This window comes from Betta splendens, chromosome 7, assembly GCF_900634795.4.
Source record: "Betta splendens chromosome 7, fBetSpl5.4, whole genome shotgun sequence".
In the NCBI taxonomy this organism is placed as follows: domain Eukaryota; kingdom Metazoa; phylum Chordata; class Actinopteri; order Anabantiformes; family Osphronemidae; genus Betta; species Betta splendens.
The window spans coordinates 12,858,526-13,143,844 of NC_040887.2; the positions used below are offsets into that span (position 1 = coordinate 12,858,526).

General features: G+C 44.7%; 14 protein-coding genes and 7 long non-coding RNA genes across 27 annotated transcripts in view; 7 read left to right on the forward strand and 14 right to left on the reverse strand.

Moving 5' to 3' along the window:
* Positions 1-23,964: 23,964 nt before the first annotated feature.
* On the reverse strand, positions 23,965-34,157 carry LOC114859081 (Krueppel-like factor 15). Its single transcript, XM_029156968.3, has 3 exons — positions 33,945-34,157; positions 31,185-32,629; positions 23,965-26,890 (listed from the first exon to the last, which is right to left on the reverse strand). The coding sequence occupies exons 2-3, from the start codon at positions 32,546-32,548 to the stop codon at positions 26,722-26,724; spliced, it is 1,533 nt and encodes a 510-aa protein (XP_029012801.1). The 5' UTR covers positions 32,549-32,629; positions 33,945-34,157; the 3' UTR covers positions 23,965-26,721.
* Positions 34,158-42,281: 8,124 nt separating this feature from the next.
* LOC114858212 (copine-9-like) lies at positions 42,282-85,608 on the reverse strand. Its single transcript, XM_029155135.3, has 21 exons — positions 85,233-85,608; positions 83,626-83,666; positions 72,924-72,970; positions 70,600-70,703; positions 70,463-70,502; positions 70,332-70,334; positions 69,207-69,283; positions 57,271-57,334; positions 56,226-56,329; positions 54,853-54,957; positions 54,214-54,255; positions 53,870-53,945; positions 52,876-52,929; positions 52,541-52,602; positions 52,044-52,090; positions 51,103-51,284; positions 50,019-50,146; positions 48,047-48,149; positions 47,896-47,953; positions 46,206-46,279; positions 42,282-44,612 (listed from the first exon to the last, which is right to left on the reverse strand). Exons 1-21 carry the CDS (start codon positions 85,310-85,312, stop codon positions 44,430-44,432), a joined length of 1,674 nt encoding a protein of 557 aa, XP_029010968.1. The 5' UTR covers positions 85,313-85,608; the 3' UTR covers positions 42,282-44,429.
* Positions 85,609-87,829: 2,221 nt separating this feature from the next.
* LOC121202343 (uncharacterized) lies at positions 87,830-90,042 on the reverse strand. Its single transcript, XR_005897884.2, has 2 exons — positions 89,577-90,042; positions 87,830-88,630 (listed from the first exon to the last, which is right to left on the reverse strand). It is a non-coding gene; the product is annotated as an uncharacterized LOC121202343 (long non-coding RNA).
* Positions 90,043-91,634: 1,592 nt separating this feature from the next.
* lhfpl4a (LHFPL tetraspan subfamily member 4a) lies at positions 91,635-110,393 on the forward strand. Of its 2 annotated transcripts, XM_029155136.3 has the most exons (4): positions 91,646-93,040; positions 103,799-104,035; positions 105,405-105,421; positions 106,120-110,393. In XM_029155136.3, exons 1-4 carry the CDS (start codon positions 92,632-92,634, stop codon positions 106,171-106,173), a joined length of 717 nt encoding a protein of 238 aa, XP_029010969.1. In that variant the 5' UTR covers positions 91,646-92,631; the 3' UTR covers positions 106,174-110,393. The 2 variants fall into 2 exon arrangements, with proteins under 2 accessions (XP_040927454.1, XP_029010969.1); XM_041071520.2 differs by having other exon boundaries at positions 91,635-93,040; positions 105,405-110,393.
* A 3,997-nt stretch (positions 110,394-114,390) lies between these two features.
* si:ch211-220i18.4 (SRSF protein kinase 3) lies at positions 114,391-118,795 on the reverse strand. The gene is made up of 13 exons (XM_055510307.1): positions 118,222-118,795; positions 118,034-118,099; positions 117,327-117,436; positions 117,098-117,206; positions 116,927-117,014; positions 116,732-116,819; positions 116,452-116,558; positions 116,020-116,182; positions 115,629-115,705; positions 115,426-115,533; positions 115,239-115,308; positions 115,030-115,122; positions 114,391-114,946 (listed from the first exon to the last, which is right to left on the reverse strand). The coding sequence occupies exons 2-13, from the start codon at positions 118,075-118,077 to the stop codon at positions 114,762-114,764; spliced, it is 1,242 nt and encodes a 413-aa protein (XP_055366282.1). The 5' UTR covers positions 118,078-118,099; positions 118,222-118,795; the 3' UTR covers positions 114,391-114,761.
* Positions 118,796-120,847: 2,052 nt separating this feature from the next.
* On the reverse strand, positions 120,848-158,179 carry LOC114858827 (plexin-B1-like). 3 transcript variants are annotated; one of them, XM_029156450.3, is made up of 38 exons: positions 157,948-158,179; positions 139,988-140,092; positions 138,945-139,818; positions 138,599-138,841; positions 137,325-137,507; positions 135,778-135,906; positions 134,578-134,678; positions 134,364-134,496; positions 134,002-134,267; positions 133,687-133,795; positions 132,780-133,472; positions 131,953-132,051; positions 131,754-131,876; positions 131,567-131,660; positions 131,316-131,485; positions 131,072-131,223; positions 130,887-130,992; positions 130,230-130,366; positions 129,974-130,147; positions 129,649-129,883; positions 129,330-129,572; positions 128,938-129,114; positions 128,027-128,175; positions 127,836-127,936; positions 127,534-127,751; positions 127,185-127,363; positions 127,028-127,094; positions 126,726-126,872; positions 126,437-126,611; positions 126,124-126,227; positions 125,725-125,809; positions 124,907-125,079; positions 124,617-124,777; positions 124,305-124,452; positions 124,070-124,134; positions 123,493-123,568; positions 123,181-123,255; positions 120,848-122,961 (listed from the first exon to the last, which is right to left on the reverse strand). In XM_029156450.3, exons 3-38 carry the CDS (start codon positions 139,806-139,808, stop codon positions 122,857-122,859), a joined length of 6,459 nt encoding a protein of 2,152 aa, XP_029012283.1. In that variant the 5' UTR covers positions 139,809-139,818; positions 139,988-140,092; positions 157,948-158,179; the 3' UTR covers positions 120,848-122,856. The 3 variants fall into 3 exon arrangements, with proteins under 3 accessions (XP_029012283.1, XP_055366315.1, XP_029012284.1); XM_055510340.1 differs by lacking the exon at positions 157,948-158,179 and adding an exon at positions 155,424-155,443; XM_029156451.3 differs by lacking the exon at positions 132,780-133,472 and having other exon boundaries at positions 157,948-158,177.
* Positions 158,180-159,687: 1,508 nt separating this feature from the next.
* zgc:171775 (STKc_p38 domain-containing protein) lies at positions 159,688-164,067 on the forward strand. Its single transcript, XM_029157389.2, has 12 exons — positions 159,688-159,914; positions 160,618-160,747; positions 160,822-160,880; positions 161,088-161,199; positions 161,987-162,016; positions 162,658-162,705; positions 162,811-162,925; positions 163,008-163,079; positions 163,236-163,315; positions 163,464-163,542; positions 163,645-163,818; positions 163,886-164,067. Exons 1-12 carry the CDS (start codon positions 159,781-159,783, stop codon positions 163,945-163,947), a joined length of 1,095 nt encoding a protein of 364 aa, XP_029013222.1. The 5' UTR covers positions 159,688-159,780; the 3' UTR covers positions 163,948-164,067.
* Positions 164,068-166,196: 2,129 nt separating this feature from the next.
* Positions 166,197-167,565, reverse strand: LOC114859245 (coxsackievirus and adenovirus receptor homolog). Its single transcript, XM_029157240.3, has 3 exons — positions 167,269-167,565; positions 166,633-166,983; positions 166,197-166,533 (listed from the first exon to the last, which is right to left on the reverse strand). The coding sequence occupies exons 1-3, from the start codon at positions 167,330-167,332 to the stop codon at positions 166,412-166,414; spliced, it is 537 nt and encodes a 178-aa protein (XP_029013073.1). The 5' UTR covers positions 167,333-167,565; the 3' UTR covers positions 166,197-166,411.
* A 654-nt stretch (positions 167,566-168,219) lies between these two features.
* On the reverse strand, positions 168,220-178,055 carry LOC114858704 (uncharacterized). The gene is made up of 8 exons (XM_055510272.1): positions 176,949-178,055; positions 176,618-176,662; positions 175,946-176,296; positions 175,814-175,855; positions 174,891-175,241; positions 171,662-172,009; positions 169,436-169,786; positions 168,220-169,331 (listed from the first exon to the last, which is right to left on the reverse strand). The coding sequence occupies exons 1-8, from the start codon at positions 177,010-177,012 to the stop codon at positions 169,210-169,212; spliced, it is 1,674 nt and encodes a 557-aa protein (XP_055366247.1). The 5' UTR covers positions 177,013-178,055; the 3' UTR covers positions 168,220-169,209.
* A 151-nt stretch (positions 178,056-178,206) lies between these two features.
* On the reverse strand, positions 178,207-180,155 carry LOC114859246 (coxsackievirus and adenovirus receptor homolog). Its single transcript, XM_029157241.3, has 3 exons — positions 179,996-180,155; positions 179,225-179,572; positions 178,207-179,136 (listed from the first exon to the last, which is right to left on the reverse strand). The coding sequence occupies exons 1-3, from the start codon at positions 180,057-180,059 to the stop codon at positions 179,015-179,017; spliced, it is 534 nt and encodes a 177-aa protein (XP_029013074.1). The 5' UTR covers positions 180,060-180,155; the 3' UTR covers positions 178,207-179,014.
* A 1,660-nt stretch (positions 180,156-181,815) lies between these two features.
* Positions 181,816-185,104, forward strand: LOC121202349 (uncharacterized). Of its 2 annotated transcripts, none has more exons than XR_008695133.1 (8): positions 181,816-182,643; positions 182,751-182,840; positions 182,925-183,023; positions 183,918-183,981; positions 184,089-184,322; positions 184,482-184,588; positions 184,762-184,917; positions 185,008-185,104. It is a non-coding gene; the product is annotated as an uncharacterized LOC121202349 (long non-coding RNA). The 2 variants fall into 2 exon arrangements; XR_005897898.2 differs by having other exon boundaries at positions 182,751-182,811.
* Positions 185,105-185,109: 5 nt separating this feature from the next.
* Positions 185,110-186,766, forward strand: LOC114859004 (uncharacterized). Of its 2 annotated transcripts, XR_008695132.1 has the most exons (4): positions 185,110-185,586; positions 185,764-185,882; positions 186,256-186,361; positions 186,653-186,766. It is a non-coding gene; the product is annotated as an uncharacterized LOC114859004 (long non-coding RNA). The 2 variants fall into 2 exon arrangements; XR_008695131.1 differs by lacking the exons at positions 185,110-185,586; positions 185,764-185,882 and having other exon boundaries at positions 185,889-186,361.
* Positions 186,767-189,068: 2,302 nt separating this feature from the next.
* krt5 (keratin 5) lies at positions 189,069-193,773 on the reverse strand. Its single transcript, XM_029156821.3, has 9 exons — positions 193,163-193,773; positions 191,463-191,671; positions 191,310-191,370; positions 191,122-191,217; positions 190,828-190,992; positions 190,625-190,750; positions 190,286-190,506; positions 190,149-190,204; positions 189,069-190,052 (listed from the first exon to the last, which is right to left on the reverse strand). The coding sequence occupies exons 1-9, from the start codon at positions 193,649-193,651 to the stop codon at positions 189,841-189,843; spliced, it is 1,635 nt and encodes a 544-aa protein (XP_029012654.1). The 5' UTR covers positions 193,652-193,773; the 3' UTR covers positions 189,069-189,840.
* A 12,502-nt stretch (positions 193,774-206,275) lies between these two features.
* On the reverse strand, positions 206,276-210,955 carry krt8 (keratin 8). The gene is made up of 8 exons (XM_029155865.2): positions 210,454-210,955; positions 208,854-209,062; positions 208,345-208,405; positions 208,150-208,245; positions 207,841-208,005; positions 207,619-207,744; positions 207,264-207,528; positions 206,276-207,173 (listed from the first exon to the last, which is right to left on the reverse strand). Exons 1-8 carry the CDS (start codon positions 210,835-210,837, stop codon positions 206,923-206,925), a joined length of 1,557 nt encoding a protein of 518 aa, XP_029011698.1. The 5' UTR covers positions 210,838-210,955; the 3' UTR covers positions 206,276-206,922.
* A 21,123-nt stretch (positions 210,956-232,078) lies between these two features.
* krt18a.1 (keratin 18a, tandem duplicate 1) lies at positions 232,079-237,375 on the forward strand. The gene is made up of 8 exons (XM_029155866.2): positions 232,079-232,308; positions 232,550-233,250; positions 234,745-234,827; positions 235,097-235,253; positions 235,957-236,121; positions 236,207-236,332; positions 236,541-236,761; positions 236,851-237,375. Exons 2-8 carry the CDS (start codon positions 232,825-232,827, stop codon positions 236,963-236,965), a joined length of 1,293 nt encoding a protein of 430 aa, XP_029011699.1. The 5' UTR covers positions 232,079-232,308; positions 232,550-232,824; the 3' UTR covers positions 236,966-237,375.
* Positions 237,376-238,207: 832 nt separating this feature from the next.
* LOC114858519 (keratin, type I cytoskeletal 18-like) lies at positions 238,208-241,180 on the forward strand. Its single transcript, XM_029155867.2, has 7 exons — positions 238,208-238,657; positions 238,944-239,026; positions 239,098-239,254; positions 239,440-239,604; positions 239,693-239,818; positions 239,916-240,127; positions 240,373-241,180. Exons 1-7 carry the CDS (start codon positions 238,259-238,261, stop codon positions 240,503-240,505), a joined length of 1,275 nt encoding a protein of 424 aa, XP_029011700.1. The 5' UTR covers positions 238,208-238,258; the 3' UTR covers positions 240,506-241,180.
* Positions 241,181-258,701: 17,521 nt separating this feature from the next.
* Positions 258,702-261,193, reverse strand: LOC114858868 (uncharacterized). 2 transcript variants are annotated; one of them, XR_008695066.1, is made up of 5 exons: positions 260,920-261,193; positions 259,653-260,331; positions 259,478-259,549; positions 259,007-259,383; positions 258,702-258,868 (listed from the first exon to the last, which is right to left on the reverse strand). XR_008695066.1 is itself a non-coding variant. In XM_029156524.3 (4 exons), exons 1-4 carry the CDS (start codon positions 261,034-261,036, stop codon positions 259,238-259,240), a joined length of 1,014 nt encoding a protein of 337 aa, XP_029012357.1. In that variant the 5' UTR covers positions 261,037-261,193; the 3' UTR covers positions 258,702-259,237. The 2 variants fall into 2 exon arrangements, 1 of the variants encoding a protein (XP_029012357.1); XM_029156524.3 differs by having other exon boundaries at positions 258,702-259,383.
* Positions 261,194-261,295: 102 nt separating this feature from the next.
* Positions 261,296-264,881, forward strand: LOC114859421 (uncharacterized). The gene is made up of 7 exons (XR_003786520.3): positions 261,296-261,601; positions 261,966-262,009; positions 262,089-262,183; positions 262,271-262,366; positions 262,460-263,413; positions 263,502-263,603; positions 264,867-264,881. It is a non-coding gene; the product is annotated as an uncharacterized LOC114859421 (long non-coding RNA).
* Positions 264,882-264,903: 22 nt separating this feature from the next.
* LOC114859454 (uncharacterized) lies at positions 264,904-266,794 on the reverse strand. The gene is made up of 3 exons (XR_003786526.3): positions 266,693-266,794; positions 266,503-266,604; positions 264,904-266,013 (listed from the first exon to the last, which is right to left on the reverse strand). It is a non-coding gene; the product is annotated as an uncharacterized LOC114859454 (long non-coding RNA).
* A 1,438-nt stretch (positions 266,795-268,232) lies between these two features.
* Positions 268,233-269,062, reverse strand: LOC129604294 (uncharacterized). Its single transcript, XR_008695074.1, has 4 exons — positions 269,038-269,062; positions 268,863-268,957; positions 268,680-268,775; positions 268,233-268,586 (listed from the first exon to the last, which is right to left on the reverse strand). It is a non-coding gene; the product is annotated as an uncharacterized LOC129604294 (long non-coding RNA).
* A 13,969-nt stretch (positions 269,063-283,031) lies between these two features.
* Positions 283,032-285,319, reverse strand: part of LOC114859196 (uncharacterized) — a 2,444-nt gene continuing 156 nt past the window's right edge. The window contains exons 1-4 of the long non-coding RNA XR_003786480.3: positions 285,179-285,319; positions 284,989-285,090; positions 283,179-284,498; positions 283,032-283,055 (exon numbers count right to left, since the gene is read on the reverse strand). The exon at positions 285,179-285,319 is cut by the window's right edge and continues 156 nt beyond it. This is a non-coding gene — a long non-coding RNA (uncharacterized LOC114859196). The remainder of the gene's footprint in view (positions 283,056-283,178; positions 284,499-284,988; positions 285,091-285,178) is intronic.

Below are 285,319 nucleotides of genomic sequence, written 5' to 3' on the forward strand. Positions count from 1 at the left end.
CTGGTTTATTACCCTCACTGTTTATTTTGAACTCATTTAACTATAATCAAAACCAGAAAAGACTGAAATTGTCCTTCCATATGTGTTCCTATATGTCTCATTCTTATGTGACCTCTGCAGTACAGTATGTGCTTTGTGCTGCTCCTTGGCTTCAGATCGCCACGGCTGCGTGAGCGCTGGCATTTTCAGCACCTCATTAACGCCTTCATGTGGACATGCAAGCACAGACAGGCATACAGTGCAGGACATGCTACGCACACGTGTACACAGACACACAGCAAAACACAGAGATCATTGTGGAGGAGCAAGAGCTTTCCCATGCGAGTTGCATAATTTAAGAAGGCGCATGTCTTTGAAACGTAGCACATCAAACACAGGTAAGAGCAAGTCCTGTGGCGCTGCCTTTCTCTCCTCTGACAGCTGTATCATTTCAATCCAAAGGCTTTGATTTGGCAGCAGAATCCGCACATTTACAGTAGCACCGAAAAATGATACGACAGAACCTATAGAACCTCCCACTAATGCTTTTAATTCTACTTTTGCAAGGTTCTAATTTCCCAGAATTCAATTAAAGCAGTGGTTCTAATGTTTCGGTGCCCAGAGCAGTAGAACCACCTCTCAACGCGCTGCAGACTCCAGAACAGTGAGAGCCTGCGTCCGTGCGGCGTCTCAGAAGCTGCTGCTGACAGAGGCGCTTCAGTGCGATGATAGGTTCGGCAGCTGATAGATAGCCATGCGCTTGGAGAGTCTCTGGCCTGCGTGGTGGAAACTTGCAAGGTTGCTATAAATAAGTGTCCCTGTCCACAGTTGTCAGCCACGCTATCAGGCCTTCAGTCAGCCAGCGGCCGGTGCGTCTCTGCGCATGACGCCACTGCATCTGTTTGCATGGAAACATCTGCCTCGGCCTTCTGCCCATGTGCCCTTTGGCCTGTCAGTTTGTCTGAGGCCGACAGTGATGAAAAGAGTTCAAGCTTCTGTTCAATATGTGTCTTGTGAGTAGCTGCTGGACAATCTTGTCCAAAAGGACCTGTACTGTACAGTATGTGCATCAGGTGTTGGTGAGAGGAATTAGGTGCAATGAAGAACACACGATGCATTTGCCTAATGGCCTGTCTTTGTACCTCAGAGCACCTGTTGCTGGTCACACCAGCAGCTGTTGGCCTTGTGATACTAACACATCACCCACTCTACTGCCCTGTGTACACGCACGTTACTGTATTTCACTCACTCTTGCAACACCTTGCATCACTGCAGCTACTCAAACACCCGTCTCCTGTTTCTGCATTCACTCTGTGTGTGTGTGTGTGTGTGTGTGTGTGTGTGTGTGTGTGTGTGTGTGTGTGTGTGTGTGTGTGTGTGTGTGTGTGTGTGTGTGTGTGTGTGTGTGTGTGTGTGTGTGCGTGCGTGTGTGTGTGTGTGTGTGTGTGTGTGTGTGTGTTTGTGTGTGTGTGTGTGTGTGTGTGTGTGATTACTGAAAAAGTGGGGGAAAACTCTGCATCACTGTGCTTTTGAACAGAACATTTGTGGTAGTGTTAGTTTAAAGTCAAATTAAGAACCAAACCAAGCAAGTTTTTCAGGTCCTTCGTCATCGTCTCCTGCTTCTGATTGTCACCTCAGTTTCATGCAGGGTCCTTCCCCTACAGCAAATCCAGTCTAAATTAATTGTTTAATGTGTAATAAATCAAGAGCAAATATAAGTTTATCCACGCCAAGTACACACATCACACATGTATTATACTGAAGAAAAGTCTGAATGTTTAGAAAAAGCTAAAAATCAGAGAGAGCGAGAGACAGAGAGAGAAACAGAGAGAGAGAGAGATGCTCGGCTGCATCAGAACAGTGATGACTCAATATCTCGGTGCTGTTTTCACTGAACAGCTGTCCAAAAGATGCCGTGACTCACTTGTTTAGTGAGGCACGGTGACCAGAATCTAATTCATCATGTTATGTATGATATAATTGTGACATGATCGCGCTTTGTTTGGCGTCAGCTACGCAACTGTTTACCCCATTTCCATATTTTAGTCACAAGCAGCGTGAGAAAAGTCTAATTACAACGGTTATTCCACCAGTTAACCATAATTCATAGTAATTAAAAGGACATTTACTTGTATTTTTCTTACACGGGGTCTTTTACTGCAGCTGAATAGTGCAGATTCACCTTCAGTGTTTCTCAGCATGTGGTGAAACATTACTGATCCATCAAAATGAACTTGTCAAACAACTTCTCCCCAGGGACCTCATTCTCTTATTGACTACGCCAAAAAAGCTATTGACTGCTTTACTCGCTCTGCCTTCATGTTTCTTCTCTGGAGTTGTCCAGGCAATCACATCATTTCAAACCTGTCAGCAAGCTGTGGAGCTCGATGATCAATAGATCATGGAGCTCCACAGCTTGCTGACAGGGAAGAGTGTTTTTAAGATATATACAGAAATTCATCAGGACAAAAAAAATTGTTGGATTGCTACATGAGGCTCAAGATATAGAAATGGGAACGTACAGCTGATGCTCCTGACGTCAATAAGTACTTAAGAATCATAAATTCTATTTTTTTCTGTCTTGTAGTTTAAGAAAGAGTTAAGCTCAAATGGAGGCAATGTTGTTCTTCTATGTACTGTAATGCCCAAATGTTTTCCATGAGGAGTGAATGTGTGGCTTTGTTTGGCCAGAGACAGGGGTGGAAATTACATGAAAAAAAGCAGCCTCAATTAAGTAATCTGTGCAAACAACATTAAGATGAAAGATGGAACTACCAGTTGGTGATCAGTCGATTAAAGCAGCCAGGAAAAGCTTAGGTCCAGGTGGAAAAGGACCAAGTTTCTCCAGCAAATGTTGGATCCGATTAGACCAGGCTATAAACATTTCTGAGCTTGACACCAACGCACGATTCAGGGAAAACAATCAACCAGTCTGAAACAATGAGTGAAGTGAAGCCCTGAAGATGCATCTCCTGCAGGATGCTTGTGTCTCTGCGAGAGAATCCCCAACATGTCATTACCAACATTGGCCAAGAGTCTGAGAGAGCCACGCTGAACTATGTGGATACAGGACGGAGGTCAGGGATCACACGAAGAGACAGGTGTCTCTGGGACGGGGGTTGGGAACCAGGCTCCTCAGGGGACACTGCTTATGTAGCCAGCTATGGCTAAGACACCATGAGGAGGTCAGGAAAGAAGTGAATGTACTGATTGAGTCCCATGTCATGTAAAGAACAGTGACTTAACTTCACAATGTGTTGATTAACTGTGGCCACGGGTTTTCTCAGGAAACGAGAATTAGATCAATCAAGGTTTTAAGTCATGGTTTCAGGTTCCAATAATCTTAGTTTTCTATGAAATAATCATATTTGAGTGACAGCATAGACGCCTTAAACCGCCGAGTGAGGAGTTACGTAACGTAGTCGCGTAGGTACAGTAACTCCCAACAGGCCTCACCTACAGGGAAGCACAGGTGGTTCATCAGGTCCGATCTGTGCATGTTGTTTTTACTCGTTACTTCCTATCTACCGTTAGTCACTTGTCGTTTTATCTGCACAGCAGCTTCCTGTTTTGAAGGCAATCGTGAGAACTTGTGTTGCTTTTTACTAGATGTAACATTGCATTTGTTGACATTTATTATTAAACAATCACAACTGCTGATCTCTGGCGTTTTGCCATTTGACAACAATATACTGTGTTCCTTGTTCCTCTTTCAGTCATATTTTCCACTACATGGCATGACATACTGAAATGCAAGGTGCCTGTTAATGCAACCGGTCACACTTTTACGCTGTTTTTGGTGGTGGATGCTTCCTTCAATCAGCTGAGAGCTCATGAAAAACGATACTTTAATGTTCTTGAAAATTCATAAACTGGACACTTCGTGTTTTAATCGCGATAACGGAGGAAAAGGAGCCACTAGTTTCTTACGCTGCTACTTGACGGCACGTGGAACTTAAGGGCAGGGAAGATGGTTCGGGGGGAAAGTAGATAACAAGCGGCAGCGCTCCTCTAATGAAGTGAGCCGAGTCTTTGATTCCTCCCGGTCCCCCTGCGGCCTGCTGTGAGCAAAGAGAAGCAGACCTGAGTGCAGCCACGCTGTAAAACAGAGCAGGGGGACAGCGTCTAAGAAGCCCTGGGTGACTCTGACAGCCGCAGATCAGTCAGGGCCTGGATTTTCATCTTTAACCTGCCTGTGCTGTAATACAGATGAGATGTATTTCCATCTGGCTACTACAAGTTAGTTAAAACCTAGTTCTAGGACATCACTCGCCCAGAAGGAGCTTTTTGGGGATGTGCTCACAGGCTGCAAGGCAACACAATGAGACCAAGAGCGTACGGCTCCAGCATTTACAGCCCCCAAAAACCCCAGAATGGACCAACATCTGAGTGGCATTCCTGCATATACTTTTCGCTTTCTGTGTATGTTTGTGCGGCTCCTGCTCGAGTGTGAAAGTGCGGCCCTCAGTGCGGCTCGCCGACCACATCTGCTGTTTCTTGTTTAGAACCCAGCCCGCGCCGGTCCAGGCATTAAGTACACAACATGACGCAAACGAATGTCACTGAGCCGCTTTTCATTCTCGGTGTGTGGTGACTCACACGCTGGAGGACCATCAAAGTGAACGCATCCGAGTGAGAGGGAGAGAGAGAGAGAGAGAGAGAGAGAGAGAGAGAGAGAGAGAGGGAGAGAGAGAGAGAGAGAGAGAGAGAGAGAGAGAGAGAGAGAGAGAGAGAGAGAGAGAGAGAGAGAGAGAGAGGGAGCGAGAGAGGGAGAGAGAGAGAATTTTTGTCTTTGCCAAGTTGCGTTCAGAAAGCCAGAAAGACCTTGGGCTGTTGCGGAGATAATAAAATAAAAGCTACACACACACACACACACACACACATACACACACACACACACACACACACACACACACACACACACACACACACACACACACACACACACACACACACACACACAGGAAAAAGATTAAGAAAACGATCTGAGTTAATTAAAAACTGAACTCACACTACTCAAACATGTCCTTTTCAATGTGTCAATATAACACATGTTGAACATTCTAATAAGAAGAGACCAACACAGTGTCTTAGCTAATACAGTATCAGCCTTTGGCACGTCAGCTGAAGATGTGTCAAGCACCGCTTCAGGGAGTCTTTAGACACAAACACACACTTTCCTCTACAAACACAGACTCTATCTTTTCTACTGGTTCAGACAAAGGAGCCTCCACAGACTGTGATCCACTGAATCCGCCTTTGAGACGTGCTGGATGTGATTTTCCCGTTGCTCTGCGGTTCTGGAGCGTGATGTGGGCTTGGTTCTACACTGAATAGATGCTTTCTCTTTTGGAAACGTCTTGCGCTAGTCTGACATTCAGATAGGAGTTGGTGGTGGTGGTGGTGGTGGGGGGTGAATGAACCAGGCGCACACACAGAGCCTCAACGCGCATCTACACACACATCATCCCACCACATGAGAAGCTAATGCTAACCAGGAAACGTTGGATTGTGATGACAGTTTCTGGAAAAGCCATTTTTTGACTGCCCATGCATCTTCTTACATAACTCTCCCACAGAGCTATTGTGCATTTACACAGTAACACTTTCAGTGTGCGGGCGACCGCGGTAACACGTTTCAACTCTTCGGCCGCGTTTCTTACAGACATTGAGCAGGAAAGTCAAAGCTCGGCTAATTCAGCCTCGTTTGTTTAGTAACTGGCGTGAGACGCAAAAAAGAGAAGAAACTACAGTGAGTTTTACACCCTTGGATTGTGTGTAATTACACCAACACAGTGGGCCATGCAGGCATGTATGAGAAGCATGTGTGTACGGTTGCGTAAGAACGCACACAAACACGGTGTCTCTCTCTCTCTCTGGCTGCAGGACTCACAGCATGTGGTAGCGTTTAACGCGTCGTCCTGAAGATAAAACTCAGGCACACTTTACACCCGGACAACTCTCTCTCTCTCTCTCTCTCTCTCTCTCTCGCTCTCTCTCTGTTCCCCTCTGTGCACGTGTTTACACCTCCTCCTCCTCCTCTTCTTCTCTTTGGACGTCTGCGTCTGAAGCCTTCGCGAGGTCTCCGTTTCTGTACATTCCTGTGCAACAGAGAAAGCAGATATCCCAGGAGAGGTCCTGTTTTATAACAAACACGATTCCAGGCCCCGGCACCGAAAGCACTCGCTCCCAGAATAAAACCACATATGCACGGCAGACGGATACTTATGCAAACTAACAGACGCTCAGCCTCCCAGACTCCGGCTTCTGTGTGTCCGCTCTGCAGCTTCACGGCTTTTAACATATCTACAGTCAATTGTAAACGAATCATATAATAAAGATGAACTGTGTGCACCCACAAGCTTTTAAAGGTAACTGCTGTCATCTCAAGATAAGAGGCAGCTCGTACATTTCCACGAAGCCTCAGCCAGCTGGAGTCATACAGTTCACGGTTTAGCTTGTTTGATGTTTCTTTTCAGCTATGAAGTCATATTAAATACTCGATGATGCCTGAAAAAGATTCAGATTCATTTCCAAGATTCAGGCAACTAAGATAACAAACGTGATTAAAGGCCATTAAATGCAGATAAAGCAAAGGTAATAAGTGTAGTGCTGTTGTTTTGTAGGTGGATCTGAATGCGTGACTTTGCTGCAGTGAATTCCCATGTCAGAGATTTGCACAGATTTATTTCACCCCTGTGAGTTGGCCGCGGATTCCAGAGAGCACACGCTGATCTGCTCCGGCTGAGCCCGGAGGCTACTGCAGGAGTTGGACGCCGTGGCCCAGCTCTCAGCCCATGTGAGCGCCGTCCTGTTCCTCGCCGGACCTTTGGCGCAGCGCGGGGCCCCGCCTCCAATTCGGCCTCACACCCATCGCCTCGCGTGTGACATCATGTGTGAGCCTCTAACAACAGACACTGACCCGTCACATTAACAAAGGCCGCAGGTGTGACCAATAGCAATAACAAGGCTCGGTTCAAGTCAAGTGGACCAAGTTTCATCCAAATGTGGCACATATGTAGTCCATGGTTCACCTGGAGTGGTTCGCTGCCTCATCAGCCAATGCAGTCGACCCCGAAGCCTCAAGCTGGAACACAACAAACAAATTATCCAACGAGATTCAAGAATCCCCACCAAAGCAAAACACTGTTTAACTCGTTATTGAGCAATATTAGTATGAGACGTGAAGCAGCTAATTGTTCCTCGGGTTGGAAGCGGCTTCGATGAAGCTGGAGTTTACTTCACTCCCACGTCAACAAAGTGAACGTTGTTCCTCCCGCTGATGTGAGGAAGGAAAGACGGGCTGCGGAACCAGCGACAGGAGCAGCTCCTTCAGAGGTGGGACGGGGGGCTCGTGGACCCATTCATTTCCCCTCGTCTTCAGTAGAGTTAATAATAAGCTCTGTCCTGAAAATGTGCACAAATGAATGAGCAAGACAGAACTCTGCTTGGAAGCCTTAGGGTGGAGGAGCAGGGGGCTGATACGTGCTCCCTTTAATCACACTGATTTTCCAAAATGTGAAACCCTAAAAATGATGGTGTGGTCACTTCACCCAATGGTGAGCGTATTTCTATCTCAACTTACTCATTTAAATTGTTAATAGTTATTAGTGGCTCGTTCGAAAGCCGAAAGAGTCGAAAACGAGTCATAGAAACGCGTCTTCGAGCCATAACGAGTTCTGAGTGGATTGAGGATTGGACCTTTCTGGAAGGAAGTTGGGCAGCGGGACAGGCTGGAAGAAAAAGACATGATGAGATTGCTTGATCTGTCGCAGTGAGCAACACCGACGGCCCTTCCAAGTCAAACAAGCGCTTGGCAGTACACGCCACGGCAGCAATTACACCAGAAAGATTGAATTTAATCCGGTGAATGGGCCGAGTGTGCGAGCGAGTAGCTGCTCGGAAAGGGACTCGGCCGCGATGATGGATGGGAAGATGAGAGTTAAAAGGGAACGGAGAAATCGGAGACGGGCCGAGGGGTCTGTTTTGAGAGAATAGATATATTTATGTGCACGCGTTCCGTAGGTGAACGTTGCTCTGTTTGACACAGCAGGAGCCAGAACCGATACGCGGAGTGGGGTTTGTAGCCGGGTTCCAGCCGCCACAGAGCATCGCTGTGTGTCTGCCAAGGCTCTGACTGTGTGGGTAACGTCAAACTTCAAATCTGATTTGGACAACGTGCAGGAAATTAAGGCCAATTACATGTCTGATCTAAAATCTGAAGCAATTATTTGAAATCATAAGTTTATGCGTGATGCAATATGCAAATTGAATGCATGTGACTGTGAGTTTGCATGTTTGTGCACAACGGTAAGCAAATCACACAACACGGACCGGACAAAGACCTCCTCGCTACAGTAAAAATGAATGGCCGCCTACAGAACCAACAACTAAAGCTGGAGTCAAACACACACCGGTGCCTCGGGAACACTGGCATCTACGTAAAACGGCATCGGAGCGGGTTTAGTTTCCAGGTCACAATGAAGCACCTGGTGTTTGTTGGTCAGACGGGCACCGAGCGTCGAGGGGCTGGAAACGAGAGCGAGGTTGGGGTCATGGGTTCAAATCCAGAGTTAATGAGGAGCTCGCACAACAGCAGCACAAGGCGTTTGCCGAGCCGAGGATTGTTGTATATAAAAGTCACACGGCGCTGGAGTACGTTTCGCTGACCTTGTGTAATTGCTTGACTGTAAAACGCACCAAAAGACGTGTGCACGACTGAACAAACGTCCCTCGGTGATGTCATGTAGCAAACAACAGCTGCTGTCACAGCCGGTTAACGCTTGTGTTCCTTTTGTCAGCAGAGAACAACAGCGTGAATCTATAACCTCTACGGGAAAGATATGGATTTTAGGGCTGCATTTAAAAAACTTAAACATCAATGTTTTTTCTATGCTAGAATGAACAACTGATTGTCGTAAGTGTATAATAATGATCAGGGTTTTATTCATGCTTTACTGCGTGTGTTCAGCCAACGGCCGATATAATGCTGCATTAATGTGACCCCCGTCATCCACTATGACATTGTTTAGTGACAGCGGTCCCCTCGCACCACAGTCAATTCCACTCCAGTCATTTTCCACAGCAGAACGCCCCATTTACTACCCGAAGTCAATCACAGTCTGACTCCACCTCCTAATGACCATCATTATGGCAAAACCTGTCTCCATTGTTGCACAAGGCTTACTTCAAACCGTGTCCTGCTCATCAAGCCATGCATGAGGTGCCTTTATGAACTAGTCATTTGAAGGGCTGCAGGAAACTGCAGGAAAAAAAGAGGTGTGTACCTCTAACTGTGACAGCGATGCAAAATAATTTCCCTCTGGGAATGATAACGTTTTTTTTTAATCTTGAATCTTGAACAATGTCTCGTGACATTTTCACTCCTTTCTTTTAACAAGTGCTTTTGAGTCTCCAGCAGAGAACATTTGCCTCCAGGAAAAAGTCCAGTCATGCAGCTTGTGTTATTTTATTGTCATGAACTTGGTCACAGCAAGATACTGCCAATATTAGAAGATGATGAAGAAGATTCCACCTAAACCCTACATAAATCCTAAATAAAAGCCATTGGGGAATACTGTCGCTGTCTTTTCTGTCACCATCGTTATTTCATCCAGTAGAACTCATCGTAACGCTGGTACCAGCACCACTACCGTTGAACTGCAGCCTGCAAAGTTGTGAATCCTGATCTTCATGGCTCAGAGGAAGTTAAACAGTATCAAATGTAAAAGCACTCTTTTTTCTCTTTTTCACTGTGGTTCAGTGAACATCATAAACTATTTATTTATATGTTGTCATTCATGGAATAAATGGATGATTAGTCCAAATAGAATCGACTCCATGATACCACATCAAAGTCAAACATCATATTTCGGTCATATGCTTTCTAGTTTTTTACACTGTACTACATGTATATCCGAATCAATTCAAAGGCTTTTAGGAAATCATAGGCCCCAAGTCAGTAACTTTCCAAGCCAAGTTCAGTGCCTGCGCTGCAGCACAAGGAATGCAGCGGTTGTTGTAAGATTACAATGGCTTGGCAGGGCTCTCTGCAGTCAAGCACTGGGTGCCAGACACCCTCAGACCGAGCCTGCAGGGTGCCTCCAACAACAAGGCCCAGAGAGCAGGAAGGCAGAATACGATATGAGAGCAGGGTGTGCGGAGAATTAAAGTATAAAAGTTGAGTCTTGCAATACAGCAGTTCACATATTACTGTCTATCTTCTGTATCAAATGAAAAAACTATGGGAATTATTTTGTTCCTTTCTTCTTTGAAGCTGTATTTAATGCAACACAATGAAAAAAATCTGCTTTCAACTGTGTAATAAAACTAATTATTAGTTTTAACTAATTACCCACTGAGGTGTGTTCCCACCAATTCAAATTCAAAATCTAGGTCATAGTGTATGTAATTTAGCCAGAACATTCACACACCAGGATGATTCACTTGCCAGCAAAGCTTAATGATCGCACTGTCCCACAGCCGGGCGGTTTTCATTACCACAAAAGGAAAGTGACAACTATCACAGCACGCGTGATAAATGAAAGGGTAACACAGCGCTGGATGTTTATGACTGACACACCTGTTCCACATTCAGCCGTGCAGAGGTTCCTCATTATGTCGCTTCCAGACAAGGCGGAGCAGGTTTGCTGACCTTTCGCCGTAGGGTGAACGTGTGTCAGCTGAGGTTTGAACTTGTGCATGAGCTCAGCTGTTGATTCTGAGCATCGTTTTTATGCTCCGGCTGTAGAAGCTGTAGCACCTTGCTACGTCGCTAGCAGGAATGCCTGATAAAGCCGGATAAAGCGATTCAACCCCTTCCTCGTGTTCGCCGTCTTCAGGCATAACTGATGTTGACTCGTCAGTGAGGTCACTGCGCTTCGGGCGACTTTTTTTTCCGTTTTTTCCACGCCTTTCGGAACCACTTACCAAAATCCCAAAACAGACTTTGATGTTTGCAATTTCTGAAGGCAAAACAGTTCCAAAAAGTCAAAGTCAAGGGAGGGAAACAAAGCTCTTGCATTACACAGTGAAGAGCGCTGAGAAGTGTTCAAATGTGACAGCGTGCATGAAGACAAAATAAGGAGTTACTGTATAGAATATAGAGAAGATGATATAACGTGAACCTGCAAGGAGCACGAAGGTAAAACCAGCAGACTCATCCTCAGTGCTGTGAATCTGCGGATCTTAGATTTATTGTCTCAAACTACGGGGATTCCTGACGCTCGCAGTCTGCAGGAAATTCTGCAGATGCCATCAGTGCCCAAAGCATTCGCACAAAAAAAAAAGGATGAGAGCAATGTGCAAGGAAACACGGCGAGAAGAAAAGAACAGTAGTCAGACTCATGAAAGTGTTTCCTCAGCAGTTTTGTGAAAGCTCCTCTTTATGAGAACTCGCTATGAAGAGTTTTTTCCTCCCCCTGTGCTGCTCCCCTTGTTTGTTTAGCCTCCTTCATATCAGCCATCCTTCCTCCCGAGCATTAACGGGCCTGTTTACCCATTAAAGGAGTCGGACGCCTTCGTTTTGAGTGTAGAGTTTGTGTCTGCCATGATGTATGGCATCTGTTGCAGAACGCAGGGCTGATGAATGATTGATGCAGCTCGTGAAACATTTCTCTCCGTCTGCCTGCCTGCGCAGCATGAGGCAAAGCGAAGGGAAGGTAACCAGCGGACAGTATTTCCCAACATCTCGGAGGGCAATAATTGCTGGAGAGCACTCAGGGTAAACTGTGTCTAGACAAGCACTGGCTTCACTTCAATGAACTGGAGCAGGAACTATTCGCATTTGTTGGGAGAAAATAAAGGCAAACAGCACAACAATGTGTTTCTGTTGCTGCTTGGTTTTCCATAAAACTCTATACTTCACATTGTCAAGTAGCTAAATATGATTTTTGTTTCATGAACAGAAACAGAAGTTTTGGGCCAGTCCCATTTTGATGGGGAACAGCTGCATGGATTACTCTATGTCTAGTGGTGGTTGGGCTCCGGGAACGACCATTATGTTGGTCACGACGTGTTGAGGAGCGAGTCGACTCATCCTGTCACATGCATCGAATCTGTTCGCCCTCGTTCTCCTTGAAGTTGAAACGCATTTCAGACCAGCGCTGTGATGATGAGTGCCTTGCGTGCCTCAACATAATCGAAAACAGGCAGAACTGGTGACTTGCTGGTGGACATGTTGGGAGGAAGAAATCATGAAATATGTTTTCAGTAAAAAACAAACAAACAAACACGTTATTACATGAAAATGATTCTCCGCTATTCATTAGGCCCGTATGCATCAAAGAGACAAAGATAAAGTAGTGCTAATAATAATTACACAAGTATTTATCACGTGATCAAAACATTTCTTAATTACTGGGACTTATTAATGTCCAGAGACACAGACAGGACATTTTCACCATCCTGGATACACGCCTCAGTGTGCACTGTGTGTTCTGCCACTACAGCAAACTGTTAAACTGTAACAGAGCCTGAATGTTGAAATCAGCCTGACTGACCCTTGTAATACAAGGTTTGCTAAGGGGGGATGGCCTCATGGACTGTGACCCCCCCCCCCTGCAAAAAGAGCTCAGTGTCATATGACCACGGTCAGGTGTGTAAAATGGCGCAGCTGCAGACAGATGAACGGCCTGAGCGGTCGTTGTGCGTTTTGTTCATCTATTTCAGTAAGTAAGAAGAGGTGCCGCGAAAAAAGAATGAGACATTCAGTAATAAACACTCCGTTTGTTCCACCGAGCTCATTCCAAGTCTCCGTGGTGGTTGTAAACGAGGATAGAGCCTGGAAGTGCTCTCCCCCGTCTCTCACAGAGATGCAGAGGAAGGAGTGGGCAAACCTTGGCCGACACGAGCCGCAATCACCACCGTCTCTCTGCCTTTCTAATGAAAAGCAGATGTGGGATGTATAAGGTACAATAATGGCAGAATCTCAGTAGAACCGAGGGAAGAAAAGCGTGTTGCAGCCGCTCAGGATGTAATTTACTGTAGCTTTAGGTGTAATGAGTGGAGTCGCTGGGCTGGTGCCTCCTCTGGACGGGACCGGTCAGACGGGTGACTGCTGTTTGCCTCATGGAGCAATGCCACCGATGTTCTGCAATGCTCCCGACATCTGGGACAACAAACAACCTGCGGAGTGAAACCTACTGTTTGCTCGAGTGGCGGCTGCAGAGAAACGGCCAAGGAGTTCGCAGGATTCGGGGCGTTTAGCGCGTCGCTGGCGTCGGTGGCACAACGGGTCGACGGGGGTCGACTGGGAGGAGCTCAGGGACTTTCAGACGCACACACTGGGTTTTGAAATTTCTTGGAGAAGTGGAAATTTTGGATCGGTGGCCGTAGTAGGGGAAACGTCACGGTCAGAAGCTTTAGGATTCAGCCGTAGCTCATGTGTCCACGTCGTAGGAGGGATTCGGGGTCGAGCGTCAATCCGTCCGTCCCAGAGGCCCCGGCGTGCGTTACCTCGAGCTGTCGACTTTAAAAGAACGGTTGGAGGTCGTGTCGTGCGGCGTGTGTGAGGAAAAGACCGAATAACCGCCCCGCGGGGGGCCGGGCCGAGGTGCCAGCAGCCAGAACGTGGGACTGGACGCGATGCTGTGCGCGGTCACACACAGCACAGCAACTCAAACCCCGCAACCGTTCAGTGGCCTGAGGCGAAGCAGCAAATAATGGAACATGTAACTACATGTGATAAAGAACCGCACTGCAAATAAATCATATTTAAACGTCCGAGGGGCCAAGAATAACGGCTCATTTATCTCCAGGGAGAACTGTTCCCAGCGTGACCCCGGAGTTGTTTCTAAATTCATTAGAGTGTGTGATTCCTTCTGCCAGCAGGCCGCTTTGATTGAAAACGTGTATACAGCGAAGGGCCTTAAACACAGCGGCTCATTCATCACCGCTCATGGCAGAAATCAAGGCGAATGATGCTAAAATATTAGTTTTAGATCGGCTCTGCTGTTCGGCGCTATCGTGTGCTACGCGTTTGTTTGCGTTGCGACCTAGAAACCGTTCACGTTCGAATGCAATGGAAACACAGAATAAATGCACACGAGTGATGACGCGCCGACACGAGACTAAACAGCCTGGACAGAAAGAACAGTGAATCTCAAACAGATGCCGTTAACATAGAGTAACATAAAATAACGCCTGAAAAGACACCTCTGCATGTTTCCGTTGCAGTGTGATGTTAAAGGGGGTTTGATATTAATAAAGCATTTGTTCTGTACAGTGAACAGGGATCAGAAAGGTCAAATTAGTTATTACTACAACTGTACATACATATGGTGAATATGGTGTTCACCTGTAAGACCTCAGTAACTCCTGGAATCAGTCTCAAGATAAAGTCGTCGAACTTCCTGAAGAAGCAGGTTTTACAGCGAGAGGGTAAAAATGAGCCTGAACTGGTTGTCTGTTGATTAATTATTGTAAGGTTGCAAAAGGCAGTGAATCTAGAGCACGAGTTTAGCAACTCGCACTCACAAATGAATCATTTGTGAGCTTCATTTTGCAATCTGTGTGCACGATTTAGCTTTTCCTCCCTCGTGGCCTCTTAGGCTCTGCACAATTGAGATGTTCTGCACTTCAATGCACAAGTGGGAGGCTCGAATGTGACGAAAGAACTTAAAATTTGCATGACATGAAATTTCCTCTGTAATAATTGGGTTTGATTAATCAGTGCACTGTGTGCTGGCAGGCTTCTCATACGGAAAAGAGAATGAGTTTGCGCTGTTGTGATGGTAGTCGGCCCTCTCTCTGCCTCTCGCCTGGTCTGGCCTCACTCCTGCTCTTTTCCTGGCTGAGCGACAGTGTCACTGAACTGGTGGAAACACAGGCCGGGCGCCTGCCAGAGCGGCCGCATGCGTGCACGCCCGCGAGATCGTGTTCAATCAGCTGACGGACGGCCGGCGTCTTGGCCGGCGCTCCAGCAGGGCGGCCTCACACACTAAATGTCTCACACACACACACACACACACACACACACACACACACACACACACACACACACACACACACACACACACACACACGCGCGCGCAGGCACACACACACACACTCACACACACACTCACACACACACTCACTCACACACACACACGCACACACACACACACACACGCGCAGGCACACACACACACACACTCACACACACACTCACTCACACACACACACACACACACGCGCGCGCGCGCGCAGGCACACACACACACACACACACTCACACACACACACACACTCACACACACACACACACACACACACACACACACACGCACGCACGCACGCACGCACGCACGCACGCACGCACGCACGCACGCACGCACGCACGCACACACACCAGTGGGCAACGAGCCCTTTAGAAGTTTGATGGATGCCTACAACTGTGTCAAATTTAAAAAGGCTGCTGCTGAGCCCATGTTTCCGAATCATCACCATGTCCGGAGCGAATGTGCTCGGACAGAACGTGTTTACCTCTAGAGCCTCTGATGCTTTACCTGATCTAACGCAGCACTAATCTAATTCCGGTCGATGTTCTACTGTAACTAATAAGCTCACCTGTTTTCACAACGCAGCACAGCCTGACGTCCTGTGTGCAGCAAATACATTGTATTTAGGAGGTTTACGTGTCCTGGAATGCAGACAGGCTCCTCTGCTTCATCTACAGGACCTTTAAAGGTTACACTCAGCTGATCATTTTGTGCCAGATTGGACTTTCATCACTTCTGATTCGTGGAGTCCTCGGTCTAACTGATTTCCTACAGTAGATCTCTGCTTAGATCCCAGCAGCCAAACAACACTCTCTCTGTCCTTCATGCACTTACTGTACTGTACAAACAGGCCCTGATTTGCTCCAAAACGCCGCTCTATTTTGGAAACGCAGGAGCAAATCTGCAAGTAATTAGTTTCTGCTCAATTATAGCAACATCTTCTTGCAGCTCTGGCAGAACTGTGAGCTTTGGCCTCGCCTGATTCGTTATACGTGCAGAGTTTGGGACAGACCTTCTCCACGTCACCTGCACATACTCTACTGTACTGTAACTACACTACTTTGGCCCGTCCAACCACGTGGCACAAGAGTCTCCTCACAAGTCTGCCTTTGATCGTGCGACTGCAGTCGGGACTGTTTTTGTTTGGTTGATTAGTCAAACTGGGTTAAAAACAAATCTAGGGTTCGAAGACAGGCTCAAAGCAGTTATTTTACAGAAAGGAATAATGATATAAATAATGATATTGAAGATGGCATGAAAGTGGCTATAATTAATAATTTATTGACAAAGTTGGCTTGGATGAGGTGTCACTAGTGCTAAACGCCTTTGGAAGAGATCTCAAGAGCTCAATCATGAGATGACGAGCGTCAGGATGCGCTTCGCCGAATCTCAGTCTGCGCAAGAGGAGGCACAGAAAGATCCAGAGATACGAGGCTCTACAATTAAAAGTATGAAAGCATTTCAAAGGATTCATGTCTTTGATGTTGGCTTGATGAAGATGAAATCTGTGTGTGGTTGGAGGCAGCTATGACTATGACCCGTCACATGCTGTTGTTGCCCCAGGCTGCTTCCCTATTTGTTTTTAATGAAAGTGGTCAAACTTCATTAGCTATTATCTTATAATCGGTATAGGAATCAATGCACTTCTATATGTCTTGACCTATTACAGCAAAATGTTAAATATCAATAAACTCAATAAAGACTCAATAAACACCAGTAAACGACAGCCCTGTGCTGCATCTCCATCCACCCACATGCAATCCTTTAGTAAAGGTTTAAGGAAAGCGTTAAAGCTGCCAAAGGAGTTTTCCAGCAGTTTTGGGGAAAGAAAGTGGCACAGTTTTAAAACAGTCCTCATAAACGTATCAATTAGCCCCATGCTGCCAACAGAACAGAACAGAACAAAACAGAACAGAACAGAACAGAACAGAACAGAACATTACCTGAGATGTGGCGGCATGAACCATTAACCGTTTCTTTGATCTTTCAGTGTTTGCATCAGAAGCAAAATGGGGGAAAACCATGAAACGAATCTGGGATCATCACGGAACCAAACCCAATGTTGCAAAATGATGTCAACATCAACATTCTGAATTTACCTTTATTAGCTAAAACCACTCTCTGCCCCCCCCCCCCCCCCCCCTACAGTGTGTGTGTGTGTGTGTGTGTGTGTGTGTGTGTGTGTGTGTGTGTGTGTGTGTGTGTGTGTGTGTGTGTGTGTGTGTGTGTGTGTAAATACACGCCACACGTCCTACTGAGGCTCTGACCAGCACACACGCATAGAGGGAAAAGTCAACTTCCCAAGGAGTTCCATGAAAGGGCTTGTGTTTCCACTTTATTTTCCAGCCCATTCTGACTCGGTGAACACGATCCAGAAGTCCTAGAAACAAGCACCGGGGGGAAATTCACCCCAAACTCTGACCAATAATAAGATACAGTAATCACGTTTGCTCCGGCCCAATAAAAAAAAGCAGCGTGTGATTTCTGAGACTGGCAGGAGGCGATTCCTCGGCTCCGTTTTCGCTTCGCATTGCGACTAAAGGTCCTGCTTCACCACAAGGAAGCTCTTATCCTGCTTGTGAACAGACCCAGTGCCCAAAAAGTTTAATTAAAGGTCATCAGACCACAGAATGTTCGTCTTCGTGCTCCCAGGACTTTTAAACGACGCTTGGCAAACTCCGGCCTGGCCGCGGCTTCCACCTCACCGCCGCGCTACCATAAAGGCCTGATGGAGTGCTAATGAGGGGTTTGTCCTTCTGCCAGGTTCTGCGGCTCTGATTGCGTGCCCTTCGGGTTCCTAGGTGGGTCCAAACTTCAATTTTAAACTCGACGTGGGCCATTGCGGAGCCTGAAAACACTTACAGTTTCAGGAATATATTCACACCCCTATAATGAACCATGAGTTACCGCCAAACGTGAATGTGGACAATTGTTAAAAGGGGGTTCATCTTTATGTGATACCTTTTACAATTACAATAGTTTGGGTTTGAACACGTTGCACATAACCAGATGAGGTTCATTCCTGTTGCATGCTTATGTAACGCTTACATGTGTAAGTGTGTATTGTCCTGCAGAGTGCATGTACTGTATTTACAGTAGGAACGTGTGTGTGTGTGTGTGTGTGTGTGTGTGTGTGTGTGTGTGTGTGTGTGTGTGTGTCTGCACAGCAGCAGACGCGGCGCCGGCGAACAGCTCTGCCCCTCGCTGTGAATTCCTCACATTCACGGGACCCGAGGGCAGCGCTCGGTGCTGCGTTTCCCCTGGTCTCCGTTTTTACGGCGCGCTCCTGGGCCCTCCAGGAGCCTGCGTGTGCTCCTCATTCACCAGCTGTACACATAGCACGGTGGAAGCCGGGGCGGCGCCTGCCGCGGGGCCCGGGTGCAGGGCGTGCCTGCGTGTGCAGCGCTACCTGCAGGTAACCGGACCTCCTGCTGCTCCTGCTGCACCCGAGCCAGGCTGCTGCGGGCGCATCAGCGCCCTCACGTCGCACAAAGACGTTCACCTCAGTCAACCTGTGACCAGGATGCGTTAGCTGCTGATGCAGCCTATAACGCCTGGGACGACCTGGATGTGCTGGATGTGTACGATTCGCCTCCACCTGAAGCGGTTCTACTCGTTGTTTTGGAACCGATGGCTTATAAAGACACAATGATTAGCCTCAGACCGATCGAGGCCGACGGCCTCCCACTCTGAGTCGTGGTCAGCGTGAGGAGTCTTCAGGGAGTGAGAACACGTGGAATAACTGCATTGGGAACCTGAAGGCTGTTTACATACCAAGCACCGGGAAGAGGAAAAGCAAGAGAAACAAACTGCACAGCGAACAACAGGCTGAATCGGAAGCTAATTAACAAGCGAAACGCAGAGCGAGGCTTGATTACCCAAAACACATCCGTCGCGTTTGATGCTTCATGTTGTGCTGATGTTGTGATGTCACTGCTCACGGACGCAGTGTGTGTAGCCGCTGCTGACGGTGGATTACGGCCTCGCTGCCTCGCCTCAGGGGACATGACTCACTACATAAACACAGGATGAAGCCGGTGCTCCGACGCTTCACACCACAGTTGGGTGTATGTGTCACTGCGTGCTAGCTTAACAAAGAGATAATGACAGGAGCTGTGGCTAATGGGCCGCATACACCCAAGGGCCAATTAAACTGCTCATTTCACAATTTGTTAACAATTTACATGTTTAATCATGCCAGCGTGCAAAAGTGCACAAGCAGCATTTGCTGCAAAACATTCTGCTTTAGAATCCAAAAAAAATTTAAAAAAAAATTCTAAATCTTTGTCCACCCATGGAGGAACGAGCACATGGGCCACGGGTTGGTTTTGGTTCCCAGCGATCTATCAGCTACTTCAGGGTCAGCACAGAAAGTAGGACATGCAGGTGAGCCACTGTACAGAGCAGGTGGGAAGTGAAACCGGCCTGAAGTACAGAACCACCTGGATGACTGAGAATCCTCTCAAACACAGGTTCTACTGTACACGCTGGGATGCATTCACTGGCAGCTAAACATGGGAATTTGCTAAATTATGACATCATAAAAGGAAATGCTTCCCTCTAACTCCATGAAGTGAAAGGCCTCTTACAGATAACTCTGCTGTAAACAGACCTTAAAGATATTAAGGGTTCAAAAACTCACACTGTCACTCACACTGATGCATTCTTCCCAAAGGCTGACTATCAGCTGTTTCCTCCTGTTCTGGCTACGCAGAACTTTGTGTCTTCTTCTACCAAATGTAAAAAAATCCTAAATATGACAAAGGTGTCCAACATAAGCAACACTGAGCGCAAAAATCTTGTTCTCCACCTCTAAGGCTGGTGTGTGTGTGTGTGTGTGTGTGTGTGTGTGTGTGTGTGTGTGTGTGTGTGTGTGTGTGTGTGTGTGTGTGTGGTATTCAGATCCAATAAAAAGGCCATTAATCATGCCCGACAGGTCACATTCTACTGAGTTCTAAAAACACCACTGCTTCATATGCAGTACTGTAAATCTCAATGACATCAGCGCTGAGCGACAGCGCATGAGATGAATCAGAGGACGAGATCTGTCACCTGCACATCTTACTACTGTAACTTCACACCGTACGAGTCCCAACGCGCCGCTCAGACGCATTGATAGAACCCTTTTCGTCCATCCTTTGCCAACACGTCGTACACTCGAGCGCTGAGAGGCACGGAGGGCGCTTTTGACTTGACGGCAGGATAAAGCCGAGCGGTTCCAGGCTTTTGTGGCTCCTCAAAGCTTCACTGCAGAGACAATAGATCCCAGCGGTGCCGCGCTCTCATGCGAGCGTGCAGGACAATCAGCCCGTCACTCCCCTGAAGGAGACGCGCTCGCGGCTTGAAAGGCGCAGGTGTGAGCGCTCCCGTCGCACCCTCAGCATTCCTCCATGCGAGGATCGCATGCAAAAGGGGTTTCCCCTAAGTGTTGAGCGAGTGCAGCCAATCGAGGGGCTCGGAAGCGGCCGTCGATCACTGGCGAAGGGCTCCTGTGTTAACGTGAACACATGTTGTCGAGTAAATGTAGAAACCTGTAAGGAAGTGAATGGATGGTGCGAATAGCTGTGTGGTCTGCGGGCGTCTACAGGTGTGCACGTGTCCCGTTTGGTATTAAAACGCAAGAGGCCGCAGAAAACCAGGTAGACGGGCTCGTCTGCCGAGTGCAGAGGGCCCGGCGCCATGCCAGAACCGCATGGCGGTCCGAAACGACGGCCCCGCTGCTCTGCAAATGCCACTCCTGCTCGCTTGAGGCTGAACTGGAGCTTCTCCCTCAGGAGGCGGGTGTCGCTCGTCTCAATGCTGAGCTTCAATGGTTTGTAAATCCTCATTAATTCACTGAACAAGAGCAATAAAGGGTAGATAATGACTTCCTTCTTTCACCTCAGCTCTCCCAGTTTGGGAGCCTGACTGGAGGAGGAGGGGCGTCAGTCAAACCACACTTCATTCATACTTTTATACACAGATATTTGCTTTGCTACTTGCTTATCAAAGCAAGATTCAGTTTCATGTTTACCTAAACACAACCAATTTGTCCTAATTGCTTCCTTTGTGCGATGAGAAACACAGAATAACAGTATTAAAATAAACAGAACCAGCAGAACCGCGTATATAAGTGCCGAGCAACACAAGCGGCGACTACGCAACCAATTATGCGACAACCAACAACCCCATCACAACACAGCCAGCACCGTGACCCAGAAATGTACCCCCCGCCCCCCCACACCCCACAACAAGCGAAGCCACGACCAGGTGCGAAAAAGCAGGAGTCACAAAGCGTGGATTCATCAACTCACCCTCAGAAAGGCAGGATTTGGTGATCGTGATCATTGATTTTAGGACCCAGGTGCAACACATGCTCCAGCTTTTCCAGCATGATGTTGATCTTATCTCCATCCTGGCTGTGCCTCACGCAGGTGCCTGAGCTCCCGCATCGTGCCCAAAGCATCACCTTCACTCGCCTGTGAGAACCGCGGCTTGTTCCTGACGTGGAACTTTTAGTAAAGTTACTTGGGGAAGAATCTATATTATACTAACCTATATAACCCTCAGCCTATATGATAATATTACCTCTTTGTTTACGTTTCCTCCACCCAACCAACATAATTACAACTAAGCATAATCAATATTTACATGAAGATAACGTTTAAGCCCTTCCAAACCTAATCTCTGCTGTGTCTGAATGGAAGGTTTCATTCTGCACAATCCAAATCTGTTGCTGATGTTCAGCGGCTGCTGTGAGAGGCTCGAACGCTCTCCCCCGCGGCCGTTTTCCACGTCTTCCACCCGCTGCGATACAGAAGCATGTTTTCGATTGCGTGTACTTTGTCCACAAATAAGCACATCATTTGCGTTAAGCTGCGATCGGCCTGATGGTCGGCTTGTTTGGATCCGGGCGCAGAGCGCGAGTTACAGGTTTCTCTCGGACCCAGTGCTGTTAAATGCTGATAGTGGACACAACACGTGCAACTTCTGTCTGGTTTCTGCAATGTTGCAACTTGCCTGATACATGTGCTCCCTCCTGTTCTGCACTTGACTCATTTGTCCTCCTCTCTCAAACACACAGACACTCACTGGGTTTGAACTTGGCACAAAGTTGCGCGCAATTGCATAACACTTACTGTATCATCTGATCCCTCACGTCAGATCGGCACATTGCAGATTTGTGCAACGGCTGCGGGGTTTCACTCCCTGACCTTCAGACTGCTAATGAAAAGAATTATTTTGGATTGTTGTTATTCTAAGCAACATGAAAGTTTGTGTTGCTGTTGTTTTGGGTGTTTTTTTTTCCACTAGCCTAGAATAGAGACAGAATGATAGAATAATAGAGATTAAAAAATAACTCTTGACGTGAGGGGGGGATGCGTTGAGCCGCTTTGTATCCACTTACAAAGGGGTCAGGACGTTTTTCTCCTTCTTTGGTGAAACAGTCAAGTCAAATAAAGCAGTATTTGTGGCTTTTAACATTTCACAGAGGACGTTATTACACTTCTGAGCTGTATCCTACATAACATGATGACACCATGACATGTGTTTTTAATAGGACTTGCTCCGAGTTAATTAGAGCTTTTTGCTTTCCAAAAAACTTCACCTCTAATTAAGTCTAAACTCACATTCACCGTTCTCTAGGAAACGCCGCACTTCCTTCCTTCTTTTAATAAACTGTTTATTTTTCTTTCTGAGGTTCTGATTGTATTAGTGTCAAGTAAATGTGGCCCCTCCAGGAGCATCAGTGTTTAACATGTTGTAGAGTCGTGGGTCAGCGTGTACGTTTTGCGTTCCTGTGTTGGATTGTGGGTTGATTCTGATGCTACACGTTGACACATGCTCAGCATAGTATTCACACACAGCGTTTAATGTACCTTGGTGTTCGGTCTAATGTAACATGAGTGATCTGTATTTTTTTTTTTTTTCAACCTACAGGCATTACAGGAAAGCCTTGATGCAGAAGCTAGGATGAGCAGCCAGTAGAATGCTGCTGAGATCCAGATGTGTTGAATCCTGCTGCATCCAAGAATGCCTCCGCGACGGCACCGGCTCGTAAATCAGCGTGATCTATACCCGGAGCGGACGCGGCGCTCGCAGACGCAGCTTGGCTCGCCGCTACAGTGCCTCCTCCTCAGCCGCTCAGCTCGACGCAACGACTCAGCACACATGCACGGAGCCAGAACGCATCCGAAGCCGGTCCCTGTGATGTCGAAACCAAGGCAGAGGGGGCGAGTGAGAGTCTGGACGGAGAGGGAACAGAGAGTGGGGGTATAATTTCCATGCAAATTTGCCATGTGGTACAAATCTTGCATTTACATTCCTTGTGTTTTCCAGCTTCATGTTATGGGCAGCTTTACGGGAAGCTCTTCATGCCTGGAACAGAACAAACAGGCCCGGTTTACAGTATTTGAATGAACTTGTATCAGAAACAGAAACTGGGAAGTTTGTAGAAATGGTAGAAAATCACTCAGTCAAACCAAATCATGTCTAATCAGATACAACATATAGTGTTTATACCCTACGCCTTTCTGGCAGTATCGCCGTCACATTAGTGGTCCAGATGTCTGGTGCCATATTATATCGGCTCAAATCAATCCACGGTTAGTGTTTGCTATATAACTTGTTATAATTACAAATGGCCTAAATGGAGCTGCCTTCTTTGTCATTATATGCGGCTGTAAATCTGGCTGGTGCCGTCTAGAAAAACAGGACGTAAAGAATCCAAAGTGGTTTGTGTCGGTCTCTTTTCTAATTAGCGAGCTCCCTGTTGTGAAACTCACATTATTCTTAGTGGCATAAGAACAGCCTGCTGCACGGTGGAGCTAGAAGCTAGAAGCGTTCACATGGTGGCCAACGGTGGCATGAGGTTTAAGTGGAGAGGCCGGAGACTGGAGGGTGAAGAACCGCTTAATGCTGCAAATGTGTTTCATTTTATTTATTTAAATAGAAATGAATTAACGACTTGGTCCAATTTGTGAAAAAAGGGCACACACACACAATCACACATTACTGGAACCAGGGCCAGTCAACAATGTGTGAAGCTTTTAATTAAGCTACGAGCAAAATATGTTACACAAGTTTTGAAATCCACTTATAATTACTGTTTTTCTGTATATTGTTTGCTTCAGTCTTTCAACATCTTATGGGCATATTTGTCATTTTATTGCACATCCGCTGCCTCAGAAACTGAGGAGACGGGTTTGGAGGATGCCCCCAAGCCTCCACGAGGTAGAACCGCCACTGCTGCTCTACTTGGAAGATAAATCGACTTCATACTTTGCTTCATACAAACTTGTTTTTTCTACACTCAGATGTTTGTCATGTTGAAATTTACTGCAGGCTGACATTTTGGTTTTCTGATTGTATAAAAGCTGCCGACAGTTAAGTACGCTTTTTTTGTTTTCAAACTAATTTTTACCAACAGAAAACATTTTTAATTTATAATTTTTTTATTGTAAATGTGTTTTACATAGAACAAGAGCAAAAATATAACATTTTTAGCAACTTTTTTTGTACAGTGTTTACAGAACACATTTGAAAACGACTTATAAAAGTTTCACAATCATGATGCTACATGTGACTTTTTCTGAATGCCAGTCAGTGGACGTACCATGAAACATTTCACCAGTCTTTCTAAACATGTCGCATAAACACCCGACTAAAAAGTTCCCCAACTCTTATGCTATACATTTGAATTATCGTTATGTACACTTTACATATTTTAAAAAAATCACTCACACTCCCAGAAATCACTAGAAGGTTTCAGCTTTTCCTTCAGGTGCATTTACAGTATTTACATACATTCATGGGCGCGCACGTGACACCCATTCACAAAAGTGTGTCTCGTGATTGCGTGGCAGGAATGCCTGACAGAGTGAGCACACGTCCTCCGCGCTACGTGCCGAAAACTCGTCAGCCCTTGTAAGAGTCAGTGAACTTTTCCAGAAAGACCTGAAACTCGATTCCGACTCCAATGTCTTCTCTTCGCTCCATTTAAGCGCAGAATGTTGTCAAGTGATCCCCGACCTCGTGGCACAGAAACCAAGCTGGCGCTTAGTTTCTCTCCAATGAATCCAACCGAGACGCAGGACGATGCACGTGACTGTTCTCTTACAGTGCACGACAAAAGGCACCTAATTATGTTTCAGGGCATTAGACAAGGACACAAAAAACACAATTTTGCTACGCTTTCAATTCATCTTTGATCCACATTCTGCAACGCTTCACCTCAGGATGATGCCTAATAAATATACCTTTTCTACTTTCATTCAAGAGCAACGAGACACTCCTCCCTTTCTACATTCAGGTGCTTTGCTGCTCCCGTCTCACTCGGTCTGGTGTGACAACCTCGCTGTTACGGGTGTGGACACGGGTGTGGGTGTGTTTGCTGACTACATACGTCTGCTACTGTTATGCAAAGATTTAACATTCACTGCCATTCGCAGCAACAGTTCCCCTCAGTTGTTTCACTGCCTGTACAGTATATTATGGCATTATAAGCAAATGGTTCATAAACACAACAAGTGTTCTAGTTAAGGTCATCTGCACTGAAATTGGCTAAAAGATGGAGCAACTATTGTACATGAACCTGGCAAGAAAAAAGGCGAGAGAGAAAAGAGGTTTGTTTTGTTTGCTTTGTGCCTCTCAGTGATGGAAATGCACCGTTCTGGATTATTTAACACATTTGTGGCAGCAGCGACGTCATATGGCTTCAAAATAATGGCACAGAAGTAGAAACATGTTGTAGTGAGCTGAGAACAGAACAAACATGTTTCTGAGAATCGTTGTTTTCAACACTGGTTTGCTGTGTGGACGATTATCAAATGTAGCTGCTCCCCCCGAATCTGTTTTGATCCAGAAACACTACTCTGATAAACAGTCTTTCAACCAACTATCACACAAAAAAAGGCGTCGAGACCACAAAACAACTACACAAAGTCCTCGAAATACTCGAAGTTTCATGTGTGCCAGTGCAAATTATATAGTGTCGTGATCTTTGTTGGTGAGCAGTAATTCAACACGAGCTTTGTTCTTGTGTTTGAGGTTACAACAGTTTTTGTTTTTTCTGCACCGAGACTCAAAGACAACAAAAAGATGCAAAGCTGAAGGAAGGAATGTTGATGATGCATCATTTAGTCTGCAATCAGTCGAGAAATAATTACATGAAACCCCCCATAGCTCTCATGGATCCTAACAGTATGTCCAGTAAGCGCTTGTTGCCAGGCAACAAATTAAATTCAAGCCATTACGCTAATATAACTTTAAACTATTTGGCTCCTGGAAGGGATAAAACTGGGGGTTAAAGCTTTAGAGGAACTCCCCAGTGTTACAACTAGTACTGATATAAGGCTTTGGAATCAAACATCAGCAATAAAGCAAACCTCAAAGTGTAAAAATACTGTAGTTTGAATACCAAATCTTGTTTTTGTTCATTTTTCAAAATTAGATCAGCTAAGACACAAAATATTCAAGAAGCTTATTCCACCTGCGATGGTGTCATGTCAAGTAACAGTTGTCTGTCTTAGTTCCTACAGTCTTTTCCTTGCCACCGAATAAATTATCACAGTACCATGAACGTACATCACACGTACATGTTCGCATGAGTCCTGCACGGATTCCTTTCACTCCCCCACTCTGCTTTTCATTTCACACACACACACGCACACACACGCACACACACACACACACACGCACACACACACACACACACACACATGGTCACAGCCCCCCTGCCCCCCCGCCCCAACGTCAGTCCGTCAGCGCGGGGTCCGCGGGTTCAGTTTGCAGAGCGCCCTGTCCTGCTGCTTCGTGGAAAGCGGTGGACTTTGAGGTGTTTCGACAGGTGATCGCTGCGGGCGAACTTCTTCTCGCAGACGATGCACTGGTACGGTTTCACTCCGGAGTGGGAGCGGCGGTGCCGGGACAGCTCGTCGGACCGGGAGAATCTGTGGAAAGGTGATCCAGCATAGAAGTTATAATAAGGCAGCACTTATACACGGTTCTGCCATGCGTGTGCATCCGTTAGTATGAATCACTATAAAAAAACAATGCAGTCACGCTTCACGCTGTAAATAAAGCCACATTAAGCTGTTTTATTTAGGGATTGAGAGGTCATGTCCAATAAGAGCGCTGCTAATCCCAGCCCAGTCTATTCTTGGCCTGCTCTGCTCCGGTCTCCATGGGTGTTCGCCAGCTCTGATATGGTGACAGTGAAGGGTTAACTGGATCCTCTGGTACCACCTACAGTGTTGTCTTTATATATGCGAATGTACACCTGAACTTGTTATTGAAGCTGTTAAAGTCAGATTAATCTGTAACGCAGCCGTTTTGTTCCAGTAGCGACAGGCTGAAGGCTCCAAGGCGATAATTCACAGAGATGTAAAGACGCCACTCGCTGTTATTTCAAACCGTTTCCTGCCCTAGACACGGATTACAAAAGTGGGCCGTTCATCATTTTAACAGGCCGGTGATAAAACCAAGATAACCGAGAGAAGCGTATAAAGTTAAAGCCGTGGAATTTAAAAGGCCAACGGACATCAGAACAAATACTCCGACCTTGGGCCTCGTTACGACCACTGTTTGACACTGAGCCCGTCCGAGCACGCTGGCAGCCGTGTTGCTGTGTGCGTGCTGGGATGGGCCCACAGAACCGGACCCGTGGCGGAGACACATGGAAGTGACCCAGGATCAACAGCTTAAGTGACAACTTGACTAAACGTCATTATTCCCATCAACGAGCACAGTCTGTGCTTGTTAGCGCATACAAAATCAGACATTGTGCTGTACATAGGCGTTAGCGGCCCATTAGGGAGGAACGTCGTAATTAAGATAGAAATCAGAAACCACATCAGCCTCTTTGTGCTCCGTACTTTATGGGCCTGTACATTTGTTCCTTTGCGGTAATTTGTGTGCGAGACGCCTTTCGCGCACATCACACCCTGAAGCGGAGCCATATCAGCTTCAAGCTGGGGCATGATCGAAACCATGTACAGCTATACCGCCAGCTCAAACTGGGCCTGGGTCCAACTACAACATACTGTACTGGGGAGGATCTGTCAACAGAACGCGCATTTAAGCCTGATTTTTGTTTAAATTCCCGTTTTCAGGGTGAGACTGTGCCTGGGCCATTTCCCTCACTCAGCTTCACCCTCTGTCTCTCTCACTATGCACTTTGTTGCTATAAATCCTTCACATTGCTATTTTATTCCCCCTATTAACCTACGCTGTGTATGATTTCTTACTTGTATACAGCCTGATCCAGCGTGGGCAGGGTCACCAAGTTCAGCCTGTGTGTGTGTGTGTGTGGGTGTGGGTGGGGGGGTGGTGGGGTGGGGGGTGGGGGTGGGCTTCATTACTTTTTCCAATTAGAGGAGTGTAACTTTTGCACTTCACGCCCTCGGGGCAGCTCGAAACATTGTATAGATATTAGCGAGCGTTTTGTGAGAAACGCAAGTTTTGTTCGAGCTTGTCCCTCAAACGCAGCTCGCAGCCAACGGCAGAGAAAGGCGCGGCCGTCACCTGGAAAACTACCGTAACGGAGCGCGGCGCACACAACGTGCAGGCTTTCGTCTGCCATCTTTACTTCTTTGTCCCGTTTTTGTTCTGTTTTTCCGGTCCGCCGTGTTCACGAGAGTTCCACCCGCGTGCAAATTCAGAAAAGAAAAATCACATTAATGCATGACTGCACTAATGAGTGACAGATGATTCCCTTGCATACAAAGCATTATACTAGCAACCATAAAAATTCTTTTGACTGGTTTTTCAAAATGGGCCGTTTTCAAATTCGAGGAGCTGGATTTCCTTCATTGTGCCGCTCCGAACAAAATGCTGCATCCAGAAGCTGTTTCCCAGTTGACCCTGAGCTCTGTGAGAGGTCAAGGACTGGTTTGTCAGGACGATCAACGTCATAACAGATGGATGGCTGTGTACACTCAGTCTTATTTTGTCTTTGTCAGTCTATTGAGCTCAAAACGTAAACCCCAATCAAAGTCTGGCAGCCCTGTCACCACTCAACAACACGGCTTTGTTGAAATGACGCATTCGCTACCAAGGACAACAAGCCGCTGCCCCGATGACAGATGCCCGAGTAAAAACATCACCACACTATTTTACAGTCAACAACTTGGGTTTGAGCCCAGTTATCCAACACAAACCTCAGATGAGTCTCCATGCAGGTCTGAGCTTTAAATACCTCATGCTTGTGTGTGTGTGTGTGTGTGTGTGTGTGTGTGTGTGTGTGTGTGTGTGTGTGTGTGTGTGTGCGTGCGCGTGCTGCCTGCATGTGATCGTTTAAGTGTTTACATGTGACTCGAATCCAAACGTGCACACGCGCATAACTTTAAGTAACAGTGCGAGAGAATAAAATCCAGAAAGCTTTAAAAAAAGGCAGTTTGGCAACAGAAGCAATATAACTTTCACTGAGTTATATGTGGGAGTCCAGCCAATGAAATACTAGTCTCCTTTACTTCAGAGGAGCCAGCACATGGATCTGTTCTAAGGTTACAGAGGGTAAGAGGTGCCCGGCTCCCCTGCTCACCTCCATTTCCTGGCTCAGGGCAAGGGGAGAATAGCACTGCTGCCGCGTGAAGGGAGCGCGCAGGTTGGGAGGCTAATGCGAGACAACGGACAAATACTTTCACTGAGGAGCAGGAATGTAGCATGATATGAACTCGTTAAGCCCATGTCTGCAAGCAGGAGCTTAAATATATATGTTGTGTTTTACATAAAGTCCATCTGTAGGGCATCAGCAAAGCTCCTTAAGCCAAGCTGATGTCACGTTTATGCAGATGTGCAGTTAGAAACATGTTTAAGCTTCAAGCGCAAGCTAAAAAAAGGAGGGTTAATGAGACACTGAAGTTGCATTTGTCCACAGTGACTTGACATTACATAACGGGACTATAAGCACTTGGATGGACGCCCAGACGTAACGCAAAAAAAAGGTGCCAGGGCTGGATGTGAAATGGCCACAGGTGCAGTACAGGCTGCTCACTGTGGTGTTTGCAGGGAGAACCCTGATCGCTGATAAACACCAGAACTGTTTGCTGAGCTGGGTCCAGCTGATCTGATTCCTTTTCATACACAAACATGCAAAGATAAAGACACATGCACATCAGCGCCACTTTCTTTACCTCACACAAAACCTAACCCTTAAACTCACATTTACTTAGCTTAAAATCTGCACACACACACACACACACACACACACACACACACACACACACACACACACACACACACACTTGTTTTGCACCGCTGGGCAATGACTGCATGTTTAGAGCCACAGGTCCAAAGTTGGCATTTGAACCTCAGCTGAATAACATTAAAGTGAACATTTTTCTTTACTGACGGACGCGAGGATGAATGGGAAAATCAATATGCTGCTTGTTTGTCTGTGAAGCCTAATAAATCAACTGGAACCGTGTCTAAAACTGAATTAATTTGACCCTGTGGTCTATTTTGAATTAATGCTGGAACAGAGGCCGCTCTTCAAGGCTGTCCCCGCTCCAAACTGAGCGCCTACTCCTGAAATAAACCTGGACAGGAGCAAATACAAACGCAGAGCGTGAGATTGGCTTCACGAGAAAATATTCTCATTCGAAGGCGCCTGAGAAGCCTGAATTCTCAGTTTAACAACACTCAGTGTGGCTCTTGGGCTCATTACAGTAAGTGTCACAAAATTCATTGCGCTGCGGCTGCTGAACGTGTGTGTTGCAGACAGTGAACAAACAAGTGGAATAACTATCAGGGGGACAAAGTCTGAATGCGGTGAACTTCAAGGGACTCTCTATCTAATCTACAACTTCACCGTCACACAAAAGCAAACAGATAGCAGGGACACAGCGCCAGCGGGCGCCGGAGAACGCCACTTCCTGGCTTGTGTACAGCTGAACATGAACATGGGTTGCTATCTTCTCCTCCCATTCATAAAACATCTAACTCATTACCACACGTTTGCGTTCCCATTAAACCTCCCATTCTCATATAAATCTATATGCTGGTGATGTAAAACACAGTGATGCCATGAAAGGTATGGGAAAAAAAGTAAATAATGAGTCCACAAATAAAGTTTTCTTCTGGATATGAATCCACGGATGCAGATAAGCGTTTAGAACCTACAGTTTGCTTTGGGTTGACACGTTTATCCATTAGTCATGTAAAAATCCATGAAGCTTCTTGTCTTTACATTTGGACTATTGGCTCCTACTCGTATTTAGAGCCGTGTGACACAAGGACGCTCACCTCCATCCGCAGCCGGGCCACGTGCAGGCGAAGGGCTTCTCCCCCGTGTGCCTCCTCAGGTGGGCCTTGAGGTGGCTGCTCTTGGTGTACATCTTATTGCAGCCGGGGAAGGAGCACTTGTGCATTTTGATGAGGTCCGCCACCGCGCTCTTCTGGTACCTCTGGCCCCCGCCGAGGACCCCCGCGGCCGGACCTCTGCCCAGGCCGCATTCCCCGAGCCCGAGGGGCTTGGCGGCGATCGGCACGGGCGCGATGCGGACAAATCTGGAGGAGGCCGCGGTCCCGGTTTTGCCCAGGCCACTAATGTTCGCTGGGGAAAGCAGCTGAGGCACCAGGGCAAAGGTCTGGCCCTGGATGTTGACCAGGAGCTGGGTGATCTTGATGTCGGACACGGCCGGGCCTTGGCTGTGCTGGGCGGCGCCGTCCGATATGGCACCGGGGCTGGGTTCCTGCTTGACCTGTAGAGGCTGGATCTGCAGGATGACAGGCACGCCGGGGGCAGCGCCGGCGCCGTCCGAGGAGCCCGGAGGTGACCCGCGCTCCGCTTTGATGTCGTCGGCGGCACCGCTTGAAGTCGACACGCAACTAGCGTCCACTGTCGATGGCGACTCGTCCGCGTCGGACGCGCAGGACGCGGGATTCGCCTCTGCGTAAACAGACAGAGGAGACTGAGCCACGGGCACCGTCTGGTCCGAGTTCTGTTTCTCAGCATCCTCTGACAGTGATGACAGGGCCTCGTCACTCCCCTCCTCCTCCTTCTCCAGTGCCGCCACCATGTTCTCCTCCAGGAACTCCTCGATCTCCTCCAGAGTGGGCTGGAAGAGAAAGGCCGTCGGGTCCTGCAGCTCATCCAGGAAAACGGGGAACTCGCCGGAGTCCTCTTTGGGCTGCGGATGGACCAGACTCAGCCGGTGCTCCTTCTTGGACTCCCAGGACAGGCCCATGGGTGGAAGAGGAGCCGGCTGGAAGGACGAGGAGGGCGGGGAGGCCGAGGGTAGAGGGGCCGCGCTGTGGACGGACGCCTGTGACAGCAGGAGGTCCAGCAGACTGTCCTGACTCTCTCCTCCGGACGAGCCGCAGCTGCCGAAGCCCTGGGAGCGGCGCGCCGCCGGCGACGAGGACTCGGGGCTGGAGCAGAGCGAGGAGCGCGGGCTCGGGGAGTCGCTGAGGTCGTCGTCCGAGGCGCGGGGGGGGGAGGCGAGCGCGGCCCCCCGGCGGGCGCGCTGGCGCTCGTAGAGGCCGCCGTCGAGCGCCATGGCGCCCGGCGACGCGCCGGCGCCGCGGCACCGGCAGCTGCGGTCGGACCCGGGCGAGCCAGAATAGTACAGGAAGGTCTCCTCACCAAGAGGCAGGTGATCCACCATTCCTGTGCAGACGGACTCTGCTCTGCTCTGAAGACCAAGCTGAGCGGCTGGAGATGTCGCAGGAAACCCCTTTTCTCCTTTCTGTGGAAGGAAAACAACAAATTAAAGTCACTCTTTGAAGAAGAGAACGTCTCAATGATATTGAGTCAGTTTTGACTAAAGGCGACCTTAAATGTTTGAGCACTGGTTCCAGTAAGAGCCTAGCGACACAGTAACAACCTCTGTGGTCAGTTTGACTTCATGGTTAATGTTTCACAACAGGATCCTCGACTTTACACTATTAAAAACCAAGTAAACCAGCTGACTGACCCGACTCTGGCTCGACACAGACCCAGCACATGTGCAGTGAGTGGAACTACAGAGTGCGTCTGTGTGCAGACGCCGCAGCTGCTGGTGCTCGCTTCACGCTGACCACGTGGAATCAGAGGACTCCTTCCTCTGATTCTCTCCACTCCTAGTATCAAAGCCAAACTCTACAGCTGTCATTCTCGTTTATCTGCACGCGGGTCCTACGGGAAAGAAATTGCGGCGCTGCAGTGTAGCCTTTAGATCCGCAGTGATATTTGCACAAAATGCAATCCGCAGATTTCAAATCGGATCTCGTGAGTCTATTTTTAACCACCAATCAAGCGTTTACATTTACGCGGATGATAAATCCTAGAAATCATCAAAAAAAAACTCGACAGTGTGACTCACAGTGATGTTTGTGTTTAAATCCTCTTAAAACTACCGGACAGGAAAAAAATGAGAGCGCGACCAGAATGTGCGCCCTCTTCAGTGAAGACTTCACTTTTTCTAAAAGTGAAAAGCAACGAGTCCAGACACCCTCAGGGTTCCTCTGGGAGAATTACAGAAGAACCACTGTAATGGGTTCACTGCTATTCTCAACCCGAGTTAAGCTGCGAAAGTCACCGCACATTAACGAACAACGACTGTTCTTCGGATGCGCGCTGATTTTCCCCTCATCTTCGCTTCCAGCTGTGAAATCTCAACGCGACTCCAAAACTCGACGCAGTTTGAGATCGCGGAGATCTTCTGCTGCTGTAGCTGCTGTAGGGAAAAGGGGCTTGGCGAGAGTTCAGGAAAACCTTGACCGAGACTTAAATGATTTGGCCCAACGTAACCCGTGAAAAGGCAACGACGGAGAGATGCGCTCCTGGAGTTCACCAAGACGCGGGGACGACGAGCTGCGGAGATGAGCTCGAGCTTTAAGGCACCTTTAACATATATCGATGAAAACACCTTTAAAACGTCTATTTTGTGCGCAGACGCGTATCGCGCAAATTACAAACAAACGCCGCTAACCTCACGCTTCTCGCGCACACGGAGACGCAAAAAGCGCACGGGCGAGCGTTCAAACGTGGCACCGCACCGTCCTTGCGTCCTCTGCACTCACCTGTGTCCAACAAACCCCCTCCAACGCTCCGAGCCTCCTCGGTAAAGTGGCTGTCAGTGCGTAACAGCGCGTGACGGCAACACAACTCCACGGCACGGTCTCCGCATAGCTGTACGACTCCGCAACACACGCGCACGGCCTCTCGCTCACTGGCTCTCACACACAAACACGCGCAAATACTACCTCTCTCTCTCTCTCTCTCTCCACTCGGGACTGGCCGCTCGCTGGAACAATCACATGATCCGAGCTGGATACGTTAAAAGCAGTCAAATTAGGGGGCCGGATCCTGAAGGCTCGCCTGCTCGGCGCGCCGCCATTGGCTTTCGGTGGAAGGAGGCGTCAATGGAGAGAGTGTGTGAGTGAGGAGAGGAAGAACAGACGCGCGCTCGTTACAAACTTTAATATTTGTAGAGGATTTCAGTGGGGACATGCAGTGTGTCACAGTTACATTCCTGAGATTGGACTTGAACGTGAGGTGTACGTTTCTCACACTGCTCTGAAATATTACTCAGTAGCATCTGACTTCCTGATGTCAGACGCTCTCCGGGTTCAATGTATTTAAAGTCGCCTGCGTCACACACACAAAACACTCCCGCTGAGGTGAACAAGTGTGTCAACGTCCACGCTTTGGGGCACAAGAGCGGTCTCTCATGGCTGTAAAGCGCCGCGAGCTGTTTCCTGTTACGGTGACCGAGGCTGCGAGCTGTTGAGCAACCCGCAGTGAATGAGGGAGCCATTGAGAAGCGGAGCGTGTTTACACGGTGCCCAGTCGCCCCGGCGATGGACGCGGCGCTTTCACTGCAGCTGAGCAGCTCTGGCGTGAACACCTCCGCTGTGCTGGAGCAACTTTACTGGCTCTGACCTAATTCGATTTGCCTGCGTGGGCCCAGATTACGCTGCAGCCCATCTGGATTAATGAGGCCCATTCAGGCGGCCTGTAAACATCAGGAGCGTTTCGGCACATCCAGTACAGTCACCGGCCATTATTCTGCCTTATACTGGTATCACTGGCTTGTGTTTACATCCTACTATAATCCCTGCTGTTACCACTACAAATACTTTCCACTGTAGTTTGTGCTGCTGCTTTTACCTACAGCTTCTCCTGTTGCCATGAGAACAACCATGACTACTGCAATTACTACTACAACTGCTGCTACTGGGAGTTGACGTTGGGCTGCGACTTTTACTTCTCGTCTCATTAGTTTCAGTGACGGATCAGCACAGGTGTAAACAATGAAGGCAAAGTTCGCCAAAGACCTTGTGGCGTCTCCAGTTTCTTTCAGTGGACAGAGTTCACGGTGACCCCGCGACCCCACGGTCCCGGCTCTGGACCGGGGCGGTGAATAGAACAGAGCTGCTGCTTCACGCGAACGTGGCGACGTGGGCTCCTTGCTTTTGCTTTCGTCACACATGAGCTGGACCGTGACGCGCTGAGCATGACGTCACCCCGTCTCCCCTGATGCTGACCTGGAGTCAGAGATCTCGAGGAGAAACAGGAGTGTTGCTGTTCCCTGTGTCCAGTCAACGCGTCTCTGTTCCCTCACACAGATTACATCTAAGCTCCCATCAATCGCTGCCTTGTTAAGCACATAAGGACATCCTGGTCCCATTAGACCTGGGCTGTAGTGGAGTTATCTCACAGATCAATTTCAGGTCCCAAGGTGTATTTTAAAGTGTAATTTTGACGTGATATTTGAGGAAACGCATGCTTCACAGTGATTACTAGCAGTCTCACGACGTCCACAGAGGCTCTTTTCTCTTCCCCGCAACCTAATTGGTGGCGGCTGCTCCATTCAAGCTCACAAACACCTACACATATGCATATTATGTAAGCCCCAGATGGACGTAATGGATCAAATTGATTTATTTCCTCTGGTAATGCTCGCCGCGTGCCAAAAGCGAAATGGGGAAAATGTGTGTTCTTGGGTGCAGTTTTTCAAGGATGTTAGCGATCACAGATGATCCCCCTCCAACAAAGCCGGCGTTCTGGTCCCGGAGCACGGCACAGTGTGGGCTTTTTTTTATCCATTTCAACAGCTGCTCATGCGGATAAAAGAAACAAAATATATACATCTAATAGTGCAAAGCACCTTGTGCACCAGCTTCACCCTCGGCAGCCGGCGCAGCCCCCTGCAGCTTTAAACCCATCACATAAACAGGAAGCTGCTGCCGTTCACTGGGTGATTGGAGCAAATCTGTCGCTGATTTTCCAGCGAAGTCTCGAAGCTGATTTTTTTCTCCCCCCCTTTGCCTAAAAGTGACACATAAAATACGAGCGCTGTACAGTTGATCCGCGAGTTTTAAGGCGCCGATGGCTGCGAGACGATCCGTCTGTGCCAAAGCAGCGGGGAAAAAAGAGCTTTAAATCAGCGGTGACCTGTTTTGTTTTGCCTTTCCAAGAAGAGCATGTTTGTGGGGGTTTAATTTATGACAGGACACTTCACCCCTTCGCCTGAAGTTGCTGTTTTCCTCCAGTACCCAACAAACGCACACACACATATACTGTAGACGCACGCACATCTATTTTCAGCCGCTCTCTTGGGACGCGGAGAAGCAACAGCGGCGTGAACTATTTGTAAAAACCCAGCTTGTTGTTTGGAACAGACGCGCCCTCAGAGAATTATGCAATGAGACTTGTCTAAAGCGAGAACAGTACTGTCACTACGGCCACCAGCACAAACACTGACACAGGCACGCACGCACTGACTTTTATTCCAGATCATGCAGACACTGAGTCAGAGCAGGCGAGAGTGATTGCACAGGGTAAAATGACAGCTGCTGGCAGGTGGAGCGACCTCGCCAGCAAATTAAAGTGGCATCTGTGAGCTCTGCCTCATTAGGGTTTTAATTACACACCGTGCACGGTGGCCTTAAAGACACAGTTCACGCAGCCACGCAAATGACACGATGCTAAAAGAAGGAAAGATCCAGAGCAGCGTCGGAAGCACGGGTGCAGACTGTGCAAACGGGGAAGCGAAGCAACGCGACCGATGAACAAATATACAGGATGTGAAGCATGTGACCTGGGAGAACTCTAAGCAACCTTCAGGCCACAATAACCTGAGCCGAGCTAGGAGACCAGAGGCAAAACTCAAGTACATCATTAGCGCTTCACACATACAGTACTTCTATGTGAGGGGACGAGAGAGACGCTGAAATAAGTTCTTCCTCTCCACTGTCTTCTGGTGCCGCTGAGTAGGTTTTCATGGGATTTCTAATAAACCAAAACATCTGGATTAGGACACTGACAGCTGGGAGAGACTGAGGTTCAAGGCTGGCTGACGGTCCAATAACATAGATATGAAGAATATAGAGATGACTACACCGCACAAAGGTTATTTCCGCATTGTTACAGTGTTGTAGTTTTCTTTTTCAGGCTTTTGCTCGCTCTGACTAACTGAGTCAGGCAGCATTAACATCATCAGGTGACAGGTTTAGCTGGACTGAAACTGTTGTAAACTCGCCCAAATTAAAGCGCGAGCAGGGCAGGACCGGCTGGTGACAGCTCTGATGACTGCGTCAGCTGTAAACATGGGCTCATCTAACATGACCTTTAATCCCATGGTACATGATGTAAAATATGAAAAGCAAAAGCGCCACATGCTAACGGTGAAAGCTGATACTGTTTTGGATTGAACGACAAAACTTCACAAACGAACCAAGAGAAACACGAAATGATGATGAAAGTGATAAGTGCGCTCACTAGTGGAGCGAGTGCTACTGAAATCTGTGAGTGAAGCAACACATGGCGCTTAGGTCAGAAGTGGGGCCCGGTATGTTTCAAGGTTGAAGAGTGAGAAAACACAAGAGAGACAGGTTAATGAACCATGACTTCAGACACAATGACGCACATGATATGTAACAGAGTTCACTTCTCCGCAGCGCATTGACTTAAACGACTGCTCCGCATGTTTTCGCTCCTGGGCCAGAGCTTGTTTATGCGCCGGAGACAGGAGATTGACCCAAATCACCCCGAGTCCATGCATCCCGTGCCCCCCCTCCATTGGTTTAACCTGAAACATATCTGCCCACACGTTTGTATGTCAGACTCAGATGTTGTCGTTGATCATATAAAGCAGGTATCCTCATGATTTATCTGTAAAGACTTGACGTAGGGGGGGAAATGTGTCCTGTGTAAATAGATCAACCCCTGTTTATTAAATGAATAGAGCAGAGTCATGCCTTTCTGTGAGCGGGTGTCTGACAGGTACCTGATGCTAATCCTGGGAAAAAGCTGCTTCATCATAGATGACACCAAAACAACAAATTTCCCACAATGCCCTCTGTCAGGTTAATGTCCCTGCATAGTTGTCTGCACTAATGCATTCCACTGACCAGTGGCCACTCGGATAAGATGCATAAAATACGGCCTTGTTTTCATGTCAAATTGTTAGTTTTTAAGTCAAATAACTATGTGAATGCTGACAGTGTGATTGTAATCACATCACATTACTCGACTCGGCTGTAGCTTTGAATTCAGCCGCAAGAAGAGAGTTTTATGAAGATGAAGAAACTCTCAACCCTCTGTGTTGTACTTTAGCTGCCTGTGTAAGACAGTAAGGCCGAGCCTGGTTGAGACCAAAAACCTAGAGAAAAGTAAATGTTGAACCTAAATGCAGCTGGTTGAAAGTACAATGTCATTGTGCTGTGCACTGATTGTCCTTCTAGTTAGGAATCTATTCGTCCGTTGCTTTGTTAGGAAGTTTCATCCTGCCATGACCTTCCCATGTTGAAAGCTGCTACCTGGAAGGTAATGCACTCAGTCATCATTACCATTGTTTTCCACAACCTCACATCCAATACATTGTTTTTATCCAGGACAGAGGCTGCAGTGTTCGGCGCCGCTGTCACGGCTACTGCTATGCTCCACAGAGAATATTATGCCTCCAAGTCCTGGATCTGTAGTACTAATCCAAACCATTTACAGACACAGAGAACAAAGCCTTGCCTTCATACAAACTCCATAACAGGGGTATTATATGTCCCTTCTTCCTCTTTCTGGTCTGATCTAAAAATGGTTTGCATCGGGGTCTGCGCCGCGCTGACCAACACTTGCTTTAATGGCTTTACGTTATGTCTCTGGTTATTCATGGATTCCAGTAACGGCAGTAAACTCAGAGATTATGTAAAGAGGAGGAGGAGCAATGTTTTCGCACAATGTGGGTTTCACTGATTGAGTCAAATGAAAAAAATACAATAAGTGAGCTGCTCCGTCATCAAGGTCTGGAAGTATAACTGCAGTAAATGGCAGGAGACATTGAACATGTCGCCAATGACTTTATCCAAAGTAACCGCTCACATTACTGAGTACGCACATGTTTAGAGAAAAGGTGCAGCGGAGGCTCAGTCTGTCCTCTATCAAAGCGCAGACTCTTGGCCGAGTGCTAAATCCTTTATGATGTTTGCTGTTAAACTCTAAATCAATAAAATAAACCAGTTTTTGCTTTCTGCAGAGTTACACTGTAGATAAGCTTGTGGCAGCAACTGAGCACAGATACAGGGGACATTTACCACAAACACATGGATTAAAACGAACCCAAAGGAAATGAGGGAGGTTGGAGCCTTTATTGTGCAGGGCCCGTTTTTTCAATAATGCAGCTCAGCGTAACAGTCAGGAACAGACTCCGTTGTCATTTAACTTGGGGAGAAAGCTGACGCTCTCTGTCCGAGGGTGGGAGACCTGACCAAACTCTGAATCTCTAACGAGCTGGTTCATACATGGCGTCCAAACCACTGACGGACTGTCACCTCGTTTCGTGGATTAACAGAAAAGCGTCCACTAATTGCACCCTGCTGTGATGTGCCGTTCCCTCCGCTTTTGGGCTGCTTTTCAGAACACAGCCTGCAGATTTCGCACCCAAATCACGAGAACGGCATCAATCTCCTCGTGCAGGACGGCGAATAAGCACATTACGCAAAACGTCAGGCCGCTTCGTTTAAAGGATTTGACACAGACCCTCAGGAGAGACATTACATGGATTTACACAGCGCGCGACTGTGTCGACGTTGGCCGCGTTTCCCTTTGGTCTGCGACTCCGTCCACAAGCAGCTCTCAGCTGTGACAGCACGACAACAAGAAGCTGTTTTAGAAAGCGGCTGGTGAGGTAAGTGGAAAAACAGAAAGGCTTCATTGTTGTTACTGGTAGAACTACTGGTACCTTTATTGAGCCTTTTCAACGCTGACAGGATGATTAGGCCTCCTGGATTATTTACTCAGCATTAATCTGCAGCATGTTCAAGCAGAGTGTGTCACTTTAAATTATACACATTGTAGCCATCCTCATATCCTGCAGCGAAGGCAGATTCAAGGTAAAGTCAGAGGGAGCCGCTTTGGAGCACGCACAGAACTCTCCTCTGCTTGTTTGAGACCGGCACTTAAAGCAATTTTGATGAAAAGTGTTCCACTCCACCTCACAGTAGTTTGTGGAACTCCAGTAGCCCCGGAGCGGTGCGCTGCGAACTTCAAGTGTGCCTCGTTTCTCTCCCTCTTCTTTTTTTTTCAAGCTTAAAGGCTTCATTTATACGTGCCCAAAGTTTCCCTGAGCTAAGCCTCTCTGACCTATTACCCAAAGTCCCACAAAACCCGGTTTGTTCAAGTCCATTTAAAAAAAAAAAAAAAAAAGAACCCACACGTTTCTGCCAGATGTTGTTCCTTGTTTCTTTCCACATACTCATAAAAATTATGTTTATAATGAAAGGGGGGGAAAACATTATGTTGGAATGACATGAGGATCTGCTTGTTGTTGTCCAGCGCCGCAGCGGAGCGGTGCCATCGCGCTGCCATCGCGCTGCTCCCGTCTGTCCCCCGACGCCGCCTGCTTCACAACACCTCTGTCAGCAGCGTGTTTACGCGCAGGCAGAGCCGCCATTATGTTTAATAGACCGTCGCAGCGTGTCTGGCACCGAACGCTCCTCTGTGCGGCACGCAGTGATCCACTTAGTGGCTCTTTTCTCCACTTTGCTGGTGTCAATAACCAGTAACAGATAATATGCTCAGTGAATCCCATAAGAGACTGGAAGAGCGGTATTTAAATAAATATCATGTCACACTCTTACATTTTACATATTAAGACATCAACATGTTTGTCACTTTACCTCCGCTATCACCTTGAGGTCCTGGCATCGAGTGTCAGATACACTTCTGTTTCAATAACTGGGAAAAATCTGGGAAAAGAGTTTAAATCAAACATTTTTTTATTTCAGTGTCGTGAGTGTTGTGAGCTGTAACTGTGTTATTTTATATCCACTAAAGATGCCAGGAAATAGCAGACTTACTTCTTGCAGGTGCCTCAGCTTTAGAACTACTTTCTTTGGTTGAGACTAGTGTCCAGTCTTCAGCTTTATTCCGATCCTAGACAGGCCTTTTTTGGGCGCTGCTGGTATATTTACCAATGCTAAACTGTGCTTCCAAACTACCAGGACACTGGGATTTATCCATTGGTGAATGAGTGAATCCTGAACCTTCACAGTTACTGAATGTTTTTTGTCTCAGCATCTCAGCTGCCTTTTAAAAGGTACCACGTTAACTGCACCTACTGTAATGTTGGTTAAAGTGTCCTTCCTGTGCACACTTAAATATTAAAATCTTGCTGCCAAGAACATTGATGGTGTCACTTGGGCCCCTTTAGAAAAGGACTTAGGTTAAAAAGAATTATTATAATTTAAACTACTATTATTGATTTAATATTAAGCAGTTTTTTGAGAAGGAGTCACCAGAACCGTGATGGTCCTGACACTAGGCACAGCCTTCAGTAACTCAGTAGTTAACAGTACTTATATTCTTAGGAAACTTTCAGCTGAAGTTATAAAGCGTCCCATTGTGCATTAAACCACCGCAAACATGGAACCGGTTCACCTGCAATTCTGGACTGTGTCGAGCTGAATTCTCTGCTGGAAAATTGGTCGGAAGTGTGCCTCCAAGTTTGTGGCAGCCACTTGGGAAAAGCTCTCTCCTGCAGCAGAATGGAGGAACTGCACGGGTCTCTGGCCTCCGCCCTGACCTCAGACCCGTCCAACGCCTTGGAACGGACGCCAACGCCAGCTGCCAGGCTCGTCTTATCACCCATAGTCAATCTGCCCTCCCACAACAGTGGAGGATTAATGTTTAGAAATGAAGCCTTCATCCATCACCTCTGGGTGTCAACTTCTGCACATTTTAGCACTTGCGTTGACATTAATATCTGCGTCGTAGCCGCGGTTTGATGAATGATGCATGAGTGCTTTGAATTGGTTTGCGATGCATTAAACAGTGCAAAGCAGTTCGCTCAGTCGATCATCTGGAAGTGGCGTAATTATGTCAGTAATACGGTGACATCACAAACAACGTACTCTACCATGATCAGGCTGTGTCGCTTTATGTTTGGTAACATTGTAGCGCGGTGGATCAGACTCAGGGGACATGAGTAAACACAAACGCAGTCGGACCTGATGTCAAAACACAACAAGGTATTTGTTAAAACAGCGTCTAATCCAATGGTGTACATTCTTATCTGGACATTCATAAAAACATCTACATACAATATTCATCGTAAGGAGACCAATGCGACAGGGCTTGAAGCTGTAAACTAAGCAAACTCGGGCCGTATGTATTGTACAATGAATGTAAACACATATTCAATAGGCTGAATATTAGCATTCGTACAATCATGAGATTAAATACAGACAGACAGTGTTCTCGTACAAAATCTACCCAACAGGCCGGTGAACCCTCAGAACGCTTCTGGTCTTTGACCTCAAATGTCTGTTGTCTGTGACCTTGGGACCAGGCCACATCGTTGCAAAATATCAAAAATACTCTCAAGTCTCTCAATGGGAGGGGGTGGGGTTCACAAGCTTAAATAATGAAAGCGTGAAACACTGGATTTCTGCAAGATGATGCACACACACATTAGCGCCGCGACCCCCGAACGAAAACGTACAGTGACACAAGGAAAGATGCATATTGTTTCGAGATACAGCTCTCTTCTTCTGTTGCAACACCAGCATGAACACCGTGACACGCGTTTTTTTCCCCAACACTGAACTAGTTATTGTAAGTTTATAAAAATGAATATATAGTCACACAACACGCGGAACAGGACGAACGCTCCTCTAAACCACCACGCAAACACACTGGGCCGCTTTCGCGTTGTGGTCGGACCTCTGCGTAGCCTGAATTCGTACTATGCTAGATTACATTAGTGCTATGAAGACGTCAGCTGTCGCGGGACATGCGTCTGGGCTGCGAGTAAGTACAGGGACGTACAATAGTCATGCATAATAAAGAGACCCTGCTATACACATGGTGGACACTAGGTTGCAGGCTTTGCCCACTTTGCACACGTCTACAGTCTGCATGGGAATAAAATGTCAAGTCATGGCAGGGGAGGGTGAGGGACATGCATAGGGCCGACACCGCACGGGGAGGATGCTATATTGCTTTTTGGAGAATGTGCGTTAATCTTTCATTGAGATTTCTTTCCCGACTGCTTTCCTTTGTGCTGCTATCGCAAACCCTCATCTGCCACCATCTGTTTCTCCTGCCTTCTTCTTCCTCTGGCATCAAACTAATCTCTGGATGCTTTCGTTTCTTTGCCCCTTTTCGCTTGGCCTTAATTTGTTTCTTTCCACTTCTCCCTCGCCGTCTTATACCTTCATGCGTTCTCACTGTCTCTCTTCTTCTTTTTTTTTTTTTTTTTTTTTTTTTTTACCTTCGCTTCCTCCCTCCCATCGTCCTCCGCGTCTCTGCAGGGCAGCTGGAGAGACTGGCATTTCTCTAGCAGCGGGGGGTGGAGGGGGAAATGTGCACCCAGCTTCAGCCCACGCTGGGCGAAGAGAGGGTGGGTGTGGCAGCACGGGCTTGTGTGCGCCTGCGAGACCTGCCAACACATCCACATGTGAAACACTCAGGGTTTCCCTCATCTCTAATTCATCTGTTTAGTGTTTGGCACCTTTGTTTCGCTTTCTAGACGTCAGCGATAATAATGACAGCTCAGTCAAAAATGTCTGTCTTTGCAGTGAAAAATTACTCGACAGTGGCCCTAAAATAACAGAGTACCTGATACATGTTGGCATATAATGATAAAAACGAGATCGGCTCTCTTAAATTAATTTTAGAGCGCTGCACTTTTGGGATTTGAGCCAAATGTGAGAACTGTCAGCACAAGGACGCCGGTCAAACTCAGTAGAGAGGGGAGAAAGCATCGCGGCTCAGCCTCACCTTTTCCTTCACAGAGTAAATGTAAAGTGTTGCAGTATAAGAGGGTGAGTAATGTAGGAGGAGATGAGAATCAGCAGCAGGTGAGTCAAGGCTGATCGGCCGCTGCGTCGTTGTGACGCGCTGTTTAGCTTCTCTGCCGATAAGAGAGGAAGAGGCCGAGTTACCGGTCAAACCTTCTGCTCCGTCAAAGTGACAAATTACTGTACAGGAGGTGAGTGTAGATAAGCACTGGGGGGGGGAGGGAGAGTGAGTCAGGGTGGAGAGGCGGAGGCGATGGATGCGGGGGGTCAGATGTGCTGGTGAACCCCCGGTATCGGCGAAGAAGAGAGGGCGGGCCGCGGTTCGATGCCCCTGCTCTTCATGAAGGACACCAGCTGGTCGGGGATCTCCGCCAGGACGTCTTTCGCCAGCCGCGCCATGCTGAGGACCTGGTTGCCAGATCTGTCGATGTAATCTCTGAACGGCACGAACTGGGAAAAGATGAAAAGAGCGTTTGCTGTCGTAATCTAGCATTGTGGTACCGGTCGTCATGATTTCGAAGGCTGGAGGTATCGTGTTGTGGCCGCATCGCTCACAGAATCTTATCTTGCTGTCGAAGCCGGTAAAAAAAAAAAGTTGTAATTTGTATTTTATTTTATTTCCCTTGTGAATAGGAGATGATAATCACAGAATGTATCATAGTGTGCAGCTCTGAGGAATGATAATGAGACCCCAAGCTGACATATTCAAACGACTTGTTGTCCCTGACATCCAGATAATTGGATAAAATATTAATTATACCTATAAAGTCGTATTTATACCACTGTACATACAGTACATTTACATTGCCTGTTTTGCTGTTTCTTGACTTGTTTTTTCTGCACATAGTTTAGAGATCAACATGATAATTACAAGACAGTTATAAACTGAGGTCTCTTTTGAGAGAGGGCCTTTAATTGGACCCCACCCACAAGCATCTGTACTTAATCCACTACCGCTGTCTTTGAGGTTATGGGTAATCTGTACAGCGACTTTAATCTATTAGGCAGTAAAGGCGGCTCTGTATCATATCAACTCTGTAAGTGGCTGAACTTTGTTTTTTTCTGCTCCAATCGTAAACACGCTGATTAAATTATTATCATTATACAGTTAAAGGCAATCAAAGGATTATTGTCTGAATGCAAATGTGATTACTGTGAAGACATGACTGCAATGCTAACACAGATTTGGCCTGAGCACAGAAATGATGCTAATGAGCTATTAAGTGTAACTGTCCACAGCCACATGAAGAACACGCGGTTTAAGGTTTTCAGACAATTACTCCTTCGTGTGGCGTTTCCACGTCTGCGCTGCAGTTGTTGGTGTTCGCCGGCCGCGTCCCGGCGTCCAGTCACTACACATTCATCGCCGCGTGCGCTCGTTTATCATCACACGCCGCGTCTGCTGACGGACCGGCCTCTCATGCGACGCTACAAACGTTCAATAGCGCATTGTTATCGGAGCCCATTGTGGCGGCTTCTTGTTTGTGTTCTCGTGTCTCTAAATGGTTCTAAAATGGATGTTTGCTCTGGGTTTATCAGAGCCTGATGGAGCCACCGCTGGCATGACACAACAGTAATTTAAAGGAGGAGCAGCTTGCTACTGTCAAACGCAAAGATGATGAAGGGAGAAAGTCCTGTGGAGAGTCAAGCTGTTGTTTCACTGACTTTTCCAATACATTTTATTCTGTCAGAATTTAAGAGCCCATTTTTTGTGTATAGCACGTCCTCAATATGTGTTTGATTTGGGGTAAATACCCACAGGACTACAGTTGTTTAAGTGTTGACAGAAAATACACAGTTCTTTGGAAAATCTAAATAAAATACTAAAATGCATTTAGTGCAAGAGAGTCCAGGTAAATATATCCTATGATACCATAACAGCCCAACCTTTATTTCTGATTAACCTATAATACATACTGTACATATCTGTGTGTGTGCGTGTGCATATATACATTTCTTTTTGTCCCTATCTCTATTATGTCAGGTTTTTCCTACACATGGGAACACTGGAGCTGTTTATCTTTGTCATGACTGCATCGTTACCTGTACAATGTCTCTCTCGGCAAAACGTCCTCTGGAGGAAACCCTCACCTCGTCACCGTCCAGCTCTTCCATGGCTAAAAGGAAAAAGCCAAAGCAACTCTGAGAACTCGGACGCACTGAGGATGCTCGCGCATATTTTCACGATGTGATAGCACTAACTATGTCATATCGAGCAAACATTCGGCACAATCACGCTACAGGGACGAACAATGAAATTATTCTGACTTCTCGCAGCTGAAGAGTTTAGCTACGGGAGCACACAGCCCGTCCCGCTCCAATGGAGATGTCATTGTCTGAAGTCTAAGAGAAGCCCCAGAACACACTGAATATTCAGTATCTGTAGGATGGAAGGCGGCCGTGTACAAAGCGCGGTCACACAAGCAAACATTGGAGTCACGTCGAAAAAACGAGCAGCCAGAAAGCGGGTTTATTACTGGAACACAATGACCAAACCAAAACCAAGACGTGTTCATCAGAATGGCTCAACAGCAGAAAGGCGCACACACCTGGAGGTGCCATTAAAGGCAATCTGATGTGAGGACCTCTGAAGCGACCTGAGTGTTTTCACTACCTATTCCAATCATTCCATCGCTTAAATGAGTGGAAAACGATGAGATCCATCAAACACAATCATGAGGTGTTAAGTCGTCACACGCTGCTGAGCAGTAACAGCCTGTGCTCACACACAAGAGGTTCCCACTGAAAAGCAATCCATTGATCTGTGAGCTGTGGGACGGCTCCACACTCGGCTCTATTGACTTTCTGTAGCTGTTCTCCCAGGAAGGGAACCGGCTACTGCTGTGTATGAAGAAGCAATTACAATACAGCTGCTATAGTGGCTTGTAACTTCCCTCAAATCGGGTCAAAGTCAAAGTCAAGCGCTGCCTTTGACCAAACATTTGTGCCTTTGCTGTTCCAAGGTTGTGGAATCCAATTAAAATGGATTAGATTTCAGATGTAGTCTGCGCCCGCTGCTTAACAGCTTATCAAATTCTGCTTAGTATTTCAGAGATGCTCTTAAATAATAACATCCACTTGATGGTAACCGGCGTTCGACCTGGTGAGGCAGCAAACTGCATAACAACAAGTGAGCACCCGGCACCAGAACACGGAAGGACCCCGGACCCTGTGTTTGAATTCGGGTTTTTGGCCTATAATAAAAAAAATATATAATATTGTTTAAAAATATCATTTGTTTTGACACGTGTACGCAAGAAATATTAGTTTGAAAGTGGATGGACCAGCAGAGCAGAGAGATGGACTGGGTTGATGGGAGTTCGACTCAGCTGGTGACATGGATCAACGTCTGCACGGGCTCTCTGCCCTGTCTGCGCAGACCCATCCACAGCCAACTGCAATGTGCCATGTGTCCTGACACCTGTCAATCAAAGCCAGCATCACATTTTTTGCACGCTGACTCCCATCCTGCCACACACGGCAGGGTGATAAACTGATGTGTGATCTGTTGTGATTAAAATGCATCTTAACAATTCACACCTTGTTCTGACGCGGCGCGCTTTGTTGTTTCCTCTTACCATGAAGCACAGCATCCACAGCTCGTCATGGTGATGCTGACAAAGCCAGGATGACCCAACAAACGTACCGAGTGGAGTGTTTTCTCGTCATTGATCATTAGTCAGGTTTACTAATGTTATTAGATGGGGATGTGTTGCCACAGTGCTGCACTCACCATCGAACTCAGCAGGTCCAACACCTACGATGATGATGGACAGGGGGAGGGACGCTGCCTGCACAGGAGACAAGAAAGGACTGATTGCAGGACGTGACACACAGAAGTGCGACAGCCGCTGCTGTGCATGCGTGTGTGTGTGTTTACTCACGTTGACCACAGCCTCTTTGGTCTGGACCATGTCAGATATCACTCCATCCGTGATCATCAGCAGGACAAAGTACTGGGAGCCGTCTGTAATCTCAGCTGCACAGCTGGGGAACGCACACAAATACACAACATGCAAAGTAAGTACTGTACTCAAGTCAGTTTATGGCATCTTTCCTTTTGTATAGATGCTGAAATATAAACAAGTCTCAAATATATTTCATTATCGTACTCACATTTTAATTTCCCGACAGTGTAGCTCTTATTCTATGCTTCACAAAACCACCACTGCATTATTCACAGATACATTTTCGAGAAATATTCTCAGTGCCTCCACTATAAAAACAGACGTCTAGAATCTAACTCTCCCATATAAATAATGTAACACTCATATTCCTGTACAGTAAGTACAGACACGTATTTATTAGTATTGACTAATTATGAATTAGTATGAATGGAATGAAATGAATGGAGTAATACCAATTTCTGCCTATTACCTGGATCAGATGTGTTATATTCATTTTCATATTTTTTTCAGCTCCAGTATTTCTGGGTTTTGTATGTAATTGTGCCAAAGCAAGTGCGACGCATTTGCTCTGGCGCGCGCGAGCATCATTCGCAACCTAAAAACCATTGCGCAGCCTTGAACAAGCGGCAGAAACGCAGCAGGAGGAAAACAAAACGCGACCCCGCGTTCTCGCCGCTCAACACTGGCTTGGCTGCGAGGGACGAGCGAACAACACGGGCCCCGGCTTGACGCGGTGCCAGATGAGTTCGGAGGATTGTTTGAACATGTGGGTGTTTGTTTGTCCCTTTGTGTGTCCTTCACCTACGGTTTGCGTAGTAGCGGGATTTAATCCGAGCTGCTCTACGTGACCGAACACGCCATTGATCTGTGACGCTCCCTTCTGTGTGAGTAGCGTGCGTGTTATCGCCTTTCTGTGTATTATTATGCAGCGGGTGATTTATGTGCCACCTGAACGCCTCTCGCTGCTTTACATATTGATGCCGAACAAACAAACGGCACACAACAGAAAGCGCGGCATGTACCGGAGGCAGCAAAAGTTTAAGCCTTCACTTCGTTCTCCTCCTTCCTATCACGACACACGCACTTCCTCCTCACTTCTTACTGGTGCAAAGGTGGAGCTAGAGCTGTTTTTTCTGCTTCGGGGAGTGGTAAAACCCCCTCGGGGCTCTGGAATTCAATTAAGAATTTGTTTGAGAGAAAATAATATTCTCTGTCTCTCTGTTTTTTGTTTGGTTGTTGTTTATGTTGAGAGCCATGCTCCTGAAAAGCAGCCAAAGGAGAAGATTCTGTATCAACACTGTTCCATCTGAAGCAACATTCAGCCAGATTCATACAGTAATCAATATAGATCCGACTTTTGCTCCTCTTAATTAAAATCTACTTTGAATGTACAGCAGGTACAGATAAAACTCATGATTAAACAAAAGATGGAAATGAACAAGTAAAATCTATTGACTGAGTCATTTCTGAGGCCAAATTGACCTTTCAGACGGTAAGGACCTTGAAAAGATGCCGCTTCCTGATGAAGTGCTGCAAATAGTGGTTTCTAGGTGAGATAGATCTTACAGTAGTTTTTTCTCAGTATCTGCTTGATGCGAATAATCTTACGTGTCCTGATTTAGAAACACCACCTTCATATCATCAATAAAAGGTCACATTCAAAACACATTTGATGAAAATCCGGAAGCTCCTTCGTCTATGACTTTAAAATGTCATGTGATTGTGATGCTGTGTTCGAAGAAAGGTGTTTGCGACTCTTTTGGTTGCTTTTCAACTTAAAAGAACCTGCTAGACTGTTTGAATGTCATCAGCCCTTCAAGTGTTATCGGATTCATGATGAGGCCTCAGTGGGCGCAGCTACACGTGGGACAGACAAGAAACAAGTTGAAATCCAAAACAACTTAGAAAAGACTAAGTTGGACCTTTAATTGCATGAAGCACTACTTACTTTGCTACTTTGTTGATAACAGGTGCAAAGTTGGTGGGTCCGTAGAGCTGCACTGTCCTCAGGCTCTGAAAATACGCCTCCAGAACCCCCTCGATTCCTACACAGTTGGAATTATCACCGTCCCCGTTCTGCAACAAACAGTAAGAGTTTCTCTACGTGGGAATATAACACTTTTTAATCTAATGTAATCTAATCTTTTAATCTAAGATCATGAAATGAAGAAGGCATATGTAACTTAAGAAATACAACACAATATAAAAGTTATACAGAGCTCAAATTAGCTTAGATCTTATTTAGAAATATAGATTCCTATAAACCACTTGGCCGATTTTTAACTCGAGAAGCACAGGGTCCTTTGTTAGTCAACATCAGCAGCTTTCTTACATCCCACCAGTTCAGGGAAGTAAGTAAGAAAGTGTTGGATGGATTGGGAATAAAAAGCAGCAGTAGATCAGATTTAAACACTGAGCTTCCATCGAGTAGAGATCCCTTGAAGATTTGAAAAAAAATGGAAGCAGCACAGGCTGAGATGCATTGATTTATCTCTATTACTGGAGAAGCTACAGCCTGACAGAGTCATGACATACGGTAACAGATACCTGGCTGAAAACACGCCTGCATGCCTTCAGTTTCTACAGATGGCTCCTAAACACTGGAGCTCCCTGAGTCCAAGACTCATTAATTCATGAGATCGAGTATTCGTACAGCCCACGTTTTAAAAAACCAGAACTAAAACGTCCCAGTAGGACCTGAAATCTCCACACGGCACCTTTAACCAGTCCATTCATTATGCCGCTAATTGTATAAGTTCAGCTCCAGCTTGTTTCTGGCCGACTGCTCTCGGGCCTCGCGAGGCTGCAAGGACAAGCGAAGGGCACGCTGGGAGCCTCCTGCTGGCAGGCAGATGAGCCAGCTCCTCAAGCCGTGCGACCAGTTGTTGGCACAGCAACAAACCACAGCTCCTGTGTGCACGTGGAGGCCTCAGACTGGTGTGTGTGTGTGTGTGTGTGTGTGTGTGTGTGTGTGTGTGTGTGTGTGTGTGTGTGTGTGTGTGTGTGTGTGTGTGTGTGTGTGTGTGTCTCACCAGGGGGAAGGCATGGGAGATTTTGCCATCGGGGGGCAGTTTAGCTCCAAAGCCATAGGCAGGAAAAAGCTTGTCGCTGTCGTAGTCCTGGATTATCTCCCCCACCGCCTTCAGGGCCATGGCATATGCATTCATCTGGTAGGGGCTCATATAGTGGAGGGAGGTGGGCTGGGACGGGTTTCCTTAAGAGGTGACACGAGAAATTAAAGTGAGCGACGGAATGTATGTCATCCTCTATCTTGTCGATTTTCACCTGTGAAATAATAGAAACAATAAATCACCAGTGGAAAACGGGGGGTGATTGATGCCAGGGAAAACAACATCTGCTCCATCTTTCAAACAGGCTTCCTACTATGAGTGGAGCATTTGCATTTTTGATTTAGCTTTTAGAGAATGTGAACCAGGATTATTAAGAGTTATCGGTTGATTTATTCATCTTAATGTCGTACACACAGTGTGATATCACCAAGGGAAGCCTGTGTTCTCCCTCTGAGACGAGACGGCCTGAATTTTCTTTTCTCGCCATTATAAAAACAGAGCCCCGCTTGTTCAGCCCAACCTACAGATGCTGTGATTCGCAGGGTTTTATTATTATTGTAAGGAATTCTGTTCAGAAGGACAATGGGTCAGAAAGTGCATCCATCCATTAATCAATGTTATGCTTCAGCACTGTCATCACCAGAACCGCTAAACATCACAACATGCTGTTACTCGTCAGACACACCCACCGACATTTTGCATATTTTACAAAATGTCAAACTATTGCTTTATCAACTGATGCATCGCTGGCAGCTCTTATGGGTGCAGCCTGTCAGAGCTTTGTATCACGGTTCGTGCTATGATATCATGTCTGGTCTGCGGGAAGTTCATGAGGAGGTCACTGAAAGGCAAGACAATATATGAGAAGAGAAAAGAAGTCTAAACCTTAGCATCAGACTCACCATTGGATGCTGTGAAATCTATAGCCACGGTGAAGTTCAGCTGGGTTCTGTTAAAATAAATAAATAAAGAGCATCATACTGTACCTTCTGCAGCAGCTTATCCAACCTACAGTATACACACGGACTGAATGAACTGCAATGCAACCAGCTTACTGGTTCACTGGCTAATTGGTATGGTGGCTGAACAGTCCCTCTGCCATCTTGAAGTTCTAATTATGTAAAACATGTGAAATCATTAATTACCTAACTAAATATATTAAATATTTACAAATGGGCTCTACTGGTCTAAACTTCCCCAAATCGCTGCCACTTCAGAGGCAGATGAATTCTGTATGACACTCGCAAAAGAGCTTTTGGGAAATCTAATCTGGTACCTTCATGATGACTACACACACACACACACACACACACACACACACACACACACACACACACACGACCCAAACGGTGGCTATTGACAGTCACTTTGAGAGGAGGCTAATTATTATTCCACTCACCCTCCTCGAATGAAATCCACAAAGGTGTGCTCGGACTCCACTTTGAAGGACAGCAGAGTTACCTGGTGAACACACACACACACACACACACACACACACACACACACACACACACACACACACACACACACACACCGGATGATAAACAGAGGAGGGAGGTGGACCAAGGCCAGGTACAGTAGACACGAAGGCAAAATGACAAACAGGTGGCCAGATGGAAGCAGATGTAAGAGGTGATGCCTATGTAAATATCTATATCTGTATATATTTTAATAAAGCATAAAATACCTACATATGAAATAACAAGCACATACTGGGAATGTGGGCGGACTCACCGTTCCTGAGTTGATATATTTTTTCTTCTTGCCTTTCTTCTTAGGATTTAAAACCTGCCAGTGATGGGGAAAGCGAGTTAGCGATCTAGATGGTACTTGCAGAACCACTTCATACGCTGGAATGATGTTTAATAATGAACATGAATAATTCATCACATGTTAATCCCGGCAGCACTGAATTGAAACCAATATTGCATTCAGCCGTGTGTGTGTCAAGTGTAGAGAACAGGAAAATGAACTGGGAGAGGTGAAGAGATTAAACCATCCATCCATCCATCCATCCATCCATCCATCCATCCATCCATCCATCCATCCATCCATCCATCCATCCATCCATCCATCCATCCATCCATCCATCCATCCATCCATCCATCCATCCATCCATCCATCAGGTGGGAGAGAACTCAAACAAGCAGGTCAGAGGTGAACAGCAACAAAAGCGGGTCCCTACAGCACATGTTAACTAACCAAGGCCATAGCCATCAGCTGCCAGGGGCCACCAGATGTGGCCTGAGGATTTCCAAAGCTCCTGGCATTGATACCCCCTCAGTACATTGTCCAGAGCCAAAGTCTATTCCCTAAAAATATATAAGCCTCGGGCTAAAGTCCCCACGGCCCACGCAAACCTATGGCTGGACCTGGGTCTCAGCCATTCGGGGGCATCTGGAGGAGTCGGTCTCTGGAGCCCTGCAGGCCTGGTCCTAGACCTAGAGAGATGATTGTTGTCACAGCCATTCTGAATGCGTATGCATCTGTCTCTCTGTGATTTCATCCATTCAGGTAAATATTGTAAACACTCTGTGTGAAAAGATAGAATTCCACCTCCAAACTGCTTTAGCCTAGAAGCGGTTGTACACGGGCCGCTGAGTTCTATGCTCAGTGAGCTGAATTTCAAATATCAAAACCAAACAGCCCCTAAATTGGAGTTACGAGGTCGAGGAATGAAGAAAGCAATAAAAACGCCGCGCACCACCCTCGCGCTGTCTTGTCTTACCTCGTAGACGTTGAACTGGTTCTGGCCTCGAGAAAGCTCCCGGTAGCTGGTGGTGAACTCGCCTATGAAGTCGTGGCTGCAGACAAACAACGCCCACGCGCACAAGTGAGCACGGACACAGTTTCTCTTATCATCTGAGCCAAATTGTCATGCCTTTCTCTCTTAGATTGTCTCTCCACATCTTAATTTTTCTTCCCGTCAATCTCCCGGTCCATCTGTTTGACCGCTCTCCTCGCTGCACAATCACTTTGCCAAACCACAATTTTTTCCTCCCCCCCGAATGAACACAAAGCTTTTAACTGACTTTTGGCATTCGAGAGACGTTATCGCGCGGCTGAATTTACCTTCCATCCCGATCCCAGTCGTAGACGTCTACCTTTACAGTCCTGAAACAGGAAGACGATATCAGCCATGAAGATGTGATCCTGCATCATATTACAGTAAATAAGAACCCAATGTTCTACCTAATAAAACTAAATCAGCCTGAGCACAGCGCTCACACATTCACTGCTTCAATAATGTTATGCTGAAATGCACGACGGCTGAGGCAGCTGCAGGATATAAGACAGGACACAATCTAAACTCCGAATGACAAGGCCTCTCTATGTCTAGACTCATTTCCATCTACTTAGCACCATTAGCGAAGTTGCCAACAACTTGTAAACATTACATAAAAATAACAATAACCACAATATATGAAAGCAAGAACAAATGTTGTGGAATGTCCTTTACGCTAATACAGCAAGGCGTAACATCCAGACACTTCAACGGCGTGGTGCGAGGCTGTGTGAAAACTGATTCAGTCTCAATAACACCAGCGCTGGTCGATGGGAAATCAAGACCGACTGCTGGCATTATTCTGACTGCCCCAGCGACAGGTGACATCACAAGCCTAAAATTAAAGGGTGCTTGTGATGCTCGGGATGGCATTTCATCCCTCCTCCATTGGAGTCCGTTACAGGCTGTGCTCGACGTTTCCTCACCTGTCATAGTCGCCGTTGCAGAGAGCCCTAACGGGGATGGTGAAGGGCTGCCACACCGGGTTCAGGGTGTTCTTAATCACCTCTGTCTTGTGGCAGATGGTGAACCTGCCAGCGAAGCAACAGACATAAGGCCACTGAAGGGGAAAACATGTTAATCCTGCTTCCATTGTACCTGGGATGTTAATTTAACATATTCAATGGGATTCTCTGCAGCTCCATCTCTGTGTTGCAACAAACCGCTTTGCAGGTTGTCGCGTCTTTTTATGTCTGCTTAAATATATCTGCGGGAAATAACAGAGCTGCAGATAGGATTTTATTGCTATGAACATGTCTCCGGGGCAAAGAAGCGGAGGGAAGTAAACATTGTAAAGACTGAGATAAGCTTTAATTTGTTTGACTCGAAGAAAATAAGACAAGATGCGGGAAAGGAAGTAAGGGGACGAAATAAACCCTTTAATGTGCAAATCACATGCATCAGCTTTGCTTTATCTGCCTAAAACCTGAGTGGAGTCCACGTGTGCACGTCATTAGACGATAGAAGACCAAGTAAAAGTACAGTACTTGATATTCTACCGCTTTAATGCAGCTCCAGTCTAGAGCAGATTTGTTTAACAGACAAAGATTTGACTCACAGCTGGTGGAGGCGTAGCTTGATTTACTGACATAAAGTTAATTCATTGAGGGATGTCAACGTTTATCCGTTCATTTGAATATTTTGCATGGAGAAAAAACATGTGTATAATAATGGGCTTCAACTTTTTGAGGATGAGTCTTAGCAAGGAAACTTTATAAACATATGCACAGTCCTCCACTAGAGCTTCCCTTTATGAAAATGACCCCAGTGACCTTAAAGTCAGGAGTGTAATCTATGCATTTAGAGGGTCTCGTGTTAATACCTGTTCTCGTGATAATGTGCTGATCTCTGCATGTAAATCAGCGTCAAGTTTGCAAGGCTTGTTTTCTACTGCAGTTTACAGCCAGCGTGTGTAAATTAATACGTTAATCCGCCCGATTAAACAGACAGAATGTCTTTTGAAACAGTCATATGCACAGTTTCTGCTGGTCTCTAATTTTCTTTCTGAAATATCAAAGTCATTTTTCTTTCTTTGGTGTCGAAGGTCTCAAATGTAGCTTTGTAAAAAATATGTAGAAAAATGAGAGGAATCGTTTCTGTCCATTTCGAAGTGAGCACTTGGCAGCGTGTTCTCATCTTCAGGTGTGAAGATGAGATAAAGTGAAAAAATGACACCTGTTCATATTCGGTGCACATAGTTTGGCCCGTATTCAGACACTACCTCACTTTACATCACGTCAAACAATATATTAACATAATGATCACTGCTAAAGACACAGATGAACATTTGGGTGCTCACGTTCCGTCCTCGTTGCTCCGGTAGAAAACCAGGAAGGGGTCGGACTTGCCAAAAAAGTCCTTCTTATCCAGCTTGTTGGCACAAAGCTGCATGGTGGCAATGTCCTGAGAAAGAAAACCAGGGTTTTTGTTTCAGGTCAATGAAAATATTTTGTTTTCATTTAGATAATAATTTCATAGAAAGATGTCATGCTGCCTCTATGGATGCGAAGTCATCTGCAGCGTACACTGCAATTCACTGTCATTTAAATTACACACTTTATTAGTGGGAGAAACTGATTTTATTATGGGATGTCTGTAATATAGTCAGAGTGGCTGAGGGAATGGCTTCATTCATATGTATGGGTGGTTACAACAGGTAATGAGGAGCTGTGTAATTCCTTTAGGTACTGAAATGAATGGGACGAGACAGACAGAAGGACGGACGGATAGACGAGCTGGAGGCGCCGAAATCTGTAGACATAGACTGATACTGTACACAGATAATGAGGCCTTTTGCCTGCAGAGAGCCTCATGGGAAACAGTGGAAAAGCTCGACAAACTCACGTGCACACACACACGCATACACACACACGAGCATGCACACAAAGTTATCAAAATCTAAATTTCTGAGGAGCATTTGAATCGTGTCAGGAGCAAAACCTCCCAGAGTAATGATGGTAAACATAGTAAAGATAAGCCCTCTCTCGCTCGCTCTCTCTCTCACAAACACACACCCACACACACACACACACACACACACACCCCACACACACACACACACAGGAAATTTAGTATGTGACATCCTACTTGATATAAATATATTACAGTGTCAAGGGGAAAACGCAAAATTGCAGCAGAAACATCACTTTCCTTCCACCTGACAGTTAATTTCTGGGAAACACAGTGTTTATCGTGATGAAGTGATCTGCAGGTTTAACTCATTTGTTGCATGTCACGGTCAGTCTATGGGAGATTGCACCATCAACAATGTCAATAAAAATGAAAATGCAGTCGATATGACAGGATATTCACATCTTCAGGTGCATGCATGTGTGCGCACTGACCCTGCAGTTGCTGAGCTCCTCTCCCGTCAGGATGATGACGCCACACTTCTTCCCTGGGATCCCACTGAGATTGAATGGATGAGGGCGGGGGGAGAGAGACAGTAAGTGTAGCATGATCATAATTAACACAGTTGCCAAGCAGATGTCATACGTGGCTGTGAGCTGTCACACTAATATAGCAGGAAACAGCCCTGAGGGGAAAATACCTCAGCCCCGGACCGATACTCTAAAGTGCAGCTCATTTCTAAAAATAGGTTCATTTGGAACAATGTGGTGTGATATTAAACATGGGTTTTTATTTTACATTGCGATTGGAAGGAGCAAAATCACACCTGTGCTGTGCTTATCATGTGCTGTGCTGTACATTTTTGTCTGTCCTGTGAGTAGTTATGGTGGATGCTACAGTATGTTGTTATTAATACGTTAATCCAATACAATTGTTTTCTAATAAAAACACTGACAAACAGACAAATATTCCCAAAATTATATATTCAGTTGAATAAACTGATAGTTATAGATAGATTTATAGTCCACTTATCTATAGTGTATGTTCTGTTTCATTTGTTCATCTGCTGCATGAATGTATTCATGAATCTGAGCTTGAATGTAAATCTTGTTAACAAGATTCTAGGGTCCTTTACAAGAAACATCAACCTAAAGTATTTATGTAGGAACAGATAACTGAGTGAAAGGAAAACATACAGTATATAGCAGACAAAACCACGAGCACACATTATTAACTCTGAGCTGAGTTGGGAAATAACTGCTACTGTAATAATAATATTTTATATACTTTAGATACATGCTAGGTTCATATCTGTGTGCGTTTTGCACCTCCAGTCCAGTCAATTACTCAAGGTCAGAGCTTGTAGGAGTGAATTGCTTTTCTTTTTCTCTCATTTAAAGCTGGAATGTTGAGACTGAACTGACTCCAGCGAAGAAGAACTATGACAAAAAGGAGACAAATTGAACACAAAAAAGAAAATGTCCGTAGAGGACACTTTCAGAGATTTGGAGTAAGAAAAGAGAAATAGGCGATAACTTTATGATAGGAAAGGCACAAAAAGACCAAGCCTGACTGCTGTGTCATTATACCTCCCTGAATCACAAGATGTGCTTTAAAAAGATGAAGGAGGAGGAGGAGGAGAAATGGGGTGAAAGTGAAGAAGACAAAATGACACGCCACATTGAAAAAAGGAATCAGGTTGAAAGAAAGATGAGACAAGGGAGAAAGGGGGAGAGTCGGCCTGATGCATGAGAAACGTCAGCTTGTCAACTCGCATTTTAATTAAAGATGACATGTCAGATGGATCATTACAACACCAGTGGAGCAGAGAGAGTCATCAAAGCAGCAAACAGATTAGATTTCTTATCAATCACTAAAGTGAAGGACAGAGGATAGAGAATTTCGAGAAGGCCCTTTTTTGGCATCTAAGTGGTTAAAACCTAACTTAAAAACTATTTACTTCTTGACTAATATATACAGGGACATTCATCATCCACCGCTCCTGTGACAGTTCTGTCAAACTGTGTGGCAGAGTAACAATGTGCTTGGACCTTGATATCAACGCTTCAAACTCCTCTGTAAACACACAGCTAATAAAGCAAATATAAAAGTGTCCGTGGCAAATAAATATTTCCTGAGTTTATTCCGGCAGCATAATCAAATCTGTATTTTTTTATTCAGGTCAGCTTGATTTGAATAATTCCAGCAGAATGAGTCTCTATATGGGGCATTTATTAGATATAATTATTCTCTTTTACATTTTTGGGAGAGATTTTGTAACGCTTCCACCAGACACTTTGTGCTGCAGTTCAGCCCAAATACAACATTTTGGAAACAAGGGGCCTGAGGCAAAGCGAGAGGGCAGAGCTGCTGTCCACCGACCCTAAATATAAAAAAAAAAACCAACAACCCCATCACCAGTGACACAGACTTATTTCGCTTTAATACTGGAGAAGACGGAGCCAAACAAGTGACAGCAGCAGAAAAAAAAAGGCAAAACAAAGGCACCGCGTCGTGAAAAATGATTCAAGTAGCGAGAGACGAAAGAGGAATGAGAGCCTGATGGAAATAAAGTGAAAACCCACCGAGGGCCTGTGTTAGCTACTCTCTGCCCGTCTGATAAATCCACAGCCTTCCATGACGCTCCTTTAAAGTCCACGGATTCTCCGGCTGGTGCTGCCTGCCAGCTGTAACGGGCAGCAGTTAGAGAATTATTTATGAATTTATCTGCAGCGCGTCCGACTGTGCGCCCGCCAGCTCCCGGCCTCTGGAGTGCGTGTCCGAGTCCGCTCGCTGATTGCGGCGTGACGACGCGCCGTCCCTTCGCTGCACATTGGAGTCATTAAGCTGCGCTGCTGCTCATCGAGATGCGTTTGAGGCCGCGGAGACTTGTTAGAGACTGTTCTCGTGATGCCGGTGTTTTGGTTTATACAGCAGTGAGCTGGAACCGAATCGGATGGCAACGCAACAAAGTCCGCTTTACAGCACGTGCACTGCTTTGCATTAGTCTCACACACGAGGTCTATGCGATGCGAGGCAGCTCGGAGTCGTTCATTCGCCGAAATTAAATGGAGCACAGCTACTGACGGATCACGGGTTAACCTGGAGGGCACGGCTGCCCGTCATGCTGCCTGCTGTGCACCGGTGTCCTGACCTTTCTGCAACGCTGGAAAGGTAAAACCACAACTCATTGCGCGTTAATGCGGCCTGTGCTTTGTCGAATCCTGCAGAAGCCCTCCTCCATCAGCAACACACAAATGGAGCCAGTAAATCAATGATCCTGTATATTCTCAGGCCATTACTGTAATTAATCAGATGAATATTACATTGGGTTGTCTTAATCGGTTGGGGGAGGGGGGGGGGGGGGGGGGGGGGGGGGGGGGGGGGCTAATGTGGTCATAGGTCATTGTGTCAGAGATAATTTGAAGTTTATATTTATTGTTTGTAGTGTCTTTTGTGCACTGTTGGCACTTGTACATCAAAAGCTCCAAATATTGACATCTCCTCTATTACAAACTCAACAGCTACTATTATTGCCACTTGTATTAAATAACCTGTTAATAGTACAACCACTTGGACTTTCACCCACGAAGAAATACTCATACATTAACATATAATATAGTGGCGAAAGGCGCAGGCTGCTGTGTACATTACTGTAGCTGTCTCACCAGTGTCCCTGCCCGATCAATCAGCGCACACTGCTGGCCAGACTCAGTCGGTCAGGCTGGGTGATTATACCCCGGCTGCTAAAGAAGAGCGGCTTCTCGTGCTTAGAGGAGGGGAGGGGGTGAAAGGGCCCATAAATCTGACATATTGCTCTGAAATCCACATTAGTGCCCGGCCATGAGGGAGCCGCGGCGCAGAAATGAAATTCTGACGCTTGCGCGGCGGCCGAACATCGAAAGAGGAGAAAGTCAAAGGAAAAAAGTTTGAACTATGTTGTTTGTCAGCACTAAGGACACCTATTATAAATGCTGCTGAACGAGTTTGTCTAATGAAGCTTCAGTAAAAGGTCGTCTCACATTTATCTTCTCCTTAAACACCTGTTTAATCCGTTTTCCTCCCGTGTTTGTCCATTAACCGCTGAACCCATTAGCAGTGTATTTAACAGTTAGCGCACCTTCCCCTTCGTCTAGTTGCTCCCAAATCAGGTAACCTGGGCTAATTGTTTGTTGTCCGTTCATCAAGGCCAATCTCACGCAAATTAGAAAGTCCTCGTCAGAATAAAGAAGCGCTGTATGGCTGCGCCCCTTCAAGCTTCCCCATGGAACACACATGTTCATATGAGTTTAACCCGTCAACCTCCGCACGACCTTCCTCATGAATAAAAATAGCTTCACTGACTTTGGTAGCACATTGCTACAGCACATGTCACACTCACACACACACAGGTTAACGTTGTTAAAGGACTTGTGTAGTTACAGACAGCTGGAAATGAATGTGCTCTGTATGCAGGCTGCTGTATATGTCTCCGCTGCATCACATTTACTATTTATTGATGTACATCCTGTCAGGCGCTTTATTGCCAAAGGCTGTAACAGAATAGTTTTCTGCATAGCTGCTGATCCCCTTTCCTCTGTATTGGTTTGCTCTTCCAAAAAAAAAGCTCTAAAGAACGTCCTGTACACTTCACTTCCAACCCCACTTGCTTCTAAAAACAAGCAGCTAACTTTTTGTTTGTTACATTGAAACAGCTCAAAGGTTCCTGTTTTGCCTTTATCACATTTTACTGCTTCCGTCTTTTTCTTCTGACACTGATAAATAAATTTAAACTACCTCCTTCAAAGGTCATTCTAGCCACTGTAACTTTAACTCAGTGGCTTAAAGACAACAAATCCTATACAACCTATGTATAAACAAAGTCCCCAGGTTCTGATTAAGAATAAATCTTATTAATCCTAACTTTTTATAGCCACCAATCGCTGGAATCAGAAATCCTTCCTTCATTTTCCCCCTGTTTTTGTTCTCCGTGGCCTCTTGGAAATTTTTCTCTTTTTCTTTTGGTCTTTCATTTTAAGGTTCGTAGTTCTGTAAGGGCTTTAGTTGGATGCTCATAATTGAAACAGCTGCTGTGTTACCAATGCAAAAAGAGGAGAGTGAGTCTTGGCTCCTCTGCTCTGTCACGGCACAAAGTCAGCGTGAAAGTCACATCACAGGTTCTGAAACGTACAGAAATTGGTACGCTCCTGTGTGTAGTTATACTCCACTATATACTGTACAGTACACAGTATAGATACTATGATGCTGTTTGGTAGTGGGCCTGTGGGCTAGCTGCAAACAGAACCTATAGGTTCCACTGGATAAGGTTCAGTCTATGAGGGGAAAGCATGAAGGCTGATGTGTATAGACCGAAGGTCTTGTGCATCTTCAAAGAGACAAAGTTTGGGAAAAGGATCATCTCAGACTGGGGTCAATGGCCTTTAAAGAATTGTGGTAGGGGTGTATCCGTTTGCAGAACTGTTGTATTTTCTGTGTTGTTTCATTTCCTTACAACAGTGATGCACAGGAGGAGGATCCCTCTAGACAGCGGAAATGTGACTAATGGTCTTTCACCAGCTCACAAACGCTGATGCAACCGTGTACAATCACAGCTTCCTTCAGCCACGACAACTTTATCCACAACCTCATCGTCTCTCTGCAAATCGTGCTGTTCACCGATTAGAGCCGTGGCTCGAATCTGTTTAAACATTAAAAGTATTTTATCATACAGAATTGTTTAAAACTCTTTTTCTCATTTTATTAGGATTTACTAATCACTGTGTCCTACTGTACATATTTCATTAGATATGGACGAAGTACTACAGTCTTCACCATGATGCTAGTGGAAGTTACACCACTGTCTCTCCTCCACAGCATTATCTGCTTTTGTCTCATTAGACCTGTTTACACTGAGTCGGGCGCTGAGTCTTTGCGTGCTGCCTGCTGCAGGTTAAAGCCAGTCAGCCCTCAGGGGCGCCCTGAATCGGGCCCCGAGCGATCGCCTCACCCACCGGCAAGCGGCTCGTCCGTACACACACAGAATCGCCAGCTCAGGCTCCACTCAGGAGGAGCCTTACAAACTCTAAGTGAAAGAATGCTTCGGTGGAAGTTTAGCAATTTGACACCGACTCGTATAATGATACTCCTTCACTTTTGCAGCGGGGACAAGATTAAATGTCACACATTTAATTTTGGGGCTGATAGGTTTTCACGCGGCTCACAGACTGGAGGCAGCAGCAGAAGAAGTATTTTGTCGTCATGCCTGTCTGCACAGCAGGTCAGATGAGACACCGGACGGCCACACCAGATGGCAGGTGAAGACCCTGAAGTACACAATGACAACAATGATGTGCTGACTCAGGTTAATTAGGGTTGATTTGGTTTATATTTTGTATGTAGGTGAGGAGTCCTTTGTATTTTTTTGTTTTGTTTTGCTGCAGTTCCCTTAAGCTCCTGCTTGTTTCTGAGCTGTTGCTTTGCCTCCAGCGAGTCAAATTCATGCTCGGTGACCAACTTGGGCATTTCCGAATTCCCAGGCTTGGGCTGCTGTCACAGCGTGCTGTGGGCTGTTGTGCCTTTCTCCTGTAGGTCTTCCACGGTGGGGGTGGGGGCTTGTGGACAGGCTGGACAGCTGTTCTCTGAATTATCTTCCACTGTCAGACTCAAGAATGGCAGCAATTTGTTACCATATCCCATCCCCTTCCCTTTTGTGCTGCTCATACATTACAGACATGTCACGGGGAAGCCACGAATGTCTTTCCTTGAGTTTGTAGTTTGTGTAGTGGAGTGTAGCAGTAAATAACTCTGGTGCTCTGGTTTCTGCCGATTGGCACGTCAGACGATGCAGTCGCCCTCTTTCAACCTTCTCCTGTCGCGTATCTAGCACTTTCTGAATCTCTCAGGCTCATTAGCTTCCTCCCCTGGACCAGCTTATTAGACTCTCAGCAATAATCAAGGCAACTTGGGATTTCTCTACTTCACTTCCACATGTGGTTGATATATCTGGAGAATCTGTGCCACTCTATTCCCTGAGGTAAAGTGCAGGATGTGCTGCAGGAGTGTGGAGTGCAGAGGTTGCCATTGAAAACACATTCTACACATTCATTTAAGCATTTAGGGAGGTTTTGACAGGAAGGGTCCCTTGTCACTTCTCTATTGTGGGTGAGAGAGTGTTTTGTGTCTCTGGGGATTCATTCCTACCTGCACATGTTGCAGGAACTCAGTTCATTATTTACCTGGCATAACAGTTCAACTCAAGGCTACAGTAGAATAAACACTAAAATATAATCCTTTCTGTATGTTTTGTCGCAAGCTGCTCGGTCCAGCAGTAAGGTTGGTTTGAAAATTGAGCGAGTTAAAGTGTGGAGTTATCCGGAGTATTCAGACGTAGGCTACAGTACACATGCAGTAGTCTGAGTCGGATTGTACTCCATTCTTCAGCAGCTCGACTCACTTCTATACCCTTTAATCAGGCGGAAGCACTCTTTGCCCACATAGTGTAGCAGGGAAACATTCCAGATAATGTGGATGGATGAAAAGATGAGGGGCCAGTCTGAGCGGCACATGGATGTGTCTACGTCATTCAATGGCATCTTCTGCATTATTTGTGGAAGCAATACGACTATTCAAATATCATCCTAAGGAGGAAAATAGATCAAATACAGCCATAGACGCAAATAAGTTCCACAGCAAAACGAATATTGTTAGCTTATTTTATCCAATCCATCCAACAGCCAGACCTGAAATTATGCCACCAGCAAAACCCAACACTGTCAATTATTTGCAGCCTCTCCCACATCGGCCTCACACACCTGGAGATATTAAAGGCACAATTTCATCATAGTCCTCCAACTAAGGCAACTACACAACGTGTGATGAAATCTCTCTGCAGGAAGCGTCATTTTGTGTAATCACAGACTGTGAGGGAAATCATGGAGCACATGCAGCAGAAGTCAGATGCTAAGAGCGCGCTCGCGCCCGTCTGTGTGGGTTCCAATGTGCTGCAGCGGAATGAGACAGCATCCGCAGATGTCGCTTCGACCACCAGCAGCTCAGCAGCAGTAACATGACACTGGTGGCAATCTGCTGCTGTTTGCGACAGTAAATGTGTTATTTTGATTGCATGCATGGTACTGGTTTGGTCTGTGCAACATCCAGCCGCCCCCAATTGCGCTGCCCTGAGACACTCTGCACCCACAGGCTGACCGGTGGCTTTCTGTAAAGAATCCAGAGGCGCTGGTGCCGCCGCGCGCCCCGGCAGCGCGGCCACCTCCGCCGACAGCCTTCGCATTCACCGCATCCATCCACATCTGAGCCGCTGGCAGCACGTGGGACTGTTAATAGATCTGCCTCATTGTTTCGGATCACTTTTACAAATGGCTGGATTTTTCCCCCGCTTGTCAAGTGTAAGAGGTAATGATATGGTAATGCTTCAAAGTTTTTCACATGCCAAGTGCCGCCTGGTTCTTTTATACATCCACTGTATGCGCGTCTGAGTATAATGAGTTCTATTTCTCTCGACAAACAGCAATTCGACTTTAAAACCACCTCTGGTATGTGGTGGGTACTTTATGGGCGCCCATATAATACATCCTGCCAAGCTGCCCATTTATTTGTTCAAAAGCCGGTACTTTGGATCATTGTTATACTTTTGCCGCCTCGGCTAATAGCCTCCCTCGGTTACCATGGCGACTCCCAGGTAAGTGGAAAAGGAGTGTTTCGTTGGCCGCGCAGCGTGAAGCCCGTTTCTAAAACTGCTGACCTACAAAAACGCACGCCCACCAACGCGAGGAGGCTACAGGAGCCATATATGTTTGGACTGTGTGTGTTTGATGGCAACAAACGCAGGCAAACAATCAATATCCCATGTAGAAGTTTTTTTTTATATAGCACATCTATGTCTGCCCAAGCTTTTGTGTGCTGTGGCTTGTGGGTGTGTGTGCATTTGTCTATATGGGTGTAGTGTTTCTAAATGACACATACTGTAAGAGAGTCCTGCAGTTACTGTAGCAGACTCGACTAATCTCTCTTTATACTGTATTTCTCTCATCAAACTCTTTCTCCTCTCTCAAACCGAGTCCTTCGAGCAAACTTCCTCCCCTCCTGATCCCGCTCCTCCTCTCCCCCTCCCTCTCTTCCTGGTCTGCTGACTTGTCTGTCACCCTTCACACACACTTCCACTATCTCTCTCCCCTTTCGCCTCCCTCACCTCCCTTCATCCTGCCCGTGTTTCCCCCCCTGGGCTTTGCTCTGTCTGATATATCAGCCGCTCCAGACAGCTGTCTATTCCCAGCAGGCAGCCATCAGAGGCACTGACCATATGGGAGGAATATTGATTGCATTCTGTTGCTCTCTTATTGTTTGCTTCTCCTTTGCATTTTCATCCGTTGCCCAGGAAGCTCCGCGTAAACGGCCCCTTTTGGCTCCTTCCACGTTGCCTCTCGCTCCATCTCGCAGGCTGTCAGGAGCCAAACTGCTCAGCTTGCGGTGGAGGGGAAAGCAGGTGCTTTTCGTGACAAAGCCTCGGACATGAGGTGTTTCTGGAGATCATCTGGGAACAGGATGACAGTTGCACATCTCTGCTCTATAGCTTCTCTTGTTGGGGCTGTTTTTATGGATTCAAAACATTTGTTGTTTAAACCGGAATGAGGCCAGATGGTATTTTTGTCTCAGGTATTTTTGTAAATCATTCTACATTTCAGCACGAAAGGACCGACGCTTCAGAATATGTCACATCATATTAAAGTTGCTGTTTTGTTTTAGCAGAGTCTAGTTTTTACAGTGACACTTCTAATAGTGAATTAACCGACTCGCTCAGAGCTTTCATACAGTAGCTACACTGCTAATGCAATTACAATCCACTCTAGATTATAATTACTATAGCTATCAGCTATCAGAATTCCTACTAAAGCATGTTTGCTATTGAGGTGATGATTATTATTACTGAGTATAGACACAATATGTTGGTGATTTTTCATAAAACCATGTTAAATGTGCCATTAGTCCTTCTTTCTAAAGTTTCCTTTCGCTGTGGAGGCTTGAATGCGTCATTGACTGGGCCGTACGGTTATTTGCCCTTGATGAGCTGTGGGGGGTTCAGAGAAAGGTTTAACAGGCCGGGCTCCTGCTAGGTTCGGCTTTAATGAAATCAGAATGTAAAATAACTTTTGTTTAATTTATGAAAAGCATTTGGGTAGTTTTGATTTGTATTTCTGACTGTCTGATGGAAAATAGTGAACCTGAATAAAAATGGGCAGCACAACGAATGTGACCTCAACTTTAAGGAAGAACTGATTCAAGGAACTTCTAAATCAATATATTTTCTCGAACTTTAAGGTTCAGTCAAAGTTTTACTTGATGGCTAGACAGGCCCAGTATCTAAACCGAGCTGGAGGATCCCCCTTGTCAACGTGTTTAAGCTCCACGGTCCTCCATTAATCACAGAGTGAGTCATTAGAAAAGCCTCTCAGACAGAGGTCTTATTCTACGTAACCTCTCACTTATTTCACTTTTCTCATTCGCTGCTCAAGGTGAATTCCATTACCGGTTAGAGTAAAAAGATGATTAATCACATGGAACAGATTTGAGATAAGTGTGGGTAATTGTCCATGTCTCTAAAAGCCTGTTTAATTAAAAAAAAAAAGGTGGGAATCATAAATCTAAGAATGTCTTTAACGGTGCCACCATTTGAGTAAGTGTGTGATTATCAAAGAGCTGGAAGCTTTAAATAAAGACGTACAGTACAGAATCTTAAAAGGGACGAGTTGTTCAGGAAATACAGCTTTGATGTGTCTTTGATTATACGATTGTGAGGTCAGGGTTAAAGTCTATTTTGGTGTTTTTGTGCATGTTCAAGCTCACTTTCGAGCCGCCGTCTCTCCACTTCCTGTTTTTTCCCTGTTGTCCCTCGCTCACCCAGCAGTTTGTTGACACTCTCATCTGTTTGGTTATAATTCAGAGATCAGCTCCAGCAAAGCTTTTGGGAGTTGAAATGAGCTAAGCGATGAACTTGGACAACATTTGAAAATAAATTTGATGTTATGAACAGAATACGAATCGCAGATAATTTAGGCAGTCAAATTTTGACACCACGGTTTGCTTTGCTGAAGGCCAACAGCGCTGGACCTAATACTGGATGGATTGACATTTACACTTGGCACTTCACTGGTGATGAGTGAATCATAACGCTGGAAATCCTCAGACTTTTCCTCAGACAGGCTGAAATAGTCGATTTGTTTGGGATTTTAGTCTAACAGCTTGACAACTGCAATTAAACGTGATATTTGCACATTGACTGATTCCACTTGTCCTATGAAAAATCTAAACGGCGTCTTAACAAATGCTTCCCCTCACTTCATTTCAACTTGAAGAGCGTTGGGATAAAACACTTGACTGCTTGATTGTTTTGTGGCATTTTTCCTTGACAGTCACTGTAAAAGGGACTGGAAAGGTGGGGAAAGACAGTAGGACGCAACAAAAGTCTCCCATTTAGGACTAGACATTTGAATGATACTAATGAGCCATGGAGTGTCCCTGATGATTATTAAAAAATAAAAGCTTGACAATATTGAGATGAATAATGAAATGGCTTAAATAGTTTCTCTATTTAGTTTAAATGTAAAATTTCTGTCTGTCTGGAAATTTAGACATTATGTTTAACATTCTGCGTTTTTCAGCAACATTTTGAGTTGAGTTTTGTTCCTCCTAAAAACAGGGCTCAGACACAATCCAACACCTCCTTGCATCTAAACAAATCATTTTTAGTTTTTCTACTCCTATTCACTTATACAGCTTGTGATTTCCCTCTACAAGGACGCCGGCTGCTGTGAAAGCAGAATTGCTTCCCTGCGCCCATGTGATTAGATCTACAGTCTATAGGCAGACAAAGGTACATACCTCACCTTTCCAACAAAATAGGCTCAAATCTGGCCCATGACCCCTGTGACCCTACATCTACAGTATCCCAGCGTGTTATCTAACAGAAAAGCAGAAACCATAAAACTGAATGAACCATATTCTTCTTTATGCTGCTGGGGAAATGAGCATTGATTTCTATTGTTTGCAAACAAAGCAGCAAAACCTGATCAGACCACGTTTACAACCAACATCCAAAGTTTGATTTCAAAACATCACTGCCGGCTTCAGTCCTTTCCAAAATGAAAGAGGCTCAGTTCTACTTTATGCACAAAAGCTCAGTATGCAGCGATGCAGCAGACTGATGTGGCCTCCAACGCGCTGATCAAACAACATAATAGATTATGCTATTTAAACTGGGTGAGTCTATACGCACTGCATTACTGAGAGACGGCCCATAAATACAGAACAAGCGACAGAGGGGAGCTTGTTTAGGTGCAGCATGTCTATGAGGGATGTGATTCCACAGCTGGACAAACAAAGGGAGACGTGTCTCACCGATACAACAGAAAGAATCATAAGATGCTGCACGACTTACGAGAGGGTCTTTTCCAGTCTTCCTCCTCTGGAGCCAATGATTTCGCCAAGGGTACAGAAGGTCTGGCCCAGAAAGTCCTGGGGTGCGGGGGGTTGGCAAAAAACAATGAATTAATTGCATGACCGAACCAGGAGACAGACTATAATAGTCAGAAAGTACAACCTGCAGATAACGTAATATCACCTAGCTTGATGCAGACGTGGCGCAAATCTCAATTTCACACGTGCCCATTGGTCCCTGATTCTCTGTGCTTGAAACTTTTTTTAAAGAGTTTATAAGTTTGCACAAGGGAGGCAGCACATTAAAATGAACATTAACTAATTAGTCCACACGTTCCTGTCCCTCCTGTGCCTTAATAAATGGCGTTAGCAGCAAAAATAACAGGCTCAGTAGCAATTACGAAAGCCAGTAAAAATCAATAGGGATGGCAAGAGAAAAACTAAAATTCCATTAAAGTTTAATCTCATTTTATTGAAATGTCATTTTAGATTTAGGGCTTTAATTTCACCCTCTATATAAGCATGCATTAACCTAACTAGGTCAAGCTCAGTAAGCTCTGGTGGGTGGCATATTTCAGGGGCTCGTTGACCGGCCACGCTGTCCTCGCAACAGAAAAGAAAAGCGTTTTCATTGAACGGCTGATTCAGGAATTTACACAGAAAAATGGGTGATAAAAACAGAAACACACACAAAAACAAACTTCTGCCCTTGTTGCCCAGCAACAAGGGCAGAACCCCACACGGTGATGGCTGTGGTGGGTGGGTGTCGGGCGGGTGTAGGTGTGAATCCCTCCCCGGACCCAGACATGCACAATCTGCCTGGAACAACAGCAGCTGCTCGGCCTTTGAAGTGGAGTTCTGAAAGTTGCTTTACCTGAGCGAGCGATAAAATGCGGCGGGACAAAATGAGGAACAACACTACAGGGGGAAGCGTTCCAGGAAGGTGCTGTTAAGGGTTTGTCCTTGATGAAATGGAGAAAAAAAAAAGACAAGAGAATGGGAGAGAAATAATAAAACTGAAGTGAATGAAGCACAACAGCACACAAAGATATACTGAAAACAAAAAAAAAAAGCGGAATGAATGAAACATCTTGTCGCAAGGACAACACAATATGTAAACACTCACCTTCTGCTCTCCCGCCGCATCCATTTGTGAAGGAATGGAGGAGAAACAAGAAAGAGATTGTGAGTCATGACCAGAGGCTGGATGTGAGACGTTCAAAGACGGATGGAGATGGAGTTTAACATGTTGCTTACGTGTTTGGAAATGTTGCAGCTTCTGGAGTCGACATTATACCTGTAGGAAGAGTTAGAAATTGATTGATGATTGATGAAATCCTTTTACATTGGTTTGAACCTAATATGAATAATTGATGTGGTGACAGGATACTCACACGTCAAACCGCAGGTTCTGTTTCTCTTCAAAGAAGAAGTCCAGGACAAACTTCCTGACAAAATCGGGGTTGTGAGTGTTATCGATGACCTCTGTCCTGCCAAACTAGAAAAGGAAGAAAATGTGATCATTGGTGACATTGATCTAAAGGTCAATAACTGTTATTAGGCTCGCGCCGAGAAACTACAAGGAGTAAATAAAATTAAGTCCACTGCACCGAAACCTATTACTTGAACATTTCACACAGGCCCAGAATTCATAAATATTCCTTTCAGAAGGAAAAGGAAGACTGTGCTGTGTTATGTGCTAAATCCTGTGCCCCCTGAGAAATCTGTTGCATTAGATCCAGCACCCACCGAGTCCCAGGCTCAGGCCGTCTCTCCATCTCCCTGACAATCACACCTGTAATCCCTCGGTGGACTGCCAGCCTCGCCTCCGTGACCTGGGCCGACAGCACCGTGTAATGAGCTATTGATCCTGGCGTTGGTGCTCTGCAGCCGCAATACCCCGACTCATGTCTTTAGCGCCCAGCGCACATAATCCGCGCCATCAACTGTGTCCCCAGCCTATCCATTACCAAAGCCTCGCATGGGAGTGTATTGGCCACGTCAACCCTCAGGGAAAATCCCCCGATGGTCCTTGTAGTGTTTCTATTTTCGGGGCTGGAGGTCTTCGGTTCACTCAGATGTTAGGGACTAATTGGTGCTGGGGCAGACGCTCAGGGAATTGCTCTATAACTAAGGAAGATGTTGAATGATGACGAATGTTGTGCTATACTGTAGTATCGGATTATCACGGATTGTACATATCTTGGTTGTGGTGCAGATCTCAATAGATTACTTTATATGTTGCACTGGCTTCACTGTGGATTAGGACGCTGGGGAAGTCATACAGTATGCCCAGATGTGTGTAAATGAAAAGCAGCAGCAGACTTGTGATCAGCCAACGTGTGTGAATGCACTAAAACAAGGGTTTTACATGATGAGTTTACACTAATCACTCAAAGACTCAGTCACTCCTGCTTCGCTAGACTCTCAGTGCACCACATACTGTGCATGACAATGGTGGAACCTGCAGAGGAGCGTTCACACAGCATCTTAATATATTATCAGACTCTCTTTTTCATCTGTGCACTTTGGCAGCAGATGAGGTTTTGCTGAATTTCCGCAGCAGAAGAGCTTTTGCTCGTTCTAATGCGCTAGTCGTTAATATCACCAAGGCTGACCACTGCGCATTCAAAATAGCAGATGCCCCAATAAAACAAGCCGCCAGGTTATCGCAGGGACGCTGCTGTGTGTGGACCCCTCCAGGGTCACCTCAGATGATTTGTGGGCGTCGGTGAGTGGAGGATCCAACCGGCCGGGGGGAAAAAAATGAAGCACTTCGCACAGGAAGCACAAACAACAATTACCTGGTGTGAACCTGAAAAACCTGAAAAAACCAAAACACACGGCGGATGGAATGTGACCTATAGGGGTCATGAGCACTCCGCGTTACAGAGCCTCGAAGGTACTGTGTGGTGACGCGGGAGGGCTCCTACCTGCACAGGCTGATTGCGCTAACAAATTACACATCAAGTACTGTCATAATGAAAAGCATGATATCAACAGCAAACAAAGGATTTGTCAGGTTCCCATTCATGCACAATTATCCGCCCGTGCCGCCGATCGGCGCGCGGCCGACAGCGAGATGTTTACTCTGCTGATTGCGCCGCGATTCAAGCCGCGCTTTTGATTAAAGCTTTGTAACGCGGCATAAAAGGTGTGAGGCGTCTTGAAGTGAGGTGATGAGCAGAGGCACAGCTCTCGCTGACATATCTGTGTTGACTCGGATTTTACCAAGGGGTAAATAGGCCCGATGGTGATGGAATCCCACAGGCGAGTAAGACGAAGGAGAAGGGGAAGGGATTCAAAGGAGCAGTAATGAATGGAATATTTAATCAAGCTGAACGTCTTTTTTCTTCCTGATGTGAATTTTCTTCATCCAACCTCAAAAAACTGGTATAATGAGGTCCTTTTTATGTATTTATACTTTAACCTCTATTCCTAATTTATCAGCTTGGGTCAGTTCAATCGAGTTTTGTTCTGCGATCTCAGTCAATTCCAGACAGTAGCTACACTTGTGTGAGCAAGTGAGGAGGATGACACTTTCAATTTTCTACAACAATGTTCTCAGCTGTGCGCGGCGTCGCCTCCAGACGTCTCCTCTGCTCGCCCTCGAAAAGTTTCTTCAAGTTAATACTCACAGTAGCATCCTCTACACAGTAGCACGTCAGAACTGCCGGCTCTTTGAGTGCGGAACGAAGCGTTTCTTACTGTAACTCACCTCCCTCCACTCTTTGGTTCCCACAGCTTGAATGTACAGCACAACCACTGGAGGGAGAAGAAAAATAGAATATATTAAGTTTTCATTAGATGAAGAGAGGGGGTGTTTGGCACCAGCAGCTGCAGAATGATATTAAAACACTCCAGTAAAAAAAGAAAAAAAAATACACTGTGACCCACATTATTTTATTACAGTGGATCTGGCTTCGCTAGAAGCATTGTCAATAATTCTTAAAAAAAACACAATGGAATTTTGGATATATTAAAAAATTTACATGACAATTAAATCAGTCACCCTAAAGATGATGTGACTGTGTAGGAGTCATCTATGCCTGTTAATGGATTATTCTAGGGAACAAATGGGACTTTCAACTTTGAGGGGAACCGGCAGAGTTTTGGTTAAAGAAGAACAGAAGAAGAACACACACATAGAAAATTATGGGACAGGAAAACTAATGTTGTAAAGCTGTTAGCGGGGCTAATTTATTCCTACCATTCATTTGGACATTTTCCCTTTGAATTGTGAAGATGCAGCCAGAATAAAACCCCCAAATGAGATCCACACGTCCGCACATAAACAAACAACACTGACTTAATGCTCCCGTGGGACGTGTTGATAATTGGCCGGGTTGCTGGTTCCGAGCAGACGGCTACCACCAGCCCGCGTTTGCCTCTTTAAAGTCGGACCTTAGCTCTAATGAACTTCAGACTGTCTGGACAAGGGGACAATTAAAACCGCACATTCCCAACTAATGAGCAATTAAAAGAGGACGGAGGTTGGACAGAAAGCCTTTCAAGACACAGAGTCTCGAGTTAAGTTGGTTTTGTCAATACAAGTGTGACCAGTAGGATGTTAGACTCTAGTTAAATTACAAAATAAGAGGCTGTTTGTCAAATCCCCAATGAACTCTCAAGAGATGAAATAATGATCCACAAGGGACGAAAATCAAAATCACAGGACCTTGTTGCATCATCCAAGGTTGCCCAGTACCTCGGTCCAACACTGGGCTCTTTCTATTTCTAATCTACATAGAGGTTATATCAGCAGCGACTGCGTCTGAAGAGGCTGACCGATTGTCTGCTTTATGGAAAGTGACTGAGAAAGGAAGGACCCATCTGCTCACACTAAACCCTGCACGGGCACCCAGGTGACTCAGAACATGAATGAATCCGAATTGGACATAAATCCCATTAAGTTCCCACATGGACCCACAGCTTAGCAATATACCACGAAGAGAGAGGGGCTGCAGAGGCCAAGGAATAGGCTGCACACGCGCTATGGAGGAGGGCACGTCTCCCCCTATGTGTGTAAATGAATCAGAGCAGCCTGCAGGCCGACGGTCACGTCACCCACACGTGTGATCTTTATGACTGTAAACGAGTATGGAGGCCAAACACAAGCGAACACAAGCGTTTAAATCGGAAATACTACAGGGATGTGTCTTTATTATCAAGTGGGAGCTGTCAGCTGTTAAAAAGAACAGCAGCTGTTACTGTCACAGACCTACTCACACAACCCTCAGGTTCACTGAAGTATATGTGTATACACACCCTGGCCACTTTATTAGGTACCTCTACAGGATACAGTTTCACTCAGCTCTAATTCAATAGTTTGGGATGAAGCCCTATGAAAAATAATAATTATATAATATGCATATTACCTTTCTGACTGTGTTTTTATTTATATTAGTGTAAAAATAGAGTTAATTGCAGGTAGACTGTACTTTCTGACTTGACTCCCGTTAATTCCCGTGTGGGATGACACCCTCGCTCACCATTGACTGTACAGGGGGATTTCTAGCGGCCTGCCTCCAGGATTTGAACTGCAGGAAAACATAAGTAGGCAGCCACAGAGAGGATACCACAGGCTTACTCACAGGCTGAGGCCACAAGCTGCTCAGCGGGAGGTGGAACACAGAGGTGGTCCAGTGGCAGGAGCACGGGAGGGGGGGGCAGAAAGGGACTACTCACTGAGTTAGTGGGAGCATTAGGGAGAAGGGCAGAGAAAGGAGGACAAGGAACAACAGGAGTGGATAAACAAGAGGGACGTGTTGGAGATGAGGAGAAGGAGATTAGATGGACAGATGTTGGGCAAACACAAGCAAAATCGAAACCTGAGTGTGCTCCAGTCATTTCATCAGGAAAAGGTTTTAAGCCCCCCCCATAAAACTCAAGTACCTCTTACATAGAAAAATAGGTAAGAGTGGGTGCGCACACATTCTCGATAACATATTGATCTGCTGCCAAGGAGGATAAGACAAAGAGCCTGGAACCCTGGGAAACAAATACTTCAACCTCAGTGGAGTAGTTGTGTCAAAGCTGCACAGCTGGCATCCAATAGAAAACGCCGGCAGCATGAGGCTTCTGTGGAAATGCAACCGTCTCCAGTGTCTGTAGCAGAGCAGGAAATTCTCAGTGATGCAATTTCAGGCTCTAACTTTTATGATAGAGTCAAATCAACATTCCCAACTATGCAAATCAGTGTCGTCAAATGGAAGGAAAGCGGCAGGTATCCGAGCTCGTTGCCGGGAGATGACGTTCAGACAGCTCACGTGTGCAGAATCTGCAGGAGCAGACAAGTTTCTACCACTTAAGGACACTGAGCTCATTAAAAGAAAGTATTTAGACAAAAAAACACTGAGTCGTTTCTACGTGGGATGCAAGAGCTCCGTCAACAGGAAGCGCCCGCGCTGCCTCCACAGAAACCAAGGCCGTGTCAACATACGGCTCTTTATTAGCGGAGAGGAGGAAGCTCCGCGAACAGGGGCGGCACGAAGCTGCCGCCGTCGTCAATTTGGGAGCAGATTAGAGCCAAGTTTTGTTCTTACTGCACCCCAGTTAATATGCAGATCAATTCAAGTCACGCAGTGTGAAATCAAGAAATAAACACGCTGCAATAATGCAAATTGCTGGTTCCCACAGCTGCAGGAGACATCAACGTATAGAGCTAATGAGCGTGACTTCATCCAGTGCAGTCACTTGGCAAAACACTTACACCTACAGAGCATGATGGTACGATTCATTCTCAAATGATTTAATAATTGTGTGCTGTTCATGAGCTGATTTTAGCACCGTTCCATGGAATAAAACACCCTTTTCTGATTTCTACTTTGCAGCTTTGAGTGCCAGCAACGAGCTCTGAATTCACACTAGTAAACTGAATTTCAAACACGCACATCTTCACTGGCCATTGTAAAAAAATAAAAAAGTAAATGACATAACCTTCCTATCAGCGACATTGCTCTCACAGCTGAGACACAATTTGTCTGCGAAAACCTTTGGCAATAAAAACAGTCTGGCTCAAAATGCAAATGCAGCAGGGACACCTCTTAATATAATGCAATGCAATAAAAGCGCGGCTCCCAACGTGACCTCGGCGATAGACATCGAGTAGAACTATCCCCTTCCTAAAAGCTCCAACTTAAAAGCTGTGAAATTATAACCTTGTATAAGTGGAATAAATGACAGAGAGGCTGGAATGGATTAGGCCGTGCAGGTGTCCCTAATTTGCTCTTATTGCATGTGCTGGACTTAAGACGTGGACGTCCATGCTAATTCTAGGAGATACAGCTTTTTTCTTTAAATAATGTGATTATTCAGTGCTGTGGGTGTGGGGTGGGCTGTAAACGCCAGAGATGACTGATCACCTTTTCTTCAGATCTCACTGGGAAACCCCAGGGGTAATTAGAGACCAGTGACCTTTATTCTTATGGTACTGTATGACTCAGGCCTTGCCTTTATTCTCCTCCACACAGAGCCTATATTTATTTATAACCCACCTGCCTATGGAAGGGAAACTTTGATGCTTCCTCGTCTTAAAATCACCCAAACAACAAAGCGTAGAATCCGAGAGAATCAGTCAAGAATCAAGAAAGGCATTCAAGTGGATTCGGCATCAAATGAAAAGCAGCCATAATCCTATCGTTTGTCAGAGCGTAATCGTCCACATGAGTCATTTTGGAAGCGCAGCAGACATGAAAACAGATTTTTAAACAGGTCAAGGAACAAACTCTCCAAATCACACCTGCTGTGCCTTGACAAAACATTACCTCCTACCTGCTGATGAGTCAGATTCCTCCAGCGATAGCGCAAAATGCATGAAGCAGGAAGCGTTGCATAGTGAATAATTTAATAACCATGACTCACTAACTTCGCAATGAGACGCCGCAAAGACTAATCATAACGGTTTCAATGCACGGTTGTGTTTACTTCTAAATGCTGCGGGACCGGTGGGAGCAGGGAGGCCGTCTCGCCTACAGCTTCTGGAGTGAAACACCCATGCATGCGGCTGCAAGCTGACAATACTCCAACAGCAAATGTTGTTGCATAAGAGAAGTGGGATGTTTCATATGGGAGCTTGATAGCAGTTTAGATGGCGGTGGATAGCAATAAAAGGGAGCCGGATGAATCCTGTGTGGAGCTTCTGGAGCAGCGGGCGAGGACGTGGCGCTCTGTTCAGCTTTCAAAGTTCTGAATGATCCAGTGTCATCAGTGATTTTGTCAGTAGTTTAGAATAACGTTCTTATCAGTTTAATGCCTCATTTGAATATCAATTGGCGCCAGAAATTATGCTTTTTGAAGAGCAGAGGGGTCACGTCGGCAGAAAGGTTGTTTCAAAAAATAGCAAACAGTTCTGTCATAGCTGTTGGGAATAAAAAGGAAAATATCTCATGAATTCCATTATTGTTATCTCAGGCTAAATCAACGCGTTGTACAGATTCGTCTTTCAACCAATGATCTTTTTTTTTTTTGTTCTTTCAGCCCATAATGTCTTCGGGGATGTAATTTCCTCACAGCTGCTGCCGTTTAAATGAAGAGACGAGTCGTACTTGTGCTGGGAAATGCACAAGAGCCGTTTGTGACTCTCCAAGGGCAACAGTGATGTCGCTGGGGTCATGTTAAAATCCAGTGAGGGGTGTGCACGGGGTCAGCGTGGGCTTCCAGCTACTGTACCAGCGGGACAGCGTGTGTGTGTGTGTGTGTGTGTGTGTGTGTGTGTGTGTGTGTGTGTGTGTGTGTGTGTGTGTGTGTGTGTGTGTGTGTGTGTGTGTGTGTGTGTGTGTGAAAGGATCCTTTTCAAAGTAAAACATCAGTCATTTAAAAGAACTGACACCTACTTTAAAACACTGACTGACAGCATAAATTAGTACGCGGCATGCACAAATATGTTCCAGAAGGGCTTACATAACCAGAGCCTGTGTGGAACAGAATATCAGAGTAAAGTCAACTGCGATTGACGGACTGAGTCGATTAATGTGCCGTACGTTTAGGTCTGGAATTCTGTGAGTCAAGTCCAGGAGGAGATCGATTCAAGGGAAGGCAGACACTTCGGCTTTGGGCCAAATCAGGTGACTGAAGGTCAAACAACGTCCCAGTGAAATAGGGATTCATCTATTCATTTAGTTAGACTTTGTATACATATACAGTAGAATACTGTATCTAATTTAACTCAGTTAATCAACAACCTGAGCACAAACAGGGATCTTTAATCGAACAATGAAGTAAATTCATTTGAACAATCTGTTAACTTCTAAAGAGATAAAAGTTTTTCTTTCAGCTTTGAAGCTGCAGGCAGCATATGGTCGTCTGCCATTTTGGTTAGAAGTCATTGGAATTACCTGCGATGTGTCACAGCTCACTGCAACCTACAACAGAAATGTTTCAATGAAATAAAATAAGGCAAATGAAAAAACGCTAGTAGAGACACTTCACAGCTGCCACACAGATGCCAGAGACAGAAAACATGTACACAGCTAGAGAAGCAAAAGAAGCGAACGTCTATGAACCTGATCTAAGATAAGATGTCCTCGAAATGTCCTCGCTACAGCAGCAGTACAGCAGAGAACAGCAGTACAGCAGAGAAGACTAACGGTAACAGTAATAATGCATTATATACAAATGATAAGCACTATAAGAATATACTGTAATCACTCATCTCAGATGAAGTCGCAGCTACGAGCAGCCCAAAACTTGCCTCCACACAGTAAAGAGCAATGCATTTCTGCTAGCTGTTCTTAGTTATGCATGATGTTTTAGCTCATTAAGTCTTGCACAAGGATGCACATGCATCCCATAGTAAGAGCAAAGGCGCCACGGATCAGAGTGTCACTTCCTGTTTTGGCCTCTGGGTTCCACTGGACAGGGTTTTTCACGTTTGGTAGAACTTAAAACTGAATATAGCTATGACAGGAGCCTCAAATTGCACCAAAAGCTTAAATCCAAATAAAAACACAGACGTGACGTGACTTGAAGAGCATCCCAACAATGAAGACTTCTCGTATGCACAAAGGAAGCCCACCTCGCTGAACATTGTCATTGTTGTGTACTGCTCCCAGGGCTCCTGTTTATTCCACCTGGAGCATAAACGGCTCCCGGGAAGCTTCCTGCTAAAAACACAGGGACAGCAGTTATCCATCATCCACGTGTGGGCGGATACGGGGAGGCATCAGGTAATTTGATGGTGAAGTCAGAGAAACCAAAATTTAATTTACACGATCACCAGTCGGCCTGATAGAACATCCCCAAGGACAAACTCTGAGTCATCAATAAATTAGATCAGGAGAAGTGCATAAGGGTATTGCTCTGGCGTCTTGGCACATACTTGTACATACTTAGTGGAAAGCGGTGACACACAAACACGCCACGGCGACGCACACGCTAGACAAAACAGCCTCCAGAAGCGTCTGGAGAGGAGGACGACTTCAGGTGGAGGAGAGAGCGACTTGTTCAGGATCACCAGCGTTAATCTCCACACATAACACCTCACTTCATATTGTTAGAGCCTCAGCTTGACATTTCTCACTTTTATTAAAGTAACAAACGACTCTGATTAATCAGCTGGTAGTAGATTAGCAAATAAGACCAGGAGATTTATTAAGACCCCCAGCGATGCAGAGCGACATGTAAAGGAATTGCTCATCAACATCGTCCTCTGCTCAGAATCGGCTTTACTCTACGTTCTGCTTTTCATTAGGCGGGACATGAAAGCATAAGAATTCATTGTACAGATCAATCATGTGAATCAAATAAACGCTTTCCCCCCCAGGACAGTACATTGTGCAGTTTTGCTTTCAGTGTCCTGGAAGGAAGGAAGAAATTGAAGCCAGCGTTGACACAATAAGCAGTTGTGCCCTACATGCAGCTCTGATTGAGCATTTATAATTTGATTAAATCTCATTAGATAAGTGGAAAAAAGAATGATGATTGACTGAGTGGGTCAGCCTCTTCACTCCCACGCGGTTAATTACTGCTTCCCTGTTATAAACCGCCGGCACCTGACTGAGCGCGGCCGGACGCTGCACAGTGGGTGCAAACACGACAGTGGAGTGAAGGTTTGACCGGAGGTTGAGGTTCAACCTGTGGGAAGACAGATGCATTGAGATGTGTGTGTCACATGGCTGTGCTCAGAGGTGCTGCTCCCTGTTGAATAATACTATTTGCATCACGTAGACCAGATTTGCATGCGATAGGAAGGAGTTATGCTGGGGGGTTGAACCAAAAGGTCATATGACCTTTGTGACCTTGGCTCCATTGGGGACACCAGCTGGAATCAGATTTTTTTCCAAGGGAGCCTTGATTCAGCTGCCAGCTACATTTAAACGTCACTCCATCCGCTCCAAAAGCTCCACAAAAAGAACACAGGGGGAAGAAGACTGTCGCTGGTGATTATGAAATTCCACCAAAGCGCTGCAGGTGATAGGAACAGATGCTCCTGTGCAGGTGCAGCGCTCGGTGCCGTGTTGTACCGTCACCGGGGAACCTAAAAACATTTGCGGCTCTTTTTAAAGGTCCAGCAGCTAATGGGCGTGTTATACGACGTTGTTATGCTTTTACCAGTCCCAGTCAGGTCAGATGGTGGCAGCTCAGAATGGTGCAAAATGACCCATTTTATTTCAGGTCAGCGCGCGTGAGCCGAGCGTTCAGGACCCCAAGACGGTTTAATATGGACACGGACGCGGGTTAATATCAGACGGGCCCATAAAGCTCTCCTTTAATATCGCACACCCAACTAATGGTACTTACTGCACTTACTCCTAAACCACTTTATGCTAATGTTTCACTGCTGGCTCTCTGAGTGCTGCGTGCATCGCTGCTGCAAGTGTTGAGGCTCTACAGTACGTGTCCTCGTCCGTATCGGTTGAGGTTCTGTTGGTAACAGTTAGATCCTCCAGCTCTAGTGCACAGACCAGCACAGCCCACTGCTTATCGGACTCAGGCACCTATCTGTCTGTCTGTCTGTCTGTCTGTCTGTCTGTCTGTCTGTCTGTCTGTCTGTCTGTCTGTCTGTATGCCTGTCTGTCTGTCTGTCTGCCTGTATTTCTGTCTGTCTGTCTGTCTGTCTGTCTGTCTGCCTGCCTGCCTGCCTGCCTGCCTGCCTGCCTGCCTGTCTGTCTGTCTGTCTGTCTGTCTGTCTGTCTGTCTGTCTGTCTGTCTGTCTTTCCGACTGCCTGCCTGCCTGCCTGCCTGTCTGCCTGCCTGCCTGTCTGTCTGTCTGTCTGTCTGTCTGTCTGCCTGCCTGCCTGCCTGCCTGCCTGTCTGTCTGTCTGTCTGTCTGTCTGTCTGTCTGTCTGTCTGTCTGTCTTTCCGACTGCCTGCCTGCCTGCCTGCCTGCCTGCCTGCCTGTCTGTCTGCCTGCCTGCCTGCCTGCCTGTCTGTCTGTCTGTCTGTCTGTCTGTCTGTCTGTCTGTCTGTCTGTCTGTCTGTCTGTCTTTCCGACTGCCTGCCTGCCTGCCTGCCTGCCTGCCTGCCTGCCTGCCTGTCTGTCTGCCTTTCTGGGGCCCAGTAACTGCCCCGGCGTCCGTCCGCGTGGACCAGTCTCAGACGTTATCACCGGGGCCTCAGGACCAGACTTAGACAGCTGCGCTCTCCAGCTGTGATTTGTGTAGCTCATTTAAAGCCAGAGCATCTGGCGGAGTCGGGGGGGGGGGGCAAGCGTATTGTCTGAGAAAGCTTTTAAAGGTGTGTTTCTCATTCAGGAGCTACGGCGCTCACTGGTAAAGGCAGAAAGCCTCAGGGTCAAAAGGGCAAAAGAGATAAACACCTAAAACTTCTCATTACTACACAGATGTTACCCTGTAGTTCTCTGATGGCTGCATTTGGCTGAAGAACGTGCCTGCAGAAAAACAGGCAGCTAATTTCCATTAACATTGTTTTACACTTCTATCAGATGACACTAACATCTACTGGCTCACTTCGCGTCCTGACAGGCTCACACCATGCCGAGTTGTGTTTATTTCCCGCCTGTCGTCTTAAACATTGTTAATTTCTCCCCATTCAGCACTTCAAGCCTTGTGACTCCCCATCTTTTCTGCCTCGCATCTTTCATTCTGCTCTTCTGGTCAATCAGCAAGATTTTATGCTTTGAAAATAAAACACAGTCGTGATGTTGCTGAACGGCTCCCCGCAGAGAAGCGTTTGGTCCTTCACAGCATCAGCTGGCAGTAAATTGATGGATGTCAGGTTATTACTTGAATTTGTAGTCAGCGGTGAAAATTCGGCATGCAAACACAGCAGAGTAGCAGAAAACACAAAGTCGACCAAAATGTCACGACAGGACTTTTTTTACAAAGATCTGGAAATGAAAGAAATCAGTCATGCTTGAAACCCCCAGAAAACGCTGTTTAAAGTCATATTTACACCCAAGACTGTCTCCTGTACAAGTGACTGCAACGGCAATATGTTCTGTAGGAAATGTAATTATAGCAGATACAGAATGTTTAGATGCATAAATACATTTCTAATGAATAAGCCGCTGTGTTTATCAATAGCCGTGAAGCCACAGAGGAGGTGATTAGGCTGAAATTCAGGTCATCACTGCGACGCGGACGAGTTTGGCTCTAGAAAAGGCCTGAGGTTAAGTTGAGGCAAAAAGAATCAAGGAAAGCAAAAGTTATGGTTCTTTTTGCCAGTAAATAAACATCACATTGTATTTGCTGTTGCCAGGTACGTAAACAACAGTTCCTAAGAATGAGAAGACGAAACACTAAATATATTTATATATCATACGCTTTAGTTGTAAATGTTTTTGTGATTATTTTTCTGGACTCTTGTGCTGTGCTTCCCTTCTGAACGCTAACGCTAACACTGTTAGCTCCACAAGCAGCGAGAAGAGTGAGCCAGGCGAGAATTATCACACGTATACATTTAAAGGTCAGTGACATTTTCCTTCATTCAGTGTCATACTGTATGGTTTACAGTACAGTATATATAGTATATCTATTCTATAAATAGAGATTTATAGACTGCATGCTTGTTGTGCAGCCATCCGTTAAGACACTCAAATGGGAACGAGGCTCCAGCTGGGTTTTTAATGCTAGCTTTTCCAGCTCTGACATCTTCCTTCAACCTTAACACCTTCCTCCGTCAGGATTTCTACAGCGCGTTCTGAAGCCGAGCTTCAGTCTCATATCCTGACCTCTCTTCAACCTTGAATTTTTTTTTTACTGGTTATGTCCTTGTTCTTCATTCTCAATTTCCACCCTGTATTTTATCAGTGGAGCAGTCAACCATATAGCTCTGACCTTCTTCAGGATTATTTACCAGATTGAAACCCAGAAGAGAGTAAAACACCATTTAAAATGTAGGGAGCCCAAATGTAATATACAGTAGATGCAAAAACTAAACTACAGTTTATAACAGACATTATACAGTATGGACAATAATCTTTTTGATGGGTTCAGAAGAGGAAACAACATCCAACATACCAGGGTCTGACTTGGAGAAGGTGTCCACATCCAGTAAACTCCTGAGAAAACAAGATAAAACAACAAAAACGTGTTAACGGTAAATGACTGTGTGATAACATGCATTTAATTCTTTCAGTGTTCTTATTAAAGCAGCTAATGGAGAGGTTTAAAATCTTTGTACCTGACATATGCTCCACTGTTCTGCTAAATGACAACTCAACAGCTCCTGAACTATTTGTTGTGTCGGCCCATTAGGAAGTCATCAACGAGCCACTAACCCTCGGAACAGCCTTCACTTCTCCCTCTCATTATTACACATGATTTCAGCTTGTAGAACCACAACAAATTTGGGTTCGACAGCACAGACTTTATGGGTGATGCTTTGTACCGGACTGGTTATGTGGATTCATAATAGGAAGGGTACTAGCTAACCTTGTTTGCGGTTCAAGGTGTCCTGTCAACAGTTTAATAAATGGCTCGTTTGCTGTATAATGAAGTCCTCTGGGGATATAAATATCTGGGTTGCGATGCCACTGATGAATTCAGGTAAAACTAGGTGGCGGCGCCATATTCACTTTACTTCACCACTCCACCTAAAAATATGTTTTATTATACAGTATAATATTATATACCTCTTCTGAAGTGGGTACGACTCAAATCTCCCCAAAGTTTGGACCAAACACATTCTACTGTGAATACCCCACTCTTTATTTATGGTAAGATTCAGAAATAGTTCAACATCAGTTTTATGTCTGAGGATTGCAGGACAAATCTGAGCCATGGATGGTCTATTTCCTCTGGTAAAGCAAATAGTTATGCTTCTTTTTAACATCTGTTTAACATAATAACACATTCCATTAGTGTTTAGTTGCAGCATTTTTTATTATGGTACAGAAATACCATAATAAAAAACAAACAATGCTGTGTATTTGATTTGTGTCGCAACTGTTTATCGAAGTCAAATGTAATATTTGGCTGATCTCAGGGGAGAACTGTCCATGAGCAACAGTTATTCATTATTCAGGAGCGGAGGGGACCGAGCGTCAGCGCAGCAGCAGAGAGGCAGGCTGACAGTCTGAGCCTTCCTCTTCACTCAGCCAGTCAGCCATTCAGCTGAGGACGCCTGCCACCAAACCAAAAGGGTACATCCTGACACGGCGCCGTTTCAGTTCAGCTCTGGTGGTGAGCTTCAGAGGAGCATCGCGCTGTTTCTGGAAGCGTCTCTGGATGTGCAGCAGCATCCAGCACGGGATGAAAAGAATGCACCTGCATGAGTATTAGTCAACCACTATTACTGAATAACAACCATCCTATGCTGTGCGTTCGGGTCATCGGAAATCAGGGGGGGGCAAAAGGGCAGATAGCAGGTCAGACGTGGAGGAATCACATTGAGAGGTCTGTTTATAACACCTGAACCCGGAGCACCTGCCTGAGTCTGTGTGCGTCACAGACCCACAGCACATACACAAATACACTGGACCGCGGCTTATACAAATTCAAGATCAGCATGAGAACTGCAACACTGGCTGCTTGTCAGTCAGACAGACGTCTTCCACGTGATGCGGGCTAAATTTGGGGTAAAGTTGTGCAAATCGACATGGACGTATGTGAGAGTTACACCTTACCTGCACGACACGGTAACTTCGATTTTAGTTGCAGGGACTCTGGTGTTGAGAGGATCAAATTCCCCTATTGATGCCATCATCTCGACTCGAGGCGCAAATCAGCATCCGAAACAAGAGGAAAATAAACAAGAGAACTGATCACTCGCAACCGGTTCGTGATCGCAGTAAATCCATTGTCGAGAGCTTCCTCCGGGTTTTGCGCTCGAGGGGGGGGGGGGCGACGGAGGAGGGCAGCGGCGAGGGGAGAGGGAGACGGAGTCAGGGAACGGCGGAGCCGGAGACGGAGTGCCGCGGCGGGGAAAGTTGGGAGGCGGATTTAAAGTTCATCCGTCTCTCACGCGTTCGCGGTGCGCCCCGGTCCGCCCGGTGCCGAGGAGGAGGAGGCGAGCGCAGCCAACCGGACGCACCGGCAACAGCACGGTGAGCGCGCCCGTCTCCCTCTCTCCGCTCTGTCCGTCCTTCATTAACTCACGTGCAGTCGCCTGTTACTCGTCATATTACCATCAGAGCGTTTTGGGTCGAAGTAAGCGTAATGTAACAATTTTATTAGGATTTTTGCGTCGCTGCTCGGCTTTGGCTGCGCTGTATTGCGCCAAACACTGTTGTTTTACTGTCTCTCTCTCTCTTGTGGTAGCACGTGAACTCCCCCTCTGGGAATCTCTGAATCCTTGCTATAGTGTGGCTGAATACTTGAAGCCATTTGTCTCAAAAACAGGTGAAATGATATTATTTCTGGATGTGGTTTCTGGCTTGGCACGGTTGGTTTTGGTTTGAAGACTAAAAGCAAAGTAGATGGAGGTTTACTGTCATTTACAGAGTGGTACTGCAAGAATGATCTGATGTCTCCGAGTACTTTTAATAAGTTATTGCAGAGATAAATAGGATGAACTCAAAAAACAGTCATTTGAATTATTGCTTATTTTGCCTGGAGCATCACCCACATGACCTGTGAGTTAAGGTAACAGAGAGAAGCCTGGACAGATGCTTTTGTATATTTATAACAAGATGCAAATGTCTCCATGTTGCTGCATGACCCTGAGCTGAAGTTTAACAGAGGCCTGCCCTAAGGCAGTTTAATCTCGCTTCCCATTTTAATTACACAGTTAACCCGAGAACAACGATCTGACTCATGTGGAAGGAAATACACTGGAATACTGTTAAATCTATTAACCCATAGATACCCCAACCTTAAAAACAGCATCCCATCCTAACTTGTGCTTCACCTTCCTCCAGCCTCCTCCTGTCGCTCGAGCCCTGACTCACCTTGAATTAAAGCGATGATTACATCATACACTGCATATATTCACTGGAGCAGGTAATCAAACAGTCGGGCTGGCACACCCACGGTCAATTAGCCTAACAGGAGAAACAAGCTGTCATCTTCTAATGAGACGTCTGCGCTTCTAAATCTGGAAGGACTACTCAGTAATTTCGTATTAATCAGCTCTCCTGAGAGCATCATGACACAATCTTTAAAGCTTCCCACTGGGACCTCATGACCCGAATAACATTTCAGAGGTCCTTTAAAAAAAAGCTGCTTTGAAATAGTTTATTTTTGGAAAGCAGCGATGCAAAGATCTTCATAAATCTGACAAAGGAACGAGGAGCGCGTAAACATGTGGCGGGGACGAGAAAAATGCAACAGGAACAAAGGAGATGTTCATGTTTTGCCTGAGATTAAAGGTGATGGAAGGAATCCAACAAAAAGGCTTCAGAGGATCAAAATGACGAGACCGTGGCATAGTGTGTAGAGCAAACAGGCTGCATCATTATGGACCATCTCTGAGCTACTGAGAGAGAGAGAGAGAGAGTGTGTGTGTGTGTGTGTGTGTGTGTGTGTGTGTGTGTGTGTGTGTGTGTGTGTGTGTGTGTGTGTGTGTGTGTGTGTGTGTGTGTGTGTGTGTGTGTGTGTGTGTGCGCGCAGACTCACTCAGTTTTGCAGCTGATGAGGCAGAAATTGAAATTTTGAGATGAAGAAAAAAGCAGCAAGACGAATGGGAAGCGAGGTAAAAACAGACGAAGGCAAAGATGAAGAAAATGCGAGACCGAGAAAAAAAGAATGGAAAAGACTAATTATCTTTTCATTTTCTGGTCTCTCATCACTGGTTGATTTATAATACAGTAAATGTATATGTGATCGTGTGATGAAGTGGAGCTAATTATCCATGGAGGAGAAATCCTGCTGCAGAATAAAGATGGTGGTGAACAGTGACAGCATCAGATTGAATGTAAACAGCAAAACAAAGTCTTCCTCAAGACTTTCTCTTCATTTGTTCGTGTGGCTGCCACTCAATTTCCTTTAGTTCACTGAATGATAACTGAATGATGAGGTCGCCGCTCTGAAACAATTGTCGGGCAGAAGTGACACATAATGAGGAATGAAAAAGTTTGGGTCTTTATTTATTGCTGTAGTGAAAGCCAGAAATGCTGGAGGACTGGCTATCAGAACGGGCTATACTTTAGCTCCAAGGACGATGCCAGCGCTGGCTCCACCTCTGCCAAAGCACAAGACAAGCCACTTCATTTGCCACCTGCACTTTCAGTTTACCTTTCATATGGATGAAGAGCAATGCAATGGCATTAGACTGACAGGATGAATAAATTGGGCTCTTTAATAAAAAAAAAAAAGAAAATGTCCTCGGTAGTGTCCTTTAAAGTGTTTCATTTAGTGAACACTTCAGTTAATGTGTGTCCTCCTGATGGAGTTTTTCCACCTGGCACGATTCTACTGTTCCACGAGCATCTCACTAATCTGATTATTTAGCAGCCACAGAGCTGTTGGGTTTTAAAAAGAGCCACAGGCAACATCACCGTCTGGAGGATGTGCTGTAAGTTTTCTTTGCTGGACTTTCCAGGTGACACCTGAATGAGATAGCTGCTTTTTGGCTCCAATCACAAGTGAGTCAATGACTTGAACAAGACTGCGTGAACATAAACGGAGAGGCCAAAACCCTGCTGGGAATCAAGAATGAGCACCGCAGGCCACATAGGAGGAGCTGGTGCCTCGATAAACAATAATTTAACAATGGCAGTGAGTTGCAGCAGTACTGAAAACATCATATTTACAATATTCCTGCTGAGGGTTGTTATGAATATATAATATGTAATATTCAAATTCACTTGCATGTGTTTCTGTTAATAAGCTTGTCTCTACTTTGCTTTTGTATTTTAACAAAATGTATCTAAACTTGGCAAATATGACTATTTCCAATTTCCAGTTCAAACCACAGTTCGAAGCGCCTTTGATGATGTGACAGCATATGTGATTTGCACAGGCTTGTGTCCGAATGCCCTGTAGACAGCACAGGCGCTGCCAACACGCTGCCTGTGATCAGCTGCAGCCGCCTTTCTACAGGGGAGACAACTGGAACACAGATGACTGGACGTCCAAAAAACATCTGAGGCAGAAGACAAAGAGAAACATGAAAGCTGTGTGACAACGCGGTCGCACTCTCTGCACATTCAGATTCTGAAGGTGATAGCACAGGTTAATGCAGTTCATGTCACTGCTATTCATACAGTCAACAAGCAGAAACTTAAGTTATTCAAAGCTTATTAAAAGTGACTCTTGACAGGATGACGGCGGAGCAACAAAGCTGTAACGTGAGTCAGTGTGATGCTGAGAGAGTTTGTACTGCACCCGGCTCAGGTTTGATCAAATGCTCTCCTCTAGTGCTGAGTTCAGAGCATTGCAATCGAAAGTGTGAAGCCAACACTACAGTAGCGTCTATCCATCTACGTTGCATTTTGATTTCAATTATGAGTTTTAATATGTCGAACAGTTTAGTATATAAACAAACATGGTATAAACATCCTGATGACTTTAGTGAATTAGCTGATGTGGGAGAAGAAAACTTTTATTTCATGTTTGTTTGATCTATGAATTGAGGTACATGACAATTTTTTTTATTATTATTATTTTAAGCGCATAGAAATAAAGTGATTCAAGACATTGTTTGATTTTTGGTTCGACAGGTGATTGGGTTTGGAGAGTTCATAAAAAAAGCCATCCTTTTCAGCACCATGGACAGTGGAAAATTTTTAAACAAGTAGTAAGATGTCATTTTGTACACCTAAACTTTACAGATATGTTCCAGCTAAATGGAAACACATATTCAGCCTCAAATCTTTCCAGGAATCTCTCAACTGAAATTTTCCATCCCAGAAACATTGCTAAAATATATCAGAAAATAAAGTTCAGATTTAAGAAAAAAGACAGTCTCTCTACTTATAAAACTGATTAACAAATATGTTCTGTGATATAATATGTGAAATATCGTATTCAGTTCAGTGAGACACCAGCAAATCTCAAATGGAACAGAGAAACAACAATGAACGAGTCACCTGGAGTTCCGTCTTCCTCCAACAGATGGCGCAATCAGACAACTTCATGCCAGTAATTGCTTCCTATGACGGGAACAAGGTTGGGGATGTTGTGTTAAACATTCTGCAAGGTCTAGAATGTGCCATTTATAATTCATAAAATATGACAAAAGACAAATGAATCATACACAAGGACAAACATGAGCCTGTCTCACTCCCATGAGACATTATGCTGTCCTCAAATCAGTCTGCCTCCGACTATTTAAGCACACGCACGCATTCACACAGAAACTTCCAAAACCTCCTGGTCTCTCTCTCTGTCTGGCTGTCTCTCTAAAAACACCTCTCATTCCTCAAGAGGCGTCCCCTCGCTGTGTACAAGTCTATTTTCCAAAGCCGACATGTCCTCACTTCAGCAGCTTCACTGCACCTTCTGCTCTCGCTCTGCCAATTTTAGCGCACATACACACATTGTCACACGCAACACTGACACATACAAATACCCCCCCCTTCCTACACACACACACACACACACACACACACACACACACACACACACACACACACACACACTCCCCTGCTTCTGCTAACAGATGACAGGAGGCCTCGGGATGAAGAAAGACAGTCTGGGTGTTTGTGGAGCAGAGGGCAAAAACACATGTTTGTTTAGAAAGCGGCCAGATGTGCAACGTGCGAGTCATAGAAAGACTGACAGCATGATTATTCAGATTTACGTGTTGCTCATGAAGCTTCTTATCAGCTGCTCATATGTTTTGTCAAACTTAACTAAAACCTCGTGAAGATCTACATGATCATCATATGCAACAGTATTTTCTGACTTTTCTGTCTCTAAAAATGAAAACAACATCATACAATTTTTCACACACCACTGTCTTGGCCTAGTTTATTTATGAATCCGATATCTTGGGGGCAGATGCTTTTCTCCCCAGAGTGAGTAACATAGCTTTTAATGGACTGAGAATCAAGGCTTTAAAAGTTAAGAAAACATCTGGCCCGGAAGAAAACACAAGTTTCGAATAGAGAACACACAGGAAACAAATTAATTTTAGGCTTTATGTATGTATGGACGCTCTGCCGCGTTCACCAATTGCTTCTTTAATGGTACTAAAGTTTGCATTTTCAGAAATAAGCTACATTAGATGATTGGATTAGCTTTAGCCATGCTAGCAAGGTCGGTCCATGGATGCACATATCAGTATGTAAATCCATAACTTTGCTGCTTTTATTATTAGACATATTCACCGCTAACTAGCCAATGTTAGCATGCTAGCAGAATGAATGCCAGCTGTAGCTGCTTGCTAGCATGCATTTTATTCAGGAGATTGTGCAGTACAGGTGCTGCTAGCTGGTGGCCTCAGTATGTTGCAGACAATTCATCTTCACTGTTTTGTTATTGTTTTTCATTTTTTGCTATTGCTTTCTGTCTTCACTGTCCCTTCACCCCAACCGGTCAAGACAGATAGCCGCCCACCCTGGATTGGAGTCTGCCGGAGGATTCGTCAAGTAAATGGGTTTTTTCACTTAGACTCAGCAATGGTTTTGGGGGTTTCTGTCTTTATAAACATTTAAGGGCTTTACCCTGGAAAATGTGAACAGTTTGATTTGGCGAGATATTAATAAAACTGAATTAGGAAACTGTAATAGTGTACATGTATTTTGCATAACATAGCTTTTCTCATTGTCATAAGGTTTTATATAGAACAGAGGGTCAAGGGAGAAAATGAGATACTTTTACCTAAATAAATGAGGAACCACGGCATTTCAGCTGGACTGTAGCTTCACCTCAAAATGCTACTGTAAGAAATGTGGCTACTGGACGCTTTTTTTGACCTCCATAATCAAACATGCTGAACAGAAAGTAGAGTTCTTTCATTATTGTATGTCTCCGCCGTCTTCTTTCACACTGAAACAAACATCCCCCCGCTGGCTCACCAAACACAGCTCCATGCAAATCTCTGATAAACCTCTGTCGTGCAAACGCTCACAGTTGATGCACATGAGCGGATATTTGTTGGTATGATTTCACATTCAAGGTGAACAGAGGCGGAGACGCGCTCTGATGCAAATTCCCTCCGCCACTGCTGCTGCTGCTGCTGCTGCTACTGCGCCCGTGTGCGTGAACGCGCAACATCGCTGTCATCAGTACAACATCAGCATCTTCCGGGGGGCGCGCAGAGAAACGGGAGGAGGAGAGAGAGTGAAAGAGAGAGGGAGAAGACACATACTGGATAACGGCTACGACAAAACCATGATGATAATGGAGTCGAGGCGGTGGAGGATGTCGGATTTACGAGGAAGGACTGTTCAAATTTGACAGTAGGCGCGCGTTGACGGCGGTTCTCGATGTTATTCTATTTCATAGTTTGATTTCTTCATGCTGCGTGGACACTGACGGAGAGTAGAGGAAGGGGAGCACCCCCGGATGCCTCGGAAGGTAAAACTGGGGGGTCCACTGCTGGCGCTACGGGCAAACAACACGCATCTCGTCTCACGGATGGTAATAAAGGACATCCCGAAGATAACGCGGTGCTGATGGATGAAGATGGAAAAACAGCTTTAACCCCCTCCACCCGACGACTGTGAAATAAAGAAAAATCCCATTTTGATGGATTTTTGCCCCCATTATTCATGGTGTAGCCCCAAGGAAGAGAGACTTAGGCAGCGATGTTGAATCACTGGTCTTGGTAAATTATTCATTAGTGTTATGGGTAGGTTATGATTTTGTATTGCTTCAATGTAGCATTATCCCACCATTTATTGTTACAATGTTTAGCCTTGTGAGATCATGCACATATTTGCGGGTTATATTTTTGTCGGGTGGTTATGTAGGCCCATTTAAAAACCTCTAACAGCCACACAAGAAAGCGCCAAAGCGAAGGGAATAATAGCGCAGGAAAGGTTCGATACACGGCACGAACGAAATAAGAGTGAGGGGTGTCGAGCTGCTGGGCATTTCTGTAAGATTGGCGTTTTTTGCTTTAGTAATCCGAAGGGGAGCGGGACGTGGGTGGAAGAAAGATATAAGGAGAGGTAATTAAAAAAAACACGACCAAACATGTTGCCTTCCCAAGAAGCCTCCAAGATTTACCATGACAATTATATGCGCAACTCCCGGGCCATCGGGGTGCTGTGGGCCATCTTCACCATCTGCTTCGCCATCGTCAACGTGGTGGTGTTCATCCAGCCCTACTGGATCGGCGACAGCGTCAAAACGTCGCAGGTCGGCTACTTCGGCCTCTTCCACTACTGCGTGGGCACCGGGCCGTCGCCCAGCCGGGAGCTCACCTGCGTGGGCAGCTTCTCCGACTTCAGCTCCATCCCGTCCGGAGCCTTCAAGGCGGCCTCGGTGTTCGTGCTGCTGTCCATGGTGCTGATCCTCAGCTGCATCGCCTGCATGGCGCTCTTCTTCTTCTGCAACACGTCCACCGTTTACAAGACCTGCGCCTGGATGCAACTGCTGTGCGGTAGGCACCATTACAGTGACTGTCATGCCATACAGCTTCGCACCTATTCTGTCCATTTAGTCGTCTAGAATCGAGCAGGCAGCCTGAAGAATATGTTGCTCATTATATATTATGATTAGAAAAGACCTTTGCATTTAACTACAAGGATTTTTTTCTCAAAGCACCTATGTTATTGTCTGCAGGAAGACAATGCCATCATCTTTAAAAAAAAACAATTTTGCCCATAAAGCTGTGAATTTGTCAATTTCCACAGATTCCCGAGGTCAGCATCATCCACTGCGCTCATGCTTGTGTAGAAATAGAATCAGAAATCAAACCATGTGACTTTATGCCTGAACAGAAAAGCATTTGAGTGTGTGCAGCAATTCCATTGTCTTAATCCACTAAAAATCAATAAATCAGAGACAAGCTGGTGTGGACCACGTTTTAGGGTTATCTCACAATACACTAGTCATGACGTCCAGATTTGTTCCCGGCCACGCTGAAATGCAGTGAAAGCAGAAACAGAGCCCCGAACTCCCCTATGACCACCGGTGTTCTCGGGATACGCCACTGCATCAGTAAAGAAAGCAGCATCAGGAGTCATAGATTTATGCTGATCAGATGCAAATGCCATTCATTCATCCATTTCAGCTCATAGTGCAGTGTGGTGTGATGTACAATGCAACGGATAATTGAATTCCTGTCAGGGAGGACTGTATTGATATTTTGAAGGATGATTCCAGGTGGATTGGTTTATTGTTTGGTTTTGTTTTGTGTCCCCAGGAAAGTGACGCTTTGTCCTATGCTCTTGTGGGTAGATTGCAGTTTCTTAGCAGCTTCACTATAAATACACTACCTTCACGCCACCTAAACAGCTGTGGCTCTGTAACGCACGTTTCGTACAAATGCTTCGCTTTACAAGTGAACAGCTGCCAGATACAACACTATCACCTGAAGGGTCGTATCGGTTAATAATACAAGACAAAATTATTGCACTAATGGAAGGATTTAAATATGCATCAGCAGGCTGCATCAGGAATCATCCTTTAAGTTTCCCTGAAGGCTAAAGTAAGACATATTTTTCTTACTGGGTTCATTTGCACGTCCTTTTACTTTTTAATGCTGAAAGCTTTTGTTCAACCAACAAGGCCAAATCCCAATGTGTGGGGTTTTGTGCCACACTGAGAATTAGTCGTCTGAATTGCAAACAAGTACTCAAGCCATTATTTCATTCTGATAATTATCTAAGTGATTAAATCAGTCTAAATGTGATTTCTCCAATTTTACATTCCAGAAGACTCTGATGTCTCAACAAACCAGCCACATAAAAGCATTATACTGTATTTATGGCTATCCGTGTAATACATGTGCTGATTCTCCAGAAAATAGAACATTTTAATGCATAAATGGCCAAAAATGTCAATTAAATCTGTGACTGTTAGATGTCATGACTCAACCAGAAACCAAACAGTCTTTTTCACAACCTTTGACAAGCCAGAAGAACCAAGCACAATCTCTCATGCACACATTTTTGGGGCCTCCTGTGTATATCTGACTTCTTTATAAGCTGATCAATGTGATAAATAGGCCAGGCAGAATAGCGTGGGAGTCGCTTTTCTGTACAGGAACAGTCAGCATACTCAATGAGAGGGAGAGAGACAGTCAGTGAGAGAGAGAGAGAGAGAGAGAGAGAGAGAGAGAGAGAGAGACAGACAGACAGAGAGAGAGAGAGAGAGAGAGAGAGAGAGAGAGAGATCAGCACTTTTTTGCCTCTGTATTGTTCTTTTCCTCATCCTCATCTACCCACTCTGTCCTCTGTTCTGCCGAGTGTGTTGAAAAGGTTTGGTGCTCCACCATCAGCACGAATCAGACAGACTAGCCGAGGTACTGTTTTTTTTTTTTTACTTGATCTGAATCTTCATGACTAAACAGGAACTGCACAAACCATTAATCAAGTGAAACATTGGGAAAATGCACACGCTCACACATTATGCAGGATGTGAGAGCATCCAGTAATTGACAGGACCAGATATTTTAGATTAAATTCATGTTTCATTTGATTAATTTCCACCTTAGCTAGTATGCTAATGTTATGTTTTCATCTATTGATCTGCAATTTGTTTAAATGGGGTGATTAGATGCTGATCATTAGGTCCATTTAAGATGGTTCCCACAAGCCATTGATTTAGGAAGACAAAGGAAGCACAAATATTTAACTGCTTTCAAAGCTAATAAATGCATAAATAAAGCAACAAACATTTCATTTTACAGTAAAACTGGGCCCTGCGTCAAAAGTGCTCCAACATGTAAAGAGACTTTTACTGTTGAAGGTGGTTGAAGCGAAACTAGATTTTAGGGACCGTGCCCTCCTGATGCCTAACAGTTAAACTACTAGCAGCAGAACAACAAGCAGTTAGAGGCAGAGAAGAAAGGGGATGTTTAACCTCTTAAGAGTCAAGTTTGGGTTGTCTTTGTTTCTTAAACTGACAGTTTAAAGCCAATATTTCAGGTTAGATCAGTTAAGTTTAATCAGGTTGTGGCTTTTGGTTTCCACATGTATTTACAGCACAGTGCTTATGGTGGGATGTGGTCCAGGTTTTAGCTTTGTTCAGCTAGCTTTTCATGTGTTTCTTTTTGCAATATGGGATTTTAAATGTACAGTACATACTGTAGCACTGTCTCCTTGACTGATGAATATGAAAAGTAGTATTAGGTTATTACTGTATGCTCCGTGAAATCACGATGATCGCTCCACTTGCCTTCTAATATACAAGTACTGTACATATGAGAGACTGTGAAATGTCGGAGGGTTTTGCTGTTCTTCCAGTGCATGTGCATGATTTGTGAAGTAGTTACTTTGTCTAATAGGCTTGTCAGAACGCCCAATAGCGTTCACCACCTTGGAGATAATCATTTGATCATACACTTTGAAATGCTGGGTGTCGCAGCAGGTCTCCTGGCACTGCGCAGTCACAGGCAGGGCCAATTTGGACAGGGGGTAGACTAGATCTAGGCCAAATCCAGGAGACGCGTCACTTAGCAAAGTTTGGGACATGATCGCAATGGTTAACTCCCTACAGGAACCGCCCGTGTGTGATGTCATCATCCAGTCGCCCGCATGTCAGCTCAAACAACAAACAATAGCCAAGGTTTGAATCTCCACACAGGACTGATTCACATCCACAGGGTAAATGGATCTTCCATTTGGCAACAATCGCACTAAAAAGAACTAAAGAACCGATGTGGTAAACTAATGGGATGTGTTTGTTCAGAGGTTAAATGCAAGAGGAGGAAAAAAGGGTTCCCAGGCCAAAGCGGTGGGATGCAGGTCTCTTGGCAGAGCGGCAGTGTGTCTTGGCATCTAGAGCCTGAAAATGGGCCAAAGTTGGCTTCCATGTACACTGAAGTGACTGAAGGTTAATGCACTTATAAGATGCCTCTCACATGTCCTGCCAACAACCAGTAACTGTATTTATCAAGCTGTCATAATGTAGCAGCGCTGACCTGAGCAGAGGTTCAACGGATCTACTGGAGCGATCGAACCCAGGGAATAGTGGGCGAGGACAATCAGCCAATCATTCATGACACAAACTGCATTAAAAGCAGCGAAATGTCTCATTGCTTACACAGCTGCCAGAATTGATATTTTACTGGTGGACGCTTCCAACTGGACCACAACTCTTTCAAATCCCAGTGTTTTTGACTAGGGTGGAGCAGCAATGGTACTTAGCACACAGTCGATGTACACTTCGCTATTAGCAGGTTTTAGAGTGACGTCAACATTTATAAAACTCTAAATAACACCAAGGGGGATAAGTGGCTTACAGTAGGTGTTGGCCGTTAGAAGATGAACAGCTGCCTGCCAGTAGGTGACTATCCTCCAATCATCCACGAGTTATATCACACCTCAGTGGGAAAGTGAATAATGGGGTCATTTTACACTTTGAATCTAAACTAAGCAGCATTTTTCTTCACACGGAGAGAGCGAGAGGAGGCCTAGATTTCCCAAAAGGTCCGTGAAGAGCGACGCCGTTCGCACCTTTTGCTTCGGGTTTAGATTAATTCAGTGGGGAGCGCTCCTGGGAAAACTAGTGAGTTTTAGTTTTAATCCACCTTTTGTGAGCAAAGATGAATTTAATGCAAAGCTAAGAAAATTCAGGCGAGATGATTATTTTTCCCTCCTACAGAGACTAACAGGTCTGATTTGCACCCTGCCCCACCTCCCTCTTTCAGCGTTTTTCATTTTCCTCTAACCCTCGAGCAGAAATGAGTTACCAAAGGAAAGCTCAGTAGGCCACTGGCCATTTCAGCTTAACAACTCCCTCTCTCCATTCTTCTCTCCATCCTTTCTTCGTGTCTGACCCTGTCTGTTGCAATATTAAGCAGAACTAAGCAGGACATGGGCCGTGGCTCAGGGGAGGAGCCGTCCTGGGAGGAGCGACCTGTCGGCGGATGCTCAGTTTTAATGGGTGCGTGTTTGGGTAATAGTGCAAGAGAAGAACGACGGAATTAGAGCTTGGAGGAAACCATGAATGTGCCGTCAGGCCTTATGCAACATCTACGCCTGAAGTTTAACAGGTCAAACTCTGAGTAGGGTAAATTCACCTATGCCAATCTTTGCTATTTATTTTGCAGCATGATTAGATGCTGCAGGTTTGTGAATCAGCACCACCACCTGCTAAATAACAGGCGTAATTTCAGTATGTTCCTAATTTGTTCCTTATACAAATAAAGTACTGCCTCATACAGAGCAGATACTACTACAGTAGGATTACATCAGCACTTCATATTTACTAAGCATTACTCACCAGTTCCATGTCCCTGATAGTCGATCAACTTGCCCAACATAGAAGCAGCTGTGGCTTTTGTGGGAAACCATCAACAATACAGTTAAGTACAGTAAATGACAGTAAGATGAACGTTAGCTAAGCTCTGCATGGACTGTACTAGTACCAATACTAGTTTGGAAACAATACAAGAATACTTCAGTGTGAAAAGAGGTTTTACCACCCTCAACATGTGTTAAAGAAGCAGCTTTCATTTTTAAGACCAAAAAGTGATTTAAAGAACCATCACCACGTGTTCAGTGTCTAAACCTTGCCCACATGCATTTGTGCCTAACCCCAACCAAATAGCTTTGTTTGCACAGTGGTAATCCAGTCAGTCCAGGAATAAGCCGATTTCTGATGCCATGAAAATGGGAAACTTGGTTTAAGTAATCGGGGAGGGGGATTATAGAAACCTAAATTTCCCCTAGTTTTCCTAGAGGTAACCAGGACTAATCAGCTTTTTACAATAGCACACGTGCAGGACAAAGGCTACGGCCCCCTGCAGACATACATATGTCAGATTAACGATTTGTTGGCTGTACATGCAGATTTCCAGTAATGTGTTTATTCAAGTACAGTACTGTAGAGTATTGTACATATATTTATTGTTGCCAGTGGTGCAACCATTTTGGCAGCCGATGTCAAAAGGCAGCAATTTGAACAGACTGCCTCCCTACACAGAGACGTCACTTTGGTCACATGAAGAGCTGGGCCTTGATGTTGGAGGGCCTGTTCACAGAAGCATGTAAATGGGCATATGATGATGTGAGAGTTGAATTAATGATGTAATGTTTACTCTTCTCTGGCTCCACCGGCTCCTGCTGCACTGGGAAACGCACAGCCACTGTGAGGTGCTGGTCTGGGTGTACAGCTTCGTTTGTACAGTAGCAACAGTAGTGTACAGATGTAGATAAATGCGCCCGCGTGTATGCATTTCCAGCAGGAGCTAACCAGATCCTGCAGTGGTCGAGTTAAATATAGACCGAAAGAGAGAGTGAGCGAGAGAGAGAGAGAGAGAGAGAGAGAGAGAGAGAGAGAGAGAGAGAGAGAGAGGGGAGTTTCCCCGGGGGTTATCCCTGCCTCTCTCTCCCTCACATTCCTGGCTGGCTTTCCCCAACCGAACGTACATGTTTTAATTATCAGGCTCTTGATAAATAATTCCAAAGTCATCAGGGTGTTTCTAAAAATATCCTGACGGCTGAATAATGAATTCCTTTGAACCATCGCATCATTGTCACAGTGTGAGAGAAAGCCCCCAAAGCTTGCCGATGCGACATAAAAGGTGGAATGGATCCCAGGTTCAAAAGAAAACAATCTTCTCAGTATTTATATTTTTTAATCATGATCACAGTGTTGTTTCACTCTTGTTTCTGGTTTCTTTCTGATGAAAGAATGGGGGGGGCCGATGGACCCTGGCCGTGGTACCATCTTGTAGAGAGCCCCGTCAGCAGTACGAGCCACGTACGCTTGATCCCAACACAACCCTGTACATCAGCAAAGCAGCTATCCATTAGATAGATGGAGCGGCCAGCTGACACACAGGCAGAGGGGAGGTCAGAGCGTCAGCGCATTACAGGCCGAACACCGGCCTGTTAATGCAATCACGTTCACACCTTTTCTCTGCAGGAGTGCTCGGCTACCAGCCAGCCAGAGGTTTTATAGGTCCTAACTTGATCAGAAATGCAGCTTTGTTCTTGCTTCTGACATTTCCAGCCCTGAATGCATTAGATTATCCAGTTTATTATATTATTAAACATTGTCCTGTCTCGTTATAGTCCTGTCAAACTTTTCAAGCCTTTCGTCCAACAGAAGATCTGCCGGATCACCTCTCAGGAAGCACGGCTGGACTTGTTCATTTGGACCAGGCACTAAAGGTCAATCACATCCGCTGCAGACACGTCGATCCGTTTCCAGGCCGTGTTCTAACCTTCAGTCCGTCATATCACAGCTCTGAGCGGCGTGCACCGTGAATAGTGGAATCGCTCATGAGGAATATTCTAGAGCTCGAAGCTGCTGCCGTCAAAAATACTTCACACTTATATATAGCACTGATGGTATTTTTAGCGCCCTTATATAATCATTTCTGGCTGTTTGTCTAGAGTGAAAAAACAGATCCGTGTGGACATGTGGATAAGAAAGTCTGACAAAACTGTTACGCAATGAGTCTATAAATATCTTCAGGGCACTACAAATTGGTTCACAATAATTTTAAGTAGCCAGATCACAAACATGCCCTGCCAAGCTATTTCCAAGTGTTTTCATTAGTCTGATATGCTCCGATGCCTCGTTTCTAACAGCTGACCAACTGTGAATGCTGTGATGAAAAAGAAATGACAAGAAGTGATGAACTGAGAGGAGAAAAATGACATAAGAGAAAGGAGCAGCCGCAGCCACCCTGCCTTCATACGAGACCCCCCCCCCCCCCCCCCTCCATCTCCTTCCATTCCTCTGCTCTCTGTGCCCGACTTCGCTTCCTCGCATCCTCCCTCTCCGCTCGACCTCTCCGCTCGCGACCTTTTGAAGTTCCTCCCCCCTCCAAGTGCAGAATGCAGCGTCTAGAGAGTGGATGGGAGGAAGCGAAGGGAAGGAAGAGGAACAACCCCAGCGACTTCAAAGGGCTGTTCTTGGGTTGTGGGAAGGTGGGGGGTTATTTTTAGCCCCCTGGTGCCCATTTAAACCGTTGACTACAAGGTGGAGAAGAAGGGGAGGTATATAATAGACAAAGACCATGACTTTGTGTTGTACACAAGATGTTTGAGCGCAAAAAATACTTAAATGAGTCAAATTTGGCAAAAGACTTTGGTAAGAGAAAGTTGTCAGTTGCCTAAATGTGCACACATTCAAGCAACTCCTACCCTTATTGCAGCCCATTGTACAGTAGCACAGGCAGCTCAGCCATGATCGCATTCTGGGTAAAGTGTATCAAGTTCTAAATTATAATTGCCATAATCTTGTGTCACAAATACAGCAGAGCTCGTGTAGACCTTGTCTGATACTAAACTGGCAGTAACGATTGAAATTAACCTCAATGAACTGAAACAAGTACCAGTGGAATTTACAAATATATTATATGCTCATATTGTAAGTGCAGCTAAATGGCAACGCAAGCACTTAGTGTTGTGCAGTATGTATCAACCTGGAGGCCATTAGAGTGCATGACGGTGAAAGTCTGAACGCAACACGAGGAATTTTTTGAATTTTTCAGAATGTTTCAGAATTTCTCAGCAAGTCAAAACCTCCAATGTAATGTAAAATAAAGCATATGATCACGTGTTGTAAAGTCAGCAGCCTCTTGGTGTTGACAAGAACCTTATTTGGAGTTGTAGTGACAAACATAACCAGTGGCACATTACACAGTTTTGTTTAATTACTGTAACAAACAAAATCTATACAAATACAAAGGAAACTTAACAACAAGGCAAACTGGCACAACTCACAAACAAATCCATTTCAGCAAACTTTAAAAGGTGCCGGGTCAATTTTGATAAACACATTTTAGAATTTTTTTTTTTAAATGTTCAATATTCTCAACAACATGTTATTTAAGCGAGAGTTCATTTTCTGGGGCCGGCAGGTAAATAAACCTAACCCAAACAGCTGCAGAGGCATTCAGGTGCATGTGATAATGAGAGCGCCGTCCTGAGACTCACCTGCTCACAAAGAACTAGAGCTCCATGCAACTTACCTGCCTTTTTAAACTAATCATGTTAATGTTGCACCGACCAAACACACCAAACTCCCTTCATTTGGGCTTGTAAACACATTTTTTTGCTCTGCTACGCTCTTACTGCATGTGTTTCAAATCACATCAGGCATAGTGACATTCACTACAACGGGGAATTACTGGTTAATGAGACGCTACGAGGCTGAAGCGTGTTGCTCATCATGCTTCTCCGAGTGGCTCCGTGTCCACATTTGCCAAGAGCCCCCACTCAATAAGCCTGGATCCGTTTCGTGGCAGATGGGGAAACATTCATCAAAAATTCATAAAACATGTTACCTTACAATCGCTACTGATTTAATGATTTTATCAGCCTTCGCTGTGCTAATATCTTGTAAAAAAGTCATAAAAAAAGCTAATACCATGATGATTTCCCACGATGATGACTTCCATTGCCCCTCTATTCTCTAATTACTTACTGTATTATTGTTATTATATCATTTCTCATTACGTTCCTTCATTAAAAAATTCCTGCAATCATTTTGTCAACGAAGCAGCCACATTTTCGAATGCCGCTTGAAATAATAATCCTTGTATTAGTATGGTGTTGTACTTTACTCAGCAAGGAGATGACTAATCTCATATCCTCCTCATCTGTTGCCATGAGTTCACCACCCACCATTTTCTCATGATGGATGCTTAGTTCTGTAGGTGAGACACAGGCTCCACTTAAACTTCAGCCGGTCCAATTAGGGCCCATATTAAAAACGGAATAAGCTTACGTTTCCGCACTGCACTGGCTTTAAATGTCCGCTGATCATGAAGACACATTGCAGCAGCTCAGCCACACAAAAATAGCTTTAGACTTCAAAACCCACACATAGCTTGTCCCGCGAGTGCTGGCAAAACAATATTTTGTTCAGTAGTAAGAATCTGCTCTAGTATGTACCACTTCCAGGAAGTAGCCACATCCTCACAGTCCTACACTTGCAAAATGTTTCATCTTCTTCCACCCACTTGGATTTTACGTGTTACCCGACTGTGTAACAAACAAACTTGTGACAAAAGTTTCAGCACTGTAGGAGCTCAGCCTCCGGCAGCCATACGGCTTCAAAAAGGTGCAGGATGTCTCATATTAGACGACCTGAAAAGAACACAGGCCATGAACAGAGTAGTTCTACACTTTGAAACATATTATAAACTAATGACTAACTGTCCTCAGCTTCTGGCTCTTCATAGTTTGCTTATAATTATAGACATTCTTGGTGAACATAGACACGGAAACACCCACTTTGTGGCTTAGAGGCAAAGCAGCATCATTTCTAAATTATTTTCTAGGATTCTCGTCACCATTTCAATTGGACTTTAAGGGAATGTTGACTCAGTCATGATCTGATGATGGCAACAAAAAAAGTGTTCAGATCAGCATCATCGTTCCTGCGCAGGAGTCAGGAGTGCCCCAAAACACAGAGCACTTAAAGCAGTCACTGTTGGCCACCAATTGAATTCCAGACATTAAATAATTTAATTGAACGGGTACTGTAATAGTCACAGATGCAGCCAAATCTGTCTGGCTTCTCATGTGTGTCATAAGTAATGTTACCTTTGGAAAAACATGTCCGGTCTGGAACAAAGATTCAGTGTGACGCCTGCCATGTATGCTCCCCATCTCCCAGTGGAGCCCACTGCTTTACTTACAGCCCCTTAGGCACAGGTTGAGTCCTATTTAAACAGCGCTGGTGAGCCAGGACTGTGGTGCAGTCGGCTTCCCGGCGGTGCTCACTGGTAGAGGTGTAGGGGATAGATTCACATTTTAAGGGACGTGCCAAAAACTGCATGTGTGCGACGCCCTGCAGGACTTTGCACCATGTGGACGCACAGTCACTTGTGTTTCTTATGGATTTTGTTGTACAGCGTGTTCCACTAAAGTGTCCGGACACTGGGATTAACTGATGTTTCACTTTAAAACCATTTAGACCAGAAAGTAAAGTGAAGTAGACTGGACACAAAGGACCATATGCATCTGCATGTGCACACAAAAAAACACATACAGTACAGAACAGGCTAAGTATGCAGGCCCACTCAGATGTGCAGGACATGTCTGATTAAACAGCTGGCTGGATTAAACATTGCACAGAACATCACGCACAGAGACACAGAACCACATGGTGCAGATGCACAAGACTAAGGCTAAGTCACCTTAAAGCTTTGGTGCGGTTCAGATAATTAGACCCAGTGTCTAACTGGCCCGTTTCTGGCTTCTCCCCTCTTTCTGTCCCCATGCAGGAGTGTGCCTGGTGCTGGGGTGCATGATATTTCCGGACGGATGGGACGCCGAGGTGATCCGGGACATGTGCGGGGAGCAGACTGGGAAGTACTCCTTGGGCGACTGTTCCGTACGCTGGGCCTATATGCTGGCCATCATGGGCATCCTGGATGCCCTCATCCTCTCTTTCCTGGCCTTCGTCCTGGGCAACCGGCAGACAGACTTCTATCTTGATGATCTGCAGACAGACAATAAAGGTAAGCCAAACGAACACGGCCACCAGTTCAGTCCCCCCCTGGCCAGAAAGATTCAATCAGGCGGAGACAGGCGATAAAAGCAGCGTTGGGCTCTTTCTCCAGCTAAAGTACAGCTGCTGGCTGGGCACAGCTACTGTGGTTGTACTGGGCAGTGTCCTTCATTTTGAACTTTGAAAGTCATACATAACTTACTCTTGGTTATAGCCATTACTGTTTGACTTTGAACCTAGCATCGGCTTCTAGCTCAGGGTAGAGCCCGTATCCAGTTTGGCCTGATCAGAGCGAGATGCCTTTCACAAGAAACGACAACCTTTTTGTTTGTTTGTTTTCATTGATGTATGATGAAATTGAAAAACATAGATTAAATCTGAACACTCAGATTATGCAACCTTCGGCCGCTTTTATCCAAACATAAATGAAAAAATGTTAAGCCTTTAAAACCACATTACCATCAACATTACCAAATTTATAAAAAAGGAAAAAAGGCACATAAAGCCATCACTCAGCGCCGCTAACGTGACTACAGGACCCCCCCCCCAAGCCTTGCCTTGCTAGCTCCAGCCGCATCGCTTCCAATGCTGTATTCAGGAGTGGGAGCGTCCTCCAGAGGGTTTCTGACAGTTTGCATGATGTTGCATCAGGACAGTTCAATCACATTGTTTCAGCGGTATGAAAAGAAAGGAAAGAGGAGAAGAGGGGAACGCCACAACAAGGCGGCGGAGGGGCGATAGTGAAGAGCGCAACGCTAAACAATAAAAAGCCTCCCGACGCCGAGATTTCTTGTTTGATTTGACTCCTTAACGTGCGACGGCGCAGAAGTGAAGAGGACGCGCGGAGAGAAAAAACAGGACCTGTGACATAAGACACAGCGGAAAGCGTGAGGGACGTACACACGGAGATAGAGTAACACAGAGAGGAGAGTAGCGAGAGGAAGAGACCGAAGGAGAAAGAATAGTGACATAAGATGTCTCAGTTCTCCGACGGCCTATCTCCATGATGGTTTCCATGGTAACTGGAGATATTCCAGCACGTGGGCGTGTCTTCCTGTTCTTATCTGATTAACCTCTCTGACAGTCTCAGTGAATTTACACATTTAATGGATCTACTGCTTCATCACACATGTGAAGTGGGTTTTTTCACTCACGTTTGCCATAGTGGGAGTAAACGTCCCTGCAGCTTCTGCGGCGGTAGTAACAGCGTCTGGACACAAAGCACATCCACTGCAGAGTGTGACCGCGTAGACAGCAGTCTGTTTCCTCATAACCTAAAGCTCAACTCATACCTTCATAAGCACATTCTTGTTTTGCACAGACGTCCTTTCGTTCCCCTGTGTTGATGCCAACACTTTTGTTCTTTTCTGTCCTTGCAGATTTTGCTGTGTCAAGGGTAAGTTTACCTTTGAATTGTACATTTCCTGTGAAAAGTGTGTCAGGAATACAAAAACACAAAAACACCAAAGGAAACAGCAGGTTTTCATTGCAGTAGGAGGACAGTAAAATCCGAACCTCAACACTCAGGGGATTCCAGACGTTTTAAGGTTTTTACACCATCGAACTGTGAGGCAGGAATATTATGTTCTGTTCTGTATAACAGTAAAATTATATATAGGAAACAAATGATCTTCTAATATAGATTTCTGACAGCAGTGTCCTCTCAGCATTTTTTTTTCTTTTAGTTTTCTCAGCTTGTGTAGAGGTGCTGCTCCACTGCTGGAACTGTATTTCTATGTCTATACATTCAGGGATCTTAAAAGAGGTTGATGAAATAACAAATAAAGGTCAACGGTGATGCAATAGTGGCTGAGGTATCCTGACCTTAAGCACTATGTACGGCAGGTCTGATAGCTCCCACAGCTTGACACCACAGCAGCTTTTCATTAGACCTTTACTGCCTTTGAATGCAGACATTTCAAAACTCCCCCAGTTTGGTACACAGGCCTCATGACTCACAGATGTTTTCACAGGGCGGCTAATACGTGTATTAAAGTGTAAAATTGGTAGCTTTCCCCTTTAAATCTTTTATTTTTAACAGGTTACTCCATACATTTTTATGACACTTGCCTTGCTTTGATTTCCTTGCTTCAGATTGAGGTTCGGGATAGAAGAGAGCCACGATATGGCGTGCAGCGTCTCCACTGAGGGCAAGGATGGCACTGGAAAACTCTTCTCTTCTCCTTTCTCTTCTCTTCCTCTTTTTCTTCCTCTTTTGCTTTCTCTTCTCTTCAATGATCAGGATAACACCCAATTTCAATGCAGACACCAAGTGTACAGGATTCTGTAAGATAAAAAAAACAACAAAAACCCACTGGGATAAACTATATTTTGAAAAAAAAATATATATACAAAGGTTGTACAGTGCATTTAACACTTTCTCAATGAATATCTTTATGACAAAAAAGGATTTGCTCTATATGAAATCTTGGTTTGTGTTATGAATCCAATCCTTGAGATGAAGAACCATAATGCCCATCTAGTATTCATTGATTTCAAATCTTTGATAACTTTGAGTTTGTGGCTCGTGTTCATCCATAGCTTCAGAAAGCAGATCACAAAATTTTCACAGACACAGTCAAGACTCGCAATACAGCCGTACGACCATTAGCAAACATTCAAAACCACAACAGGGACTCGAATGGCTCTTCATCTAAGGACTTTGAACTATGAGAAATTTAACGGAGTACCCCACTGCAGCTTTACAGAAACTAACATCTCTGGGAGATTCTCTATTGTACATACTGAACAATGTAAATAACATTACTGCTGACGAAAACAGCCGACAACAAAACCTCATCTGACTCTAATGCATTCGAGTGTAGGATTTCTACCTTTGGTTTCAGCGTTGCTCGTGCTGGAAGAGCATCGGAGTACAGTATGTGCAAATCCATCGTGTTTATAGGACTCCTCACTGCTGATTTGCTGGGATTAGTCAGATGGGAACAAAACGGATATCTTGGCTGGATATTCCACACCAGTGCAGAGCACCATGATTCAAAGCGATTGTGTGTGATCACAACAGGAAGAGAGACACTTCCCCCGCATCAACATGGCCTCAATACAAGCCCCTTACTGTAGTATTTCACCCTACAGTACATGGTACAGAATTCAAATAGCGGAACTGGAAAGCAGCTAAGTCAGACTTAGAAATCATCGTTTCTTTCTTTTGTTTTTTTTTTTGAGTTCACAACTTTGTAATACCCGTTCTCCAGTGTGCAGTTTACTCCAGTTTATGGCTCCAGCATACAGTGATCGGTTTACTCTACAAATGTCTTACGACTGTGTGAATATGGCTGCATGAGTCGGCCTTCTCTCAGAGGGAAGCCCCAAGTGCTGCATTGTCTTAAGATGATGTCACTCATATGCCTCTTCGCTGCTTGCTTGCAGTAGTCATACAGTGGGAATCTTAAGTGGGATCACAAATACCCCCCTTGGAAAAAAAATTGAAATGAAATGAAGCCTGGAAGAGCACTCAGTTGACAGTGCAACTTGAGTCAGCAGACTACACTGTGAAGTTGTGTCCTATTGTTTTAGTTTTAGAAAGACAGAGTTCTAGCTCTGACTATTACTAGATTCGTATGTTTCTAAAGGACGATTTAAGAATGAATGGGTTTATCAAACTCAAACTTTACTCGGCCCAGTGGGTGTAAAGGCGAACCTACAGCTCAAAATTCGCAGGTCACGTGACCTCGGTGTCCTCGGCGGGGGCTGATCGTGGGCTCCACGTTTCCTTCATGTAGCGCTCTTATTACGACGTGCCACCAGGACCGCCCACGTTTCCGTTGCTCCCACGGCATCTTACTTTGATGTAGCACTCGAGAAAATGCATTCATGTCGCGCGGCTGCTAACGACAGCCCTCATTGGCGCACCAGCAACAGAACGGGACTTTCAAACCAGACAGCCGAGAAGATGCAGTATTCGTTGGACACAAATAACTTCGAGGAACTCGTAGTTTCCTGTCGCTAATCACATGAACGCGCGTTCCCGCATGGGGATTCTGTGCTCGGGTCGACGGCGCCGCCCGCGTGAAGTTCGTGACTCACCGTCGGACCCGTGGGCACAGCTGTGACGCCGGCGCTGATTGTCAGGATATCAGCGAGGCTGATGATGGGATGTGATGGGAACACGCGCCGGGCTGCTGTAATTTGGAGCACAGCGGGGCTCTCGTCCCTCTCAGAGCGGCGCTTCAGGCTGACGCGCACGCGCCGCGAGTGGAGGCGCGAACGCGGGGCTCCGGTGAACTGTGCAAACGCGAAACGCGCGGGTACGCTCGTTGCGGACACCAGGTGATGCCGCCGTGTTCTGTCAGATGGACGGGACACAACAGAAAGTCCAGAGGTGGACTGACTGATTGCACTGCGCTTTCTTTGACCCCGTCCATGTTCTGTTTGGGCTGCCCTCTTAACACGCCCACAGTGAAGACAAACCTATTTAGTGCCGCCATTATATCCACAAAACAGTTCCACCCACGATGCTTAAAGGTAAAGTCAAACGGACGGACAAACTTCAGGAATACAACAATATCGCCGTCCAAATGATGCAACTTGCCCAATAGACGTGGTAGTTGATGGTGCACAGGTTGGTGGTGCGTGTCTGAGTGAGCTGGGAGCTGGACGTGCAGCGGGTTGTTAGTTGCTACTGTAGCTGGCTAACTCTCAGGAAGCTGTGGACACAGTACTGTATTAAAGGCTCCTCGTGGAAACGTTGCAGCAAACACACACAGGGCAGCAGACGCACACCCCACGTTGGTGCGTTGCCAGTTTCGAGTGCCGATGCTGGTTTTTCGACAAGCTGGGCCTTTAAGTCCGCACGGCCTCCGCACGGAGCCGGGCCTGAGCCGTTCAGTGGTTTGATGATACAGTACGAGTGCCTGGCCCTCATTCACCAACAGCTCCTTCCTCACGCCATTCATTGGCGCACCTTACTGAGACGTCAGCGCGGCGGTGGTTCATATCCAACATGTGCATAACGCCGGCGGTAATGTCTGTCATACAGTAGATATTGTGATTTGGGCATATCCATACTGTGCATCTTTTATTTGGGAATTCCTTCATGGGTCCAGGGCAAATTCTACAACAAAATAATGACGGGAAAAGCCCCCGAGGCCTAAGCGGTTACACGGGGCATCCGAGCATCATTCTCCTGTGTAATCGCTGGTTTGGCCTCCTCTCCTTCTCCGGGTACTCTGTTCTTGAGGACTTGACGATGAACTGAAAAATAACCTTAAAAAAAAAAAAGGAACTGACAATACCTTAAACCCTGATGAGCACATATTTGTACCACTCCAGGTGCCTCTAAGAACTCTTGATTCAATTCAGATGTGGTGCGGAACCAGCAAAACAAGTAGTGATACTGTAGTTTTTTTCTACTAAAGACTACAAACTCTGAAGCTGAGCTCTGAAGCCACATGGGTTTCACTGCAGATTTGGGGTCAATTCAGTTTTAAAACTAAAAAAAAAGATTATGAATACTTTTGCCATTTATTTGAATGGACTTGGGGAAACATTTTGATATCTACTGTAGAAGATGAGAAAACCAACTGACTTTTGCTGATGTTCAGTTTGTGATTGAACTTCAAAGCTGAATTCACCTCAAACATGAAATTACAGATTCATGTAAAGATGAGGAAAAAGAATGAAAAAGAGTCAATGAGAAGTCGTTTCCGGTTTCTAGCAGCAAACGCGACGTTTGTTGACTATGTACATGTCATTGATGCGTCAATGATTTCATCATAATTTTTTATCATGCAATATCATGTATAAAGACATATTGTTGGGGGTGGGACGGGTTGGGGGCCACGGTGAACTATGTCCAGTGACTTATGTTATGATAATAGTTGACTTTCTGTTAACTCCTAAAATGCAGATGTTGCCAAAATACCATCATCATGTGTTAACACAGAAAAAAAAGAGAAATAATCCGTTTTTGTTTTGTATAAGAAAAGAATGATATACTGATATTTGTCACGTACTTCTGCTGAGATCTTTGTTTTATGTGTTAAATCTTTGCTTTCGGTTTACGAATTACTTTCTATGTATTTTTCGGTATGATGTATGATGATTGTTGTTCTGTCACATCAGATTTTCGATTTCGATTCACCAACGGACGACTGCTCGTTGAAATCTCAACATCCAAAAATGTACAAAAGTCTATTTATAAAATGGCTCAATCGTGGACAAGTGGATCGAGTCTGAGAGAAGCTTTTCATGGATTATGATGACATGCTGATTTTTGGTTTTTAAATTATACTGTCTAATTAATTCCTATTTGTGAATAGTATTCCAACTCACCATGACGACAATTTCTGTTATTGAAACACATTTTGAGAAGATCGAATAAAGATATTTTACATTCAAAAACATTATCCCGTCTAAATCACTGAATCAAGTGGAAACTTATACATGCTGTTACACACCTACATGCGAATACATTATGTTCTACGGTAAAAGAAGTGTAATGTGGCAATCATTATGCACAAAGTTGAGCTATTTATATAATTAAGAGCCCAACCGGAGCGTCTATTTCTGCTGTAGCTTTGAGGGTGAGTCACACAACCAGAAATATCACACGGGGCCACTGCACACAGATGCGCGCTAAGAGGGTGGCAAAGCCCGCGACCGCCTGCAACACTGAATCCGCGGCGTGTCACACTAAGTACCTGCAATCCATCAGCGGCTTCATCCGCTGTGTGGTCTGCTCACCCGGTGGAGCTCGCTGGCCGAGGCCTGCGCTCCGTGCTTCCGTGAAGCCGGATGAGGCTTTCCAGGCACCACAGGCCTGGCTCGGCTGCGCCACCGGGGACTACTTTTAGCAGCCCCGGGTTTCATGGCCAGCCTGCCTTAACTGGAACTCCAAACAAGTTATTCTTCCTCTGGGAAACGGAGCAGTTACTGTACGGTCAGAGCTGCTGGATCGGATTCCAGCAACAATGCTGTCGTGGTTTCAGCCATGTGCGCATTGGCTAAGTGGCATGTCATAAAGGTTTATGACATATTAAGCAAGAATAACAGCTACATAAGCCCATGTTCTGTGACTTACTGTAGGTCAACGTACTCGTACTCATTTGTTCAGTGTGTTTTGTATTATTCCCATGCTGTCATCTGTTGGGTGCCTGTGTGGTCCTATCGTAACCGACCACACACTGTTACAGTCCAACCTGCCACGGCTTTGACACCTACACATGCATTCATGTGTTCAGTTCATCGACACATCGAACAATGAATGCACTTGGTATGAACATGTTCAGCATGTTCAAGGTTCAGCGTAAGAATGCAAATGCAAAGTATTTTAAATATTCCATACATCACCTAGAAGTTCTACAAATCTGTAGAAGCTTCCATTGGATGGTGGCCTTGAGATGCATGAAGGGTTAAATATATGAACCTGTTACTGATCTAGCAACTCTTCAGTGTGCGGTTGTCCAAGCTCTCTAAAGTACAATCACCCGAGACCCTCACTCATGCTAAATGTTCACACTCATCTACATGATACCAACACGTTTCTGAAGCCTTGGCCAAGACTTAGCGAGGCCTCTACAGAACTGGAGCCATGAGCGTTGCCATTGGAGACCAATCACAACATCTCAGTGTCCGTTTCGCCTCATTTGGGCGAGAAACCCGGACCACCTCAGTAGAAAAGCAGGTCCCACACCGAATCCAGCAGCACCTGTTCGGCTCAAACCACCGTGTGAGCTACAGTACTGTATCTGTAAACACTGAGACCCGGAACGCGGTGAAAGTGATCCGACATGACGGAAGCATGGACCTGGAGGCTGCAGTCCTTCAGCCACCACAACTTCCTTCCAGTGCCTTGTCCGGTTTGTTTTCTCTTTTGTCGACTGGTGCCAGGAAGGAAGAGGCTGACCACAACCTGTCCTGCAGGCAGTCACACACTGAGACACTGTGCATGTGCTTCACACATCTAAGCATCTTTTATTTCATGCTCCCTGCACCGCTGCATATGTTAAACAGTTCCGTCCCGTGCAAACTCTTTTATTCTCATCGCAGCCTTGCTCTGACTGAATATCAAATGCCAAACGCAAAGGTTGAGAAGCAAAAAGACACCGGGGGGACTACAAAATCCTTGACTCTCCAAAGGTTATGTCGCCGTGTTTTTCATGAATTTTTGATGTTCGGAATGCAGCTTTCCGATTATTTGGCTTGAACCAATTTCCTTCACACAAGGGACAATGTCAGCACAAAGAGTTCTGCTTTGGTAGAGTCAGCGCTCGTAAAAATAGGTTTAAGCTCTAACAGTCAGCAGAGAATATGTGTGAGCGCGGACGGGTGGCACAGAAAGCTGAAGAACGCTGACCGCTGGCACACAAACATTACAAAAGGTAATATTTAGGGATGCATGGGTACACAGCCAAAGCCCAAACACACCTCGTTCTGACACAAAGCTTGGACGATGCCATTTGGGAACTAAACATGCGGAGATGCTATTTTTCCCCTTCCTACGTTCACACTATAAATGTTAGACGCTGCCGACTGGGGCACCACAAGTTCAAGTGGCTTTTATGGGACACTCACCTAAGATTCAATCCTGTGAAGCTCACATACTTTTTAACTCATAATCAGTTAATGGGTGTTCGGAGGCTATAGGTTTTGGTTTTCTCACAATGCAGCTTTCAATAAACAGCATTCACGGATGCTCTCTGTCGCTGCTCTGCACGGCCTGCTTGTCCCTCATCCTTCTGCTGTGCAACGGGAGCTCAGAAGCCTCAGTCTACCACATAAAAGGTAAGAGCTACTCCTGTTTCCTTGTTCAGCTTAAAATCCAATGGCCGATGGTGTTGATCATTTTAGACAGCGAGCTAAGAACCAGCCAGGTCATCGTGAACTGCTGCACCTCTGGCCGTCAAGCCGACACCAGCTGGTCGACCGTGCAGGCCGCGCCCTCTATATCCTGACCTTGCATTCAGCCCCATAGGGCTCCTCTCACCAGATCAATGTGTTGTTATTGATCCCCTTCTCAAGGTGACAGACATCCCCTCCGCGAGGGAATGAACTCAATGTGGATGCTGGGCTTAGCCACCAATGTGCCTGACCTCCTGCAGCAGGGCTTTTGAAATTCTCCCGGAAGGACACACATTTATAGCCTCTGCAAAATTTTGATGCAACCTTCGCTACTGTAAACAGTGGGTTGAACTAGACAGGAAAGGCTGATGTGTCTCTGTGGTGCCCGTTCCTTCCACAGGCCTCTGCACGTACAAAGACAAGTACTACAAACCAGCAGAGTCTTTCTGGAGAGGCTGTGACAAGTGCTTCTGTCACGACTCTGGCTTCTACTGCTCCCCGTGAGTAGATAATTAACCGTGGGTCATACTAATGATTTCACTCGAATTGAGCATTTGACGGGTCTCACAGTCTCAGGAATCTGTCCTTTCCTCTCAGGCCAATGAAACCCACCTCGTGGCCCAGGAAGTGTCTTCGGGTGAGGACCGAGTGCAGCTACAAGGTCGTCTACAAGGAAAACCCACTGGTGAAATGCCGGGCCTACAGCTGGATATGATGACAGACTGGAAGAGCTCACGCTGAACCGCTTGACACGCGTCAATAATGTATTATCTGCAGTGCATTGGTATTGCTCTAATAAGTTTTTAATGAGAAGGAGTCATTATCTGATTCTTACACTCTTAAGTGGAAACAATGGAAATGAAACGAGCTGCAATTTCCTGCTACATTTCCCCGCCGTCATGTGTGGATGTCTAAGTCTGTTGCGTTCGACTGATTCATGCAGCTGCCTTCTCTTAATTAATGTTTTTCTTAATAACGCTCTGGCTAGTGTTGCACAGTCGGTACGACAAAACACTGGTCACAGTCGGACGTTTGTGAGGACGATCATTTAGTCTGACCTGAAGGTCGAGTCCTAAAGATCTTCCAACAATGCAGCAGAAGCATAACAGAAGCGTACAGTAGCTTGTGTTTGATGCTGATGTTGATGAACATCATGATGATGATGATTGAAGCATTTGGACAGCGATAAACATTATTAATAGTATGTGCTGATTAAATCATGCAATGCAACTCACTAGTGATTAAATTTACATTAAACCTGGATTAAATTAGTAACAATTTGATCCATGTTCTTTGATTGGAGACTATTTTATTAAAGTTTTTTGTATCTTTTTGCATACTGTATGTCTACATGCAGTTTCTAACATTTTTTTCTTTTCAGTTTTTAACATGTAAATCTTTATACAAAAGCATAACTTACATGTTTACTTAACTTTCTAAAAAAACGGATTAAAAACTTTTCCATTACGAGATGCGTATGTGTCCGTGTGTGTCCGTGTGTGTGTGTGTGTGTGTGTGTGTGTGTGTGTGTGTGTGTGAGAGACACAGATTTAACAGCTGTGGTGTGATTGATCTGGCAAAAGTATATTTAAAACACAGTTGCTTTGCAAGATCATCGATTGCTGCACAGCTTTACTAATACATCACGAGCTGCTCTCAAAGTGAGCCTCCAACTCCACGCTGCCTAGTGGAGGCAGGTCTGTGAGTGCAGCAATGGGCATTTTAGAATCACTTGCTCATAGTGCATAATGGTGTCCAAGGCTGAGTAGGGACAAGAGCCCAGTTCACAGACAGAGCCCACAAATCGGCGTGACTGACAACTCTTTCTTTCTTTAGTATTAAAGTGTAAAGAAGCTCTGAATCTGGACCGGTACAGCTGCTAAAAGCATCCAACTGCGGATGGGGAAGAAGCCTCTGGGGCTTTGATGAGGCCATCACAAGTTCAGCCAGGGGTGACGCAGGCACTGAGCAGCCGTGGCCCGTCTGTCCGGATGATAATCCAACATGCGGAGGAGGAAGTCAGAGAATCCAGACGCCTCCTCCAACAGGAAGTGGTACTTCTCCACCAGAACGTCATAAAGGCTCCAGAGCCTCAGTGGACCGACACAACGCAGGTCACCTGGTCACACAGGGAGGAGCCTTAATGCAATTTATAAAAGAACAGAAGTAAATAAAAATAATAATAAAATAATTAGCATTCACCTGTACGACTGAAGTAGTCCATAGAGTATCTACCCGACAAAGCAATGGAAGGTGGTATTTTACCAAGCAGCACCATGATCTGAGCGATGTGGTCTGACATGGAGAGAGAGAACAAGCATGGAATGTATGAAACACAATGTAATCTCATTTAGCTTTTTGTCAGTACTCGTCATTCTGGTCCGGCAGCGACAGCACAGTACTTAATGTACCTTCCTCCAGGGAAACGAACTCGCCAGCTTTCGGCTCAAACAGAGAGTCTCCAGTGACCAACTCGAAGGCCTGAGAGAATGCAGGAGGGAAAAAATGGCCTTAAGGTTTCAGAATTCTGGCCTCATTTCAGATTTGAACCCACTGGTGGGATAGTAGGCATGTAAACATATACGGCCTTTCCCTCACCAAGCAAGCGACGCTCCAGATGTCCGCGGGCGGGCCGTACTCAGAGCCCAGTAGAACCTCGAGGGAGCGATACTGACGGGTCTGGATCTCCTCGCAGAAATGTTTGTACTGGGACACACCGAGCAGAAACAAGGCGTGTCATTTCTCATCTTGCCTGCGCAACATAAAAAGTGGACAGACACGTGGTAAGAGCGATGACTGACCACCCAGCAGGAGCTGCCCAGGTCAGCGATCTTCACCGTCATGTCCTTTAAGCTGCGTGGGTTCACCTGTTTATTCTCTGACAAAAACAACACGAAATCACCGGTTAAAATCTCTTCTCCAAAGTTTAGACTGTATTTGTATTATGTTTTTTTCTTAACTGCATTTTGTTTGTACTGCAATCATGTTTAGATTCCCTTTTCTTTGAGCTAGATGCATTTATAACATCTGCTGTTGTTTTGTGATCAAGTTTGCATCCTATGAGCATCTTGTCTGCAAATGCACCTGCTTTGTGCACATGTTTAATCAACCACGTATGTCCGACCATGTCCAGCTCTGAGACTTCACTCACAAACAGCCTCCAGCATCTGTAAAATGAAAAACCAACTGTGCCTGTGGACTTGGCCTCCTTCCCAGTCAGAGCAGAGCAGGAGCTGCCGCCCCCTGCTGGTAGGATGTGAGGCTGCTGCTCCAGACACAGCAGGATGTTTTCTGGCTTGATGTCAGTGTGGATGATTTTACACTGAGTGTGGAGGTAGTCGAGGCCTTGCAGAACCTAGAGAGAACACAAACAGTGATGCTGATGCTCACTTCCCTTTGACTTCTTCATCATCATCTTCAAAATTGAAAGTTTGACAATGTTTCTTTTATCATACTAAGCTAAAAGCTTTAGCCTTTATGATGATATGATATGAGCTACGTTAGCTCTGAACCAACAGTATCAAATGTATGGTCTCATTATGACACACACTGTCAAAGGTGACTGGCTGCATTCCTCCGTAATGTACATCCGCTCGTGTATGAGTTCACTGAGGTGAAATCTACCTGTGTAAGAACTTGTTTGACACGCGTGTGTGACAGTCCCGGTTTCCCAAAACACAATTGCCAACTTCTCAGGTCGGGTCCCAGCAGCTCTAAGACCAGGCACATGTCTGACCAGCAGGGATTAAAGACTCTTTTAGAAACAGAGAAACTCTTGGAAAAATAGACTTATCACACACACACACACACACACACACACACACACACACACACACACACACACACACGATCATTCCTCATCCGTCATTGTCAAAGAAACGACACTGCACTGTAAGAAGGATACGGACCCCGTTGATCCCGGCCAGCTTGAATTCATCAAGCAGCTGAACAATTCGCCGGCCGGAGGGATGACGACGCACAGGGCCACCAACCTGACGGGAGACAGACGAGCATGAGGGTAGCGACAGCGAGAAGCCAATTACGGCCTTTAAAGAATGACTATTATGGCTTTAGACACAAGGAAGGAAGTTTCACCGACACATCGTAGGAGAGCCAGTTCATCCTGTCCCGCCTGGGTGAAGCCAGCTCCACTCTTGAGGACCTTCACAGCGACACGACGACCCGCTCTGCAAACACAGACGCCTCATCAGACGTCACATGTACACTGAAGTTTTCCTTCCATTTGATCAATTCCAGGGCTTAAACCGACCTGAGGTCCAGACAGAGCCAGACAGTGGCAAAGTAGCCCCAGCCAAGCTTAGCAACCACTTGGTATCTCCTGTTAAACACATCACCTATCTGGACAGGATGGTACCCACCTACGAAGGCAAAAGCAGATGTGTGCACTTTTTATTATAGAATACAGTATTTACTGATATAGCCTGTATCAGTAAGTAGTTAATGTGAATCTGAATTAGCCTTCAGCAGCCTTGTGGTACCATAACAGTATTCTCTGGGGTCCTCTGAGTCCTGGCTGTGCCTGGGCTCCAGCTGCTCACGGCATCCAAGGTCGTCAAACAAGGTCGTATCAGGTGACTTAGCTTCACTCCTACGGACACACAAAGACGTCAAAAGCTGCATTGCTGCCTTTCATGCAGTGTATGAGCACGCATGTACAGTATGGTCTCGCGTTACTGGGGGCAGATCTACTTTTAGAGTGGACTCAGCCGGCCATGGAAACTTGTCCCACTGCCTGAACGCGAGCAGACGAACAGCATCGGTAGTTTCCCTATTTCTGACTCAGCTGTAAATCAGGTTGCCTTTTGCAACCTGAGACCTTTGCATCCCACCTGCCCAGATGGAGGTTTAGGTCATGTAACGTCTGAAAATACAAAAAACTAGACGGAACTGTGTGTTGTGACAGGTGTTTGTGTTTGTTCTATGTATGTTTTGCATAGATGATTGATAATCTTCTTGTATCCAGTGTGTGACCTGCATGATACCTAAAATGATTCTGGAATAATTATATCTTATTTATGCCCTGTTAAACTATGTCTAAGAATGTAAATGTCTTTCAATCAAGTAATAAGTTCTCAATGGTGATGAAGTGTTCCCACCAAATCCCAAAATACAATTTGACTTTCCATTGCAATTTCCTTCAGCTTGAAAGAGCAATAAAAAATGAAGTTACCAATAGGATACTCACGTGTGTTGCCGAGCGGCTGGAGCGGACTGGGGACACCTCTGCATAGCGTTGCCCAGCAGATGCAGCCTGCAGAGACAGAGCTGGGGTCTTTTAAAGCTAAATTGCGGCTCCTGTTTGCGAGCCACTGAGGTCAAATCTTCAGCAAGCAGAGACAGATAAATTTCCAGCAGCGAGTGAAATGGCAGCACCTTTAGCGTTGCTCTCCTTAAAAATCGTTGCGAGAGGTGAGAGGGGGCGTCCGGTGGCACTAGTCAGCAAAATCTAAAGATGGAAATTCACACTGGTCTACTTCGCCACTGCCCGTCAGGCCTTTACCTACGTCCTGGAGCCATTAAGGTCCTTCCCTTAGTGGAGTAAAACCTGGTTTGTGTCCCTTCTGTTCCGTTCTGCTGTCACTTTCCCACAACAGAGATCAGAGGAGTGTCTTGTGAGGCCAGACAGGTCGAGGATGCGACAGCTGCTGATTATTTCTGCCCCGGCTCACGGGACTTTAACCTTTGGGCCTCAGGGATCACAGTTTGCTAAATTTAGAAAAAAAAATGGGATCCCCAGCCTCAATATAATAATAATATATATATATATATAAATACTACATAATACTGTTAATAGGGGGATATGGGGGATGTACAGTACAGTATATAGTGTATACGCAGACCTAACATAATCCTCTTGACGTTATTACTGTATTATTATTATTATTATTATTATACACGTGCATGGAGATGCACATGTTCAAAAGGTTCACATGTCAAATTCAGGGTTTGCTGCTTTCTATTGCCAACACCAAGCTGTTAACACCCCCCCCCCCCCCCCCCTTGTGACATGGAAAATGATTTCATGGTTCATATCACTGAGCAAAAGGGGCTGCTGGGAAATAAAGCAAAGAGCACAAAGAGACAGTAAAAGAGAGAGAGAAGAGGAGAGGAGAGAGTGAGAGAGAGAGGAAAAAAAGAGAGTCAGTGGTGTTGAAGTGTGAGAAATGAGAGGTGAGAGAAAAGTTGTCTTAAGATGTCGAGTGTCTCTGGACCTCGTGTGAGTAACGGTTCAAAGTCAGCTGACACCTCGCAGCCTCTTATTTGGGCTCCCAAACGATTCAGAGTAAAGAGCCCAAAGTGGATGAAGTCAGAACGTGCAAACCCAATAGTTTTGCATAAAAAAGGTTCATATAAGTAGAACCCAAAATAGATCCCATGCTTTTTTTTTCCATCAACATGTCCAATTGTTAATTCTGTTGGACATCAATGTAGTGTATGAAGTAAGAAAGTTCGAAGACAAATCTAAAACAAGAAAAAAGCTGTAGCACAATTCGGAAGATGATCTATAAAATAACAATATGAATAGAACCAAATAATTAGAAGGCAAAAAGGCAAAGTTTTGATTGAGTTGATAGAGCTTGCTGGTTTCATGATCAGTATCATTTAAAATGAACTGCATGTGTGCTCTACAAACACACTGACTGGATACTCTGACACAAACACAGATTTTGTTTGTACTACGTTGAGACGTGTTAATACAACAGTTTACAGGCTCGTAATTAACCGAGCGTTTTGATACAGTATCAAACAAAACTATAATCCTCTTTAGTCGCCGGGCTGTTTGTGTCGCATTAAAGCCGCGTTCAGCAGGTGTTCATTCTTTTTTCCTCCAATCCTCCCGTGTCCTGATATCGGTGTCTAATGTTGGTCCAGCCCTGAGCTGAAAGCCAGTGCTGGCTGTGACGAGCTTCCATTCGCAGGGAGCTGTCATAAGACACTTCCCCACAGGAGCAGGAGGCGCGTGTGAGCGTGCGAACAGACATGCAAACAGCACCTGCATGGGTCTGGATTAGTGGGTTAGTAGGAGATGAATATCAGGTGTTAAAGGAGGTCATGCAGTACATCGCGTCAGATTTGTGTTCCAGTTTCCTCCGAAGCTGGGGAGGCCACATTGCACAGTCTGGCCTGGCAATAACGAACCCGGACTGGATAAAGCTAACACGGCCATGGTCAGTTTAACCTGTTTGCCTCCAGGCTCCCTGATGGTTAGAGGACAGAAGAAGGAACACGCGGATGTTGCTAAGGAAGTAGCTGTGAACAGCTGAGGTGATGAATATTGGAGAGGCACTGGAATCATGGGGGTCCCACATTACATACTGTAGCAGGGCTGGGGGCCATTTTACCCACTTGGCCATGACCCCATATACTGTACCATCTGTTCACCACTACCACTAACAACAGGCGGAAACGTGACCTGGCGTTATTGCTGCTAAGTTTAGACACAGTAATCCTGGAGGTTTACCCGTGACACTTATCATATCAGCAGACGACATGGAATTTAAATAGTTGTGGATGGGGTGTATAATGTTACCGGCTTTGTGTGGCAGGTGTGCATGAAGCCTGATTGACCACAGAGACAGAATGGATTTCTCTAGATTTGATCCCAAGCGATTCACTCGTCCTGGACTATTTACAGTACTGTACTGTAACACATACACACAGTCCAACTGTTCAAGCAATTATAGATGGCAAGTGGGTAGAAAGTTATTTACAGCTTGTAAAGTCAGTCTGTTCACCAGCAGCAGGGCAGGGTTCAAGTACATCACAGGATTCCAAGGAAGGGTCAAAACGAACCATCGAAGAAGTTGACAGCTTGGAGAGTTCACTGTAGCAAAACCAGGAGGGATGGGCGGATACAGTGATCACAAGCTATGCAAATAGTATCAAAACACCAAAACAGGTGGACAGCGAGCAACCAGACCTGTAATGAACACAGCAGAGGTAACAGGTCCACGTCTCAACAGCCAAACGTTCCTCCACAGTAACGTCAGACGTTCCATAACATCAAAACCACCTTTATTGCGTCACATTGAGTTGTTGTTAAATTCATCCTATCAATTAGTTAGAGAATGCTACAATTCAGGATTATTTAGTTACAGTTTTTTTTCCCAAAGAACCAGAAAATGGTAAAACGTTAAGTAAGCAACAAGAAGCGCTAATGTCCATGGAAAAGAATGTCATCGCTCGCAACTTTACCACTGAAAACGCCCTTATTGCTCCTGGTAAAAGAATGCAACAGACTTAAAACTGAAGGATTAAAAACATGCATTTGGATTTTAGGACTGACTTTGAAATTGGCTTCCAGTTGTTTGTTTTCATCGTTCATAGAACCTTAAATCCACCATCACGTCGCCTTAAGATCAACAGACAGAAAGGAATAGCAAAAGCTCTTAATGGCATAATCTAAAGCAAAGGATTTTTGGGGGGCATTATCGTCATTGTTTTTTATAATATGCCAAAAAACAACAAACAAGGTATGTAAAAAAATAAATAAACAATAAATTAAATAGGAAAATAACCTACAGTAGTAAGGGAGTCTCACAACAGGGAACAGAAAAGGAGGAAGAGAATGCAGCTTTGCCCGTCGTAACACTGATCAGAGCTGGCGTCTGAGCGGCACCACATACAGTACATCCATTCAAATTAAAGCTAAGAACAAGGACAAGCAGATTCTGACAGGTTTGTGAGAAACCCCAACGACTAGCAACAATCCTCCTCTAACAGCAATCCAGTAACGACGGCAAAGTCGTGGCCACGTGACCACGGGGAAGAACAACTCGACTGAGTAGTCTATGCACTGAAAACAGTAGCATCTGAGAGATGGATTTGGAAGCTCAAACCGGACTTAAATGAAAGAAACATTATTTTAACAAACTGATTGAAAATTGCTGAAATTAATCTGGAATTATTGTATAAATATTGGTGTTTGAATCCACATCTTTTCACAGTAAAAAAGTTTTATACTTCACTCAAAAAACTTCTGTCGAAGGAAAATATACTTTGCAAATAGAAAATAAATTCTGCCACAAAAACCTATTCTGAAGTGGAAGTGAAAAATAAAATAAATAATGTGGAAATCTTTCTTCTTTCTTTCTTCTTTCTAATTAGTCAGATTTGGTCTCATGAATAAAAATTAGTTTCATTCTTCATTCTTAATGTATTACTTTTGTCTAACAAAGTTTCCTTAAGGACGGATCAGTTTCTGAGTAAGTTATTAAGTCCTCTGCCAAAACGAAACAACGCATATTAAAAATAGTCCCAAAAAAGGACATTCACATCAGCAGTAGGTCGCCACGAAAAGGAAGGAGGATGAGAGCAGTTTGCACTAAATCCACAGCAAAACAAAATCAACACTTCAGGTTAAACTACATGAAGCAGCATCTAGAAGTTACAGTGACACGACAGCAGGCGGCGCAAGGTTTAAAAAAAGGAAACCTACCCTGGAGAAACCGTTTAAACCAGCCGCAACTCGCCATGAGCCAGACTTGGCTGAATGATTTAAGTGAGTAAAAAGCATAACGAAAACGCCCTCGGAGCAGAGATGAATGACTCTTCAGGCATCCACAGTGTTGTAAGACATTACGTGGTAAAGGGTCCACAGCTGTCAACGTTTAGGTTTCACTTTTCCCTTCATGGTTTTCTTCATCCAGCATCCGTATCTCAGCAGAAGACTAATAAGCAGAACAGTGAACTTGCAGGAATGTTTTTTTTTTGTCTTGATAAAATAAATTGTCTCCATTTAGCTTGAATTCAAACATGAGAAATCTTTATGAGCTGTGACTCGGCCGCAGAGCAAGAGGAGCTCCTTCTGTGTCCCTCAGCCATCACTGTCATTTCCCTCCCAGCGTTTAGGAAGCAGGGACATTTCACATCCACACACACACCGAACAGGAAACAAGGCAATCCCCTCAACGGCACCACGATCACCATGGTTTGTGCCGCACTGGTCGTTCGTTCTCCTTCGCTTGTTTCTACACTTCAAGGTTAAGGCCGAACTCGTCCTTCGGGTCATAGGTCTGTGACTTTGTTTTCTACGGCGGCGGCGATCTGCTGAAGCCTGTAGCCCAGCTGCATCTTTTGAGCTGTGGCGTCCTCTTCCAGCGCTGTGATGATCTGACAGGAGGAGGGGAACCATTATAGATAAACTGCATCATGCATAAGCTGCATGATAGCACACACAGCGAGAGTCTGACATGCATAGCAACAGTTACTAGGGAGGGCGGAGCTTCATAAATGTATCATGCAGTTTTAGCATTTACAGAGGTTCACTTTAAGTGGAGTAAAATTAGCCACAACAAACTTTACAGTCTTAGGACTTTTTGTACTACTCACCTGATCGTAGTATTTGTTGATGTACTTGTACAGTTCATGTAGAGCCACAAGGCAGTTGACCTCGGCAGCATAATTCTGTTTTTGGACAGTAAAAATAGGGAGGTGAGGACACCTCTGTCGGGCGCAGGCTGTTAAAAGCTGCATCAGCTGACATTCATATTTCATTTCAAACTCTACATCGGGCTTGTTATGCGCCCATCCACATGGAAAATTCCAGGTTCTGAAATGATTTGTGTGTTCAAGCCTTTGTCCGAGAAAAAAAGTTAGTCTTGCAAAATGGGGAAAACGAGAGAGAGAGAGAGGGTAACATACACGGGAGAGTTCTGCTAGAGCCGAGTTCATCTCCTGGTCACTGGCGGAGATGGTCTGACGGATGTCGGCATAGTACCTGGAGAGGGAGGAGGAGAGAAGGTGTACAGCCGTTCATGCCCTCCTCATCACACGGGGACCAAGTACAGAGCACAGCAGAAAGATGGAGCCCAAGTTGGCAAAAGCATGAATGAAAGGATGTTGACAGCATAAATCATCTCCTCCTTTCACTCTCGTGTGCATTTAAACAAATACTTCACATATTAAAATAAACATAAAACAATGTTAAAATTGCAGCTGTAAAAATATAATAATAACTAATAATAGTGACATACAAACCCAGTAAAGCTCTATTAGAACACCTTTTTTGTGAGTTTTTTGTGCAGTAGACAGCAGTAAGTCCAGCAGTCTGCTCTCAGACCATCCATGCATGGAGCCCCACAGGCTTCGTCTCCCCTTTGTCTGGCACTGACAGATTGTCCCGGACTTCGCTCTATCTCTCTCTCTCGCTCCATTCTCTCTTTTCTAAATTGCTTTTATGCCCCAGGTCAGTGGAGCAACTGGGCTGCCAGACTCTTACCTCTCCACCATCTGCTTGTAGCGCGGGATGTCTCTGGCATACAGCAACTTGTTGATGGGAGAGTCCTGTGCAATGAGGGCGAACGGATAAACAATACGTGATTACTTTCATTAGCTTCTTTTAGATGTGTCTACTTTTTAATGGCCCCAGCAGATGGTCAATGCTTCTTACACACCACGATTATTGTGTGTAATTTAGACAATGACCTCGGCAGTAGCGCCGTGGGCCAACTCACCCGTCCCAGTTTGTGGTCTGCGATGGTGCAGGAGTCCATAAAGGTCTGAGCAATGACGGACAGCACTGCATCCACATGGTCCGAGTTCTGCACGTCAAAGATGAACTGTGGGTTCTTCAGGATGTTGATCCAGAACCGCAGAGGTAAACTGGAGGCATATGTAAACAGCGGTGATTGATTGACTACTGTATATTGCAACTGTTTATATATAAAACAGATGAATTATGTTGTATAAATAACCATGTGATCTTCTTGCACAGTAATGTGGCAGCCATCCGAGCCTTGTGCAAGCCGCAGCAGGTGGCAGGTTACCTGTTGGTCTTCCAGATGTGGATGGTCTCGGGGTCAGTGATGCTGTGCTGCAGAGCCTGCTCGTCCAACAAGTCGAAAAAGTATTTGACGGCCAGAGGGACTGGGCGGCTGGTGCTGAGGATGGCGGTGAATAGATCATCCACAAACTTCTGCAGCGTGCCCTGAAACACAGCAGATGGGGAGGATATGAATAAACAGCGAAAACGAAGACGCGGCGGCTTCATTAATCACAGCTGGAGACTGAACGTTTGTGACAGACTGGGTGTACAGACGCTGTGTGCCCGTCTCACCTTCATGGAGAGCAGTCGTGTGAGGTAGATCTCGGGGATGGCCTTGGCCCTCTCGCCGCCCCGCTCCCTCACACTTTCTCTCCGGTGCTTGGGCAGCTCCGACTCCTCGCTGGCTTTCACCAGATGCCAAAGCCTGACTCCTCCCTCCTCAGCGTCGTCCAGCATGGGGGTCTCTGGTGGGCGAGTCGGGGGCAAAGAGTCAGATCAAAACCAAAATGTTTGACATAACCATTTGAACTGCGTCGCCACTCATTATGATAAATATTATCCAATGCAAATGCTGATGTCTGGGCTTTTTCACTTTTCATGTCATCCTCTGCAACATATTTCAGGCCAAACAGCGACCCCTGCTGGTCATTTCCGCTCTACTGTTTCTATATCTTCTGCAAGATGTCTGGTTATCCATTTACACTTAAATATCCTATCCAAAATCTAGTTACTATTGCAGTAATGTGGGATCCTTCTTATATACATATATACACCAAGGGGAAAAAAATGACTGGACTAAGGATTGTGTTACTGACAAAAACAACAAAAGCTGTAATTTGAAAAGCTGTCTTGCATGTTGGCTTCTCATATTCATGTCCCTGTGTCAGTTTCTAAATTGGATCATGAGTTAAAAATAACACCTGCGCAGCGTCAAGCTTGAGCCCACACAGCAAAACCAATCTGTAAATTTAATAAAAGCTTAGTGAGAACGAGCATCACACAAGGCCTGGAGAAAAACATAAACTACAGTCTAGAGTGCTCGAGTAAACTACAGTAGAACAAACTGATGCATTCTGTGAGTGTACGTATTGAGTGTGAAGCCAACTCACTTTCTCCGGGCATGTAATCGTGGCTGTCGTGGAGGTGGTGTTTGCTATTCCGAGGGACGAGGGCGACCGTGGCTCCGTCAGGGACCTACAGTATGTTGCACAGCTGTGTCACAACCTTCACAACAGCAAGATTCTGCACATGCTCATTACTGATGGCCAAGGTGTGATTTTAGGGCTGAGGTTAGCATTGAGTTTTGGTTTAGATTAGAGCAAAGGTTTGAGGTCTGCCTTTAGTGATGGTCAGGGTCAGGGGCTAGGGAAGCCATTATGTCAATGGTGAGTCCCCACCTAGATGTAAAAACACACGCGTGTGTGTGTGTGTGTGTGTGTGTGTGTGTGTGTGTGTGTGTGTGTGTGTGTGTGTGTGTGTGTGAGAGAGAGAGAGAGACACGTGCTGACCTTGTAGTGCTGGAGTGTATTGAGGCGCTTCCATGAGCCTTGTACTACAGATGTCAGGTCCTCGTCTGAGAGGATTAGGTGCCCAGCGACACCGGCACGCCACTCTGGATGGAACAATTCTCACGTCATATCAAGTGACACATTTAAGAGGGAGTTAAGATGGAGCGAGAGAGAAATGACACCGATCACAATATTAACAAGTGCCAAGTAAAAAGACCATATTTTGCGGTCACATAGGAACATCATTACCGTCTCCAGTTCCCTCATCACTGCAGTGAGACGCTAAGATTTATTTAAAATGAAGTGGCCTTACCGAGGTGCAACGAGTCAATGTGTGGTCTCTGGGAAAACGAGGTCCCTTTCCAGGTTTGTTCCAGGAGCTTCTCCTTCACTTGGGTGATGGTGTCACAGTCCAGGACTTTGGCAGGTACCGTTTGCGTAGCGGTTCCGCCACCAGGAGCGGCGGCCGGCGTCACAACGTTGAGGGTCTGGAAAGGTGTAGAAGAAGGTGAGTAGTTTAAATTGACTGTATATGGACCAAAAATACAACTGACTTTCTGCACTTGATCCAGAACCAACACTAAAACTAATATTGCACCAACCAGCGTGCGGTACTCCACGTCTTCTCGCAGCAGTCGGTTGTCGTTCAGGGTGTACTTGGCTTTTCCTGTCACAGCGTCCACGGGTCCCTTGTCCACCTGGTGCTTTATTGCTCTGAACAGCATGTAGAATGACTCCCCTGCCGACTCCTGGCCAAGCAGAGGGACGGAGGGAACAGTGAGTATGTTTAATCAAGCCTCCTGAGACGCCAGGCTGAATCGATGCAGTTTCTGTGAGTTTCCAACTATGATTTTGCATTTTTAAATATTAACAGTGTCCCAAGTAATTTAAAATATTTACGTACCCTTAAGAAGGTATAAAGACAAATAGACATCCAGTTTGTCAGGAGCTTCTCAACCACTGATTCGGTTCTGGAAAAGAAAAACAAAAAGAATTTTGCATGATAAATTATTTCTTATAAAAAAATACTAACACCTTGACAGTTTGATTCTTTTTCTTACCTCCTGAGCATCAGCTTTGGGTTCTTGGCCACATACTGTTCCACCAGATCATTGAGCAGGGTCTTCAGGATGTCTGTGAAGTACTCCAGCTTACCATGCAGGGCTACAGTCAGCAGAGAGGCCACATAGGCCCGATCCCTGGGGGAAAAGGTCCGCTGCACCTCCAAGGTGTGGATGAACTGGAGAGGCAATGGGGGACGTGTGAGCGATTCAAAGCTCCTTGAATCTCAGAAAATAGCATTGTGTTACGTCTTTGACATTTCTTTTCCTGCCAATTGGATTGTTGTTACTCGCTATTCGCTTCGTTCACGTATAACCTCCCCACCCAAAGCGAGCCCCGCTGACTCACCTTGGTGAGGAACAGCTTACTGTTGAGCAGATTGGACAGCTGCACCAGCCCCTGCTCCACCGTCTGCCTTCGACTCTCAGGAACGTCCAGATCCCGCCTCAGTGGCGACTCCTGGTGACCGGGGAAGAAAATGCGCTCCGCGTACGCCCGGTAGTCGAGGAAGGGGATCCCGGACCCCACCAAATCACTGGACATGTCCATCATCTCTGTCATGAGGTCTGAAGGAGGAGGACAGGATTAAAGGCCTCGGATCGGGTAATCGGCAGGGAGATGGTATTTTTTTAGTACCATTAGGTTTGTACCTGTGAACTCCTTCTTACAACGGTCTCTCACACTGGTTTCCAGGTTCTCCAGTTGGATCTGCACTTTCTTATAGTCTCTCATGGCCTGTTTGCTTTTTCTCCTGACAAAACAACACCCATGCAAATAAAATTTTGTAAGATGGCATTGAAAGTTACAATCTATTATTTTACTTTTTTAACCTGATGCTTACCTGTAAATAAGCACTATGATGAGCACAATCAAGGCCACTATGGAGGCTCCAACCCCAACTCCCACCTGCGCTTCAAGAGGAAATGTGGACTGCGCCTGGTTGTCATACTGCACCTTCCCCAGGGAAAAGTTGAGGTTCCCCATTTTCACCTGAAACGCAAAGAGACGCTAACGTTTGACACGTAAAAAAAGTGCTTAAAGATTTTAAAATGTTTACAAACAACTAAATCCCTTTGTCGAGTTGGTTTAGATACAGCGGACCATGGACTGGTTTAATGTCACACAATATATCTACGGTACGATACGATCGGCATAAAAACTGGGATTTCTAAATATAATAATAAACGTGAATCCGCTGTGTATGCAACTTTATTAGCAGCGTCCTGGTAACATCACGTAACATGCAGAATGCTTGATCGTCAAGTAGTAGTAATAGTTAGAAGGCTTCCTTTATTATAAGCGTGCATATTACACAGAGCGGACTTGGTGTGTGGGAACGTGTCAATAAGTCCATGTTACAGACTCCTGGTATTGCGTTCTTTTTTTGTAGTCGAAGCTCTTCTTCTGTCTCCTCACTGGCTCTTTTACGCTGCACCAAGAAACTATCCAAAAACGTTTGTTTGCTAGCTTGGAGGTTTCAATTTAGTAATACTGTGTTACCACCTGGAGCAGCCCAGTTACAGTAGGAAGGTAGCGGTTGTAGGTAACACGTGACCGAGTCGTAGGCAGATATAGCAGAGAGAATCTGGTAATTTTCTAAAATACCTCGGTCAGAATCACACAATAAGTAAAATGGAAATACAGTAATGTGAGTTAAGTATTCTTTCGTTCTTTTCGCTCGGTACCGAGGCCGGGGACCACTGGTTTAGCGGCCTACCAAGCACTGCTCTGTACTGACTCTCGTGCACTTACAGTGAACTCAGGCAGGCTGTCCATGCCATCGTGCTTCTTGCCGACTGTCATCGAAGGCTGCTGGGCCGGCGGCTCACAGTACAAATGGTTGTGGGTCAGGGTCTTCACCGAGCACACTCCATCCCCTATCCGAGCCTCCACCTCGTGCTTGTAGATGGCTAGATCCAGGTTCTCTCCCTAGAAGGGAAAAATACAGATTATACGTCAGCTCTTTTTTTATTCCCATCATTCCCTGATTAAATCATTGACAATGAGCAAACAAGAATTGGCTGTGGTCAGATTAAAACTTTTTTCAAGCTGCAGTCAATAAACATTTCATTTCAGATAAAAGAGCCTTACTCTATAACATTTAAATAATAGGACGCAAAAGATTTTTCTATAAATGATCCCACCTCAACTGAGATGATGCTGCCAGGTTTGTGGTGATACGCTTTGCCCGGGTCGTTCTGGTTCAGCGAGTGAAGCTTCGGGTTGGGCTCATAGCTGAAGGCTTCCTTTCCTACAGTGATGAAGTCAAAATGCAGGCTGTCCAGCAGGAAGTGGACTTTGACCCTCGCCCTCCTGGCCTCCGGACCCACCGGCGGAGTTGGGCACAAGATGAGAGTGGAGCTGTTGACTGTGCAGCGAGACTCGTACTGCAGGAGAGTGCATGAGCGATAAATGATGATGCCATAAACCAGCATGTTTACAGTTTCCTGTATATACATGTACCTGTTTGACATGGCAGAGTTTACCCTCAGGGCAATCAGTCTCCGGGACGATCCTCCTCCGTCTCCCCAGTGGACCCTGGTGATCCCGTCCTCCTCCTCTGCGTAATTCAGTCCTTTTACCGAGACTCCTTTTCTTCCTGGGAGGGAGAGTATCAGGAGGACTGAGAGTGACCCTCATCCTCGGCTCCTGGACCACATCCAGGTTCTGACCAGAAACGCGGATGATCCTGCCTCCACTGTAAAAGGAAAAACAATAAACTGTCTACTGAAGTATAGTGTTAGACACCATAATGCACAATGTGCTTAGCTCCATTAGAGCACTGCACCTGAGAAAGCTTTTGGATGGAGCAGCCATTGTGATGTTGGGGTTGTGTGTGTAATGATACACCAAGCCCTGTAGATGGCGCTCTGCACCACCAAACCGCAGAGTGATGGCGTGTTCCCCCGTTCGGTTGCTGCCCCTGGTCAGACACCGGATGTGACTCTCCTGGATGTTTAACCTGCCAGAAGAACGTTTTAGGTGTTAACCTCGTTTCAGTCCCACGCACCATCTGTGCACATGGAGAAACGAAAGGCACTTACACCAAACACGGCACTCCCCCGATCAGGACGCTGACCTCACTCGGGTGCCCGGTCCTCAGTCTCTGACCTCTGATGGTGAGGGACGAGCCTCCTGCTTTGGGGCCTCTGTGGGGGAAGATGCTGCTCAGAACTGGATCCTGATCAGAAAGAGACAGGGAGTAGAAAGGAGGAGGACGGGGCACAAATATGCGCAACAGTGATTAAAGTTTAATCAATAATCCAATGCCGAGCAGGTAAATTACTGGCAGGATAAAAGAGACACCAGGGCATTCTGGGAATTTCAAGGCATTTCACAAGGCACCACTTCAAGAGAAGCCAATTAGCATAAGCCATGTGGGAGCTGTCGTTGCCCTAATTGATCACAAATCATCTGTGGCCACTTTCGTTTTCTTGGATAAACAGAGCGGTGCATTAAACAACTACACTGTGCATATGTGGACTGTTGCAACCATTTATTCTAATGCATCCCGATGCTGCCAGACCTCATTACTCACATTCTCCCACGGAGGTTGCTCAACATTAGCAGTGAAAAATATCTGATGGCTTGAAAAAATAGCGTATTTACACTATTTACACAGCTCTCAGCAGCTTTGGGCTCCAGCTGCTTTTTACAGACACTTGAAAGCTAAATTCTCAACACAGCTGTGGTGCATTTACCTGGAAGCTGAAGATCTGCGCCGACAAGCCCAGTCCTCCTCCGCTGACTTTGACGGAGGCGTGGCCGCTCTTCTCTCCTCCGCTGCTCGTGGTCTCGCACACGATCCTACGAGAGGAACACGTGCATAAGGCAGGACTGTTACAGCATAAAAGCAGCCCCGCGTTTAGGTTGGGCCATGACTTGCCTAGACGAGACTTCGTATCTGCTGCCGATGACACTGCAGGGGACCCCGGCCACCTTGACCGAGTTCTGGATGTCTTCAACTCTCTGGCCGAGGTTGGAGCCTGAAATGGTCACTACTGTCCCCCCCTCTACGGGGCCAGACACTGGGTCCAGCTGAAACGCAAGCGGACCGCATATCAATCGATCCAGGCCTGACTGAGATCGGTGGAGTCGCGTTTACATTGTTGTGAATGCACAATCCTCACAAAGTGGATGACGGGGGCGGGGCAGGTGTGCTTGATCTCCTCTGTGCAGGAGTCGCGGTAGGCGCAGCGAGAGTTCGCTGCGCCGCCACACCAAACGCAGCCGTACTTGGGGTCGGCAGTGCGGCACCGGCTGCAGTCCGACCGTCCCACCGAACAGTTGAACAGAGTCACTGAGAGGGAAGGACACATGTGTACATTAATAATGTCTATATATGACTTTACAGAACGTACAGTGGTAAATGTGTCCTCACCGTACAGATCGTCTGCGCTATCGATGAGGAAGGTGTTCCTTCGTCTCACGTTGATGACGGCTGGGTATTCCTCCATCAAGGCAGAATAGGCATACTGGAATAACAACCATGTGACCGTGATCATGTGAAAAACACTTGTGTTGTGTCATCGGTGCAACCATTTTGCAGGACTGAGCTATCTCCTAACCCGGTGAGGTCGGCAGGTGATGAAGAAAACCGACGGCTGCGCGGCGTCCGACTCCACGACGGAATCCACCACCACGGAGCGGTTATCAATGTGCAACACGCACTCGTAGTCCAGCTTCTCGTCCTGTAGGCGCACAAACAGTCACATGTCACACAACAGAACACGCCAAACTGAGTTTAAACACAGATGACTACGTTACCTGGAACAGGTTCAAGTGTTTTCCCACCAGGACGATCTTCCTCTCCACATCGACAGGGAGCAGCGAGGAATCCTGAACTCGCTCCACACACGGACATTCCTGATGACACATAAGTCACTGTTACAGTGCAAAATATCTATAAACAAGGGAAAGAAAGTAAATGTCCAGATCCTGATCCAGAATTCAAGTATTAATTACAGTATCATTTAAAGCTGCTGAGTTCCACTACATGTGTGAACAACTGTTGATACTTTGGGACAAGTGGCTTAAGTGTTGGGTACAGCTGTTCACTGGCTCATGTTCCACTTCAGACTAAAGCCGTCTCTCGGGGTGGAGGTCAGGGTCATTCAATTTAATCAGCCTCGACTTAAACCTATTTCATAAGGAAACAATGATTTATTTTGACTGAAATTGTAGGGCTGAACCAGGAAACAAGGCTCTGACAGTCATTCCTCTAAGCTGTAACTTCACACTCACACCCAATCCACCAAGCCTTAATTTGCCATTTATTCTATATGAATTTGCAATTTTCCAAGATGAAATATGAATGATATATCATATTAATTTTAGATTTAGATAATATCTTCAGTCAACCTAAAACAAAAAAGTATGAAAAAAAAGGAAAAGTTAGCAACTGGCACAGAGACAACATGAAACATAGATATAACAGGAACCACATATAATGAGAACCGATATTTAAAAAGGAAAAGTGAATAAATGAAAAGTATGGTGTGGGATAAAGCAGCTTGTTCCTGTCGGACGAAACCTTCTGGTTGCCACAGAACGGGGAAATGTGTCACTACCTGCACGCATGGCTTCGCACTCACCGGAAAGTACGAGTCAGTCCAAGAATCAGACTGGTACTCTGCTGCAGAGTCAGAGCTGAGGCCAGTGACTGTTTTAGGTGAGTGCGTGTGGATGAACGCGTCGCTGACGCCCGGGTCCAGCGCCGCCCCTCCCTCGGACTTGTCCCACTCGCTGAGCCACGACGAAGGCTCCGTCTCTTCAGGATCGTCACTCTCGCCGTCAGGAGGGTCCGTTAAAAGGGTCACGTCGGTGGAGGTTACGTCAGAAGACGAGCCCGCCGCGTCACCAGAAGGCTCTACCAATCTCAGCTCAGAGTCTACCTGGCCGCTAGTGCTGCTGGGTAATGTAGTGTAGGACATGTAAGTAGCGTTCAGGTTCTCAGCGTCCGTTTCTGGGAAACGTCTCGTGGTGGCGAAGTTTTCTTCTGTGGTTCCCTCCACAGCAGAGCCTGAACCACCCATGCTGGTGGTGGCCTGGGCTGACGTCCTGACAAAGGGGGCAGCTGTGGCCAGTGCTGTGGATGCAGCACTGAGGGTGGTGGGTAGTGTCACTGTGGTGGTTGTAGGGACCTCTGCTGTTGTTGTAGGTGTCTCAGTGAGGGGCAGCTGCGTTGTTGTTGCCGTTGATGTTGTTATTGTAGCGATCCGGACAGTAGGAGGCGAAGGGGTCAGTTTTCGGCTGCGTGGTGGGATGGTGGGTGTTGGCAGTTTGAACTTGAGAATGGAGTAGCACAAGTGACCAGACGAGAAAAAGAAAGGGGGAAAATAGGAAAAAAAAAAAACAAGCAGGGAATGAGACAAAACAGAAGGGGACGCAAAACGTAAAGAGGCAACTTATGAGTGACGTTAAAAAAATGAAGCATGTGCAGTACGTCATGGGGGGTAACCGTGGTTGCTTAAACTACTGCTGGCAGTACTGTAGACTCACGTTTTGGTTGTAGATGGTCACGCCTTGGCTGCAGACAGGCTTGTGTGTGCAGACGTGCTCATGGACGCACCAGTTGCAACCCCAGCGGCTGCTGACACACCCCTGGCACCTAGCAGCAAAGGCAGCGTGGGTGCAAAAGACGACAACGAACCGCAAACGTTGACTTGGACGCGTGGAGGGAGGGCACAGATAAACACAGTTTAACCAGCCTCACTCAGACGTACAACGGAGAGGCTATGAAGTCACTACTTAGCAGACCGGCTGATGCATAATGTATTCGGCGTTAAGAGAGATAATGCGTGTGAGTGTACTCACGGCCTGCGTCCGGACAGCTCCTGAACCAGGCTACAGTTGTAGAAGGTGAACTCCGTCTCCGCCACGGTCACATTTACGAAACGCAGGGACAGGGTCAGCATCACAAAGTCATCCCCGTGGCCGATGGGGGGCAGGCTGCTGGCGTCGGGGGTGGGACACGTCACGCCGGTGTTCGTGAGCGAGGCGACGGTTTCTGTGTCCTGGAAGAAGCAGGAATAGGCCCCGTCTTCTTCCAGGCTGGGCAGGCCCTCGACGGACACCGTGATCTGTGGAAAAGGGGGTAGGAGGACGGAAGGGAACTAAGTGTGAGATATGTAAGGTGACACAAAAGGTGGAGCTTTGACGTTCATGACCCGCATTACATGGGTCTTCTCCCCGCGGCTGATGTTGTAGAGGCTGAGGTGCTGAACACTGAGGCACTGCTGAGTCTGGTTGAAACTCCACAGCCAGTGTCCCTGCAGAGACCCTCGCTGGCACTCCCAGCGCTGACCACACCTGAAATACCACAGGGACGTGAGAGGGACAAGCGCAGGCAGAGCTCGCCTGCTAACGCATGCAGCATGTCCGCAGACTCACCGTCCGTCCAGGACACACCAGCCACAGTAGGGGTCCCTGGCAGACAGGCAGGACTGACAGTCCCGGTGGTCTCCACACTCCGCCACCGGACGCTTCTCCACCTGAAGTGACCAGTGACGTTCAAGGTCTTAATCTCATTATAAAACAATAAGTCATAAAATATCAGAAATAAATTTCATATGTATAAATAAAACAAATGTCATAACCTAAAGAACATTCTATGATTTAAAAGGGATCCTTTACTCTTCTTTCACTTAAGTTTTAATTGAAACATTTTAATATATATTTTTTCAACTCTGGGGGTTTTTAGGTTACTGAAACATAATTGTAGTGCCAATTTTAGACACAAATAGAAATAAATCATTCCTTATTACTATAGGTTGCAAAGGTCTGTGATTTTATTAATCTTGCTGTCCCTGATATTCAGGAACTGCAGCCTGAGGGTTTCACTCAAGTTCTGTTGGTGGCCTGATGTTAAGGACAATTTAAAGTCCATTCGTAGCTGCTACTACTAACTGTGTAGCTGAGAACAGATTGGTGTCATCTGTTGTGTTGCAGCTATTGCTGCACTTGAGTTGAATTGTAGTCAGCGTGTCCATGTTTAAACAACCGTTAGGGGATTAACTTTGCCAATAGTCCATAATACAGATTAGTTTCTATTAGCTCACACTGCATTAAAGAACCTGGATATTGAGTTTGTAAAACAGCTTATGTTGGCTTATGGAGCTCCACAGTCAGATTAAAATGTCCAGCTCGATTAAAAGTGGAACAAGTCCATCAGTGTATAGACTAGAGGTTTCCCAAAGCCATTCATCAGCGTCGAGAGCTCCACACAGTCGCTCTATGGGGAGTGTGCCACCACAATGGAAGCCACTTCACTAATCAATACCATTGTTTTGCTTGACCTCAAAACTCTCCCTGAATGTTGCAGCCAACGCAGTGGGGATGGTGAGCTTTGACCCCCACAGCCAGCTGGGCCCTCTGTTTTCTCTCCAGCTTTATTTTCCTCTTATTCTTTCATTCTCTCTTTAGGCAAGAGAGACAGCTTGAGGAAGTATCAAAAGCCCGGAGAGCTGACGAACGATGAATCTGGCGGTGAATGATGGGCCTCGTTGAGTCACGTGCGCGGAGACATCTGGGTGAGCTGCTGAAAGGACGCGCGCTGTGACGGCCGCAGCTGATTGCGCGTCTTGGACTTACAGCGGTTTTGGTCATGACGTAGATGTGCGCTCCCTGCTGGTCCAACAGCAGGTCGCTGCTAATAGGCATGTTGGGATGGATAGTTGTGTTCGCATATACGTCCACCAGGCCACTTTGGCCAAGATACACCTGGAGAACACAGCAGAAGAATCCGATTCAAAAAAGACGTGTTAAACAGCAAAGGAAGCAAACACTTGCAGACAAAAGCGCAGTATGTTCCTCAGCCTGCAGGTCGACAAGCAAAGGTTCGACAAAAAAAAAAACAAAATAAAACAGGAATATTCTCCTCCAGCGTAGAACTGAAAAGCAAATCAAATCACACTTGTGCAGGACTGCAGCCGAGTGGCCGCGAATGTGATTACAGCCCAGGCAAATCTAATATGAAGCACAGGAAGACACCTCTGGCTTCAGCAATTCCTGTGCCTTCAAACTCTCATGTTACCTCGCGCTAACGAGATTAGCAGGGGTTTTCATGCCAGGCTCCATAAAGCTCCGTCTCTGATCGCTGCGAACCGGACGGGGGGAACCAGTCGTCCCATTAAGACTATGCACTCAGCCCATCATGGCTCAAAAAGACGCTCTGATTCTTGGTGACCGATATGACTATTCTGATATACAGATTAGATTTTGACATGAATTTCCTCATCTCCTGTAACAGTTGGCCCAAAATTTAATTAATTTCTTTTAAACAGGCTTCAGCTGCAACGAAACAGCGTTGGCGACAGTGATTGTGTTGCTGGTGAGACTGGTCATCCCAGTAACAGTGGTATGAAGTCTAAAATGGGTCACCCACCCGCTGAGGCCTTCAACAAAGACACACCCACATCCCCACACAGTCCAGTGTCTGGATGCTGTGGAATTCGTCCCGCTGTGAAATCATAATCCTGTTCCGAAAGCTTACTTCACGTGGCTGCAGCTCGCGTTGCTTTGATCAGCTCCCTAAAACCACCAACGTGTCTGACCTCGCTCCCCTGCTTTCACACATACCCAGAGAGAGACAAGAGAGAGAGGGGGAGGGAGAGAGAGAGAGAGAGAGCGAGGGCAAACCAGACCCCGCATACCTCACAGCAGAGCTATGTCCAGAATCCATTTATCTCAGTTTCTACATCTGTCTGTGGCAAAACGTTCCTGTTTTTCAAAAAAAAGCTTAAAATTCATTAAGTCCCATCTGGTTTAGACCCTAACAAAGTCCACAAAACAAATTTAAATGTTGGAATGACAGGACTCTTCGGGGTTTAACTTAACTTGGGATGCACATGTCACTGTATATGGGAACTGGGAAAGAAAACTTGTGCAGATGTTTTATGTGGTGTACAGTGAGGTGTGTTTGATTGCTGGGAAATGATTCACAAACATCCTCAAACGGAGCAGTGAGAAAGAGCTGCGGGGCTAAAGGGTGTGTACAGTAGATCACATTGTTAACACGCATATGGTTGCAGCGAAAAGGCAAATCAGGGAACTGCCTTAATACAACATTGACTAATGATTTGCATGACATACTGGCGAAATCCACGTTGAGGCAGGCTCAACGGCTGAGGGTGCAATACCTTGTGCAGAGTCCCTTTGGAGTCTCCCAGGAAGGCGATGCTGTGTCCCTCCCTGACGCTGACGGCCACAGCCGTGAGACGCGCAGCCGGGATGTGCCACACAGCTTTGGCCTCCAGCGCTTCCCGGCTCGCCATGGGACTGGGGGTGTGGTCCGAGCCACAGGGATAAGCCTTCAGGGTGTTCTACAAAACGTAGCCATGACACAAAGTCTGGTTAGCTGTTTTCAAATATTATTTCATTGATATAATTAATTTAGCTGATGATGTACAGTACACATTTGTGTCTTTTCAGTTAGTGTTTCCTGCTGTTGCTTCAGAGCCTCCGAATCCTCTTAATTCTTCATAAGAGGATTGCACCATAAATTAAAGGAGGCACATTCAGGTACCAACAACTTGCCTTTTATTTTGCTTTAGCTAAACAAGGTCTTTGCAGCAAATCTTCAAGCTCTGGCTCCAGATAATTGGCCCTGAAGGAACGGGATGCCTTTTTTTCTTCTTTTAGTAGGATCGTTTATTGAAAAATAGCTTATCTTTGCTGCAGGGCAAACTGTGATCTAATACGTCTTTCCTGTTCAGTCTGCCTTCAGTCATTCTTCTTTCAGCATTTCATTCCTCTAAATTCTCTTTGTGCTACAGTCCCACTCTTCCCATGCGCTTCCCTCTCTCCCTCTCCTTATGGCAGTGGGTTTCAAAAGAACTCCAGACCCTCCTTGTCAGAGCTCATTAAGTAGCAGCAACCAACTGGGGGTTAGTTTGGTTTATTGATCCCTAACTTACCCATTAAATGGTTCTGAGGGCTAGTAGGACCATAGGGGGAGGGCTGTGAGGGGGAGGGGGGGAGTCTACTGGATGGCTGCAGCTGGGCGAAGCTACTTCTGGGGCATCTGGAAGCTCTGGGCTTTTAAACAAGAGCCTCATTACAGGACTTTCATCTATCCATTATCTATAGCCGTTTATCTTCCTGTTGCCAGTCAAGCCATGGCTTGTTACTTGACTGGACATTCGCTCTGATCCTCAGAACACGGAAACAAACAGGCAATATACTTAAGGTACAGGAAGACCGCAGGAAATAATTCATAATGATGTGTAGCTCTAAAGTATATAATTTAAGACAAGCACGCAAAGCAGACAATGCTGTAGAAACGCCCCAATTCTGCTAAGGTTAAGACAGAAGACGTTGTTTGTGAGTATCGTGCAAATGAGGTTTTACTTTCCATCAGAGAAAAGATTATCTCAAAAACCATTTCAAACTTCCTCATCTCTTCCGTCCTTACCAGGGGCAGGTTGGCACAGCTGGACTTCACCTCATACTCTATGTAGGCCACCTCTCCTCTACCTTTCACCCTCCCGTTCTGGGTGTAGCAGAGGTCGCGGGTGGAGTCGATGTGCTTGTCAAGCTCGTCCAGAGGATAAACACACAGAGCAGAGGCATCCACAGGACTGTTGTTTGTGGAGCTGATTCGGGTGGAGAAAACTCCCAGGAGCTCCTCGCCTTCTCGGCCTGCGCCTTGCCCCACCTGTTGCAACAAAGGTGTAGAAAATCAGCTGAGGAGTACAACACACTCAGTAATTCTGAAATCTGTACAATAAATAAATAAAGAATATAAATATAAAACATACCTGTGCTGCTTGAAGCAGGTTGTAAACCCTGGAAGGAGAAGTGGAGGATCTGCAAACAAGAGGAACTTCGACATAGGAGTAATAGGAGGTGTCGTCCAGACACACTCGGGCCGCGTAGGTGCGATACTCCCTGGACAGAGCCTTGATGTCACGGCGGTAAAACAAGAAGTACACATATGTGCGACGGGTGAACGCCGTCACGAAATGGTGGTCGTACTCCGACAGGCGCCCGGCCACGGCCAGCTTCGCCGTCTCCTCGTAGGAGAAGACGGGCTCCGACGAAAGGTGGCGAGTGGAGATGGGCGGGTGGCTGGCGGTGTAGCCCCTGCCCACGTACATTACTGTCCTTTCGCCGCCGCGAAGCGCCACCACCAGCCCCACCGTCGAGACCGACGGATCGTTGGCTGCGACGTACTGCGTGTCCACGGGCCGCTCGGTGGAGAAAAGAACTTTCCTTATTGAGGCCAGGCTGCGTTTCTGGCAGGTGCCCTGGTGGACGCTGCCGCAGGTGATCAGCTCCAAGGCCTTGGGATCCACCAGGAGTAATTTGTTGTGGTTACTGGTCATCCTGGCCTGGGGACAGATCGCTTCAGTGACCGGGGGGAGGCAATCTTTGCTGTCGATCACTGGGCCAGTTGCGTCCTCCAGCTCTAGCTGGAGCCCGTCTAAGCCATTCAGCTGAAACAGGTGGTTCCTGGCCCCCACGTACACCGTCCCCACGGAGGGATCTGGGTGGAGCACGAGGTGCTGGAACTCGGTGTCATTGCGAGAAAAACGCGGGTAGGAAAGGCCGTGGACAAAAACGAAGATGGCAGGGGCGAGGAGCAAGAGCAGGGTGGGGTTCAGAGCCTTCCCATGTAGCATGGCAAATCCTCTGAGGGAGTAAACACAAAGGAGATGTCTGAGGTTAGGAATCAGCATTTAGGAATGATCAAAACACCCAGGAGGTTGCCGTTTAGGCTGAGAAAATGTTGAGGTGTTGCAATAACTAACAACAGTTTTCATAATTCACCAGATGCCTTTAAAAAAAACTCATATCTCACCATCTGTGGTCTTTATTAGGATGAAGACTTCCTCCCTCCTTATCACCTGGAGTCATAGCCCATTCCTTTCCTCTATGAACGTTTGCAGCACAGGGGTTTTTCAATCTGCATAGAGCAGAGACAAAGATGTGAAGTGAAACATGATTCACAAGCATAGATTTCAGTTTACTCTCCAAAATGTATAACCATAATATCCTTAGTCCAGCATCTAGAAGTTGAGCCACGCCAAGTCCAATTTTGACCCACTCTCCAGAAAACCTCAGCGCCGACTGTGTTATCCACAGCTGGAGCATCTACAATAAACTACTCGCATTTTCCATTTCCACACCCATCACTCCACAACGCTGAGATGAATGGTTTGTGGACACAGAGAGCCTCCACATTAGAGATAAAACCCCGTTAATTATTGAGCAGGCTCCTCAGACCTTTCCCTGACCTCACAGACAGTCGCACAGAAATAAATTAATAACTCCTGCAGATTGCAAGGAACAGAGCCAGCTTTAAAACGTGGACTGAAGCTGTTATTTATATAGAAAAATTAACAGTATAAAATGCGGCTACAGCCAATAATGACACAAAGAACATGAGCAGAGGGACTGATGTTACAGGAGGAGTAAAAAAAAAAAAAGCAATATTGTCCAAGTTATTTCATGGTGTGAATAGATTCTTAATGCATTAGAAATGCAGTGCCATCTCACCTATCGTTCTACCCCCCAGGAAGCAGCCGGGACAAAGACGGGGGAGCTTAAAAAGGGAGAGGTCTGGCAACGCGTGGGTGTGGCTGCATGTGTGTGTTTTTATATAACCAGAGGCCATGCAGGAGCAGGTGCGCGTGTCTGCGTACGTGTCTGATAAGTGTCTCAGGCATCCCCTTCACTTATTCATGAGCAGAATAAGAAAGAGTAAGGAGCAAGGAAGAGCCTCCACGCCTGATCTGTGTATGAGTGGCCATTACAGTCCGTTAAACAGGCCCAAAATTCAGTCTTTGAGACAAAGGGAGGACGAGACTTCATGAAATATGAATATAAAACAAACACTTTTTGTGCCTCATGTTTTATTGATTTAGAATTGCTTGTGCTCGCAGCTCTTTGATGATGATGATGAGACGTTTTATTTTATTACACATTAATATCTGCATAAGAAACAAAATGTACATGCTTTAAATTATTTATTTAATTTATTTCCTATTTTAATTTTTCTTAATGTTCCTTCGTGTGAGAAAGCAATGTACCATGCAACAATTCTTTGAGGTCATTCAGCTCAGATGAGAACAACAACAAAAAGAACACTAGTGTTTACTAAAAGCAAACATTGTTAACTTGTTAAAGTGGACATGTCTCCTGAGCCTTCAGGCTGTGACACAAAGGCTGGGAACAATTAAGTACAAATTGCCACTGCTGCTCCAAGAAGGCGTCCTCACCTGCACTTTGACCGGGAGAGCATATTTATAGCCCACAGTGACCCCTGTCGCCATGGGAACTTCCTCCTACTAACCGGCAATGACTGTTCACTACAAACTAGCGCGAGGTCAGAGTGGATGTCTGTGGTGTGGGAGCAAGCGGAGAACAGAGACACGAGAAATACAGCTGTGGCTGATGTCAAAGGAGAAGTCGAAACCAGGAAGGTTCTCTTGAGGTCTTTGAAGGCCACGTAATGCGTTGACTTTCCTCCCAACTACTTGTAAACGCTCACTCCTACGGATTCCCAGCAGCTTACTTTGGCAAGCGAAAACACTTTTAGTCTGAAGATCTAGATAGCTGCCAGACTTCAAAAATTGAAAGTGAAACATCTATTTCCACTGCTAATGTGGAAGCACTGTGTAGTATTCCACATACCACCGACGCCCTGCTTAGGAGCAGGGGTGTGGTTTCTCTCAAGCTGTTAACCAGCAGCCTTCGGAGTTCATCGGTTGTGGCTGGTATTCAGCATGTTCGCTCATGGGGCACGGTCCAACAAGCTATAAATAACCTTGTGACAACTCATTAGACACTGGGCTGAGCTTGTGGCAGAGGACCTACAGAGTAAACTTTCAAATGCAAGCAATTCAGCAATTCTGGGTGGAATCACTCTCTCCTAAAGCTTTTTAAAAGTTTCCTCTCCTAATGTTTTTTTCATTTTCTAACAGCTTGTATTTACTGAGCCCTGTAGACGCGCTCTTATCAGTGAACTTTTGTTCGAATCCTCCCCATCTTCCTGCCTTTTCATGTCCACGTTAATTAATCACGGCGAGGGTCTACTGTGCAAGTTCATTTCTAAAGATCTTAATGAGCCGTGACAGCCCACTGAACGAATGAGACCCCATAAATATGTGAGGTCAGCAGCACGGAGGACAGTGGGGGACCTGGGCACGGAGCCACGGAGCACTGTCTCGCGTTGTTACGTCCTTGTTGGTCAGCTGGCGTCTCGCCCCAGGCCACAGCCTCAGCAGTAGCATCTGTGGGTCCAGAGGGTACAGTGCGGATGAAAGCGGAGTGCGTGTGTGGCCTTTAGGGACCACACCAGCGAGATCGACAGTAAACTCCTGGAATTCGTTTGATATTCCTGTAATATAATGGAGCTGGGGTCCTGGGGTGACACTGGTGGAATAAACAGCAAAGTAAAGGACCAACTTTCTTACACTAACTAATCTGACAGCTCCGACACATTGTTTTTGAGACCCGCAGTCGGATGTGTGACCAAAACACCAATAAGCAAGCTCCTGCGTGTGAAATCCAACACTGCGTTCAATACTGACACGCAAAATGCTTGCAAAATATTCAGTTTGGACTGTCCACACTTGTTAAGACCAAACAACACCCTGTAGGTGCGTTCACACCCTTTATGTCGCATCGAATTTGCACATCCCTATCTAACGCCGTAGCTGCCTGTGTGTCTCCACCCAGACGGTTAGATCACTGATAGCGCTAACATTATGAGAGGCAGATGTACACACGCTTGGCTCCTCTCCATTTCCGTCGCCTTTCGTCGGGGGTCAATGGACATTTCTGTCCCCTCGGCTCGCATGCAGACACAGAGGGTCTCTTTCTCTGCCCGTCCGGTGGGCTGAAGGGGCTCTCTGTCCGCCGCTGGAGGGAATAGTGTCCCTTTCACGGCTGCGCTCAACGGACACAGGATGAAAGTAACTTCCTTGCAAAGAGAGTCCACACACACACACACACACACACACACACACACACAACTACGCGGGTTAAGAGACCAATCGCCCGTTTCATGTGCGCACACCCACGCGCACTCACTCAACCTGTTTTTATGACAGGATCCTTTCACCCGGGAAGCCACTAACGCGGCCCCCGGGGAAAAGCAGGTGTTAAGCCTAGCTACTTGGTACAACATGACACGCACGACCTAAGAGCCGCTGCACGATCGATGGGCCTCCGTCTGCTCTAATCTAGTATTAACTGCATTTCAGTCCGGCACTGTCATTCATGATACTGCACGGAACAGCAGCTTTATCAAATACCTGATCATAACTTTTCTAAATCAAAAAAATGTTGTTGTCTATAACATCAGGAGATTTGCACTGTCAGCTGTTGAGAAATGCAAAAAAAATGCATTGATGCATTTCCATAACACCTATACTTCCTTGCTCAACACTCTCTGTCTGTAATAATATCAGGTCAGAGAAGCTGAGGAAGATTAATAACACATCTAGGTAATGATAAATGCTACATTTCTACACCATTTGGATGCCAGTCCATAGTTTTAATTGGCAAAGTGCAACTGGTTTCTGCAAGTGTGTGAGAGACAAAACACCTTCTTTGCCGTATTGACATTAACTAGATGGAAACAAACCAAAGCGGTGCTGTTGTAGCAATATGACAGACTGGAACTGATGGTGTTGTAACTCGTCCAAGCGACACTTAACAGTAGCAAAGATAAAAAAGCAGGGGAGAAAGAGAGAGAGAGAGAAAGAGAAAGAGAGAGAGAGAGAGAGAGAGAGAGTGACTAGCGATAGCGGCTGAGTCACGATTTAAGCAAGTGGCCCTAGAGTGCAGTAAAATATGACCACTTAATAAGCATGTCTGTTGTAAACCCAGGAGTGCACGTTTGAATATAGTTTGATGGGAATCCATGCGCCTCACAACCCAACGGACCTCAAATAGCACATTTTCAGCCATCCTTAAAATAGAACTACATGGGTAAATTCAGATGCAGCTCAAAGAAAGGCAGAGGATCTTGTGAGCGGCTGCTGCCTCTGCACTTTCATTATCTGTGTGTGTGTGTGTGTGTGTGTGTGTGTGTGTGTGTGTGTGTGTGTGTGTGTGTGTGTGTGTGTGTGTGTGTGTGTGTGTGTGTGTGTGTGTGTGTGTGTGTAAGACGGAGCGTGTTAAGTGGCCAGTGGTCAGATTCGATGCTCAGCCTCTGTTGACAGTGTTGGACCACAACAGCGCGAACAGCTGCCAAAATATCCTGCCACAATTACAGACCTCAGGTCTTTGTGCCCCCGTGGGACTGTCGGCCGGTCGGCCACAGCGAGGACGACAGCGTTTGGAAAAAGGCAAAGAGGGGTGGAGAAATTAAAATGGTGATTAAAATGAAATGAAATAGCCAGAAACAATATACATTGAAGAGACACGCTGAACCGACAGTAGCTGCACCCACAGTGGACTTTCTCTGTGGACCTGCCCCCCCACAGCTGAGTCACTGAACCTGAATATTAACTAAAAAGTTCAGAAGGTTCAGATTGTACAGTCGTAGTAGCTCATGTAGAAAACAGCTGTCTTTGTTATTCTTTCACAAAATCTATAGATGAAAAAAAGCTTTCTACTGTAGGTCATTTCTCTTTCACAAAACCCACCCCCGCCCCGAGAATCAAAACAGATTTTTCCACTTATTCTGCAAGCTTGATACGAATGGTTGTTGTGGCCGGCCCACATTAGCCTTTATGTGTCTAAAAATCACAGCCAATAAACTATAGAGTAGATCATTAGTTTCAGTTATATTAGTTGTAGACAGCCCAGCAGAGGTGTCACTCTAATCTGGCTGGTTTAAGTCATCATAAACTACTGGTCTGTGTTTTAAAACAAGCGTGGATTTAACTACTCAGTCAACTTACAACTTAAACTGGAATAGAAGTGACTTTTGTGTACTGACAACAACATGTCCACACAAACAAACAAACAGGGGAGACGAGTTTCTCCGTATCCAGTTGAAAGGTTGAATTCAAACTGTCCTCAAGCCCGAGTGAAGCATCACGTCATAGGGGACGCGCCGGTGCGGTCATTGTGTAGCAGAATGCTAAGGAGGCTGCAACGGGACGTGCATGTGTGTTCAATCGTTTGGGGACGGTTTGCATATATTACCACCTACAGCCGCATCCCAACACACACACACACACACACACACACACACACACACACACACACACACACACACACACACACACACACACACACACACACACACACACACACACACACACACACGGCTGCCTCTTCTTTCACAGCGCTCAATAGTCTGAGAAAGCCCTTTGTCGCCCGGCGTTGTCGTGACGACGTGCCTGGGTCGGGTGAATAGAGAGTGGAGGTCCAGCTCTCCCGGTCTGTGGGCATTTTAATCAGCTTGTCACACTGTCTGTGTCTTACACCGCGCCTTCTCCTACGTCCCACTCGAAAGCCAGAGACGCGTCTCACATATCTATTTATTCCTTTTGACAAGCACAAAATCAGAAAAAAATTCATCTGGTGCTCATTTTTGTCTGAGGTCTCTGGGAAACATCAAGCCAGATTTTCTGCAATATTATTGAATTACAGAGTTGACAATGAAAAAAAAGTGGCATATCCAGCCACAAGACCAATGGCAGTGAACCAGAATATTATTGCTAATAAGCCTGGGCGCAGGGCAGAGTCTGGTCTGCTCTCTACACAGACTCCAGTTTAATAAATTTTATGGTTATGAAAGATGCAGCATTTCTTTTCTCCAAAAGCAGAGAATAAGCCTGGAGACCCCCATTTATCCCCAGAGGAGCGTACTGCTGGATGTTTGAGTTTTGAGGCGCGATCTGAGGACATCGCTTCTTTTATTCATGAATGCGCTTGCAGCCCGTGACCCCTGGCGAACCTTTGACTCATAACATGCTAAGTGGAGCCAGCCCGGTGTCCCCCTCAGTCTCACCCGTCTCAGATTCTCCCCCGTCTCCCTCTGCACTGTGCCTGGTATCTCAGGCGCCTATCTGGATGCTTCACATTTTCTAAATGTTTACTGAGGAATTTTTTGAGGCCGTTGTTCCTGCACAAGGGCTGCAGCAATAAATCGTTACTTTGCTCCTTGCTTACCTCACCTACTCCCTTGGTTATGGATCATACAGTATAAGCTATGCCTTTTTGCACTATAGACCAGCTCAGCAACAGATACTGTAGCTCTAAGCCTGAAGCCTGCACATTACAGCTAATAGTTTGAGCTGGAATCATTGAATTATTGAGCAAATATTCTGGCCTCAGCTGAAAAGTTAAAAGCTGCAGCCTAAAGATAAACAAACTTGAGCTGCTCTAATACCGAGACCACGTGATGCTGTACTACTGTAGTAGTATTTACTGTGTTTTGAAGCAGTGCCAGCTGATGCTTGCAGTAAGCAGAGTTTATTGCAAGCTTGCAGCCCCTATTTGCAAACTGATGAAAGAGCTGTTGTCGAGTCCGTTCTACTGACACACTGACTGCTCTGTGTAGTAAAATAATAAATAAATAAATCAAATACCACTGTGGGAGTTTCGGGAACTGTTTGATTGTTTCATAATGATAATTTATATTAGGATGAATCTACTGAGGAGGAAAACACAAGCGTGGCTCTTCCCATACTATATCTCTCTGCTCACCACAGCGTGTGTGCATGCAAATACTGCCCACTTTCATTCCAGACATGTTTTATCTGTGGCCAGTGCACCCATGCAGACATAATCCTGCCGAATCCCTCAAAAAAGGCACCGGTGACAGGCGTTCCTAATTCACATCTCATTTTGAATAACGCTTTACAGTCCTGCGGGGCTTTCCCTCGCTGGGTGGCTCCCGGTGGGTTCTTCCTAGAAACGGCTGGTTAAACAGCTTTTAGGAGCTGGACCATGTGTAACCACCCCGAAGGCCGTACCAAACCCATACACACACTACAAACCAGAAGAATGAATCCTCCAACAACAAAAGTCAAGCCGAACATAAATAATCACCAATGTTTTGACAACAAGCTTATCATTGGACGATTTTCTGATAAAGAGGCTAAATATTAACTGTCCATTTAACTCTTTGTGCCATCTGTTCTGGAATATCAGGCTTCAAACCCTCATATGATTAACAACAGATCATATACTGCAATTGGACTCTACTAAAGAGAAAAAAAAAATCATATTTCGAGTTTGTCTGGGCTCCTTTTCCAAAGCTCTGTAACATCATCTCGGAAATGTCAACTTTTTGCACACACACAAAGTGTACATGAGCTAAACGGACACCAAAACGCCCCGACCACAATATTTTGACCAATTTCCTCCTCTTTTCATGCAAAATGACATCAGCTCATTTAGCAGCCAAACTGGGGGATTTGGAGTGGAGGCAGATGGGGAGGGGGGGGTATGATGGACAGCTTCATTAGAAAGAAAACGCATCCCCCCACCACCCCCCACCCAGAGACACGCCTTTGCCCCTTGTCGCCAGCTTCCTTGGAGTGGGACAGAGGGCAATCTGAGCTGGTCTTTTAGAGTGGGAGGTCTTCAATTGTCAAATGCTTAATAGACTGTGCTCTCTCCATCTTGCTGGGGAACACGTAGACCTGCGGACGCACACACACACACACACACACACACACACACACACACACACACACACACACACACACACACACACACACACACACACACACACACACACACACACACACACACACACACACACACACACACACACTTTATCTGAATCACTGGCAAAAAATCAAAGATGATTGATGACTGGAGTCTGGCTGTGTTGAAGGTCCGAGGTGTGTGATTGGGATCTGGGGACAAAGAATTCATTGCCAAAGGTTAAGCATCATATAATACCCACGGAGAGGATTCAAGGTGCCATTAATCACACAAAGCCACTCTTTTCATTCACTTGTCATGTTTTTTTTCCATCATTGACCGACAATGTCATTGTGTTGTGAGAATCAGCTGTAGAAAACTCCACCTGGAAGCTGATGAAAATGCTCCCCTGGTCACACATTAAAGCGTAATTTAACATGGCATGGAGGCCTGTGACCACGTTCCACATTATAGGACATCCATGCTGTTACTGCCAACAGCGTCTAATCCAGCGCATGCACACGCGGACAAATGCCAACCAAACTACTCCAGGAAGCATTGAGAGGTCTTTGTTCGCGAAGAGGGCACAGGCATGGACCCAACACTAATATGGCTAATGGCTTAGGGAGCCCCACTGTTTCTTTAATTGAAGCTGGCTCTCCGACGGCCAGTGGGGAAGGAGAGGAAGGAGCGAGATAAGAAACAGAGAAGGCGAGAGCTGGTGCAGAGTAAGATTTAGGTCCTGGAAAGCAGGGAGGTGTGAAGGGGGAGTACAGGAGATGGAGATGTGTGTGTGTGTCTGCGTTTGTGTGTCTACAAAAGAACTGGGCAGCCAATCAAGATTTCCCTGGAGGTCCCAAGGACACCTGGGATCATCCATGATTGATCAAACTAGAGGGTTTAAGCAAGGGAGAAAAACGGAGCCTGAAAGACCAAGAAATACAAAGAACTGGGATGAAATAGAGGGAGCGGGCAAACAGAGAACGAGAGAGGGGAATGCAAAGAGACGAAAGAAAGCAAAAATAAAAAACAGCCAGGCTGAGCTCACTGTATCTGGCCCTGCCCAAAGAGAGGCCGCTGTGGAAGCAAACATCCCCATCAAAGCCGAAGCGCTGCAGCTCTGCAGAGACCCTGCTGACTGCCCACATGGTTTTGACTGTGCTCAGATCAGCGAAAGACAAACAGAATCTCAAGCCGATCCACACGGACGGGACCGTAATGCTTAGGTACACACGCACTCACACGCAGCGGTGCCGTCTCAGTGACATCCAGTACTGTGGAGCTATAACACACAACGGACCCAGCTCTACTGTACGTGTAGTCCTGTCTTGTGCGAGCGCTTTCTGTCGGTAGCCGGGTTTTAAGTGTGGCAGATTGGCTCCGGGGGCGTCTGGCATTGGTGCGAAAGCTTTGAATAAAGACCTGAATGCACTCCCCGTGTCAGGACTGCTGCTTGGAAATGCATTATTAATGAGAATCGCCTGACTGATGCTTGGCATTAATTACAGTAGCTCTGACAGTGGGCTTCCTCAAAGTGTGTGTGCGACTAGGTTTTGTACTGGGCATTGTCACCTGCTTGGTCACAGACCGGTGACTGGTTTTAAACACTTGTCCTTATTGTTCGTGTGCATCGACACTGCCCAGTGCAGCTGTCTGACGCATCGAGGCAACACAAGCATGTGTTAAAATCCTCTTAGTAACAATGTTTAACGATACTAAACTTAACAATGCATTTAAAAAATAATTGTGTCTTAAGTAGCAAGAAAGAGAAACCCAATGGGATTTTTTTTTATGGGATTTGTTTTGTTTTTGTCCTTTTTTCTATTATTCAAAGTGATGAATCTCACGTGAATCCAGCCGTCATTCAGTGCCACTATTTTTCTTGCTATTCTTGAAGCCCTCAACAATACACGAGGACGAGGCTGATCACCATGTGAATGTGGCGGATCCTCTGTCCCTCCTCATTCATCATCCCAATGCACATATGTGCCCATAAATGCTCGTTCTCACTCACCGTGGATTGTTGTTGGCTTCAATTAGTGAAGCTAACATCTGACACCGGGCCACAAGAGTCTCTATTGATTGGCTGAAGCTATAGAAATGCTTGTGTCAAGGGCAACTGGGGTCAAACTGTGCACCCTGGAAAAAGAAAGGATGCAAAGAATGACAGGAGGGAGGGGCGTGGGGGGGGGGCGGGGTAGACGGATGGACATGACCTATCGGGACATGCCTGTGTATGTGAGGGGAAAGAAGGAAATCCATTTAGATGGCACATAAAACCCAGAGGCTCCGGTGTCCGTGTGGACGAGGTGGAGGATAACCGGCTTTGTAAAAACCAGTTAGCATGTTGGAAATTGACCATTAATCCATTTTACTAGATTTGGATTTAGGTTTAAAGTCAGTTAGGGAAGGGTTAAAGGTAAAGTTTCCTTGGGAGTGGGATCAGCCGTAGGCAGTGTGAGAGCCTGGTAGACGGTGATTCAGCAGCTGGACAAACAGTCTTGATCCAACTACTTTACAGCTAATGGAGACCACTGACTGGCCCGGAGCACACACCCACACGCGCACACCCAATAACAACAAGTTCTGCTCTGTTTCTCATTCTGCTGCCATGTGAAAGGGCAATATTACAACAATAAGCCCGGTGCAGAGCTTCTGGGCTGAACTTGGTGGGAGGTATCATTTGTGTGGGACCCAAAACAACAGGATGAGGGAGGACCCCACCTGGAGATGGACCCGCAGTGAGCATCTACCATCTGTCTATCACCAGGGACACGGCGTCATCGAGTTCAGTGAATGAAATGTCTCTGCGGCAATGAACTTGGGGTAAACAGCTCGCCTGGCTCGGCCCAATGCAAAGAAAAGACGCCACAACAGAGTCAGACTGTGCACAGAAAGCTTGTCTTTGTCTTTGAACACTGAAGAAAACCTGGCGTAGACAATTAAAATAAAAACTAACTACGACCTCACTTCCTCCTGCCGTGTCAGTGCGTAGATACAGGGAACCGCTGTCAAAACGTAGACTTCCATGCAACAGTTGAAAACACTGGACATTGTTTTGGTTTTTTTTGCTCACTTTTTTTTCGCTTCATTTGCAAAATTTAGTGAAGACAACAATTTTGCAAATGGCTGAATAGCTTGATTAATCCATTCGTTGATTGACAGAAAACAATCAGCAGTGACTTTCCAGTTCTGGCGTTTTTTGGCTAAACTGCCAAACAATGATTTGTTGTTTCTCTCTATTTGTAATCGGTGTAAATGAGAAACATTTGGGTTTTTGATTGTTGATGAGACAAAACTAAGAAAAAGAGTGTTCTCTAAGAAACTGTGACACAGACTAAACAATTACTCAGTTGATTAACAAATATAAATAATCAACTCTGAGTAATGAAATTCTCTGGTTTTGCAGCAGTAGCGTCAACTATGCAAAACTATCTAATCTCCTCCATTTGCTGGTAGAGATTATTCAAAGTCAGGGTCTAAAAATATGAGGTGGATTATTAACTTTTACTGCTTTCTATTAATATGAATGTTTTCACCAAAATTTCTCTGCTGAAAAGTTTAACAAAACAGGTCCTAGAAATTGTAAAAGAGCTTAAACCTACACATGAACAAAGATTAAAAACTATTTCCATAGTTTCTACTGTGGCTCACGGCCAACTGGATTACTGAAATAAGACAGACGCTACGACTGCTGTGGTCAAACCGGTCAAACAAACCATCGTAATGATTTCCTGCTCATTTGTCTGCAGCTGCTGGGTTTGAAGCAAGCACGCACGAAATCAGCTCTACTCACAGGCCACGGCCCTTTATTGCAGCATCATCATATCCATCAGCGACAAAACAACAAGGAGTGAGCAGAGATTTCCAAATAGCTTTGTATAGTTTGTCAGATTGGTCAATGAGGCGTTTGGTCTTTTTAACAAAGCGGGCAACAAGGCGATGACTTCTCTGGGATTCTTTTTTCAGGTATATGGGATATTATGTGGTACAGTATGATCCAACTTTCATCTCTCTTAGGTAGAGCTATTTTTTAACGGAGCAAATACGTATTCCCAGGTACAGAGCTTCACCTACTGTAATGTTCCTGTTCATAGTTCCCAAATACTGTATGAGCCACAGTAAATACACTTCTCCAAAACTGAACCAATTCAAATGTATTTCTGTCTCTGAACACCTCCCTAACCCAGATTTTACTAGCTTTAAGTACTTTCAAGACAAATTCTAGGGTTATTTAACTTTGTTCACTGACATTCTATTAAAGGGTTTCATTGAGCTTTTGGTTAAGTGGGCAAATACTTCATTAATTAATTTCCAGAAAGCATAAACTACCTTTAAGTATGTGGATCTGACAGGCTTTTGAATGAGTTAGAAGCAAGCTTTATCTGTCCCAGGCAGCGAGTGGACTTCATACCGGGTGGCCAGCGCACTCACCCCGGAGGTATTACAGTTTAATCTTCAACCTTATTACTCTCCCTCGGTTTTTCATTAATCAGTGGGGGGCCTAAGAGGATTTTACTACGTAAAAATGCCAAGTGATCTTATTCCGCAGGGTAAACACAAAAATCTGCCAGAAAACAAGCACAAAAAGAGGAAAACGTTGAATGAGTCAACTCAGTCAGGTTGAAAACAGAATAAAAAGAAATGGCAGATAAAATTCATAGTTTAATATTTAATATTGATACTCCATCTCAGACTGTTGAATCCAAGCCTGCATGTTGTGAATAATCCTTTCTATATCAGTGACCGGTTAACACACACAAAGTAAACGTAGACATCGTGGTTTGTCAATAATCAATGGACTAATTAAGAGTCTGGACAGATGTGGCCCTGCAGGGGCAGACTGTCCGTCCCCTCCTCCTACGTAGCCTGAGGGGATCCAACACATCCTGTATCTACCGGGAAATAAACTGACGCTTCGAAAATCCCCCCGTCACTGCTGATGAACCTGAGGATCAGACGGATTCCTGTGACACTGAACCCAGGCGGACAATAAGGAAAACAAAGCTGACTTAGCAGGTGCGTCAGCTCCTGCCTCCGTGTGTACAAACAAGTGATGCCAAATCCATTAGCTCAGCTGACAGCGGAGTAAAGCCATTCACTCGGGTCTGTCTCCTCAATCAATTTCCAGACAGTTATCTCAACAAACTGCAAATCCTATTGATCACTCGCTGACTCCTCATGATTCTCTTTGTGAAAAGCAGTCAATGAGTTAAGCCCCATCTAAAAAACAAACACAACATCCTCGTTGGCCCTCCACTGATTACCCAACAACTCTGCGATGCAGAGAAACTGATCCATGCATTTATTACCTCTAGGCTGGACTACTGTAACTCACTTGTGGGATGTCAGCTTCAACAGCTTCTTAAAAAGCCTACAGCTAATTCAAAATGCTGCAGCCAGAGTTCTGAAGGGACCTAGAAAGAGAGATCACATTTCTCCTACATTAGCTTCTCTGCACTGGCTGCCTGTAAAATGTAGGATAGAATTTAAAATTCTCCTACTCACCTACGAAGCACTTAATGATAAAGCTCCTTCATGTCTTAAAGACCTCATAGACACTTCGTCGTCAGAGCGCTGGTCTACCTGAAGTCTTTAAATTTAGAATGGGAGGCAGTGGAATCAGCTTCCTGTTCAGGTTCGAGAAGCAGACACACTCTCCACCTTTAAGATCCAACTTAAGACCTTCTGTTGTGGTAAAGCTTACAGTTAGACATGGTTCAGGACACTGGCAATGGTTGTTTGTCACAGTTAAGCTGCAGTAGACATAGACTGCTGGGGGACTTAATTTATACACTGAGCTCCTATGTTTCCTTCCTTCTCTTTAATCCAATACCCTCCCATCCTTGTTCCATGTTTAATTAACCTTGTCTCTTTCTCTCCAGTAGTTGTGCTTCTCCCCTACTCTCTCTCTCTCTCCCCCACTCTGTCCTCACCTACTGGCATCATTGGACTCAGTGTCTATGTGTCTGTGATGGGAAGCTGGGGATCCAACCATGCTGCCTGTGTCCAGTCCCTGGTCCAACCATCCTGCCTGTGCTATGTTGTTGCTTGTTGCTGTGCTTTTCTCTCACTCTCTCCCCTCTCACCCCAACTGGTCAAGGCAGACGGCCGCCCACATCCAGCCTGGTTCTTCCCAAGGTTTCTTCCTCATTAGAGAGGGAGTTTTTCCTCTCTACTGTTACTGCCAAATTGTAATTAAAGGCGTGCTGTATGTGGGATCTGTTTAGTTTAGTTGTGTAGGGCCTTAAAGCTTACCTTGTAAAGTGCCTTGAGATAACATTGTCATGATTGGCGCTATATAAAAAAAGTTGAATTGAAATTTAATTGAATTGAACAACACCAATAGTGTCAAATAGTCAAGAGGCGGTGGGTGCGACACTGCATTCATGCCATTTGCTGGTGCCACCAAAGCCAAAGCTCCCAGACAAATGCAGAGGCATTCCTTCAAGACAGGGAATGCTCCACCTGTGAGTCTTCTGGATTGCTCTCATAGCTCTACTGGGTCCAAACACAACTGTCCGGGGGTCTGGGGCTGGGTGTCACAATGAGGGTTTAAGTTTCTGGCAACTGACAGACTGTCTCCAAAAGCCCAGGCAGCAGGACATCAAATGCGGAGAGGGACACCACATGTACAAAAGGAACTCTATAAAACACGTACAGGATGTTTTTTAAGTCTATAGCAGACAGGGAGGGTCGGGCCCCGAGGCGTGGTACAGAAAAAGGGCAGCTGGGGGGCTGAAGGTTTTGTTTCGAGCTTGACTGACGCTCTCCAGGGAGCTGGTATAAGGGGGACGGGGGCTGTGGTTGAAGCCGAGCGCTGGTGGCATGGCACATACACAACCGGGCTGAGGGGCTGTGTCAGGACAATAACAACCACACCCTCTGGGTTCGACATGTCATGCCTGTCTTTGACCTCTTGTAAGAAGATTACATTTTAGAAAGGGATTACATTACCGAGGGTTAATCTCGACCACATTGTCCTATCGGCTGCTGGCGTGAGGCGCCAAAACACTGAGGTCACGACTGTAAAAATTAGGATACTACAGTACAGACTGCAACGGCAGAAATGTGAGCAAGATGGATACTGCTTTAATTTAAAAAAGGACTGGACGGTACGTATGTCACGAAGATTAGCAGCATGAGGTCCTTTTAATGAGTGTGGTAATGAACTTAAACAGGACCTTTATATATTTTTCCTAATCTTCGCAGGAAATAATAATTACAGGATTTCCCAATGTGGCAACACACCTGGGAATCTAATCCCAGTCTTTTTATGAAGCTCTTCCTTTTGTGTCTTTAACCAGACGGTCACACAAATACTGTACAGTAAATAGATTTAATTTCACTTTTTCTTTAGGAGACTGCAGAAGAAGAGAGACAACGTGCAGACAAGCCAAACAATGAGTCAGTCAGAAATACTTCAGCAGCCTCCCAGTCATGAACAAACGCAGGCCAAGCAGGAACAAAGCTACTGAGGAACGAACCCTGGCTTCAGACTGATTGATTACTCGAACCATTACCTGGATTCAATGACATGCATCACCTACTCCATACTGTATGACAGAAGTCTACTCATACTGAGGACGTGCATGGTCAATAGGATGAGAGGATCCAGGGGATTATCATTTAAGCAGAGTGGACAGGAACCGCTGCTAATGAAAAGTAGTATTTACCAAGCTGACAATCTGATCATCAGCCAAAATCCCTCGAGAGCCAACAGTCCTGGGATGCGGTCCACGCAGACGAAGGCAGCGTCCAGCAACCAGAGTCCACCATCTGCGTGAGGAGTTTAGACTACGATGGTGACAACTTGGAGGAGCGTGTTGGGTTTGAGGATTTACACCACGCGGTTGGCTTTGCCCATCCGCCAGCATATGCTCTCCTCTCTCACACACACCCACACGCACTGAGAAGAATGTACCATGAGGAACCACCAGCTGTTGCAGTGACTGATACGGGGAACGCCCCAAAAAAAAACTATCACCCGAGTCTGACAAGCACATTCCTTCTGCCTCATGAGCGAGATCAGCACGTCCACACTGTTCTTGTGCCGTGAGGCACTGCCTGATGCCTTCCTGTCTGTACCAGGGGTTAAGAAGTCAAAGTCTGACGATCACACTGGACTCATCCAACGCGTCATTTATTAACGAGACGGGGGATTTACAAGACTCGCCGCCTGTATGACGTCATCAAAGACAAGTCATAACTACGCATCGCACAGCTGATGCCCGTAGGACCGAACTGCTAAAAATACTTCTCACGTCGTACTATAGTATGTGACACCTGAGACGACCAGACGAGTGGGTCTGCTTGGCATCTCATTTCAAAAGCATTAACACTCCCCTCAGTCTATATTGCTTCCGCTCATTTTCAGCTCTCCCATCGCTGTGAGGCAAACGACTCAGACGCACAGTGTGTCCGACACTTGACACATATAAATCAAAGGACCCCCCCCCCCATCCTTGTCCCTGACATGCCTGGCAGTCCGACGTTTATCGTCCACAGAAACGGCTGGAAAACTGGCGTTTCAGCTGCGGAGCATCGCTTTTCAACGACCAGCTGCAGCTGAAGTGGCCTTCGACCCATTCCACGGTGATTCTAAGAGGTTTGAGGTCCGGATAGTAGCCCAGCCACTTCCTGTATGCCACCTAATGAGAATAATCAGCCCACTGTTTCATTTCAAAAGCTCCACTCCGAGAAATGGCAACTGTCCTGTCAGTATTTTCAACCAGAAGGAGTCGGATCACTGGCCTCTTGATAGTTGGTCAAATGCAATAGATTCAATTTATGTACGATTTTCAAATAAAATAATAAAATTTAAATATTTGTATTGCTACTTATACTGTACTTACTGGCATGGACTGACTATTCGCTGCACTGCATTCAGGTTTACCAATGAAGAAGGAGAACAGCGGGAGGACGACACTCACTGTAGGTTCACCTGTACAGTCCAAACCAGCCCTACACCTTGTGATAACCCCATAACCACGTACACTTTTACTCATCCCCCCACAGTCAAGTGTGGGTAACATGATATGCTGCCTCAGGAGCAGATGGCCAGCCATTCAAAAACGCCTGGATGCTGGGTCCCCGAGCAACAGAGAAAAAAGGAAATTGAGGTTCAAGGCTGGGCTCTGATGACATAGCTCATACATGATAAATGTTCTATAATTTGATTAAATACTTTAGATGGAAACTTATATTTTTAGACACTGTGAGTTCAGTGTCTGAGCTATTTGTCGTGATAAAATCTGACAGCTGTTAGAGTGAAACCGGCCGCTGCACTAAACCCCATCTTCCTTTTTTAGTCATTTCAGCAAACTCGCGAGCACACCTCAGCGAGGAGCGCTCTGGCTCCAGATTCAACAGGCGTCGCTGGCTGGCGGGGGTCGGGTGCTGGGGGGAGGGGGGGGGGGGCAAGGCCTCATCTACTGTCTGAGGAACCGCTATCACTGGCATGTGACCGTCTCTGAACACCGCTCTCTCTAGGGAGAGGCTGAGCAGGCTGGGATCCTTTGCCTTAACATGCACAGCACACACACAACGATGCACAACTTCTTTCCCTTAATGCGACATAAGCCCGTTCGACAAAGGCTGTCCATAAAGCACGAGGATAAGCACAACTGCTGTCCTGGGCGGATGAGCGGCTCACTTCTGTTCCCTAAACGAGGCGGCTAACAGGCTGCGGTGTGCGTCCAGCGGCTTGGTCGCAGGTGAACAAGGTATTTGACACGCACATTCCAGTATCAGCTGACAAAAGAGTGCGTGAAGTCTGTGTGCGTGTGCGTGTGTGTGCGTGCGTGTGTGCGTGCGTGTGTGTGGTCAGATTGTACAGTACGTGCCTTGGAGTGAGTGGAGTGATTAAAGTATCATATCCAGTATCATAAAAAACAGGCACTGAAAATATGTTTCTGAAATGTTCTCCACCCTCCTGAAAGCAGAACTTGACCTCTATCCACCTATGGAACAACGTGGAACTATGAATGTAACAATACGCACCCTGTTGATTTGGTTATTGACATGATCCGACTAACTATTTTTTGTTTTTGCTTTTTCTTTAGTTTTGTTTGTGTTTGTTCGTTTTTACTGAAACAAACTGTGGACTTGATCTCACCTGGTGAGTCCGCAACGTGTGTGAATGAGTCGTTCATGAGCAAACCAGCCCCACATCCACGCTAGGAAGAAAGAACACCTAACCTGATGGGGTCCCGTTCTACTCCGCCGGTCCGTTGGTTTCCTCTCAGACGCCTCAGCAAAGTCACTAGAACCAAAGTCCGAGTGTGGAAAGTTGGCGAATCTGAGCCCGACGCGGTCTCCGTTGTTTGCTTGGTAGCGGAGGACGCAAAGACGGGACTCTACGACGCGCGGAGCTGACAGCTGGCCGAACGCGCTCGGTTACACAGGAAATGGGTGATGTCTTGGCCTTCAAAATAAAACACAACAACTTGAAAACTCAAGAGGCGTGGAGTGAGCGCTTCTTTCTGTGGGTTTTATTTAATATCCGACTATAATAAGGTTTATAAAGCAGACCTATCGCTATTTTAGAATTGTAAAATTAATTATATAAAACGATGTAAAACTTTTCATTTGAACACTCACTAATTAAAATGGTTTTGCTCTTTTTGTTTTGTTTTTTATTATTTCACAGTTACTGGCGTCGACTCTGAGTGAGTAACACGCATTCTAATTAAAATATTTTTTCCCATCACTTATTCTATTTCATAACGTATCTCGAGCGTGACGATTTTATTTTGAAAACGCTTCTCAGACCTGTTCAATTTTCTGCGCACTTTACACTGGGCTTCAACTTCACGTTGCTTGATAATCATTTCGCACAGTCAGTGCCGGTTGGTTAGTGGCATTCTGGGTTTATCTGGCTTCATTTTAGATATAACAGATAAAATACGACAATACGATAAAAATGTTTGAGCAAACACTCATACGATTCCTGTTCAACCATACAAACGCCAGCTCGGATGATAAACTCATACTGTGTTTGTAACAGCTCAGCCTCCAGGATACAAAGGAACAATGACTAGACAGGACTCCCCTCTTTGACCAGGGTTAGCGATGACGCGCGTCTGCCCTCTGCTGGTCAGTTCCAGAGAGGTTGGTCACACAATAAGTGTGTACTATGGCAATTCACACTTTTGTGCCAGGATTTATGATGTCTGCGTTTTATGACACTGAAATAGAATAGAAGTGTTTAATCTGTTATCAGCTTTTTAATAGTCTCATAAAAAAGCACAACAGTGTTGTGACACCGCTTAACTATGATCTCCTTAAACATTTAAGTAATTTGCACATTTTACAACAAACTCAAAAAAGACCAAGTCTAGACCTTCAAAGGCGCCGAGACGAGGAGTGTCAGGCGAATTCTTGAGATCTTTGACCGTGAAGCACCTCCCCGTGTTTGACTGCCTTTTGTTATCGGTATTTTTTATGATAAACTAGACAAAGTAAACAAAAATGCTGGAAGCACTGTTTGACTAAGGTTTGTCCTCACAGCCCTGAAACAGCAAATGATGGCCATCTCAACGTGAGATTACGAACATTGTTAGCAGGTCTAAAGGTTGAATACCTTTACATTTAAAGCTGAAAGCTTAAAATGATATGGCAATTGGTTATTTCAAACAGATGACGCACTTCAGATGTTTGCTTCACATCTACGTTATGATTTCAGAGAATTCAGCTGTAAAACACGACTCTGCTCTGAATCGCATTATCACATTACATCGGCATTATCAAGGTCCATAGTGAACCCGTTTCCTGACAGTAAACCGTCCTATTCTTCTCATTGGCGTCTTAAATGGAAAGACGCTGTCGTTGTTGTTATTAAACCCAGCACGTGCGTGACCGTGTTTACGGAGCGATGCTGGCAGCTGTGGCGTAAGACGGTGTAGATCCTCATGTGACGAGGGGCAGGCTGTGGAGACGCGGGGGCGTTTCCTTCACGGTCTCACCTCCACTGCCGGATCCCGCTCACCTGTCGGTCCGACCCCGGCTGGACATCGGAGCGAAACGTCAGGCATGGAGTCTCCACTGAAGGATTCCCCCGTCAGACCGGGCTTTCACAGACTGGAGATCCAGAAAACGACGTGGGACGTCCCGGATCGGTACACGACTCTGCAGTCAATCGGCTCCGGCGCGTACGGGACAGTTTGGTGAGTTTACGCACAGGGCTGGGCGTACGCGTTGTCGGCAGGTACTACAGTAGGTAGTTGAGCGGTTGCACCGTCTCAACAGATGACAAAAAATCTGGAGAAGAAGAAAAAGAAATCATTATGCTGCCTTTTGTAACAATCCAGTGGTAAAAAATATATATATATATATCATGATGGGAATCATGACGCGCTGAAATCAATATCTCCCAACATGCAAATGTGTGGTAAACATGATCACATGTATCGGCTTGTGATAAGGTGTAATGTCTTAGTTAATGGTCAAACGTTCCTGACTTTGTCCACTATCACAGATGATTTCCTACAGACTATAAGTCCACATTCCACTCCAGGGGTTTGCTCCCAGAGGCCTGGGTAATTCCAGCATCTGCTTACAGGAGCACTATTGTGCTCCTGGGGCAAGTCGGCGAGTCGGTGCAAGTCTTCATACGACAGGAATCTCCCTCACTTCCAACACAGAGCAGCTCAGCTGGGCTTAAGAGCTCAGCACTAATATTACTGGTCAAACGGGACATCGGGACAGAAGTGCAGAAATATTCGACTCTAAAAGTTACCCAAGTTACAAGACATTACAAATAGTCCATCTTAAAAAATTAAACATGTCAAAAGAGTATTACTGTAGGAAAAGGCAAAACTATTAATGGGAACAGAATGAATATGACTCCAGTGTCTTATTTCCTTTCAGCTCTGCCATTGATCAGAACACTAAGGAGAAGGTGGCCATTAAGAAGCTGTATCGGCCTTTCCAGTCGCTCATCCACGCTAAACGGGCCTACAGGGAACTCCGGCTGCTCCGTTACATTCAGCACGAAAACGTAAGACGAGTGGACGACAAACGCTGATGTGGTTTTGTCTTCACCTTAAAACTCTGTTGTGTTCTTCCTTGAAGGTGATTTGCCTCCTTGACGTCTTCACACCCGACTCCACGCTGGACAAATTCCAGACCTTGTGAGTCGGGGAGTCAGGAGCCACATTCCTCCGTTACTTGTCACAGCTTGTTGAGACCCTGAGGGCATATGTGCGCGTATGAAATGTTCAAGCCGGGATTGTGCGAGAGCAAACGTGTTCCTGTTTGTTTTGGTTAGTTTGTGCAGCCTCGTCTATATTCGCCCAGTGCCGACCGGATCACCTTGTCTCCCTCTCTTCACACTGTAGTTACATGGTAATGCCCTTCGTCGCCCAGGACCTGGGTCACATCATGAAGAAGAGGAGATTGACCGACCGCATCATCACATACCTGTTCTACCAGCTTCTAAGAGGCCTCAAGGTACGTCTGCATGGTCTGTTTCCTCAGCTGTCATATTGCAGACGGGTAAATGGCCCTTGGTATAATAGCATATACTGTAAACTCCAAAATGCATCTGAGACCACTGCGTTATATATACAGCAGAACTAGAAAACGCTTTGATATCACAAAACATGAAATCTGTTGAAAAGGTATATTAGAGGCTCGAGAAACTCCTGAAATTGTTCCAAGCCTTACTGTAGCTGAATTTTATGCATCCAGAGAACCTAGATCGAGATTTTAGCTGAAGCAGATCTTTGTATACTGTACACAGTAAGTGATTAAAGACAGTGTGTGTAGTGTGTCAAGGTCCAAGACTGGCAAAATGATTCCAAGTACTTGTCTGTTTCATTGAGAGAAGCATCCTGTTGCAGACACCTGACATCTGGATTCTCCACCACCTCCCACAGGCATTCTGAGCCTGAGCAGCAGATAGGTCAGTCTTAAGGGGCGATGGAGAGGCTTTCTGGTGTCAGGTGCCTGCCTCACCCATTCCTGCCTTCCAGCTCACAGTTTGTCAATTAGTAACTAAAAGTGCTCTATGGAAATGAAACCAAGAGCACGTTTTCCAAAGGAAAAGTGGTCAAACATTCTCATACAAGCGACTCTGAGTGTCTTTATCTAGCGATGGTTCTCCTGCTCTCCTCTTAGGCCTGAAAATGACTCAACGCATGGGTTCACCTGCTCTACGAAGCAAACCTTAGGGTGCATAGACACTGTTTTATTGTGGTTGTATGTGAGGTTCATTGTGTGTTCTCCTTTTTTACAGTATATTCATTCAGCAGGGATCATTCACCGGGTTAGTACCTAAACATCTTTACATGTGAAGCAGCCACTTACTGTACAGTAGGTTAACTCAGCATGAAAAACAACTTCTGTTAAAACACTAGACACTAGACAGCTGCTAAGGCCGACAGACCAAGCATAATCCCCACACTAGGGAGAGATTACACTAAAATACTGTGATTAGGCTCCGAGACCAAGGCCCGACCGACAGACAGGAACAAGAAACCACAACACTGACAGACTTCATTTAATCATAAACAATACATACAGAAAAAAACAGGAGGAGAACCTGGATAAACAGAAAGTCACTTCTGATGCAAGAAAACCGCAGACACTTTGTCAATGCTAAAGCACCAGCAAATACAGTACACACAGAAAACAGAGACTAACTGACCAAAACAAATGAATGGACCAACCACGTAACAGCAGCACAGGACAGAGTGACATGACAAACTTTAGGACAGACGGATAGAGTCAACAATGAGAAGGTGTTAAATAAAGGCTGTGGCAGAACAGGTAGTTAATAACAAGAATTAAGCCACAGGAAGTGACTGCCACCGTCAGGCTGGAGGATGAACTGTCACAAATAATGTAATGCCTAATTTACTACGATTTATTATACAATTTATATATTCACTGTCCTCTTCATTTCAGGATCTAAAGCCTGGTAACCTTGCTGTGAATGAGAACTGTGAATTAAAGGTACAAACATATTTATTAAACATAATTTTTCAGCAACACATAACCCTTCATTATCATTATTATTATTATCAATATTATAATGAATCAACCTATTGCTACTCTCAGATCTTGGACTTTGGCCTGGCAAGACAAACAGAGAGTGAAATGACTGGCTATGTCGTGACGCGCTGGTACAGAGCTCCAGAGATCATATTCAACTGGATGCACTACAGTCAGACAGGTAATGACAGACTCCCACAGTAGCTTGTGCAACAGCAGAGCCCTTTGTTTGCTTATTAAAGTCCTTCTCATCCCCGTCACAGTGGACGTCTGGTCGGCCGCCTGCATCCTGGCGGAGATGATAACAGGCCATGTGACGTTCCCAGGACATGACAATATCCTCACACATGCAGTGGCCAGAAACTCACACTTTTTAAATACAGCCAATAGACCACAATGTGCTGCCACAGCTTAATAGTTTGATGTAAAGATTGGCGTCCTTTGTAATCGCGTTGTGTAACTGTGATGCTTCCCTAACCGGCCTTTTTCAGGTATTGATCAGCTAAAGAAGATCCTCAACGTGACCGGAACGCCGAGCTCCTCTCTGGTTCAGAAGATGCAGAGTAAAGATGTGAGTCGTGTCTTTTCAAACACGTCCAGTTGTCCTAGCTCCCCCTACAGTAAATAAAAAGTAAACTCAAGCACAGGTGACGTTTCCTATAGAAAAAGCAATAATTTGGCCTTTGTACGTCTAATACGTTTTATTGCCTGCTGTCTAGGCACAGTCGTATGTTCAAAGTCTTCCCCCACAAAGGAAGAAGAACTTCAAGGAAGTGTTTCCATCCATGGATAGAAAAGGTGGCCTAAATATAGAGCTTACACATGTATTTAAGTATTTCTGACCTGACTTGTCAGAGGTAGAACTGACTGTCCAGTGTTTCTGGGTCTTGATGCTTCCAGCTGTGGATCTGCTGGAGGGGATGTTACTACTGGACCCAGAAAAGCGTATGACGGCCAAGCAGGGACTGTCCCACCCCTTCCTGGCCGAATATCACGACCCAGACAGTGAGCCAGACGCTCAAACCTACGACGACTCTTTCGAGAATCTGGAGCTTGATGTTGGAGAGTGGAAGAGTAAGTTGCTTGAAGGTAATCAAGTGCCAGGGTTGATTCTTCTGATATGACCTTCTTATCCACTCAGGTCTTATCCACATGGAGATCATGACCTTCGACCCCGATGATCCCAGTAAAACAGCCGTATAGGAAGCTGCGGTGTGTTGGCACCTCCCAGTGTTTGATTTGATACATGCACAAACATCAAAGGTCAATAGTTTTGTCAAGCACAAAGAAATATTATAAAACTAAATAAAAAATATCAAATTATTTTTGTTTTATTGATAAATATCATTAATTCTTCATCAGTCAAAAAATGCCCTCATAAATGTTTCATGTCTTATAATTTGTTCAGATTAGTTTATTTAAATTTGTTTAATTAATTTATATTTTACAATAAAACACCAGATAACAGATTTTTTTAAGATATTTCCAGTAGTACATGTGTGAGGGGATAAACCTCACTCAGTCCACTGGGTTGTTGTCTGTTAGTGTTTCACAACAACAAGATGAGTAAAAACACAAACTGACACAGCATCAGTCCAACGTGTTCCTGCACTTGTCATAACATCTGTTATGCATCAGGATGTCATTGACAACATCTGAACTGTGATGTTTCACTTTAACGTCAACAGCCACACACAACACAAACTCACCGTGACTTCCAGGTTGATGACGTTGATGGGCAGATTAGATCTTCCTCTCTGCACAATGAAACATATATAAAGTACTGTATGTTCCGGAGTGGTTAGTAATCAGAATCAGAGACATGTCCACAATCTTCATCTGTTTGTCCCTCAGCTCCACTCGATTCTTAAAGGATGGATGCTGGTTTTCTGGATCGAACTGCCCCTCCCGGTACAAGAACACATACTCAAGCTTATCGTAGGCAGATTTGTTCCACTCCAGAACCATGAGTTTGGCATCTTTTGGAGCGCGACACGGCAGCACGACGTTGTCCCCAGAATGAGCTGAAGGAGATGTTAAAGGCAGGTTTAGGGTTGACACTCAAGGGTTTGCCAAAAAAACATAATATTCCAACCAACTGCCTAACGCCTGTCCAACAACCAGTCTCCACTTGTGGAAGTAAATGGCAGCAAGGAGGAAATTCATATGCTTTTCTCACAAAACCTCAGGTGAAAGGTGCGTGTTAGGAGGCTTTAGATCACGCAACAAACAAACGGTCAAACTCCCAATCAATTATGGGTATTTTTTTAGAAGGTGATTTGATCACTACTGTATGAATACACAAACTGTCAATGTATTAATGTACTCTATGGCTTTATATAATTTTAATCTTGCAGCCAATAACAATAGACTGCTGTGGAGTTAACGAAACCACTAAAATAGCTTACTATTTACAGCAAATTCCAGTACAACCTGTCAATTTTTTAATTAACTTAGTGGAGAAAGCTACGTCTCCACCACTCACACCAACACTAGAGGGAAGCATATGTTTATTATAGGGATCTTTTGGGGTTAATACGAAGGTTTGCGTGTCTTTGTCAAGAAATAGACGCAAAAGAACTGTGAACCCGTAAAAAACACAGTTTTAATTATAAAAAAAAATACTATGACAAGGTTGCCTTAGTATAGCTTTCAATAGAGCTTTTAACTAATTTTTTTGACCGGGATATATCTAAGATATCCCTAATATCACCGCCCAGACAGCGAGCCAAATATTCACACCTACAGTATAACGACTTTTTCGTGAATCATCAATCAAGTGTCAGAAGTCTTTTGATGTGATTTGTTTTGACCTGGTGGATTGAATGCTTTCTTTCTTATGTCAGGGGGGATTCTTCCTGTAGTCATCCAGGTGAAGTTATTTGAAGGTTGAGTCATGTCAACTGGATTTCTTGTTTTCCTTGGAAACATTTCACCACCAATATAGGTGGCTTCTTTAATCTGAAGAAAGTTGGCTGATGGCCAAACTGTTCGACAAACCTTCCGAGGGTTTCCCCACAATAGGATCCTTACTGTATGTAGAGAAACTACATTCAGATGGCGGTAGATTGCTGAAACTGGGTTGTTGTTTTTCATCTGTGCTGGGATATCCTTCTGTGAAGTGGTTTGGTTTCACCATTGTACAGCTCTGAACACTCTTCACTGCACTGGACTGCGTAAACTATGTTGCTCTTCTTACTGTGATGCTGCCCTGTTAAAGGCTCATCAGATGCCTGTCTTCCTTTTTCTTGACTTCAGTGGTAGTGAGGATGTTCTCGCCTCTGTGTTTCAGGATTCAGGTTTCTTTCTTATAAACATGGAGGTCTTGACCTGCGATCCTGATAATCGGCCAAGTAGGAAGCTGTGATATGCTGGCACCTCCCAGTGTTTGGTTTAGATATATACAGATATATATTTATATAGTCAGTAATTTTGAATTCAAATACAAACAATTACAGTACTAAACCAAACATTTATTAATGATTCAAAGAAACTCAAACAGTACAGTGCTATTCTGTGTTATGGTTCCCATCAACAGCCATCAAAAGCAAACGCAAGGTAATGGATTATTGTATATACGGTAAAGCTGGTACAGGTACAACAGCATAGGCATGAAGTGAGTGAGGATGAACCCAGCTCAGTCCACTGGGTTGTTGTCTGTTGTGTTTCACAACAGCAAGTTGAGTAAGAACACAAACTGACACAGCATCAGCCCAGCGTGTTCTTGCACTTTTTCATCTCGCTGTCCTCCTGTAATGGTTTTCTGAACCTCAGGTCCAAAGTCCTGACCTGCAAAGTAAAACCATTTGTTATGCATCAGGATGTCATTAACAACATGATCACAAAACTGTTTTACTCTCACACCAACAGGAAACAACACTGACTCACCAATATTAGTGACTTCTAGGTTGATGACATTGATGGGATCAGTGGGCAGATTAGATCTCAAACCTCTCTGTACGACACGACACTCATATGTCCCCATGTCTTTGCTTGTCACATTAATCAGAATCAGAGACATGTCTCCATTCTTCATCTGTTTGTCCCTCAGCTCCACGCGGTTCTTAAAGGATGGATGCTGGTTCTCTGGATCGAACTGCCCCTCCCGGTACAAGAAGACATACTCAAGTTTATCGTGGTCAGATTTGTTCCACTCCAGAACCATGAGTTTTGCATCTTTGGGAGCGCGACACGGCAGCACGACGTTGTCCCCAGAATGAGTTGAGACATGTTCAGACACTAAAGGAGACGGCAAAGGCAGGTTTAGGAAAGAGAAATACACCTGCCAGACATAATATTCTGACAAGCTGCAAACTATTCTCTGCAGCCTTGGACTCCACTAGACCGCTGAAGTTGTGGTACAGTATCTACTTCTCTTTCAGAAGTAAAATAAAGACTTTTCTAAGTGACCCCCTTTGAACGGCTGTGTATATGAATGACAACAAACAATAACAATTATCACAGATAAAGACTTTCTACTATCTTCTGACTGAACATGCTACATCTGCACATAGAGCTGCTCACCTCCAGATGCAGACCCCAGGAAGCCAAAAGTCAGTGAAATCCAGCAGAGCACCACAGCAGCCATTTCAACACATGCACATCCAATCGTTTCAAATACTCTGTGCTTCCTTTACCTTAAAACAGCAAGCACGACCAGGAAGATCGTGGGGAATACCAAAGGGTGTGGAGGGGTGGGTTTTGGAGTCAAACAGTCAGCTGCAACCTATATTTTATACACATGCAATGAGACATGCAGCAGCTATAGTGAAACTAGAATTAAGTGTTCAGGCAGGTAATTCTCATTTTAATGAAATGCTGGAGAGAGCCGTGAAGAAATCTGGCTAAGGCTTCATCAGCAGAGCACCACAACAGCCATGTCAAATGTTGGCCTGTACAACCAGTAGTCAGATTGTTTGAAAAACTGGAAATCACTGAACACAACAGGGCAAGCTCAGGCAAGAAGAAGGAATGAAGGGGGAAATTAAAACGTTGAAACCAACTGTCTGTCACCTTTTTAAAGCTGCAATATCTAATATCTTATGTTATACATTCAGCAGCTACAGTGTACAATCAAGTGCTTTACGCTGGTAATTTTCATTTTAAGCCTAAAGTCATTGTTGATGTATATTAATGCATATTACTGTATCCTGTATCCAGGGCATATGAGCTAGTACGGTATTTTTAGTGTATTTTAGGACAATGTCTCATACTGAACTGTCTACTAAGTGTGTCTTCTTGTTGGTTGTTGTTGAGCTGCAGCTGAGGACCTGTTTGGCAGATGTTTATCACTATTCTTATAATGTGATTTGTGTTGTTGTCCCATAAATGCAGTAAGGTTTTGTTTAGAATTTACCTATCTGTAAGTGGTGATCACATACATGTTAACACTTCATTTGCTATGTGCGACAGGAGTGCTATACGTAACACAACCACATAGGACTGATTGATTGATTCTCAATCACATACAGGGACCAAAGCTTTTTAGAGTTTAATACTGAATGAATCTAAAAATGTGACAAATCCAAACACACACCCCAGTTTCACAGACACGACAGAGTTGCCTGCCGTTGCTCAAAATCATTTACAACAAAGTTAAAACAGGGAACGATAAACAAGGTCATCTAACACAACACGCTGCACAAAGCAGGGACTAATAATTTGGGAAACTCGAAACTCAAAATTTCTGCATACAGCAAGAACTACCGATTAGTATTAAACACGGAAAATAACAGACAAAACCAAGGTAAGAACACTTCTGATGATGTGACCTAGAGAATCATACCTGACAAACTATGCGGGACTCTGAGAAACAATTAGTAGGGGTTAAAATCAATTAGTTCCTTTGGTGACAACTGGTGGGTAAAATACATAATGAAGTGGAATTGTGGTACCAATCAGGTATTTACAATGTTTATGTGTAAAATTGCATTAGCTTTATGAGATCCTTTAATGTTAAGCTATGGAATTTAATGGCATAACCCTAACCTGACTGAAAGACGAGGTTCAACATAAACGTGAGTTACAGTAGGTTCAGTGGGACATGCAGGATTAGATTATTACCTGTGCTACAGTAGTAATGCATATCATATCAATCTGTACATCTGTATGTCTGGATGTGAAAAACATCTGTACAGGTAAAAGTCTGCTTCATCTTTGGGTACAGTTTTCAGATGTCAACATGTGCAAGCAGAAACACCATGTAGATGTGCACACGGCTCAGCAAGGACATGGGTTCTGTGTGGCCATTTTATCTTTACAACACAGATTTACTGTGTTGTGCTAAAAACTGCACCTGCACTATCGTCATCAAATCAAATCTTTAAACCAAAGGACAGAAAAACACACCAGATAATGGATAAAATACTGCATCTAAAGATATTTCCAGTAGTACAGAGGACAATGTGAGCATCAGTCCTTGGGATGAATCCAGCTCAGTCCACCGGGTTGTTGTCTGTTAGTGTTTCACAACAACAAAAAGAGTAAGAACACAATCTGATACAGCATCAGTCCAACATATTCTTGCACTTTTCCATCTCTCTGTCCTCCAATAATGTTTTGCCAAAACTCAGGTCCAAGAACTTGACCTGCAAAGCAGAACCAGGTGTGAAGCATCAGCATCTCACTGACAACATCTAACCAGCGATGTTTCACTTTTACACCAACAGAATGCAACACAACACTAACTCACCATTATTAGTGACCTCCAGGTTGATGACTTTGATGAGATTTGTGCGTAGAAAAGTTGCTGAAGCTCTCTGGTCGATACGACACTCATACGTCCCAGTGTCGTTAATTGTCACGCTACTCAGAATCAGAGACACGTTTCCATTCTTCATCTGTTTGTCCTCCAGCTCCACGCGATCTTTAAAAGATGGATGCTGCTTCTCTGGTTCGAACTTTCCATCCTGGTATAAGAACACATATATGAGCTCCTCATGGTCAGATCTGCTCCACTCCAGAACTTTGACGTCCTTGTCAACAGGAGATTGACACTGCAGTCTGACGTTTTCCCCAGAATGAGCTGTGATATTTTTTCGCTCTGAAGGAGAAGGTAAAGGCAGGTTAGTATTGAAACTCAAAGGTTTTCTAATAAAGAAATACAGCTATGTGGGTACAGTATGTGGCACCAACACATTGGGAGCATATCATTTACTGTATGTCCTGTGAGGTGCAAAGTGGGGCTTTCATAGATTTGACTTGTTGACTGTCCAGCTCCTCCCACAGATGCTGGTCAACACCTCAAACTAACTGTTGTCCGTCTTAGGGAACAGTGGAGACAGCCTGACTTGTTTGCAGTTTTGTAGCATGAAACTGTAAAAACCTTGGTGCACGGTGCATGAGCTTTAGCTGACTATGACCCACCGTTCCTTCCACCTGTAAATGTTATACTGTTAAGCTGTGTACATTTTACAAAAACTGTTATGTTGTAATATTTACTTTAAAAAAATGCATAAAATTTAATATGATACATTGAAATTTAGTATCATCATTTGTCCAAGTAAAGTTTGCATGCAAGTAACAAGTAATAGTTCATGTTTTAAAAATGTTCCAAAGTCAAGTAAATTTAACTTGGGTGATGAAAGTAAATCTGGCAACCCTCAGTGAATGAATCTATCTAATAGATAAACCCATTTCAAATCAGCACATTATTTGTATTTTTATCCAAGTAAAATTGTAATATGTATTAGGTGTAAGACAAAACGATTTATTTTTATAGGATTCTTACTGATCAGGTGTTAAACTTAATATTAGGCACATGAAAGCCGGAGACTGAGGCTCATGGGAAAAATTATGTTTCCTGTTAACGTTAAAGTTGAAGACAGAAGTTAATTAGTGTTTGTTGGAATTGAATTAGTGAAGTGTTCATGTGTGTTTATAATGTGTTCGGTGTTGTTTTGTCAGAGCTCCACCATGAGGGAGAAGAGTACATGTGTAACTGACCCTCAGTGGACAGCAATGCAATTTATTGTCCATCCATCCTCTACCGCTTAGTCCCATGCAGGGTCACGGGAGTACTGGAGCCTATCCCAGCGTCTACAGGTGAGAGGCAGGGTTGCAATTATTGTCCTAAAAATAAATGTGGTGGTCTTGCGCTTGGCTTGCAGAGCTACCACAGAAAGATTGATGCTTTCTGTTTTTTGCACTTTTCCTCCCCTGTCTGAGGAGATTGAACATATAAGTAAACACTTGGTGTTGTCGCAAATACACCAACTAGCTGCCCATGACCCACCGTTTCTTCCACCTTTAATAGATCCTGCTTACAGCAGGTGTGGTGTGCTGAAACTAGCTTATGTTTAGCACTAATGTAAATAACATGCCCCTATACTGTACTTTCTTTTTTTCCTCATAAGCAAAGAATGATGTGCTAAATGCATTGAACTGATCATTAAATGAGTGCTGTGTGAACAGCATGAGGTCCTGTTAGCCTGTGTATCATTTGCTGTCAGTCCAGATTCCTCTGGGTCTGGTGCCGGTAAAACGGGATACCACTGTCCACTTTGACTTTGTTGTAGTCATCAAATGTTTTACGTCTTCGAACTCCTTCAGGTCCTTACAAACTCCTCTTTTTACCCCGATTCTACAGTAATGTGTCATCCTCAGTGATGAAATGTTGCCTTTCTGTCTAATACACAATATCCCACTGATAAACAGGAGTGAAACTCCATACACTTCAATCTTTGTCTCATCTAAATCCATAGACATCCATTTATAGACAAATCACAGGAGACAGCTGAGCATCAGCCCTGTGGAGAGGAATCCAGCTCAGTCCACCAGTGTATTTTCTGTTAGTATTTCACAACAACAAAAAGAGTTGACCTGCAAAGCAGTTTGAAGCGTCAGCATCTCACTAACAACTTCTGAACTGTGATGTTTCACTTTCACATCAACAGAAAGCAACACAACACCAACTCACCGATATTAGTGACTTCCAGGTTGATGACTTTGATGGGATCAGTGCGTAGATAAGATCTTGAAACTTTGTGGTCAACACGACACTCATATGTCCCAGTGTCATTAGTTGTCACATTATTTAGAATGAGAGACAGGTCTCCATCCTTCATCTGTTTGTCCTTTAGCTTCACACGATCTTTAAAAGATGGATGCTGGCAGTCTGAAGTGAAGTTTTCATCCCGGTACAAGAACACATATACAGGCTTTTCATGGTCAGATCTGCTCCACTCCAGAACCATGGACTCGTTGAATTTATGTTGACACGGCAGCATGACGTTATCCCCAGAATAAGCTGAGACATTTTGCACAACTGAAGGAGAAGGTAAAGACAGGTTTAGTATTGACACCCAAAGGTTTGCTAATAAAGGAATACAGTACACCTATCTGAGAAAACTACCCAGAGCTCGTGCTCCTTAGAAACATAACAAAACCCGAAACATAACTGAACACTCGCTTTGTCAAGACACTCAGTGTTGTCTCCTCTTCTTTTTCTTCTTTCCACAGTGTTTTTTAGCCTGTGTTTCATTTGCTGTCAGTCCAGATTCCTCTGGGTCTGGTGCCGGTAAAACAGGACACCACTGTCCACAAGATATCAAATCTTAACCATGTTCTGACTTTGTTGTCCAGTTATCACGTTTTCTCTCTTCAAACTCTCTCAAGTCTTTACAAACTCTTCTTTTTGCCCCGATTCTACAGTAACGTGTCATCCTCAGTGATGAAATGTTGCCTTTCTGTCTAATACACAATATGCCACTGATGAACACGAGTGAAACTTCATACAAGCCCAATCAAAAGCATGCGAAAGCAACAACTAATAATAACAATAATCACACATAAAAAATTAGTACAGAATTTAAACTGATCACAAATCTACAGTATGACCAATGTTATCTCCTTGCTGCTCTACTGTATGTGCAGCTGCAGCTGCTGCTCACCTTCAGACGCAGACCCCAGGAAGCCAACAGTCAGTAAAGTCCAGCAGAGAACCACAGCAGCCATGTCAAATGTCGGTCTGTACAACCAGTCTCCACATTGTTCCTAATACTTTGTGAAACCAATGTTAAATGAGCACAGCAGGGCAAGCACTGGCAAGTAAAGAATGCAGGGGAAAATTAAAAGGGGTGGGTTATTTTAGAACCAACTGTCTGTCACCTTTTAAAGATGCAATTTCTAATATTTTATACATGTTCAACAGTATATTGAACCTACAATCAAATGTTTATGCTGGTAATTCTCAATTTTATGCCTACAGTATTGTTAATGAATGTTACTGTATTCTGTGTTCTAGTCCTAGTTGAAGCATGAACAGACGCTTGCTGACATGTTCATACACATGTTCAGTACAAATAACTCCCTTCTCAGTTGCATCATGTTAATGCTGATGGGCTGTAAAAGGTAACATACACATAAAAAATATTCTTGTCCATAATAAAACATATTTATACATTTTAAGTATACATAAAAAATGCTTGATTGATTCCCATGGGGAAATTTTGCTTTCTGGTGAAATCAACCAGTCTCAAACTGACAACATCTTGCTTTACAGACTAAAGCTACGGTATACCCACTGAGACACCTGAACACCACTGAATATTAAAGTCAATACAGTACTAACTGTATAATTTTGAATAATTAGGGTCAGCAGGGTTGTTGAATAATGTGGTTACTTGCTACCCCCAGTGAGGGAACAGGTCAGATCCAGAGAACGCATCTTCCAGAAGGGAATCAATAAAAGCTGCTCTTATTTTATCTAATTATTCCACATAACCATAAATTGATGAAATAGTTAAAGTTAATATGAAGTTAATATGAAGTTCCTCATTACCTGTACATCAGGTATGTGAACAAAAACACAATGTTTATGTGTAAAATTGCATTAGCTTTATGTGATCCTGTTAAGCTATGGAATTTAATGGCATAACCCTAACCTGACTGAAAGACTTTATAAAACTCCCACACATGTGTGTGTGTGTGTGTGTGTGTGTGTGTGTGTGTGTGTGTATATATATATATATATATATATATATATATATATATATATATATATATATATATATATATATATATATATATATATATATACTCTTACTCTACTATAATCATACCATATGAAAGTACTGTACTTACTAGCTTATCAGTTTTAATCACACATAACTTTAGAGCTAATGAAATAGTTTGGCTTCTTTTGTGGCTCTTTAGGTGTAATTAGTAAATTACCCCCCACTGTATGCACCTGGAGAGCCACCCAGTAAAACTGGTTAACAATTTCTGTGTTAACGGAAGATTCTTGATTCTCCAATAACAAGGTTCAACATAACCGTGAGTTAGGTTCAGTGGGACATGCAGGATTATAATATTACAGTACCTGCTTACAGTATACTGTAAATGCATATTATTAAATTGTCTGTACAGGTAAAAGTCTGCTTCATCTTTCGGTACAATTTTCAGATATCAACATGTGCAAGCAGAAACACCATGTAGATGTGCACAAGGCTCATTCTGTGTGGCCATTTTATCTTTTAAACACAGATTTGCTGCATTTCGCTAAAAACTATTCCAGCATTTAGATCCTCACGTAAACATCTGGTATCAGAAGGCACATGTTGTAAATCTAAAGAATTAAATTGAATTCAGGCATTTTCCCCTGACCAGCTGTGAGATGGAAAGGCAGTTAAATCTGAGTGGGGAAAGCTGCATCTGCACTGCCATCACCTTGTCCTATAGTTTGGTCTAAGTTCACATTAGAGTAGCTTGTTCAGATCAAATGCCATTTCACCTCATCTGCTTTGTTCCATCTATATACAGTACCAATTTATAGACAAATCTTTAAACTAAAAGACAGAAATACACAGCAGATAATGGATAGAATATTGCATCTAAAGATATTTAAAGTACATGGGACAGCGTGAGCATCAGTTCTGTGAGGATGAATCCAGCTCAGTCCAAAATGGTGTCTGTTAGTGTTTCATAGCCACAAGATGATTAAGAACAAAATCTGATAAAGTATCAGTTCAACATATTCCTGAACGTTTCCATCTCTCTGACCTCCAGTAATGTTTTGCCAAACCTTAGGTTCAAGAACTTGATCTGAAAAGCAGAACCAGGTGTGAAGCATCAGCATCTCACTGACAACATCTAACCAGCGATGTTTCGGTTTTACACCAACAGAAAGCAACACAACACTAACTCACCATTATTAGTGACTTCCAGGTTGATGACTTTGATGAGATTTGTGCGTATAAAAGTTGCTGAAGCTCTCTGGTCGATACGACACTCATACGTCCCAGTGTCGTTAATTGTCACGCTGCTCAGAATCAGAGACACGTTTCCATTCTTCATCTGTTTGTCCTCCAGCTCCACGCGATCTTTAAAAGATGGATGCTGCTTCTCTGGATCGAACTGTCCATCCCGGTACAAGAACACATATATGAGCTCTTCATGGTCAGATCTGCTCCACTCCAGAACTTTGAAGTCCTTGTCAACAGGAGATTGACACTGCAGCGTGACTTTGTCCCCAGAATGAGCTGTGATATTTTCTCGCACTGAAGGAGAAAATAAAGGCAGGTTAGTATTGAAACTCAAAGGTTTGCTAATAAAGAAATACAGCTAAGTGGGTACAGTATGTGGCACCAATAATACACCAGATAATGGATAAAATATTGCATCTAAAGATATTTCCAGTAGTACAGAGGCTCTGTGTGGATGAATCCAGTTGACTGGGTTGTTGTCTGTTAGGGTTCAACAGCAACAAGATGATTAAGAACAAAGTCTGATAAAGTATCAGTCAAGGCAAGGACACGGGTTCTGTGTGGCCATTTTATCTTTACAACACAGATTTACTGTGTTGTGCTAAAAACTGCATATGCACTATCATCATCAAATCAAATCTTTAAACCAAAGGACAGAAAAACACACCAGATAATGGATAAAATACTGCATCTAAAGATATTTCCAGTAGTACAGAAGACAGTGTGAGCATCAGCTCTGTGAGGATGAATCCAGCTCAGTCCACCGGGTTGTTGTATGTCAATGTTTCACAACATCAAAAAGAGTAAGAACACAATCTGATACAGCATCAGTCCAACATATTCCTGAACTTTTCCATCTCACTGACCTTCAGTAATATTTTGCCAAACCTTAGGTCCAAGATCTTGACCTGCAAAGCAGAACCAGATGTGAAGCATCAGTACAACATATGAACTGTGATGCTTCACTCTCGCATCAACAGAAAGCAACACTAACTCACCGTTATTATTGACTTCCAGGTTGATGACTTTGATTGGATCGGTACCTAGAACAGTTCTTGAAGCTTTCTGGTTGACACGACACTCATATGTCCCAGTGTCGTTAATTGTCACATTTCTCAGAATCAGAGACATGTCTCCATTCTTCATCTGTTTGTCCTTCAGCTCCACGCGATTTTCAAAAGATGGATGCTGGTTCTCTGGATCGAACTGTCCATCCCGGTACAAGAACACATATATGAGCTCTTCATGGTCAGATCTGCTCCACTCCAGAACTTTGAAGTCCTCGTCAACAGGAGATTGACACTGCAGCGTGACTTTTTCCCCAGAATGAGCTATGATATTTTCTCGCACTGAAGGAGAAGGTAAAGGCAGGTTAGTATTTACTGTAAACTCAAAGGTTGGCTAATAAAGAAATACAGCTATGGTACAGTATGTGGCACCAACACATTGGCAGCGTATCATTTACTGTACTGTATGTACTGTGAGGTGTACTTTCTTCTTTACTCATAAGTATGAGAATGATGACAGCATAAGGTGCTGGAAAACGAGTAAAACTAGCCCAGAGCATATGTTCCTTAGAAATAGAAAACTAAACTGAGAGATAACTGAACACTTGTTTTTTTTGGACACACAGTGTTGTCTCCTCTTCTTTAATCCACAGTGTTTCTTACCCTGTGTATCATTTGCTGCCAGTCCAGATTCCTCTAGGTCTGGTGCTGGTAAAAGAAAATAAAATGTGGTATTGTTTTCTGTCTAATACACAATATGCCACTGTTTTTCTGTCTAATACACAACATGCCAATGATGAACAACAGTGAAACTTCATACAAGCCCAATCAAAAATATACAAAAGCAACAACTAACAATAACAATAATCACCGATGAAAAATTATCGCGGAATTTAAACAGATTAGAGACTAATGACAAATCTACAGTATGACTAGCCTTTTTTTCTGGCTAAACATGCTACAGCTGCACATACAGTACAGTAGAGCTGCTCACCTTCAGACGCAGACCCCAGGAAGCCAACAGTCAGTAAAGTCCAGCAGAGAACCACAGCAGCCATGTCAAATGTTGGTCTGTACAACCAGTCTCCACATTGTTCCTAATACTTTGTAAAACCGATGTTACAGTAGATGAGCACAGCAGGGCAAGCACGGGCAAGTAATAAGAATGTAGGGGAAAATTAAAAGGGTTGGGTTATTTTAGAACCAACTGTCTGTCACCTTGTTAAAGATTCAATTTCTAATATTTTATACATGTTTACAGTATAATGAACCTAGAATTAACTGTTTATGTTGGTAATTCTCATTTTAATTCCTGAAGTATTGATTGAATGTTACTGTATCCTGTGTCCAGGATCCTGGTTGAAGGGTGTACAGACGAACACTTACTGATATGCTCATATTCAGTACAAATAACTTTAATGCTGATGAGCTACACAAAAAATAGTCTTGTCAATAATAAAACATATTTATAATTTTGAACTATTGTTCAAACTACTATGAAAAATACGATTTCAAATAATTGTGTTTTTTGAAATAAACATAATGCAAATATGCTCAGACCTATACTATATGTAAAAAACATCAAATATCCTTTACTTGAAATCTATGATGGTTGGTCAGGAGGGTTATGTTATTAAATTACTTAAGAATAGGAATAAAGTAAAAAAAATAACTTAAGACTAAAGGATTAAGTTTATTAAGTTAATGCAATTTTACATACCTGATGTACAGGTAATGAGGAATTTCATATTAATGTTAACTATTTCATCAGTTTATGTAAAATATCTACATAAAATAAGATAAATGCTTTATTTATTCCCTTGGGGGAAATTTTGTTTTATGGTGAAATCAACCAGGCTTTCGTTTTCAGGTGAAATTGACCAGACTCAAACTGACAACAGACTAAAGCTATAGTACACCCACTGAGCCACCTGAGCACCACTTACAGTACAGGAGTGTTGGTACTTTATTTCAATAAGTTAAAGTTAGTTAAATGCATTAGGTTCATTGGTTACTCTAAAATGCCCATACAGTAGGTGTGAGTGTGTGTGTGTGTGTGTGTGTGTGTGTGTGTGTGTGTGTGTGTGTGTGTGTGAATGGTTGTCCGCCCTGCGATAGATTGGTGACCTATCCAGGGAGCTGGGATTGGCTCCAGCACCCCCGTGACCCCACATAGGAACAAATGGTAGAAAATGGATGGATGGAATATGAACTCCCTCATTATCTGTACCTCAAGTATCTGAACAAATACACAAGGTTTATGTAATCCTTTATTGTTAAGCTATGTAATTTAATGTGTGTGTATACCACCAGATAAATATAAACCACCAAGGCCACCAAAGACCAAAGCTTTTTAAACAGTATTTTAATATTAAGTAAGTCTAAAAATGCATAATGAAGTGGAATCATGTAGTATCAGTACTACTATGGACATTCCGTATGAGTACAAATTACTTTACTTGGTAAGGTTATCGGTTTTAATCTTATATATATATATCTTTAGAGCTAATACAATAGTCCTTTTGTGGCTTTTTAGGTGTAATTAGTAAATTAATTCCCCCTCTTTACACCTGGAGAGCCTATTGACTCTTGATTCTCCAATAACGAGGTTCAACATAACCGTGAGTTAGGTTCGATGGGACATGCAGGATTATAAATGTACATTTGTTCATACCACCAGTGTTAATAATGCATAAGTATTATCAAATTGTCTTCATGTAAAAAACAGCTGTACATACTGTATACAGTAGTCTGCTTCATCTTTTGGGTACAATTATTCAGGTGACAGGCCTTTGCCCTATAGTTTGTTCGAAGATCACATTTGCTTGTTCATGCATTCATGTTAGGAAACAGCAACCTCCAGACCAAATGTCACATCACTTCAGATGCTTTGTTCTGTCTGCATACTGTACCACTTCATGGACAAATATTTAGACCAAAAGATAAAACCACAATGGATAAAATATTGCATTTTAAGATATTTCCAGTACAGAGGACAGCGTGAGCCTCAGCTCTGTGAGGATGAATCCAGCTTGGTCCACAGTGGTGTCTGTTAGTGTTTCACAACAACAAAAAGAGTAAGAACACAATCTGATACAGCATCAGTCCAAGGTATTCTAGCACTTTCCCATCTTTCTGTCCTCCAATAATGCTTTGCCAAAATTTAAATCTAAGGTCTTGACCTGCAAAGCAGAACCAGGTTTCAGCATTAGGATCTCATTGAAACCTAAACTGCAATGTTTCAATCAACAGGAAGCAACACTAACTCACCGTTATTAGTGACTTTCAGGTTAATCACGTTGATGGGAGGGGTGGGTAGATTAGATCTTGCTCTTACAACACGACACTCATATGTCCCGATGTCGTCGGCTGTCACATCAATCAGAATCAGAGACAAGTCTCCATTCTTCATCTGTTTGTCCCTCAGCTCCACGCGATTCTTGAAAGATGGATGCTGGTTCTCTGGATCGAACTGCCCATCTCGGTACAAGAACACATACTCGAGCTTGTCATGGTCAGATCTGCTCCACTCCAAAATTATGGGTTGGGAGCTCGACTCAGTAGCTTGACACGGCAGCACGATGTTGCCCCCAGAATGAGCTGAAACATTTTCCAGTGCTGAAGGAGATGGTACAAACAGGTTTAGGATTGACACCCAAAGGTTTGCTTATAAAGTATTACACCTACAGTATGTGGCACCAACAAGTTGGCAGCAGATCCTTTTTGTACTGTGAGGTTCAAATAGATTGGACAATCATCAGGTTTTTCCTTGTTTAACTCTCTCAAGTCTTTACACCAGCCCCGTTGTTTTACTGTAGCTTCTACAGTAACATGTCAGCCTCAATGATGATGTTGATGTTGACTTTTTGTCTAATACACAAAATCGCACTGATGAACAGGAGTAGAACTCCATACAGGCCCAATCAAAGCATGGAAGTATAGACAGATATAGCAAAAAATTTGAACTCAACACAAATCCACAGTATGTCGAGCGTTATCTCCTGACTGAACATGCTACAGATGCACATATGAGCTGCTCACCTTCAGACGCAGACCCCAGGAGGCCAACAGTCAGTAAAGTCCAGCAGAGAATCACAGCAGCCATTTAACACATGTACTTCCAGTCTTTTCAAATGGTTTGTGCCTACTGTATGCTGTACCTTACTCTTGCCCTCAGCAAAACAGCAAGCATGAGCAAGAATGGCAGGGGGAATACCAAGGGGTGTGCTCTGTTGGAGCCAAACAGTCAGCTGCAACATACTGTATATTTTATATATATTTCTGAAATGCTGGAGGAAGCCATGAAAAATAATGCGGCAGTGTTGATGAATCGTTTTAATGTTAATGCAGATAAACTGTAAAAGTCACATATATGCAGTGGCTAATGCAGTATCTTTATTGTAGTTTTGGTGTAGTTTAAAACAATGGCTCCTACTGTTCTCACAAGCATGTGTCTTCTCGTTGGTTCTTGTCGTGCTGCAGGGTGAACTGCACTGTAGGATCAGGTTGCCAGATGTGTATCACAATTGACTTACATACTTCAACATACTTCTTCAGGCTTGCCACTGCCTCAACCTTTTTGGGGTCAGTGGAAACTCCCCGGCCTGAAGTGACATGGCCTAGGTACCCCACTTCCAACAGGAAAAAAAGCACATTTTTCCAGCTTTGCCTTCAGCCCCCGGTGTGGAGACGATGAAGCACCATCTCCAGCCTCTGTAGGTGCTGGTCAACAGATGATGAAAAAACAATGATGTCGTCCAAGTATAGCAAGACAGACTGACCTTGTTGATCCCCAAACATTCTCTGCTTTAATCGCTGGAATGTACTTGGGGCATTACACAACCAAAAAAGGCATACGATTGAACTCAAAAAGCCCAAAGGGGGTACAAAATGCTATTTTAGGATGAACTTGTTCCATCACTGGCACCTGATGGTAACCGCTGGCTAGGTCTAAAGTAGAAAACCAGCAAGCCCTTAATAACGCGTCCTATCTCTCCTCAATCGAGGGAGGGGAAAAGCATCCTTCTGTGTTTTGCTCTTAAGGTGTTAAGCCACACACAAGCGGAGACCACCATCCTTCTTACAGTACGTACCAACACCAGCAGGGAGGCATATGGGCTATTGCATTCTCTGATTACCTGTGACTCCAGGAGTTCATTAATGTGTGCCTTCACTGCCTCATACGCTGATTGAGGGATACGACAATACCGCTGTCGGACCGGTACCTCATCCAACAGCGGTATGACATGTGAAAGCAAGCTAGTCTTGACCAGGTAAGGGTCATGAGTAGCAAACACAGAATCATAACTTTGCAAGAGGGACTTTACCTTCTCCCGATCTGACCCGTCCAAAGCAGGGAGGTCCAGCAACCTAATCCTCTCGAACAGGGACGGGACAGCTCTCTGCGCACCAACGGTCACCACAGTGGTCCTTTTCTCTGTCTCACCCATCGGAAGGCTAATAACCTGAGCCTCACTCAGACTACCAAGCTCAATCCGAGGATAGAAGTGGACTGTAGTTGTCCCTACATTTACCACGGGCACATACGCTGTACCCCTAACAACTCTTACTACACATTGGGACACCAGCAGGCCAGCCGGTAACCCAATCTCAGGGGGTTCCAACAGCGCAGTTCCTTTGGCAAACTGCTCGGCGCAAGTAGCCGCCACCAGTTTTATAGTGCCCCCCGGCACATGCACTGCCCGCTTACCTCGAACTCGCACAGGGCTGCCAACCACAGAGAGAGTTGTCATCATACAGGCTATGACACTGTTGCAGAGCATCAAGGACAGGTCGCAGCTCCTGTAGCACTGCCAATGACTTAAAGAGAGAAAGACCAAGTGACCCAAAAAGCTCCTAGTAACACGATTTTATGAAGTTCATGCCCAGAACTCCCAGAGTGGAGGGCACAGGACCAGGGGGGTTCTTCACGACCAAAATCTTGCAATGAGGCAAGACCTTCCCACACAGTTTTGACGTCCAGTTCAGTTTCGCCTGAGGTGCGGGTTGGGCCTGGAGAAAACGCCTGCAGGGTCTCACCTTCAAGCTGCTGCCGAGAGAAGAAACGCTGCTGCAATTATTTCGGTTTCAAACGGCCATAACTTGTAAATATTATCCGCTACACGTTTTCTAGTGGACGTAGTGAGGCCACGTCTTTTAGATTTTGTGTAAACGACGGAAATGATCATCGTAATTCTCTTTACAGCGATCGTAGATCGTGACTGTTTAACGTTATGACATGACGCTAGGACTCAGATCTACGACCCAATACTGCTGCAACATGTTTGTTCTTTACATTTTCTCTCTGATTATAACTGTACGAGTGACCACCGAGTTGTTTCACCACTTTTAACTTCCTGTATGGGACCAGTTAAACCAGTAAGATGCTTCCATGTTGCTAAAACGTGATTATTAGAGCCAAAGCTTTTGGTCAGAAGCTTAATATGTCTTATTTTAAATACACTGAGCTCTGCTTTGTTATATTTACAGATGTAATACACCAAGACCAGTAGAACCAGTAGCATGCTGGTTTTATGTTGCCATAAAGTGATTAAAGCCAATATCTGTTTACTGAAAGCTTCTTTCTCCCTTATTTTAAGTTCATGGAGCTCTGCTGGATTATAATAATAGATTTAATGAGCATCATCATCATCATCACTTTCCACACCTGTCTGAGACCAGTTAAACCAGTTAAGATGCTGTGTTTACGTTGCCAGAAAGTGATTACAGCCAATATTGTTTGATAAGAAGCTTATTTCTGCCTCATTTTTATCTCTCTTCTTGGTTATATTAACAGGTTTAATGAGCACCCAGCTCACTTGACCGCTGTCTGTAACTGTCTGAGACCAGTACAACCAGTAAGAAGCTGTTTCCACGTTGCCAAAAAGTGATTTATGCCAATATTTTTTATTAAGAAGCCTATTTCTTTCTCATTTTAACTTCATCAATCTCTTCTTGGTTATATTAACAGATTTACGGAGCATCCAGCCCACTTGAACACTGTCTACACCTGTCTGAGGCCAGTACAACCAGTAAGAAGCTGTTTCCACGTTGCCAAAAAGTGATTCATGTAAATATCTTTTTACAAGAAGCATATTTCTTCCTTATTTTAAGTCAGTGGAGCTCTTCTTGTTCATATTAAGACATTCAAATTAACTTGACCGCAGTCTGTACCTGTCTGAGATCAGCAAGAGGTTGTTTCTAAGTTGATAAAAAGTGATTTATGACAAAATTTTTGGACAAGAAGCTTATTTCAGCCCCATTTTAACTTCATTGTCCTTAAATTTACCTGTTGTACCTGTTTAGTATGTGAAACGACTAAACACATATATGGTATAACTAGGTCTTATGCTTAAACTACACAAAAGGTAAAAATACAATAGGTCAGCGTTTAGTAAGGAAATAAAAGTATGATTTCTATCCATATATAAGTAAGAATGTATGTTATAAAACAATGCGTAAACGTTCTCTCTTTACCAGTAGAGGCGCTGTTGTTACTGCACAATACAAAGAGACGCACAATGAGTAATCTCTGATGAACAATTGCAGTACCATGATTTCATAGTATCATTGTTATTACGGGGCATTTGAAATGATTGTATTAAATTAAAATGGTGTACAAGTGATCACTTGTAAGGTATACTACATTACATCAGATTTCTTGACAGATGGCGAGCTATTTTATGTTCATCATAAAGGGACAGTTCAGTCCATCAGGGCAAAAGTATTACTTGGTGCAGAAGAGTGTTTTTAGACTTCGATGCCAGTGGCGGAGGAGCACACTGTGGCCAGAAAAAAAACAGACAGTCTATTTCAAATAGATTTTATTGGCCTGGGATGTCAGATGACATATGTTTTATGGGTCAGTATGCACCTACACCTGTCATGCATATGTTGTTTATCCTAAAGACATTCTGCAGTTATGACTTTCTTTTCTTCTCCTCTTTTTGTCTTCTTTTTTTAGGTGAGTCAGTGTGTGCAGTGCCAGGCCAGTAAAGCTGTAATAAAGCAGGAGCTTACTCATCAAGGTGTTTATGCAGTATATGTATAGTATAAATAATACATATGTTTAATACATACATAAAATATGTTTTTCAGAATTAGGAACATTTTGATCTTTCTTTTGTTTATAAAGGTAACCAGCCCATTTGAATGAATTGGGATGTACTTGGTTGGAAAGCTGAAAGTGACAGAACAGGGAAATCAGTACATCTGCGTATTGCTTGACTACCTCACAAAATGGCCACAAGCCTATGCACTTAAAACCAAAAGTGCAAGTGAAGTGACGGAGTGCATCATAAAGTTTTGTTACCAGTTTGAAGAACCCAAAAGGATCCTTACAGATCAGGGCAGAGAGTTTGTTAATGATGTAAGTGCAGGAGTCAATATAACATTTTTGCAGAAATTAGAATTAACATATATATACTGTACACACCAGGTTATTTATGTTAGGAATAAATCACAAAATTTGACTTATTGCTGGTTATTATTTATTAAAATAAGGCGGCTATTGCATTTATTCTTTCAGATAAATAAAAATGTCTGCAGACTTCTGAATATTAAAAGGAGTTTCTGTGCTCCCTACCACCCACAGACCAATGGGCTGGTGGAAAGGATGAACGGAACCATCCAAAGGTGTGATGTTTGTTTCTGAAATTGTATGTTAACAAAATGATTGTACTTTATATTACTGTAATAAATGTTTATGCAAAAGACTTTGCATCGACATATTCAGAAGAATTTCTGCACACGAAACTTGATATAATTTTGACAACTGAGGCATTTACTGTTTCCTATTCTACCTAAAGAGCCCTGTCAAAACTGGTGAGCAAAAAGCCAGAAGAGTGGGACAAGTACCTAGACGCTGTCATGTTTGGACTACATGTCACAAACAAATTTTCACCTTTTTTTTAATGTTTGGCCGAAAAGGAAGGTACCCCTGTCAAATTCCTTCTGAATACCAGGTAAGATGCAGTTAATTTTTTAACTAAAACACAGATGATCCATAAAAAGGGCTTTACTTCAATTTCTGTGTAATGTACACTCTCTTCTAGGTGGACACCAGTGTGGAGCAAAACTTGTCTGTGGAGGAGTTAACTGAAGACATCCCAAAGCTGGATGAAGTTCTCCAGACCGCCATCGCAAACAGCTCAAAGGAACAAGAGAAGAAAAGGAAAAAGGCCACTACACCAAATTTTCAAGTTGCCATGAAAGTTTGGAGATTAAATGTTCGAAGCCAGCAAAGAAAGGGGGGCAAATTAGATCCAAATTACCTTGGACCTTATACAATTATTGCAAAGACAGATAAAAGTGTGGATCTTGTGGACAACCAGGGAGTCACAATACCAAAGATCAGTACCGATCATTTAAGTTTGTTTAGGGAGGAGCAACCCAGAGTGCCACGAAAGTTGCTGCCACTATCATCCCTGCTGCAACCCTGACCTCTGCAGCCACCACCACTACTGCCGCCACCACTACTGCAGCCACCCCTGCTGCAACCACTTCCTCCACATCTTTCACCTCTCCAACCACCTTCTGTTCGGCTACAACCTCTGCAGCCACCTCCGCAGCAGCCAGCTCCTCCACAGTCACCAGCTTGTCCTCTATCGCAGTGGATCCTTTGATTATGAAAAGTAAAACCACTTCACACACAATTTTACAAATACTAAAAACTGCATTATGAAAGCCATTTAAAAATGACTATAACTATAGGCAAAACATTTTCCTCAGAATAAGAATTAAGTAATATTAGCAGCTGTTTTCTGTCATCATAGAGGACAAATAAATTCAACATTTTCTATATTGTGCAGGTGTAAAAGATGCATTGAATGGGGAAAAGAAATATTTACTTCTTTCAAAAATTGGACCATACAAATTATTCTATGCCGATGTCTTTAACACAGCTCCTCAGAGAGAAATAGAGAGTGAGGTGAGAAGTTTTATTCATGTTTATATATATCTTTGCTAACTGGCATCATATCTGACTCTTAGCATGGCATGTATTTTTCCCAACAGGTTATCAATGCATATCTCACCCTCCTGGTGAAAAAATTCAATGAGAATAATGCAGAAAGGGCATTTTGCATCGACTCCTATGAAATGACCAGCATATGGGATAGAAAAAAGCCAAAAACTGTATATTTATATACCCCAGGTTTTGCTGGAATTTACTTTGTAAAGTGCTGGTAACATAAAAAGAAATACTTTGTCCGTATCGGGTACAATGTGTGTCACACTGTCTACTAGCTAGTGGCCTTCACACAATAAATTCCATCAGCCTCAAGTCTACCATTTCTTCACAGTTTGCTGAGTGCATCATGGATGGGTGTCCAATAGCATTTGACAGTTCAGCTTCAGGCATTAATGCCACAAGACAGCACATTGCAGTCTGCCTACTTCAAAATACAGGTTTGACTTTATATACAGTAACTATACTGTAATGAATGAAGTGGTTTGAAAAAATGCATGCTTCTGTTTTTAAATTATTAATAATATTGTTAACTTTATATAGAGGACCTGGCAAACCTGTGCCACATCTGTGGGAAGCAGGCAGGTGACACTAACTGGGTAAGTAGTTACCACAAATGTGGTTTTTGAACTGACAGCTGGTACTATTGGGAAATTGTACCAAACATGTGAACAATAAATTTGTGTTACAAAATAACTTTGATGTTACGCTTAAGTCTTTTGTCTCTACAGATTGGCTGTGACAGCTGTCCAAGGTGGTACCACAACACCTGTGCAAAGAGACCACCGAAAAAGAAAAAGTTCATTTGTCAGGCCTGCAAGTAAAAACACTCTAAATGAAAAAAAGGACAATAGTTCTCATAGACGTTTTTATTTTATATTTGTATGAACAAGGACTACTGCGCACTTTAATTTTGTAAATATGTTCTTTATTCCGTTCAATAAAACACTTATTACCTGGGGAGCTGCAAATTAAACAAATAGTGTATTTTATCTGTCAAATGTTTTCTTTTGGGTGATCTTAACAACACCCTGTTCAAAATGCTTTTAAAGAGTAAATAAATACATGTAAATATATACATGCTGTTGTGCTTTGCTGTGCTTAAAATCGTTGATTTATGTGTTCAAATAGAGGATATGATGCTGACAATATTTTACATTGAACCCACAAAGTAAGCACAAAATGAAAGCGTGAAAAGCTACACAAAAAACATCATTTTCACGATTCGCCTATTTTTTCCAGTTGGTCAAAATATCAGGCACGAAAAAACTGAGAGAAATTTAGCAGATACATCAGAATCGCTATAATAAGAATAACCATATGAGGCACTGCATTTGAAGGTGAAAATCAAATTTTCATCCTGAAATATGGAAGAATTCCACTCCGATTTGCGACTGCATGAATGGTCAGATAAGAGCTTCTTACTGGTTGTACTGGTTTCAGACAGGTACAGACAGTGTTCAAGTGAGCTGGATGCTCATTAAATGTCTTAATGTGAACAAGGGACTTGTTCACATGACTTAAAATGAAGCAGAAATAAGCTTCTTGTCAAAAGATATTGGCTGTAATCACTTTTTGGCAACGTGGAACCAGCATTTTACTGGTCGTACTGGCCTCAGACAAGTACAAGCAGTGTTCAAGTGAGCTGGATGCTCATGAAATGTGTTAATATGAACAAGGAGAGCACCATTGACCTAAAATAAGGCAAAAGGTATTGGCATAAATCACTTTTTGGCAACATGAAAACAGCATCTTACTGGTTTAATTGGTCTCAAACAGGTGTGGATAGTGATAAGATGTACATGATGCTCATCATATTGGCTTTATTCACTTTGTGGCAACATAAAACCAGCATGCTACTGGTTCTACTGGTCTTGGTGTATTACATCTGTAAATATAACAAAGCAGAGCTCAGCGTATTTAAAATAAGACATAATTAAGCTTCTGACCAAAAGCTTTGGCTCTAATAATCACGTTTTGGCAACATGAAAGCATCTTACTGGTTTAACTGGTCCCATACAGTTAAAAGTGGTGAAACAACTCGGTGGTCACTCGTGCAGTTTCAATCAGAGAGAAAATGTGAAGAACAAACTTGTTGCAGCAACATTGGGTCGTAGATCTGAGTCCTAGCGTCATGTCATAACGTTAAACAGTCACGATCTACGATCGCTGTAAAGAGAGTTACGACGATTGTTTCCGTCGTTTACACAAAATCTAAAAGACGTGGCGTCACTACGTCCACTAGCAAACGTGTAGCGGATAATATTTACAAGTTATGGCCGTTTGAAACCGAAATAAGCCGCTGTAGTCCTACACAAACCGAGCTAAACGCATTAACGAGGCGGTGCGCGCTCCCGCGTGCGGAAGTCAATTTCTGGCAGAGAGTCACTTTTTGGCACGACACCTGTCCTTAGACGCACCTGCACTTAAGCAGGCTCTCAACACGCCCCTATCACCTCCACCAGTCATCTCCAGCTGTCACTCAGGCGAGTGAACGAGGAGGACCGTCACAAATGTGTCCTTATTTTGCATTATGCATGAGTTTTTCATTCCGTGCTGATTAGTGACTCTAATGTCTAAAAGCCACTTCGCCAGCTAATAGAAGCTTCCTGCCACACCCGTTGTCCCTGCTCAGGCTTGTTGTTGCATTCACCTCATTTTTTTGGCAAAATCTGAAGATACCACCGGTTATAGGCACGTATTCGCTGTGGCATGTCTGCCATAAACCAAAGCGTTTGCAAAGTTCTGTCCGTTACTCATTGTGGGAAACGTGCAAACAAAGGCAGAGTTAGAGATAACCTCGTATTTCTGAGTAAGTAATTCAGCCTTCTGCACTTTACATAGGATTTTGAAAGACAACCTGTACCTTTATGTCGTCTGCCATCTAGTGGTGAGGTTTTCCATCTGCTTTACACTAAATGTTTAGGAGATTCATTTTTATGTGCAAAATAAAAAAAATCCCTAAAATGCAATGCAATGCAATGCAAACGAATTTTATAGTTTTTTTTTATCTTTGGATTTAAACCATGACTCTAAAATACAAAACAGCTGTATAAGCAATGTCACTGTCACAGGAGCTACAGTGATAGTAGCTGGTTGGAATAACACATTATTCTGGTTTGAAAAATTAGTGGGGCAAAACATGGATGGATATGGACACAGATTTATTTCAGACAGCTTGGTGGTACAAATTCACAATAAATCTGGTTTCCCAGTCAGCCTTTGACCGTGGTTACTTATGGAGAGTGAAATGAAAACAAAGCAATTCGAAACATGCTCAATTTCTCTCAAATCAGGAGAAGAAAAGGAGGATCCCAAACCTCAGTGTGAAAGTGTTAGCTGTGTGTGTGTATGTGTGTGGCTGCTTTTGATGTCAAAACGCACACGTTGACAAATGTGACACAACTGAGGAGACGCTGCAGGAAAGAGGATGGTTTGGTTGGGATGTTGGACGCGTGAATTCAAGACCAGACACGGCATCCACACCTCTTTCTGAGCAAATCTGAAAAAATTTCTGTTGTTTATGTGCAGCGGCGGTTGCCCTGTGAGGATTCTCTGTCATGACACTACAAGTTAGGCCTTGTCTATGAGACAGCAAATCCAGCAACACAAAGCCAGCCAGGGTGACTGATCAAAGGAAGAGAGGACTGACTCATATCTTTGTAGCTCTTTGTTTTTGGTTTTATATTCTCTCTGTCTCGACTTGTATCTGAATAGCTTCTCTAACTCTCTGCAGATTTTGTTGGTGCCAAAAAAGCAGTAACTGCCAAACATGGCGCTACCGTTATGTGAATATGGCCTCTGCTGCTGCTAGTAGAGAGGTGGTGGGCTTTTTTTGGTTTTGGACGACTCTAGGAGGAGTGGGGGGGGGGGGGGGGGGGTGTCAGTGTGAGGGAAGAAACAAGGCTAGTGGTGGTTTTTACAAGTGGCGTGATGAGTAACCTGAGCTTCTTACGCTCATGGAGCTTCCACCACTGTATCCACCACCGCCGCCAATGCCAAGGCTGCTGCCGCCGCCGTAACCTCCGCTGAAGCCATAGCCGCCGCCGCCACCACCGCCGCCGCCCATGCCGCCGCCCATGCCGCCGCCGTAACCGAAGCCGCCGCCGCTGCCGCCGCCGCCTCCACCACCTGGGGAGAACAGTCAACCAGATGCCCTTAGTGGGGAAGTTTTCACAGGTCTCCAGCCACGTTTGACATTTCACAGACTGCATGTGCTGTACTTACCGCCGGAGCTGGAGCTCTGTATGTGGATGGTTGCATTTCCACCACCAGAACCAATTCTAAAAGAAAACACGCACATGAGCCAATGATTGTTCTTCACATTCGTTAGGTCATGGGTCCAAAAAGGGTGAAGGTCTTACCTGGATTCTTCTCCTTCCAGCAGCTTCCTGTAGGTGGCGATCTCGATGTCCAGGGCCAGCTTGACGTTCATGAGCTCCTGGTACTCGCGGACCTGGCGGGCCATGTCCTGCTTGGCTCTCTGCAGTGCGTCCTCCAGGTCCTTGATGCGGAGCTTGGCGTCCTTCACGGCCAGCTCACCGCGCTCCTCAGCCTCTGCGATCTGGGCCTCCAGGTTGGCACGCTGCAAGAAGACATTGAAAGTTTGAGTTCCTCTGAAATGATTCACAAACGGCTTTTCATGTGCTATCATCTGTGTTCTGCACACATTTGCAAAGTGTTTAAATTGGCTTTAGTCCTACCTGGGCCTTGACTGCCTCAATCTCATTCTGGAGGCGGCTGATCATACGGTTGAGCTCAGCGATCTCACTCTTGGTGTTGCGGAGTTCATCTCCGGCCTGGCCAGCACTGCTCTGCATCTCTTGGTACTGACAAAAAGACATTAGAAATCATTATTACTTATTCTATGTGATGTGAATGTTTCACATTGGATTGGCAGTTTTACCTTAGCCTGGTACCATGCCTCGGCTTCACCACGGGTGCGGTTGGCAATTTCCTCATACTGAGCCTTAACTTCAGCCACAATGGCGTCCATGTCAAGGTTGCGGCTGTTGTCCATGCTCACAATGACCGAGGTGTCCTTGATCTGTCCCTGGAGCTCTGCCAGTTCCTGCACAAGTGACATCAAATCATGACCTAATTTCACCTAATTTCGCCTTTGCCGACCACATGAACCCCCAAATGCTATACTATGACAGTGAAGAGACCTAGATCTGTGTAACTGATCAGTGGTTCTTACCGCCTCATAGAGGGATCTGAGGAAGTTAATCTCATCCTGGATGCAGTCAGCCTTTGCCTCCAGCTCAATTTTGTTCATGTAGGCAGCATCCACATCCTGTAAAGGGAGAAGAAGTGTGATTGGTGACTAAATCAGAGCAAACATGAACTCATTGTTAGTGACATGCTGGAGCGAATTGGACATCTAACCTTTTTGAGGAGCACAAACTCATTCTCCACTGTAGCGCGTTTGTTGATTTCATCTTCATATCTGACAAAAAGAAAAGGTGCAAGAATTTAGTTTGTGGGACATTTAATGTAAATGAAAAGGCCTTCTGTTCCTCCACTGTGGCTGTCACTCACTTGTTCTTGAAGTCCTCCACCAGTCCCTGCATGTTCTTCAGCTCTCCCTCCAGCTTGACCTTCTCATTGCCGAGCCCGTCCAGCTGTCTGCGCAGGTTGGCGATGTAGGCCTCGAACATGCCGTCGATGTTGGAGCGGGTGGTGGTCTGGTCCTGCAGCAGGCTCCACTTGGTCTCCAGCATTTTGTTCTGCTGCTCCAAGAAACGCACCTGAAGGGTAGAGAGAAGCACTTAGGTCAGCTGGGAAATGAAATCACTTTGAATATTGATTCAAAATACATATATATGTTAAGTATCGGAGTACAGAACTAAACTATTTACCTGGAATATTCCATCTGTAATGTTTTCAAAATAACTGGACTAAATTTGTTTAGGCTCCCTGTGAAGTAACAAAAATGTTTGTCTTTGAATGAGCCACACCCCTGTGTAACTTTCTCACATGTGCACCACTATCGGCGGCAGCTCTATTGAGATGCTCGTAGGCAGGAATGCTCCCAGTTGAAATGCATCATTTGCACGTAAAAATTTGCTGCACTTGCTCCAGTGAGATCATGATCATAAATCATGTGAGGCTTTGTGGGTCATAAGTACAGTGAAGGTGCAGGCTGCCAGGCTTAATCGCAGGCTCCCATCCTTCCTCCATTTTAGGTGTGTCCACATAAGCGCCTGTAAATTTCGCAGTGCCACACCTCAACCTAGCTCATCACCTTAAGCCGCTAACGTTGCCACGCCCTCGCCTCCAGCTTTCATACTTTCACTGAGAGAGCCTTGAAAAATAATTCTACATATCAGAAGCTGTGAAATAAAAATGAAATGTATCTGTTTGCTCTGTTTCTGAGGAAATTGACAGTTTTGAATAAATACTCCATTCCTGTATTTCTTCGCTTATTTTTGATCGTTGCCCTGATCACTCGTTTGAGGACGGGTGAGGTGTGGTGTGTACACACAGCAAAGAAGCAAAGTGAGCGCTTTCTCACACAGGGTGTGGTTTCCTTGTTTTTCGTTTCAGCTCCATCCTCTTCCTGAGGTTTTAAACGGTGCATGAAGGGTAGATGGCTTGAAAAAAGTGGAATATTACATCACTCTGTCCCTCGTTATGGGGAACTAATAATAGACCTGAACCAAACAAGCCACCTTTGAAATATTAGCTCTCTTTCTGCAGCACCATCGAAGGTTTGTATGCATTTGCTGCCATGGGAATAGGAGACATACCAGTCACCAGATACGACCACTCTAGTGTTTCCTGCCTCTCGCTTTGCTGCAGCAGATGGCAGGAGGTCACTTACAGTCCCACACACAATGTAAAACAGCACAAGCCTAACTTCAAATCCAATGTAGATGTTGGAAGATGCACAGGAAACAGTGCAATGCCTACATTGCATTAGTTTAAATACATATTTAGATCAATAATTGCTGGGATTTAATGGTTGTGGCTAGCTGAGTTATAGCTAAACAATTGATGTGCACATTGTTCAGGTCTGGATCAGTTACTGTGTAATATTTAATGAGCCCAGGTGGCCCTTTATACAAACTCCTCTGCAAACATTCCCTTTCGCACAAGTCAGTGATCCCAGTGTGTCAAACCATATGTAAAAAATATGTTATGAAATGTAAATGCATGCATGTAAAATTTTGAACACAGTTTTCAAGTTAAGCAACAGAAACTTAAGATGAAGGCTGTTCTAGTAAGGAGCGACTCACCTTGTCGATGAATGAGGCGAAGCGGTTGTTCAGAGTCTTGATCTGCTCCTTCTCTTGGGTACGAACGGTCTGGATTTGGGGGTCAATTTCAAGTTGAAGAGGGGCCAGCAGGCTCTGGTTGACTTGGACATTGGTAATTGGTGGGACGAAGCCACCACCACCTCCAGGACCAAAACCACCTCCACTACCAAAACCACCACCTCCACCACCAAAACCACCACCTCCACCACCAAAACCACCTCCACTACCAAAACCAGCTCCACCACCAAAACCAGCTCCACCACCATAACCACCACCACCACCACCTCCGCCATAAGCAGAACCAAGTCCAAATGCAGAACTTGCCCTAACCCTGCCCCCACCACCACTAACAACAGCAGAGTGTGATGAGAATGACCTTCTTCCTCCTTTGAATCCACCACCACCACCGCCACCACCACCTACAGTAGTGTAGGAGGACTTGAAACTACTACTACCCCTGACCGACATGGCTGGTTTAGTTTCTTCTAAAAGAAGAAGAATACAGAGAAAAAGGGGAGCAGAGAGAGGGAGAGCAGTTTAGTCGAGCAGTGGAGCCCACTAAGAGGAGAGCCAGGTCCCTCTAAGTGTCTTCTCTCAGTTCGTGATGGACTTTTATTTGCCTGAGAAGGATCTCCGCCCTCCGAGCCCCACCTCTTTGAATCTCCTCCAGTTACATGGCTCCTGGACAGTACACATGCATGCAGGTAGATGTGTTTGGAGCAGCTCAGCTGGTCAGACAGGTAACAGAGCCATATGTAAAGTGATCGAGCTCGACACACCCAAGTGCTCACAGAGGAATGGCTTCAGAGCCTCCGGGGACAAGGGAGAAAGAATTTATTCCAAAAAAAGGACAGTTTTACTTCATTAGCTGGAGGTTTTCTTGATGACAGTGATTTGCAAAATACATCTATAACATATTATGCTTCACACACCTTCTGACGACCAGTGAAAACTGGAAAGAAACATTTCTTTGATGCAAGCCAATAAAGCTAATAATCATGACTGTTTAGTTGATGATCAATTTGATAATAATTGCACTGCAATGCAATAACTTGCAGTTTAGAAGTACTGTATGGGAAAGAGAAAAGAGTAAACATCGGCAGTAAAGTTGCAATTTATTTGTCACGATTTCTTCAGTCCTGCAACCTGTGGTTGTTTTAGGGCATCGTACAAACTAGCTTAAGTACTCGTGCCTGTGTTTAGCGAGTGTTGCTACTTTTTAAATTTACTTTAGATTTGTTTCAACATTTCTTGAATTTATTAACGCTTCTCGTTACTGAATTCATTCAACGTTTAGAAATGTATTTTACAACTTGGCCGTCCATTCCACAAACGTCAGCTTGCAGCTAAAGAACCGTACGGCGGCATTCTTGTTGTGACATAACTGGAAGGGTGGACGCCTGTTGAAACCCATCTGCACTCCGATATAGGTGTTGGCTCCTGCGTCTCCGCACTATAGTAGCATCTGAATGAGCTGTAGGGCACAGCTGAGGCACACCCTAAAAGAAAATACCAGCACTGCACTCTCACTTCTAACGTTACTGTGCTCGTATGTAACATGCACTTGTTTACACTTCAATGCAAACTAACAATAGTGCACAACTATGGCTACATCAGACAACAAGGTGCACTTAAAAAACAAATGTGCACACAAAATAATGCAAAAGCCTTTTAGACCAAATGGTTGGTGGACACGGAGAGGAAGAAGGAGCTACAGGAAGTAAATTGCAAAAACTAATGTCTCAGAACATTTCAATTAAAGAGACCTAGAAGATAAGACATGCAGAAAGTGTCTCCTTGTGCTCTTTCAACATAAAAAATTATGGTTTCCTTTTTATCATCCAGCAGTTGAATGGTCACACAGAGTCCAATGTAACAGGGGACATTTAGTCATATTTTGTTGGTTAAATAGTTTCTAATCACAACAACAACAGATACATTGTGTTTACAGTAATGTGATCTCTTTGTGCCAAGCAGGAAGTCTTGTGGTGCGCCACATACAGTGAGCTGAGATCTACCAGAGCGTTGCTGCAGTTGCAGGTTATTTTATTTAGGTTATGGGTGATAATAATGGATGATCACTTTCATGCATAAACAAAATAGATATTTTTCAGACGCAGATGTTTTTATTACTGTGGAAATATTTCCACCAGTAATAGTTTAACCTCACACTGAGCAGCTAACATTATCAGCCTGTCCCGTTATTTAATTACTGTTTTTTTTAGATACACGTTGCAAATTCTCGAGAACTGGGCCGAACCCTGCGGATCACCTGCAGGCAGCCCGAGGCCTGCAAATGTCTCGCAGTGAGCCAAATGCAGCCATCGATGGCCAAGGTTGTGTCCACAGAGCACACAAAACATATGTACACATGTAAAAAAAGTGATCACCTGTCTGTGTGCACATTATAATGTGTATACAGAGACACAACCCTGCAGTAACCACACCGTGCATCACGAGGCCTCGCGCTATGAATTATTAACCTTTCTAGAAAAAGTGACAGCGTTCACTAACAGCACATATCAAAAAAAAAATTGTAACTTTTCCTTCAAGGCAGTGACACCCAGAAATCTGGTGCAGGATTGAGTCCAATCACTCATGATATGACAGGTGGCAGATCAGGCTTTCTAGTCAGCACACGTAGAGGAATGTTCAAAATTTTTTTTCTCTCTTTGTCTCTGTGAGAACCAACCTTGAGATGAGAGCTTACTCTCCTGAAACTTGGCAAGTGGGGCCACAGAGAGAAGCGCAATTAGGAAGGAATGACCCGACTCTGACGTGCGTAACGTGCTCTGTTCGAGTGCATATGGGACATTATTTGCAGAAAGTTATCTATGTTGAAACGTTTATGACATATGGTTGTAATTTGATACTTTGTTGAATCAGCCGCACGTACAGTACGAGAGGTTAAAATGTGTAATAGACTGGAAAAAGACATTTGTATTTGTGCAAATGCAACAGTTATGATATGCATCAATTACCACATCAAAAACATCTAGAATACAATGTGAGGAACGTTGTGACAATGATGTTGTGTGATGAGCAAAGCTTGGTTGGGCAGCGATGATGCTGGTACAGTTTACTGGACATTGGTTTAATGGCAAATGCAAAGCCTGCAGTCCTGCAGAGACGACAGCTGTTTCAATTAAACAGTAAAGTAAGTACTCAACAGTAAAAAGTAAAAGTAATCAACGGTCCTTACCGTTGATTACTTTTATTCAATTTTATTTATTGTGTTAACACACAACATAGCAGCAATAAATCTGTCACATCTGTCAAGGGTGAGTGATCAGCTGCCAGTGTCAAAGGTATTAAACCTGTTAAACCACATCTTGTTAAACTAGCTGGTGACAGGGCGAGGTTCTCACATTTTCTCCTCAGTAGTTTCTGTAGAAAAGGACCAACAAACAACTGGAGATGGACTCACTGATTCAGCCCTTATTTATATTTTCAGGTCGAGTTCAATGGTTTACGTGGGGATGTGCTAACTTACAGAGATCGATTTGTCTCCTCTAGGCAGTGTGGAGTCACTGGAAAAAGAGGCCTACACGCTGTGACATGCATGTACATGAGCTTTTGTTCCAAAAAAGAGTCAAAAGGTTAAATGTGAGAAAGTTTAAAAAGCAAAATTGAGTACATGGCCCTGTTCTGCTCTGGCTCCTGCAAGGGGTGATTGCCATCATCATAATGAAGCCATTGCTAAAGTATGTTGTCCACAGTTTATAGATCCAAGCTTCTGATATTTAGTTCTTGTATCATTAAAGCTCTGTGATCAAGGCGTGGCACTGACTGCATCTGCATCTGCACGGCACCCTTTTCATATAAACACATGCTAAATTACCTTGTTCTACAACAGAAACTTCAAGGGAGTGTTAGTGGTCTGAGTTCATCGCGCCAGAGGGGAATTCTACTACTTTGTGTCAGGAGAATATAATTGTTGCCACACCTTTAGACAAATTTGAAAGCTTCATTATGAGACAGTACCTTTTGTGCGACGCTCACCTAACCCCTTGGTTCTGACTCTGAGTGTTTAGTGACCTACACTGACCTTGTGAGTTTAGATTGTTTGTCGCAACACAACTCTAAATGTGCTTTTTGAACTAAAAAGGCAGTGGCGTTCCACATTGTCCTGGATAGACAGTATGCGAAAACAGATACTTAATACTATATTAAAAGCACAGGTTAGTAAAACAACATATAAATTTATCATTATTTAAGGAAAAAAAACAACTTTTAACTTTTAACAGTGTAAATACTGCAAAGTGTGTTTATCGTATAACGCCTGTAACATGGCAGGTTAAAAAAATATGAAGTATAACAACAAAAGTAAAACTTTTGTGAATTAAAACCGCTAAGGTCGTCACCTTCAGTGTCAAAATAGCCTCACAATTACTTTTGGCATGCGTGGTTTATGTGTAAGAATAGGTGAAATGTCTTTACAATCTCTTTAGTGAGTTACCCATTTATTTAAGGCACAAATAAGAATCTGCTTCCCCAGCTCTGTCCATCTGACGCGATCAGCAAGTCAATCACATACGAGTGCTGAAGAGTCTCAAAGCTAATGCATAACAATGACTAAGGGCGCATACAACACGCAAAACCTCCCATCACGGTGTAAACATCTCCGGCATGCAGCTCATAAACCAGTAAAAATTCAGGGTTCAAAGCTCGAGAAAAACGTAGTTGCCTATAGTCCAACAAAAACGGTAATCAGTTTTGGAGTTCCGCAAGGTTCTGTGCTTGGTGCAGGACTTTTCAGTATATACACGTCTTCTGTAAGTAATAGTATTAGCAAAGCTAGCTAGCTTATTATCTACAATTTCATTGCTATGCAAATGACACCCAGATGAAACAAATCAATCAAGTAGTCAATCTGCAAACTTGTTTTAAACACATCAAATCCTGGATGTCCAGTAACTTTGTTTAAATAAATTCAGATAAAAAAGGTTATTATGATTGGGCCTAAAATTAGGAGCATCCTTTCTCAGATTCCTCTAGTAATAGAATTAGTCTGCAGCACCAAGTAAAAGAAGGAGTGGCTATTATGGTCTGAACACAAGGACTCAAGACTTCTAACCTCAAATAATTAATTAATCAAAAAAAAGTTTTTTATTAATTTATGCACTACCTTCACATAGCTGATGGAAGTAAACACTTTAAATTAAAGCTCTAAAGGGTTGTAACATACAGTATGCCAGTACTATGAGAACGAGCCATTTTTTGGTCACACCTTTCTACAACCTTCTGCAAACACACCCAGAAAGACAATAGCCAGAGGCCAAACTGGCACAGCGGCTGCATTGCTGCACCTGAAGACGGACGTGCAGAATAAGCACATGACATACTTCTGTGGCGTATTGGCTGAAAAGCTGAAGTAGTTCTGTGCATAGGTGCATGTGTGTGCATTCATATGTTTGTACAAGTCTTTTGTGTCGTGCATTATTAACTTCTCACTCCTGCATGTGTGAGAGTGTGAAGCGTGAAGCAACAACTGTTCATCAGATCTGAAAAGATGAACCACGCCCCCTGCAACGATTCCTGCCTATTGAATCTAAACTGGTAGAAAGAATGAAGCAGAATAACGTCAGAAAACAACCCTAACTTTGAAGTAGCTAAAAATGTCAGCATGTAACAGGGTCCTTTCTCCTGTTAGCCACAGTAGTTTGGCACCGGTTGTATGAATACGTTGTCACGTAAGGGAGTTAATTCTAAATCATAAATCAGTGGTTTGCAGATATTAGCATTCAGGGGAGCTTACACTAACTAATCAGAGTCATCTTGCCTTGACAGCTGACACACAGTAAATCAGGTAAGAGCCAGTCAGCACATACTGTATGAGGTAGTGTATCTGTCAAGCACTTCATTTTTAAAACATGGACCTTAGAACCTGTAACTTTTATGCTACAAAATGATGACTTGAAGTTTGAGTAGCATGGAACAAACTACACTGAAATGAAACGGTTAAGAGTAAGTACTTTACAGTTTAGATAAATAATTTCTGAAAATGTAGTTTGGTCCTGTTCCTGCTGAATGTCAAAATTATTTTTATTTCAGTTTATTTTAGTGGATTATGACCAGACCACTCATCTTTAACCAGACAGATAGGAGACAGACTTTTTCTAAAGTAGAATGAGAGTTAAGGTAATTCACAAAAAGTCTAACAGACCTGTCCACAAACGACAGAGCTCATATATTATATCTAGTATGAGCTTTGGGATGGAAAGGCAACCTCAGCACCAATTGACAAAACTAATATTAAAAGACTTATCAAATCAGATGTGTCGCATTCTTCCAAACATGGGGCAAATGTGCAGGCCTCTGTGTCTAAGGCCATCTCACTGTATATTTTCCACATAGTAGGTTGATTTAACTGCTCACTTTGTCATGCATGTACTGTATGACTGACATGTACCTGAGAGATGATGGACTGTGACTTTCTGGATAACTTTTGCAGCATGAAGCAGCTTGCCAGATTTCAGCTGCGTTAACGTACATTTTCTCATCAGCAGCTGCATAATCGTATGGAGCAGGCAGCCCTCAGGGACCGGGCTTCACCCATAAGACAGAACTCATTTCTAGGTTTTCACTTGAAACAGAGTCATCGGGGGGTTAATGTTTCATATGTACTGTGGCTATTGGGTTGTTTTTAAAAGTGCTACAGTACACAATGTTTTGCTACTGTGATTCTAGCCTGTCACCATGACACACCCTGAAAAAGCATTTTACAGTATGTGACACAAAGTCAGAAATGTGGCCTTTTCCTTGTTTGCTTCCAGTAAAAGACACAGTAAAACAGTTTGTCTGACAGGACTGAGGTGGAGAATGAACATCTCCCAGAACGATAATGATGGATAAAGGTCGGGGAAGGTTCCTGGTGTGCACCTGCAGGACGCCCAGACCTCCAGCAGCTCAGCCTTTGAAGAAAGCTGAACAGCAATTCAAACATGTCTCCATGCAGTTTTAAGGATCCAATTAACACATTGATATTTTATAATTGTATTGTATTGCTTCAAACCAGTTAACATTGTAAGTAACATCTAAAACTTCCATCCAGTGTTAGAATATGTGATCATTCTCAACAACCACCTGCTCCACTAAGCAACTGATTGAAATCGAGCATGTGAAATTGTTTTTCCTATTTTGTATACAAAGCTATGGTTACATAACAACAACAACTGCCTTTGATTTAAATGATTAAACGTTAGCTTATTGAGTTTGATATGAAATCAATTAAATGTGGAATTTGCCCCAAGGCCGCTCACACTTGACACATTATTAATGTGTCGCTTTGTCCTTTGGTTTGCTGCTGTGAGCAAAACGTTATTTTCAGGACAGAAAAAAATGTAATGCAGTGCTAAATGGGCTGTTTTAACCAAGGTGGCTAAGGAGCCCCACCCTGCTAGACTTACACAGAAATTCCCCAGAGCTTTCGCAGAGAAAACGAAAGTTCTGCTGCCTTTATTTTATTCTTAAATCCAACCCACGCAAACTACATCTTAACATTTTTTGGACAAATTCTTGCCTAATATGAATAGATCAAATATGATGTCACCTGGACAAGACAGATGTTTACAGAATCTGTTTATTATACAATATAACACATAAACTGTGTGCATGGTAAAAATGGGACTACAGTTTTTGCAGCAACACAACCACTGAACACTGGCATTTGTCTTCACGTGTTGGGGGTTGACTGATTTATGGTCAGTTTGGATTTCTGCCTTTTTATTGGCACCACTGGGTAAATGTTTAAGCCAACTTTATCCGGACTCCACGCCAAACACCTCGAGGTAAACCACACCTTTAAGCATATCTGTAGTAATAAACATGGTGGATCTTGTCATAGTGATTCTTCAATCCAACCATTTCTAGAGAAACTTTCCTTCGTATCTAAACTGCAACTGCAAGCATAACGTAAACATTAATCATCAAGTTGCAGGGCGACACGCTTATTGAATGAATTAGGTGTCACATTTAGCATTGGGAAGTGTGACCAAGCAGGTGGTTGGGTGGATGGTGGGTGAACAATGTCCGGCCCTTAGACATCAGACTCCAGGGAGTTGGGATTAGGCAAGAGAAGTACTTTGTTACAGCTTCCAGCCTCTACCAGCATATCCACCCACCCATCTAGCCATTAACCAAACTGTCTGCCTTTGTAAGAAAACCTATCCCAGCTGGCAACACCCAGGGCTAGGCCTCTAGTCCGTCACAGTCTCCACTTAACCAAATCTAAAAGCTACTGACGACTCCTCACGCTCTCCTTCAGAGTCGGCGCCGTCGGACGTTCTGACCGACATTTAAAGGTTTCACACCTAAATGTATTTTGTGAAGTTTCCATAGCAATGGCTCCAGGACTACCTGCTGCTGCCCTCACCACACATTCACAGCGTGCTAGTATATGCATCCGTTATTATTGGTTTATGTCACCACACCCTTTCACACCCATACACACACGCAGGCACGCACGCACACACACACACACACACACACACACACACACACACACACACACACACACACACACACACACACACACACACACACACACACACACCTACTGTACTAACAAGCACCAACACTACACACTGTGACTACTCTGCATGAAATGTCTTCTCCTTTAAGAAGAAATGCAGCAACTTAACAGTGGTTAAGAATGGACTTAACATTTATATAATTTACTGCAATGAAATGCTCTGAGATTGCCATTGAATCTCTCATTCTTAGATTAGTTGTGCTCCTTGCACCGCTCCTCTGCAGGCAGACAGGCTCCGACAAGAACTAATCTACCTGTAACCCCTTCGAGAAGCCTTTGCTTTTTTTTCTCACTGCTAGTCAAATCCGCCTCGTTCCGTGCTGGGCGAGTTACGCTGCCTCCGTGCCTCAACCTGCTTCTGCTGGCATCGCTGAAAACAAGCCTCGCCTACAGGCATCGATCATAAAATACAAGCACAAGCTGTAATCAGTGCGTTGGGTTGAGCATGATTCAAAATGACAAAAAGCTCACAGAGATGGTTACTGCTCTGTCCCTGCAGCAGAGAAGCCAGCCGACTTTCAGCCTTACATTGCTATGATTTTCAGCTTAATCCATCTGTCATCTATCTATCTCCACACCTAAATTTGAGTAAAAGTGAAGCTGGAACCTGTCCAAGTCTATAGGACAGAAGAAAGGACATACCCTTGAGACAATATTATGTAACACAGCTTAGGCAAGAAAATGCAGCTGCTCATACTGTCACTGATAAGAACCAAGGTTCAGGTAAAGTGTGTCTCAAAAAAAAACAAAAACAAATGTACTGTAGAGGTGAGTTCACAAGCACAGCCCTCACTAAGTCAGCGCTGTAAAAAGCTGTAATGAAGTGCTGAGCTTACAACATAAAGGAATACTGTTAAGATGCACAGCAGTGTGGCTGGGTTAACATTTTTTATGCTCCAGTGGTCCGGATCTAAACACCAACTGTGTTCATCTATTACACAAGCTCAGAATGAACTGAAATTGAGGCTCCAATGCAAAGTTTCTACCAAACTAAACTCAGAAGATATGATCCAATCATGCACATTCTGCCTCAGGTGATTTGCTTGTACTTCAATAAAAGTGACAAGTGGTAAACTGGGGTGGAAACCACGTTTAAGTGTGGAGGCTGCGGTATGTTTAGCATGATCAAATGGGAAAACCAGGAAGAGTTCTGTCTTTCCAGTCAGGATTTCATCCCAGCCTGCTCTTAAAATGTTCAGTTTAGACCCCAATGAAAAAACAAAACAGGACCAACTCATTCTGGAAGATTTTAATGTAAATAGAGTGGAAGCAGGTTTGCATTGAGGCCTGACAGTGAGGAGTGCTTCACTAGGATATAAAGAGAATAACAATTAATAGCAATGGAAAATGAAAAAAAACACATTGGATACTGCAACAGGCTGCTATTTTACATCTGTCAGTGAGGCAGTGCACCGGGTACGGACACATGACCTCAAGAAAAGACAGCTGGCAGGTTGGAGAAACAGGTCTGGTGGAGATGCTGAATGGGAGAAAGTCAATATGGCTAAAGAGCAGGGGTGGTGGTACGGGGAGAGAGGCTGAGGTGAGTGGTTGAAGCAGGAGCGGGATGATAATGTTAATATGTGGGTATCTGGAGTTTTCCCACAGATCAAAATCTGACATGGGTGACGCAACAAATAGGGCAATGGACAGATGTAACATAATAAAGACATTAGAGGCCAGAACGTAATTAGGCTATTGGCTAAAAAACAGCCTTAGAACTTACTGTATGTAAGGAGTCGGAGTAAGGAGTAACATGAAAACAAAATGCTTCATGACCACCGGTCATATCACAGTCAATGAGTGCACATAACACAAGGTAGCATTGCCAGACCTACAACAAGTCAAGATGGCTGAACGCCACAATGAGGTTCATGAAGTTCAGACCCAAAATGCTTGATACAGTAAATCTGCCGGTTCAACTGATAAAGTCTTCACTTCACAGCATATGGTAACTAGGGCATGACAAGTTCATGGTTTTGTAGGACTGCTTGAGCAAACAAACATGAACATGTAAACATGCATGACTTTGAGATGACAATGACACTCCTCTAAGGAGGTAGTGTACATAGTGTGAAGAAAGCAGCACTTACTAGATGGGTCTCCAGTTTGACTTCAGACGAGACGTGGACAGAGACTGTAAGACTATAATTACAGCAACAACCCATAACAAACTGAGGAGAAAAACTAACACAGGCAAGATCAATTAAACAAGTTACCGTCAAGGTTACACGACAATTAGAAATAACATTTTCAAAATAACATTACAGTACATCTTCAGCCTCGAAGCAGCTGTGGTCAGAACAACAGAAAAAAACAAGAGTGTTTAAACAAGAAATGCTAAAAAGGAGCAGATCAAGCAAGAATGACCCGGGGTCAGAGGTCACCTGTCAGTCAGGAAAAGCAACATTTCAGTTTCTGTTCAGTTGGTAACACTCCATTTCATGTTGTTATATGTTCACCCAAATATATATATATATATATGTTTAATCCAACCTAAATGCTATTTAGTATTAATGAGGCCATATACTTTGATACAGAGGACATTAAATACAATGTTTTTCTCATCGAATGTAACCCAAAATCCAAATCCAAAATCTAAGACTATAACCAAGTTGTAACTAAGTTATAGTCATAAAACTCAGGAGATCTCAAAACAGCGATTGAAAGCTGAAGTTCTGCCAGAACGGAGGGCCTATAAAACAACACCCTTCTTCCACTAAGTGACTTAGCGTCCTGGCCGCGTTCCCCGTTTCTGACTGAACATCCGTCTCGGCTGTAGATCGTGGGAGATAGTTGTGCTCTGAAATCAGCAAAGAAATTGAGACAAGTCTTGGTGAAGCTAAGAAAAGTCATATTTGGACACAGCATCACACAGGCCTCGTGTTATCACTACTATTAACAGATTCAATCAACACACAGACACACTGTAGATAACATCCTTATAAAGTTCCCTTTAGTGCACCAGGGGACAAACACCCAACATTAATACTATCCTGATGCAATTGTACGTGATGGAGTTGTAAACACTTGTGCCAAAATGTTGAGCTTGTTGCCAGAGTCTGTGCAAAGATCTGCAAATCTGTGCATGTCGATAGAGAAGCTGTCACAGGATGATTCACACATGCAACAGTAAAAAGGGAAAAGACAAACACTTTCTCCTCCCTTTTCATACTTCATCCACCCATTGTGCCCATAAATGATTATGAATCAGGCGTTTTATGACATCGGCTGATGACACTGGGCGGAACCGCTGCATCTCATCCACACTTTAAGAACCTGTAGGTGATTTGACATTTTTTTATTGTGTTTTGGTTAAATGATTTTGAATCACAGCCACCTCGATCACAGATTATTCCACTCACTCAAAGTCTTCTATAAAATTCAAACCCCACTATTCACTAAAGTGCTGCTAAGCCTTTAAACACACGGGCGCCCCCTTGTGGCAGATGTTAACGTCAATACCAGCTCAAGTTGCTACACGCTGAAACAGTGGCTGTAACTGCTCCACCCTCCTTGATTCTCTCCATCATAGGTGAAAATAGCTGTAGAAGCTATATTATATAATTAGTTGTACGACTACTGATGCGAGACGGGGCTTTTTCTTTTTCCTCGTACATTATTTTTAACTGTTGACCTGAGTTGAGAGGGGACGTTGCGAAACAGCCCATCTGTATCAGCTGAGCCAAGTAAGACAACAGACACACACACAAACACAAACACAAACACACACACAGTATGTAGTGCATGCACTAGCACCTATGTTGTGGTTTCTGCCTTGCAGTGGCTCTAAAGTGGTTCTTACTGATGAGTGGTTGCTAGATATTTGCTAGGTTTTGTTGAGTTATTTTATATTTGCTTTGTCTCGGCCTCAGCTTTTTTTCTGAGAAGAGAACATTAGACAAAAACTAAATAGAAATGTGTTGTTTTGTACTATTGAGTGTGTTGTGTGGAGCATATCAACAGCCCTCACACACAGTTTAAATGCCCGCCCTGGCCTGAAGGGTAATATACCTGAGTCCAAATGGTGCGTTTTTGCCCTCTAGTGGAAAATGGAAAATTACAGTAGAAAAGCACACACTTTGTATGTGCCTATTATGCCCTTTCCATACAAAGGGTCTCTTCTAATTAAATGAACCCAGACATCTCACTCACACATCAAAATGGTTTTGGTGTCAGTAGATCACCAGCAGATCACAAGCCTCTCTCAAAAGACAGACTCAAATGTGAAGAACATCAACACTGCGGTGAAATTAGAAGTTGATGATCAGGTTCTTGCCTGTGCATGTTAATGTAGTTTAACAGAACACAGCTGTTAGTTATCTATTTTCAGCTCCACTTAAAGCCATGCTATTAAGCAAAATAACACTATGGAGTTGTAATTGTATTTAAGTACAAGAGAAATAATCAATCAACAAAAAAACAAAAAAATATCACATTAATTCTGATGTTTACAAATTAATGTTTTTATGTTTTTAGTCCAACTTTGAATGTGAATGTACAGTATTTTTCCAATCTTCGTTTTGACTTTCAAACCTCAGTAAAACACACAAATACTGTTTGTCAGTAAACATGATTTTATTTGGTTTGGTAGCAAAAAAACAGCACCTCAGGACAACAGTATGATGTGGGCAGCCTCCTAAGGGGTCGGACAGTTTCAGTTACAGGGAAGACATGCACTACCTACTGCAGCAGGCCAACAACTCCAGCTCTGTTTCCGTACATTCACATTCCTTTGACGACACCAATGTTCACTCGATGCAACCCGGGTTCAGTGCGTGGAATTGCCGTTGCATAGATTCGGAGCGATTTGCTCAATGTTTTTCATCTCACTTTCCTTTTTTTAAAACTTCGTTAGTTCAGTCAGACGTCAGACATACGACATAAACTGCGTGGTCCCTTCCAGATCTTTGGTAGTGTTCGTTTATTGCTTCATGATAAACATTTCTAGGCTCTGGAGAATGGCTGGCAAGCGTTTTACTTCAGACTTGTTTGTTACATTAATTGTGTGTGTGTGTGTGTGTGTGTGTGTGTGTGTGTGTGTGTGTGTGTGTGTGTGTGTGTGTGTGTGTGTGTGTGTGTGTGTGTGTGGGGAGGGAGGGAGGGAGGGGGGGGGGGCGGTTAAGGGTGAACTGTGAGTATAAAACTACCAGGGAGGCAGAGGAAAGATTAGCAGACTAGTAGCTACGTCTTCAAACTACACAGCTCAATCCTCAATGACCTCAGAGGACTCAGACACCACTCTGCCGTCCTTGGTCTCGATCATCTTGATGACGACGTTTTTCTTGGTCTGGGTGGTGCTGTAGCCGCCGGTGCTGCCGCTGCTGTAGGATCCCAGGCCGCTGCCATATCCGCTGCCGTATCCTCCGCTGCTGTATCCACCGCTGCTGTAACCGCTGGAGTAGCTGCTGGAGTAGCTGCTCTTCTGCAGGTCTGCGGGGAAAGCGCCGTAGCTCGCTGTCGAGATCGAGAGAGAGGGGGAAAAATAGTTAAGACGGAAGAGGGCACGGAACCGAGGCCGAAGTCGAGTCAACAAAAGCGACGTACTGCTCTGTTGGGAGATGTTGATGGCCTTGATGCCGTTTGCCAGTCTGTCCTCCTCTCCCTCCAGCAGCTTCCTGTAGGTGGCGATCTCGATGTCCAGGGCCAGCTTGACGTTCATCAGGTCCTGGTATTCTCTGATCTGGCGGGCCATGTCCTGCTTGGCTCTCTGCAGTGCGTCCTCCAGGTCCTTGATGCGGAGCTTGGCGTCCTTCACGGCCAGCTCACCGCGCTCCTCAGCCTCTGCGATCTGGGCCTCCAGGTTGGCACGCTGGAAGATTTTTTAAAGTCAGGGCCACGATCGTTGCATTTCATGTGAGATTAAAATGCTAAACCGTGAAAAATCACTGTTTGTCTCTACCTGTCCCTTGACTGCGTCGATCTCTGATGTTAGTCTCTGGATCATGCGGTTGAGGTCTGAGATCTCTGTCTTGGTAGCCCTCAGGTCATCCCCATATCTGTTGGCAGATGTCTGCATTTCCTCATACTAAATAAGAAGAAGCACAAAAATAAGGCATTAGAAAATGGACCCTTTGTTGTTGAGCATATGGTTTGTAGTGACCCACTAGAAGTGCTACAGTACCTTGCTCTTGTACCATGTCTCTGCCTCAGCGCGGGTGCGGTTGGCGATGTCCTCATACTGAGCCTTAACTTCAGCCACAATGGCGTCCATGTCCAGGTTGCGGCTGTTGTCCATCTCCACAATGACAGAAGTGTCCTTGATCTGTCCCTGGAGTTCACGCAGTTCCTAAGAAACACACACACACAAAATAAAAATAAAATACAGTAAAAGATGAGAGCTACTTCATGTCATAGAACAAACATCACCAGTATAGAATAAACTGATGAATCACTAATTATGCTGATGGAAGCAGGTCATTTTGTGCCGTACCTCCTCATAGATAGACCTGAGGAAGTTGATCTCATCTGTCAGACTCTCAAGCTTGGCTTCCAGCTCCACCTTGTTCATGTAGGCCTCGTCCACATCCTGAAATTGAGAAAAGCTTAGTTTAGAAAGAGACGTCACAAAACCAATATAAAAATATGTTAAAAGGAAAATGTATTAGAATTTTGTTAAGTAAATCACCTTCTTGATGAGGACAAAGTCATTCTCACACTCTGTGCGCTTGTTGATCTCATCTTCATACCTGAAAGTGCATGGAAAAGAAATAGCTCAGATACTTCGGTCGACACTAGGAGGCGCCAGGCGTCCATTCCTCACACAGCATCTATTGACTCAAGAGTCAGGCTGTAACTGATATCTGTCCCTTGGGGGGATCTTGGCTGATATGCTCCTTGTGTGTGGACAACTACTGTAAACAATAGTTTTGCTATTGACTCTTTTTATTCTAGGGGCACATGCATGACGGCATGTACTATAGGCGCTGATGCTCGTGCTCTTGGGTGAAAGTGTGGCCAGCTCAGGAAATCGGGGCTTTACGTCTAGTCATATGTGATGTAATGGGTGTTTGAAACATGCTTCCTGAGTGTGGTAATTCCCTTAAGTTTGAATGACGGAAGCTAGTGGACAGATGTGGGGAGGAGGCCGCGGCGAGATGAACTCAATGTACTGCGATGCATAATTGAGGCGCTCACTTGTTCTTGAAGTCCTCCACCAGGCCTTGCATGTTGTGCAGGTCGGCCTCCAGCTTCATCTTGTCGTTACCCAGGCCGTCCAGCTGTCTGCGCAGGTTGGCGATGTAGGCCTCGAACATGGCGTCGATGTTGGAGCGCGTGGTTGTCTGTTGCTGCAGCAGGCTCCACTTGGTCTCCAGCATTTTGTTCTGCTGCTCCAGGAAACGCACCTGAGGAGGAGGAAGACGCAGGAAGGGAAAAGTTCATTTAAACGAATGTGAAATCATGTGAAAATGTTAAAACTTCATTCTGCTCTCCCGTGACGTAACATTGCCTCTGGGTTGACTTGCTAATAATATTCAACCCGTGGCTGTTTATCCTGTTTTGTTATTCTTTGCTATCTTTAGAAACCTGTGAGTTGAATGTGTTTCCGTGCAGCCATGCTTTTCCAAAGGAAGGCGTGCATGACGCATGTGCATCCTGACAGGAGGTACTGAGAGTGCAGGCACAAATACCGAGGTAGGAAAAATCAAGAAAACAAGCCAGTGATGGAGAAGTAGAGCTGGTTAACCCTTCTCCTGCACGCTTCCTGTTTTTTGTGCAGATGACATATGTGAGGAGAAGGGTGAGGCGAACTTATATCTACAGGCAATTTCAGAAAAGTCAATATTTAACTGTGTCTTAGGTGCGAAGACTGAAGTGGTTATAAAGAGGGAGGGGAAGGCAGTTTATAAAAAAGTAGGGAGTTGACATATTGTGTGAACAGTAAAAGAAAGGAAGTAAAAACATGTGTAAATTTTCTGGACCTTGCCCTGTTCGGGTGAAACGTAGCCCAGGCTTAAAGTGAGTAACTCTAGATAGTAAAGTTGCTCCAAACTGAGCTGATAAAGGGAAAGCATGCAAAATGCACTTTATCTCCTCTTAATCATTGTGCTGGGAGAGTTGATATACAGCCAGTCAGCTGGCGCTGGGCAGAACGCGAAACCAAGCAGCCTTTTTAAATATTAACCTGCTGCTGAGGTCTCACGCGTCACACAAACGCCGGACTGGAGGGATTGGAATGATTAAAAGATCAATGGGAGCGACTTTTAACGCGCGCCACTCTGAATGGAGGGTTTGGTCCAGTGCTGCCTGTGGGGCCTTTTTGGTGTTAGGAGGGCTGAAGGCCACCAGGGCAAGAGGGAGCCACACCCAAGCGAAGGGAGGGACCAGTCCCAAGGTAACTCGTATCACAAGCGCTGACACACCCTGAGCTTTCTCCCTCTTTCTCTCCCTGTCGCCGTCTGTTTTTCATCACTAAAAAAGGGCAGCGCGAGCCAAGAGATAGAGCCTAACCCTAAGCCTGAGCGCACTCATTCTTTTCTGCCTGGTCTGCGTTTGCGGGAGTGTGATGAAAGCAGAGCGGGGGCAGTAAATCAACTTTCTTTCTCCCGTGCAGCAAATATGAGGAAATCAGCAGAACGGCCCATGTGGCAAACATATGGATCTGTGTTTCACACGTTACATAAAAGTGTCACTGCACGCTGAACCCAGCAAAAGCAAGTTGGATTTGAGGAGAATATGACAAAGACGTGGGAAGCAGAGTTTTCAGACACACTAGTCCACTATTACAAGCTCTTACCTTGTCGATGAAGGAGGCAAAGCGGTTGTTGAGGGTCTTGATCTGCTCCTTCTCCTGAGTGCGGACAGCCTGGATGGCTGGGTCGATCTCGATGCTCATGGGGGACAGCAGGCTCTTGTTCACAGTGACGGCAGTGATGGGTGCCTGATGAGCCATGCCGCCTCCAAGGCCGCCTCCCAGGCCACTGCCAAAACCCATGCTGGAGCCCAGGCCATAGGAAGTGCTGCTGGTGATGGAGCCTCCTCCAAAGCCCCTGTTGGTGGCTCCATAGGAGCTCCTGTAGCTCCTCTGCGAGCTCGGCCCAGCGTAAGACCTGCTGCTGTAGTTCTGTGGTCCTGAAGAAGAAGTCTTCACACTGTAAGTGGTCTGCCTGTATTGACTCATTCTGAAATGTGGGGCTGAGTTCTTCCTTTTGGATGAAGTGAGTCTGAGAAGGTCAGGCTGAATGGCTCGGCAGGCAGGCAGGCAGAGGGAGAGACCAGCGTGGATAGAAAGGGAAGGAACCACTGAGGAGTTTTAAAGCCTGTCAGTGTGGGAGGGGCTAAGAGGGAGCTCCCATTGGCTGCAGGGCTGGCTGTGCGACGAAGGCCGGGCTGTAACATTACACTTGCATAACACATTGCCCAGTCATTCAAAACTCTTACCTGGTCTTTCTACAAGCGTCTCTGTGTTGTTAGAGAAAACTGTATTTGAGTAGCTGCATGTTTTTTGCTCAGAGCTGTTGCTCCAGGTGAAAGTTCCCCAAACACAGCACAGCTGGTTCAACATGTCGGATCCGGAGGTTGTGGGGGAAGTTATAGAAAGAATTGTTTCTATCCAGTAGCAGCAGTGCATCAGCGAAGGGGAAGCGTGTGTGGGCAGTGGCTCAAGGGAGTCCACTGTGACTACACAACAGCATTAGATTGCAACTTTAAAGCTCTGATAGTGAATTAATGACACCAGTAACATTTTAATTGTCTTTTGCAAAAGCTTTTTATACTGAATCAGACTTGTTACTTTAGTTCCCAGGAATGCAGCCTGTGCTCTTCTTATCTCTGACACTTAACTGATGGCAGTACAGTGTAAACTTTTTGCATGCATTGAATGCTTTTATGCAAGAGTAGAAGTATGAAAAGCAATAATTGTGGACCTGCTGAGCATCTTTTCAGTGCTCTATCATCAAACTGTAGCAGGATCAACAGATTGTTCACAATTATATTTCTAAAACAGGAAATTCTGAAGGAGTGTTTGCAATAAAATTATAACTGAAAGGCTTTGATTACTCCTTGTCTGCTGTACCACAGCACATTTATTCCTTTGTGTCCATGTACAGTAAACCAGGTGAACTGCACTAACCAGCTGGTTTTCATTACAGTCAAACGAGAGGGATTTTGAGTTAACGCGACTAAGCCTAAGGCCTTAAGAAACAAACAGCACAGGGGTTAAAGTTCATCAACGCTTCTAGGCTCTTTAACCTTGTGTCTCTATCTGTCTAAGTCAAGGTGTGTTCTTATTCTTTAGAAACATATACTGCCATAACTGATGCCCGCTATGATTCCGTGATATCTGGCTCTTCTTAAGCTTCACACAATCTGCACATTGTGCCGTCGGGTGAAACTAAAGCATGGCGGCTCAACCTTAGACCGTCCTTCCACCAATAACCAGCGTTGATTCCTCTCCTCCCCCGCCGCTTTCCTCCTCCAGTCTCTTGCCACGATGAGTCATAGGTCTTGGCATCACCGGTACGACTCCCTCCACCATAGCCTCTCTCCTCCATCCCCTTTCTTCTTTTCCCACCAGTGGCTTTTGGCCTCATTACTGCCATGGAAAATTAAAAAAATAAAAAACACCCCCATCTTCTTTTGGCCAAAATGGCTGCCAGCTCAAGAGCAGGACATGTGTCGGGTACAGAGTTTGCAAAGCGCAGAGGGACTGACTTGATTATTCCAAAAAAAGAACATGTGGCAACATCGATATGATCTGAATCTCAGTCTGTGCTTTCACCATGTAAGAAAAATGCGGTATATTATGAAAACAAAGCGTGGCAAAGGGGCATTTCTTTTTCACATGACTGCAGTAACATCACAGAAATCACATGTTATCAGCAGGATTTTGAATAATTGAGGATGACGAGACTTCTTAATCTTCTTAATCAGACAATCAGAAGAAGTGTTTTTATCCTTTGATTGGATATCAAGCTGCACTTGCATTTCTCAGTGTGTAAACAACAATTGCTTGCAACAGGTACTTGAATGCATGTTCAGGGTCGCAACTGTCACACCTTAATTCATAAAGGCTACATGCTTGTGGCTCAAACCAGTAGTTGGTGATAGTTCTGTGCCTTTGCTTGTAAACTCCTGTCAAGACCGAAACTGAGATTTAACAAACATAAACAGATGACTTATGTATTAAAAAAAACAATTGGTTGACTCAGGTTAAACACAAACATAAATATATACTTTCTGATTATTAAGAATATTGTATGTGATCATTTGTTTATGTGGAACCAAGCTGCATTTATTAGTCATAATTATAACATCTACAAGGTTAAGCTTCAGTCATTTACACTAGAATGGGTGGAGTCAGGATACACCTTCATTGGCTTCATTGACCTCAGTCAATAGCCCAGAGGGTTTCACCATCGCATGTTTGGAGTGAGTGTCAATAGCTGTCATTATAATATCAGTCGTCTCTGTTGGCTAATCACAAGCCCAGCAGGCAGCTAATATTTCTTGTTTGACTGGAGCCGTGGCCATTCTGCAGCAGAACGCACAGACGTGGGCCTTTAAACCGTGTGTGTGTGAGTGTGTGTGTGTGTGTGTGTGTGTGTGTGTGTGTGTGTGTTTGTGTGTGCGTGCGTGTGCGTGCGTGCGTGTGTGTGCGTGTGTGTGCGTGTGTGTGTGTGTGTGTGTGTTTGTGTGTGCGTGCGTGTGCGTGCGTGTGTGTGCGTGTGTGCGTGTATGTGTGTGCCTGTGCGTGTGTGCGTGTATGTGTGTGCGTGCGTGTGCGTGCGTGCGTGTGTGTGCGTGTGTGTGCGTGTGTGTGTGTGTGTGTGTGTGTGTTTGTGTGTGCGTGCGTGTGCGTGCGTGTGTGTGCGTGTGTGCGTGTATGTGTGTGCCTGTGCGTGTGTGCGTGTATGTGTGTGCCTGTGCGTGCGTGCGTGTGTGTGTGTCTGTCTGTGCGCGTGCGTGCGTGTGTGCGTGTGTGTGTGGGAGGGGTCCTAAACATCTCAGACGCCTTGTTGCTGTCATCACCTCAGGCAGGGTCGTCACAGAGCGTGTTTGACTTAGAGTGTCACAAGCTTCTGTGCTGATGGGTGTGACTCTGTGCGGACAAACACTCGGTGTTAATCATCATACAAAATTGATGAAAATCACAGGATCGGCAGAGTGAACTCTCCGTGACCCGTCTGTAACATATGGGCGTCGTGGATTCATGGCTGCATGATGATCTTTCTACATGACGGATGGATGGATGCCGTTGTAATGCACGCTGTGTTTTTGCTTAACAATAGCTGAGCTTGCCAGCCCTTCCTGGCAGGATACTGCACAACGACCCTGTATTTCGACCAGTTCTTTGTCATAAGGCGCCTTTGTTTTTCCAACGCAAGCTTCCATACCGTTAAGCGGTGAAAGACGACCCTCCCTCTCAGATAACACAGACCTGTTTTTCCTCAGTTTCCGCTGGAGCAGCAGGTTATGTGGAGTTTCCTGATTACGTGGCTTCCAGAAAGGCTACAAGCTCCTTTTGGTGTTTTCACTTCAAAGGATGGAACCAGTTTATATTGTTGATGTATGTTTTGACCAAATGTAAAGTCAAAAGGTAAATGCAATACTGGCTGAGGTGGAATGTTAAAGGGGCGCCTTGATTTTTCCCCCTCGCGTTGTCAGCACAATGAAAAACACAGCAGGCAGCGAACAGATCCTCGATTTCACGTTTTCATGGCACTTATTGGCACTAATTATCATAACAGGTTTGGGTGTGACTAAAGTGATAACTGTGACAAACAGTTCCAGTTCCTAGTGGTGTCCCAGTAACCCAGCAGGCCCAATATCACAAGACCCAGAAATGTGTCATATACAGCAAATAACACAAAGTCACATGTCATAACTAATATCATTGTTTACAGCTGTATTATGATATGTGACACAACATTAGTCACATGACAATTGACAATTTAATACTTATATATATTTATATAATTATCATAATATAAACAACAACTATAGTGCAACCATTGTTCTTTTGAGCTTTTTTAATCAAGCCGGCATTGACAGTAGAAGGACGTTGGCATTTTAACTTCTCAAATACAAGCTGACTTTCAGGGACACCATGGCAAGGCAATGTGTTTACCAGCAGTGTAATGGCAACAAACTTAATGACTATGTTGGTCCTATGGTAGAGAACATCCTGAGTAAGATTCAGACTCAAAATGGTGCAACATAATAGAAAAAGTGTGATGGCAATTATCATGTCAAATGTGTGACTCAGATTTGCAGCAAAACACTAAATCATATTTTTTTGTTGTGCTTTTATTGACATCTGGCTTTAAATTCACAGTTTAGAACTTCTATATACCAAGTTCTGCAGAGATTTGTCAATTTTAAACATTGTTGTGTAATCAAATATGTATTTTGATGATTTTATGACATATTTACTATGAATGCACGTTGTGTTTCAGTACACAGTGTGCTTAATAACTTGTGCATATGCTTTGATATGAATGCATCACATCTTCACTTGTGGGTGGGGGGTTTATGGGGTTTCAGCCTTTCCACACAGATGTTTTCACTTGCTGCTGGTGAACATGGTATTTCGTTATTTGCCACGTTGATCCAAGTTGGCACAAGTGGCGTACTGATGTGTCGTTTTTTGTGCCAAACAGAAATAGATCGCAAACCCCACCCCAGTCGTTTGAGGGCTTTGGAGCACGGCAATGTGTGATAAGCGTGTTTCATGAGGAAGTCCATGAAAGGCGGGTCAGAGGATCGGGCTAATGACACCTTTGTAGGTACCTGTCAAAGCCTCTGTTGTTCTACTTCATGTGGTGCAGCAATGTCTGGCCAAGGCCTGTAAAGGCTAATTGTGCAAAATATCACTTGTTGTGTAATATGACTGGATCTGCAAACTGGATTGTGGGTAAAAAACTGCAAACTGGTTCTAAGGACTACTACAACCTACACCTTCTCTGTAACTAGTCATTGTTAGCAACACAGGTGAAACACTAGCAGTGAGTCACTCTCTAGACCCAGAGTCACCCTGTGCAGCAGACCATAACCTGTTATTTTAGGCATGCCTATCATTCCTGCCCAGGCACCAGGCTGTGCTCAGTGTCAGGGGAGACTCTCACAGGACATGACAGCTCTGACACAGGTAATCACTAGCTCCTGTGTGGACTGGAGAGGTCCTGTAGTATGAGCTGGCCTTTGTTTGAAACTACGGCTGAACACAAATGACAAAGCAGAACAATTCAAAGTATTACCACTGGCTTTAATTATGATCTTTTAGACATGAACAGCTATAAGTTGATAAGAAAAAGCCTGCAGTGACAGCTGCAATGTACTAGACCAGGCCAGTGAGCATAAGTAACAAGCATTAGTAAATCTGCTTGTGTTCTTGTTAACTGCACATGTACGTAGGACCACTGCAAGCTGGAAACTGGAAGCAAAGGAAATGGGAAGCAGAGAAGGTTCAGTTCTAACTTTGAAATGACAAAGACACCACAATTAAATTCCATCTGTCCTTTGGTGTTTTGATGTTAAACAAAATCCAGATAAAATACATATGGATCATCCCTGCTGCAGACTAACGAAGCTCTGATAGTCACTTAAATCTTCCTGACAGCAATGAGAATAAATTAAATAAAATAGAGAGAGGTGACGCTGGAAAACAGACAAAGTGGAAACAAACATATTCCATGGAAAAATCTGGTCCCACGCAGCCCTTTACCAACTTTACCAGGTCTCACTGAAGTTGGGTTTCTTGCTTGATTTTCTGTCTCTAGCTCTTTCCTTCCTCTTTGAACAGCAGCATTTCCTGATTTATAAAACAAAACCCTTATTAGTAGCACGTGTGTGTGTGTGTGTGTGTGTGTGTGTGTGTGTGTGTGTGTGTGTGTGTGTGTGTGTGTGTGTGTGTGTGTGTGTGTGCGTGCGTGCGTGCGTTCATGTGAAACATATGCATTTTATTTATCTTCTCCATTTCGCGTACGCCATGTTTCTTTCAAGTTCCTCTCGTGTGTGTGTGTCCTTGACTGATCCCTCTGCAACACTCTTTCCTCCACCCACCACCCTTGTCACTTTACCCACAGCCACACCCACAGTTGCTACGGCAACAGGGATTACCACAGAGCAGATGACTTTGCCAGATGCATATGGAACGACTATGTCGATTGTTTGAGGGTCGTTGCCGTGGATACAGCGCCGCATACAATGTGTAATTAAATACGACGTACGATTGTGTGTGGAAACACCGGAGCATGTGCATCTCACTGGAGATTTGGAGTCGCCCTCCTTCCAGACAAATGACCGGACGAGCAGACTGAGTCATAAGTTTGGTCCTCGTGAAAATAGATTCATACTAGTGCGTGAAGGCTCATTCTTGAGGCATGAGTGTACACTTCTTGGTACTTTTTTTGGAGCACAGTGACTTGTGACAACTGAAATGGTTCCCTCAGGCTGTGGGACAATGGGAAGATGAAACAGAGGCGTCAGAGGCTGCAAGTGGAAAAAGAAAGTGGACGTGCACAGACCGTGTGCGAATCTGTTTCCATTCAGAGCTAAGATCACAATAGTCTCGGTTGTTTTAGCTCATGTGCTGCAGCAGCTTTTGTGTAATAAACAGATTTGTAGGTCGAACGTGACGATTTGCACTGATTAAAGAAGCACACATGAACGTCTGTCTTTTGTAGTCAGACTCTTTTTTTGCTCACCACAGGCTATAAGCTTTCAAGGAGACAATGCAATAGTGTGTCCTCTCTCTCCTGTCTGGCCTCGTGTTTTTTCTACATGATGGGTTCATTTTTCACTTAAATGAAAACAGAAATGCTAAAAGGACAAAAGGCGGAAGGCATAGACAATTGTTACACAACTTGGCAAATGCTGACTAGCATATTATATGGTGTCTTTTAATGAAGGCAGTTTTAAAGTGTTTTACTCAGTATACAGTAACACCAACTATGAGATTAATTCCAATCCTGTAAATACTGTAGGTGATTGTGATCCTCAAAACTCAGCTTGATGTCTTCTGTAAATCTCACTTTACGGGCCTCATTAATAAGTAGTCAAAGTCACAAACCGAAATGGGATTTTAGTTTATGTGTTTTAAATTGGTTTCAATCATCAAAACTTCATCATCTGCTAAATAGTAAAGTCTCTTTTTAAATAAAGCTACTCTGAATCTGTCGTTATAAAGATAGTGCTACTCCTTTAGTTTATCTGTAGCTGTTCTTGTATATGGAAAGTCTGAGTAAGCACATCAACCTTTAATCACTTCAGTGTCAGTACAGAGAGTTATAATCATGGATATACTGAACCCTCAATGAGCTTAATCACCAGCGCCTGGGAGGTAGTTTGATTTTAAATATCTCAGGTGGAAAAAAATGAAAAAACAGGAAAAAGTTGACACAGAATATAGGTTAAGTCGCATTGGGCTTATTGCAGCCTGTTAGAGTTAGTTACTGTTAGTTTTTGCGAGGCCTAAACTATACAGTATATTATTAAGTTTTTACAGTAAATTATTAAGATACTGTAACGTGGAGTGAGACAAGAATCAAGCTTCATGTTTCCCTCTCACTGCTTTCCTACATACAGTAAGTATATCGTGCCCGACCAGCAAACGTGCTACTCCCCCAAGCGTCATAAACTGAAACATGACCAACCCCATGGAGCTGTAGAACAATACCAACAGTGTGTTTCAAATGGCAGCAACTTTACAACTAAAAAGGTGGTGCTGAGAAAAAACATGGAAAAGGAAGGTAACGGGATAAATGCTGGAGCCAAGCCTGGAAAACTGTGATTTGGGTTGTAGTGGGAAATCTCAGACTCTTGTAGGGATGTGCTACACCTCAGCAAGTGGTATTTATCTAGACTATTAAAAATCCCTGCTTCAGCTCACCGTCATGTTGCAGCTCTGTGACAAAATGTTGTTGTGGTCTGGTGAAACCTAGTGTGGATGGCTGTGAAGCCCTCAGTGCACATATGAGGTATTATGTAATACTTTAGGAGTGTGTGTGAGAGCTTTTTACGGGTTCTGGAACTTTTTCTGCTGCTGTGCACTGTATGTTTGCCTCACTGAGTAATTGTACGTTTGCTATCTGTAATGATGGTAATTGTCAGGCTGAATCCATAAAAAGACACACATACTGATCACAGTAGTAGTACTCCAAAGTAACTGGAGCAGTCGTGATTCATTCACTATTTACAGTAGTAACATGTGTAAGACATCCTAAAAGATCTATTGATAAAACAACCTTGTCTGATTTTCATTGCAGTGTTGTTAGAATGCTTATAATATTGCACAAACTGTGTAATAAAAGTATCAGTTAAATGTGCTTCACACAATTATGTAACTGTGTGAAGTTAATGGTTTTTTGAGGTACTTTGCAACAGGTTCCTTCAAACGAATGCCTGACTTTATTAGAACCGTGCAAACATCCACATCTGTACATATCGCCATGACAGCCAAACACTGTCCAGCCCTCCTACAGAAGCATCACAAGCTCCAATCTTAATATAATCTGTCTCTGTGGAGTGGACTGGGCATTCACAGCCGACACGTCTTCGTTTACAACGCACTGCAGGTTACCGTGGAAACCCTGCGGTTTGGTTACTCTGTGCATCAGTCTGTACTCAGATAAAAGGAAATGAGCTGTTACTGTGTGTTGCCATGGAGATCAAATCGTGGCACACTCAGACATAAGGCGGGACAGGCTTCCAGAGCGGCTCCGCCTCCCTACGTAACTAGGGAGGAGCGATTGACAGGAAAGCGTGGACGCCTTCTGGGCCCTCACTGCTCCACACTGCCGTTGTGGACGTCAGCATATTCCACATTGGACATAAAGAGCATGTTATCCCTGTCTGTCTTTGCTTGCAGTTTTATTGCTTTATTTGACTTTGAGTGTTGTCAGGAGTGGCGATTATAACACAGAGTCGGTCTATGTGATCTACAAAGGAACAGAAATCTTCAAAACCTGTAATTTTACTGCATCATTAAAATTAGGCTCAAAGCTAAACTGTCTACGGCATAGTATAGTTATAAATGATAAATCTGTCCACGCTGTCAGTTTGTAGACTTTTGAACTGTAGGCAAGATATGCCACTGGCAGCCTGGTAATTTGTGTAACATTACAGTGTAAACACCCCTCAGCCACAAAACAGCGGATTACGCCTGTGAAGTAAAGCCAAACTCAGCTGCAAAACAGGGATTCTATCAGGGTTTGTTCTTAGAACAGCTGGGTGGGCCCGTGAGTGCGTACTGTATATGCTCATACAACATGCGTCCATATGTCGGGATCTGCTTTGTCCTTTGTGCTGCTGGGTGTGTCTGTATACTAAACGTGATTGTAGTGTTTAAGCTGGGCCTCTTCTAATGTTTGACCAGCTCTCTTCATGCTGGTGTAAAAGACAAAACGGCCTCAGCATGTGGGAGAGTAGTTACATAACAACTGGGTCTTATCTCGTGAATTTTGCGTTATAGCAGTAATGATGACTCCTTTAAAGGATGTAAATATGCATTCATGATAAAGTAGAGGACGCGGCTGCTTCACAGCATAGTGAGGCATGAAACATGGAGGACCTGTGGTGAAAGGTTTCACTGTGCCCATACAGATGTGAAACCACTGCGTTGTCAGAGGACTCCTCTGCACCGGGAGCCGGCGTAACAAAGCTGTGAGAAAATGCCAAAAAGGTCAGGAGAAGCTTCAAATATTTTCACCGTAAAAGCACAAGCGTCCACTTTGAACACGAGCGAGAAAGAGAGGGTGAGAGAGTTGAACATGCACATAATGGCGGAAATCCATAAAGAAATGCGCGGTCAAATGTTGAGGATGGCCGCGTTTGTTTGCTGCTCTGTGAGGAATTCACCGCGGCTCTGCGGCAAACTGACGGACCCGATTAGTGCCAAGCTCTCTGTGGTCGCTTTGAAGCGTTGGATTGAATTTCGCTTCGTGGCACGTGATATGTGACATCTAGTCTAGTGTAACAAAGGGGATTCATATCAACAGAGCGGTCGAGCGCGGCATCACATCGATGGATCTCGTGCCAAGCTACGGGGCCGTGTCAAGGAGCCAGTATTTGGCCTCGGAGGTGTTAAGCGTTAAGTGTTTAAGCACATTTGATTCCTGTTCCTGGTCCCAGGCTCGGTTGTTCAAACACCACAACCCATCCTGTATTTGGGAACCTCCTGCCACTTTCCCAAGCATAAAAACTCCAAAGCTTTGGCATCTTGAACACTGCGTCCATCCCCAAAAACATAACTTGAAATGTAGTTATACAATTAGACTGTTAACGCCTTCCAAAGTAAGCACGGTTGTATGTTGGCACGTCGAGAGGCGAACAATAAAGGAGAAACACAATGGCACAGCCAAACAGCAGGCCCTCACGAAAGGGAAATAAAGCTGCCGTGACTCAGTCCCTCATGGCTAGTGTTCGGTGAGGAAGAGAAAAAAAGAAGTTGCAGAAGAAAAAAAATCTGCCAAACATCTCCAAATCGGAGCCTTTCGTCTGGATCTGTGGTTCCTGATCTGACCACGGATGACTCATAAAGCTCTATTATATGTGGCAGGGATACAAATGTGTGCCTGCCTTGTGCTCTCCATTTTGCACACACAAAACCGATCTCACAGGCCAAAAAAACTCTCAAGGAACAGTACATGCACCGTGGGATGAATAAATAAACAAGCTCGAAACGGCTTCACTTGCACAGTTGTGGCCCCTTTTCTTTTACTGTCCAGTAGCTGGGACTAGTGGGCAATAAGTCCAGGGCAACACCAAAAGAGCCTTTGTTCAAAAAAGTGGTTTACTGCAGGGAGGATAAGTAGTGGACTGCAGGGCCTGGGAGAAAAAAACAGGTATGATGGCAGAGGAATGGAATGTGCCAAAATGGGCAAAAGGAGAAAAGGAAGACGAGGAAAGGGAGTGAAATTCACTAAGAGTGGAAGGGAGTGACTGCTCGCAGATAGGGAGGATAAAAAGCGATGGGGGATTAATACATCACAATTACTGTAAAGAGGCAACAGGATGAGTTGCATCACGTATATATGAAATCATTCCTGTGTTACTTTATGCGACTTTTTTTTAACAGACAAGCGGTTTTTGCAGCAAGGCAGCGGCAATAAATCGCAGATAAGTCGGGCACCGCATAGAATCTGAGGAGACAGACCTGATGTGTTCACGCCCTCACACGCCGTCCCCCATGCAAACGTCCAGATAGGGAACACAGGCGGGGGTTATGGGATAAGCAGTGGGAGTGAAACCAAGTGAAGTTCAATAGAAAAGCCAGAGCAGAGCTTCGCGTGGAGGCAGGGGCCAGATTTATGTATGGGTTTCGGGGGGGAGAAGAATGCCAGGTGTCCAATTCCTCACTTTACAACCCATAATCCGGCGCTCCATTGCTTGAAGAGCGGGTATTCAACCTGTGCAAACTTGCAGTACGGACACTTAATCCCAGAGGGTCACAGAACAATGTGGTCCCGGGATAAAATGTGCTGCCAGAGAATGATGCATGAAGGTCCACAAAGCCTTCCAGTAGTAATAGTAATGATAAATATTTAAAAAGTATGTGTACTTTGTGCTAAAATCTGGGTTTTATAATTACTATGTGGGCTACAGTACATAGCATGCTTTATTATGATATATTACATCACTACAAGAAACCGTGAAACGCCCAGTTCAGCAATTCAGACATTTGGGCCGACTAATGAGTGACATGACCCTCAGGGTGGGAGGGGGCCCACCAGAGAGTAGCCTGTGTATGACAATGTGTGAATGTGTGTTGCTGTTGCATGTATGTCGCGTTCATACGGAGGAAAACTTGTTCCTTGTCTGAGTTCTGGTAGCTAAAAACCTCTTTTCACACACATGCAAACTCACACCTGCACATACATATGCAAACACAAATGCCATTAGTGCAACACAGATAAGCAGAGTGACCACTGGCCCGGTACCATGGGTCCGATTGTCCTGTTGTGTCTGTTCAACAGGTTAAACCGCCTGTGCTGATTGACAATCGCAGCACGTGTGTGTTGGCATCGTGTCTTGTAAACTCTAGAAAATATTACATTTCATGTGAGCTAAGTGCGCGCGCTCGCTGTCTCATACTTCAGATTGGTTACTATTAAATTCATTTGGAGGAATGGAATTTTGTTTGGGCTCAGCAGAGTTAACGTCACCACATGCAGATGAAGTTTCAGGGGCCACGCAAGGCAGAATTGAGTCGGTTGACAGCCGGAGGGGCTGGGTTGTGTTGTGCAACTGCATTGTGTAACTCTCAGGACTTGCTGTTACAATTTAGAATCTAAATGTGATTCTAATTTGAAAAATTGACTCCTTTTTGGTTGCCTCTCGGCCTAAGGTGGCTGGGATAAGCTCCAGCGACCCCCGCGGCCCCTATGGGGATCGGCAGTAGAAGACGGATGGATGGATGGATGGACTCCTTGTTGGTTTAAGTCTTAAGCGCTGATGATGAAACGTTTGGGTCCTCGGCTGTCTGCGTGCATCCATCCACGTGAGGCCCTGTGCAAATGACCACATGATTGCAGACACTTCAGCACCTTTTGTCGTCTGTGTGCTGGAGTCTCAATTATTAATGGAGCCTCGCACCTGGTCTTGTTGTTTCACGTGTAACGTTGTCTTTCCGTTTGCAAAAGCTGATGCAGCAGTGCTACAATTGACCACATGTCCTTTTAGCGCTCTCGCACACTCTATCATGTGCTCATGCTTGTAGAATCCAGACCAGTATCACACATATTAACTGGTCCAACAAACAAACAAAAAAAGAAACCTGAACCTGTAAAGAGGAAAGTAGGTTTGCTTCAGGGAGAATACCTGGAGAGTAGACAAGGAGGAAAGGTACAGTAGGAGGGAATGAGGAAACGCTGGTGGAGCCAGATGTTGCCATTTGTGGACAAAAGTGAATTTGAGAAATAGTGACACATACTGGAGAGACGCAGTGCGTCTGCCACGGCTTGGTGCCGCAGGAGAGGAAGACGGGCTGGAGCAGGGCGGGGCGCAGCACGCAGACCTGTTATTTCCTAGCCAGTCTGAATGCCATGTTCAAATAACAGCTGGACACTTTTTTTTTAAATCAGCATGCGGGGAAGCAAGGTTTATTTTCTCTGTGAAGCATTGTTTTGGAAACCGGCGACAACAGCTTTAATGTTGCTGGCTGCTCTGCGGCTGATAAGAGCAGCGGTTCCTAGAACATTCACGCCCACGCGTTCGAATTCCCACACGGAGGCTTCACGCCGGCCCCCGCTGGACGTCTCTCTCGCTCTCTCTCACTCTCTCCCTCTCTTTCGCTCTCTCCCTCACACACACACACCTGAATCGATCCCACCTCAGATGAGCATTTGTGAGCATCTCATTGCATAATACAGAGCTTACAGTGGTGGGAGGAGCCTGCAGGTGTGGCGAGATCAAAGTGTGGCGCATAGTCATCCGACATCTACCTGTGCACCAAACACCTGCACCACACTGCCCCCTTCTGCCGCTGCATCTGCAGGAAGAGCCACTGGAAAACCGTCGTGCAATTAAACGCGTCCATAAATGAGAACAGTTACGTGAATATGTTGAAAATGAATATTAAAAAGCAGTCACCAAACACGCTGGATGTGCTCACGTGCCATCGTTCAGACGTCTGTCCAGCACAGTGGTAGTGAATGAAGCCATTGTGTGGCGTGTAATCGGACACTGTTATGCAAGGCTGTGCATGGGAGACCTGCGCGGGGGGGGGGCAGAATCCTGGGGGGTGTTGTGTCTATCGCGGGAACCGGCTGGATGTTTTGCAGCAGTGACAAATTCTTGCTGTTCTGAAGGGAAGTTTATTCATTGACGTCTGTGAGTCAGCTGCTTTGTTCTGGGCGTCCCGGCTGCAGCTCTACGGGATGTCCGTGCAGGAATCCATGACTAAGTGCTAACATCCACTTATTCCACTAAACATCTCTCACTCACTGGGTTAACCATTAGCCAGAGACTAGGGGCGGAGGTCAGTGTCTTGCTATCAGCAGAGTGTCATCTAAAAGTCAGGTTTTAAAAGACCAGCACAATTTTTTTTGCAATAATTATTCATACATAGTATATCTTATATATCTCATTATGATTCTGATTATGATTGATTTGAATTCATGCATATTGTTAATTTTAAGGAAAATAAACATAAAAGCAATCTAATTGTGTTCCATTAATACTGATCCTGTCAGGATGACTCACTCTTACTCACAGGCTGTACTGTAACCGGCTGGTGTCTTTTCGCTCAGTTTATCCTAGGAGGACGTGCTGAATAGGACAATCTCAAAGCTAATTAATGAAACACAAGGTTCAGTGTCAAGTGCTTGGCCTGTGATCGAAGGCACACTAACTCATTTTGGGAGGCCTGGCCGGTGAATGACCCCCCCGTTCCCCTACTCCCCAAAACCCACCCACCTCCAGCTCATGGTTGTGAATGTTCGAACTGTTACTGCATTTGAACAGATGCCAGTTATCATTCACAGGGTTTAATTTAGTAGTTTAATGTCTCTAAATTTACTGTAGTAACCCCATGACTGTGGTGTAAAACCACTGTTTACTCAAGCACAAAGCACATCATTGACCCGACAATCACTGAACTCCAGAATTCACTGACAAATCTCATCTTCCTTCCCTTGCAATTCCCCTGATAGCATTGTGTTACTGCTCAGAAGTCTGCCTTTGTGCAGGCACGCTCTTATCTGCGCTCTTGTCATGTTTATGTACAAACAGCACATTCCTGCGGGGGAGACGGGTGTGAGGGATCCGAGCAAAGCTGCAAGGTCAGGAGGAGCTGGAGGGGGAGCATAAGAGGGAGGGCCAAAAAGAAAATACACACAGCCACAAAACGATTAGACGACTCACAATGGTGAGATGTGGGAGGGGGAGGATGAGAGAGAGGAGCAGACCAGGTGGTAACAAAATGTTATGTGTAGTTACAAATTGAGTAAAAGTCAGAAGCCAAGTGCAAACGATAACCTGGTTCTTCAACTAGCACATGAAAGGACGTAAAGGAGAAGATGGGATTATTACAGGAAAAGATACTGCCATCTGAAAAATGAATCCTACGGAAAACATGTCTTCAATCACAATGAAAGCGTGACAGATCTGGGATGGGTGAGGACGACGGGAGGCCGGAGCCTGCAGACTTTCACACAGTCCTCAGCCGCCAGGTGCCACTCCCCGGTCGAACACCAAGGCAAACATCACGCCCACTGGTTACGTGTGCAAACAATACGGAGACACAACATGCGCGTAAAACAGTGAACGTAAATGAAACAAAGATAGGAATGTTTGCACAAGTGACAGGACAGACGTACGAGTCACACAGAGACACGGATGTGTGGAGTATGAGGCAGACGCACAGAAGCTGCGGGAATGGACATCCCCTTGCACTACAAGCTGCAGCATTAGTGTCGTTTCCTAATAAGTTCAACGTTCAATGATGCAATGACATTTCGTACAGGCGTGGGGGGAAGGGCGGCTCAAAAGGTCAGCGGTCGGCCTTCCCGACATGTCAACATATGGTTGCCAGACAGACGAATTCCTTTAGCGCGTCAGCAGAGAGATGCTCGGATAGCTGCCAATTGTCATTTTCATACGCATACGTTGCAGCTGGTGAACACATGCGATATTTATCAACTCCTCAAATTGGCTCTTCTCAACGTTGTTTCTCTCCGAGGCCGTCTTTATAAGAACAGGGTCGTGTGCGCGCCCCATTGCGCTTTCCTCCGAGAGCAGCGATGGAGAGAGCCTTGCATTTCCCAGCATTAAGGATGAATTAAAGCCGTGCACGTGGCATGGAAAAAAGAACGAGTCTTTCCACTAACAAAAGGCATAGGAAAGACGTAGGAAGGTGTAATGGTTTCCAGAGATGTCTATGGCGACTGTGGATGTTAGGGGGTGGTATAAAGGAGTGGAAGGGACTCTGGGGGCCTTCTGGTTATGGGGATACCCTTTATGCAGGGATTTCCCTAAACCGGCCTCCCTCCCTGCTCATTTCATTTCCTGCACAATCTGCGAGGCGGTGCCTGGTCAGCCAGGAGGTAATTGCATGGCAGGAATGAGTCAGGCGCTGCAGCCGAAATAGAAACATCCATATGGGACAGAACGACGGCATAAATAAGAGTAGATCAGTTACTACTGGGCTTCTGACTCAGAGGATGTGATGGGTTAGAGCAGAAAGAATTTCTCGTAAGTTAGCTGGAAAATATGACTTTAATTTGTCTGATCTGGGACCTGAACATAGGAGGTCTTTGACTTTGCTGTGCAATCAAAGCCATGCTACACAGTAAAGCAAACTGAGAAAGTCACAGAAAGCAAGTAGTGCCGTAGCAGCGATTAATCAAGGCTGCGTTTCATTTCTAGTGAACTCCACCTCTGATTTACCGACTCCTGGATGTCCAGCATAAAAACACCCTGTAACTGGCTTCACATTAAAAGCCTGTGCTGCCAAGAAGAACACTCAGCTCAATCAATGGCTGATTCTTTCAAGTCAAACTTGGCCAGAGTCAACATTCTCTGAGACCAGACAGTGGCCATTCTTTCTCTCCCACTCCTCTTCATTTGTTTTTATCCTTGACCGAGGCTGAAAGCACTTTGGAGAACATTTTTCACACTGTGCCTGTCCAGTCAAATGAACCCATTGTGTCTTAAAAACATCCAGCCCAGCGGCTCAGAAGCAGAGGGGAGCGGTGAGCTGCTCGGAAAAACTGGACCCCCGACTATTGCAGTGTGTTCTTCCATGTACTTGTGAAATGTGGTGTATCGGCTCCAACAGGGGTTTGCCAAGAAGCCTCCACACAGGCCCGTGATGGGTGCCCACGAGGGTTGTAAAATAACCGTTCAGAGCTGAAGCAAAACCGGGCGGATGTGTTTCCCGTTGCTATAGTAACGTGGAAAGAACCCAGTTTGGCGGTAGCGCGGTGCATGAGAGGGAGGGACTCTGGGAGCAATTACTGAGCGGGAATGTGGCCTGTGATGGGGAAGAGGAGGGAGCGAAGAATGTGCGAGTGTGTGAAAAGCAGAAGCACTGAAAAGGAAAGTGATTTAGGCTTCTTTTTCGGGGGGAGCTCACCCTGCACTGACACTGCTGTTCACTCCCAAAGTTGTGTAGATGCTCATGTAAAAGTCATCTATTGTATACTGAACTCAACCCCTCCCTGGGCTCACGCCCTCGCCATGAGTCTTTCCTGCGACACAGTCATCCAATGAAAATAGAGAGAAAAGCTTCGCCCTACACGTTTATCAGTCTTGAACATACCACAACTGTCTCCATATACTCTCTTCTACTGTAGAAAGCCGCAAGACTCCCATGTTAACCCCGTCTGCCGTGACTCAATAGACAACCTCCAGTGTGTGAATAACCTGAAGAGAATTAGTAGCTTATCATAATCCAAATAAGGTGGCCAAATCTTTAAAGACTGATTGCTGTATCACTTCCTGAGATTGCAGGCGACCTTTGACCCTAACCTTAGCTAAACTGCTTTTAATGCCTAACCCTCTTATCTCCTGTCAGACCCTGTGTTGCCTTTGCCCCCGCTACGTGTTCTTTGCACCAAAAAATAAATAAAGTTTACCATCATTTTTGTTACAAAGTGTCAGTAGGAAATTTCTGTGACATGTCAGATAGTTTAGGGCAGCATGTTGATAACCTCTGTGGTGGGAGATAAAGGCAGTAAAATCACCAGAGTTATGCAGGAGCTGTCACATTCCTGCATGGTTGTACATATTCTTTTCCACCTTTGGTTTGCTATTAAACACTAAAGACAATTGTTTTTGTATTTAGGGGAAATTTTTCATAGTTAGCAGCTGCATTAGTTAGAAGCTAAAGTCCTGTGTTTTTTGTGATGTTTCCACTATCTCATCTTAAAGACTACATACCTTCTTACTGAGCTCAGTCCATTCAGACCTGTAACCTCTGACCTCACCTTTCATGAACACCCTTGTGCTAATTCTGGTCTATGGCTGCCAAACGTTGCTCATATTTTACTTTGGCCTGTTATTTTTCATTTGCACCCACTTTAAACTTGCGCAGCATTGATTAAAACTCTCATAAAAACCCAAACGGGTTCCTCTGTCTCATCTTGGCTACCGGCCGCCTTACCCCACCCCCAGCAGGGCTGAACTGGCTTCCTGTAATCAAAAAGCAGTTTACACCTGAATCATCTGCACATCTGCTTGCACTTCAGCTTGATTTCACGAGCAGGAAGAAAACACCCTCTGACACTGCGTCTGCTCTTTTGATTTACTCAAACATGGGGACACTGATGCAGACAATTCCTGACAGTCTCTTATCACATCAGTGATTCAGAAGTCTACTCCAGACTACAGCGCTTGGCTGGAATGTCCCACACACCTGTAAACTGTCTGCTCACAACTGGTTTCCATCGCTTTGTGTCCCTCACCCCCAGTGAGTCACGGGTTTATTTATGCTGGTTCGATTTCAGGATGGCACTGTGAACTTTATGGGCTGCCGTCCAGTCGATGTGTCACATTGATGCAGTGCTGTCAGTCAGTGTGTTTGAGTGACAGTAAATGATTAATGTGTGACTGAATTGTGACTAAAGTCTGTTGCGTCAGTAGGAGTTTCATGCATGGTAGGTTGACCCAGGGTCAGATAGTGGTTGATCCTCTAGCTGGGCTGGTGAAATAGGCCTCTCAATGGTTGCTCTCTCTGACTGTCAGGGCTGCTCTGATTTAACGCTTCTCTTCTGACCCCTGAAATCAGAACAGACTGAGCTGAACAAAATCTCCTCAGTCCCAACAAGCGAAGCTTCTATTATTTTTTTGTTTTTCAGCCCCAGTAACGAAGAGTTTCGACTCATAATCAGATGATCATGAGTCAAACTTTGCTTTAAATGAGTGCATTACCTCAGTGCAACAACAAACACAACCCTTGTAACCAAACACGATGTCCAAACAGGAAAGTGACCACTTCACTGGGAATTTCACATTAATAGCATAAATACCATAGATGGACGTTCATATGTGACACATGTGACCCTTGTTCCCGCTCACATTCTAGCAAAAGTGAGAGCTCAGACGGGGAAAGTGTTGCAGGTGTGACAGTCTTGTGATTTCCCAGCCTCCGTGTCCATCGCAATCACTTGGATTATTACAAGATGGGGTGGTGAAGCTGAGGTTAAGGTTTCTGGCTCCCATGCATGTCAGTTTCTGTCTCATTCAAATCAATAGCCTGTTTATCATAAAGGGAGCACACTGGTGGGAACTGAGTTTCGCTAAGATAGAATCGCCTCACACTCCCAGAAACGGTTGTTTTTCCAGTTGTTTTTTTAGAGTTTATACTAAATGAAGTGGTCCTGCAGTAAAAGGCAGCTAAGAAAATAAACTAAAAAACAGAACAGAACAGAACAGAACAAAAAGAACATTAAAAAGCAGGGTGGTGTTATTATAATACAGTTATAACCTATTATCTACATGGACAATTAATTATGAATTTATTATATGAATGCCCATATGTTCTGTATACACAAGATAATTATAGTATACAAGCTTATTAAACCTTTGATGACATCAAGTCTTATGGGAATAGAGATTAGTGCTGGTGGGAGGGGAACCAGTCACAGTGGTGATGATTATCTGGGCAGTGCCAGACAAAATTCTTGACAGTGAGCCAGAACCTCTGAGGTAAGTCCAAGGTGGCGTTGCTGCCAGCCAAAGCCTGTGACATGAGGACGGAATAATGTACCACATCAGCTTGTCTGCAAACATCATTATCTCCTTTTATGTCTGAAACCCACTGCAGAAAACAAGCAAACTTTAGTTAGACAAAGAGTGATGTAGCTAAGGCAGCTCTTCATATCTGCACTTTTGTTTTGCTAATTTTTTTGTGCTATTGTGCAACAGAAATACTAAGGAGGCAAAATGTTTTTTAAACACGTGAAATGATCCTTGTCATAACAGGGAAGATTCCTCCAACGCTACGGTTGTGTTTCATAAATGCTTGGCTGACGGCTGAAATGCGTTAACACATGAGCGCAGAAGAAAAACATTTGACACACCTGAATAAAAGATGGTTTCACAAGAAACCAAGGAGAAGGGGCAGGTACCGATCTCATGCAATGACGTTAGCTTGCCTGCATACAGAACTAAAAGCCTAATGTTGTCAAACTATCAGGGTATTATCCCCACTATGTAATAAATACACTATTAGGAATTGATTTACTAAATCCAATGAGCCACTAATCATTGAAGGGCTAAACTAATCAATTCCCAGCTCTGTACTTAACCTATAGACTTGAGAGGAACGTTAATCCTGCGTCTCTTGTCCTGAAGCCGTGTTTACACGGAAGAGACAGAAGCCCGCCGTAATCTCCATCATTCATCTTCCACAAGTTTAAAACCGTTTATCTGTTCTCTTTCACTATCAAGTCTCGACCTAATCTTTGTTTTATCTGCTGGGCGTGGCAGCCATCGGGAGCCGACATGGCTACCATTTTTTAAACATAAACCTAGAGCCTGGCAATGAAAAGACCCCCTGGGACATGAACTGGCCTCGCCTTGTGCTAGGAGTTGTCATATTTTTAGAGAATGTCTATGTTGATGAATGTAATAAAAGCATAAGCAGGCTTCAGTTTGTTTGGTGTTTGTGTTGTTATTTTATATTCAATATTCTAAGGCAACCCCTTATAAAGGCACTTTGTGGCTGTGCTTAGATAGAATCCCCTTAGTTTCCCTTCTCAATGACAGTACAAGAGCTGTTTTGATTTTATCTGGAGCACTTTATACTTTAATATCCTGCTGCAGGTTCCTTCCTGCAAAACAAACAAATACTGAAGGCACTAGATGAGACTGAAGACGAACGAAAACAGTTAGGCAGAAACTACTGGGGAACAAGTTGATGCCGATACAGGACACACTGGGCAGGCTGACAATAGCAAGGTTGCAGATTAACTATCGTCGCGTCACGGTTTACACTACTGGAAAAGAGCATTTAAAACCCTGATGATAGACGGGTATGTCAAAACGTACAAACACCGACTTTATAATATGAAAAAGAAAACTCAGAATGAAAGAGACCACAAGAAAGGACAGTGGGATTCATGTTCAACTAAAAATCCAATAACACGTAGGTTTAAAGGTTTTGCTTGTGGAATGTGCTTGAACTGAAAACCTGTAGGTGGGGGGTCTGGAATTTCTGTTTCAGGGAAGACAATGTTCCTACGTATCTGCTAAGGAGACAGGAATTGCCTCTTTGTTTGACCATATCCTTAATGGGAGGGTTGGAAAGTCGGACACACATCCGGCTATATAGATAACAAGACAGTGCTGCTCGTAACATCTGGACCTAACACCTCAAACACCTCTGTTTGACTTATTAAGCAGCCTTCGACTCCAATGCTTGTATTTCCCTCTCCTTAATCTCCTTTCTACAGGTGTGACATGACCTGATCTCATCCACCCACAAGCAACTTAAAACGATGAAATCATGTGAACTGACTGAAGGGATGTTCCTTTGCTGATGAGCTGCTCTTAGGGTGGAGAGGCTGAAGCAACACATGACATGTTGTGATGAGTCTGATGTGGGTGTCAAAATGAGAAGCACTTGTTTGTGCAACTTAATTATGTGAGACACCTCGCCCGTCTGTGACCATGGAAAAAAAAACAGTCACACTAGAGCTTTTACGCCCAGGTAAAAGTCCTTTTATGTCCTCTGTAGAGTAATGATGAACACACAATTGTAGTCTATGAAGTTATTTATATTGCTCAGTCCCACTTTATCTACCTGTGGTCAAAAAGGTATTAAATCACTTTGAATAAAAATGTACTATTGTTTTGTTTTGTTTTTAATCTTTGGAATAAATACACGAAAGGATGCTATTGGTCCCCAGGTCTAACATATTTTGTTTTATGTCTTAAATTCAAATCTCCAGGTTTTTGGATTCTAGTGTTAATTTGCCAACTTTGGAAGGCTGTGGAGGACAAAGGCATGAGCTGTGACCAGTCTGCGGTTGGGGACTGTGGAAAAGGAGGAGGTGACTGAGAGAGTGGGAGTGGTGAGGGGCAGGGCTAAGTGCCCAAAAATGTTTATATAGTATAAAAGCTTCCCCTCTCCTCCTGCCTGTGTCTGTGAGCTCCCACTTCTGCCTTTCCAGCCTGTGTCTCTGTTCCTTAGTCTCTCTCATTGAGTCTCACACTCTCAGCAACTATGCAAACAACCAAGCAAACATACTCCGTGCACTCGGTCAGGAGCAGGCCCTCTGCTCTCTCCGTCACCCGCACCTCTGCTCCTGTCTACAGGGCCAGCAGTATCCATGGTGGCTCCGGCGGCAAGAGCATCAGCATCTCGTCCGTCAGCCAAAAGCTGGGATCTAATTTGGGGGGGTCCTCCGGTATCGGGGGCTTCTCCAGCAGTGTGAAGGTGAGTGGGAACAGCGCCGACATCATGGGCAACGAGAAGTTCGCCATGCAGAACCTCAACGACCGTCTGGCCAGCTACCTGGAGACAGTGAGGAACCTGGAGCAGGCCAACAGCAAGCTGGAGATCAAGATCAAGGAGGCCCTGGAGAAGAGTGGACCCGACTTCAGAGACTACAGCAAGTACCAGGCCATCCTGGACGACCTGAGGAAGAAGGTGAGGAGGGGGCCTGGGGGGGAAAGTGAATGTGCTGATTTATAAAGCTGATAAACACATGCATGTGTGGGGGGAGCTGGAGGGAGGGGTGGGTGGGGGTGAGGGGCTATTGGTCGGTAGAAGGCTGAAACCCAGGGTGATAGGTCGACAAACTGACTGAATGAAACTGGTAAAACAAAGTAGTGACAAATTCCCTCCTCATCCGTTCATTACATGTAACAGCTTTAGTACCGCAACTTACTGGCTTCCTGGAAGTCGACTGGGTTCCTTTTGGTCCTCTGTGCTGTGCCCTCTGCTACTTTACGGGCCGGGGGGCCGAGGGCTGGACCGGAATCAATATGGTGGAGGAATGTTGGAGCATCAGGGGTCAGAGGCAGGAAAGCAGGGGCGACATGGTGTCTAAGTGGAAATGGTCCTAAAACAAATCTGAACATCCTGATTCTTAACTACCCTGTTGCTCTTTGTCACACTTTGGGTTGCGGATTGATGCAGGAACTTAAGGAGCAGTCATTACTGTTGTGTGTACACAAAAAATAGGAGGATCAACTCGCCTCATCTGAGCGTAATTTCTCTAGGTGGAGCTATACTTGGTTGACGTTATCACAAGTTATCACATAATACATTTATTTTCAATCTGACTTGTTATACATGCATACATACAAAGCTGCGAACTAATAAATGATGAATGGTAAATGGAGTCTGTAACCCTCCATTTTCTGCCACGTCATTCCAGCTACTCTTTTCTTTCCAGCATATTAAGTCAAGTCAGTTTCCAGATGGAGACACCCAGTAGCAGCCTCACCTCAGGATGGTGTCATGGCCTTATTTCAAAATATAGAAAGAGCAAAAATAATCTGCCTTCTAGCTAAAATGTTGGATTTTCAGAATGTTATAAAAAATGTTTATTTATTTTTCTAACAGTTCAGGGCCTGCGTCCAAACAGCCTCTGGGCTAAAGCCGTGTCTTTTACGAGTCACCTCCTCACTCCCCGTCTGAGAAAATAACACAATCTTACAACAACATCAAAACAGCCCGGTCGAGTAAAACATGCCAAGTCAACTATCCATGCAAACGCACATGCGCAATCAGATGACTGAGCAGGCGATTGCAAAACCTCCATCACCCTTGTGCAAATCACCTGCCCTCGTCCAGCCTGACAGGACGGATCCTGTTCCCACACAGTGGCTGGACGGCCGTTGCCTGGCAGCAGGTGATTGGCTCTTGGACTTTAGCACCTGGACACCATCCCGCCCCTTCTCCACCAGACTGTGACCGTTTAAGTAAATAGTAAAGACATCTGGGTTTTGTGCCTGCATTTACAATTACAAACACTGCCACCTCAGGATAATCACTATAAATAGTGCCTTTTGATGCATTAAAAGAGATGCATTAAAAGGCCAAACTACCAATCAATGGGGCTACTCCAATGTAAAATGGTAAAGATCACACGAGTGTTAGTTTTTGACCAAATAACTAACCCAATTTCTATTCCAGGTGTTCGACGCCACAGTCGACAACGCCCGCCTGGTTCTCAACATCGACAACGCTCGCTTGGCGGCTGACGACTTCAGAGTGAAGTAAGGCCCAGCACCACTCTAAGCCAGGCAGCCACAGGCACACACCCTGTTTATCATCCTTTGGTGTAATTATGTAGAAAGACAGTTGTTTGTCGGGTGGTCATAAATCAGCACCTTTACATCAACTGTCACAGCTGGGAAAAGCGTTAGGGAAGCGTTCAGAGGAGATACCTGGCATTGAGACTTAAGCCCTGATTAGATATGTTTGAACATGACCTTTAATGTGTTCCTGGACTAACGTCCTCTCCACCTCGTCCTGTGCGCCTAAGATTCGAATCTGAGCTCGCCATCCGCCAGTCTGTGGAGGCTGATATCGTCGGACTGAGGAAGCTCATCGATGACACCAACATAAGCCGCATGAACCTCGAGAGCGAGATCGAAGCCCTGAAGGAGGAGCTCATCCACCTCAAGAAGAACCACGAAAACGTGAGTGATGGTAGTCAAATCCCACCACTTGAGACCTGGGCCTCAAACTGCTCCTGATTCCCTGTGGGAACTTTTAGCGAAATATTAGTCAAAGGCTGTGTTTTTGTTTCCTGCAAGTAATTCCAGTCGCACTTAAAACACTGTGTAAGCTGACATCCATTAAGGAACCTCAAACCGTATTTGCTCATTGGCTCATCTCAGTAATCTCGTTAAACATCTCCGTATGTTTGACTCACATGTGACATTACAACAAGCCTAAGAAAACATTGGAGGGGGAGATGGAGGCTTGTTGAAATGCGAAATATCTGTGTGTGAATTTTGTGGGTAGCCTCATCGTAAAAACTGATTCCCATCCATATTTGGCAACAGAAAAAACACCAAAGAATTCAAATGACTGTCATTTAAGTGCCTAAACGCAAACACAACCATTTGTTTACTGAAGGGAAATATTAAATTAAATGTTTGGGCCCCAGGCTCAGCTTTAAACACAATTGCCGTATATTTACCTGACCCTACCATGTGATTATGGCTTGAAGAGGCCAGGAGTCACAGCTGGGTCACAGTTTAACATAGAGTTGAACCTATGGTGAATCCAAAAGATCAAAAACATATCAGTGAAGATAGTTCACTTGGTTCCTAATCACGTAATAAAAGCTGGCATTTGTGCATCTGAAAATTAATTCCCCTTTGTGCTTGTTTATAGGAAGTAATGGAGCTTCGTAACCAGATCGCCCAGTCAGGAGTCCACGTGGACGTCGACGCCCCCAAGGGACAGGATCTGTCTCAGATCATGGCAGAAATTAGGGCCAAGTACGAGAAGATGGCACTGAAAAACCAGGAAGATCTGAAGGCATGGCACGAAAGTCAGGTAATTTATTAACAGTACAGTAATAAGGCCCTGATATTGAAACAGAAAGCCTGGAGGTGGATGGTAATCTCCATTCTTATTTCAGATAACAGAAGTGCAGACGCAGGTAACCCAGAACACAGAGGCCCTGAAGGGTGCCCAGACAGAGGTGAACGACCTGCGCCGACAGCTACAGACCCTGGAGATTGAGCTGGAGTCACAAAGGAACCTGGTGAGACTCACACTTAATTAACCTCATCACACAGTTGGTGAAACTCTCTGTATTGCACAGCTCAGCACTCTCACTTCAAGTCTTTTGCATTAGCTCTGTTGACACAAGCTTCACACTCCGGTGACCTGTTGCTAAGGGGCTGTCATCGGCGATTCGCCCTGGTTCACTGTAAAAAAGTGTTAACCCCTGCTCGTCTCGCTCCCGACAGAAATTGTCTCTGGAGGGAACGCTGAGGGACACAGAGATGCGCTACAACATGGAGATCGAGTCGCTCAACAGCATCATCCTGGGCCTGGAGGCGGAGCTCACACAGCTGCGCAACAACATCCAGCTACAGTCGCAGGAGTACGAGGCCCTGCTCAACACAAAGATGAAGCTGGAGGCTGAGATTGCCACATATAGACGGCTGCTGGACGGCGGAGACTTCAGGTGGGATGAATGACTCTTGAGGCTTTTATCATACAACAGGAAGGAGGAATTTACTAGACACTGACTACGCTCTTGCTCTTTTTCTTCAGGCTCCAAGATGCTCTGGAGGAGCAGAAAACCGTGAAGACCAAAGTGATGACTGTCACACAGACCCTGGTGGACGGCAAAGTAGTGGCCTCCAGCACAGAAACCAAGAACCTTTGAAGACCAGAAGCAACAGAACACTTGTGATTGGCTAAAACTAATCTCTTTTTCTAACCTGTTGTCCTCACGTCTTGATCAGAGTCACTTCCTGGGTTTGCAGCTCTTCACAGGCTGATAAAAAACTGGATTAGAGGAAAAACTAAATCATCTTTTATTTATTTCATCGTGTTATTTATGTGTTTTGTGGTCGATCAGGAGATGTTTACAAAATTTCAGAATTTGAGAAACCTGACCTTTTCTATAAAAGAACTGAAATCATATTATGAACCTATCAAAATTTTATGTTAAAGTACTAAAAAATTTCATCCAAAACATTTTTATAGTTCATTTTAGTTTTCTTTTTATCCAGTTTCTGTCCCTGTAGTGCTGTGTTGTTCAAACTTTTCAATAAAATCAAGGCGAGAAATGTATTTGAGTGTAAAGATCTTGATTTCTGAGAAACTACAACAAGTATATCATCCATCCATCCATCCATTCATCCATTTTCTACTGCTTAGTCCCATGCGGGAGCCTATCCCAACTATCTATGAGCAAGAGGCGGGGTACAGCCTGGACAGTTTGCCAGTCCATTGCAGGGCAACACACACAAACAAACCATTCACATACACTCACACCTATGGTCAATCTAGAGTGACCAATGAACCTAATACATGTTTTTCACGTGAACACGGGGAGAACATGCAAACTTCACACAGAAAGGAACCCAGTCTCGCTGTGAGGCGGCAGTACTACCCACTGCACCATCGTGCCACCCAATAAGTATATCATAAGATGTCAAATAATCTCAAAATGATTATTTCTTTCTTGCTTTTGAATTGGTGGATTTTTCAGTGGCGTAGCCCTTTATCAGTTACCTCCATTACACATTGAACCTGAACAAAAAATGCAGTCTGGCTGACTTGCTGATACCAAGATAAATGATAAGACCATTTGATATTTTCATTTTCACTTCTTCAACAGACCAAAACCAGTTTTTAACTTAATGCATGAGCATTTTTTGAAAACCTGAGATCTTTTGGTCTAGATATGTACCTTCAGTTCTTAACAGCTCCTGCACACCAGGCTTTACAAACCGACACTCTCACTATGAACATGTCACCATGTTTTGATATATGGTCAAACAGTTAGTGTTGGCAAGATAAAGTCCAGGAAAACGTCTAAAGGTGAAAATGTGATATAGATAACAAAGGAGTGGCACATAGAAATATTGCTTTCAGAGTCATATATAAGACCCCGGGGCTTTCTCATTCATCGCAGCCACTCTCCTCATTGATCAGGACACATCTTTTCACAATGGAACATCTGAACCAATCTCGCGTTTATATTGTACCAGGTCTCAAGCCTGTAAATACCTTGCACTCTTATGCATATAGTGTCACTGGTGGTGCAGGTGGACGTGGGACAAAGATCTCCACCACTAACTATACTTCAGCAGCTGCCGGCAACTTGGGCGGGTGGAATGACTTCCCATCAACTACCCGCAGGTCTGAAATCCTCGGTATTTGGAATGGGAAGCAAGCCATGCAGGAGCTTAACGATCGCCTGGCACACTATGTGGAGCAAGTTAAGATGCTGGACGAGAAAAACAGGTGGCTGGAGGTCAGCATCAGAGAGGCCACTGAGAAGAGAGGCCCCTTGGCAGGAAAGGACTACAACAAGTACTATGCCGTCATTGAAGACCTGAAGGCAAAGGTGAGTCAATGGATGAGTTAAAGTAGTGCTAAAATGACGGTAATGAGCTTGAATGAATGAACGTGCACAAAATATCAACCAAGCGCAGGACTGGATAAGGAAGCTCAAAAATATGTTAAACTCTTGATTTATTTGTTTTTGCCTTTGTTGATGTCATGACATTTCAGCCAAAGTCATCAAATAAAACTATTTTTAGGATATAGTTTTGACTCAGCCCTAATGTCTAATTCAATCTACCTTAATACAACAAAACTGAAACTTACCAAAGATTGTTCACGTGTTCTAGAAACTTGACATGAGAAGGGCCATTGCACAGCTCACTCTTGCGTTTGAAAATGCGAGACTATCTGGAGAAGACTTCAAATTCAAGTGAGTGTTTTGTTTGCAGTCTGAATCTTCATTGACCATGATCAAATCTGAATTACTGTACATGTGTTTAGGATGGACTACGAGTTGTCCATGCGTCAGATGGTGGAGGCCGATGTTGCCAAGCTGAGGCAGAATGTTGATGACACCAATATTGCTTGTCTGAACCTGGAAACGGACGTTGAGTTTTTGAAGGAAGATTTAATTTGCTTAAAGAAGGACCATGAAAATGTGAGCAGCATTAATCAGAAATATCTAATTGAGCTCAACAGCATGAGATGAGTAGCTCAAGGGAAAAGCTTTTTTGCTAATTCCAGCATGACCTTACATACCCGCGGTTATGTCAGTTTGTCCCTTAACCACCTCCTTCTAACTCCGTTCAGGAAATCACTCCCTGACTATTTCCTCTTTAACAGGAAGTGGCTGAATTGCGTGACAAGGTCACCAAGGCTGGGGTGCACGTGGATGTTGACGCTCCAAAAGGACAGGACATATCCAGGGTCATAGAGGAGATGAGGAACACGTACGAGAGGTTGATACAGCAGAAAAAGGATGAGATCAAAGCTTGGCATGAATCTAAGGTACAACATAAAGGCAGGAGGTGCATGGCAATGCATGGCACGTGTACGTGTAAGTACAAAGACTGTATGCGTTTTACATGGTTTACAGGTGGAAAAGGTGCAGGTCCAAGTGACTGAGAACACGACAGCCCTGAAGGAGGCCACCGGTCTACTGAGTGGAACTAAAAGGACACTTCAAGACATGGAAATTAAACTGCAAACTGCACGTACACGGGTAAGTCAGTGGCTAGATTCTCTCCATTCCAGCTCTCAAGGCAACACTGCTAATCCGGTGTCTTTGTAATCAAAATCTCTCTTTTACACCTTAACAGAATGAAACTCTGGACAATGCCCGTCATGAAATAAACCAGCGCTATGGCAGAAAGCTGGATGAATATAAAAGAATCAGTGAGAAGCTGGAGGCAGAGAAGAATGAAATCGAGAAGAAAAGGGGAACGTGCAAGATCACCACTGAAAAACTGCAGGAAGAGATTAATGAATACAGGAGGCTGCTGGAAGGGCTGGACGGTGGTGGAACTTTGAGGTTAGTATGAGGACAAGTATAAAATGCTGGCTCTACCTATATTCAGTGCTAGGCAACGAGAGCTTCTTGAAACGTTTTTGCAAATTTGATTCAAATAAGCTTCATGCAAACATGAAATGACTTTGATATGGAAATGAAAAGCATTTTACCTGTGCAATTAGTCATTGTTCACATCAACTGCTAAATGTCAGCAGCATGGACACTTTAAGGCACATGACAGAGCCTTCCTTGTTCAATCCTTACAGATTGGAGGATGCAGTTGACTCAAGGATGGTCCTGACCAAAAAGATGACACTCACTCAGACTTTGGTGAATGGAAAAGTGGTGTCAGAGACCCAGGATGTCACTTCCAGTGAAGCTGTTGTTCCTAAAAAATAATAATAAAGATCAACGAACTACAGTACAGTGCTTGGTGTGCTTCTACTGTTTGCATAAGGGTTCACGCCAAGCTTCTGTACAGGATTAATTTGCTCTGTACTGGTTTATCTAATGTGTCCATGTTATCAAGGGTTAGATTGATACCATGCTGTAATGAAGCTACTGTACAGTCGGCATTTACCTCAGCTTAGCTCAGCAACAATTAATCTATGTGATATAAATATTCCCCCTTAACTAAAGATTTCATTTTGTGACTTTTTGAATTCTGATAAACCTGAAATTGTTTAAGATAAGGAACGGTTGTTGTGTTTTTTTTTTTTCATATTATGCAACTTCAGCTGCCACAATCTTTTTCCTGTAATGCACATGCACCGCCTGGCCCTCTGACTCCCACACAATCAACTCTGCAGTGACCGCTGGACATTCTTTCAGCTTCTGAGAATTTCCCATTCTGATTGGCCTTGTCTCATTACGGGAAGGAGTTTTCTTTTCAGGGGCATACAATGAGTAGCTCAACCTTGTCCTAGGCTTAGCATAACTCTTGTTAACTGGTTGCTTACACAGTATTTTGTACTGTACTTAGAGACGCACGGATCATCATATTTTGCTAATTGCCTCGTGATGCTTCAGTCAGTTGGAGATAATTGCCTAGCATGAAGTCAACCTTTACGTTGTTCATTGTCACACTTCTTTGGAAAAATACAATTGCAACATTCAACAGGCTGCATAATTTATCATCCTGCCAGAAGGGTTTTCCAACGGTCTTGTGCCAGTTTCCAGAGCCCTGTAGCTGTCACTGCATAAACTGTGTGACAGCTCATCGGTTGTGAGTGTCTCTAGTATCAGTGCCACTATTGGCTGCTCACAATGAAGCCATTCAGTTGTCTTCAGTGATGCTGTGAGCATTCTGCTGCAGGGCTCTGCCACCTATTGAGGCTGCTTTGAAAAAGCTGAACAAATATTGTAATAAAAGCAAAAAAATCACACTGAAGAGTAGAGGAGACCAACGGGAGGAGTGAACGCGTTCACATCCCCGCTGAATGCCTCGGAGGGGCCCAGAGAGTTGTGGCTGAGCATCGCAGACCCTGAGGTCCAAACACCTGCTTGGTGCACAAGCGTCTGCAGGAGTGGATATGTGCATTCAGCATAAAAAAGAGTCCGCTCAGACTGTGCACAAGTGCAACGTTACCTTCCTGCAGCTCAGTAACAATCTTTGGATGCAGAAAGTGCTGCAGACCAATAATAGTTGATCTGACCTTTAGCCTGCACATAAACGCAATTGTGGATTTTGTCCCTTAACACTGATTGTGTAGAAAAGCACCGGAGGTATCACTTCATGACAAGTTCAGACATGAGCACCGATGCTGATAATTCATTCGATACAGGCATGTGGGAATTGTCTTGACTTGAGAAGCCGTTCTATCAATGTCAAAACCTAAGACAAATGACTTTATCTAGACAACAGATAAAACATTACACTGCAGTGAACAAGATAAATGGGCAACGAAACATGATGAAACTCCTCAGGATTGTGATTTTTGAGTGTCTTTCACATGTTCACCATGTACTTCTGCCATCACTCTTCGAGGCAAGTTGCATCCCCCAGAGTGTGGAATATCTTGAACAGCTTCCTCTTTCTTGACAAAGAAAGCAGCCCTTTAACTTTAATGTTATAAAGAAAAGGCTATCAGTAATCGTGACTATTTAAACTGGCAAGAAAGCGCTCGTTCAGTCGCACATGTCGGGTCGGAGGCCTACAGGTTAAACATGGCTGCTTCATCTTCCCCTTCCGTAGTTAAACAAGCTCAACAAAGACACGCCATGAATCATCCCTCGCTTTCACATACGCACGTTCCCCACATGTCCCTCAGCCCACACATCTGTTGGGTGTGTCGGGTGTGGATCGGCCGCTCATCCCAACATACCGGGCCTCCTCTCAGTGGGACTAAATGAGGGGAGACGCGACGGGCCGGCAGTGAAAGGAGAAGGGCGTGGTGTGTGTTTGGGAGAGAACCGTAAAGATGGGGGGGGTACTGGGTAAAACAAGAAGACAGGACATGAGGCAGTGGAAAAATCAGCTGCTGTGGATTCAATCTGATTGGCAGAATAAATCTTATTTTAACCACACTTTCCACAGGAAGCGTTCAAAGTTAAAACACACATTAAAACCAAAATCCAAACATGTGGCGAGAAAATGACAGACTAAGCAAAGTCTTTGGCCTCTTGCATCGTCCCAGTCATGAGAACTTTGGGAAATGAACTCCGGGAACAAATATATTTACACTGTACACCTTGCCACTGTTTAGAGCTGCCACAGTGCAAATGTGCTGATTTGTGCAGGCAGTGGAGAGGTAGCAGGAAGAAGTACAATGGGAGTGTGGGAAAGGAGAAAGGTGGAGTGGGCCTGAGAAGTGTGCGGCGCAGGGGTCACATTAAGTAAGAACACAACTAGGCAGCGTTCCAGAGTTTTCTCTCCCGTTTTCATTTTCCAGTCTGCGGAGTTGCATGGAAAAAAAAGAGCAGGAAATCCAAGCGCCGCCTGCCAAACGGAGGGCCTGAATTGGTTGAACTCGTTCAGTGACTCATTCGTCTGGTTTCTGTGGAAACCGACCGAAAAGAACCGAGTGACCAGAAAGTCGCAGGCTCCCCGCTGCTAAAAATACGCTGTGGACGAATCCGTCCCTGAACGCAGCCGAGGCCGACGCGTTGCTTTGGGCCAATATTTAATCACCACGAAACAGCACAGATGATTCTTTTTTTCATCGATAGGCTTGAATCCTGTTATCTGAGACGACTTCATCAACCTTGACATTCTTTAATAAGTAACCAGCAGCATTCCAGAGCAGAGGGTGAATGATTAAAACTGAGTGGGACCATGTAGGAGGAGTTTATAGGACACAATGCACTACAGTTCGTGATCCTAGTCAGCTGCACAGCAGGTTGCACATTATGCTCTTTTTATAATTTAACATTACACAATGCTGTATACACTGGATAAATAAACCTTGTGTAGAACCTTTTTCCGCAACACATCACTTTGCTGCACTGGTAGGTTTGGAACAAAACAACTGATCACGTGTGCCAGTGTAAAAATAAAGAAGCCGTGTCGGGTTTTTAGCAGCACCCTCTGTAAGCGGAGCCCATAAACTGCTCCTGGCCACAGACCCAGTTCCACCCGAACGTTTCTTTCTGGCCTCGCTCACACCTCCTCTGTCCACAAGTCAGAGGGTGGCCTGTAGTTTAGTGGAGTGACACGACGCACAGTCAAACCTTGTCAGGGCAGAGTTTCACAGCAACCGTTCCTAGCAAATATTCTGTTATTGCATCAATAGGAGTTTCATTGTAAATTGCTCCAAATTTAAAACAGTTCCAGTAAATCGAGTAGAGAAGTCATTGTTACTGTCGCCATTAGCTACTACTGTAGCACGATAACAAATAATTTATTTGTTGATCTTCTGAGCTCAAAGTTGACATTTTTGGCTTATGCATTAATCTCTACATGCCTTTACTGGAGCGTGTAAGGGTTTAAATGAAATGCACCCTTCTATGGTGACTCCATGACAATTCACTGAGGCTGTAGCTGTTCTTGAGGTCAGAGCCTGTACAGTATATTATTCTCTTCCATGGCGAGCAACAGGCAGGCGACAAGCATTTACAACCCCAGTTGTTTACCACTGTGATTCACTACACGAGGGGACATTTATCTTACTGTGGCAGCGTCTCGGCCCGACTCGCTACCATGTAACTCCAGCAAGTTACTGGGTGTGAAAGGGAGGCAGGACACAGGGAAATAAATCACCGACTGGCAGAAAACAAATGTCCAGTCAGAGCACAGGAGGGAAATTATGTGACCAGCAGAGAACATAACTGGAAATGTTTCAAGAAGAGGACTTGTAACGCGTTGCTTTGTTCCACTCTCACTTTCTCTCTACTAAGCTATTTTCCTGTGGTCTTTGAACAATTTAGATATGCTTCATTTAACCTCATGTAATCCACTTAGTGTTAGAGAGGGAGCTCTAATTATAGTGATTGTTTTCCAGATTTTATTTTGTTTTTTTTTTGACAGAAGGAATTCCATCACAGGAAGGGAGCAGTCCAAAGCTCAGAATTAAACCCTGTCCTGTCCAGAGTGACACGGGAACACACAGGAACGCCTGCATACTTCATTTTCACTTCATTGCACTTGCCAAGCACACAAAAGGAACACGCAACACAATCTTGACAAAGCTTTTGACTGAGACACGGAGAGAATACGAATACAATGAGGGTGTGGCTCGGGGGAACTGCATGACTGAGGTTTCTCCCTGATGGTTAGCTGGGAACCTATGGAGATTTAAGAAGGGAAGAGGATGTGAAAAAAATAAATAAAACCTCACAGACGGAGACTGAGAATGAATCATCAGTTAATATCGTGTGGTTTCCCACACAGTAAAAGAAAAACTATTTGTTTTCCTTTTGGTTAATTACATCCTCCGGCAGGGCTGAGTGGGAACATGTTTATATTCTGTCTTTACACAATTAGGAAAAGGAAGAAACACGCACAGATTGTCTTGCTGGATCAGTGTCAGATGCTCATTTGTAAAATAACAAAATATCATTTTACCCTTTGATAAGTCACTTGCTTGGAAAATCAGTTGAGATCAAAGGACCTTCGTTGTCACAGGTAAACATTATTCTCATTGTTAAAAAGGAACCTAAGAGCGAAATTGGACCCTTGTATCTTAAACTGAAACCATTGTTCATCAATCCATCACAGCTCCACGCCCTCACTTGACTTTGATGTGTGTATTTTTATACAATGGGACAGAATTGCACTCAGTTTTCTAATTAATGCTCATCATGCAGCTTAAATAGTACTAAACTACTGAGGATTAAAGTCCTGCAAGTTTTTTGCTTTTTCTTATAACAACATAACATATATATCCTCTTATTACACATGTATTAACAGTCTCTACTTAATGAGCTATTGCTGTCGTCAGTGGTGAAATATTAGAAACTAGCTTTGGCGTCTTATTCCCACCGTTAAAAGACTTAGAACGGCTCATTTATTTGCAAAGACTCTCAACCTTACATGAAACTCTTCAGCATGCCTCCCATGAATAGTTGTTCTCTTTGAAAGCTTTATGCGCATATAAATTCTCAGAAGAGAAAAGCCCCCTCGGGGGCCCACCTGACATTGCTGTTTACTCCGGATGTTTTGGGACGGTTTCAGTCTCCACTCCAGCTCACAGGCCGAGAGAAAGAGGGGACGGTTAAAAACACACTGGCTGGTTATTTGTACAGTTGTAGGTCAAAGGCAAAGTTCGTTCCGGCGTTTAGTTTGTGCGGTTGCCATGGCGACTTGGCCACGAGAAGAAACGGTGCGCTTGTATTTACGGGACGTCATCACATCTGACGTTTTGCTTATGGAGAGAAATATCATATGCACAACAGCTGCCCTACAGCTGAGAACAACGGAGAGTTCTGTCCTATGGATCCTCGATTCTCCCAGTTCAACGCATCACTCAACTGCATGTGTGTGGCCGCATCCAGTTAGTGTTACCAGAGGTCATCTATGGTCTGTCATCACACCAGCACTTCCCCACAACCTCACAAAAAGCCTGGAGGGACATGACCTAATTGTCACAGTCCCCTGCAGGCCAGTCAAGCAGGAAATTCCTAATGTTGAAGCACAAGGACAAACTTGTTACAGGTACAAGATGAACCTGAATGCAATTTATTTGCATTGTGTATAATCAGTGTGATGCGGCCTCAGCCAGATCAGTTTCTGTGGCGCACGTCCACCCTCCTCTTTATTCTTTAGCACATCCTTTCTTAAGGGATTGTTGCTCCCAATGGGGGCCTGTTAGCAGCAACTAGCACACAGGAAGTGCCATGGTGGATTCCTTCACTCTGCATGATGTAAGACATCCTGCTGGATTTCAGCTTGTTACATGTCAGCACTCTTGTCCCAGACCTGACTTTCACTCCTGAGAAACATGATGGTCAGTTATTATGCAAATATTAGGTGTATGTAACCAAAAGCTAACACCTCCGTTATCAGCTCTGGCAAATACTAGTGCTTCACTCCCCCTTGTGTCTGTAGAGCTACAGAGTCAACCACTAAAGTTTGTCCATGCCTTCTTTATTTCACAGCATTTGTGTAAAACATTACACAAGACGGCAAATACAACTCACAAACACAGGACAAATAGCTTCTGTTGTATAAATCTTTCATTTATCAGCATCGTAACTATTTTCTTGATCCAAATCTCTCAAACAGCCACTGCTTGCCGAGGAATTTGCCAGCGGTAGGTCAAGCTGCAGTAATGCATCTCAGTGCTGAGTCCAGAGTTCCTCCCAGCAGCTGACTTATTTGGCCCACGCCGGCTGTGATATGACCAAAAATGGACTTTTGCTGCTCACCGATACTGGGAATACAGCCTTTATCTCTCTGCTACCAAAGGCTGCTAAAGGTCAAGCTTTTCTAAAGAAACGGGGACAACAGATTCTGGCGGTGATTTTGTTGAAGTGTTTGATCTGTTGGGACCTTTCTGAGCAGATGTGGTACAGAGGCAGATCTGTGGGAACAATGTGCAAAGTAATTTAATATGTGCTGTCAAACATTTACAGCCCTGGAGAAGATTTCGTCTTGATAGCTGCAGTAAATACAACCATAACATATTAAACCCTGGTGTTGATCATTCCCACTGTTCAGTGTTCTCAAACTAGTATTTAATATAATGAGGAATAACTTCAATAGAGATCTACAGGTTGAGGAAGTGACTTCAAATTGCATTTGATGGCTTGACCGCAGCCTCCTAGAAACATGAAGACTTGGCATGAGGCCTATGTTCTTACATAAGCAGGCTATGAGCACTCTGATCTTCCGGTGCTCTTCGGGGCCGAGCTTATACTTCTACACACAGTAAGGACTGAGGCTATGTAAGGGAGACTCCGCCAGTGACTTCATATCAAAGGCATCTCGTACTTCGGTCGAGTGAGCGCACCAGGTCGAACCCCTTCGGGGTATTGTCCTGACTTCACCTAATCTGGCGTGCCTCAGGAGAATTGGCCCACCTTTGCATACCCATAGCTCATCCTCCACGGTGCTCGAGCCAGTTTGTCTAAAGTTAACAACAAGCCTTCCTTATAAGAACAGAGAGGAGCCTCTTGTTCGGTGGCGCTCCCCACTGAAAGAGTGTGAACAGAGTGAGTTTGTGGTTAGTTCTACTCTGAAACACATTGTGACTTTAAGTGTAAAATAGACACAACTGCACTGACATTTCTGGTTCCAAACCTGATTCTGGATTAACTTTATGCTACCAATGCTGAGGTGTTATCAGAGTATCAATCTAAAACAACTTCCTTATGTTTGTTATTATCTTGACATAAAAGATCTAACTATATTTTTGATGACCATTTGATTAAACAGTGAAAGTGCATGTAAGCTCATTGCACAATACAGTAGGTATTGTTATTTTTTCGCTTCCATTATTGGATTAGATGATCCAGAAAATCTCGCCTTTTGGTCGTCAGCTCCTACATAGAAATCCTTTAAATCCCCAAACTGGTGCTCAAAGCTTATCCCATGAAGTGCAGGGACAAAAGGATACAAGACTTTAAGTAATGTTATGGGGCCTCACCCAAACTCAAACGCACCCGCCCCTGAATCTCTAAGTAATCTGGAGACTGAGGGTAGCACAATGCTGACCCATCCTTAGCATGAGATCATCGTCTGATGCCTCCCGACTCCAAAGCTCTGACCAAAGCCTGGGCACGTCCACGACGAGTCACGTACACAGGGCGATCAAAGCAAAGTCGGTAAAGTCTTACTACAGTACCTCATGTCAACGGCTAGGATTAGGTGAAAAAACCTCCATTCAGATGTTTATTATCTGTACCTTGAGTTAATCCACATCTGGCTACGTGACATATATAACCATGTTTAGGGAAGCTTTCAGAAATAATAAAGTCAGTTATAACCCTGCACCATCCTCCCAATGACATCACTGCATTTGATAATCCCACGAGCTTTTCCTAACCTGCAGGTGATGTAATACTAAAACATGGCAGCTGTTTCATCACCTGAGAAAATATTTTAACTTACCACTTATATCTTGAACTTTGACTAGGGGAATGGAGTTTTATTAGATTCAGGAATTTATTGTGTTTTTTTAGGGGAGTGAGGAATTTTAGGCATTAGTGTGATATCACAGATAAATACAGCAAAGTTTAAAAACCTCATTCCTTCATTCATTTCTGTTTTTCTTCACTTGGAGCAGAATGTGAGCGAAACTGACATTTCCGCAAACCAGATCTCTGGAGAAGATCATGATACGGCTCTCATTGCTAAGTTTAGGGGAAACAAAAAGAAAAAGAAGAAAATGCAAAGTGGAGGGAGTGAAAGAGAGAGTTCAGAGGAAAAGTGTTGACTTAAGGGAAAGATGTAATTAAGTCAGCCGGCAATTAAAATGACTTAATGCATCTGTAAGCCTTTCACATGAAGAGCTTCATTGGATCTCTGGAGGGAATCACTGCCACACACAGCTTTATGGCAATATGTAGTTGCCATGTCACTATGCAGCTCAGCTAGGAGGTGATTAATATATACAGCTTAATAGGAGGTTCAAACAGTCTGAGACAGGCACTAGTAGCATCTTTGCTTCCCGCTCCGTCCGTATTTATCCAAGATTCTAATTCAAGCCAGTTTCCTTGTAAGCAGAGGTCGGGCTTGAGATCACCTCCTCCCACTGACCAGTAGCCAGTAAGTCATTTGCTTAACCAACTTCCTGTTTATGGCTGCAAATCTAATGTGGCGATAAACCAATGTTAGCCTTGTACTGTATCTGTTTGCCTTATGTAACGTTATGAGAAGAGCTTTTCTGCTGAATCCATCACTGAGGAACACGGCTCGTATCTAAACACCTACAAAGGACACCATCAGGCCTAGTTCTAACACCCAGATATTCAGTAGAGCCTTTAACACTATTCAGCTGATTCATCTGTTCTTAACACACTGTAAAACGATGCAGACAATATGCGTCTTTCACTGCTCAGTCCTGGTTGCTTGAAGGCAGCAAAGTGTTCAGGCGAATCCAAAATTTCTGAAAGCGCTTCAGTCTTTCACAGCGTCACCATGCTGAGGAATCCAAGAGCAGTCTGCCAGGAAGCACACAGTGATGCTTCTCAAGTCAAGCCATGCATCGCTCCAGAGGGATAATCACCCTGACATTTGCAGCCAGTCACTAATGGACACAGTGTGATCAGATTACTAACTGCCTCTAATGCTGAAAAAGAGACTAGAAGAACATTTGTGCATTTTGTTTTTTTCTAGAACTTCTGTTTATGGCATCATCTATCCATTTTCTACCGCTTAATCCCTTATGCAGGGTCATGGGGGGTGCTGGAGCTAGAGCCTATCCCAGCTATCTATGGGAGAGGTGGGGGTACACCCTGGACAGGTCACCAGACAGACAACCATTCACACACACACACACACACACACACACACACACACACACACACACACACACACACACACACACACACACACACACACAATCTAGAGTGACAAATGAACCTATTGCATGTTTTTGGACTGTGGGAGGAAGCCGGAGAACCTGGAGAGAACCCACACGAACATGGGAAGAACATGCAAACTCCACACAGAAAGGCGCAGGATCTTCTTGCTGTGAGGCGACAGTGCTACCCACTGCACCACCGTGCCGCCAATATGGTCTCATCTCTAGTGCTTTTAGTTAGCAGTGCTTTATCAGAACCGGATAGACTATTGATCTGTCTAACAAAAGTTGATTCCAGCACTATTTATAAATTTTTGTAAAAAAATCTTCTTTACTATAAGCCAATCTGATGAGTGTGGCTAATATGGAAAGCTTTTCACAAGCTGTTTACAGTTGTTTATAGTTTGTATATCTTGTTCCACTCCCTCGACTACCACCTATTAATGTTAGGCGCTGCCACTTCCTTTGATGTTTGCCCTGAGAGGACACAAACCAAGGCAGATGCTGTGGGCAGCTGTTCCGCTTGTATTTCATTTGCATGGCCTCCAACGCACCTGAACTCATCGCTGTCTATCATCGTGACATCATGACGGTAGGAAATGAAACCTGAAGGCACAGCAGGTTTGAAACGAGCTAAATTATGAGGTCCTGATGAAAGCAGCATTTAGTTAAAGGTGATAACTGAAGCTTTGTCACAAACACACAACTGCTGCATGTTAGTCATTTCTGAACCCTTAAAAGATGACTTGAGTCTCAAATTACATTTCTAGAAATTGTGTCACTGCATAGCAAGTCTGGGATAAATCTGGATTTTGGAAAGTGAGCACTGGGGAAAAAACGTCAAAGTCAAAACCACACTGGCAAGTTTTCCACAAAAGCCAAAGGCGTACACACACACACACACACACACACACACACACACACACACACACACACACACACACACACACACACACACACACTGTCTATTCAGAGCACAGTAATTTATGTCTTTGGTTCTTGCTACCAGGCTCCATGTGTTTTCAGTTATTCGGCCTACAATCAGAGAAGATAAAAAAAACACAAGGAGCAGAAGATTTAATTAATTAAAGCTTTAACACTGGCTCAGATACAGAACAAATATGATTGCACACAAATTCAACCTTCAGAATGAATGTGTTTATGGAATAACAGAGAGAGTTTGACGTCCTGGCTACAGCTCTGCTGGTCTTAACAAGTTCCAACCACTCTCTGCTGCTCAAGTAGAACTTCTCATTCACACAAATGTCAAACCTCCAAGAATAAATTACTTATTTCCTGTGCTGCCCTTACAAGCAGCCTACATCTGCTTTGCTTTTGTGCCTTCAAGCATTGCCATGACAACTGAATATGAATGGAAGCTCGACCCATGTGACTGTCCTCACTACAGCTGCAAAACACAATGTGTGTGTATTTGGGGGGGGGGGGTCTTGGTACAGTAACATTTACCTTGAAGACAACGCGTCAATGCAATGGCAATAGGGGAAATAACTGGGTTTCTGTCAGAGTGTTAATCCTCCACTCAAGTGTGCAAGTTTCAAAAGCCATGAAGAATTTAAGGTCATGTCACGTAAATAAGATTTCCTAGATGATAAACTAATGGACAGCCTATGAAGCCGAGTATCCACTGTTTCTCAGCTCCAGTGGCTACTGCTGGAATGTGAGGAGGAGCAACTGTTGTCAGAACAATAAATGAACTGTTTGGGATTCAGTAAGACTTTTTAGGCTTCGTCTTAATGACCAACAAGGAACAATCTGTGAAGAAAACCCTTTGTGGGGGCTGTTTTTTCTCTTCATTCTCCCTCAGACTCATCTTATATTCCCAAACGTAGGAGTCAGTACCAGACAGTTTTATAAAGTATCATGCACACACAGACACAACCACGTGATTATGACCACCACGTGGTTATGTCTGATTAAAAAGAAGAAATGCGTCTGACAAGCATGTAACATTTTGACGCAGCAGGTATAATATTCAGAAAAGCTCATGCTTCATTGTGTCCAAACATTAACAATCTAAACAATAAAGATCAATCAATAAGAGATTGATCAATAAGTCACTGCTATAAGTTTTACATTTATTCAGATTTATATTCAGATCAAATCAATATTAAATACAGCAAGAACCTAAGGTACAGGATCTGTCAAAAAGAGCTGACCTGCATCACACACGTTTGCTTATCTGCACTGCCCCCTAGTGGTCGTTCAATAAAATATTTGAAGAGTACAGGACCCTCCCTTCGTCTTGGTCACAATCTTCCCCGGGGTCCGACACGAACCCTTTGTTATTACTTACTTTATTACTATTATTATTGTTATTATTATTATTATTGATATTATTGATATTTTGATATTATTTTTGATTATTTTTATATTATGATGGGGAAAAAGACCAAATAGGCAGAACTAAATGTTTATTGAATATGACAGTAATAAAAGAAAGGGGTACACAATGCATTAATACGGACTCATATTCATATTCATATTATGCATTCATAATCCAAACGTGTCACATCATAATCAGTACGTGTAACGACAGAGGCACCCATAGGAAGAAACTGAATAAGTTTGTTTTTTTTTCTTTGACGTAAGCCAAAAGCTCCAAGACAGACTTGAGTGGGGTTCTATCGGGGGGCGCATATAGAGCCCTTCGCGGTCATGCATCTGGGCATCCCTAAGCGAAGGATCCTCCAACCTGGGAATTCCTCCAACTTGGAAAACTCATTCAACCTGGGAAAGGGGTCCGTGCATGAAGTGCAATTCATTATTCACGTGTAAAATGAAAATTGAATAACGTCTTTTTATGCTGTGTTTCGCTTCCGTAAATCGGTAAAACACATTTGCGATATACTGATTTACTCATTCTCCTTTTCTCCACTTTCAAAACGAAATAAGAAAAAGGGAAACCGGGGGCGGGGCCAGTCGCCGGACTTTCACAATAAAACGCCAAAGGGCATTTGAAGCGCAACATCGGCAAATATTTGTAACTCTTGAAGGATTGCGGTCGTGTTTTGACACACAATGAGACCCACATTGTTAACATTAATCAACGTAACAATCATTTATCTAAGTCATTTATTTAACCAAGTGCTGACAACTGTCGATTACGTTACGACTCATGGCGCTTGCTAAAGGAATGACAGGTCAGTCAGCTCGCCACCGTCGGGTCACTTACAGAATCACCTGTCATCAAAGCTAAGTTTTTGGGGCATCCTGCTTCATTAGACTGCAGCGACATCACGACCTTGTCGACACCTGATGAGGAAGAATGTTTAGCTCTAATGTTGTGGCGGTCTTTGCAAGTATTCTAAACAGTGATTTATTACAGTTTATTGTGGCTGTTTAGACATGCTCCATCATTGGACTTCCTGTCTCACAGCCTGCTTTACCTGCGGGAGAATAACAGCCACTCAACCTGCCTCACAATAACTGAACTCATTGTGAGCCATGACTGCCCTAATGTGCATCACATCATCTTTGTGAGGCAGATTCTGAGGCAAAGTGTGTGTGATCAGATGATCTGTCACGCAAGGTGTTACTGTATGTACAGAGCAGATTGAGCAGAGTGACAGGATCTTTTTATTTTTTGGTTTAGTAGTCATCATACCTTGCATTGAACATCTTATGTGCAGATGACAGATGAATCAGAAACAACAGTGCATCCTGGAACACTGTGGGTTCACCTCTTGTAATGCAGTCCCTAATCATAGCTCTGCATGCTGTTGTTCTTCTGGGGTGTGGAAGGGATTTTGGCCAAAAGAGGACATTCGTGTCAATGATGACTGTCTCTCAGCCTCATATAGGTCATAGGACTGCATTACACGAGGTGAGCCCACAGTGTTCCAGGATGCACTGTTGTTTCTGATTCATCTGTCATCCTGATCTGAGGAAAACAGTCTGTAGCTCTTTTAGCAACTTGTTTTCAAATAATTAGGCCATTGTTTTATGTTTCTATGCTGATAGATAATATTACATTTTACATGTTCTATAAAGTTCAGCCTTGATGTTGAAGATTTTGTGAGTTGGCAGATTTAAACTTGGTAAATAAACATTGGTTAAAAAACATATGGGCAGTTCTGACTACAAATGTTTTGTGAAATAAAAAGGACTGCTGCTTTACTTGTCAGGCTTTTGCAGATATCAGACCCACATGCACAGCGCGGACAGGTTGGTGGTTTAAGAGGTGACAGTACTTAAGGCAAGGCAAGCAAAGTCATACACAGGTGCTCTCAGACGTGAGCACCAAAGGAGCAGGCTCTAATCTTGGTCAAACGGTCAGGTACACTACCAGTCTTTCCACGGCAAAAGTACAGGCAAGGAAAAGGCAGGCTTGATTTCGAGATAACTGTCAGGTGTGCGTGATTAACTGGGAATGACATGGAAACAGCTGAGACGTGGGTGAGACAAGAAGTGCTTCAAAATAAAACCGGAAACGGGACTAAGACATGACATACTGTCTTAGGAACATGCACAAAAGATATTCAATGCAAGGTAGATAGATAGATAGAATACCTTTATTGTCCCGCGATGGGGAAATTACCATGTTGCAACAGCACAGAGACATATAGACATATATACAGAAGAAATAACACAATAATAATTATAAGAAATTAGAACATCATGCACATATAACAATGAGGTAAGGTGACTGCACCAAACAGAGTGAGTGAGATATTAAAATGACTGGTGCAATTGCTCTGGAGATGTAGCGTGTGTGCGGCAGTATGGTAGAAATGTGCACCATGTTATAATTGTTCATTATAATGTCTGACAGCAGCAGGAAGGAAAGACCTGCGGAATCTCTCGTTCCCACAGCGAGGGCGGATCAGTCTGTCACTGAATCTGCTCTCCAGGGCAGACAGTGTGTCCTGCTGTCGGTGGGACTCGTGGTCCAGCATGGATGTGAATTTTGCCAGAACCCTTCTGTCTCCCACCTCCCTCACTGACTCCAGAGTGCAGCCCAGGACAGAGCTGGACTTCTTAATGACCTGATCCAGCTTCTTCCTTCCTGTGATGCTGCTGCTGCAGCAGACGACACTGTACAGGACGGCTGATGACACCACAGAGTCATAGAAAATCCTCAGGAGTGTCCCCTTCACTCCAAACGACCTCAGCCTTCTTAGTAGGTAGAGTCTGCTCTGACCCTTCCTGTACAGTGTGTCTGTGTTGTTAGTCCAGTCTAGTTTGTTGTTAAGGTGAACACCCAGGTACAGTCCAATCTCTCTGGATGTTCATTCCCTGAACGTTCACTGGAGGAGGGGGTGTAGACTGACATCTGTGGAAGTCCACCACCATCTCCTTTGTCTTCCCTGCATTGATTAGAAGGCGGTTCTGCTGACACCCGTCCACAAAGTTCTGTGTCAGTTCTCTGTACTCTGCGTCATCATCGTCAGTGATAGGTCCAACAATTGCAGAGTCGTCAGAGAACTTCTGCAGAACACAGTCAGATGAGTTGTGTCTGAAGTCTGCAGTGTAGAGGGTGAAGAAGAAGGGGGCCAGGGCGGTCCCCTGGGGGGCTCCCACACTGCAGGGCAGAGTTTCTCACAAAGATGATGCGATGCACATTAGGGCAGTCATGGCTCACAATGAGTTCAGTTATTGTGAGGCAGGTTGAGTGGCTGTTATTCTCCCGCAGGTAAAGCAGGCTCTGAGACAGGAAGTCCAATGATGGAGCATGTCTAAACAGCCACAATAAACTGTAATAAATCACTGTTTAGAATACTTGCAGAGATCGGCACAACATTAGAGCGTCTTCCTGGGCATAAGAGCATTAACCGGCCAAGCAGGAGGACGCGATTTTAGTCTCATCATAAACTCAAAATCACCAATTCTTTCATTTATCAGGTGTCGAAAAGGTCGTGATATCGCTGCACTAATGAAGCAGGATGCACAGAAAACTTAGCTTTGTTGGCAGGTGATTCTGTAAGTGACCCGACGGTGGCGAGCTGACTGACCTGTCATTCCTTTAGCAAACTTCATGAGTCGTAACGTAATCGACAGTTGTCAGCACTGAGACGGGCTAAATAAATAATTGTCACGTTGATTAATGTTAACAACGTGGGTCTCATTATGTGTCAAAACACGACCGCAATCCTTCAAGAGTTACAAATATTTGTCGATGTTGCGATTCAAATGCTGTTTGGCGTTTTATTGTGAAAGTCCGGCGACTGGCCCCGCCCCCGGTTTCCCTTTTTCGTATTTCGTTTTGAAAGTGGAGAAATGGAGAATGAGTAAATCAGTATATCGCAAATGTGTTTTACCGATTTACGGAAACGAAACACAGCATGAAAAGACGTTATTCAATTTTCATTTTACACATGAATAATGAATTGCACTTCATGCACGGACCGAAAGGCGGGCCCTGTCACCATTTCATCCAACGTGGAAAATCCTCCAAACCTGAGAAATTCTCTAACTTGAAAACTTGTGTTTGTGTGCACTTTCACAGTCAAAAGACGACTCTGAACCAGAAGAGGAATCAGAGGAAAATGTGTCAAGCGAAGAAGAAGGAGAAGCGGTCAGAAACCGAGGAAGCAGAAACAGATAAAAGAAGAACCAGAAAGAGATGAAGGACAAGAAGACAGCGAGAAATGGGATCTAAGGCTGCACACTTCAGATGAAGAAGTTGACGATGAAGAACATGATGATGATAATCACGTTTGAAGCTGTTGCGTTTCTTCTCCCCCACCAGGCCACGCCTCGGCTTTGGACCACGCCCACTACCTCTCTCTCCCTCTGTAGACTCCTGGCAATCAGCCCAACTCGCCACACGTGTGCGTCCCCTCTGCCTCCCTTTAAAGACTCCTGCAGCACCAGCACTCGGTGCTGGGTCATTCTCACACCATCTCTCCACGCTGCTCACGTCACGTCACGTCACGTCACGTCACGTCGGTTTCGGCATTGGACCGTTTGTATTCGTCTCCCGGCACCATTTCTCAGCACCACAAGAATGGACTATTGATGGGTTCTGTTGCCGGTAGTGATGGGTAGATGAGGCGTCATGAAACGTTTCGACACATTGCAAAACTGTATTGATACTGTTTCACTGAATACTGACACCTCCTGGCCATTAAAACTCCCTACAGGCAACCTAGTTGACGTACTCAGCTGACACTGATTTTGTGACTTAATATATACAATAATATAATTTAAGCCATTGTATGTTATATAGTGTTATTTCATATCTTCATTTACATTTAAATGTTATATTTTTAGATACAGTCGATAAGGTGGACATGTAAAAACGTAAAAATCTAAGTGAACATGTTGTGAATGAAGATGCCTTTTTTGATTTTCTTAAACAAATTTGGTCTCTCTGCCCACTGCAATGAGGAGATCTTGCCAAAGGTCATCTAGAAACAACACTCTGCCATTTTAGTACACCATTTCCAAACAACATAAGTTGGTTGGGGTCAACACACTATGAGGTGGTTTTGTTTAAATAGGAAAGTTCTGTCGAACAAATACGAAATTTAACCTGCATAAAATAATATGATTAGTAAAGAGTCACTTTGGAAATTAATCTGAATTCAAATTCAGATCAATTTAAAACTTTTTAAAATTAATTAATTATTTTAATAATAAACTTTCACTTTATTATAAAATTAAATAAAAAAAGAAACCTTATTTTCCGATATGAGATGAATTATAGATGAACGATGACGATGGACGGCAAACGCTCAGGGATTCCATTCGGCAGATGCAGCCCGACACATGCGCTTCCTTATAAACACAGTCTGGCGCGTCAGACAGTGACTGATACAGGAACTGTATCGGTCACGTGCTTTCCCAACGCGATACGCGCACCGACACAGTGTTTCGCTCTAAGAGCTCGACGCAGGCGCCGACGCATCGGTGTTGCCGGACCCATCACTAGTTGCCGGTTAGTCACGCGTCGCGTTAGACGATGCTGTAGATGAGGAGGCTGTATTGATTCGCACAGCATTGAATTTACGCCGCAAGAGGTTTTGAGGAGTTAATTATGAGTAAATTAGGAGTAAAAATACCATTTTTCTTGAGACTCCATAACATATATCAATAATCTTATACATCAGACACATCATCCATCGTGGCCGTGCTCTTACGTCCGAGCAGATTCTTTGTGTTGCGTTACTCTTTTTGCAAACGGTAGTTTTCTTTATAACATTGGAGATGCTGAGCACACTGGTAAAACCCACAGTATTAGAATAGTTCGACCTCAGGCGCTTTCCTTGCGATAACCTCCTCAAAGCCATTAAAGAGGGGTTTCACAGGATTGCATGTATGTGGTATTTAATTAGTTTTAGTAAGGCTAATCTGAAAAATGATCAGTTAATAACATCCAAAGTAACGTGAACTTTCTTCTAGGAGAGATTGACAGCTTTCTGCTGGAGACAGGGGTCTCCCATGCCAGCCCACACTACTGACCCCTCACCCAGAACCTGAAGCCGGCCCCCAGCAGCGCGTTAATGTGGCCCTGCAGAACAAGAAGCCGGGTGGAAATGACCATAGGCCTGCTGAAAGCACATCTCCAGGGCCTACGTCACCTCAGGGTAACACCTGAGAGGCTTGTGACATTGTTGTGGCATGTGTTGTTCCCCACAATATTGCAATTATTAGAGGGGAGCTCTAGAGATGTGATGCCATAATGTCTTAACCAACCACCACCACCAATAAAAGAAACTGAATAAATGCAAGTCATTGATTTGGTTTTCTTCATTTCCTACAAATACAAAGGCAATTGTTAGATTTTAGAATTCTTCCAATAATTCATACAATTCACTTCTAACTATACACTCACCTCCAGCTTTTGTTTGAGAATTTCAGTTTTCATTATAATTTTTTTTAGATCTGTCTTTTCAATCTGGTGGGTCAAATATAACATTTACTTGTTATTTTCTTTCTATTTTCTTGATAAGATGTAGTTTATACAACTCCTTAACTGGTGACTGGACATACAGAAGATTTAGAGTTACATGATATAGTTCCTTATTACTCTTACATAATTGAACTTGGGCATTTACTGAACATCACTGAACTGTGTGCATCTGTGCAGCAGAATGGGACGGACCCTCCTCCTGCTGTTCTTCCACACTCTGAGGCAGAGGGGAGATCATAATGTCAGTATACTTGGAGATCAAGTTACATCATTTAGGCTATGCAACACAAACACTGCAACAAGAAAACAGAACAGCAGCGAACAAACAAGACCAGAATGTGGTCAACTTGAACATTAGAGGCATGCTTTGGTTCGGTAGACTTCATTGTCCCAGAGCTGGGAGAGCAGTTCATTATTCCACAGCTGGCAGTTGGGTGTATCATATGTAGAACCTTCTTTACATGATCGTCCAAAGGCTGGAGGTGCAGCAGCATCAACGACTGTAAAACAAATAACACCTAAGTGGTAGATTGTTTGCAAAACCTTGCTGGAGAGCAAGTGGAACTTTGTAAATGACAATAAATGTTGACTTACCATTCTGGGAATCCTGTCTGGGAGGTGAAATACAGAGCATAGCCGCCTCCAGCTCTGTATTTTCATCCATCTCTGTGTCAAAGACTGATATTTAGCTGTACTATACATGTGTATATTTGTGTATTTTACACAAAAGATAGCAGAAAGGATATTACTAAAGACACTAAACACTCACGCATGGCTTTCTGGGAAGGACGTGGGGAAGGAGTCTCCACGGAGGCACAGCTTTGCTTGTTCTGCAGGTATTGCTGGAGTTTATGCATTCTCGAGCCTTGAACACAGCTTTTCTTCAGGATGAAGGCTGTATAGCCATCATTCCTGCTGTCCCACATCTGTCTCCAGGTCTGGTCCCCACGGGAACCAAAACCAACGAGCTGGTCGTCCTCCGGCACGCCTTCTAATGGGACTGTCTTTTTAGCTTCAAAGCTCAGAAGATCCTGTTTTTCCCTGAAGCTGGGGGCATATCTCAGGAACGACATGAGACTGTCCTTGTTGTGGCCCTCTGCCTTGAAGACACCTGCCGCTTCTTCTTTACGCTGGTTTTTGATGAGGTAGATGGTGTAACTCATGTCATTTTCAAGGAGCCAGCGAAAAAACTTGCTTTTATATTTGCCAAATTGGAAAATGTATTCTCCCAGCAGTTCCTTGTCCTCTGTTGCGTCCTCTCCTCTCTGATGGACGACAGTCAGGGCATTCTGTCTGACCAGCTCCTCCTTCATCCTTGCAGGACAGGTCTGCACCGGTCTGATGCTTGGCTGCATCTGAGGGATCTTGACGCAGGTAGCCATGTGGTCCCTTTCTAAACACCACATTGACTCTCCCAGTGAAAAGCATGTTTCTTTTCTGCATTTCACCTGTTGGGATAGGATATAATTCAGTATAAATATAAATAGGTAATGAAACATAGATCGACAGTGATAACGAACCAAGAATAATTGTTGTTCCTTTACAAATGCTGAAACCTATCAGTTCAAGGCTTTCACATGTAAAACCTACTTTGTCAACTACTGTAACAAAGGCACGGTCTGTGTTATATGCATTTAAATTAATTCCTCTACTGAAATAACATGCATTACCTTGCTGGAGCATGTTACTTGGAGTTGTTTGTCTGTTTTACTGGCTTTGTGTTTGTTGTTTATTACATGACCAGTGAGCTCAGTCAGCGTCCTTGGCCTACGTGTCCTTCATTGTTCGTTGATTGTGTGTCCACTTTGTTTTGCTACCTGGTTCAGCATTGTATTAGACGGTGATTAACCGTCAACACACCTAATGAAACCGTTATACACGTTTCGATGGCCGAACCCGACACACAGTTAACTTTAAACCTTTACGTCGTTACCGCACGTAATTTATAAAACTATGAATCAAAGTCGTATCAAAATCCGCCATTACGTCGTTTCGCTGACATGGTTTAATTTGCCAACTATTAAATAAAAACTTACCGTTTGTTCTCGATCAGATCGCCTCCTCGTTGCGCTTCTCTCGCTACCGCTCACTTTGCAGTATCTAAGAATAGGGACGTCACGTCCGGTAAAAGCAGAAACCGCGCGCCGGCGCATACTAGCGGCGAAAAGTATGGTTACATCCGTATCGGATTAGGGACTACCATTGAAATGAATGGTAAACGCGTTTAGGGGAAATTAGCTAAAGAACTCACCCTCCCAGAAATTGCCATTATATTGCATACTCCAACTCAAAAGGTGGCGGTAATGCACTACCCAGTTTACCAAGTGCCAAATACCCAAAGAAAAAAGAAGAAGAGGTTTCGAGATCTGATTAGTTATCGTAACTTTCCGTTCGTTTACAGCGCACAGCAGACTTTTCTTTCACCCTGAAGGCTGAGTTCAGCGCCTGGCAGGGCCGTCGATCCCCCCATGCAAGTTGCCCTAGCGTCTGGCAGGGTAGCTATTATGTTTCCTCCACAGCGATAGAAGGTCAGCTCAGTCACAGTGGCACTGGGGACACATGTCGTCTCCCACTGAAGCTCCTCGGTGGCAGATGACTGCAGTGTCAGGTGTTATGGAGGAGACACATGGCTGTCTGCAGTCCAAATCCTGCTCCACACTACAGGGAGCAGTGACTGACGGCTACTGACCATTACGTCTGTCTTTCCAGTGGACAAAGGTGAGTACAAGATTTGGTTTGGTTGACAGTTTCAAAGGAAGTAGTTGAATAGAAATATATTTATATTTATTATGTTAAATTTTATGTGAGATTAAATATGAATGAGTTTTTTATTAGATGTAGGCTTAAATGAGGAGAGGAGGTTGGAGGCCAACAGCAAACCAGAATCAGCTCCTGCTGAATGTAAATTATTGATTGATCTGTTGTTTTTGCAGAATAATTGTTATATTCAGTCATTTGCTATTGTGGTCTTATTAGTCCAACAATTGATTTTAAAGAGAGTAGTTGAGTAGAAATAAATATGTTTGTATTACATTGAAATTTAAAGTGATCCTAAAAATTAATCATCTTTCTTTACATTTAGGTTTATTAGGAGAAGGAGACGAGGGAACCAGGAGATGAGCAACGGTAAATTCAACTACAATGTTCTTCAGGATTTCTCTGATCTATTTACTCACTCTGTGTTCTAATGCTTTCACTTTACCAGAGACAATCAATCTGGACCAAGAGCCGGCATTCCAAGCAGCCCGGACCTAAGCTGTCAAACCGATCGAAGGAAGCACAGCTGCACAATTACGTTCAGTAAGAATGACACGTCCTAGCTTATTCGTAGTCTGTACTTTACTTCATGTACTCCTGAAGCCAATGTTTTCATTTTGGTTGCGACAGGTGCAGCTGTGGAGGTTGGAGAACTGTGACAACAGAGACCATAGGACCACCTGGAGAGAAGTTGTCACCTGTGTCTATGGAGGCTCAATGCAATAAGTAATTTACCTGAGTAGTAAAGTTGTGGTAAGCTTAACATCACAATGCAGACTTGTATGTTAACAACACATCTGTTTATGATGTTTCTTCTAGCATCCTGCAGCTCTTCGCTCTCTCCAGCCTCTGGTCCAGACAGAGGGGAGCCTCCCAGTCCTAATCACATAGAGGAAGTGTCTTTATCACTGCTTTCTCTGTGCTGCTGGGTTTGGGAGACTCTTCACATAACCAGTGGTGTTGGCCTCCATCTGTAAACAGAAGACGGTCAAGACAAGTGGTTGTCATAAATATTGTGTTTATATATATATATGTATATAATGTAATTAAGAAAATAAAAGAACTGCTTTGTCTGAAGATGCTGTAGATTATTTCTTTGTGTTCTACAGTGTATACCTACTTACCGTTTAGTACTGTAAATCTGAGCGCTGTGGTGAAAACTACAGAGTGTTACCTTCATAAAGAGCCCAAACCTTTAGATATACTGCTAATGGTTGAAGAACAGCTTTCGTTTGAATTTAGGTATGTTTCCCAGGCGTTTGAGCTGAAAATGCCTAGAAATTGCCATAATAATGCATACTCCAACTCAGAAGGTGGCGGTAATGCACCACCCAGTTTGCCAAGTGTCAAATACCCAAAGAAAAAAGACGAAGAAGAAGTCTCGAGATCTGATTGGTTATCGTAACTGTCCGTTCGTGTACAGCGCACAGGAGCCTGTTTTTGTTGGTTCTGAACGCCTCAGGCAGTCCTCAATGGTCCTAGCAACACAAGCCTGCTGAGATATGATTAGATAAAGACTTTACAATAATATACAACACTGGAAGCGGCGAAATCAAGCGGAAATAATGAGACGAAGAAAATACACCATGGGGAATTATTTTATTTACAAAAAACAACTTTTCACAGTATGTTGGGGCTAGCAGAAAAGTTAGCTGCCCCTGGCAACCGTAGTGTCAGTAGTGAAGGACTTCCTCGCTGTCTCCAACGTCTGCGTCTCTCCTGCGTTTTCACGCACGTCCGTGCATGTGCATAAATGCCATGGAAACCGCTGACGTTAGTCTCTTCAGGCTTTGACTCCACAAGTTCACGGGTGGACTAAAAGGCACTGATAACAAAACCATCTGTGTTGTGATCTTTGCAGGCGGAATGGGTCGTCATTTGCCCCAGGGCCTTGTGAAGCTCTGGAGTCGCTTCAAGCGTTGGAGAAACCGGAGGATCCAGCCGGAGCAGCCGGTGGGCGAAGGTAAGCGGTTCCTCATAGAGATGGCGAAATCGAAGCCTCATGAATCACTGAGCAACTATGACACAGTTGGGCTGAAATCGACACATTGCTCGACACCATCACGACACAGTTACAACAGCGACATCTGCTGGTTGTGCGTGAGAACTGCTTGAGCAGACTGACCATCAAACCCTCGCTGATACGTGGTTGTTCAGGATCACAGTCTATGTTTTATTGTCAAATAAAACTTATTTAATGTTCATTTAATGATGTTATTAGAGCTGTATTTGTTCTTCTGCAACTCTGTTTATTACTACATTGAGGAGACATGTTTATCAGTTAGTTTAATCAAAGACCTTTATTTCATTTTATTTTTCCACAGAACATGACTTTAATCACATTCTCACCACCTCTCCAGCTTTGGAGAAGAGCCGTTTGTATGGCACTGATGTCTGACTAATAAAGATATTTGTATTGGAATTGCGACTTGTCAAAATTTAGTTTTAGTCTTTAATTACATTTTGAACTTGTCATAAATACATTACAGATGTCTGTAATGTGAAACCTGTCTATCTTATAGATCATCTATCATCTTATAGATCATCTCCGGACCGCTTGCCACGTTTATAAAGCTCTGACATATTAAAACAAACGTCCGTTCAAACTGCACTTAAGCCGCTCGGCAGTCACGTGACGTATCGACACCTCTCGCTCTCATTGGTCACGTGATTCGGAACGCGCTCGAGATTCTGCTTGACGACACTTCCGCTTCAAAAGATCGACGCTGAGTCGAGTGGGAGGTCTCGAGTTGGACATCTCTAGTTCCTCCTAGCATCTTAACTAGTGTGTACAGTCTGACGATCAACGATTTAAACACTGAATTAAAGGTTAAATAATACAAATTGCTATTAACAAAGGTGGAAACGTTGCCATTTTGTTTTGAGGGTACAGTTTTCCCCATTTATCGTTTAACATTTGCTAAAAATAAAGATGGCGCCTTTGCGCCAGTTCTTGAGCACCATGGCAACAAGATGCCCAAGTTAAAAGTAGCTTAAATAGGCTCTATTAAAACTTTAGCTTTTTACAGAGTGCTATGCTTTTCTTACAGCATTAACAGACCAGCGTTTACAGGAAGCTGCAGCATTTGTGTTTTTTTGACTTTCTAGGAGAGGCTGTTTAGTAAAATACATATAAATTAAATGACAACCCCACAGCTTGCTCTGCAGCTTCACATGTCTCCTGTTGTACAGTGTGTGACTGTTTTTCTGTTCTATTTACTTCCAGGTGGTCCAGATGGGCCTAACGGCGTCCACGTCCATCCTTAACCCACTCCTCCATACAGTAACACATGACACTGCAGTCATCTGCCACCGAGGAGCTTCAGTGGGAGATGACATGTGTCCCCAGTGCCACTGTGACTGAGCTGACCTTCTATCGCTGTGGAGGAAACATAATAGCTACCCCGCCAGACGCTAGGGCAACTTGCATGGGGGGATCGACGGCCCTGCCAGGCGCTGAATTCAGCCTTCAGGGTGAAAGAAAAGTCCATCCAACCGCCATGCTAAAATATAAAAAACAGCAAAAACTGGCCCAGGTGCCAGACGCTGCCGGGGACCTGAAAACTGCCCAGCCAGACGCAAAGGCTAGTTCTCAAAGTTGGAATGAACATTTAAACTTATGGTATAGAAATAAAACTAAAGAAAAGTTGCCCTGGGGTCAAATCCAATACTGGTTTCACTGTAGGAAACAGTGTCCCACAGTTGAGTCTTCCAAGAGCAGCCCCCTCCTCATCTCTGTCTTCCTTACCTCTCCTGGAAGATGAGCTGCTGGATGAGCTCCTTCACTCTCTCCGTCACAGGAGAGGGTAAAGGAGACAAAGGAAGGGCATCAGAGCAACAAAGACAAGAGTAAGCAGAAGAGGGTGAGGAAGAAGAAGAAGGAGTAGGAGAGGGTGAAGGAGAAAAGGGAAGACAGCAGACCAACTAGGAAGAGGAGAGGGTGAAGAAGAAAAATGAAGGACAGCAGAGCAACAAGTACCAGAGTAAGCAGAGGAGGGCGAGGAAGAAGAAAAGGGAGAGATGTCAGAGCAAAGAGAAGCAGTGAGCAGAAGAGAGTGAGGAAGAAGAAGAAGAAAAAGAAGGAGTAGGAGAAGGGTATGGAGAAAAGGGAAAGATGTCAGAGCACCAAGTACCAGAGGAAGCAGAAGAGAGTGAGGAAGAAGAAGAAAAAGAAGGAGTAGGACAGGGTGAAGGAGAAAAAGCAAGAACATCAAAGCAACAAGGAACAGGAGGGGGTGAAGGAGAAACAGAAGGACCAGCAGACCAAAAAATAAGAGAGCGTGGAGGAGAAGGTGGATGGGGTGTGTATGAGTCACCCACCTGAGGAGTGGGTGAAGGATGGACGTGGACGCCGTTAGGCCCATCTGGACCACCTGGAAGTAAATAGAACAGAAAAACAGTCACACACTGTACAACAGGAGACATGTGAAGCTGCAGAGCAAGCTGTGGGGTTGTCATTTAATTTATATTTAATTTACTAAACAGCCTCTCCTAGAAAGTCAAAAAACACAAATGCTGCAGCTTCCTGTGAACGCTGGTCTGTTAATGCTGTAAGAAAAGCATAGCACTCTGTAAAAAGCTAAAGTTTTAATAGAGCCTATTTAAGCTACTTTTAACTTGGGCATCTTGTTGCCATGGTGCTCAAGAACTGGCGCAAAGGCGCCATCTTTATTTTTAGCAAATGTTAAACGATAAATGGGGAAAACTGTACCCTCAAAACAAAATGGCAACGTTTCCACCTTTGTAAACATTCAACTGCTATTACACTTAGCAATTTGTATTATTTAACCTTTAATTCAGTGTTTAAATCGTTGATCGTCAGACTGTACACACTAGTTAAGATGCTAGGAGGAACCGCTTACCTTCGCCCACCGGCTGCTCCGGCTGGATCCTCCGGTTTCTCCAACGCTTGAAGCGACTCCAGAGCTTCACAAGGCCCTGGGGCAAATGACGACCCATTCCGCCTGCAAAGACCACAACACAGTTGGTTTTGTTATCAGTGCCTTTTAATCCACTCGTGAACTTGTGGAGTCAAAGCCTGAAGAGACTAACGTCAGCGGTTTCCATGGCATTTATGCACATGCACGGACGTGCGTGAAAACGCAGGAGAGACGCAGACGTTGGAGACAGCGAGGAAGTCCTTCACTACTGACACTACGGTTGCCTAGAGATGTCCAACTCGAGACCTCCCACTCGACTCAGGATCGATCTCTTGAAGCGGAAGTGTCGTCAAGCAGAATCTCGAGTGCGTTCCGAATCACGTGACCACTGAGAGCGAGAGGTGTCGATACGTCACGTGACTGCCGGCGGCTTAGCTGCAGTTTGAACGGACTGGTTGTTTCAATATGTCAGAGCTTTATAAACGTGGCAAGCAGACCGGAGATGATCTATAAGATGATAGATCGTCAGTTTTCACATTACAGATATCTATAATGTATTTATGACAAGTTCAAAATGTAATTAAAGACTAAAACTACATTTTGACAAGTCGCAATTCCAATACAAATATCTTTATTAGTCAGACATCAGTGCCGTGCAAACGGCTCTTCTCCAAAGCTGGAGAGGTGGCGAGAATGTGATTAAAGTCATGTTCTGTGGAAAAATAAAATAAAAGTCTTTGATTTAACTAAATGACAAACATGTCTACCCAATGTAGTAATAAACAGAGTTGCAGAAGCACCAAATGCAGCTCTAATAATATCGGACTATCAAAAGTATTCATCATATCAAGGCTGCTGTTATATTATTATCCACAGAGAAAAACAATTACAAACCTTTGATTAAATGAGTTTTATTTGACAATAAAACATTGACTGTGATCTTGAACAAACACGTATCAGCGAGGGTTTGATGTTCAGTCTGCTCTGATGCAGTTCTCACACACAACCAGCAGATATCGTTGTTCTGACTGTGACAAATGGTGTCGAGCAATGTGTTGATTTCAGACCAACTGTGTCATAGTTGCTTAGTGATTCATGGGGCTTCGATTTCGCCATCTCTACGGTTGCCAGGGGCAGCTAACTTTTCTGCTAGCCCCAACATACTGTGAAAAGCTGTTTTTTGTAAATAAAATAATTCCCCATGGTGTATTTTCTTCGTCTCATTATTTCCGCTTGATTTCGCCGCTTCCAGTGTTGTATATTATTGTAAAGTCTTTATCTAATCATATCTCAGCAGGCTTGTGTTGCTAGGACCATTGAGGACTGCCTGAGGCGTTCAGAACCAACAAAAACAGGCTCCTGTGCGCTGTACACAAACGGACAGTTACGATAACCAATCAGATCTCGAGACTTCTTCTTCGTCTTTTTTCTTTAGGTATTTGGCACTTGGCAAACTGGGTAGTGCATTACCGCCACCTTCTGAGTTGGAGTATGCATTATTATGGCAATTTCTGGGCATTTTCAGCTCAAACGCCTGGGAAACATACCTAAATTCAAACGAAAGCTGTTCTTCAACCATTTGCAGTATATCTAAAGGCTTGGGCTCTTTATAAAGGTAACACTCTGTAGTTTTCACCACAGCGCTCAGATTTACAGTACTAAATGGTAAGTAGGTATACACTGTAGAACACAAACAAATAATCTACAGCATCTTCAGACAAAGCAGTTCTTTTATTTTCTTGATTACATTATATATATATATATATATATATATATATATATATATATATATATATATATATATATATATATATATATATATATATATATATATATATATATATATATATATATATATATATATATATACAGTATTTACGACAACCACTTGTCTTGACCGTCTTCTGTTTACAGATGGAGGCCAACACCACTGGTTATGTGAAGAGTCTCCCAAACCCAGCAGCACAGAGAAAGCAGTGATAAAGACACTTCCTCTATGTGATTAGGACTGGGAGGCTCCCCTCTGTCTGGACCAGAGGCTGGAGAGAGCGATGAGCTGCAGGATGCTAGAAGAAACATCATAAACAGATGTGTTGTTAACATACAAGTCTGCATTGTGATGTTAAGCTTACCACAACTTTACTACTCAGGTAAATTACTTATTGCATTGAGCCTCCATAGACACAGGTGACAACTTCTCTCCAGGTGGTCCTATGGTCTCTGTTGTCACAGTTCTCCAGCCTCCACAGCTGCACCTGTCGCAACCAAAATGAAAACATTGGCTTCAGGAGCACATAAAGTAAAGTACAGACTACGAATAAGCTAGGACGTGTCATTCTTACTGAACGTAATTGTGCAGCTGTGGTTCCTGCGATCGGTTTGACAGCTTAGGTCCGGGCTGCTTGGAATGCCGGCTCTTGGTCCAGATTAGTTGTCTCTGGTAAAGTGAAAGCATTAGAATACAGAGTGAGTAAATAGATCAGAGAAATACTTGAAGAACATTGTAGTTGAATTTACCGTTGCTCATCTCCTGGTTCCCTCGTTGTGGTGGAAATTTTGCAATAAAGGCAGATGAGAGAGAGTTGTCCTTTTGTGCGATTTATTGAAATAATAAAGAAAATAACAAGTAATGAGGAAAGCAAATAAAAAGCCAGCTGGGGAGATCAGAACATACACCACAGAGGTATATTACAAAGATCACCCCGTTCTGAGGTTGTCTCTGCCTTTTAACCTCTCTCCCGGGACCTGGTGGAATCTTCCTATCACACTGTGGGTGAAGATGTTTACATTACACAGGGAATACACAAGGTCTACAGCCTTGGGTCTGGTCGGGCATCAGATAGAAAGGAGCCAGAGACCAGGGGTAAAAGGCAGACACAAGCCATAAACAATCGGTCAGTCAAACACAACATTAGATGTCAGCACTTAATGTGCGACAGAACCTTGAGAGGAAGATAGATTGTTTGTCTAATAATGTTCAGTTCTGGGTCTAATCAACAAGTACAGAATGCATGGTTATTATACAGAGTCAGAAATGAACACAAGAGCATTAAAGTACAATTTTTCCATTACATTTCCCCCCTTTTGATTACACATTAATCAAACATTGAAAGAATAAAAATTGTCAATCGTGGTATTCATTCTGTAGTAATAAAGCATTCTTTAAAAATGATTTGTTAAATGTATTGCTTATAAAGATGTAAATGGCGTAGGGATAAAAGATTGTGAGCTGTTTTTTGTGGGTAGTTATACTAGAATAACCCTTGTGTATGGGAAAGACAGGGACATAAGCCTATAATTGATTCCAATCAGTTCATGTTCAATCATCCTGAATAAAGGTACAGCATGTTTTACCAACCTGACACAACACTTCCCATCTTTGTTAATAACATCTCTAAGGCCATTCTATTCTGCCATGTTGTCTTCGCTATGTAGGGGCAATTGTTCCGTCATGGTCATCAGGTCTCTAATGGCACAAACTAAGCATGATCGATTTGTGGGTGACTCTGGTGTGCAGTGGATAAGAGTGTCTTCGGTTGATGCTAATGTCAGAGTGACCACGCATATTGCTGTCATCGTCGATATGACAATCATTTTTATCTTGTTTCGTCTGGTGGATGTCATTTTGCGTCAGTGGAAGATAAAAATTTGTGTGAAAGTGTGAATCAAGTGAAAACGTAAAATGTTTTGTTCAAAAATAGTGGATAAAATCACAGAGAGGCATACATGTAAATCAACCACACAATTTAGAGCAAATATTAAAGTAATATACAGTGAAGATTAAAACAACAGGATCACAATCAATGTCTTCTTCTTCCTGTTGAACAGTGGTGTTAGATTGTTTCCAACCTGTGTGTTGACACCTTGACAGTTCGTTGGGGTTCTTCAGGTTGTGATCAGCTGATCACAGAGACACTTGGGGTTCGTTATCACCGCCAGGTTTCCTCCCAATGTCGTCTGAGTCACTGTCACTCCCCGTGATGTGAAGAGTCTACACGTCGTCCAGCGTCGGCAACTCAAGGCTGCTCGTGTGTGTGTTTTCTCAGGAGCGTGTGTGTAGATGTATGGTCTGATAGTGTGATTCACCGGCGCAGCTTCAGGCGGCGCTTGGCTCACACCTTTAGCTGAACGGTCAACGCAGCCTCGCCTCAGTGCGTGTGTGAGCACAGCGAGGGTCGTCCTTCTCAGTTCTTTTCGTCAGTGGTAGTTTTCTCGTGTGGTGTAGATGTAGATGGAGGGTCGTCTGTCGGATCCGGGACCTTCCTGCAGTGGCTGGAGTGGATCCAAGTCGCTCTTTCTGCGATCTTCACAGCCGTGTTGGTCGTCAGAAGGACTTGGAAGGGACCTTGCCACCGCTTTGGGTTCCAGTGCTTCCTGCGAAGCTCCTTAATGATCACCCAGTCTCCTGGTTGAATGATGTGCAGTGGTTCTGTCGCCTGTTTGGGCAGAGACGCTTTCACCTGTTTGGAGATTTGGGAAAGAACAGAGGATAAGTTCTTACAGTACTGTAGCATTGCGTCTTCGCACATTTCAGTAGGTGGTAAAATCCTAGTCTCAGTCTCAGGGTGGAGTCCCATCATAGGAGGTCTACCAAATAGAATCTCATACGGGCTGAGGTTTGTTCTCATCCTTCTCCTCATTCTCATGTATGAGAGCACAATGGGAAGAGCCTGAGTCCACTTGAGACCAGTCTCTGAGCAGCATTTAGCCAGTTTGTTTTTCAAAGTGCCATTCTCTCTCTCTACCGCCCCTCCGCTTTGAGGGTGGTAAGAGCAGTGCTTTCTGATGTTGATGTTCAGAAACTTTCCCACTTCCTCAAGGGCTTGGTTTGCAAAGTGTGAGCCGTTGTCACTGCTGATTTTAGATGGAATCCCCCATCTGGGAATTATTTCTGTCAGCAAGGCTTTGGTAACTGCATGGCTGTTAGCATGTTTAGCTGGGAAGGCCTCCACCCATTTTGACCACATATCAACAATCACTAAACAATACTTTTTACCTTCTGCTGGCGTTAGTTCGATGAAGTCCAGCATTAAATGGTCAAACGCCTGTTCCGGTGGTGGGTGAGCTGCCAGTGGTTTGGCAGTCGTCTTACCTGGGTTGTGTTGGGCGCATGTCATACATGCTTCACAGTATTTTTGCACATAGATTGAAAATCCCTTAGTGTACCAATGTTTTGTAAGAGCATCTAACATTCCCCCCTTTGATACATGGTCTAATCCATGTGTCAACTTCGCGAAATGAGGGAAAAAGTGTTTAGGTAGGCAAGGTTTGCCGTCGGGCCCATACCAAACGCCATGGCTACTGGTGGCGCCATTCGTCAGCCAGAGCTTGCGTTCCTATGGGGTAGAGAATGTCTGAAGATCAGGGAGAGCAGAGGGAGGAGAGGGAGGTTGGGTAGAGGTGGAGGATAAGAGGCAGGGAACAAAGGGAAGGGGAAGTCGGGCAGCTGCCTTTGCAGCAGCATCAGCGCGCGCGTTTCCAGCAGAGATGGGATCAGTGCCCCCAGTGTGTGCAGGGCACTTACATACAGCAATTGCAGCTGGTAACAGAATTGCATCGAGCAGATCAGCAACCTTATCATGATGCAAGATAGGTTTGCCATCAGATTTCAAAAACTTTCTGTGTTTCCACAGAGCACCAAAGTCATGTGTGACGCCAAAAGCGTATCTGGAGTCTGTGTAGATAGTAACAGACTTCCCTTCAGCCAATTTACAGGCTTCGGTCAGTGCGATCAACTCCGCAGCCTGAGCAGAGTAATGTCCTGGCAAAGCGCCAGACTGTAAAACAGTATGAGAGGTGCAGACTGCATATCCAACCTGACAGTGGCCCGAAGCAGGGTCTCTAGAGGCGGAGCCATCAACAAAGAGAACGAGGTCACAGTTAGGAATTGGCACCTCTGATAGATCTGGGCGCGGAGTGCAGACCTGGTTCAAGACCGAAACACAGTTGTGAGGCTCGCCATTGTCAGGGCCTGGAAACAAAGTGGCTGGGTTAAGCACATTGCACCTTTTGACAGTAATGTTTGGCATTTCCAGTAAGATGGTGTTGTATCTAAGCCATCGGGCTGTAGAAAGATGTGATGTTTTTTGTTCCAAAAGGATCAAAGACACGGCATGAGGAACCAGCAGGGTGACATCAGAATAGCCAACAATGTCACGTGATGCCAGCACGGCTTTCTCTGCCGCAGCCACTGCTCGGAGGCATCGTGGGAGCCCCGCAGCGACTGGGTCAAGCTTAGCAGAGAAATAGGCTACAGGGCGTGGACGCCCTCCGTGATCCTGTAAAAGGACAGAGGTCATACAACCTGATTTCTCATCCACTGTTTGGGTGAAAGGTCGCGTAGGGTCAGGCAGACCCAAAGTAGGAGCCGACTGAAGAGCAAGTTTGAGGTCGGTGAACGCCTGTTCAGCCTCAGACGTCCACATGAGGCGGGTGGTGGATGCAGAAGATGTCTGCATCAGAGCTCTAAGCGGAGCCTCCAAGACGGCGCCGTTAGGAATGAAATTCCTGCAATAAGAGCACATGCCTAAAAAGGACATAAGCTGTTTGTATGTGTACGGTTTAGGCAGGTTCTGAATAGCTTCAGCTCTTTTAGGTGAAATGGATTTTCCTTCAGCGGTGATGATGTGACCTAGGAAGGTAACTTCAGTCTGAACGAACTGTAATTTAGACAGACTTGCTCTGTGTCCAGCAGCATGCAGGTGTTTCAGCAGCTTGATCGTGTCTGCTGTGCAAGTTTCCTGATCCTCACTGCAGATCATCAAGTCGTCAACGTACTGCAGCAGGGCGGTGCCTGGGGACAAGACAAGATCATCCAGGCTGTCTTTCAGTGCCATATTGTAGATTGTAGGGCTTTCTGAATACCCCTGACACAGTCTGGTAAAGGTGTATGACTTTCCGTTAAATTCAAAAGCAAACCAGAATTCACTGTCTTTGTGAATGGGCACGCTGAAAAAAGCATTAGCCAAATCAATTACTGAAAAAAATGTAGCCTTGGGCGGAACCTGAGAAAGAATGGTGTAGGAGTTCGGTACCGTAGGCGCGCGTGGTTGGACCGCCGCATTTACTGCCTGCAGATCCTGGACAAACCTCCATTCTGTTGGCTGTCCTTTGTCTCTGATTTTCTTAACTGGGAAGAGTGGAGTCCTCACTGGAGAGTTGTCACATGGGACGATGACTCCTGCTTTCAAAAGAGAGTTAAACACCGGTGTTATCCCTTCAATTGCTTCTCTCTTTAAAGGGTATTGCCGTTTGCATGGTCTGTAGTCAGATTTTGGCGTGATGACCACTTGGTCACACCCTTTGATCAAACCTACATCATATTTGTGTGTCGCCCACAGGGAAGCTGGAACTTCCTGTAAGGCTGGATACTGCGTCAGCGCGTCCTCCGACAAAAACACGTGGTGTGGAGTGTGTGTGGAATGTTGAGGTACCAACTGCACTGTATGCTGCGCATGAAAGTTAGACTGAAAAAGTTTTTTGTAAGCATGCAAAGTAGGTGAATACATCACATTTGGGTCGGAAGTCGTTTGCCAGTCTCCTTCCCGTTGACATCTGTCCACGAAAGGACCCAAGTCCTGCCATCTGTCTCCGTCATGTTTTGACAGAAGGACATGTGGATCTGTAGAATAAGCATCAACAAATCTCTCTTGTTCGTTAGTGAGAGAAATCGCAAGCGCAGACCTATGTTCATCCAAAAATAGAGAGGTTGAGGTCAGTTTGTCCGCATGTGTGCGTAACCATGATTTTTCAAACTTCTCATCAGGACCAGTGGACACATGTGCTGTACAAGACAGGTCAGATGAGTCTCTAAAGGTCGTATTCTGTGAGGAAACAAGCTGTCGAGCAGCCTGTATGAGGGCCTCAGTTACAGCCTCTCCCTTCAGCAGCCACTGATAAGAGTAGAGCAGCGGCTCTGAGCTGAAATTAACACAAACAAAAGAAAAATTATTCACATTGTCCGTGGTTGTGACCTGCACTCCCTCCGGAGTGGAAATCAGTGAAATACCTAAACTACACATGAGATCTCTTCCTAATAGATTAACTGAGCATAAGTTTGAAAGCAAAAATGAATGTTTGAGTGTCTTGCTGTCTGATGTTGTGCAAGACAGAGGCACAGTAAGTTTTTCTTTTATTGTCTGGCCAGACGAACCTATTATATTTAGGTGGATTGGAAAACATGGAAGATTTTATTACCGAATTTGTTGCTCCTGAGTCTACTAAAAACAACATACGTTCACCTTGAACCGTCAGAGCAAACTCAGGAAATTGTTTGAAACCATTTGACTGTAAAGTCATGCAGCAGTTGTCATTTAGCTGTTTGTTATTCTTTTCAGAATCACTCTGTGGGATATTTTGAGCAGAAAGCAAGTCTTCATTGCAAGCAGGCAAGCATGAATTTGAATCGATTGAGCATGTATCAAGTGTGAGCGAGTGTGTGTGTGTCTGTGCGATACCGTCTACGTCATCGTGTGAACGGAAACCTTCGCTGGGCTCCTCCTCTAGTCAGTCTGACGAGAGTGCCCGGGAGGGTGGAACCTGACGTAGCCGGGGGCAGTGCTTCTTCCAGTGTCCCATCTCGCCGCAGATGTGGCAAGCGTTTCCTGGATCTCCAGATGCGCCCCCTGTGTCTCTGTTGTGCCAATTCCGTCTGAGGTCTCTTCTTCCTCGTCCTCGCCCGCGAAACCTGCTCGCTCCTCTGTTGTTGTTATGCATTGCAGAGAACATCTCCAAGGATGGCAGATACAATTCGCTCTGTTGTTTTTCCTTCTTCGCCAGCTTCTTCTGCTGGAGTGTCATAAGCATGGCGTGCGTGTCTTGTGAGGTCAGACAGACACGCTTCTTCTTTCCATCCGATGTGTGACTGCTTCACGGCGTCAAAAACTTCAGGGAGTAAGCCTTTCATCACCAGTTCACACAGGTGACTCTCGTATGTTGAACAGATGAGTCCTCCCACTCCTTCCGGGGGAGGGTGAACTCCTCCGTGTGTGTTGTATGCGGTGGTGAGGCGGTGAACAAAGTCATCAACTGATTCCTCTGGTTGTTGTTTGCATGTCGTGACTTTAATCATACAGACTTTGTCGGGGAACGCAGTTTCGAGGTGGGTGACAAGCGTCCTCACTGCGTCAACGAATCCATCATTTAAGTTGTTTGTCCAGTCTTTGTGTTTGAGAGCAAGTGTCACATCAGGCATTTGTCCAGTCAGTTTTTGATATTCACAGGCTGAAAGACGTTTGGCCAGGATGCGACGGATCTCAGCTCCAGTGGGTCTGTACTCCTGGCAGAAAGCCAGAAGGTTGGCACCGAATGTCTTTCCTGATACAGTGATGTCTGGGAGATTTTGAGCAAAGTCAGCTATGTCAGCGCTAGTCCATGGTCTGTGCACTAACATGCTTCCTTCAGGGCCGGCCACTTCCACCATGGGCAAGCTGATTTCTGGTGTGTTGCTCCTCAGGGTACGAACGCTGGTAGTTGCAGAGGCAGCACTCGTAGTGGCAGTTGGTGCATGTGTAGCCGGCCTATCCTCACTCTTAGTCTTGGCCGAAAAGATCTTCTGCGTTGTGTTTTCTTATGTTGAGAACAGGACGACTGCTGCCTTGCCGACTGGTTTATTTGCAAATCTGTGTAAAATAAAATAAACAGTACAGCGACTCCATCAATCAGTCTCTCACATACACAGCCTCAACGAGGCTCGAAGCCGACTGAGGCCAAGAAGTGCATCACACCGTTTATACATTTTACTAAATTAATATGAACAAAAATAAATCACAGGGTGATCATATAGCTTAATAAACATATACTTATTTCAAACAATCTACTATTACTCTTTAACATACCAGTGGCAACTTTTATAATATGTTTCCATTGGACAACACCAAATGTTAACAGTAAATACAAAAATGAAAGAATTAAAACTCTTAATGAAACCAAAGATAAAAAGGACAATGAGGGAATAAACATACCTGTGTAAAATAAAATAAACAGTACAGCGACTCCATCAATCAGTCTCTCACATACACAGCCTTAAAAAAAAACACAGAATCACCGCATGAAAGACCGAACACATGCTCCACAAACCTAGCTTACGAACAGCTAACTTTAGCATTTCATTTCAGTGCTGTACATTCTTACAAAATACATATAAATAAATACTGACGCTTAAACAAAAATAATTTATTAACTTCGAAATGCAAGTTTAGAATTATCATTTATCAACAACATGTGTTAACATATATACAGGAGCACCCGCACAAATTCGCCTTACCTCAACGAGGCTCGAAGCCGTCTGAGGAAAGAAGCGCGACTTGGCCGGAAATTACATAGCCAAAAGGGCAGAGGTCACAAAGAAAATAAAATTCAAAAAAATAATAAATAAACAAAAATTCCCTCAAAATAAAAATCACATAAACCATGCACATAATACAAAAATATAACATAAAACAAAAAACAATGGATGGATAATTGGTGAAATATAAAACATTGTAGTTCACATGCTACACATGGGCAGAGCTTGTGGCAGTGGATGATGTAGGAATGAAGCCGACAGGTGAATTGGCCCAGAACGTCTCTACATCCATTCCATGAGTTGGTGTGGCATTTACACTGTCCTCCACATGCTCTGACTGCTCTGCAGCCGATGTTGCAGCTCCTGATAACAGAGGTTGGCCAGGCTGTTGGTGTGGGGCAGGCTGTTGATATGGGGCAGGCTGATATGGGGCAGGCTGTTGCTGTGGATCAGGCTGTTGTTGTTGGTCAGGCTGTTGGTCCTGCTGTCCACCCTGCCCGGCCCTCCTGCTGACTTAGAAGGAGTCCAGGTCGGGATTCACCTTGATCGCGCTCAGCTCTGCAAAAGGATACAAAGCAGAAACAGTGGGAGCGCTCTGTTTCTCATCATGTTGTGTGTATGTATGTGTGTATGGTGGCGGTGTGCAAGCTTCCACAGAGTTGTTATCTTTTCTGCCAGCTACGTCACCACTCTCATCCTTTCTCCCTCCTAGTTCTTTTTGGCATTTTAATCTTTCCCTGCGTTCGGATTCTTTAACCCAAATCTCAAGACACCTGTTGTTTAACTCAATTTCCTCTAAAGTTTTAACTTTAATTGTTTTGCTTTTACGGAGCTGTTTCTCCTTTTCTTCTAATTTTTCTTTTAAAGCGCGTATGTCCTTCACACTGAGTGATCCACCTTCTTGAAACCCATAATGTTTTGTCCAGTCGTGAAGACATGACACGCACTCATCACCATATTTACGTCTCATTAATTTTGTAATGCTGCAGTCTGGTGGCCCCGAACCCATCTTTCAGAGTCCCGGCGTTTTTCTGCCTTAGACTTTTTGTGTGTTCCGGCCGGAACCTTTTTACGAAATTTCTCTTCCACGGACGTCTCCGTAGAAAGGGAACCGCTCAGATCAGCGACAGGGTTCTCGGAAGTGGTCCCTCACTGTCAGGCCCCTCTAAGACCCGGGTCCCTCGTATCTCAAAACCACTTCCCCCTGCAAACGCGCTCCGTATTTCAGAAGCCGTCTTTTATTTCCTTGTCCACACCCTTTGGACTGCGCTCAGATCTGCACACTGGTCTGTATCCTCAGTACAGACAAAACAAGCTCGGTCCCACGAGCCAACCCTTAGCAACCACCGTCTCGGCCACCAGGGCAGACTTTGACCTAATTAATTTTTTACCCGAATATTAAATTTTTTTAATTTAAAAATTTGTTTGGTCCTAATTATTATATTTTAGATGTTTTCAGCCACATAGTCGTTTTAGAAATATTATTATCTCTTTTCCTAGTTATATTTTCTTTTGTCGTTGTTTTAGTCTAGTTGCGGATGTTTTAGAATAATTGCCTTACTTTCCCTAAACCAAATGATCAGAGCCAAGTAATGAAACCAATTTCAAACCCGTTTTCTTTTCTTTTTTTCCTCCTCAATAAGTCGCAACAAAACGGAATCTCTCTCACCGGGCAGAGTAGAGGTTGGATTTTGAGTTCGTTGGATCTCGTCAGAGGCGATCCAGACGGGTGAGCAGTCCTCCCACTCAGAACTGCTGTAGAGGTTTGGAGGCTGAGCGAACCTAGTCCTCAGGACCGCCGTCCCTGATCACGCCGTCCAGACGACCTGCCGCGGGATCGCCAGGGGCATCTAACTTTTCTGCTAGCCCCAACATACTGTGAAAAGTTGTTTTTTGTAAATAAAATAATTCCCCATGGTGTATTTTCTTCGTCTCATTATTTCCGCTTGATTTCGCCGCTTCCAGTGTTGTATATTATTGTAAAGTCTTTATCTAATCATATCTCAGCAGGCTTGTGTTGCTAGGACCATTGAGGACTGCCTGAGGCGTTCAGAACCAACAAAAACAGGCTCCTGTGCGCTGTACACGAACGGACAGTTACGATAACCAATCAGATCTCGAGACTTCTTCTTCGTCTTTTTTCTTTAGGTATTTGGCACTTGGCAAACTGGGTGGTGCATTACCGCCACCTTCTGAGTTGGAGTATGCATTATTATGGCAATTTCTGGGCATTTTCAGCTCAAACGCCTGGGAAACATACCTAAATTCAAACGAAAGCTGTTCTTCAACCATTTGCAGTATATCTAAAGGCTTGGGCTCTTTGCCCTTGAGCTGTTAGCGGTGGGCATGAGGCCATTCTACCTGCCACGGGAGTTCACACACGTTATAATAATTGCTGTGTACGTCCCACCCTCCGCTAACGCTGACACAGCTTCTGAGACCCTGCTCTCAGTCACCAGCAGGCTGCAAACACAGCACCCACAGGCCCTCTTCCTGATCTCTGGGGACTTTAACCATGCACCTCCTTCAGCTGCTCTGCCTACATACACCCAGTATGTGACCTGCCCCACCAGAGACAATAAAACACTGGACTTATTCTATGCCAACACCAAAGAGGCCTACGCTGCATCCTCCCTCCCACCGCTGGGCAGAGCTGACCACAACATCCTGCATCTCCTGCCTGTGTATAAACCTGTTGTACACAGGCAGCCGGTGGTGCCCCGCACAGTGAAGAGGTGGACAGCTGAGAGCGAGGAGGCTCTCAGGGGACTGTTTTAACACCACTGTGTGGACGGAGCTCTGCGACCCACATGGGGAGGACATTAACGCAATAACAGACTGTGTAACGGACTACATAAACTTCTGCTGTGAAAACACTGTTCCCACCAGGCGGGTTCGGTGTTTCACCAACAGCAAGCCATGGGTCACCCCTGATATTAAAGCTCTGCTAAAGGAGAAGAAGAGAGCATTTAAATCAGGGGACAGGGAGGAGCTGAGGAGGGTGCAGAAGGAGCTGAGGAGGAAAATCCGTGAGGGGAAGTCCAGCTACAGGAGGAAGATGGAGGAGCAGCTGCAGCAGAACAATGTGAGTGAGGTGTGGAGGAGCCTGAAAACCATCTCAGGCTTCAAGGCTCCACACCCACAGGCTGAGGGGGACCTGAGCTGGGTCAACGAGCTGAACTCACACTTTAATAGGTTTGACCAAGCACCCACTCACACCTCCCAGCAGCTGCCTCCGAACCTCTTGTCACCTCATACCACTGGATTACCAGCCCCCACAGCCCTTCACACCTTTACACAAAGCCCTCTACCCTCAGCCCTGACGACTGGTGACTCATCCCAACCACACCCCCTCACTTCACACCACACTGAGTCACTTCCTTAACCCCTCACTTCACACCACACTAAGACACTCCCTCCCCCCTTATCCTTCTCCAGCACCCAGGTGAGAAGTGAGCTCAGGAAGATCAAGGCCAGGAAAGCAGCTGGACCAGACGGCATCAGCTCCAGACTCCTTAAGTCCTGTGCAGGCGAACTGTGTGGAGTTATGGAGCATGTCTTCAACCTGAGCCTCAAGCTGAGGGTGGTACCACAGCTCTGGAAGACCTCCTGCGTGGTACCAGTGCCCAAGACACCGCACGCCAAAGACCCCAGCAGCTTCAGACCAGTGGCTCTGACATCACACCTGATGAAGACACTGGAGAGACTGGTCCTGGGTCACCTCCGCTCTGCAGTGGGAACCTACCTGGACCCGCTGCAGTTCGCCTACCGACACGGCATAGGAGTAGACGACGCTGTCATCTTCCTCCTACATCGAGCCCTTTCCCACCTAGAGAAGCCCGGCAGCAATGTGAGGATCATGTTCTTTGACTTCTCCAGGGCCTTCAACACCATCCAGCCGATGCTTCTGAAACACAAACTGGAGGAGGCTGGTGTGGACCTTCATCTGACGGAGTGGATTATGGACTTTCTCACAAACAGGCCTCAGTTTGTGAGAGCCAGGGACTGTGTGTCTGACACTCTGACCTGCAGTGTGGGGGCCCCACAGGGGACTGTACTGGCCCCCTTCCTTTTCACCCTCTACACGTCAGACTTCAGACACAACACGGACAGCTGTGTTCTGCAGAAGTTCTCTGATGACTCTGCGATCGTCGAGCTGATCACCGATGATGACGATGCAGAGTACAGAGGACTCACTCAGAACTTTGTGGACTGGTGCCAGCGGAACCACCTCCTGATCAATGTAGGGAAAACGAAGGAGATGGTGGTGGATTTCCGCAGACAGCAGCCTGCTGTCATCCCACCGATGCACATCCAGGGAAGGGACATTGAGAGAGTGGACTCTTACAAGTACCTGGGAGTGCATCTGAACAATAAACTGGACTGGACTCATAACACGGATGCACTGTACAGGAAGGGTCAGAGCAGACTCTACCTGCTGAGGAGACTGCGGTCTTTTGGAGTGAAGGGGCCACTCCTGAAGACCTTCTATGACTCTGTGGTGGCATCAGCCATCCTGTACGGTGTGGTCTGCTGGGGCAGCAGCATCACAGCGAGGGACAGGAAGAGACTGGACAGGATCATCAGAAAGTCCAGCTCTGTCCTGGGCTGCACTCTGGACACGGTGCAGGAGGTGGGTGAGAGAAGGGTCCTGGCTAAACTGACATCCATCATGGACCAGGTCTCTCACCCACTGGAGGACTCACTGTCTGCTCTGGAGAGCAGCTTCAGTAGCAGACTGATCCACCCTCGCTGTGTGAAGGAGAGATATCGTAGATCCTTCCTACCTGCTGCTGTCAGACTGTACAATCAGAACTGTTGACCACATCCCACCACAGTCACTCACCCACTGCATCAGTGGTTTATATAGCAACCTGCTCTGCACAATATTTGTGTAAATCTGTGAACAATCATGTATATTGTTACCGGTACAAATCTTATACCTATTACTGTGCAATAACCCTGCAATGACCTCATACTCACTCTAACTGTACTGTACTGCTTTGTACTGTGCCAACACAAACTGTTCTGTACCTGTATTCTTGCTCATCTGTACTGCTGTTGTGAGAGGTAATTTCCCCACTATTAAAGGTTTTCTTATTCTTATTTCTTATTCTTTCTTTATAAAGGTAACACTCTGTAGTTTTCACCACAGCGCTCAGATTTACAGTACTAAATGGTAAGTAGGTATACACTGTAGAACACAAAGAAATAATCTACAGCATCTTCAGACAAAGCAGTTCTTTTATTTTCTTGATGACATTATATACATATAAATATATATATATATATATATATATATATACACACACACAGTATTTATGACAACCACTTGTCTTGACCGTCTTCTGTTTACAGATGGAGGCCAACACCACTGGTTATGTGAAGAGTCTCCCAAACCCAGCAGCACAGAGAAAGCAGTGATAAAGACACTTCCTCTATGTGATTAGGACTGGGAGGCTCCCCTCTGTCTGGACCAGAGGCTGGAGAGAGCGAAGAGCTGCAGGATGCTAGAAGAAACATCATAAACAGATGTGTTGTTAACATACAAGTCTGCATTGTGATGTTAAGCTTACCACAACTTTACTACTCAGGTAAATTACTTATTGCATTGAGCCTCCATAGACACAGGTGACAACTTCTCTCCAGGTGGTCCTATGGTCTCTGTTGTCACAGTTCTCCAGCCTCCACAGCTGCACCTGTCGCAACCAAAATGAAAACATTGGCTTCAGGAGCACATGAAGTAAAGTACAGACTACGAATAAGCTAGGACGTGTCATTCTTACTGAACGTAATTGTGCAGCTGTGGTTCCTGCGATCGGTTTGACAGCTTAGGTCCGGGCTGCTTGGAATGCCGGCTCTTGGTCCAGATTGGTTGTCTCTGGTAAAGTGAAAGCATGAGAATACAGAGTGAGTAAATAGATCAGAGAAATACTTGAAGAACATTGTAGTTGAATTTACCGTTGCTCATCTCCTGGTTCCCTCGTCTCCTTCTCCTAATAAGCCTAAATGTGAAGAAAGATGATTAATTTTTAGGATCACTTTAAATTTCAATGTAATACAAACATATTTATTTCTACTCAACTACTCTCTTTAAAATCAATTGTTGGACTAATAAGACCACAATAGCAAATGACTGAATATAACAATTATTCTGCAAAAACAACAGATCAATCAATAATTTACATTCAGCAGGAGCTGATTCTGGTTTGCTGTTGGCCTCCAACCTCCTCTCCTCATTCAATTAAGCCTACATGTAATAAAAAACTCATTCATATTTAATCTCACATAAAATTTAACATAATAAATATAAATATATTTCTATTCAACTACTTCCTTTGAAACTGTCAACCAAACCAAATCTTGTACTCACCTTTGTCCACTGGAAAGACAGACGTAATGGTCAGTAGCCGTCAGTCACTGCTCCCTGTAGTGTGGAGCAGGATTTGGACTGCAGACAGCCATGTGTCTCCTCCATAACACCTGACACTGCAGTCATCTGCCACCGAGGAGCTTCAGTGGGAGACGACATGTGTCCCCAGTGCCACTGTGACTGAGCTGACCTTCTATCGCTGTGGAGGAAACATAATAGCTACCCCGCCAGACGCTAGGGCAACTTGCATGGGGGGGATCGACGGCCCTGCCAGGCGCTGAACTCAGCCTTCAGGGTGAAAGAAAAGTCCATCCAACCGCCATGCTAAAATATAAAAAACAGCAAAAACTGGCCCAGGTGCCAGACGCTACCTGGGACCTGAGAACCGCCCAGCCAGACGCAAAGGCTAGTTCTCAGGGTAAAAATTAACATTTAAACTTGTGTTCATCCAGGAAAGAATGAAAGGTCCCAGCGCCAGACGCTGCCGGGGACCTGAAAACTGCCCAGCCAGACGCAAAGGCTAGTTCTCAAAGTTGGAATGAACATTTAAACTTATGGTATAGAAATAAAACTACAAAAAAGGTGCCCTGGGGTCAAATCCAAGACTGGTTTCACTGTAGGAAACAGTGTCCCACAGTTGAGTCTTCCAAGAGCAGCCCCCTCCTCATCACTGTCTTCCTTACCTCTCCTGGAAGATGAGCTGCTGGATGAGCTCCTTCACTCTCTCCGTCACAGGAGAGGGTAAAGGGGACAAAGGAAGGGCATCAGAGCAACAAAGACAAGAGTAAGCAGAAGAGGGTGAGGAAGAAGAAGAAGGAGTAGGAGAGGGTGAAGGACAAAAAGGAAAGACAGCAGAACAACTAGGAACAGCAGAGGGTGAAGGAGAAAAGGGAAGGACAGCAGAGCAACAAGTACCAGAGTAAGCAGAGGAGGGCGAGGAAGAAGAAAAAGGAGAGGTGAGAGAGTGAGGAGGAGAGCACAGAGAAGCAGAGTGAGCAGAAGAGAGTGAGGAAGAAGAAGAAGAAGGAGTAGGAGAAGGGTAAGGAGAAAAGGGAAAGATGTCAGAGCACCAAGTACCAGAGGAAGCAGAAGAGAGTGAGAAAGAAGAAGAAGAAAAAGAAGGAGTAGGACAGGGTGAAGGAGAAAAAGCAAGAAACATCAAAGCAACAAGGAACAGGAGGGGTGAAGGGGAAACAGAAGGACCAGCAGACCAAAAAACAAGAGAGCGTGGAGGAGAAGGTGGATGGGGTGTGTATGAGTCACCCACCTGAGGAGTGGGTGAAGGATGGACGTGGACGCCGTTAGGCCCATCTGGACCACCTGGAAGTAAATAGAACAGAAAAACAGTCACACACTATACAACAGGAGACATGTGAAGCTGCAGAGCAAGCTGTGGGGTTGTCACTTAATTTATATTTAATTTACTAAACAGCCTCTCCTAGAAAGTCAAAAAAACACAAATGCTGCAGCTTCCTGTGAACGCTGGTCTGTTAATGCTGTAAGAAAAGCATAGCACTCTGTAAAAAGCTAAAGTGTTAATAGAGCCTATTTAAGCTACTTTTAACTTGGGCATCTTGTTGCCATGGTGCTCAAGAACTGGCGCAAAGGCGCCATCTTTTTTTTTAGCAAATGTTAAACGATAAATGGGGAAAACTGTACCCTCAAAACAAAATGGCAACGTTTCCACCTTTGTAAACATTCAACTGCTATTACACTTAGCAATTTGTATTATTTAACCTTCAATTCAGTGTTTAAATCGTTGATCGTCAGACTGTACACACTAGTTAAGATGCTAGGAGGAACCGCTTACCTTCGCCCACCGGCTGCTCCGGCTGGATCCTCCGGTTTCTCCAACGCTTGAAGCGTTTCCAGAGCTTCACAAGGCCCTGGGGCAAATGACGAGCCATTTCGCCTGCAAAGATCACAACACAGATGGTTTTGTTATCAGTGCCTCTTAGTCCACTCGTGAACTTGTGGAGTCAAAGCCTGAAGAGACTAACGTCAGCGGTTTCCATGGCATTTATGCACATGCACGGACGTGCGTGAAAACGCAGGAGAGACGCAGACGTTGGAGACAGCGAGGAAGTCCTTCACTACTGACACTACGGTTGCCAGGGGCAGCTAACTTTTCTGCTAGCCCC

Coding starts and splice junctions, on each gene's coding strand:
- LOC114859081 (XM_029156968.3), bottom strand. CDS start 32,548: ATGGTGGATCACCTGCCTCTTGGTGAGGAGACCTTCCTGTACTATTCT. Junction 26,891..31,184: donor TGGCCCGGCTGCGGATGGAG/GTGAGCGTCCTT, acceptor ACCTTTCCACAG/ATTCTCCCGGTCCGACGAGC.
- LOC114858704 (XM_055510272.1), bottom strand. CDS start 177,012: ATGGCTGCTGTGGTTCTCTGCTGGACTTTACTGACTGTTGGCTTCCTG. Junction 175,242..175,813: donor TTGGCAAAATATTACTGAAG/GTCAGTGAGATG, acceptor TTTCTCCTTCAG/TGCGAGAAAATATCACAGCT. Junction 169,332..169,435: donor CCTGGAGGTCACTAATAATG/GTGAGTTAGTGT, acceptor TCTGCTTTGCAG/GTCAAGTTCTTGGACCTGAG.
- LOC114858827 (XM_029156450.3), bottom strand. CDS start 139,808: ATGCTACATGGGAAGGCTCTGAACCCCACCCTGCTCTTGCTCCTCGCC. Junction 130,993..131,071: donor AGATACGAAGTCTCGTCTAG/GCAAGTCATGGC, acceptor TTCCTCTCGTAG/GATCGTGTGCGAGACCACGA. Junction 125,810..126,123: donor ATACACTCCAGCACTACAAG/GTCAGCACGTGT, acceptor AACATACTGTAG/GTCCCTGACGGAGCCACGGT.
- LOC114859245 (XM_029157240.3), bottom strand. CDS start 167,332: ATGGCTGCTGTGGTGCTCTGCTGGATTTCACTGACTTTTGGCTTCCTG. Junction 166,984..167,268: donor CCTGGGGTCTGCATCTGGAG/GTGAGCAGCTCT, acceptor CGTCTCCTTTAG/TGTCTGAACATGTCTCAACT. Junction 166,534..166,632: donor CCTAGAAGTCACTAATATTG/GTGAGTCAGTGT, acceptor TTTACTTTGCAG/GTCAGGACTTTGGACCTGAG.
- LOC114858519 (XM_029155867.2), top strand. CDS start 238,259: ATGGAACATCTGAACCAATCTCGCGTTTATATTGTACCAGGTCTCAAG. Junction 239,027..239,097: donor GGAGAAGACTTCAAATTCAA/GTGAGTGTTTTG, acceptor ACATGTGTTTAG/GATGGACTACGAGTTGTCCA. Junction 239,605..239,692: donor AAGCTTGGCATGAATCTAAG/GTACAACATAAA, acceptor CATGGTTTACAG/GTGGAAAAGGTGCAGGTCCA.
- LOC114858868 (XM_029156524.3), bottom strand. CDS start 261,036: ATGCGCCGGCGCGCGGTTTCTGCTTTTACCGGACGTGACGTCCCTATT. Junction 259,550..259,652: donor TCCTTCCCAGAAAGCCATGC/GTGAGTGTTTAG, acceptor TCTTTGACACAG/AGATGGATGAAAATACAGAG. Junction 259,384..259,477: donor CAGACAGGATTCCCAGAATG/GTAAGTCAACAT, acceptor TTTGTTTTACAG/TCGTTGATGCTGCTGCACCT.
- krt8 (XM_029155865.2), bottom strand. CDS start 210,837: ATGAGTCAATACAGGCAGACCACTTACAGTGTGAAGACTTCTTCTTCA. Junction 208,246..208,344: donor ACTTTGTCCTCATCAAGAAG/GTGATTTACTTA, acceptor TCTCAATTTCAG/GATGTGGACGAGGCCTACAT. Junction 207,529..207,618: donor TCGACGCAGTCAAGGGACAG/GTAGAGACAAAC, acceptor AAAATCTTCCAG/CGTGCCAACCTGGAGGCCCA.
- LOC114858212 (XM_029155135.3), bottom strand. CDS start 85,312: ATGATGGCATCAATAGGGGAATTTGATCCTCTCAACACCAGAGTCCCT. Junction 57,335..69,206: donor AGACTGGAAAAGACCCTCTC/GTAAGTCGTGCA, acceptor ATTCAATCTCAG/TGGGATCCCAGGGAAGAAGT. Junction 56,330..57,270: donor AGGAGCTCAGCAACTGCAGG/GTCAGTGCGCAC, acceptor TTTCTTTCTCAG/GACATTGCCACCATGCAGCT.
- LOC114859246 (XM_029157241.3), bottom strand. CDS start 180,059: ATGGCTGCTGTGATTCTCTGCTGGACTTTACTGACTGTTGGCCTCCTG. Junction 179,573..179,995: donor CCTGGGGTCTGCGTCTGAAG/GTGAGCAGCTCA, acceptor CATCTCCTTCAG/CACTGGAAAATGTTTCAGCT. Junction 179,137..179,224: donor CCTGAAAGTCACTAATAACG/GTGAGTTAGTGT, acceptor TCTGCTTTGCAG/GTCAAGACCTTAGATTTAAA.
- lhfpl4a (XM_041071520.2), top strand. CDS start 92,632: ATGTTGCCTTCCCAAGAAGCCTCCAAGATTTACCATGACAATTATATG. Junction 93,041..103,798: donor CTGGATGCAACTGCTGTGCG/GTAGGCACCATT, acceptor GTCCCCATGCAG/GAGTGTGCCTGGTGCTGGGG. Junction 104,036..105,404: donor TCTGCAGACAGACAATAAAG/GTAAGCCAAACG, acceptor CTGTCCTTGCAG/ATTTTGCTGTGTCAAGGGTA.
- krt5 (XM_029156821.3), bottom strand. CDS start 193,651: ATGTCGGTCAGGGGTAGTAGTAGTTTCAAGTCCTCCTACACTACTGTA. Junction 190,993..191,121: donor TCAGATCCCTCTATGAGGCG/GTAAGAACCACT, acceptor TCACTTGTGCAG/GAACTGGCAGAGCTCCAGGG. Junction 190,205..190,285: donor CTGGAAGGAGAAGAATCCAG/GTAAGACCTTCA, acceptor GTTTTCTTTTAG/AATTGGTTCTGGTGGTGGAA.
- krt18a.1 (XM_029155866.2), top strand. CDS start 232,825: ATGCAAACAACCAAGCAAACATACTCCGTGCACTCGGTCAGGAGCAGG. Junction 233,251..234,744: donor TGGACGACCTGAGGAAGAAG/GTGAGGAGGGGG, acceptor TTTCTATTCCAG/GTGTTCGACGCCACAGTCGA. Junction 236,333..236,540: donor TGGAGTCACAAAGGAACCTG/GTGAGACTCACA, acceptor CGCTCCCGACAG/AAATTGTCTCTGGAGGGAAC.
- si:ch211-220i18.4 (XM_055510307.1), bottom strand. CDS start 118,077: ATGCAGAGGTGTCCCCAGTCCGCTCCAGCCGCTCGGCAACACAC. Junction 117,015..117,097: donor TGGCTCTGTCTGGACCTCAG/GTCGGTTTAAGC, acceptor CTGTGTTTGCAG/AGCGGGTCGTCGTGTCGCTG. Junction 115,706..116,019: donor GAAGGAGGCCAAGTCCACAG/GCACAGTTGGTT, acceptor TGTTTTTGTCAG/AGAATAAACAGGTGAACCCA.
- zgc:171775 (XM_029157389.2), top strand. CDS start 159,781: ATGGAGTCTCCACTGAAGGATTCCCCCGTCAGACCGGGCTTTCACAGA. Junction 159,915..160,617: donor GGCGCGTACGGGACAGTTTG/GTGAGTTTACGC, acceptor ATTTCCTTTCAG/CTCTGCCATTGATCAGAACA. Junction 163,080..163,235: donor GACGTTCCCAGGACATGACA/ATATCCTCACAC, acceptor GGCCTTTTTCAG/GTATTGATCAGCTAAAGAAG.